This window comes from Lytechinus variegatus, chromosome 2 (assembly GCF_018143015.1).
Source record: "Lytechinus variegatus isolate NC3 chromosome 2, Lvar_3.0, whole genome shotgun sequence".
Classification (NCBI taxonomy): Eukaryota; Metazoa; Echinodermata; class Echinoidea; order Temnopleuroida; family Toxopneustidae; genus Lytechinus; species Lytechinus variegatus.
In genome coordinates this window covers 52,219,492-52,425,191 of record NC_054741.1, presented here as the reverse complement: position 1 = coordinate 52,425,191, position 205,700 = coordinate 52,219,492, and the positions used below count along the sequence as shown (strand labels likewise).

The 205,700-nt window shown below is 36.8% G+C and overlaps 2 protein-coding genes across 2 annotated transcripts; both read right to left on the bottom strand.

Annotated features, from left to right (window-relative positions):
- Positions 1 to 7,305: 7,305 nt before the first annotated feature.
- On the bottom strand, positions 7,306 to 116,656 carry LOC121406856. The gene is made up of 20 exons (XM_041597728.1): positions 116,551 to 116,656; positions 62,570 to 62,795; positions 54,726 to 54,863; positions 53,632 to 53,909; positions 49,503 to 49,712; positions 48,655 to 48,900; positions 48,027 to 48,269; positions 47,075 to 47,237; positions 41,232 to 41,511; positions 40,226 to 40,507; positions 38,653 to 38,780; positions 31,509 to 31,629; positions 16,318 to 16,429; positions 15,414 to 15,549; positions 14,668 to 14,911; positions 13,902 to 14,022; positions 13,284 to 13,440; positions 11,843 to 11,955; positions 9,811 to 10,018; positions 7,306 to 9,185 (listed from the first exon to the last, which is right to left on the bottom strand). Exons 1-20 carry the CDS (start codon positions 116,654 to 116,656, stop codon positions 8,279 to 8,281), a joined length of 4,419 nt encoding a protein of 1,472 aa, XP_041453662.1. The 3' UTR covers positions 7,306 to 8,278.
- A 5,474-nt stretch (positions 116,657 to 122,130) lies between these two features.
- Positions 122,131 to 162,976, bottom strand: LOC121406855. Its single transcript, XM_041597727.1, has 21 exons — positions 162,926 to 162,976; positions 161,223 to 161,250; positions 148,848 to 148,922; positions 143,720 to 143,808; positions 143,167 to 143,242; positions 141,697 to 141,814; positions 140,901 to 141,079; positions 140,248 to 140,475; positions 139,468 to 139,608; positions 138,465 to 138,605; positions 137,451 to 137,597; positions 135,992 to 136,468; positions 135,286 to 135,432; positions 134,448 to 134,585; positions 132,147 to 132,275; positions 131,122 to 131,250; positions 129,625 to 129,993; positions 126,345 to 126,467; positions 125,111 to 125,230; positions 124,470 to 124,630; positions 122,131 to 123,962 (listed from the first exon to the last, which is right to left on the bottom strand). The coding sequence occupies exons 1-21, from the start codon at positions 162,974 to 162,976 to the stop codon at positions 123,588 to 123,590; spliced, it is 3,441 nt and encodes a 1,146-aa protein (XP_041453661.1). The 3' UTR covers positions 122,131 to 123,587.
- Between the last annotated feature and the right edge of the window lie 42,724 nt (positions 162,977 to 205,700).

Genomic DNA, 205,700 nt, shown 5'->3' with positions numbered 1-205,700 from the left:
TACAGAAGGCCCTTTTGTTCAACAGAAAGTTGTATTTGTGCTAGTCTTGTGTGAAGGCCCACTTGTAGATCAAAGTTTCAATAAAGGTCTGTGCGTGCAGACTACATGTACATGTAGGGGCACTGTTCTATTAACATGCTATTAATTAATGGCAAATGGAAGGCAGGTTCTTACATGTATAAACAAATCTTGACATTTAAAGTAAAATAAAAAAAATAGCGCAATGCAAAGTTTTATTTTTGTTCATGTTGAATTAAAAGCTTAATTTTGTATAATATGCTCCATCAAGTTACTGGATACATTGTACATACATGTATACATGTACTATAATGTATTTTTATACAGTTTGATGAATATTTTATACCCTGGGCAATTTAAACAATGAAGAATAGTTTAAATACAAATGAAACTATAATATCTGAGGACATCAATTTATGATTTTGTAGTTATCACTTTTTGTGAAAAAAAGAAAATTCCCGGCATCTGAAAATTCTCGAAACTTTCCATGGAAATTTTCCAAAATTTCTGGAAAGTTTCCAGCCCTTTGCAACCCTAATGTAGTGACATATACTTCTTTTTCATGACTGATTTTAAAAAATTCCGGTCCATGCTTGCGTTCGAATTAGTGGATTGGTGAGATGTGATCACTATGAATTCCTAAAAACAGTCCTTAAAATGTCTTGTGCGGGTCTCATGTTCTGGATACTATAAAAAAAATGTTCAGCTCGCGCTTCACGTTCGCATCATTTGGTTAGTGAATTACGTGTACACTGAAAATTTCAGCTCAAAAATTTGCTCTGGAATGTCCCCTTTTTAGGTCCGAATATATCAAAGCTTTTCGGTTTGCGCTTCGCGCTCGCATTATTTAATCAGTGAGATACATATCCGTCCTTGTCCTTGAATGTATCTATTAGGTCAGTATACCAGGCAATTGAGCGCGCTTCGCGAGTCCACAAGTGATTCAAATTTTTGCTGATCCCCCCCCCGAGGCAGTGACCCACGCGGTACGCCACTGGTTCAAAAAAGTCTATCATGGAATTTACCGCAGTGATTTGTTTTACTAAGCAATCACAAAATCCACAGAGTCGTGAGATAGCGACCCAGCAGTCACAGAAGTGATCATGCATCCAAACGGCGTAAATCTCCCACTTTTCGGAGAGAGGGCTCGGGACAGTGGCGTACCGTGGGTCACGGCATTGGGGGGGGGGCACCAGCAAAAAATTTGAGTCACTTAGTGAGCGCGCGAAGCGCTCCCAGTTCCATGTATACTGACCTAATAGAGACATTTTAAGGACAGTGCCATTAAACGGATATGTATCTCACTGGTCAAATAATGCGAGCGCGAAGCTCGAGCTTAAATTTTTTTATATTCAGACCTAAAAAGGGATATTATAATCAATCTTTTGTCATCATGATAGGTACCTGTCTCGCTAAAGAATGCGAGCGCGAAGCGCGAGCTGAAATTTTTGTAAATATTGACTCCCAAACATGAAGATTTAAGGACTATATTTTAGGAATCCATTAAGAGTATACACATCTCACCATAGTCATCTAATGCGAGTGCCAATAAGCGCTTGCTGATTTTGTTAGAATTACATCTAAACATGCACAAAAAGCATTTGTAATCATGATTAACATACCCATCTCACAAATAAAATCTTGCGAGCGCAAAGCGCGATAAGGAAATTCAGAACTGAAGAGGGGCATTTTAACGGGCTTGTTTTTAAGAATTCACGAAGACCATACGTATTTCACTAATCAAATAATGCGAGCGCGAAGCGCGAGCTGAAAATTTTAGATATTCTGATCAGAAAAAGGGACATTTTAAGGACTGATTCTAGGAATTCATGGAGAGCAGACATATTTCACCAATCCACTACTGCGAAGTTAAGCACGGACAGGAATGTTTTATATTAAGACCTTAAAATCACTTTAAGTAGTCGTGAAAAAGAAGCATACTATTGTACATAAAACAATAACTCGAATTACGAGGAATATATTTGGCAGTTTGGTGTATATTGACTTGAAAGTGGGAGGTTTTAGTATAACAGGATTATACATGTATATCTCGGTAAACAGACAATGCGAGCACCAGGAACAATGAAGACATAGGCCCTGAGCAAATTATGTTTCATAAAGTTATGAAAAAATGTTTCTTACATGTATGTAATATAAATAACATAATTAATATACAGTATAACATTATAATGAACAATAATGTTTTCTTTCCCACTACGTTTCTCTTCCTTTCTCCCTCTTTTCCCCCGTTTTTTTTGGGGGTCACCCGATGGGGGGGGCACGTGCCCCCCATGCCCCCCGTAGTTACGCCACTGGCTCGGGATAGCATGTTCAATCATCCCCCTCACTTTTCAAGACAGAAGTGATATTTTTGTTTAAAAATGCACGGATTCATGAAGTCAAAATGAGTGTTTAAATCGGCCTAATTTTGCATTCTAAAAATTCTCGCGCGGCCACTCCGCTCCCGCGCTCATTCTATTCTTTCAAGAATTTGCCTGGCCGATATTTAGCTAATTTCAAAGGTTATATCCGCTGCATCATGGGTGCATGGTTATAATCAGTCCATTTATGAATACATATGATTCAAATGATTTTTAAATATGATCATAACTTTAATCATAAACGAATCAAAGGGTGAATTATCGGATGGTCTAATACCATATAATACTGTTAATAAAAATACCATACTGTTAATAAAAATCATTCTGTAAATAAAACAGGAAAGATTTATACAATTTTTTTGAATAAAATTTTACAGAACAGGTCTGTTTTAAAAAGGGGGAAAACAGGTTTATTACAATAAATTTGTAAGGTTACATACACCAAATATCTTTTTTTCTGTAATTTTACACAAATGCATGGAATATTACACAGTGCAGTAAGATCATATGTTCTCGAGACTCTGCTGCAGTTTTTTTTTTAAATAGAAATTTCCAGCAGTGCATTTGGTCTACTTAATCAGTTCGTCCAACTTCACACAGTCGAAACCCATTTCGTCTACAACCAGTTCGTCTAATATCCACTTCGTCTAATTCCCACTTGGTCTAATTTTCATTTCGTCTAACTATGGTCTTATTTACACTTGGTCTAATTTCCAGTTGGTCTAATATCTGATTGGTCCAATGACCACTTGGTCTAATAGCAAAATGGTCTATTGACCAGATAGGCTAATTGTCAATTGGTCTAATTTTCATTTTGCCTGATTGTCATATGGTCTAATTCTTACTTGGCCTTATGACCATTTAGTCTAATTATGTAAAGTCACTCATAATGATTTATTTGATCTAAAATTAACAAATATGGTCATGGATAGGCCTAAATAAATATCCGATGACGAGATAGTCGCTCATCGAATGAATTCTAATCAAAATATCGATTATATCTATGTTGCTGAATCATAATTATTACATCACCACATGGACATTGTTGGGTAAACAAGTTGGGGACCTAGTAGCTTGTAATCGAATGGCGAGGGTTTCATCAGAATAATATTATTATGAAGAAAGGAACGAAAATATAAAGTAATTGATTGTGTGGATATGTATCTGGTAAACATTTTTATACTTTTTAAAATAATCATTGTTATGCACCATTAGGGAAATACTTGAACTTGATGGAAAATAAGGAAATAGTTAATGCAGTTTGGGGAATTTCAAAAGTTACAAAGCCATTAGATCATGTAATTTTGTTTTGAATATTTATTAGAAGTCATTCATCGTATCTTCTCATTCTGTTTTTTTTTATTCTACTAACTTCTTCGCCTCCTCCTACTCCGTGATGGTGTGGTACTTGATTACATCCTATTTAAAATTAGCTCATTAGTGATATTGTGAAAGCAAGGTGAAAATAAAACATTTCATATCTATAGGAAAGGTGACTGACGTCAATATTGGGTAAAATTGGAAAATGCTTGGTGGTTGGGTTAAAGGACACCCAATATTTTGTAAATTTTACGCAATGTTGGTTTGAAATACCCATTATGGGGTTTAAAAAAGCAGCAAACATGCATGTTCCCTTTCTAAACAATATTGGGTAAAATTTTACTCTAGTGTATTTATATTGCGCACATATCCAACTTATTAGGTGCTCAAGGCGCTCATATTACCCGGCTAAGCTAGGCGTTCATAGCGCACCGTGACAGCCTTTTAAGGAATTACTTCCTACCGGTACCCATTTACCTCACCTGGGTTGAGTGCAGCACATTGTGGATCAGTTTCTTGCTGAAGGAAATTACGCCATGGATGGGATTTTACTGTGTTTTTAAAATGTTAGAAAGAGATAAAAATTCTCAATTCAATGCAAATAAACATTCATTTTGTTCCATGTTTCTCAAAAAATCACTTTTCTTTACAAATTATGCAATATCATTTTTAATAGAAATATTAGTATATAACATATTTGTTAACAGAAGAAGGAGTAGTTTCCTGAAAGAAAAGCTTGTGACGGAATACGCCTGTATCCCGTCATCCTGTATCTCATCCGGTTTACTCTGTTTTCATCCAAACGATACTGAATAGATTCGTTAGGTGTTATCATTTCTGGGTTTTCTGATTGAGTCAAATTTAGATTTGTAAGCTTTCGCGAGGGTCGTGGAATGGACGAAACGCACCTATAACTTGATATTTTTTTAGTGATAATACATGCTTTCGATATTAGTCAGAATATATTCTTGTAATATGGAGTACAGTCCTTAAAACCAGATACTATTTGTCCAGGATTCCAAATCTAAATAACAGATTCAATAGCTGATTCAATTATAATTGAAACCATTTAGTTCAGACAGGAATGGCTAAAGTTTTATAAGCCAAGTGGTCTATTATTGCTTTATGAAGATATCTAACACTTCACAATTAAGGAAGAAGCCTTGATATTTGTAATTTTTCAGTTCATGAATTCCATTTTGTCCAATTTTGTCTACAAATTTGTCTACTTTCCAGCAGTCACCAGTTGTATAATGAAGTAATAATGGGAGGGAGGGGTGAAGAGTTTAAATACGTGCCTCAGTTCTACTTTTTCTATTCATTTATTTTGTTCATGTATTGCTCTCTCTCTCTCTCTTTTTTTTTGGGGGGGGGTGGGTAGGAGACACGAAAGGTAAAAAGCAAAAAAAAATATAGGCCTATTGACACGATCACCATTTAAACACTTTTTTCTAAATAAGTTTCAATGGAATATTTTCATTCATCTAAATCTTAATCTATTCAATGTTCTATTGTTTCCTATGAAATGATCACTTTTTAGATCTATAATTCTTTTATCTACATTATCAATCAATATGAAACCTACATTTACAAGCTATTCTTCTGTAAATGTCCTTCATATTTCATGTTTATGTATTTCTTTGTACAACTTCAATCACTCACTCACTCAATCAATCAATCAATCAATCACCCACCCACCCACCCACCCACTCACTCACTCACTCACTCGATCAATCAATCAATCAATCAATCAATCAATCAATCAATCAATTAAATCAATCAATCAATCGATCATTCAATCAATCAATCAATCAATTAATTAATCACCCACCCACCCACTCAATCAATCAATCAATCAAATCAATCAATCAATCAAAATTCACTCAACTACTACTGACTTTGAGAGCTACAGTGATGCTCACACACCCACTGCTTATCTTCTATATTAACAAGTAAAATAAACATAAACACAAAAGGCCCTCTAAACTGAACTGTACACAAAAATAAACAATAAATCATTTGATTTTTGCAGTGTAGTTTTGACTACAGTTCATTTATTTTCAAGGGTGATAAAATATATATGATGTAAGTGACATAAAACAAGGCACAAGTATATTTTTTAGACAAACAGCATAGAAGATCATTATAATTTTGCATGAATAAACTCTGCAAGCTGGCAGACAAAAGATTATTGCTATCCTATCAAGTATCAAATAACTGGTGATGAAATTAAATCCAATTATTGCATTGATGAAAATTGCTGCAAAGAATGTGATTGCACTGATGATAAAAAGGATACAACTTGTAAAATGGTAACATGACATGGTCAAAAATATTGCACAGCATAGAATAGAAGAAACAAATGGAAAATATTGCACTCTTGAAATGGAAATAAAAGATCTGTTCTTACATGGCACAACAAAGCTTCCCAACATTTGTAAACAAAATAAATCACTATATTGCTGGAATCAATTAACTCTTATTAACAGGGACAAACCTGTGACATAACAGTGGAATCACTAATATCACAGTAACACACACCAAAATGGAATAGAAACACACCATGTTAGAAGTTATTCATGTAATATTTCAAAACACCTGATTAACTTCACAAAGGTACTGTTTTCCATGTTCACTTTCCCTCTCAAACATTATATTGACAGATTGATATAGCAATTGGGTGGTCAGTTTCATAAATGCAAATAAATGATCCATGAACAATAGCCTTTATCAAAAGGCAAAGAGCAAAGGGCGCCAAGAGCATCTTTTTACGATGGACACCAGCAGATTACAAATGTCCATATTATCATTATGATCACTGATTATTTCCCACAGAAATCTCGATTCCATTGGCTCTTGAATAATGCTAACAATATCTATCATTGATAGCTACATGTAGGAACTTTGATCAGTTCTAAGCAAATACCAATTCCTTTATCATTTATATTGTTTACAAATAAAGTTTATATTATAGTGGAACTCTTCTTTGACTAACTTACTTTTACTGTGATTTACTTTTACAAAACTCATGTCCAGTGTGGTGTTTCGTGAAGCTCTTTGAAGTTAAACACAATTTTACAAAAGACAAGCGACCCTTACTTATAGGTGCTAATAACAAATTTCAATCATTTTATTTTGCATTAGCTAAACCGGAAAACCAATCTCTGTAGATTAAAATTCCCATTGTACTACAACAGGGAATATTTGAATGCAGCTCAATTAGCAGAAAGGTCACCAGAGGGCATAACTCTATGAACAGCATTATGAAAGAGCCCCAAGGGCTAGGTTATAGGGCAGTATTACATCAAATTCATCCCTCTTTGAGAGAAAAATCCTCATCATTCACAAGAAAGTCTATCATATATTTGGCAGACAAAGCAACACCCATTTACAGAATTAATGACCACTTGGGTACAGGAGGCAGAAATTTGACATCTGTCATTATATAACTGAAAAGGTTCATGTGTTTGGTTTGATGACGTGAGAAAACTTGATGAAGCTTGAAACTTCGCAAGTGAAAACTTACTGGTAAAATCTAATGATTGTGGAAAAAAAGTTTTCTCATGTCAAATTTGAAAAAAAAAAGCAATAAGTGCAAAGGAAATTTCAAAAGTCCTATATATGCACTTCAGATTTTTTTGAAAATCAAATTCCTTTTTATTTTTTGAGTTGTGTTAGATAGTAGCTCTTTTAGCAACAGTTCCCTATAAAGCCAAATATTTGGAATAAGCACATTAAATCAAACATACCTCTGAAATATTAGATAACATGATCGATTTAGGTTTTAGATATAGCTACAGCATTTCTCAAAAAAAAATATCAAACAACTTGGGATGAAATTAGCATGATCAAATTTGCTCCTTTGTAATGGCATTAAAGAAATAAATATATATATCTTAGATATAGTCCTTGATGGGTTATCTACTCTAAATAATAAATGCATGATAATCATCTCATTATCATCATCAATTAAATAGGTATGTACATGTATATTGATTTAAATAAAATAAGAATCGAGCATGACATATATTTCTGAAGAGTAATCAAGTATTTACAATATTCTTGATAGTACTATTAGCGAGTCAATATTGCGCTGAATACAGTCATCATACAGTACATAGGCAAGAGGTCCAAAATCACTGTACATCAACATCAAACCTCAACTAGGTTTACATAATGATTATTTTTATAGAGATATGAATTTCATCTTAATAATTTTTGAACAAATCATTTTGAAGATAATAAATAACATAAAACATATATACGTAAAGAGGCACTAAAATAAACTCTTTCCTGAAAAGGTGTCTGAAACTCATCAAGTGTTGATTATTATGAATCAAATAAATAACTTACAATCGATTTATGATTATTGTAATGAAGTTTTAATGAAGAAAACAGTATGATTTAGTATTTCATTTAACGATTGGTCCTGTTCCTCAAAGGCACTAGTAACAAAATTGTCAATCGTGTGATATATTGTTTGAAAGCTAGGACAAGACTGAGAGAATAATTCAAGATAAGATATATCCATTTGGTTTCAAAGGTGAGAAGACCACCAACTAGGTGGAGACGAAGGATATCATAGTCTCTTCTTCCTTACTATCATCAAAGCCATTTCTTGATAACGTCACATATAAGGAGTGCTTACTGGAAGGTGATTTGCTTCCCGATGACTTGCTACCAAGCGATTTACTCCTCGGTCTCTTGCTCCCTCTACGGCTCGACTGTGACCGCAGAAGAGGTAGTCCATCAAATTTTCCACTGTCAATACAGCTGAACAGAGACCATGAGTTCTGCTTGGATTCCGTGTAAATATTGTCCTCTGTCGCAGCCTTCTTCAGGAGTTTATTGAAGGTACCCCCTGAGGGTAACCTATGGAGAAAGTGGTGTTCTAAGGTAGCAGAGGTCCTAGAGCGCCCTCTATGAATTACTGGTGGAGGTTCCTCTACGGCCACAAGGCAGGAGTCCTGTGACGTGGACGGGGTGCTTGTGTTGGACATGGATGTTGATGGGGCACTTGCGGTGGAGCTGATAATCGAGATACAGTTTCTTTCAGTTTCAGAGTCGTGTCTCAGTCGCCGTGACCCGCTTGGGGCAAGCTCAAAGCTGCATCGGTTGAAGCTCTGTTTGTTCCTTGATCTGCGTTTGGAGGCACGGAAAATGTGGCCAACGCTTGCCAGGTGACCCGTGAGGAACTCTTCCTCGTGTATGCGGCTGAATTCGCGTCCCATCTGCATTTCAGTGCTGCTATTGCTCCTAGTGCTGTGTTTGGGGATGGGGTGTTTGGGGCGGACAGGTGATAGGGGTAGTCCCGTGTTGTGGATCTCTTCAGGAGGGATGCTGCCTAAAGGGACACCAAGACACGGGGTGATAAGGTGTGGCCTTTGACAGAGGATGTCTGTTACATCTTTGGCTGTTGGTCGATGCTGCGGTTGGATGGCCCAGCACTGCATCATCAAGGCTCCTCTGCAAAATAAAAAAAGAAAGAAGTATTTTATTATTTCGTATAACTGTATATATATAGTATTTTATATAACTGCATATACATAGTATTTTAGTATTTTATATAACTGCATTATATCACTAAAAAAGTATTTTATATAACTGCAAATCATTTTTTATAATGTTAAAGTCTAGAGTGGGTAAAATAATCCAGCCAAATGATCACAGCCATGGCATTTAAAGTTTAAAACACAAAAACAATGCATTATTCAATATCAAAGGAATCAACCATTTTTTATTCCTGGGTAAACAATTAGAAATCAAACCTAACCTTATGAAATAATAAAAATGGTACACTAGAGATTGCACAGAATGACTTGGAAAGAAATTCAGGTGGTTTCATGAAAAGATTAAAAACAGTAAAATATTCTTCATCAAAAGAATGAAAGAGAAAGCTGTTTATTCAAATGAAAAAAAAGTAAGAAAAAAAGAAGACAATATGTTGCCTCACAATTTTCTCTTTTTTTATTGCATAATTTACATGCTTGTATGCAGAAGATGTTCTGATTATGTCGTAATTGTTTTTTTATATCTTGATTTTTTTATTAAAATCGCCCATCAGGAAAATACCGAAGCCCAAACTACTCACAGTGCAGGGCTGCACCCCTCAGGAGGTCGGAGGGAGTTTCTGTTCCTGATGTAATCTAGCACCTCAGCATTGGATAGCTCTTGGTATGGGAAACTACCAAAGGTCACGACCTCGTAGATGACCACGCCTAATGACCATACATCACTCATGGTGGTAAAGATGCCTTCTGTCAAGGACTCTGGAGCCATCCATCGTACTGGCAGTTTGCCTAGAGAGGGCAGTATACAGTTTAGAGATAAGTGTAAATATTGATTTCAAACTAGATTAGGTGTTTTTCTCTAAGCCTTCGCTCCCTCGCCGCTGGCGCCCCCCTTATTTCAAAATCCTGGATCCGCCCCTGAGTAAGTAAATAAAAATGACGGCATGTTTTGCAGAAACCGAGCTCAGCGCTGCGCATGCATCCCGTCGTGTGTGGCCCCCTACTGGGACTGTATATGCCGGGCTCTTGCGTTATCTTCGGACCGACGTCAAGAAACAGGTGTTTTGAAACTTCAATTGCTTGCTTGGGGCATGTTAGGGTTTGTCGTATTTGGAGAAGAGAATTGATGAGAAGGGAAACCAGGGTATAGTGATCTCAAATGGAAGTTTTTCGTCATGATTAACATCTATGCGCTCCCAAAATAGTTTGGATATTACTACATTAGCTTTAGCCTGCTAAGCCTTTTAAAGTGCACAAGCAATTCAAGGAAAAATTTTCTAGTGTTTGTGTTTATAAGTTGATATATAAATATTACAAATTAAGGAATGATAACTATGATTACTTGGTATTTGCCATGAATCAAACCAATCAAATTCAAAATTATTTATTGCATTATGAAGAGCCTTACAAAAATAAAACCCTTGCAAAATAAGTGTGTTGTTATGCTTAATGGCAAACAGACAACAAGTGGAATGCCTCTGGCCGTCTCACCTGCACCACGGGGTTCAATATAGCAGCAGTGCTGACTTTGAATACTACTCTAACTCGCACAAGATGTTCAGTGATACATGGTTACTCTTATGTCCACTTTTTATGAACTAGACCAATAAACTTACAGAGATATGATGGTTATTCAACAAAAAAACCCAACATGGCCAAAGTTCATTGACCTTACATGACCTGTGACCTTGATCATGTGACCTGAAACTCGCACAGGATGTTCAGTGATACTTGATTACTCTTATGTACAAGTTTCATGAATCAGATCCATAAACTTTCAAAGTTATGATGGTAATTCAACAGATACACCCAGTTCGGCCAAAGTTCATTGACCTTTGACCTTGGTCATGTGACCTGAAATGCGCACAGGATGTTCAGAGATACTTGATTACTATAATATCCAAGTTTAATGAACTAGACCAATAAACTTTCAAAGTTATGATGGTAATTCAACAGATAAAAAAAACCCAAATTCGGCCAAAGTTCATTGACCCTAAATGACCTTTGACCTTAATCATGAGACCTGAAACTTGCACAAAATGTTCGGTGATGCTTGATTACTATTATGTCCAAGTTTCATGAGTCAGATCCATAAACTTTCAAAGTTATGATGGGAATTCAACAGATATCCGCAATTCGACCAAAGTTCATTGACCCTAAATGACCTTTGACCTTGGTCATGTGACGTGAAACTCGTGCAGGATGTTCAGTGATACTTGATTAACCTTATGTCCAAGTTTCATGAACTAGGTCCATATATTTTCTAAGTTATGATGACATTTCAAAAACTTAACCTCAGGTTAAGATTTCGATGTTGATCCCTCCAACATGGTCTAAGTTCATTGACCCTAAATGACCTTTGACCTTGGTCATGTGACATGAAACTCTAATAGGATGTTCAGTAATACTTGATTAACCTTATGGCCAAGTTTTATTAACTAGGTCCATATACTTTCTAAGTTATGACGTCATTTCAAAAACTTAACCTCAGGTTAAGATTTGATGTTGACGCCGCCGCCGCCGCCGCCGTCGCCACCGTCGGAAAAGCGGCGCCTATAGTCTCACTCTGCTTCGCAGGTGAGACAAAAATTATCACTAAGGACAAGGACTTACTTCTTTTGCCTAGTCTATAGTAGTCCGAGTCATACAGCGCCCGTGTCATGCCAAAATCCCCAATCTTGACAGTATAGGATGCATCCACCAGGCAGTTTCTGCATGCTAGATCCCTAGATAAAATAAATATGAAGACTAATGAATGAAAAACATTGAATATCAAATTGATTCATGTGGATGGCCCTTAACAAAAGTGGTTAAAATTGTACCTTTTTCTAGTGTATAATCAAGAGTATATGAAAGTCACAGACAAAATCAAAGACATAAACTATCTCAAAAGCAACAAATGATCAAGATTCTCTAAACACCATGAATGACAGTCTGGGGAGAGCAGGTGCATAGTTGTACTTCCACACACAGAGACCAGTTCTAAATGAAGAATTTGAATGGGACGGTGTATGCTAATGAATAGGAATTTTCCATAACAGACATCCTGATATATGAATGATAACTCAAAGCTCAGGCCAATCATGTTTAATCTGAAAGCTTGTAAATTAAGGGAACTGGTATCCTGATTTTATTTAAATCCTGAGAAAAAAAAATTGCTAATGTTCATAAAAGTTATCATTAGGAATTAATAATGGCTTTAATTCAAAGTCACAGATTCAATCAAACTCAAAATTAGTATTATCAGATTTGAATAAAACATTATTTAGTTCTAAATGATAAAAAGTACAGGATGTAGTGTAACTGTGTTGGAAATGATGATGAAGAGAATGATGGTGATGATGATGATGTGGAGGATGATGATGATGAGAATGATGATGATGATAAGGATGATGCGGATGATGATGAGGATAATGATGATGATGATGATGAGGATGATAATGATGGTGAGGATGATGATGAGGAGGATGATGATGATAATGATGATGATAATAATGATGATGATGGTGAGGATGATGATGATGATGGTGATGAAGAGAATGATGATGGTGATGATGATGTGGAAGATGATGATAGTGAGGATGATGATGATGATGAGGATGATGATGATGATATTGATGATGATAATGAGGATAATGAAGAGGGTTATGATGATGATGATATTGATGATGATAATGAGGATGATGAAGAGGGTTATGATGATGATGATAATGAGGATGATGATAAGAATGATGAGGGTGATGAGGATGATGATGATGATGACGAGGATGATAATGATGATGGCGAGGATGATGAGGATGATGATGATGAGGATGATGATGATCATGATGAGGATGATAATGATGACGATAAATATGATGGTGAGGATGATGCCGGTGAGGATGATGATGACGATGATGATGATGATGATGATGCTGATGATGGAGATAATATCAATGACAATGATGGATACTATGATGATGATGATTGACATTGATGACAGTGGCTATATTGATGAGGATAAAGAGAATTTCCTAGACTAATATATATTTTTCATCTCACTCCAAACACTCACCTATGCACATAGTTGATACTGGCTAAATAGCTCAGACCAGAAGCTATGTCTAACACCATAGAAGTGAGTTGACTTGGACCCATCACATGTTGGTTTCTTGCGTATCCATTCTCACCAACAAGATGGCGACGCCCAAGCAGGAAGGTTTTTAAGTCACCTAAAACCAGGGCAATCAAAACAAAGTCAATGTAGATACAACTTCTGTCTTCCACCCACTAAATGAGACTGCATATTTGATATAAAAATAAGTCAGGACAAGAAATCTTGGAACCAGCGGGATTTGAACCTCTCATCTACTGATCGCAGGTCAGCGACTCAACCATCAGGCCATCACTGGTCCGTGGTACATTTATGATGACAGTTATAGCTCAATACCTCTGATTTTGCATTCTTGGCTAACCATGAATAATGGATTCAAATGCTAAAGGCTTCTTGGGGAAGTGAAATAATGTATATACAATTTCTAGCTTGCACCCAGTAAATAAGATCGCATATCACATATATGAAAATTACCATAATACATATACAATAATTGTAAACATGTTTCTATATGCGGGAAATGTATAAGAAAGTGAATTATATAATTCCTGATAAAGGTTTAAAGTCTTCTTTTTTTACCATAAAGCATGAATTCCATGACTGCATACATAGGTTCTCCTCTGGTACAAACGCCAAGAAGATTGACAATATTCCTGTGATTGAATCTCTTCATTACCTCAGCCTCACTCAGAAAATCAAGCTGAAAAAAGAAAAAGAAATTACAGAAACAACACAATATCATAATCAAAAAATAAAAAACAAGTTCTGCTCAAATAGTAAGTATATGTGGAAGAAATGCATACAAGAGATTTGGAAATATTCATGACAATGCACTCTTAAGATTAGGAAAGTGCTGTGGAATCTTGGAATTATCAAAATACTAAGAAATTAATTTTATATTGCTGTGAGAAACAATCACAAACAATACATACATAGCATATCAATAGATCTGTTGTCGTCTGCTCAAAATGGTTGTGTCCAAAATCAAAACTTATTAAAAAAACCAAAGCCAAAAACATCACGAACAACTGGCAACTTATCCTAAAGTATCATACATGCTAGGCATACATTTATCTAGATGGTATATATATATATTGTGACAGGGTCTTTCTATTTTCATATTAATTTCTAATGGTATTTTCATCTGTCATTTGAAACTTTTACAAACCTTTTCCATCAAACATCATAAGAGCGTTTCGACGTGGATAGCTTACTCAACATCATAAGAGTATTTCGACAGGGATAGCTTACTCAGACTTTGGGTTTTGAATACCAAACGTAGCAACGAATGATCTTTAACAGCATTAATTTCAGTTAAACTTGCGAAAAGGTCATTCCCTCTTACCTTTTCCTCAACTGATGCACCAAGTTTCAGAGTCTTAACAGCGACTGCTGCCCATTTATTATCATCCAGCAACGCTTCGCCCCCATACACCGTACCAAACGCTCCTTCGCCAAGCTTCCGATTCAGTACGACATTCTCTCTCGGCATCTCCCATTCGTCTAGAGTGATTAGGGCGCCCTCTCCCAGCCCCATCAAGGTGAGTTGCTTGATGTGCTGTTCAGTACGTTTCACTTTCCTGTCGTATCTGGTTCATATGGAGAGAGTCAGAATACAAATTTTGAATTTTATTAAAATTTTCTAGTGAAAGTCAGATAAAGTAATAGTCAGGGACGCCGCTTAGAAGTCATAGTCTGAAAATCATCCAGAATGACAGGCCCGGCGAGAGTCCAAATATCTCGTCAAGTTGACATATAACTTTTTAGAAGTCAACTTGTCAAGATGAAATATCTCGCCATACTGACATAACTTTTTATAAGTCAACTTGGCGAGATAAAGTATCTCGCCATGTTGACATAATAACCTTAACATGTCGACATGGCAAGATAAAGTATCTCGCCAAGTCGTCAAGTCGATGGCACTTTAAAGGCTCTGTATATATTTCTTCAAGCAAATTCTGATTTAATTGCTCAACATTTTCAATTGTTCCTTTTTTCTTTTCAATCTAATCAATAGAATGCACTTGACTCAATTTCCATTAATGTGGATTTTGCCTTTCCAAATACCAGCGTTTTGATTGGGATTTATACCTTCTTTTGATGAAGACTGCTAAGATGATTGTTGATACCAGTATGACCAGGAGGAGGATGGTGTTCATGAGTGCTATAGCTGTACGGCAATCAGATCCTAGAGCACGCCTTAATCCTTCTACCATACAGGTTGGACCTAACATGTTGTAAGAAAAAGTTATTTCAAAATCAATGTAAAAATAGAATTAGAATTGGTCGCTTAAAGGCATGTATTACAGGTCAATGCATCAACACATGTAAGGTGAAACACAAAGTAAAATGTGATGAATTAAATTTATTCATTCCAGTTTAGCTTTTTGGAGCTGCAAGAGGAATTATTGTATCAAGTATTGTTTGGTCTTATTTTCAAGAATGAATTTTTCTCTCTTTTCACTATTCAGATTTTTCATTCAGTATTTTCTGAGGCTCCTATAAGTAATCTTTGAGTCTTAAGTTTCATCTGGGTCTTCTTTTAGTATTATCTCTCCTAGTCTCAAGAGTCTTTGAGGCTTCTTTAAAGTCATCTTTGTAGTCACCTTTGGGTTTCCACTTAATCTTCGCTAAGTTTTTTGAGTCTCCTTCTAGTCTCAAATTTGTAGCAACTTCGGGTTATCACTTCCTTTTTGTTAAGGTTCTTTGAGTCTCCTGTGAATGCTCTTTAAGGCTCCTTTCCTTCTTTGAACTTTCAGTTATTTGAGTCTTTTTGGACTGTCCTTGAGTTTCCCATCCCTACTTCAGTTCTCAGCATCTTCTTAGGTTTCTTTGGAGTTCCTCTCGAGTCTTCTTCAAGTATAAATTTGTTTAAGACCGCTTTTAAGTTTCTTAGAGTACTTCTTTAAGTTCTCTAAGAGTCTCCTCATAGATTTTTTTGCAAGTTTCTTTGAGTAATCTTTCAAATTTTCTTTGATTTCTTTGAACTACTTACCATTAGCCCCATCCGTTGGCTGATAACCAGAAGCCCACACGATACCTGATGTATTGAGAGATAAAGAGCCCTGGTCCTTAGTGTCCATATCAGGAATGTATGTACCAATTATCTACAGAAAGACAAACATGAGTAAAATATTAGAAATTGAAGTCTTCTTTGAGCCTCCACTGAATCATCTTTTTTCCACCACTGAGTTGTCAACAAAATTAGTCGAGTCTGTTGTCTCAAGCCCTTTCTGCCTGTCCTTACAAGAACATACAGAGTGAGTCAGCAAAAATGTCCTATCAGTTTAAAGTTGTCTTGTCTGAAGAATGAATATGTAAATCATTAATTTTATAAAGTATACTCAGATGAGTGATTCTCCAAGCATATTTTGGTAACATTTTCAAGTGGATCTCCAGAAGTTGCGTCAAGTTGCTAGGGGAAGAACGAAACAAATTGTGAAAAAGGTTGCAACTTGTTGCGCGCAGAAAGACATCTAAACATCCTTTCAAACACAGACACACCCTCTTCCACACCCACACACACGGATGTACTAGTGCTCTTACACAGTAAACTAATAAAAATGGGTATAACTACCCCATGAAAGGGTACAAATGTAAATGTAAAAAATACAAAGAGATAGAATGATTATAAAGGACTCCTTTTTTGATTTCCCTTTGCTTTGGGGAGTTGAACATCAACCAAAAAGAAGACTATGGCGTATGAAGTCTGAAGGAGTGTTATTCCGAAGAAATACTGATGTTCCAAAGACTTGGAAGGTTTAACTAAACTGGGGCGATCTGAAGTAGCTGATACATTTTACAACATAGAGACAAATGGAGGATAAATTTTGAAAGTATTAAAAGGAAAGACAGGAATGAAAATACAAGAATGAAAGAATCAGTAAGCGAATGAGGATATGATTACATAAAGAATAGAGGGCATACATGTAGGAAGAAAAGAGATGGGTAACAAAGAGGACCAAAAAAATGAGACATGAACAGACAAAAAAGCTTGAGAAAAGGAAACAGAAAATATGACCCTAAGTCTGCATATTTTTACCCTGTTCAAAAAAAATCATGCATCATTCTTGATAACGATCTCTACAACAACGAAAAGTGGAGCAACAGCAACAACTCATGGTCAAAGTCAGGAAGTACCTGAAATATGCAAACTTGTAGTAAGAGGAAGACCTAGATAAATATGGTCTGACTGAGAAATATCCTTTCAATCAGTGACCACCCACCCCAGACACTCCCTGATTCAGACAACCAACATTTTGAAATCCTACTTCCTCTCATTTTGCGAAGCAGACAGCTAATTGTTGGTGGCATTCTGGCGGTTATTTGATATTGACTGGAATTGCGACAGGAAAAGAGAAAAGAAAGGTATTTGATCAGATAAAGACAGCGGAAATGCACATTTTATTGTTTAAATGATGGTTTCGAGTGTTATTGGTGATTTACTTATGGACGATATTCAGACCATGTGTTGTTCTTAGTCAACATTAACAATGACTTGACTCAACATAGGTCTCAACTCTCAGTGAGTCAGATAATACCCTTGAAAATACCACCATGAGTGAAATACATCAGGGAGGTACTTCCAAAGTATCAACCTCATCCATAAAAAAAATGCTTTACAGCGATGTGCCAACCAAACAGGCTGCTTTTTCATGAGAAAAAATATATAAATGGGTCCCTTTTTAAACACCACCTGCCTTCTCTACATGACCCCCTCCCCAAAAATTGTAGGTTACACCATGCTTATGAGGCTTATGAGCACATGGTGCAAAAAGGGCAGTGGCTTATCCGGACAATGCTCTCCTCGACCTAGGCTACCAAAGCTTGATCTTTAGTTGTAAATTCCACAAAGAAAAATCTGCACTAGTAATTAGTAAGAACCACTGTATCAGGAGACTCTTGCATAGATACCAACTTTCTCATGTCATGTATTGTAATTTGGGGAATATCCCGTTTCTTACTCGTTAGAAATATATTTGTTTCTTGGCGCATCATCAGCATTAATCCTCATGAAATACCACAATCTAGCACGCATCATGCAGGCTTGATGTCACGGCATTCTTTGGAGAATATCAGGTTTTCTGGCTCGATGATGGCATGACATTCGACTCTTGGGATTTGGGTATTTGAAACAGAAGAGATGAGTAAGTTTGACTCACCTGTCAATCAAAATAATGTAGAATTTATCAGGTGATGATGATAATATTGCATGTTCAGTATGAAAGCACATACGTAAGAAAAGTACTTGGGTACTTGTTTGCAGGAACAAAACCTAATCTTATCTCTTATCTCTGAGTTTGAGGAATCTAGAGCTGGTTAACAAGTCCCAATCAGGGCCTTCATGCTGCAAATTCAGATTAGTTTTTCTAAACTGGAACAGTTTTTGCTGTAAAATACTGGGAATAGTCTTACCAAAGATACAAGGTCAAATACTGTCCCAGTCTTCTACCATTACCATAACATGTTTTCCTTCAGAATTAATTACTATGAAATTATGAGTAGTCCGGTTTAAATAAATGCTTCTCTAATAGTTACAATCTGATGCAAAGGTTCAAGTCCTACATGTCGATAACATCTTTTGGAAAGTGACAAAATGATCTTAAAAAACTTGGCCTTGCACCACCTACACCCATCCCCTTCATCTCAGTAGTAAAAATCAGACTGCAGATATTTACTATTCAACGTGGACACATTTGATCAACTTGAATTGGCACAGAAGGCTGGAATAAAACTTCTATATCTATAAATGTGAACTTGCTTCAAAAACATTTCTCAAATATTGATTGGCACAGACTAGGTCTAAGTGAAATATTCAATATCCATACATGCGAACTTGCCTCATGAACATTCATTTGCACAGCCTCAGCTTGAATGAAACATTCTGATGTCCATAAATGTGAACACACCTGTGCAACATCGATTGGTACAGACAGGCTTGAAAGAAACGTTATATCCATAAATGTGAACCCACATCAACTTTCAATGGCACACATGTGATGCATGACATGGGCATGCCCCGTCCATTAATGTGAACATGTACCTCAGAGGCAGACAAAGTGACACATGACAGGTTAACTCCCTTTGACATCCTTGAATGTGAACCCACCCCATCAAAATCTTAGGCATCATCCACACATTCTTTGAATTATGTTGTCACTGGCTACATCCCTGTCTTTATTTAGAAGGCATTGGCCCGTAGCTTCCAGCATCCTTCCTTCTTAACCCTCACGAGACCAGCGCTTTACTAGCGCAGGTTAGGCTGACGTTACCATCTTGGCAGGGCTGATGTCAGAAGCGTTAAGCATCGCTTGGATAGGGGAAGGTGATCGCATCAGATAATGTTGGGGTTGATCATTTTGAGAGAGATTGGAGTGGATTATGCTTGTTTCTCTTTGACCTTCACCGACTGAGCAAAAAGAAGTGTGTGGGAAGACGCTCTTTTAACACATCATCAAATCTTTCTCTTCCAAATCTTTGTTTTGTAGGAGAAATTATTTTTTACGATATATTTTAAATGAATTACTAGATACCAAGCCCTCTAATCATCGTGAATTTCAAACATGACATAATTTGTTTGCAGCACCATTTCAAGAAAAATAACAATGTGGAAACATGCCATTTCCTTTTAAGATGCCTATTTCCTACATCTATTGACAACTCTCCACACTTTTCAGATGCAGTTCAAGAAACTATAGCAATCTTGCACTGCAGCAAAAGATTTATCTCTAAATGACTGAACGCCATGATTGTCCCCCCCCCTAAAAATTTGAAATAATACTCTCAAGTCTTCAGAAAGAGCAAGAAAATTTTATAACTCTCCTCTGAAGTCTCGCGCCCGGGGGGCCACTTCCATTCACGAGTGGATACCATGCGCGACCACGGGTCTCGAAAAGCACCCTAAACACGTAATTTCCATATTCTGAAAATGCACCCCTTAACAAGTATTGGCGTGTGAAACCCTACCCTTAACAAGTATTGGAAACAAAACGATACTCTTGGCAAATATTCCCTGAAATGAACCCCTAAACAAGTAAAGGAATGTTTTATTGTTACGGGTCCTTCGGTCTTTGGCTTTACCTTATTTGGTTTAGTGGCGACCCCACCTTCTACACCTCGCGCAAATCGGACTCTAAACACAAAGTTTTGGGGCAAAAAGGACATCCTTTATAAAACATATTAATTTTGTTTTATCATCCCCGCAAATTTGACCCTTAACACGTAATTTTCCTAGCGAAATAGATACCCTTTTTTCATTATTTTTGTGTTTTTGACACCCTTATCACGTTACGTACGTAACGTGCCCTATCGTGAAAAAGACATCCTTTTTACATGTTTTTTTTTGTCGTGCATGGTATCCACTCGCCAATGTAAGTGGCCCCCCCGGGGTCTCGTGCAACCTTGGAGACAAAATTCATCAAGACGTACCAGTGAAGTATCACAGAACCACACCTGCTGATAATGATGATTTTTTTTTGTGTGTGTGTGTGATTCATGCTCCTATACAACAGAGGACATCTTCAGTCTTGAAATTCATTAAACAGGGTGATTATTTCTCATACTAACAAGATATGGTAAAGAGTTTCTGCATGGTCATACAATTAACAACAAAGATCAGATGGCTGAAGGGTAGGGCAGGGAAGCCAGTACCTTTCAGGTGAAAGATAAATGTATGGAATTTTCACATGGCCACTGAATGTATTACTCCATAGGGAGTGGAAGATGCGCATATGTGTATGGGAATGTCTGATTCAATTAAATGACTGGGGTACTAATCTGTCAGTGCTTTAATAGATATGTACAGCGTGTGTGTTAGACTAAATAACATGAATAGTTACTTTGAATATTATCATTACTGTTATTAATTTTTTTGTAATTTCTCACCGCAAAACCCTGAATGGTTTGACCTTTGCTTGTTAATGGTCAAGAAAATGTCAAAAACATGATGCCTGGCCAAAAAAGTGACTCTGTTTCTCATCCCTGATTAAGACCAGATAATGTTCTCTTCAATTTCCATTTTTTTTTCTTGTCAGGTAGTTGAAATCATAATGAATTATCCTGAAATTACAATTTCCTACATCTAACCATGCACGAGAGACTGTTCGTCTTCTTTCTCTTCTTGATGTTTAAGATTTGACCAACACACATTGACAATATCTTAGCACTTTGTAGGTCACTGTATTCAAAAGGGTTTGACAATGGAACCTTTTAACAGACTACCATTTACCCCCCCCCCAAAAAAAAAAAAAGTTCTTAACCTATTTAGTCAAAATTAAAACACTTTTTTTCATCGATTGATTTTTGATGAAAATGAAAATGTGATTGTTTAATGGATTCAGTGCCTTCTCCTCCAAAGAGATCTTTAATGATCTTTTTGAAATTTTCAATCACATCTGTAAAACAACATGCCTTTTGTGAAATACTCTATTTCTGAATTTGACATAGGGCTGGTGTATGTTCATTTCGATTTCATCTTTGAGTCATCAAGGAGTTTGCCATGAATAAAAATATTATTCTCCATTTTGATAATATCAAAAGAAAATGTTGTTTGGTTAAAATTTCCCCACAGGTAAATCATAAACTAAACCAAAAACATTTGGTTGGAGATATTTAGTGAATAACTATTTAAATTTGGTATGTAGGCAAGACAGTTATTTCATGTTGATACATATATATCTGCATGTGTATATTGATACCAAAAACACTAAGAAAAAGAACTAAGGATTTAAAATCTTTGAAAAAATCTTGTATAATATATAAAATTCAAATCAGATATACTGTATAATATATTTGATTCTGTCATAAAGGTATCTCATAAACTCTGTATCAGAAATCAATAAAAGCTAAAAATAAATATCTAAAATCTAAATCTTCATCACATTTTATCTTTCTTATAGTAAACTCTGGACAACAACTTGTATATTATTTTTTCTTTCTTTTCTGCTCAACTTACATACATAATTAAATGAAGCACATGCTTACTTTTATCTTAAAGGAGAATGAAACCATTGGAACAAGATAGCTTGTGTGAAAACAGAAAAATCAAAGAAACAGATCAACAAAAGTTTGAGAAAAATCGGACAAATAATGAGAAAGTTATGAGCATCTGAATATTGCAGTCACTAATGCTATGGAGATAGCAAATTGGCAATGCGACAAAGATGTATGATGTCACTTGTGAACAACTCTCCCCATTACTTTAGTATATATTTCACTTGAATTGGCTCTTTTATGACATCTATCCATAGATCATGTGTTATTTCTACATGAGGGCATGTAATACATATTTTTTAAGAATACATATGGATAAAGAGTTTGTATCATCATAAGAAAAAGCAAAAAGAGACATTTTGAGGGTATTTTATAGTCCACCAAAGGGAAAGTTGTTCATCAGTGACATCACACATCCTTGTCGCATTGCCAATAGGAGGATCTCCATAGCATTAGTGATTGCAATATTCAAATGCTCATAACTTTCTCATTATTTGTCCGATTTTTCTCAAACTTTCTTTATTCTTATTCTTTGATTTTTCTGTTTCTAGACAAGCCTATTTGTTCCAAAGTTTTCATTCCCCATTAATAGGACCCAACTGGACAAAAGTATAACAAGCTATTCTGGGAAAACTTATAAACTTTTTCGAGGTTTTTAAGTTTCTATCGACAATTGTTTAGTCATTGTTTCTGAGTAAACTTTTATTCCAGCATATAGAATGACACTGCACTTTTCAATCAGGCGTCACTTTTCTTGATCATGATCATGAACATTTGTTTGTCCCATCAGGTACGGTGTTATCTTTGTGAGATATCACAGCTAGTGTACTTTTCTTGGGAGTGGTTTGGATCATGGATAGGACAGCCTCAGGTGAGAAGTGCTTGAAGATATTCCCAGAGCTCTCAGCGCCACCGTGGCTGAGGGAATACCATGGTTGCTGCAGAGACGGAGAGAAGGAGGTCGGGACGGGGTTGGGGGGGATTACCCAAACATCAGGCATCGGCAACACCTGATACGCGCGGATTATCACACACAGTCACACACCTACGCCCAATGGATCTTGCGCTTCAAACCAAACTTCCCGCCGCATCTGCGAACATTCTCCAAATCGATCCTGACATGTATCACATCCAATTATGACAAATCAGTTCCCCTGGACACTGACGTTGGGTGACATGTAATCTAGAGGTGCACAATGGAGCCCTCACTGCGGATTGTTTCCTCTCCTTTGGTGGATGGGTGAGGGAGCTTGTTATTAATTCCAGTTGAAACCCCCCTCCCACAAGGGGGTTGGTGCACATGGAACAGCTAAACTCATTAAAACGAAACCATAAACACTTCACATTCAAAGGACGGATGGAGCACTTGAAGAAAGCAAACATGATTTGCTTTTCAGACTTTGTATGATAAATCAAAATTGATGATTATTTCCCAAAAGATAAATTAAGTTCAGATAAGAACAAAAAAAGCAAATTCATCTAACTCTCTATGGTAAAGATCAACTCTTACCTTGCTTGCCTTTAACCTGTCATTACAAAAATATTGCTACTTCACTGTAAGTCGGTGGAGGGGGGGGGGGGAGGGGGCGCAGATGTCCCCAAACTTGAAATTTGAATGATTTTCAAGAAGTAAAAATAGGAAAAAAAGGAAGAAAGAAGAGTATAAAAAAAAATTCTGATAAGTGTAACCCTAGTTTGATTTAAAAAAATAACTTAAATAAATAAAATAGTGATAAATTAACAAATGAAAAACAAATGAAATATAATGGAATGAAAAAAAAACAGATCAAACTACACAAATTCTACACCCTTCCTATATTTCTTCTAAAAGTACACTTTTGCTGCGAAGGGTGCAAGGGGGTATTGTGATTGCCAAGTTCCCTTTCCCCTTCCCCTATCTACAGTCAGCTTACAGACAATAGGAAAATGAAGCAATTTTATGAGGATCAGGTTTCAAATTAACTGTTCCTTTGTTGCCTCGCTGACCCTATAAGGAGGTTGCAACTAAACTGATTTGAAATTGCTATAAACCACTGAAATTTCAAAGTTATAGCAAATTTGTTGCAGAACTCTACAATTCTTTGGTGATCATAATAATATGAATGAAGCTATTCTCATACATACAAACTCTATTCATGTACTATGCAATACTTTTCTCTTGGGGAGGAACTAGTTGGCCCGAACCTTCAATTTCAGATGCAGCAGTTTTTAAAAATTCAAAATCAGAACAATAAATGTTTAAAACTGTAATCAATGTCATCATTGTGATTGCAGCTATAAACAATAGTGTTTTGTCTTTATACAACAGACACTCATCATTCGATTATCATTGATCACCCAATTAAACCTATAACGGGTGAAAAAAACCTTTTAGGTCAACCAAGTCGTTTGACCACATCCACTCCAATAGATTTAATTTCTTTGTTTATTTCTCTAGACAAATATGCCTAGATCGATCTTCTAAATGTAGTTCACTGACACATTTCCTTCAGATATGATGAAAACAACGGGTGGATTGTTTTCTAGACTCCTTTTGGTCACCGGGCCTCCTCGGTAATGTTTTTGTTTCACCACCCCCTTGTCAATTGCTCACACAAAAAGAGTTAAATCAGAAACATAAACAGAACTTTCAGTTTCCTCTCCCTTTCTCCATGGGAATCACAGCTCAAAGATCGGCCTCTAAAATGACATTGAAGTTTATAAGGTAAAGGTGCACATGGATCAGACACAATAGATTTCTTTTTATTACTGACGGCAAGGGAAGCATTAACATTGTTTGTCAAAAATCCCACACTATCATCCTGAAATTTGTCACTACTGCTTTCTTCACCCTTCCAAATGTTTATCTCCCACTCTCTCTGTGTCTGTTTGTTTGTCTGTCTGTCTCTCCCCCCCCCCTCTGTCTCCATCTCTTGCACCCATTTTTCAGGACCCACTTGGATGATCAAAATTCATAATTCATAATTTGAAGAGAATATATCTGTCTTTTTCAATTTTCTGAATTAAAGAGAATTCTTTGTTCAGTTTGTCTCTTAAAAAGACAAATTGCACCATCTCTTCCTAAAAATGAATGAAACTTGAAAGATTTATTTTCCATCCCATTCTCTGCTCCATAATGTTTCATGCAATATTGTGCAGAAGACCATGGGGTCTGTTTCATAAAACTTGTTATAATAACAAGTTTGCAATTAACAGTTTAAAGCTACTGAAATATGCCATTCTGATTGGCTGAAAGTTAATTTGTTTCAGAAATTGTGCAATTGTTATTATAACAAGACTTTACGAAATGGGACCCAGATGCACATTACAAATGCACAAATCTATCCCATCTCACCACTGTTCCTTCTCTTTGAAGAGGTTGGATGTCGTTTACCTTATTCAACATAAAAAGAGTCACACAAGATCAATAGCGCAGAAATCAAATCCATAGTTCTTTTTTTGTTTTGTTCTCTTTCTATCTCTTTGGGTCTTCCTCTAGTGTTAAATTAGAAGAGCATTTTATGAAGCATGACATTATTGAACTTCATTGATAAATTGGATCTTGGCCAATTGGATGCAAACATTTTGGTAGCTTGTAACAATTGTCAGATATCTGAAATTCACTGACAAGAATATTGCGAAACACTTCCCTAAGGAGCCCCCCTTTTATCCTCCCTCCATCTCCCTCTCTCACTCTGTCATTTCACCTCTCTTTCTCTCTTCATACTTTGATATAGGTAAGCGCAAAAGCACATCAGCAGTTTGTATGAACAGTGATTTTTTGTTTCTCAAAATTAGCTTTTCCGTTTCAGAAAAACATAAATTTCATTTCAGCATGTCTGAAATCCTTAATTCTGTGTCCCCATGGACTTTGTGTACATGAAAAAGTGACGATTGCGTTTACATAGAAAATAAATATGCCAAGATTAGCAATGTCAAAATTCTCGCGCAGGTCAAAATTTGTATCTCCCACTGTACTAACAATGCTTTAAAATCTATTGTAATCGAAGCGATACGAGTACAAAAACTATTTAAAGAAACATAATTAACATGAATACATTGTCACCTTTCACATTATAATGGGGTTGAATAAGATTTTATTGATAATTTTGGGACTTTTTGGAGATCGTTTTGAGCAGTCAACGACTTTCGCCTATCCGCCATTTTGGATTTTAGAAGTACCACGATCATGATGTTATGACCGAACACAGAGGGCAGCAACAAACGGCCGTGTTTCTGCTTTTATGCCGACATGAAAATAATTTCGATACGATTGAGTGATGGAGTCAAGTAAAGTTACGATGTGTGGATTGTAGCGAAGTGAGACCGTGTTTGGGGACACTTGATATCTATATTTTGTTGAGGATAAGGGAGTTATTTCTTTTGCTATTCTGTTCATTTCGAGGGAAAATTATTTTTTCCGCTTGAAAAGCCATTTTCCGTTTCAAAAAGCCGATTCTGTGAATTCTGTCTGTTTTCCGTGATCACTGAAAATCACTGTCCCTAAGTTTGGCGTACAAAATACAAAATGAACCCCATCATCATCCACAAACTCTCTCTCTCTCTCTACGTCTGTCTGTATGTCTCAGGTGCATATGATCTGAGGAGTACACGCAATGGCTCTCACTGAACACAAATAAGAGAAAAAAAATCATATTACAGAATGAAACTCATATCAAAATCACTCATATTTTTTCTTACCCTCTCTACTTTGCTCTCATGTGTCATGTGTCAGTTCTGATGTCTTGGAACAATGAAGTGAGACCATGCATCATCAAACTCCCCTGCAACTTCAGAATGAGACATGGATCTTTCTAGATTCAACATGAACCTATCAAAACCAGGCAAGGTTTTCAACCCATCAAACAGGCCTATATAATATACGCCATCATTGCCATCATCGAGAGTCCCTGTCAATTCCATAATCCCTAGCAGTCCGAGGGGACATCACCGCATTAGGGATTAGAGCCCCTGGCACGAAGCACCCTGATCATTCTCACATGGTGTGAGGAGGTAACGCCGTGCTGCCCCGACGACAACGATGCATCTCTGATATGTCCCGACCCTGAACCAGACCTGACCAAGACACCTTATACCCTATTCACACTTAATTTCAAGTATCTTTACCTGGACTGGAACTTGGTGGTAAAATCTCTCTATAAATCAACGCTCTAGTCCACTTGAATTCCCAAGTATTGTTTCCTGGTTTAGAGATTGGTTATAACATCTCTTTTCCTTTCCGTCAATCCTTCAAATGTCTAGAAAATTATGCAATTTGGTGACCCCCACCCACCCCCAAGGATAAACTGTACTCTATACAAGGAACTAAAAAGCTTACAGAAAAAAATGATTAAGGTACTGAATAATGTATACGCATCACTATATTTCAAAGAGAGCTATTGCCATGATTTCTGTCCAACGTACATCCACTGTATAAGACCTATCCAGTAGATAATTGGAAAAGCTGACATGAATTCTCAATCCCGGGAGGGGGCACTCAGTATATTATGCATAGTGGGTATGTGCCGCTCCAAAGCATATCATTTTCTTCTTAACGAGACAAAAGAAGAAAGAAATCCGCTCCAAAGCTTCACATATTTTCCATTACGCCGTTCCATCCGCATTGATCTGCTACAATAAACCACATTTTTGGTGAAAAGCGGCCGCAGAGCGCTGTCCGACCATCGCCTCTGCGCTAGCGCACCCGACGCCCATGCTGCCGTGCTAGCTGCATGCACATTCCATAGGGATGCATGCGCACTCACACACAGGCGACCCATTCCAAGGACCCCCGTTTTCACAAACATATATAGTTCCGAAGCCCGTTCCGAGGACCCTCCTTTTCACAATAAGCCCGCTCCAAGGCCCCCATTTTTTGTCTCACCCGTGGCACACCCCCACCACTTTTTTGGTAGAGTGCCCCCCCCCCCCCCCCCGGTGTTCCTGAACAGAGCTTTTGAGCTACACATAATGTCAATTTAATAGGATTTATGGGGTGTAATTACTTGGCAAAAAGTTCACAAGACAGTTTTCCTCTCATTTTTATCATATTTTTCCTTTTACTGTGAATAGTAAATAAAGAAGCTCACTTGACAATTGTGATGGCTTTGAGATAAAAAGTAGGCCTGTATAACACGATGAATACATATGACTGCAATGGTGTACTTTTGGGCACGACTCACAGTTCTTTAATCTCAATTGCCTTCTTTTGTCACTCAGATTTCAAGAAACTAGTTATGAATCAAGTTTACATCCCTACCTTGAAAAAGCATTTGACCAGTCTAGGTATACAATGAAGTTTGCTAGTCTGAATGAGTATAGGAATGGGTTCCACCTACCATTCAAATCTATTGGAAAGTGCGCTAGTCTGAATGAGTAAAGGAACGGGTTCCACCTAGCATTCAAGTATATCGGAAAGTGAGCTAATCTAAATGAGTATAGGAATGGGTTCCACCTACAATTCAAGCATATTGGAAAGTGAGCTAGTCTGAATGAGTATAGAAATGGGTTCCACCTACCATTCAAGTATATTGGAAAGTGAGCTAGTCTGAATGAGTGTAGGAATGGGTTCCACCTACCATTCAAACAAATTGGAAAGTGAGCTAGTCTGAATGAGCATAGGAATGGGTTCCACCTACCATTCAAACAGATTGGAAAGTGAGCTAGTCTGAATGAGTCTAGGAATGGGTTCCACCTACCATTCAAGCATATTAGAAAGTGACTCAGTAATTGTCACCACCCTCCCACCCAGTTTTATTGATGATTGCAAACCAATGACACTATTCATTTATCAGATGAGCCTCAAAGAGCATGTCTTGAGGGCTGAATAAGTCACAACAAGCCACTCTTTCACGGGTAGTAGTATACCTCCAAGTTTTGCAAAGGTGAAGTAGCTACATGTTTAAGAGTTAAACCACATCGAGAGAATAAAATGCATGAGCAAGTAATGTTTAAGTAGTCTGTCTGATATAGAAAATAAAACTTCTTCTATAAGTCTTTAGACAAGTCAATGTGCACGGCCGAGGGAAAAGTGATGATAGTTGGTAGAGCGTATGTCTCACAACCAGGAGATCTGGGGGGCGTTTCATGAAAGGACTTGTCAGACGTTTTATCTGACAAGTCCCATTTTATCCGACAGTTACCATAGGAACAGTGCCTCTCAGCCATTCAAAATCATGGAAAGATGTCAGATCTGACAACTTGTCGGATGAAAATATTGATGAAACGCTCCCCTGGAGTTCAAACCCCGGAAACATCAGACCAAAAGACGTTAAAAGTTGCTGCAACCATGTTTGGCATTGAACAATATACGGGATATAGCTACGTCAATCCAGCACTGCACAGTGGTTGCTGGACCCATGATCAATTGGGCGAAAATAATTTTTTGAGTATTTCTAGATATATCAGATATCATTTCGAAAAATGAAATATGGATTTTCATTTTTCATTTTCATTACCGCAAAAGAAAATTCCGCTCCATTGTTCTGCCTTTCGATAAAAAAAATGAGGATTATCAACGAAAAGACGCTTGCAGATTCCTGCAGCGTAAGACGGAATCCTGACTTACCCAAGATGTATATACCAAGGAGTTCTTTCAATAAAGGTTTCCAACTTCTCTTCAGAGAGAAAATACTTACATGTTCATGTTTTATCATGCACATGTCACATTAATTCATCTTATACGAATCAGGCTTAACTAATCTCCACAATCCTGTTTTGAACAAGGCCATCTAATCCCCGCGATCCTGTTTGATGGCCAAGATATAGCTCTTGCATGGAAACTAACATTCATTCTCAATTTCCTTCACCCTGAAGCCATTCTCTGTTTCAACTTATCATGACTGGCCTTTTGAATGCCAAGATCTCAAAATGTATTTTTACATACTTTTATAAAACTGATTCCATTGAAGACTTGCATTATAAGTTTAGGTTCAAATAAAATCTATTTGTCTTTTAACTTGTATCGAACTGAGTGAGAAAAAAGGTAACCCCAAACTAATCCATTCTGAAAAGAAACAATAACTCTAATGGTGTGTTGCAAGAAACTTGCAATTGATCGCAAGTCTATTTCACATCCTCAAATAAAGCAAAAGTCATGCATTTCATTGCAAATTTGCAACTGATTGATGGTCTGCTTCTTACATCCACAAATATAATTTGATCTGCTTCACTTAAAATTGGTGTACCATTTGTAAATCTGCATCTAAAATTTGCGATTGATTGCAAATATTTTCTTGCAACACCCCCTTAGTGTATTTGAAGTGTGTTCACAGTGTGGAATGCATGTGAAATAATCTTTACACTGTTAAACATACTCAGATTTAACATATATCTTATATTCACAGATATCACCTTGTGAACACGCTTTGAACACTAATATTGTTAATCACATTATTCACAGTAACATGTATGACCACAGAGTGAGTACAAGTGTTTGATTGACACTGTGATATTTTCATGATTAGTATTCTGAAGATGTAGAAACATTTAAGAGGTAGAGTCATTGCACTGGTGTTCTCTGATCAGCCAATATCTTAACGTATCAGGACCCAGTCTTACTAAGAAGTGTGATTGATTGGATCAATCACAATAACATGGACATCCAGACAAGCGAACATCTAGAATTAAGTCATGTTGTTTAACTGAAACATAACAATGCAACCATGACAACAAGAAAGCGATGAAAAACCGGTGTGCATGACTCTTCTGAACAATGCGGGAGAGGCTTAAATTATAGTGCCTGTCTGAAAATACAATACAACAATTTAGAGAGAGAGCGAAGAGCAGGGAGTGAAGTTGGCTCAGTTAGTAAAGCAGCTGCCAGTCGAACCAAAGGTCATGGGTTCAAGTCCACCGCGGCTGATGACTGAAGCCTGTGTTGTGTGTAAACGTCTCTCCCCTGTTCCATAGATGCAGGCTATGTTACAATGGAAAACACTCTGTCCCTCAGATAGGAAGTTAAATGGAGGCCCCGTGTAGAGGAGAGTCATCACCTATGTATGTTACGAACCCACTGAACTGTTGAAGAGTAAGGAAAATCCCGGCGTAGTGGTCCGCCTGCCCTCCCCTAATCGGTTATATCGGGAGGAGAGACCTGCGACTCACAGTGATTCAGTTTACTTTTTGCCTCCCAGGCACAGGTGCCACTAAATAAATAATAATAATAATTATCCTCATTAATATGAGGACTTGAAGGTTGAGGGAGTTACTTCTTACCGTGGATGTAGGAGGGTGATGCTGATGGATGCTGACTGGTCCTCGACGGTCTTGATCCATGAACCTGACCTCGCCGGTGACCCCACTGAATGATGTATTGCTCAGATGCCTCAGGTATGTCCTGAGATGGAAGATAAAGATTATCAAAGAAGATTATAAACACTGAATGATATTATTGCTCCGATGCCTCGGGTATGTCCTGAGATGGAAGATAAAGATTATCAAAGATGATTATAAACGCTAAATGATATTATTGCTCCGATGCCTCGGGTATGTCTTGAGATGGAAGATAAAGATTATAAAAGATTACAACCAATTAAGTACATGTATATGATAACAAGCATTTAATTGCCAAATTATTGTAAAAATCTGAAAGCATTTGGGCCCTCCAGCATATTTAAAGCCCAGCGCTCACTATGCCAAGCAATAGCACCAAGGTCCAGTTGCGACAAACCAAAGGGAGTGCGCCAATGTACAACACACACAACTGCGACCCACTCTGTGGCAGTAGGATCGGGGACCAACTCTCAGACATTCGACATGTCAAATCAAGCTTGTAGAGATTTTTCTGCAAATTTGCTAATTTCAGCCAATCGGATCTGTCTGTGACAATGACGTCATGACCGCTTTGCTGCATGCGCTGCAGCAGCGAAGACAACAGATGCACATAAAAAGAGGCTCCTTATGATCAAATTTTAGTGCAGCCATGTCACATAGTGTGCACTGGGCTTAAAAGAGATACAATTACTGTATACATATAACTGTACATCTACAGAAAAATGTACAATTACAATAATTATAAGAATCTACTGTACCCTTTTTCACATTATAGGGCCATAATAACATTATACTGGAATGGACCATATCATAAACATCCTGAAATGATTCAACATATGACCATTGAACCCTCTATATCAGAGTCTGCATGGTCAAACAAATACAGAAACAAAATTAAAAAAACAAAGAAATGTTGGTTTATAAACAGATCATCCAGGCTTACCTTTAAACAATAACACAGGCTTCTCCTTGATTTATCAATATAATACAGATCTTACAATCATTCGCAGAGCACTGTCTCCAATAATATCATTTAGACTTCCAATGTGCTATCAAGCAGCATGGGGAAACGTAGTATGCAACTCCAGAGACTTGCTGATAGAAGTGAGCAGAACTCTTTGATTCCACTACAGGTTTTATAAACACAGGAAAGCCATGTGAACGCCGAGAGCAAGATATTGTTGAAAGAACCAAAGCAGTGGCTCGGAGCTTTGAGCCCCCTGAGCTTGATCCTTGCAACAACCTCCTATCAATCTACATCAAGACATATCATGCAGAAAAAACCTCAAAAGATCCTTGGGATAATTCTCATGAAAAAAGAATTCTGCAGGGACGCAAGTTCTTTGGGGGTGTGTTTAGGCTGCATGTTTCAGAGCTAGGCAGCTGCAGGATGTATTGACTAGCTAGCAGGTGAGTTTGGAAACCCAGGGAGAGGAGAGAGTGTGACATGACATGATTCAATGACCAGGGTACCAACATATCTGTAAAGTGCTTAGAAAATTTGTTATGATGAATTAAGCACTATATAAAAGTTGAATATCATAATTTTTATTTTCAGAAAGTTTTTTGAAACTTTGGTAAAAAATAGAATTCACAGGTATGGCCGTTATTCAAAAGTTGCAGGTACCAAAGAGTTATAGTGTACCAGGCAAGATAAAAAGGGCTTGTAATGTGAAAACATTTATAAATGAAATATGCAATGTAGGAAAAGAAAGTTAAGTTACATTTATATTACATCATGAGTCCCTTATAACCATATTTCTATCTAAACTTGTGTTTCAAAATATATTGGTTTTATTCATTTTGTAAGGATAATGATTATTATAACACTACTAATAACAATAATAATGTGATTTTAAAGCTTCTATATAAAAATGATAAAATAATTCATCAATAAATTCATTTTAAAACATAGCTACAGAGTTTGAGTATGAACACACCCTTTGAAACTTACGAGCCAGAAGATGAGGTGATTGTTCATAGCAACTGATCTCCCCAAGAGAAGAGATCAGAGCTAATTATTCAAACCTCACATACTTTCAAGCTCAATAAAATTACAAACAAAAACCCCTTAATCATTCACCTACTTCAGTGTGAATTATAAACATGTTTATCACTGGTCTCCCAGCAGGGATTTCCCAAAAGATGTACATACTATCAACTGCAATAAATATCAAATTCTTACTCTTCCCAAATGATATATGGTTTGATTTGATATGGTTAGGTCTGATTAATCATTCATTTTGATAGCATGAGCGAAATTGAAAATGATCACTTATAATAATTGTTTTGTATTTCTGTATCATTCAGAGTATTTTTCCCTTATTTGATATAATTTATTTATTTTCTTCATTAAAAATAGACATGCAATTGTAACATCTTGTAGGGGCGGATCCAGCCTTCGCCAATAGGGGGGGGCCCGGAATTTTTTTTCAGCCATATTTTCCCCGATCGGCCACTCAAATATGATATCTGCTGGGATTTTGTGTTTCTTTAAAAGGGTAGTCCTATTAGTCACTTCTTTGCTTTATTCTTATGAATAAACATTAATATATAATACCATAATCATTATTTATATAATGCGAGCGCGAAGCGCGAGCTATTTTTTTTGGGAATCTTATGTACTTTTTTCTAAAAGTTTTGAACATTCTGGGCAATCCTGAAAAAAGATAAGTATGCAAGTGAATAATTATTACGAACGTGAAGCGCGAGCAGAAATGAACTGATGGAAAAGGTACTGTTAAGGACTTGCTTGCAGTTAGCCATGAAGATGTTACATATTTTAAAAAATCAAATAATGCGAGCTGAAATTTTTTGACATGTTTACCTAAGGAATGGAAATTCTAAGCACTTTTGTAACTTAACATAATAGGTATATAACTAAACGATTGGTGCGAGCGCGAAGCGTGAGCAAAAAATTTCGTGATTTAGACCTACTGAACGAGACACTCTATTCAAGTTTTGTAAATCATGAAAAGGATGAGGAAGTGGGGATCTTCCTTACATTGATAATGCGAGCGCAGAGCGCGAGCGGAAAATTTTTATATACGTTTTGAACTGATCGAAAACGTATTTGTTATGGACTGCTTGAACTTAGCCATGAAGACGTTACATTTTATTTCAACATTCAAATATTGCGAGCGCGAGCTGAAAATTTTTGACATTTCTACCTGAATAATGGAAATTTTAAGCACTTTTTGTAATCGTGGAAAGGATAAGACAAAAACTGAACATTATTGATGCGAGCGCGAAGCGCGAGCGGAAAAATTCTGGACACTCTATTCATGTTTTGTAAATCATGAAAAGGTTAAGCTATTGGAAATTTTCACACATTAATAATGCGAGCACAAAGCGCGAGCAGACAATTTCTTTATATTGTTATCTGAAACTGGATAATTATTTGAATGGAGAACAAGCTGCGTATCTGAATAAACGTGTGTTTGAGATATTCGACCTAGAATTTGGGTACTCTAAATACCTTTTTTTACCATGAAAATCAATAAAGCGAGCGCAAAGCGCGAGCTAAAAATATATGATATTCAGATCTGAAAAGGGGTCACTTTAAGCTCTGTATTGCAAGCACTTTGTGGAAAAATTGTGAGGTGAAAAAGGATAACAGTTAAAACAGAGCTGATATTTTCAATTATTGTTGCTTTGAGTTTTGACATAGGACCGGGATATTCTATAAGGACATTATGTCATCATAAGAAAATGATGACTATCTTCCTATTTCTCTTCCTAAGCATGAGAGCGCAAAATCTATTAATATTATGGCCTGAAAACTGGACATTTAAAGCACTTTTGTAATTATGCATGAGCGCAAATCACGAGCAGAAATTTATGATTAATTGTCATCAAATGGTGATTTTAAGTAGTTTGTTTTAGAATTAATATTGAGATATACATAACTCACTAATCAAAATGCAAGCGTGCAGCGCTAGCTGATACGTTTTGACAATCTGACCTAAATAGGGATATTTTGAGAACTTCATGGAATACAGGAAAATAATAGGTAACTGACAAATCAAATTTTGTGAGCGCGCAGCGCAAGCAGAAATTGGTAATATTCAGACCATAAAACAGAAATTTTTACACTTTTAAAAAATCAATTTGTAAATAAAACAAAATAATGAAAGTTCAATTTCCCAGCTGAAATATGTTTTGTATATTGACTTCAGAATTTGATATTTTAAGGTCCATATTGAGCAAGATATCACCTAAAAGGCAATGCGAGCGCAAAGCGCGAGCGAAAATTTTATATCCCGACATGAAAGATTAAAAAAAATTAATTTCCAAGTCTTCCCCTTATCTTATTTTATTCACTCATCTTCCTCCTCTTATGCTTGCCTTCCTTCTTTTCTCCTCTCTTTTCCCTTTTTCTTTTTTCCTTTCTTTTCCCCTTTTTTTTTTTTTTTTGCTCCGCCAATAGGGGGGCCCGGGCCCCTCGGGCCCCCCCCTGGATCCGCCTATGATCTTGTAGTTCATGCTTAATATATCCCACATAACTTTCAATGCATTTAATCTATATATCTTGAAAAGTTATTAATACACATCTGAGAGAATTTTAATACATATGATGTAAGACATCATTAATCATATTCACTGTACAAATGGATATTATCATTTCTGATTTATTTTCTGAAAGATGTGTTGAAATTTACATACTTCTTTATACTTTTAAATGATGTATGAATAACTTTGTCCAATAGATATCACAGACTGAAAACCATACATCCATTCCACAAGGAAATAGAAAGGAAATTATATTACCTAAAAACATATCTGTATTCAATTGGCTACCTCACAAAACTCACTCAGGTACTTGGAAACCTGGAAACTTGATACCTGGTTAACTGCAATAATGGCAACAGAGCTCAGTGCACTACATTGAGACAGTCCTTTCATTTTTTAATTTAAAAAATTCAAAGCCTGACTAAAGGTTTGGTGAAGGGTTAATAATGTGAATTATAATTGAGAATCATCTAGCATACCAATCTTACAGAAATGTAGTTGCTGCTGATTATTTTTTTTGTTAACAAATAAAATTCAAATTTGACAATGTGTCATATAGTGCGCTCGAGAGGTGATGTTTTTCTTTTTCTAAAAAAAGGGGATTTTGAGAACTTATCTGACAAATCTAGTGACTAGATATCAGATACAGACAAATATTATCTAAAAAAAATATACATTCTTCACAAAGTACCTGTTTTAGGGCAGACACATTGTTATAGGTGCATGGGTAGGGGATTTACCAAAGCTAAAACTAAAAAAGGCTTTATTTCGGGATGAAAAATTAGCTGACCATTTCTCATGATGACTTCATCACTGATCTCCAAACCACAAGATGATATTGATCACCCATCTTAAAGGCTTCACATCGTCATCATGTATTTCTTCATCGTAAAAGAATCTTCCTGGACATGTACAAACCACAGATTTAATCCAACTACGATGATGTAAGGTCACCTCTGTTGTTTCCATGGAAACCTACAACAATGGCATGCACAAAAAACACCTTATAGATGGAAATAGCATCATGATTCATATACTGTGAAAGTAAAACTATTTGTGGTAGTCATTTTTGCACTCAGAGAGACAAGCACAAGTTTGACAACTTTTGCAAATTTAGCAGTTTCTAAGCTTGAGGGGGATCACTATGGCAATTCCGAGTCAATGGGCTGGAGTTGGATTGTCCCTGTGCAAGTTGAATAAATCCTCAATGCATTAAATTTTTAGAATGAAACACAGAAGTGCAGACATCTAAAGAAATCTCAAAGTGGAGGCTCCAGTAGCTTGCTGATCTTCTTAAACCCCTGGATCTCTCTCTCCAAGATCACAACCTTACTAAACATACTTTAGATGCATTGCCTAGGATTTCTCAAACAAGGGGTTTTCATACTCACTCAATCACAAAAATACATTACCACCATCCCCCGAACCGAGAAGTAATTCAGGCTCAAGAATACCTGCTACTTACTTCATTTTATGTGTTCACATCCACCTGAAACAGAAGTACCTTTACGGCAAAAAGACTATTGAATTCCTATTCTTCTTCCTGTACATCTAAAGTTCTCATAATTTGCCATCGCTCAGCAAATTCCTACGAAAGGTCTCATAATTTTGAAAGGTATCTGCAGGTATTTTCTTTAAGGGAATTAAACTGCTTTTGCACTGGCAAACTACCTGGTATTTTCTGATAGGGGTAGAATTCCCTGTAAAAATATACCATAAACCGTTAACTTACATTTTTTTAAAATACCAGGTAATTTCTGTCATTGACTAGGTACAAAAGCACCAATAGATAGTTTCTTTGAACACATTTCATATATGGAAAATAATTGCCCCCTGCGAACAGGAATTCATTATATCACTAAAAGGCTTTTGAAACAACACTTGAAGTTTGGTAGTCACCCCTTTGCTCCAGTCTAGAGGCAATTGGATGATAATTGAAGAACTATCCTAGTAGGAATTCTGAGGCAAGGAAAAGATAATTGGAGTGTGCCTCGTGATACATGACGATGAAAGAGGCCTGGCGACATCAGTCACACCCCCTGGGACTCCCTCGGGGAGGGGATGATAGACAGACCAATGGTGGGGGGAGGGGCGTTGGAGAGAGGATCAGACTCGAAGATGAGTATCTGAGTCTGGTTTGGTTTAAGATCATATGATACAGGCTAAGAAGTCAAGGTCATGCCATGTCTTCGGGTTTTCTATCTGATGAAAAACAAGAAAATTGGGTTAAATACATGCATTGGGGGAAGTTTCATATTGCATAATAGGTCCTTTCCTTTTGGTGGGCAGCAGTGATAGATGTGATCAGGACTTGGTGTTACTGAAAGAGCGAGGTGTGAGAGGTGGAACAGTGTCGTAGGCAATCAAACCAAGGTTTATATTCATTAGTTTGGTATGGACAATGAAATGGGGAAAGAGTTCCTTTGGCGACAACCACCCTAAAACCCTGACTACCATAATCCTAAACCTAATGGGTAGCTGTCGCAAAAGGAACTCTTCCCTAAAATTGAATATATTAAAGGCTTGCTCAGGATATAGAAATCATTTTAAGGTAAAAGACAAGACTGATATTTACCTAATGGTTTTCTGCGATGACAGTGTATCAAGTGCTGTTACATCATTGAACAAGAGCTTATCAAGAGCATAGGCATAGGTCCAGATGGTGTCATAGGCGTAGGCTGCATAGGAAGAAGGCATCTTACCCTACAGGAATGAATTTAAAACAAAGACAATATATAGATGAGCTGAGGAAAGTCAACATGCAAAGCCTCGTACATTCATTAATTTCAACACACAAGTCATGCGCAGAGAAGGGATAACATACTTCAAAAACAATCAATGCTTGGAACATACTTCAGATAAATGGCATTATACATGATCTTCATCGTCATCACTATCATCATGACTGTGCATAATCATCATCATCGTCATCACCATCATTGCCCTCATCATTGTCATCATCATCATCATCATCATCATCACCATCGTCATCATCATCACCATCATCATCATCATCATCACCACCTCAAAAACTGTTATAATACTCAGCATAATCATCATCAACAAAAGGAAGTATGTAAACAGAGATTGATTCAATAGTGACTTTCCCTGGCCTTGCTTAACTGCGTGATCTGTGATTGATTCAAATTGATTTGAATCAATCACAATCCCCAATAAGACTAGGACCCAACATTTAATGGTATACTGTGTAACGACAGCTAGGTGTGCCAACACTTCCAAGGACAATCTAAATGCCAGGAAAATATTACACACCCCACTACATGGATGCAATTCATTCAATTCAAATTCAATTTGCCAATTCATTTCTCATCAAAACTAAGGAAACCCCCCCCAAATATCAACCTATTGCATACTGGAAGCTGGTGCCCCCCTTACACACCCTAGACCTATAGCAGAATTCAGTACTGAATAGGTTAAACACCGATAGAGGATATAGGGAATCAATCCATCATTGCATCATTTACATTCTGTACTAGTGAAATTTTATCGTTATCTCTCAGTCCTCATAAAGAATTTTGTTTCTCACGACACCTTGCCTGGGTCACGCTATATGCTCCTTGCTTACCATTTTCTTGAATTCTTGCCAAAATTAGATCTTAATCTGGAATACTATGTCATGCCTGACAGTATTGTTTGCATAATTTGATTCTCAAAACTTTTAAACAGTTATTACCCATTTTCTTTAAGATTTTCTTTTTCTATTCTACACCATGTATGCACTCTTTTCTTAACATCCAATGCTTTATTTCACTAAGTCATTACATCCCATCTAGCAGTGGCGTACCTATGGTTTTCCACAGGGGGGGGCAAATACGTCTACCAAAAAAATTGACAAGCCCCCCCCCAAAAAAAAGGTCTTCAATCACAAATAAAGGATTTTGGACCAGAAAAAAAAAAAATTCTTCAAGCTTGTCGGGGGGGGGGGGATAAAGGTCTTCAAGCGTTCGGGGGAGGGGAAAAAAGGTCTTTCAAGCTCATCGGGGGGGGGGGGCAGACTGCCCCCCCCTTCGGTACACTAGTGCCATTTAGCAGTAATCATAAATGGTGCATGAATGACAATTCTATGAAAAGTATATTTTTTATGTCTAACTCTAAAAACTTATTACTCCTTTCTACAGAGTTCTTACTTCTTTCTCAATAAGAGCATTATAGTTGTTAATCCATCCTTCGACCGTTTGATGACCAGGGACAGGCTCGTTCCAGTTGGCAATGTATGCTCTTGATAGGCTGATGTAACCTGCGATGGCTTGCATCATATCGGCAGTGGAACAGCTGATATTGAAGAAAGACGGCGAGGTGGAAAAGATGGAGTAGGACGGCGAGTTCTGGTTGTGGTAGTCTGTATCCCACCATGCATCTTGATACCAGTCAGGAAGAAACCACTGGTAGCCTTTCTCGCCAGTCACTCCCTGAATATACAAATATTCTCTGTCAAATTACACTTGATGATGAATGATTAGATTGGGGGAATATTGATTGATTGATTAGTGGTGATTTTTTACCTGATTGCTAAGAATATAAATATATAGATGGGAGAGCAGTACTGCTACTTAAATCCTTATGTTTCCCCTATAACAAACCTTAATTAATCAATAAAGAAAATCAATATGTCTTTTGAAACCATGAATAACCCCTTACACGTTCTGTGTACTACTAGGATGTCTGAAGTAGTTTGTATTAAAAAAAAAAGTTTTTATGCATAAGAAATTTCCTATTCTTTGAGGCAAGCCAAACTTAGAAAGCCTACATCTTCGATGGTGCATAACTTCAGATGTCTAATGACAATTTGAATTCAAATAAATGCTTCTACGATTTGAAAACTGGCCTTTAAAGCCTTCATGTTTCCTTCTATTTCCAATTCATTTAATTCCCCAAACCAAATATAGTCATATGGTAGACATGTCCAACATATATGAATATGATAAAGAGAATGGGAGGGGGAAGGTCTATATAGTGAACCACAATATGGTCATGACCTTTGGTAACTGTAAGTAGAATCATTTTCGTGCAAAGACTCCATGAGTACATGTATGTTACTTATTTATAAATTTCTTTTTTTCATCATACTTCTGTGTAAATTGGTAGACAGACTGACCCAGCAGAGAGGAAGCTATCAGAGAACAATTATTGTACCTGCTTGTGAGCCTCGCAGAGCACCAGCCTGGCAACATTCTCTGGGAAGTAGCCAATGATGATATGAGCTTTCTTGTCGACAATCTCCTCCATGTACGAACTCACGGCAGCCTGGTTGACTTCATGGGTTGCCATGTAGATGTCGACGACCATCTCGATGCTGCCATCGGTCATGACCTCCTCCATGTTCTTCATGACCTTATAGGTAATGTCGTCATTGTCTGACAGCAATGCATAGCGCCCCCAACCAAAGTTTTGGAAGAGCTCAATCAATGCATAACTAATGAAAGAAATTGGATAAATGCATAGCAAGTTAATTGAGTAATGAGATACAAGGGCCTTGAAAAAAATCATATTATTGAGAATTTTACTTTGTCAGATAATGTTGACAATTACATCAATATTTAGATGCATTAGGTAATATATAACAACAAATTATTTTCCTCGTTGTTACAATCATTATATGTCACAGTGATTTTTATAAGAAAAAAGTAATAATTGAAATAAAATATAATGAATTTCACAGAAAAAAATGTTTTCTTGTATTAATATGTTAAGTAAGGCCATATTGTTTCTGAAATGACTCATTCAGAATAATCTACTAAAGAAATCCCAGAAGTAAAAACCTGACTTTGTCATTAACTGCACATCCTGGAATCAAATAGTAAACATCAGTTGACAGGTAATAATTAGGATAACAAACTATTTTCATCTTCAGTGACAGATGGATCCTTTTTGACTTGAAACATAGATTTGAACCTTAAATAGTCTGCATATTCTATTCCCTCATTTGTTTATAAGGAGAATCATCTTCATCCGGTCAGGATCGACGGAAAGTGATGATTCTTTATTTTCCAAACAGAAGGCAGAACAATCGAGTGCGCAAACTTCTACTGCTAATGTACTGACAGAACTCACTAAGCACTAGTCTCGGATTTCAGTCTTAGATTTTTGTAACAATTTGAAACAGAACAAACTGGGACACAAATCAGGAAGTTACACAAATAACTCTATAACGGTTCCAATGCATCTTGAATAATCCTTATACACATTGTCTCCAAAGATGTATCTGATTTCAACAAACACAGTGATGCGTTGGATTTTGAATTGCAACGTGTTTCCAAACGCAAACTAGGTTAGTGCAGTGACATAGATCTGGAGTGATTCAAAAGACAAACAGATCAAATCAGCATGAAACCGCAGTACAAGAGAAGAAAACAAATTTCATCACATTAACCCACTTATTATCTATGCCGAATGGGTATGGGGTTTCGCTCCCATAGGACCGGTGGTAGGCCTGGTAAAGAGGATGTGGGAGGGGCAAGAGAAAAATAACCTGTTCATACGGTATACAGGGGTATCCAAGCTCGATAATGAAATATTGTACTATTTTTAACTAACATAGTGTTCAGAAAATGCAAAGATTATGCAAAAAGTTTTATATAAATGCTCCAAATATGTAAACTCATTTTCTTTCAGCTAAGCTGTTTCTGCTTTTTTTCAATACTTTTTTCAGACCAAATTTTTATTTTGGCAATTTTGTCAAGAATCTTCAATTGCAAATATTTGTTGTGTATGGAGTGTCTGGTAACAAATATGAAACATTCCTTAAAGGTTTAATTAGGGTGAAGATATAATGTTCCTTGTCACTTTCACAATAATCGTCTAAATTAGTAATAGAAATGCTGAAGTGATGGAAAATTTGTCATCAAAACAAGATCATCGATCAAGGTGAGATAAAAATCAAGGAATGATAAAAACAATTGGCCTATTTACGGCATTCATTACAAACAACAAGAATTGCCTTAAACAACTGTCAAGAGAAAATAATTTCTGTGTCAAAAAGTTTTGCAAAGGAAATGGAATATATAAGACTGGGCATGTGACTGATGAGTAAATACTCATGAATGGACATAATATCATCTTTCTTTCTGCTTAATGCCCTGTAAGCATTATTAGAACATTTCCCCTGGTAATATGCATATCAGGCCAATACATATCTTATATTTTGATGAGAATCATTCCTAACTGCCCACAATCTATGTCTAGACCTATACTCCCCCAATCTTTAAAAGAAACCACCATTCGAAACTAAAAAAAATCTCTGCTGAGAATAGTGTTTTAATAAGAAGTACTATCCTTGAATCCTTTGTGAATTACTCAGAAGTTTCATCAATCATCACTATTATCTTATATTTGTACAATTCTCAGTTTTTAATTGAATTCTTTTCCTGGCTCACCATATAAATTTTTTTGCTTAGCCGTAATAGTCTTCACCATGAAATTTCCAGCTGACACGTGACCAGACTAAGATAATTGTGACATATATATATATTTCATATATGTATCATTTCTTCAAAACCTGACTAGAGGACCCATGGACAGACTGACAGACAAACAACCTAACCAATGAAATTGGATTATTGAGATTTATTCATTCATCTGTGAGACAAATTAAGTCCATTGCCTTCTGGAGTCCTTTTGGTCCTAGAAATAAGCCTATGAGAATGACCAAATTCAGCAATCAAAAGGATCATAGAATGAGCATCAATCTCCGGCCACTCTCATGGGGGTAATGGCAAGCTTGACTCTCTGGTTTTGCACTATGTGGTTTCAAGACTCGTAAGGAAAAGGGGGAGGGGATTTTTTTAGTGAGTTGGGAGAATAGAATGAAATCAAACCCAAACCACTCTCATGGGGGTAATGGCAGCTTGACTCTCCTGAATTTGCTCTATCTGATTGCATCACTTTCAGGGAAGGGGGTGGGATTGAGTGAAATGGGGTTAACAGAATGAAAATCAAACCCAAACCACTCTCACGGGGGTAATGGCAGATTGACTCTCCTGAATTTGCTCTATTAGGTTCCAGTACTCTAAGGGGGAGGGGGTGGGACTGAGTGAAATGGGGTTAACAGAATGAAAATCAAACCCAAACCACTCTCACGGGGGTAATGGCAGCTCGACTCCCCTGAATTTGCTCTATCTGATTCCATCACTTTCAAGGGAGGGGGTTGAGTGAGTTGGGGTTAATAGAATAAAAATCAAACCCAAACCACTCTCACGGGTGTAACGGCAGCTTGACTCTCCTGATTTGGCTCTACCTGGTTCCATCACTTTCAGAGGGGGTGGGATTGAGTGGGTTGGAGTTAGTAGAATGAAAATCAAACCCACGCCAATCTCATGGGGTAATGCAAGCACTATGTGGTTCCTGGACTCTAAGGGGGAGGGGGGATGGGATTCAGTGAGTTGGGGGTTAATAACGGTGGAATGAAAATCAAACCCAGTCCACTCTCATGGGTAAGGTAATGGCAAGCTCGACTCCAGGAGTGTACAAGGGGGAGGATGGGAAGGACTCACTTCCTGTTACCAGTCCAGGAAGGAGGGTATGATAGGGTTTCAACCAGGCCTAGCGGAGCCTCGGGGTGCAATAGGAGGATCCTCCAAGCACAAAACACGGTTAGGAGACCGTGAAATGACGAGACTTTATTTAGATTCTTACTACCTGTCGGCATGTTTTCACTCAAGCATGCAAGCTCAGAGGTGTTGCTAGATCAGTCTATCCTCTTCCAATGGCAAAGTGTTTTTTTTTTATTGCTAATCTCTTGGAGATCAAGGAGATGTATCAAAATTTATTTTCAACCTGTAAATCTTGTGTTTGAAAATCACTCTCAGAGTATTTTCAAAGATAATTTGAATTCGAAGACACCTTGAACTTAAACTGACAGCGAAAAGCAATCCTGAATTGTAAGGATTAAATATAGTGCAAAATTACCTGCCTTGAATAGATATGTGTGATGTCATATGATATTCCACTTATGCCTTAGTTGTTTTGTATTTTTGACATGGAATCATATTGGGAAGTCCCTTACTGACTTCCACTAGGTTGAATGATGCCAACCATTCATGCATGTGAGAAGGAATAGTTTTACAAACTAAAAGAAAAAAAAATAAGCTCATGCTTAACTGTTTGCCAACAGCAAGCTGCTGAATGTAGTTGAAATAATATCTAAAGGTCAATTTTACCAAAACAAAAAAGTTGATTCCAATAAATAGATAGATATTCAAACAAGCTAAACTCAAATTTCCATCAAAATCAGTGTCAAATCAGAAGTTGTGTCATTTATAAGTTCCACTTATGCTTGCCTGATTGTTTCAAGTTTTGTTCAAAAATCAACTTTTTGGTGGCGTGGACCAGGCTTCTAACCCTACGTGGTTTCAGGTATGAACTTATACACAATATGTAAGCATTATGTAACCATAATGTTCTTCCAGAGAACAGTCAGCATGACACCCTCTATCGAAAGGTAAACAAAGTCCAATGGGACAGGTTGCCGTGTTACTGACCCTGAAGTTGCATCAACATGAATTAGAACTTCAAATTGATAAATGCAAACCACCTATTGTTGTTGGGCCTTCAGAGTATATCACAATCAAACTTATTAAAAGAACAATAAGCCACAATGATGATCAATTCATTTGGTTAGGATCAGAAAGGCACTAACTCTGAGTCAAAGTGTAGGAACAAACGCCATTCTTCTTCTCAGAGGATTATGGTCGCTAGATTAAACTCAGATGAAATGAAACTTCTTTTAAATGCTTCTCATCTAAATTTTTATAAAAGTAAGAGGGATACAAGATCTTTGCCCTGCGAGATCTGTTATCACCCCTATTATGACTTCATCTAATCCAGCCAATCATCGGGCCATGACGTCTATTCTCTCAGGACTCCCTCTATTGATACTGATCCAAAATTTATCAAGGACGCAACAAGCTCCTGCGTTCCTTTGTTCATGCCTTCAAGTGCCCCCTTATCTCTCACACCCCCCCCTCCCATCGATTTAACACTGATGGTAAAATGTAAAGAATTGAGCCACATCTGTTCACACGACCTACTTACGATTCACTCTGACCTACTCGTTTTGCGTCTGATTGAGGTCTGTAACATTTCAAACATACCACAAGACTGGAAGGCTGTATGACACTTCATAATCATATGCTACAGTAAGCTTCAAACAAAAAATAATCAGCATAGTGTTTCATAAAATAAATTCTAGCTTAGCATTTGGAAGCAAGAGCAATAATCGATGAAAAAATGAAACATTATCCCAAGAACTCTGAAAGCAGAACAAGTTCTAGTATAACTCGAACAATGAAAAATTACCTGACTGCATAGTTTTACTTTGGTGTTTCCAGATTTCTAATCTTATTGTCTCTTCTTCTTACTAGTTCAAAACTATGGAAATGGAAATCATCATTTCACTCAGCAACAATAAAAACCAACGTCCCACGACAGGATATCCATAAATATATAATGGGGGAAAAATGATGCATTCTTTTTTTCACATCAGGAATAGCTCAAAATCTACAGAGAATTAATCTCACAATCATCAAATTTCATACCCTCAGGAAAATATGTATTGTCATCCTTTCTCCAAATAGAGAAATGATGTTTAAGAGGTTATGGTATAATGTGTTAGATTGGAAGAACTAATTAGTTGTTCAAAAACCTGAACAACCTCTATCTTCCCACTGGAATACAGTGTGTCATTTACTAAAAGAGAGTGGGATAAATACATTTGCATCTCTTCTGTAGATCTGACTCTGGTAGTCCCCAATAAGTGAATAAATTAGATGAAAGCTGTTGCATCTGATTGGCTCTGAACAAGTTAGTCGGTGATTATTACTGAATATTTGTTTCATGAAACACTCCCCAATACCTTAGTAAACCTACGAGCGCAAGATCAATCAAGACTCGTGCATTGGTTTCACCCCGTCACCCTTTGATGAAAACCAAAATGAATTATCAAGCAAGTTGAACTTTGACATATTAAAACAAAATCTCACCATTGTTCTGTGGTATCGGGAAAGGTCCTGAAGTAGTAGGGGAACTGTTCTTTGTCAGAGAGGCTCGGTGAATCCGACTGGTAACTCACTACAACCGTGTTGAGGAATCTGGAGACACTACCAACAACCTCCGCTTCTGATGAACACATCGGTCCAACCAAACCTAACACAATACAAAGAACATCTTCATGTTAATGCCAGTATGTGCTGTGCTGCATCTTTGCAAGGATCTCACTCAGTGTGTGTGTCATAGTGGATATTCTCACATTCAATATTATTTTATGTATTCTGAAAAGGCAGGTATAGCTAGCAAAGGATACTGGGAGGAATTTACATAGAAAGATGTGGCCAGGAATTTTGGTAAAAGCCTTAACTTTAGAAAGCAAACTGAATGAAGTTTTCCCTGCATGCAAGATCTACTTTGATTTGCATTTTTATGTTCTATTTACAGAACTATACACAGAACTGGCACTTTTTGTATTAACATCATTGGATGGGGTAGCCAGATTTACCTCAAACATGCAGTGATTCCTGCACTTTGTAATACATGGGCTATCAATGTTCATTATCATGAAAGGCTTGTAAGTCTACCACTTTTTCATATGACATACAAGAAACCACAGGTTGCAAGTAATAATAAAAAAATTGAAGCAATATTTGACTGAAAGATGAATCCAAAGAACAGATAAAACTAAGGATTAGTCAGTTCAATGTATATGCGAGATTGATCCCAGAAATTCTGTAGAGTTTAAATGAGATTTGTAACACTTTGAAAGAGACACACTGTGATTAATGCATGGTGTTGAGTACACTATTGTCGACCAATCTCTAAGGATCAACAAGTATGGTTGCTTCTATCATGTTAAGTTTGGACTTTCTTCAACTTATATTGTACAACATAAGTAGGATAGGATACAAATACATGTACAAGTATGATAAAAATAAAAATGACCTGCAAGGGACTGGCCACGATCTTCATAGAATTTGAAGTAGGAGAGGAGAGAGGTCTCTGGACTGCATCTCGTTTCCATGGAAGCCAAGGCCAGCTTGTAACTTGGGAGGATGCTGGGGTCAGCGTTGACCGCATCGATGGCCATCCTCGCTCCCGGCTCAATACCAGAGTTGGGTGAGGTGGGATCGATGAGTGTCTCAAACAAGCCACCAAGGAGAATGGTTCTTTTGATTCCAGCTGATCCTGTATAGGAGGGCAGAGATAAAAGAAATAGTAGCCCTACTTCGTCAATCCAAAGTTCCTATTCAGTTTCATCTATGTCGGCAGAGGTGGCCAGGGTGATTCACAAAGAGTGGAGAATATCATGTTTCTTTTTTTCTGCCCAATTTTAATAATTTTCCTTTCATTCTTTCTCTTAATTTCTTTTTTTTCTCATATTTTTCTTTTTTATCCATCTATCAAAATATTTATTCCCATCTTTTTCTTTTTATAGTGACACTGGATACTTCATCAGACTATACTACTTCTTTCATCACACCAAAAGTGAATTTGAAGTGGCCCATCTGCCACTCGCCTGAAACTATTCTTCAATTATCAACACAATTGCATTGTGAAAAAATGAACTTACCACTGGGTATCCACGGCTCCCATGATCCCCTGTTCCTGAGTACCCACTCACAGGCGAACTCTGCCATGTTGAGACGACTAAAGTAATAGCTGTACATGATAGTCTCCATCTTGGAGCTGGAAAACCTGACATCCTTGATGAGATCGTATATGTAAGAGGCTCCCATCACTAGAGGGCGCCAAGCTACCTTGTTGACATTCTGCCAGGGGAAGTCGCAGCCTCCGGTGGCACCCTCTACTTCAGGTACTACATAAGAGGAAAGGAGGAGGGGGTGGGGTGAGAAATGTAGGATTACATTTATTGTTTCATGTTTTCCCTGAAAAAAAATCACTGCATTATTTGACCTACAATTGCAAAAAAATTTGAGTCAATTGTGTTTTTTTTTCCATATTAAATATTTCTCCAATCCATCCTCCATTATTCCTTCCTATTCCAATTGAAAGTGGAAAACAATTTAAATGAATACAGAAAGTTGGAATAATTCTCATCAAGCATTAACAAAATCCTGAACTGGTTATCGGTTTTTGTGAAAACGGCCACTGAAGTTTTGCTCAAAACTAAAAGCCAGTTTTACAGTAGGTATTTTTTCTTCAAATTTTGATTTTGTATTTGGTGAAAATTAATTCTGAAGATCTTGTCAAAACTACATGGTATTTTCATACAATTTGCAGTAAGGTTTTTTTTTCAAACTTGAAAATGACTGAATGCTCTTGTTTTTTTATAGGCTTACATAAAAATCTGAATGTTTATATGGTGTATAGCATTGCATAGAAAACCAAGAGGAAGAGGAATAGGGAGAAAGGGAAGAGGAGAAAAGAAGGAGAAGAAGATGGGCACATTTTTTTTACCTGCAGAATTCTCTTGGCATGATGGGAAGGCAACCCGGCTGAATGCACCCGATGACGTCAGGTCATCAGGAGTCCAGCCGAAGAACAAGGTAGGCTGGCCTTTCTCTTGCCTCTGCTGCACTGTAGACTTGAGGTTTGGACCAATCCAGGCCACACCCACCATCAGACCAAGACTCTGGATCTGGTCTGTCAGCTTGTCAAAGTTGGATTCTATTTAATAGGATACACATGAGAATGATAAGAACAGGGGGGTGTTTCACAAAGAGTTAAGTATGACTTAAGTCGCACTTAAATGCCGATGCATACATGATATGCAACGCACCATCTTGTTAATCAATACACAGTATTGCCCATCCACTTGCCATGATCTGACCAATGCGGTGATCTCTTTTATACTGCACTCAATTATAGATTTAAAAGCTACTCTGCATCATACTTAAATATTTGTGAAACGGGCCCCAGGTAGCCGTGATGGCAAAGTAACCTTTCGTGGATGTGTTCAAGTGACTTTTAAAGGCAAATATCAAAAACATGAAAAATAAATCAAAATGACTACGGTAAACATACATGCGCAGTCTTCTTTATCAAATAAAATAATGTTTTGACTTGTTTTTTTCTCGTCATGCCTCTCATAATGGTTGGTTGAGTTTAGTGCGGTGGTGGTGCTATCCATTGATATGGTTTCTGCCAGGCTAAGCGAGAGGATAATTGTACCTGCTTTTAAGGACTTAACACTTAAATAGACTTTCATCTAAAAATAACCTGTTCAGGATATACCATGTGCATAACTTTGAAAGTGAAAAAAAGATGCATTTATTTTGAAAATAAAACGGGAATAAAAATGTACTGCAATAACGCATCATTAAATACTGTAAATAATCATTTGAAAAAACAATATCTAATACTAATAAGCATAGATATTAGAGTATAAATATTGCACAATCAATTATTAGCAGCACTAGTACTGAATGAAAGCAGTAGGCCTATATAAAAAGAGGCAACTCTATCAAAAAGAAAAGGCAATTAATATTCTTCTTTGCTTTTCTCTATCATGTTTGCCTATGCATTTTTGTTAAAGTACTAGCAGTTGAATGATTATACTGGATCCGATTTCATATAACTACTTCCATTTTTCCTGATCAAATTTCCTTTCTAATTGAGCCCACATATAAAAAAGTCAGAGATATCTCCTACTCACGGCCACTATGAAAATCTATCAATAAAAAGCAATAAAGAAAATTACGATAAAATAAACGTTCCCAAGTAATTTTGACTGGATTAGTGCATTTGTTCTTGAAACCAAACTGTCAGTGATCCCATGACGAATTAAGTACTGGTAGTAAAATTGATCATACATTAAAAAAAAGAGAGATTGCAGAGTAGCAGAAAACGACCTGAAGCTACATTTGAGTTATGTTGTCTGTGAGAGACATAGTTCTTCTCCCTCAATTTTTGAACGCAAGCGTATCGGATCGGGTGGAAGCAGCAGGCTTGCTGTGGTTCCTTCCACATTCTGCGATTGCTTCCTCCTTTCCTAATTTGATTTTCCCTCTTTTTCCCCTCAACCTCCCATCATCCCTAACAATGCTGAGCCTCTTCACTCACTGCTGATGTGGAGTACGACAGAATAAGGTAATCATACGATGATGGCGATGATTACTGCCTGAAAGGGCAAGCAATACTTGCATAAATTACCAAGATTATCCACCAACGATTGCTCCTGTTGAAAATCTACACAAGCGAACCATGAAAAAATAACCTCACAGTATATCGGAAAGATCGATTACTAATCCTGATCCTAAATTTTCTTAACCAAATACCCTACCACAAACCTAACCCTTACACTATATGTCTTCTAAGAAATGAACGAGTTTTTGCACTGCCGAGCAGAACAAATTCAAGAATGCAGTAAGTCTATTGAAAATCCAAATCAAAGCACAATGACCAGCTGAAAGTCTCTGTCAATAATTAGTGAACAAGAACATCAGATCGTCCTAAGATTCGGAGCTGACAAATAATTGCAAATATGTCGCTTGCCCAGATTCCAGGACGAAACGGCTGTTTCGATTCACTACCTTTCGACAAAGATGTTCCTGAATCGTTGTGGGAGTGAAAAATCCCTGTTGGGCTCTTATATTATTGCTATATCATAGATACTTTGATGAATAATTGCATGGCTCATAGCTTAAAAATTTCTGACATAAAAGATTGCAATGATGATGGAATAAGCAGTGGAATCAGAAATTATTTTGAATCCTAGACAAATCCCCAACAAAAAAGTTGATTTGAATAAAAAGAGAAAAGTCCAACAAGCCTAACACTGAAAATTTCATGAAAATAGGATGTAAAATAAGAAAGTTATGACATTTCAAAGTGTCGGTTAATTTCACAAAACAATTCTATGCACATCCTGGTCAATATGCAAATGAGGAGACTAATTACATCATCCACTCATTATTTCTTATTTTATCTTATTACATGAAATATGAAATATTCCCATTTTCTCCTCATTATCAAGTGAAACAATGATTAATTCCTCCCTGAACACGTTGAATTAGCATTGTTTAATACTATATGGTTCAGTCAAGTTGGTCCTTGTTGTCAAATCTGTAAAAATTGAAAAACTGTAGATTTCAAACAATAAAAGACATAATAAATAGTGAGTGAGGGACACCATAGACTCTCTCATCTGCATGTCACTAACTTGTTCATATAACTATTTTGTGAAAAATAAGCTAAACTTTAAAATGTCAGAACTTTATCAATTTACACCCGATTTTGATGAAATTTTCAGCATTATACTTTTTTGATTTTCTCTATTGATTAAAATCAACGTTTTTCTTAGGTAGAATTGACCTTTAAGAACTGTAATAAGGATGGAATAAGTATTAGAATCAATCATTATTTTGAAATCATACACCAATTCCCAACTACCTTTAACAGCATATATAATGTCTATATTTCCCATCATCATATTGCAATAATCTGGACTACGACCCTTTCAAACAGGCTAAATATCGAATAGATTATGCATTGAGTGATTTCCAATGAAACTAAGTAAATGATCGAGGTCAGTACACCCTTACTAGACTTCTGTCTCTAGCCATGATTCAGCCTTGCATATATTACCTACTTAGCAATTAATCATAATTGCTTGATATAACGAGGCTTTCCGAATTCAAGATTAAGGGTAACTGATGGTAATGCACGAAACTCTTAAGATAAGTAACAGTGAGTAAACCAATTGAGGATATCTAATTACACAAGCACAGCTGATTTATTGGATATGTTTTCACGATATTCTTTTTGAAGGAATTTATTTCTTTTTACATTAAATAATTTCTATGATGCTACAGCAACAGCTTAAGGTTAAAAATCAAGATTCAAGATTGAATTAAGAAATATAATCTTTTGGCTGCAGATTTTGTCTGCTATGATATAATCTGCAGCTATTTCCTGCTTTTATGAATCGGATACTGTTACACGAAATGAAAGTGACACGTCTGACGCCGAAGACTATGAAAGGTGGGTGCGAAGTTCGCAACCAACGTCGCCCACATAACTTTTGTTTTTTTTCTTTTCATCAATGATAGTCCAGTGGTGGTTTTTCTTACTAAAACAAATAACAACTACAGCAAGACAGAAGTGTACAGGCCGAGTCTGCTTCTTAGCCACTGTTTGTAGCCTACCGCTTCAGACGTATGGCGCGGATGCTTCACGTACCAGTATCATACTCGTAACAGCAAACACTGCAGCCTGCGCCTAGATTATGGGATAGCAGGGATCCAATTCAGTACCTATTCACTTCCAAGTTCCCGTTGTTTTGTCAATGATGATATCTTCTTTTTCTGTGTAGTCTGCTTCCTTCAATCCTGAAGATTCTTGCAGAACTTGGTGAAGTGTGTGTCACAAGGGTAAAGTACATGTGCCAAATACATACATGGTGCAAGTAAAAACAGGTATTGATCTAGCTGTTGTTGCCTTTCGTCAGTTGCAGACAAAAGACTTCGGTTGATGGTGCTGTCACAACATTTACTGGGAGATATGGGAGAAATAGAATGCAACGGATGCTCAGCAGGACTCTCCAAGCTGAAGGACATGAATAAAAGTGATTCTGAAGGATTCTCACCTGGATAATCCGCCAGGAGGATGACACACTGGGAGTTATCCTGGGTGCACCAGGGCGGGTAGTACACCCCGTTGATGCACTCCGGTCTGTCGCAGTACCTCTGACCCTTGAACACGGCTGTAGCCGACGACTCGGTGGTCAGCACCTCGATCTCGTTGGTGGAGATGGTCAGGTAGGCGGTCATCTGGGAGCTCTGCAAGACCCTCCAGTGGTCAACGATCATGCCTTCCACGCTGTAGAGGTTGGTCACCAACGCAGTAGAGACAAACCAACCAAACCTAGAGAGGAGAGGGGGTTGTATTTTTTTATATCAAATATTACATGGAAATAATACTCACAGGAAATTAACAATTCATTTTCAAGAAAATACTTTAAATTCCATAGTATATTTCAAAAGCTTCTAGGTGAACAGTCAGAAATTATTTCATTGTATGATTTAAAAGTATCAAGATGCTTTGAACAGTTAAATTCATTGTAATACTATATCAAACTATTGCAAAAATATCTTGTCAATGTTATACATAATTTTCAAAAGAAGTTTCATTTGTACCATGATCTAAAACCATGGTTTATGCAGATTTTTAAAAATTATTGCGCTTCCCTTTAATAGCACCCTTTACTAATAGCGTACAATTGGATTGTTTTTAAGTGTACACGATAAAATAATAATAATAATGATGGCTACTTATATAGCGCACAAGTCCATCTTTCGGTGCTCATGGCGCTTCAATAAAAATAAACACAACACACAACAACAATAGAAAACAAAAAAGAATAGAATTTGAATTCTCCTGAATAAACACACTCTTAAACGGTTAATGGGAGTGTAAATAAGTCTAATTATTTAAAAAAAATCTGAATAGTCAATGGTTTTGTACCATGGCACAACTGACACCTGTTTCGAGAATAAGAGCCAACATGTGCATTGTTTACTTATAAGTCAAGATGTATGACAGAAAATGATATGTAATTGTTTGAAATGGAAATAAATAAATGAAATGAGGTAGTATATAACAATAGAAAAGGTACATTTAAATCATAAGTCCTATATAATTATCAAAATAAAACTAAGAAATATGAGACCGAATGTTTACCGTGCCTGGACACCAATAGGTCCAAGATCCACTAACTCCTGTGTATCCATCCAGGGTTGCAAGCTCAACGGATCATCCAACCATACTTCTGCATTAATCGATGGAGACCGCATCGTTCGGCTACTTTTACCTTCACATCTGCAAAGGCAAATATAGGACAAACATCAGAAATGCAGTAGGGAGTAACATTCATTTTAAAATATACATTTTAAAGCTTGATCTGAATGAAAAAACTATAAGTTGCGGCGTGTATAAAAAATTTTTTTGGCAGTTATGCATAATTGCATGTGAACTGCCAAAATGAGAGTTAAAAGCTTTACCAGACAATTTAACAAAGCATGACTAAACTTAGGAAAAAATCAATTTTAATTTGAAGCCAAAATATTGCACTAAAATATCACTTGAGAATATCACTTGAGAAATATCTCACTTACCAGGATTAAGCATACTAACCATGATATAAATGCTTTGTGAAAATAAGCAAAATTTAAAATACCATGACTTACTTGATTTACATCTGATTGTAACATTATTTTCAGTGCTATGTTTTTTCTCTTTTTTTTAACAAACGAACGCATTGTTGGGGTGGAGTTGGGCTTTAAATGGGTAACTTTATACTATCTCTGCATTCTGTCACCTGTCAATACTTTCTATGCATGAATAAAGATGTCAAGTAAATCAGATGAGGGAGGGGTTGGAGACTGCAGGATGTCTAAACTGTGACTTGATTAATCTTCTGGGACCTTGGGATTTCCCCATATTGATTGGATAAACCTCTGAATTTTTATAGTTTGGATCAATTTATCTAGGCCAGGATACCATGAGTGTGTTTCATGTTCTTGAATCACGATCACCTTGTTCACATTTGAGATATCATTTTTTTCCAGTCCACACACAGGTTACTAAACAAGTTTCCTGATAGATTAGGGGTCTGTTGCATAAAAGTTACTAATAGATCCCATTCTCATTACCACACTAAAACTAGTTTAGTAGAAACTACTTTATCTTCCAAACTAGTTTAGAAAACCACCTCGTGATGTAGTTTTCAAGATCGCTTTGCCTCATAAAACTGGTTTTAGCATGAGGACACAACCGTTCTTCGGTAAGTGATCTTCGCACGTTTTGAGCGCGCTACTCCACACACTGTGTGTAGAATGTCTGCGCTGCGGTTTTGAGTTTCACACGCAACACGTCATCCCCACTGAGAGCATTCCCATAGCAACAAGGCCACTTTACACGAGGTGGTTTTGAAAAACCACTTTTGGCTGATAGCCCATAGACTTACATTTAGGAATACTTAAACAATCATTTATATTTCTCATGTTACAGGGTACAAATAGCATTTACTGTTGCTTGTAGTAAAAATGATAAAAATTCATTTAAATGGGTTGCATTATAACAAATCACACATGAATACAGTACAAATGAAACATATAGATTAAACTTTAAGACGAAATAAGAACAAATTAATTACACTACTCCGGTTTTATCTTTTAAATCTTTTAAAAAATAGTGAAGAAAGGGAATTTAGCAAAACTTGAAATAGCCTATGCTTGAAAGTATCAAGAAACAAATGCCTTTCAAATGTTTAAAAGATGGACTATACATGAAATTCTAAAACACAGGACAAATCTTCAGGTAAAAGACATTTTACAAAATATAGCCAAAAATAAACTACTACGCTACTAGAAACCCTCTGATATTAAGCTGAAAGCATCTAACTGGGTCAAACACCTATATTCCCTCCCCTTGTCAACCCCCTATGAAAAGGGGTGTAAAATCAATGCAGGATGTGTGGAGCAATTTTAAGAGAAAGACTGACTTGATTAGACCTCAGGGACAGAGATACTGTCCCAGTCAACCTAGGATGACACGATGACTTCTGACTATCTGTGATTAGTTCCTTGTTAAGAACATGGAGGTAATTAGGGATGAAGTATACATGGGTCATTGACACAAGGGTAGGTGAACCACATAGGGTATTTCATTGACAGTCATGACAGTTACTGGAGTAGTAAAGCGGTCGCAGGGAGGAAAGCTTCACATCTAGTTTGAGGATGGTGATTTACTTGAAGCCTTGTTTGATCAGTTTTCCATCCTCAAATTGACAGCATATTGTTGTTTTCCCTTTAGAAAGTTCATCAGAAATAGAGATTGAAAACAATTGCCTTCAGAAATCAGAATTTAATTTTATAATTAATTAATTTAGAAAGCTTGCATTTGATAAGATGAGAGGCACCAGTGTCTGACTGTTACTATGGTAACTATCGGATAAAACAATTACAAGGTCTGTCAGGAGCACTAACCAGAAACTTGCCTGTTGTTTAGAAAAAGTGGCCTTGAAATTTAAATTTCAAATACTAATTTGACAATTTTAGTCATTTCCCAATTAATAGCATTCAGTGCAAGTATTAGATGATACCAATGCAATAACATTCAACATTGTGTATTCTTTTCATGATTAAAGGAACAAGTAATACATGTGGCTAATTATTCAAAATATGAATAACAACAATGAACTAAAGAGAATTGGAGAATAGGGCAAGTACACTGCACTTTGTTTATAAAGCTTTCTGATGTTAGAGAGTTGTATCTTCTTTTCAGACTTACATGGATAATGGTGCTAGATTGACATGATGTAAACAAAAATATGAAGAGGATCTTGAAGTCCTCCAAAAATTGGCAACAATCCCATTAACCAATTGGATAGCGATTATGCCGGTACTGCTGTTCAGGTACACGGCTACGAACTTGACACCATAGTTGTTCATGCCTGTCTAACACGCAAACCACGTGTTGATAATTCAGGCTATGCGTTACAGGTCACTGACCTTCCTAAGGCACTACTCCCTCGCTTACGCTTCCTCTGTTTAGCACTTCTACCATAACCACAAACACACACGTCATGGGTAAACTTGGAATACCTCGCTCAAGCTGAAGGGTAATGCTTTCCTAGGACTCGTAAGCTCTAATTATATCAATATGGGTTTTATAATAGAAGAAGCTCATTCAAAATTGAAAGTCAGTAGCAATGCATAGTGTTACAAGGTTACACATCTTTGATCGATCCTGCAAAAATTTCTGGAGTTTGAACCCATAGGTTAAAGATTTGTACCTCCAAAATTATTCTCAATGCTGTTGATTCTTCAAATTTGAATAAGCTCCAATAACTAAGGCCCGTCTGTCCTCAAAATAAAGTAATATTATATATAAATAATCAGATTGTCAAAAATCGCTTGATGAGAAAGCAATGGACATAGGGCAGTTTGCAAAGGAATCTCATATAAGACACCTTATAATAGACTACCAAAGGAATATCCTCAGTATATATATATTTTTTTCAAATTATCCTACCATTTCAGTAAAGAAACAACAATAGGGAATATGTAAAATCCACTGCGAAAATGCTGTGTGGGATTACTGCTAAAAGAATTGTCCTCAGGACACCCAAATCTGGCGAGATCATTGTCACTTCCATATCAATACCCAAGTCATGTTTAAATCCTCAAACACTTCTTTAGTTATTGCGAGACCAATATATATTCCAAGATATATTACCCCTGTGACCTTTGACCCTAAAATTAGTCAGATCATTGCCACTGATGTATGTATACAGTACTTGATGCAAGTTGGTAGGTGATCCATCAAATGTTTCTGCAGTTATGGCAAGAACAAACCCAAATGGACAGATGGATTGACAGACAATTTGAAAACATCAAGCCTAGGCATAAAGAGTGACATGGGTAGCAAAAAAAGGAAAATAAAGAGTAGTTAGAAGAAGGATGCAACTGATTTGAGCAACTTGCATCTCTGTAGCTATAAGAAGGGCAATCATCATGAGGAACTACCCTCTAGTAGACTTCAGTGAGTCAGAAGGAACATCTTCCATCAGAACCACCTACGTCACTAGACGATCTCACCAGGAACCATTCAGCTGACAAAGTGCCTCTGAAGTACCGCAAGTCACTTCTCCTTTCTAAGAAGGTATTGCTAATAGAAGTCCAGCCCTATTTGGCACAAGTTTGGCTAATTAGTATCCTTTCTAGCCTCGTATTCTGACCACAAAACACTGGCAATAAAAAAAGCACCAGATAGACAATGAATGAGTGATAGTCTTTACTCCAACAAGTGAGATGGAAGTTGGCCTATTTTTGTTGCTGTAACTTCTTGAAATATATGTAAAACATATCCAACCAGACAGAGTTGCAGTCTCAAGTAAAATTAACAATTAAACTAATAAGAAAATAGTGCTCATGATTAGATACAAGAACAAATTATGATTGATTATTTGAGTTGCATTTTTAAACATTCCACTAAAAAGTATAAAAGTTTGCATCAGTCCTGACGACGGGCAATAGCTGCTCGTGGTCCATGAGCTGCTGTACCCTTATTTAATGTCCTTTACCCAGTTCTTGTCTGAAGAAGGCAGAAGGGCTGATTATAACAAATTATGAAATAAGATGATTATGATGTCAACAGGTGGAGCAATGTCTTGTCGATGAATGGGAGGGGTGTGAAGGTTTCGTACAAGGCTCATTTATTGATAATTATGGCATGAGATAAGATTCATATTAACAGGTGAAAGAATGTCTTGCTGATAAATGGGAGTGGTTTGAAGGGCGATGAAGTATCACCCTCTTCAAACATGAATGGGGATATGACTCATTACATTCAGAGTACTTGGATAATTCCTCCCTCTTCCTCCACTTCACTGGTGGTGTAATAATCACAAATTATTGCTCATCAAGAAGAATTGCCAAAAAAGTATTGTTACCAACGAAATTGGAGAGTGATCTGTATCAATCTTTACATGAATAATTTGAGGAAGATACAACCATGGATAGTGTGAGGGGCTTAGCGAACGCCAAAGAATAATAAAACTCTGAAGAAGTAGCAAACCTAAATGAAACCACTGCAGTAAAAGTCATGTTGTCCAGTCCAAATACAAGACCCCAAATTCTCATTCACTGGTACCCAAGCGTTCATTGTCACCGAAACATAGCAAGTCTTTTTCGACAAAATGACTTGATACCAAATTTCTCACAAAGAGATAGACCACATGAAATAAAACTTTTAAGATCACTTGAGTGCTAATTTAAGACTGTTTTTTATATTTTCATGTTCCTATTGCCTAAATATACAGAGGTATTTTTTGTGTGACTCATGCATCTAACCAGCAGGAAGCACCGAGACTACTAGCTGGAATTTGAACTTCTTTTCGGTGTCACTCTATGGGAAACACAAAAAGATATAAATATAGACAACTTCAAGTGATGATAATAATGTTTCCATATACCCCTTATTCGAACTTCGAGAGGTCTTTTTGCATGACTCGAGCATCTACCAGCATGAGGAGTTTGTACGGCACAGAATGTGAGCTGCTTTCTCACTGTCACTAAAAGGGAAACACAAAAAAAGCTATGAACATAGACAACTTCAAGTGATGATAATAATGTTTCCATATACCCCTTATTCGAACTTCAATAGGTCTTTTTTGCATGACTCAAGCATCTACCAGAGGAGTTTGTATGGCACAGAATGTGAGCTGCTTTTTTACTGTCAATAAAATGGAAACACATAAAGCTATAAATATAGACAACTTCAGTTATAAGTGATCATAATAATGTTTCCACATACCCCTCATTCCAACTTAAAGATGTCTTTTTGCATGACTCAAGCATCTAACCAGCGTGAGAAGTTTTGGACAGCCCAAAGGAAAAGGGGGAAATCAAGTGTCATGTTCTGTACAATCACACCAGAGAGGTAAAGGGAACACTAGACACACACACAGAGGGGAAGAAGTCCAACTATTGAGCTCATGACATCAGGGACCTGTAACACAAAGCTTAGCAATCATCATACATTTTATTCATAATTGATTGCACCAACTAAAATGCACGATTAATTGTGAACATCAAGCTTGCAATTAATCGCTAAACTTTGTGTTACCGTACCATGGTTCACAGGCAGAAACAAATGAATTGCATTACTGATAAATAAATATCTACAATTTTTCAAAATAATTGGGAATCTCGAGCAAGATGAATTCATGTGAAGGATGCAAACTTGCACTACCCATTATAAGTGTGAAACTTTGATCCAACATTGGTAATGTGATCGGGTGGGTACGAAAACACCTAATGACTGTGTGCAGTGTCACTTTAAACAATGTTTGAGGCGTTGATGAGAAACGTACCAGCTGCTTCAGATGGGACCTTGGAATCAGCATCATCATGGCATAAGAAGCCCATCTTGTAATAGATCAACATGGACGTTATTTTAAGACATTCATGTTTACATTCTCAATGTTTACATTCCTAGTCCTGCACTAAAGCAAATTATTGCTTTGTCAGGCATTTTGTTTCAAGTTTGAGGTGGTTCAAACTGCCACACACTCAAGGGTGGCAATAATAGTTATGTTCACTAATACAGAAATAATAATCCACATCATTTCAGAATCCCATTCATGAATTAACATATGAGATCAAGTGGTTATCTTATTTTAGCAGCACCCAAATAATCCAGATTACTTAGGTCCTGGACCTGTCATGAATATAAATAATTCACTTCTTCAACATCCACAATTTCCTGAAAAGGGTGTCAGAGGCTTCTGTGAACAGTTGTTTAAAACATATTGTCATACTAAAAGGATTGCACTCTTTATTTTGTGGTTTGGTGGGTCATTTTTATATGAATTGGAATAGAAATCTATCTGATGGAAAATGAACAAAATCATTGTAAATTTGCTATTATTTAATGTATAATGAATGAAACAGAGGGACAATCATAACATAAAATATAATAGCTATCATATACCAGGGGACTGTTTCATCAACATTTTTGTCTGACATCTTTCCTTGATTCTGATTGGCTGAGAGGCACTGTTACTATAGTAACTGTGGGATAAAATGGGACTTGTCGGATAAAACATCCGACAAGTCCTTTCATGAAACGCTCCCCTGGCATTGCTGTTTGTGATCAGTGACAAGCTGCAACAAAACAAGGGCCAGTTCAGATCTTTCACCCTCTTACATGACATTAATTTAAGGCGTAATTTCCTTCAGCAAGAAATTTATCCACACCGTGCTGCACTCAACCCAGGAGAGGTGAATGGGTACCCGGTAGGAAGAATTTTTTTGAATGCGTTGAGCACCTAGGCAGCCCAGCTAAAGCCAGGGTAATAATAATAGCAGGAAGAACTGTTTTCAGAACTGAAGTGGCTTCCCTGGGTAAATACACAGTGGAGTGTAACAGTGTTGTGGCCCAGTGGATTAGTCTCTGGACTTTGAAACAGAGGGTCGTGGGTTCGAATCCCAGCCATGGTGTAATTTCCTTCAGCAAGAAATTGATCCACAATGTGCTGCACTCAACCCAGGTGAGGTAAATGGGTACCTGGCAGGAATTAATTCCTTGAAATGCAGCGCGCGTAACAGCTGCACTGCTAAAGCCAGGTTAATTATGCTGCATTACTGTAGAGCGCTTAGAGACTTCTGACAAAGTAAGTATTAAGAGCTATATAAGCAAGTATAATTATTATACCTATATCATTATTATTAGTAATAAATCCAGTAACCTTTAATAAGAATATCTGAGATGTCCAGGAACCCACAACATAAAGCTTAACAACTGACTCTGGGATCGATTTTTACGGTTGATCATACACAATAATCAATGAATTCAATCATAGAAATCCACTCCACGATAAATCGCTATCAAAGTTTTATGTTACACGTCCCAGATGACCCTTCTCTCATCTTGGACATGGTCGAATTGTTTTAGATTACAAGCTTTTAAGAAATACGACTCTGCTTTACAACATACATCCATATCTTTAAAATGCTTACATGGGATTAGCGCATCCTGTGATCTCTGAGACAGCCTGGGATGTCGAGATGACCTTTGTATCATCCGTTGCTATGGTAACATTGCTGTAGCCCATCACTTCTTGGAGGAGAATCTTAAGCACGTGATTAGTGAAGGCCTGGGATGGCCGCCATGATGTCGTGCTGCCTCCTATCACCACCGGATAGACATTCCCGTCGACCACAAAGTGCTGTTTGGATTCAAAATCTGCATGGTGGATAAAAGGAGAAAGATTAATGTTCTAAAGCTACTTACTTGATAACTTTTTACAAATATTCATGTACATGAAAGAGGCTGTAATGTTAATATTTGTCAGCATCAAGGATATCAAACCATTGGTATTTAACTAATTCTTTGGGGATAACACAGTTCTTGATAGTTCAGATCTGGAGTAACACTAATTTTGCAAAGAGCACATTGATCTTATGATACCAATCAGTGGTAGACAGATAGCATCGAACTTCAGTAAATAGTACTAATCTTGAGTAGACAGCACAGACCATTAAAGTAGATAGCACTGATCAATCTTCAGAAGATAGCAATGTTCTTAGGTTAGGAATAGATAGACTGATCTTGAATAGAGAGCACTGATCTTGATTAGAAAGAACTGATCTTAAGTAGATCCAAATCATCCTTATTAGATAGTACTGATCTTGATAAGAGAGCACTGATCTTGAGTAGAAAACACTGATCTTATGTAGATAGCACTGATCTTGAGTAGAAAGCACTGATCTTGGGTAGAAAGCACTGATCTTGAGTAGGCAGCACTGATCTTTGGTAGATAGCACTGATCTTGGGTAGATAGCACTAATCTTCAGTAGATAGCACTAATCTTGGGTAGAAAGCACTGATCTTGGGTAGATAGCACTGATCTTCAGTAGATAGCACTGATCTTCGGTAGAAAGCACTGATCTTGGGTTGATAGCACTAATCTTGAGTAGAAAACACTGATCTTATGTAGATAGCACTGATCTTGAGTAGAAAGCACTGATCTTGGGTAGGCAGCACTGATCATGGGTAGATAGCACTGATCTTGGGTAGATAGCACTGATCTTCAGTAGATAGCACTGATCTTCAGTAGAAAGCACTGATCTTGGGTAGATAGCACTAATCTTGGGTAGAAAACACTGATCTTGGATAGATAGCACTGATCTTGAGTAGAAACTAGAAAGCACTGAACTTTGGTAGGAAGCACTGGGGCCCGTCTTAAGAGTTGCGATAGATCCGATTAATCGCAACTATGGATGGCCAGCAATGTCAACATTTAAGATGCATGTTTGTTCAAAAAATTTCTTCATCAATTTCTTGACAATTTGGTGTGTTCTCCTTTGTTTACAAAGGACACTTTGGAAATTTCCTGTAGTAAGTTATGATACTGTTGGATTTCCATAGAGTAGCCATTGATTGGATCAATTGTATCTCTTTGTAAGATGGGCCCATCTTGGGTAGATAGCACTGATCTTGGGTAGATAGCACTCATCTTGAGTAGGAAGCACTGATCTAGGGTAGATAGCAACTGATCTGGAGTACATAGCACTGATCTTAAGAACAGAGCACTGATCTTTAATCAATAGAACCTCCCTCCAGTACTCTGGGGTAGACAGTATCAATGATACTTTGGTAGGTGAAGAAAGGAAGGCTTCTCATGAAATGACATTGGAATAATCTATCTCACTTGAAAAATGTACAATTTATACCTGCTTTCCAGCAGGTCCCCAAGTCTCAGGACAAAGTCAGAGAAGGGAAATATGATCATTAAAAAACTATTGGTCTCTCTTGGCATATACTACTTGGAAAGTAGGTAGATTGTAAGTTGCACCATCCATCAATCATAAGTGTTGAGGTGAAGAGGTTGAATATCATGTAAACAAAATGTGTAAGTGCTTAGAATCACAAGCGGATAATATAAATACGCATTTATACAGAGCTATATATCTAAAAAAAAGTTATTCTGAGTCATTCAATTATGATAACCCAAACTTTAGCTCGAGCTGCCATTTCAAGTGCTGTGCATTCAAGGAATTAATCCTGCTGGTTACCCATTCACTTCACCTGGTTTGAGTGCAGCACAATGTGGGCAAATTTCTTGCTGAAGGAAAACATGCCAAGGCTGACATTCGAACCCATGACCCTTTCATTGAAATACCATAGTCAGAACCACTATAAACAATGATTCCCCACTCCTGACTCTTAATCTATCCAAATGAATACAATTGTAGAACATTGTTTCTTCATGACTTCCATAAAGTTAACACTCCCCTTTAACTTTACTGTCTATATGATTCTTGCAAAAACAAAAACCCTCTGCAATGTTCCACTCTTTCTGCAGCACATTCGGTGAAACACTCAGAGAGAAAAAAAAACAGTTTTCATCACCTGTCTTCAGCAACATGTATCTCTTTCTTATCCCCAGTTAACTCAATCTCATGAACATTGGCTCGAATGTGAGAGAAACCCCTCGATTTTCGTGTGAATCTTGTTGGACGTGTAATCCATGGACTTCCTGAGCGTAACGACAGATGAAGAGGTGCTCCAGTGGAAGGATCAAGTATCATCTGTCATGTCTATTGTCCTCCCAGGTAAAATATGAGCCATTCAGGCTTTGTATTAATTAGGTTTCTGAACCAGTAACCTGGATACCTTGATGACAGATTGAAGAACATCCCCTCATGTCCTTACATCCCTTATCTTTGCTTTGATTTTACAAGACAATGCAAAATACAGATTACAGTTTTTCTCGTTTCTCATCTGCCCTTGAGGATAAATGCATTTTTAGAGATTAAACTTGCAGCTTCCCTTTTCATTACTATTTATGTTATGCATTATATAATTTCATACCATCATTGTGATGTTTGATCTGGTTTGAATAAACAATACTTTACTAGTATTTTCATTTCTTTAGAAATAAATGATTAAATTCATAGTTTGTAAGGATGGAGTAAGTCTGTTAGAATAACACAGGGTAATCAATGTTTGATTCCAGCTTTGCTATTTTTCTATAAAAATGCAAAAAATATGTTACCCTCACCAAGGTACAAAGTCCAGACTCCTTGAAGTTTGGTTTGTTAATTAGTCTCTCATGGATATGATCATTAACAACACTTTATGAAGATGATTCACTCCAAACTCTCATCTACCCACTTCAGGTGATGTTCAGCAAGGACAACATGCCTTCCCAGGAGATCCCCCGAGGAGGTTATGCACAACATCAAAGAATTCTCCATCCTCCAAGAGACACTACCACCAAATACCTCCTGACATGTTTAGGAAGTATGATAATTAGTTCCATATTCTTCAAGTGTCTGCAAGGGCGAATTCAAAAGGGAGGCAAGGTGCCATCAATGAGTTTGCAACCATCTTCCCAGACACAAACTCTGTGCAAGATGTCATCCTCCTGATGGCTTTACGAGTTTGCATCCATCATTATACTTCTCTGATGCAAAAACAAAGTGAGATATCATCTTAACAACTGATGTCAATTTTAAAATGACCCAGACAATAAAACGATAAGATGACACTTTATTTGATTAACAAGACAAGGTGAGAATTCCGAGATCACAATATAGGCTGGCAAATACAACACGTTAGAGAGACTGTACAGGTAAAGAACGATCGTTTCCTGTCAAAACGTACTCAGGGGACATTTAAAATTATGATAATTACCAAAACATTCTGAACTGATTAGTCTTTATTATACTAATTGTAATTCAATGTATGTCGTTAGTCACTTTATTTTTCAAAAAAAAAGACGTGTTTCTTGTTCTAGGGCAGTATTCAATCAACATATTAAAAAAAACCCTGGTTTTTAAAGAAGATTAATTCAAACAATGGTGCTGTTCAAGCAAAAGGAAATACTGAAAATAGATAATTTTAAAGATATTCTGCAGTATGATGTTTGTCAGAATTTGACCGAAAAGGATGGTGATCTTATCTCTTTATCTGCCATGGACAGAATCACACCTGCGCCACATTAATTTGTGTGTGCAACCTTAAGAGGGGTTTTGCATAGACTATAATTATGATAATTCAGCTCACAATAGTTTTAAATGGTTTAATGTAAAAAAAAGCTTTGTATGTACACAGTACAATGCAATGCAAACATCACTATTATGTGTGTATGAACAATAGACTTGATACACATTGTGTGTATAGTCAATAGAATGTGACTTGAGTCGAACTTGGCAGTCTGCTGTATGTGAATCTAGTTGAACAAATTGGGCAAAGAGGTAAGCATTGCTTCTTCTGATTCATATATACATTATATACAATTCAACATTGCCAAATCATCCACTGCCAAATCGTCCACTCACCAGTTCGTCCAGGGTCTACCTTCATTTAGTCTTATGCCATTCTGTCAAACAGCATTTCATCTAACAACTATTTGGTCCAATAACCATTTAGTCCAATCATCACTTTGTCTTTGCACATTTCCTCTAATAAACCAGTTGCTCTAATATTCATTTTATTTTCATTCATTTTCCCCAATTAACACTTAGTGAGTGGACAAAATGGCAATTAGACCATGTGGATATAGGATGAACTGATGATAGACCAAATAATAGTAGACGAGTTGGCAATTGGATGAATTGGCATTGGACCAAATGAACATAAACCTCCAAGTTGACGTATATTAGTGGTGGTGGTAGAAGTAGAAGTGATAGCCGTAGCGGAAGTAGTAGCAGTAGTAGTAGTAGTAGTAGTAGCAGTAGTAGTAGAATTAGTAGTAGTAGTAGTAGTAGTAGTGATAGTAGTAATATTGATGTTAGGAGCAGCTGCACCAGCAGCAGCAGTAGCAGAAGAGAAGTAGTAGTAATAGAAGTAGTAGTAGCAGTAGTAGAAGTATTAGAAGTAGTAGTATAGTAGTATGGTGGTAGTAGTAGTAGTAGAAGTAGTAGTAGTAGTAGTAGTAGTAGTAGTAGTAGTAGTAGTAGTAGTAGTAGTAGTAGTAGTAGTAGTAGAAGTAGTAGTAGCAGTAGTAGTAGTAGTAGTAGTAGTAGTAGTAAGTAGTAGTAGTAGTAGTAGTAGTAGTAGTAGTAGTAGTAGTAGTAGTAGTAGTAGTACTACTACTAATAGTAGTAGTAGAAGAAGTAGTCTCTAGAGGTGCATTTTACTCAAAAATTTCCTTAGAATTTAGGGAACAAATCTCATCAATAAATGTAACTTTACTATAATGAAGAGAGACACGCCCACTGATGATTTAATATGTGGTGTCCACTTGCATCTCTGAGTAATATTTCCTCTTATTATTGGCCAAAATGACACTGCCCTTCTCTCTCTAGGCCTTCTGCGGTACATGGATATTTGAATAAATTAGCCATTATTACCAGAGATTATCTATCTTTATTGAATTTTATGACAAAGCCTCTACTGTCATGCAGTAGGAGAATACTACTAGTGTACATATGATATTCTGTGAGCTCATAGAGATATAGGCCTACTCAATCTATGATTTTCCCTGCTGATTTATTTGGAGTGAGTACCAAATTTTGGTGAATTCATTCAATTTCAAATTTCAAATACATCATTAGATAAAGTGAATAAAGAGAATAAAAAAAAACACATGTTGCACTAAAGATGAAATCCGAAATCTAATAATTATAGGTGAATCTTACATTTAAAATAAGTATGTAAATATTCAGGTGACCAACAAAAATATTTTAGGTATAAAAAAACTTCCCAAGCATAAAGTTTCAAGAGTTTTCTGATATGCAAAGACTTAATTTGTCAATAATTCATCCAATAGGTTTTCAAAAGACCTTTTCAACCAAAACACATTATTGACAGAGGGCGCCAAATCTGGCAAATGGAAAATTCAAACTTTGACGAACATACATGTAGATAAATAGGCAATTGGTCCATTACCCCAAGTGGAATTTAAAAGGAATTAAAGTTAACAGTGATTAGACGTCCTGGGTCTTAGAACAACCAGTGTTGGATTTCTTGAAAAATCATAATTCCAATTAATCGATCTTTGTTCAGTTGAAAATTACCGACAAGGGCCTTTGTACCGAAGAACATAGAAGAATATCACTAAAATCCAGCCATTTTCCTCACTTCACAACTTACCCTCTCCCCCATTCTTCTTAAAACAAACCCATGACTTAGGATAATCTGAATCAATCAGTATTTGAATAGGAGATGATTTATAGAGTGTGACAGTGTGAGATGAATCATGTGGGTTGATATGAGAGAAAGGGACAGTGATGGACATGTTATGCATCTCTAGTGGGCTTCTAAATACTGTCATGACTCAGCTTAAAATGGCTGATAATCAGTCATCCCCTTACAAAAGCTTTTCAATATATGATCTTTATTGCTCACACTAGGTCCACTGGATTTACCTGAATGGTAGACACAATTTGGTCTAAATTCCATCTGGTCCAATTATCACTTGGCCTAACTATTTTAGGAGCAGCAGCAGTAATAGTATTAGTGGTAGTAAAGGAGAAGTAGTAGTAATAGTAGTATGTAGTACTAGTAGTATAATTAGAAGTAGTAGCAGCAGTAATAGCAGTAGTAGTGTCATGACTCAGCTTAAAATGGCTGATTATCAGTCATCCCCTTACAAAAGCTTTTCAATGTGATCTTTATTGCTCATACTAGGTCCACTGGATTTACGTGTACCTGGTAGACAAATTGGTTCATGTTCAATTTGGTCTAAATTCCATTTGGTCCAATTATCACTTGGCTTAACTATTATATCTAATGATATATGTATCTTATAGAAACATCATGGAGTAGTGCTTCCAATCTGTCTTTCACTCACAAAGATTTTTTTTCTCAGAATTCGGGTGAATCTAAAATTTTGCTGCTTACAGTAACTCTACTGTGGATGCCATGTATTTCTTCTACAATTTTTTCATGACCGAAATGAGCGAAATATCTTTTGATTTACAACATAATGTATTGCTGATAATGCCTACAAAACCACCTTGGAAGGCTGAAATTTGTTCAAGCATAATGAAAGTGATTTCGGTTCTAAAAATCTATAAAAAAAAATTTGAGCAGGTAGGGTCAAGACTTTATGACCATGATTCTTCTTTATCTCCCCAAAACACAAAGACAATTATGATATTCAGCACATCTCTCAAGACGATCCCCTCTGTTACTGAGTAACATCTTCGTCCCCCAGAGAGGGCGATAAATAATGATATCCTGCCCGCTCCTTGGCCCATGCTGGCGAAGAAGAGTACGGTGGGTCATTAAGTGAAGAGATCTCTCAATCATAATTTAGGATTTCTTGAATCATTCTTTGTTCAAAGCCTATTCCCAGATGGAACAGTGTGACACCGTTGACAGAGATATGATGGTCCAAGTCACCCTGCGGTCCCTTATGCAGCAGAAGGGAACACAAAGGTAATTGGAAAACATAAAAATCTCTTTTAAAAATTAATGTTGAAGCAATCTTAAAGCTGAAGAGGAGAAACAAAGTAACAAACATCTAACCTGCATACATGATACACAAATTTTCCACAAAAAATCTTGTGATTTACACGATTTCAGAGGGATAGTACTTTCACAGTCATAAATGAATCACCCCAGCCCTATGTAGGGTGGAGCGTTGTGGCCCAGTGGATTAGTCTTCGGACTTTGAAACAGAGGGTCGTGGGTTCTGCCATGGCGTAATTTCCTTCGGCAAGAAATTTATCCACATTGTGCTGCACTCGACCCAGGTGAGGTGAATGGGTACCCGGTAGGATTAATTCCTTTAATGCTTTAGCGCCTATATGGCCGCTCAGCTACAGCCGGGATAATAATAATGATGGCCCTCTCGCAAGTTTTGTATGCTTTAGCCTTTGCGTGGACACACAATTGTTGATCAAAGTTTCAATCAGGGTCTGTGCTTGCAGACTTCCCCCCCCCCTGCCTCTCAGTCTTTTCCTTTGCTGTACCATCTCCTATTGAAAATAACTTATACATTTTTTACATTTTGATCAACATCAAAGCGAAATTGTAAAAGTTGACTAAAAGAGCCCAAGGTTCAACAAACTGCATGCAATGTGATGACTAGGCAGTATACAAAATGGTGCTTTACACCTTTTAGAATAGATGAATCTATACAGAACCCTATCATCGGTGTCACCAAACCATTAACTCTCCAGGTAGTTGACATTTCAGTGTTCTTTCAAGTTTGTTTCCTCTGGCTGAGTACAAGCAGCAAACCATTGATTCTAAAATAGGACCAGGTCTAGCTCAGTGGGCTTGTTTGTTGACAGGTCCAGGCCCCAAGGGGGTCTCAAAAATATTCATGGGCCTTTTGTGACTGTTGCTTCATTTTATTATTTGTGTAATCCTGAACACAATCTATGATTAACATCGAGATGCTAGGTGGTTTCAAACCGCCTCGATCACAAGAATCCCCATTAAATTACGAGAACTTTTTAAGGCTAAAAATACCCATTAATTTATTCCTGCATTCACACCGCCCTGAACCATACCCTTCGGGATAAGTTCCTGAAGTTACGAGCATGCGCAGTATGGTCTGATAAACAGGCAAGGCGTGAGATTCAAAATCACTAGCCCAGCAGCCACCCACAGCTCCCGCGCCCAATGACAAGCTGGGATAAAAGTTCCCGTAATTTGCTTTCACATCGCCAAAATACCTGCGACCTTGGAAAAATCCCCGCGAAAGTTCTCGTAATTTCGCCAAGTACCTACTATTTAGCGGGTATTTTCTTTCGGGGAAATTACGTGTAGTTTGCTTTCACATTACCAAAATACCTGGTATTTTCTGATCAGGGTAAATTTCCCGATCAGAGAATACCTGGAACTGACGAACTTCGAGGCGGTCTGAAACCACCTGCTTTCAAATCTGTAATCTACAGACCGATTTATTGCTAAATCTATTCCCCTAAAGTATGAGTAATTTAATATGAGTTGTCATAAATTGCAGTTTGTTTGTTCAATGAAAATAGATGTCATAATTATGTCTCTTTCACAAAACACAGAGCCAGGGAAATACTTGAAATATAAATGGGAATTCATGATCTCAAATGCCTTTATTGGACAATGAAAAAAATACTGATTAAATACGCATGCTTCATACAAAACAATATTAAAGAGCATTGTTCTTTCTTTTTCTAGATATGAATACATTCATTTAATTAGCAGATACATGACTGAATATGAAAGAAATTTGACTACAGAAGAATGAAAATAAATTCAGAAAATTATTAAAGACTTGCCAACGCATCTATCATTGTCAGAATATCATGTTCCCTTCGTTTCGAATATAAAATGTGTAATTGTCATGCGGGAAACATGCTGTTGCATCTTCCTGGCCAATATGATCTCTTAATCAGTGTTATTCTTGCGCCGAAATCCTTGGCATTTGATATCATATAAAAAAGGGAATGAATCAATATAGAAAGAGAAGAAAGGATTACAAAATGACCCGCTGCGTGGGGGAGGTGAAGGGAACAGATTGTGTGCAAGTGACATGGTGTGTCAGCAGGGGTGCTGGACAAAGGGAAGAGGCCGCACTTTCAACGTAGCGTCTAAGGACCTCTGTGCTATTACCACGGATCGCGAAAGGTTCATTTGATTGCGTGCAACTTGGAAGACGACGACAATTAGTTGTTTCAAAATGCTGCCAATCATCCACAACCTCCTACTGGTTCAAGAATGTGAATTGTCTTGAAGAATATGGGATTCTTTATCAGAGATGTTTCACATTTAAGTTGATTGGTATGACCCTCATGACAAATGTATGAATACATAAACCAAACACCAAATATTCATTAGTTCATAAACCTTTAAACATTTCAAATCAAATGGACTAAATTAAGTTGTTCATGTTCTACAACATGAAATTCCCTAAAGTTCCCTCAATTGATCTTTTGCTATACTGTTGCTCTATACTGTATACTAGTGGGCTCTAAAGAAGTCAATATTATTACACAGGTTCAATAACGTTGGTGTACTTTTAACAAGGATCAAGGAGCATAGATTATGTAGTTCCTACAGATGAGTGAACACTTAATAATGATAAACAAAAGAAAGAGTGACAGCCAAAGGTGATAAGACCCTGATACAGCTCATCTGAACGCAGTATGTAATGCATTACTGGAACAAGCTAAGTGTGCATAAACCAATGCCAATCCAATGAAGTTGTGCTTAGGACTTGTAAAATTGGCTAAGTGATGTAACTTAAGCAGGGTCTCTCCCTCTTCATCCCTTGGAGCAATTACCAACTGACAATATTATTGGGATGTTTAGCGTCTACATCTCTGAGCTCTATCAAGACATGGCGTCACAAGTGTTACGCTTGAACTGTTGGCTTATGGCTGTATCCTGTCCCTTCTAGGAACTTCTACACTTGGCCCCAGGTCATCCTTTCATCTGAAACGCAATACCAGGCAAGGCCTGAGGACCATGGTTACATATCAACTGACACATGACTTACCCCAAGTCCCCAACCACATGCTACGTGCCATTGCGATATAAATATGACTCTATGCAATGACTGCAGAGACTATTTAAAATAAAGTCACTCATACCATGGACCTATAAAGGTCACTGACAGGTTCAAACGAATATACATGGAGACCTTATCCAATCCAAATGCAACAAGTCAGTATTTAGGCAATATAAAATTGACTGAGATAATAATAATGCTGAATATCTTGCCAACTGCAAAGTAGAAGCTTGCATTTTCAATAAAGCTATTAGAACGATTCTGAGATCTCCATGATTCATGATTAAAGTCTCTTCATTTAGACAAGGAAAAATCTGAAGTAAAATTTCATGATGGTATTGTAGAGTGGCAATAGAACGTTGCTTTGGTCCCATAACATACAGGCAATGAAAATGTGATGGAAGAGCAGTAATTGGGGACAACATAAGCTAAATTACTGAATGATTCTTTTAAGTATAAATTGTTAATTAATTAGGTGTGATAAAGCTGGTAATATTCTATTAAAGTTCCCATTAATATGTAATTGCATAATTTTGCTGGGCTTTGCGCAAGGATCGTCGGCTCAAGTAGGCAGTAGGCCTAGGCCAGATATAATTCAATAGTTGGTTCTAAACTTTTGTTGATTGTAGATTAAAGACAAAAGAAATAAGAAAGGGTTTGGTTTCCATAGCAATATGTGACAATGTCATGCCCAGAATATATCATAGTGATAAATTTATAAAGGAACATTCATTGCACCGATATTCGGAAGAGCACAAGCATCACACATATAGTTCAGAAGTTTTTTTTTACTATCAGTGATCGTAGAGCGCAAGATGAAAAATAACCCAGGGGTGTGGTATATAGCAACCTGAGCACAAGCTCACCAACCCGTGTCACCGTCAACTCCTACTCAAATTTCCTGTCTACAGCAGCATCTAATGGATTAACAGATTCCTTTCCGTTTGGGATTGCATGTACCTTGTCTAAATAGATTGTCCCATATCACTTACAGTGAAACCTGCTTTCTTGCCCTTGGCCCTACATTGCCCTCGGGCTAATCATCAGTGAGTCCATTCACTTTTACTCCAATTCATCTCATTCATTATCGTGGAGGCAAAGTAGAGTTCATAGATGCAGAGAAGTGTGAAAATGAAGGCAGCACTTGGCTTTGACATTTTGCACCTGAAACTTAGGCCAGGAACATGCACCAATACAGTACCTCTCAATTGTGCATGATATGGATAGAAAAATCATTGATTCTTGATCATTGTAACCTTTCTCAAGGAAGACAAGATGTCTTCCAGGACAATTCAATGATCTATCCAGTGGGTTGGTAGATCCATGGCTTAACTAACTCACTTAAGCTATTCACTTTCAGGAGAAAATTAGGTTGAATTACTGAAACTTTTGAAAGGATTATAAACATTATTATTAGAGATAATATAGGCCTACAGCTTAAAAAAATTTTGGGGGAAAAAGATCTGAGCTCGATATTCAACCATAGTCAATGCTGTATGAATTATGATTTTACCAGTATATCCCATCGGAGTTGTCCACTGAGAAATATCTATCCACAAAAAATGAGTTTGATATTAAGAGTGTGTATAGCCCTGGGCACTGGTGTTTCGCTTCTCTTGTCTCTTGGACTGAGTAACAATTGTTTGACTTCCTCTTTACTCCATCTCGCTTCCTATCCCAGAATTCCTCAGTCCTGACTGAGAGTCTGTAGCCGAAGGCACTTCCCATCTACAAGTCATCTGCTGAGAACCATTAGGATTTCTTATAGTAGGTCCATGCTCATAGGCCCCATGTTGTTACACATAAGGTCTATCTGGATTGAAAGAACAATGACTGATGTCTTAAAGGTGCTCCGGGGCCTTGAGGACATTGCAAATGAGGCTATTGGTGAATGGTCATTGACAGATTGAGGGGAGTATTAACCTCCTAGCCCATTTTTAACACATTTCTTCAATCAATGAGGGTTTAATGGAATACTATATGGAGGAAAATGGGAAGGCATATGATCTATTAACCCAAGGCTTTTTGATATCTGTCAAGTGTTATACTTACTGTCAAGCGTTACCTTACTCATAAGTACCTGTATCAAAATATACAGAAGGATATAAAGCCTATACATTTCAAATCTGACAACAATATTTGTAGCTGAACATGTAGGGGAGAGGGGGCAATTTGAGCCCCTCAAGAGTTTTTGCTCACTGCTGAAATCTGCCAAGGCGTAACTGGCCATTACTTGGGTGGTATGTTGGCCAATATCTCTGCCCCAAGCTGCAGAATAATGTGTCTGTACATCCCACAGCACATAGCAAGGAGGTGCAGTTAAACACATAGGACTAGGAAACTTCATATTGAAAGTGGCTTGTTTGCTTTGGAAAGATGAGCATTATATCTACCTCTTTAATTGGATTGTTATATTATTTCTTGGTTGTGTTGAGTAGTCATAGTGAGTGAACATTATAAAGTAATTTTAATAAGAATCATTTATATTTTGTCCCTGGTGTGAAAGTGTGTAATAGTACCCCGTGGGGTAAAATGAGCCCCCTCTGTTGTATATGGATTCTGGGTGCTGTAAATGATGAATTGAGTAAGATATTTAAATAAAATTCATGATTTAAACTATTTGATTATGTAAACATCTGTATTAAGTGATATTCAAGTAATTAGGACCACATTTAAAGGCAATATCCTACATGTGCAGAAGTGCAGAATGTGTGCAGCGTCTGGAGGAGGAACTTCAGGTGAAAAGAAGAAAGAGTTAAAAGGCTAAGAAAACTAAAGGAAAGCAGAACTGTAAGAATCAACAGCAAAGAGAAGAAACAGAAAATGCTTCTGATGAACCAGTTGAACTTCCACTTCCACAAAGTGACAATGAAACCCAAAATGACGACATTGAAGTTGAAAAATGTGAAGCGTGTGGTAAAATTGATGACACCACCAACTCTGACCAGTTCATTGGTTGTGACCTTTGTCCGAAGTGGTTTTGCAAGAGTGTTGCCTGTTGTGGCGTTGATATCTCCTCAGTAACAGATCTTGCAACAGTAGATTTTGTATGCAATCATTGCCAACAAATGATGTACAACAGACATTTGACAACAGTTATGGACATTGAACAATGACAATACAATTAAAAACATGTACGCTATGTCATAATTGTAGCATTAAGTACTGAGGTAATTAATCAATTATGGTTAAATTGGGCTATTTGTATTGCTGTCATGCTTGGGATATAATTGTGAGGTTAGCACACTTCATTATTGTGTGTTACAGCCTTGAATTTAAGTAATGAAACATGATTTCGAGAAAGGGCTCATTTTACCCCATTTTCATGGGGTAAAATGAGCCCCTTGTGGTAGTCATTAAACATCAATTAATATGCAAATTAATTAAGCTGGTGAAATTATTTATACATGGTATTATTCCCCTTGTCTGCTACTATTACCTGATGTATCATTAGATTCCAGCATGGTTTATTTTGTAAGATATTTTTAAAAATGTAAAAAAGGGGGCTCAAATTGCCCCCTCTCCCCTATATTATATGGGCTACCAGCCTTTATTTCTCCCTCTGTAAAATTACTTTGCAGGTAGTTCCATGTGATTGAAAAACAAAGCAATGCTAACAAAGCACTTAAATTATTCACTTGAAAATATACAAACACTTTGATTTAAAAGGTAACTAAATATTCTTGAAAGTGGATAATGACAAAATACTTGTGAAAAATTAACATGTAGGCTAACATTTCAAAGATCTGTTCTCTCTTTCGTTGAGATTCTTGCACATCAAAATTTCAACAAAATTAATGTCCATCCTACAATCTCAACAGATAAATGAAAACACCCTAAGATTTGGGCAGTTGTTCAATGACAAGCAAAAACCACTCCTGTCTGAAGCCCGTCCAAATTTTTGTATTCATTCTTTGAGACAATTGCAACAGTTTAAAGAATCTTTCATCACATGTGATTGTTTGTCCTTGATTAATGCATGCATTCAGTGTCATTCAAGTAGAATCCAAAGCCAAGTCAGTTCTGACTTCTGCGAATCTAATACCCCAGATCTTATGAGACCTTGTATTACTCTCCCTCTCAAGAGAAAACTGTTCATACTGCAATATTTTCAATTTCGCAACCTTATGTTCAATAACCTAGAGAGGGCATGTGGGATTATTGTTAAAAGAATCATAATCCTTTTGCCAAAAATGAGAATATTGCCCCCACAATGTATTTGACATGGGATTTCGTAATGTTTACAAGACTGACATCTTTACTGTGCAGTAATTTAGAGACATTTCAAGCAAGGAGAGTTGTATTATAACTCTACAAAAAAATAATTTCTTGGCAGAAAAGTAATCTGCAATACAAGTTACAAAGTATGATATCAATTTTTACCAAAAAGTGCAGCTAAAGCATAGTCCAGAACCACACTCCCTTTTAGAAAGCACAAAAAAATAAAAAAAAGTGCAAGAAGTATCAAAGACATAGTTTGCATTCAACCAATTAAATGGGGGAGGGGTGACTTAAGGTGTGTCTAGAAAAAGTGTCAAAATTGTATTTTTCTAAAATTGTCAAAAGGGTAGTTTTCTCAAATTAGAATGCAAAGGGGCAATAATGGAATTGATAAATTTTGTGTTCAAGACTTAAAGGTCATTCCATTTTTTCCCTTAGCTGTATTATGGAGCAACCTAAAAGTAATTAAAATACAAGAAGTGTTTAATATAGGGTTGAATTGTAAAATTTGCTCAGTCAGTGGGAGCTTGCTATTGCAAGTGATGTATGAATGACATCATAATACATCAGAACTAGGCCTACGTCATAAAGAAAATATTTGAAATCATATAAAAAAAAAACTAAATAAAAAATGGGTTTGTTCCTGGCTGGTGTAACCAAGACAAGGCAAAAACAAAAATCATAAGTAAAAAGTCTACATTCAGGTCATCAGAAACTAGTTAACGTCTGATTGATCATAATTTGATCCACAAGGAATTTCCAGCCAAGTTCAACGTACAGTATGCGAGGGTACAGAAGACATTTTTCTTACGCTTGCATGGCATCATGCATGGAGGGGATCCTTAATTGACGTTGGAAATGAAGGGATGCACTGGGGAAACGATTAATCTCTGGTGACCAGTTAAGACCCTGACTATGACTGACTAGAGCTTGATGACCTTGACTACTAATCTGCCTCCGAGACAGCCCCCCACCAAATGGTCACGAAAGAGCTTCAACACTGAATCACCTTTCATATTCAATCACTGCCATGCCATGAACTTGGACATTGGCAATGTTTAGGTATTGCACCGAAAATATAGGCAGGTACAAGGGGAAGCGGGAGGGGAATTGAAAACACAACTGCAAATATCCCTGGTTCCATTTAATGGTTTCCTTCTTGATTCTGAAATAGGATGGCAAAAGGGAAACAAAAGTTAAAATCCTGAAAACAATTATACCCAAAAAATGTATATTTCACTTATTTTAACCGAACCCAGCAAAATTCACACCTCAAAACTTTAGTACTGTGACTTTAAAACGTAATTTTTATATCACTAGATATGTGAATTTCAGTGCTGCCACCTTGTTACCTGTTGGTAAGTTTGTAAAGTAAATTGTTTTCTTTGACATTTCTTGAATTATGTCAAAACATTTTTCAATAGACATATATCTTTTCATCAAACTTAAAAATAAGGATACAATGAGCAAAAAAGCTGCAATATCATGATTTGCATTAATGAATTATTTTGTGGTGTTCTGGGTCACTTTTAACACTCTCTATACCATGGACAATGCATATATGCAGGTCCTGAATCTTATTCAATAATTATACTTGCTTATATAGCACCTGATACCTGTTTATCACAAGTCTCTAAAGCATTCTAAAATAAATGCAGCATAATTACCCTGGCTTTAGCCAAACTACTTTATGCGCTCAAGCGTTTCAAGGAATAAAGTCCTGCCACCTGGGTTTAGTGCAGCACAATGTGGATCAATTTCTTGCTGAAGGATTCAAACCCATGACCCTCTGTTTCAAAGTCCGAAGACTAATCCACTGGGCCAAACATCCCACTAATTAGTTTTGCAGAACAATAGGATGTGTTGAAGGGGGAGATTTACGCAGTCTTATACCCTTTTCATAAACCCATCCTCCAATTAGCCGCCTAAGAGTAATGCGGATAATTCAATAAAAATTGCGTTCACAAACTCCGAAAATAATGCGCACTATTTTTACGAGCGTCCGTCCTGAAAAAGGCGGATAATCGTCATGACAACTGGACACGCCCCCTCCAATGCGGTGGTATTGGAAAAGGTTGACCTTGTGACCGCACCATGGCAATTATCCGCATTATTTGGAAATGTGTTCATAAAGTCAAAATCTGGTCCCGATGCTGCTATTATGCGGATAATAGCAGTATCAAAATAATGCGGATAACTCTGGTCATCCTCCGATTTTACGACCAAATTATGCTGCTATTAGCCGCATAATTGGGTTTATGAAAGGGGTATTATATTCTAACCTCAAGGTCCCACTCCGAGTACTACCAAACTACCAAACTCCTCGGTACTAGCAAGAAAAGCAAAATTTGTTGTAAAAAGAATATTGGCCAAAATGTAAGGAAAATCCACTACAGATTAAGAAAGTTGTTAGAGTTTTTTTTTATTTTTGATCTGTAATGTGATATACAAATGACAACCCCTTATGGTGTGTATTAAAATAAATAAATGTCAATTTGTAATGGTTCATGATGATGACTAAAATTTTGTATCTTTAAGAGCGGGTATCTGTTGATATCTGTTGATATACTGAAGGTACAATTGACCATTTTCAATGTTTGAAAAAATGACATTTGATCGATATATTTACTGCACAATATATGGGGAAGCTGCTGGCATATTATGATTTCACAAATCAAAAATCAAAATTCTAATAACGTTATCAATCTTTGATGGATTTTCCTCAATCCTTCATCATTTTTTTTCTGCTACTTTTACAATACACTTTTTGTCAGGGTGAACTTCCCATTTAAGTGAATAAAGCATCACTGTACATTTTACATTTCCTTGCTGAAATAACCCCAATCACAGGTTCTGGGGGTGTTTCATACTACTCGGGACCCCAAATACTAGGTCATAGTAGTCGTAGTAAGAGGAGGAGTCGCCAAGAATGAGTTTCCTATTTAATATCCACCTGTCAATGAGTCACTAAACAAGGACAAAAGCTAGTAGCATACTCCTTCTAATTAGTTACCCCACAAACAATGACGACAAACTGCAATCAGCCACAGATGCCGCGATCTGTTACCTTCGCTTCAATTAGAAGACGCAAAAAAGTTTCGATGGTTGGCTTTCATCACACTCCGAGAGGTGTTCCTGGAGCAAGAAAAGATCCCGAGCTTTCAGCGACAGAGAGTGAAAGTTCCCGGAGGCATTTTTTCTGTTACGGGTTATCCTCCGTGACAAGCGAAGTATCAGGGGGGTTTGCAAATCGGTAGGAACCCGTCCGTCTTGTCAGGTCTCGGTAGATCATCGCTGATCTTTCTTTTTATTTCTTTGATGTAAAATAATTGGAGTGACTGAATGTAAACAAAGGTCTCTCAATTTTTAGTGAGTCATTTTCAAAAATGAATCACAAGTCTTAGACTATTTGTGTTCTTGAGCTTGCCATTTGAAAGTAAGATCAACTTCAGACACAAGAATAAGAAGAAGTACAGTCTTATTACAGCTTCAAGGTGATTTTTTCTATTGTATACATACAATCTCATTACAATATGGAGATAGACTGCTAATCTTTTGGCGTGATGGTCACCCTCTTAGCATGGATGGCACACAGGTTGGTGTCTTCAAATAACATGGTTTAATAAAGTTTTGGAAAAATTCAATCACACACTGATTCAATCTTATAAATAATGTTACTTCAAATGGTTTAACAAAATTTTATTAAATGGCCGGCCTTGGGTTGACTGTCTTCCAAGCTTTCAACTCGGCATAAAAAAAATTTAAATGGAAATAAATTGAATTCAATATGTTTGAGGAAAAAAATCACATTTTTGTAAATGATTTAGGAACATAGAATAAATGAATATATTTTCATTACCTCCTAAACCCAATTGTGTAGGCCTATTTATTCTTTTCACTCTGATATTCACATTAAAACATTGTCACCATTTGTAAAACATATTTTTGAAAAGGATACAATTAGTGAGTGTATTGTTTATATATTGATTGTAGCTGGGATTTTTTTTTGAGTAAGGCTATATTCGCAATCATATAGGCCTACGTAGCAATTAATGAGGTCCATTTCAGGCATTTAGGGGAAGAATGAGCTTTTACCCCTTTATAATAATAATAATGTTTTATTTACCCAGGGTAGCCACTTCAGTTAGGAAACTGCTCTACCAGCGGGCCCTGCATAACATTATAGGTTGTTTATTACCCTTCTCCAATCTATATGCTGAGCGCCTAGCAAGAAGGAAGAAAGTCCCATTTTTATAATTCTTTGGTATGACTCGGCCGAGGATCGAACCCACGACCTCCCGTTCATGAGGCGGACGCTCTACCACTGAGCCACCATGTCCCTTTACTGTGTAGACTACAGTTACAATTCAATATTCATTCATATTACAAAACTCTGGAATTACATCAGAAAAAACCACCCACCCCGATGTCTATATGCAGAGAATATGTACAAAAGTTGCTCAATTTTTGCAATGTCATCGTCACAAACAGACAACAACCACATGGCATGCATGTTAAACAGGTGAACAAAACAGAAGATGTAACAGCAGCTACCTCTCACATCCATAATCATATGCTCCCATTAGACGCTTCGTGCAGAACGACAGGTTACTGCGCGAGACAGAATGAAACTGTCGTAAACATGTGTCCCCACTATTTTAGTATCCTACACACCTCATTCGAGCAGCGGGAATTCATCAAAAGTTGTGTTCTTACTAATCCATCTTTTAGTTGTTCATGATTGAAGAATACATTTGGTTGGTCACATTGATTGTCTCTATAGGACAAGGTAGGTGTTACTTTTTTGGAGTGAATACTTGTAGGAAAAAGGTGGCATGTTTCATATCCATATACACCTATGTAATTATTCTGGTATCAATATTAAACAAAGGCCTTCAACAACAAAAAAGGTCAGCAAAACTTTTTTGGGTGTCACTTTCTAGAGTTTTTAAAAAAAGTAGCAATGGTACTATTTTGATAAGAATGAATTTTGATTTTATATGAAATGGTATCACAAATCTTATTGACATGTAGAAATAAGTCTATGACAAATGCATCATACATACGTAACATTTGCATGACATGCTGTATTATGCAAAATGCTTGACCTTTACAAGTGTATATCAATGATTAAAGTTACTCCTCAGCAAACAACGTATGTATCTCTCATTCCTACCCCCCCAAAAAAAAGGTAAAACAACATTGCCATCAACAGTAATATTCACAATGTGGGTAGTATAATAATGAGAAAACTTATGACATCACACACTGTTTCTTTACTTTTTATGTTATATATTCCACATTTCTATTTTTTTAGCTTATTGTACACCATGGTTTGACTATGACTTTGGAATAGCTATTTTTTATAACAAAATGATCATGCCATCAGTTTGAGCAAAAAATGAAAAAATGTGACATTTCACTTGTAACACAAATTACAATACAAAAAACAACTAGTGAGTGGGTGACATCACTGACTCCTTCATTTGCATATCAACCCAATGTGCATCTTTTAAACTTTTCACTTTTGTGTAATTATCTCACAAGTTTCTTACTTATTGGATTTTGATGAAATTTCAGTGTTATGCTTAATTGATTTTTCTTTTAGTGATGATCATCTTGTTGTTTTGTACAGGTTTGAACTTAAACACAAATGGACTTGCCCATTCTAAGGCTTTGGACAGTCCTCAACCATTTGGATCATTTACAAAAATGCAGTTGTCTTCAGTACGCATAAATGACTCACAAGGTATATATTTGTTCCTCTTAACTTTCCCCTCCATGAAAAGGAGATGTTTCATTAATCATATCCAAAGCTATGGAATTTCAACAAAATAGCTGTCAGCATGCAGGCTTGGAAGATTGGTTACAACTCTACAGAACACATCCTCCATTCAAAGACATCCACCAGACACTATACAACAGATCTGCAAACTGATAGACTAAGCTCAAGTGAGGCTTGGAACCTAATGATTCAGGTTTAAAAGGATTAGAATTAATGAGTAGTATACTTAATGGATTACGAATGTCTGGTACACTGCTGAATGAAAAACAATGCACAATGCCAAGGAAATGGATGGAGGCACTGAAAGAAATGCGTGAATGCTTCTTCTAGGATCAAGTCTTCCAGGAGGTTCACCAGATCCTCTCCTGTTGCCAAGTCAGAATCGCTGACAGAGGGCCCTCTCAAGTCTTCAGCGCCAATTCTGACACATGTGTCATTTTGTGGCAGGTGCCGCAAAGACACTTAAATGTCATCCTATCTTTCTTCTTGGTTGTTCAATGAAAGAAAAACTTTCTCTACTGTATGAACACATGAAGTGAATCTGTTACAATCCTTATCAGAGAAATATCTTTGGATATCTTATAGGAAGGCTTCCTCTCATCTCCTTCATGAGCATGTTTGTAAGTAATACAACATCATTTTACATCACACACGGATTCTAAATCTATTTCAAACTGAGAAGCAGAATATTCAAAGTCAACAGCAGCCTATTTATGACGGACTGAACTTAACAAAAAGAGGTATTTTTAAAAGTTTAGTGCAAAAAACCCCAAACAATATCAGCAAATTTGACAAATACAAATAAGGGCACAGTCCACCGCATGCATCATTTGATGACTAATTTTTAATTAATCCATAAAATAAAAAAGGGGGTAAAAACACTATTTATAACAAATGCTCATATGCTTTTCAGGATTTCAGCAAATACAAAATTATCCAAAATATAGAATTATAGACTACATTCGGCAAACGGCTAAAAACTGGGGTATGACAAATCAATTGGAATCCCGGGGGGCAGGGGGGTACTAAAAAAATAAGGCATTCGGGGATGTGCCACTGGAATAGGGCACTTTTTTTAAAGAAATCCTTAAACATGGGGTATGGTTTTATGCTGGAAATCCCTAAACAAGCCCCCAATTTTTAGATAATGGCATTAAATATGTGTCCATGGCCCCAATTTTTAGATACTGGCCTTAAACATGGATACATATTCTCATCCAATTTGAACTTTTTTTTTGCTTGTCAAATTTTAAGAGATCCTTAATAATGGGTACCTTTTTTAGCCAAAATGACTTGTAAATATGGGTATGGGTTTTGAACCTTCAGCCGTACACCCCCATCCAAACCAAATCTAAGTCTGTAAATATGGGTATAGGTTTTGAACCTTTAGCCGTACACCCCCATCCAAACCAAATCTAAGTCCCCCCCCCCCCCGAATTGGAATAATGAAATGGTGAAATGGGGAACATTCCATCAACATCTTTGTCTGACAAGTAGTCAGATCTGACATCTTTCCTTAATTTTGATTGGCTGAGAGGCACTGTTACTAAGGTAACTGTCAGATAAAACAGGACTTTTATAAAATGCTGCCTTGATATAGAATAAACTAAAACACATCACATGGTAAAATCAACATTAAGTTATAGGTGCTTTGTTGATTCTCATTCCAAATGTTTTGAATATCAGAGTGATCCCATTGGCAAATTGACGTCATCTTGTTTGCTTGCAGGAAACATCATCAGATGTGCCCTGGAACTCCAACTACCTCAATCAGTGGGGGAAAGGATCTAACCATTAAGACAAAGTAAATACTCCACCCTGTCATATGATATGGATAGAGCTGGGAAGTTGTGAAAATCATTTTCAGATTTTTAGTAGTAAAATTATTACTATACAATTCCCCCTCCTACAATCGTTACTACAGGGACAAGAATAGTTCAAGGATAAAGTCATTGGTCTCAGCTAATAAATGCAGGGTATATAAAAAGGTAAATCCCAATTTCATATTCAAGAAATTTATCCATAAAGACTTCAGTCCTGTGGTTGATTGCTTTTCTTAGCAATTGGGTAAAAAAAAAATCACCATCACCAACACCATCTCATTTTCAGATTTATAGTTTGTAAAATGTTATAACTATAAAATTCCCCCTCCTACAATCAAATATATTCAAATCAAATCAAAATTATATGGAAGAAAATAGTTTGATGACTTTTAGATGATTAGTTTCCTATTGGGAGTAGATCTCATGAGACCAGACAAAAAAAATATGTTTGCAAAGTCGACATTAATGGAGACAACTATCATGAATTCATTAATGAAACAACATAATAGGTTCATACCAAGACTAAACTTACTGTTAATTCAAGAAAAGTAGGCTCAGAAAGAAGAAATTTTTTTCTTTTGCCAAAGCTCTGCCCTGCATTGCACCCTAATGTCTCTTAATACTGGCCACGAGCCCATAACCCGGGAAGTTTCAAATTCACTAGGGTAGCATATATCATAGCAAAAGATCTATAAAAGTTCTCTCACAATAGAGACCTGTCAGCATGCATGACACATCATTCATGTGTAGGTATGAGTGTTTGTAATCAATAGACCCATTTACACTACAAATTATCTAAAAGGATAGGTGTTGGAATATATTTTTATATGTATATCACACTCAGTCTGGCAAAATCATGTTGTTATTTTTGTAATAGAGGTCCATATCAAGACATGAACTACATCTTTCTGTTTTTCTTCAACAAAAATCATGATCATGACACTGAAACACTGATGCTAAATATTCTCAAATGTAAAATATAATTTTATAAAAAGCCATCAACAACAACAAAATATTCCTACACATCAGGTTATCTAAATGGGGGGGGGGGGGGGTCAAGATGACATTTTGTACAAGTGATGCATATTTTTTCTCAATTGAATTTAAGAGGAAAGAAGGAATTTCAAATTAAATCAATTGTGATTTCAACTTGAAACTCTTAAACAAAAAATTGACAATATATCTGAGATGTTATTTTAGATATTCATCAGAAAATATATATTTACAGGAAACATTGTTTGCATTGTTTACATTAAATGGAGATTGAAAGCTACTTATATCATTACAGTCATTCTCAGATTCATTCAAAGTAAAAGGATTAATAGCCAAGGCATGAAAATTGTCCTCATCAATAGACTCATCAATAGACTTAGATTATTTCAATCGGGGCGAAATTTTCATCATAACTTAGAAAGTTTATATATGGACCTAGTTATTCTATATTCTATATTGTTGAGGATTAAGGTCTACTTTCTGCATTATCGATTCCATGAAATAAATGACATTTAAAATTTACTTATCATAAAGATATTACACAGAGTGAGTGAGCAGTCTGAGCACCATGATAAATAGTATATGCTCATGATCTTGACTTGCTTTCCGACAATAGGAAGAATTTGCAAAATTTGCTCATAAATCTTTATAATTATATTTTGCAATGTTTTATCAACATCTCTTTGAATGAATTAACAAAAGATAAAAGTACTGTTTGCAAAAGGCAAAAAAGATTTGAAGTAGGCCTCAAGTACAGATTGGGAACAGTAACTGAGCTGAGAAGCATTTACAAGATGTGACAGATGAGAGCATTTGGGGTTTTGGTTAAGTGCATTCAACACTCCTCAACTCCACCTAGAGTATGCCCAATACCCAGTCTGCCAACACTATGACACAGTCCCGATGATCATCAATGAGGTACTCCTTGTCCTAATGGAGAATCATATAACCAGAGATGTACACCAATAAAAAGAACAATAGTGGGAGCCAGAAAAATCATGACACATTGTTGATAATGTGAGCAGGGTGTGATGGTTTCATTCCAGCGATTACCTTACGAAGACTTGCAATGCTTCTTTTGCAGAGTTTCCTGAGAACCCTCAGTAAGATTAGACCACAGCTTGGTTCGTTTAGCTGGGATTAACCCCATGACATTGCAAATAACATCAAGATTAGCACATTGACAAAGCCACTGGACTAAGCCCACTGGCTTTGGAGTTGTTCCCCAAGGCACGCTCCTTGGTCCCTTATCCAGATACAGATGTCAATAGAGTATCCAAAGAGGATCTCAGATAGGCAATATCCCGGAGCTCTTTGGTCGCTGAAGGGTTCACACCTAACTGAGTCAATTCCTAAAAAACCACAATGCAAAGTATTGCAGGAAAAATGCTAATCCTCAAATATTTTATTGTTCCGTGGTGGAGGATGATTTGAAATACTTAAAATCTTTGTTAACGAGTTATGATATTCAAACAACTATGCAAAATTTATCACAAAATATGTCACATCCTGGTCAAATCAATGTCATACACATGGTTCAACAATATACCACCATGGTTCAACCAGAAGCCTGTATGGATATGAGAGTCAACAAAACAGGGGGTCCAAGGCAACTAAAACTTGTGGACCATTCAGAATCCTTTGAAAATAACAAAAAAATTTCAATCTTGAAATAACCATGGTAAATTGCATGGACAAACTTGTGAAATTCAGTATGTCCCATGATCAATAATTAAATGACTGACATCATAATATGAGTCGTGACTATGTCATCATAATGGAATTACTGTAATACCATGAATCTGCGCATCTTTTGGACTAAGTAATTAGATTTTAAATGTATGTGCATTGATGCATAGTTATTAGCATTAGTCATTTTCCTGAAGACTTTAAAAATATTGCTTCATGAACTTTGTATCTCATCTATTTACAATGAAAAAGACAATTTTTAATGTGTATAATTCTGAATAAAATTTACTCTTGATGAAACTAATACTCATCCGATGTTCTTCCACAAGTAGCAACTAGTCATACATAAAGACCTTATTCAATGTATTGCAGTTTATTGGTATTACAAGGTTAATGGAGTTCCTTATTAGATCATCAAAAGATAAATAAGGTTTACTCCTTTCATATTCATCAGGTGCGTGAACTTAAAGAGCATCCTGACTTAAGAAAAAAACTGACACAATGTCAATGATAATCAAAATGTGTTAACATTTCCATCTATAATTCAAATCTGTATGCGTATTTTGATCATGTGTTTGTATTTTGCCCAACAATACTCCTGCATATATTCATGGAGTGCCGTATATTTTCCTAGAAATCTGTGATACTAATGTAAGATAAATGAAGCTCTTTGACCAAGTTCTTCTGTTATTCATACCAGATTTTTTTTATTGAATTTTATTGCTTACTCCTTTGGGAAACATTCTACTTCTAACTAAAGAGGAATCATATACTGAGTAGCAAACAAAACATTTGAAATATACATGCAAATACATTTGTTTTGATAACTCTTTCTCTTAAATCGTAGATCATAGAAAAAGATACTGTTAGGGCTGCAGGGCATAGATTTCGTAATATTTTCTCACAGCCCTCAAGAACAGCAGATTGTATCATTTATGGGGCCACCCTGATTAAATAAAACTCAAATAAAATAAACTAATAAATATTCAAAATATCAGTGAGGACTAAATTGTTGTCATATGTGCTTTTAGTTTGAGACTTTCTTGTTATGCTGGAAGGCCTGGTCATCATTATCCATCAAGGAAATACTGTTCACCCGAACTTTCCTGAATTCTTTCTGACTTGTCAGCGTCGTCACTGAAAGACAATCTCATACAAATCTTTTCAATATCATTGCCCACTGGACAATCAATTGGGTGTCATTGCTAAGGTCACAAAGGTGCTTCATCAGATCGGATTACAGCACTCGGAGAAAAGGAGCATTAAAGAAGATCTGTTCATCAAATCTCAAAAGGGATATTTCTGAAAACTCAGGAAATAGGACAGTCGACCACCCATAATGATGAAGGAAATGATAAAAATATTAAAGTATCCATAATTTCAATTGTTTGCCCATATTACAGTAATAAAAACAGCATTGCCACTTAGTCAATTGAAAAATGAATGTGGTTGTCTCAATATTGAAGGGCAAGTCTGTTTCCCAATAAAAGAGTGGATATGAACAAATGCAGAAAAAGAAAACAAGCTAAACATTTCATAAAGATCACATGTATATAATAAGACAGTTTTTCAGTTTCCCTTATTTTGACAAAAAGAGTAAACTGAATGGTGTAAATTATTTCATATAAATGTTAAAAGTGCAAAGGGACAAAAAAGTTGTAACAAACACATAATGCAGATGAAATACATTCAAATAAGCTGTCATTCAGAAAATCTTTATACAGTTTATGACTTGTTTTCAAGAGAAGCAAGAGGGTAGAAAAGACTCTGGAATAACATGGGAAAGGAAAACTTCAATTAATGTGAGTTTGCTTTCCATAATATTTGGCGTTGGCACTTCTGAATGGGGGTGATTTAACTTTGATCACAATGGCGGCAAGTCTAGTGAAAGAAAATGAAATGATCATGTAGGTGTGAAGATACCCACTATTATGTGACTGTGAGCATAATGGTGTTTATGAATTTCATATTGTTTACAATTATATATTGTTCTCAATAATTGCATACATCTTATGTAACTCAATAATAGTATAGGCCTAAAGGATGCTACATTCATGTAAATCTCAAGGTCAATTTCAGCCAATCTCCATAAAGTTGAGTAAATTTGAATTTTGACAGAATCCACCTATAAAACAACCACTAAATGTTTTTACTGCATGAATAAAAAAAAGCTCTTTCCAAATGATCCTATTAACAAAAGTAACTGCTCAGTAATTAGAAACATAAACAATGCAGTCTTTGTGCAAGATGCATTTTTTTTTAATTCAAGGTCAGCAAATTTCAGCATACAAAATTATAAAGCACTTTACTCACATGCACTTCTGATAAAGAATGTGTCACACATAGGCCTAAGTGTTAATATGTAAGTACTACCCGTATTTCAATTAGTTCTAATTATTTCACAATGTTTGGCAAGCTTTTACTGTGTTACAATTTGCTTGATCTAGATTGGTTTTTTGTGATGCCATCCCACCTTTATTTCAAACGGAGTTGAATATTTGAGCTACACTCTAAAAAATGAAGTGCTAATTTAGCTCTTAAAGAGCGTGTATAGTGAATGCACTTCAGAGTGCTGATTTGTCTAGTACAAATTTTAACTAGACAAATCAGCACTCCGAAGTGCAGTCACTATACACGCTCTTTAAGAGCTAAATTAGCACTTCATTTTTTAGAGTGTAGCTTAGCATTGTACGTTAAAACAGAGGACACTTCACTCTACATATTGACAAAGCAATGATAACAATAATATTTATCTCTTCAGCGCCTTCTTCTGTTGACATAGGCCCTGGGATCTGAACACCTGGTGCAGGGCATAAAGTGTGCTAGTTTTTAATCTGAAAAGAACACAGTTAGAAGTCAACTAAACATAAATAGCTCCTAGACAGAACACTTTGCAGAATTGTTTTGTGCAACTTTTGCAACTTCCCAACTACAAAAATACCACTAGCCAACAAGTATATAGTATTGCCTTTTAGCACATTCACCACTTTGGATAATACAAATTAGGCTATTTTAATGTAGCATAACACCACTGATTCTATAGATTTACATTTAATGAAACAAATTTTCATTACACAAATTGTGAAAAGGCACACTCCAAATTTCACAGATTTAAAATAAATCTAGATCGGGTGTGACTAATAGTAATGACCAGCCGAATATTAGATTTAGTTTCAAACCTTGTAGATTTAAATATAAATCTAAAAAATTTGAATTTAAATATTTTGAGATTTGAAAGTTAATCCTAAAGATTTTGAATAAATCCGACATTCGGCTGATCCATAACCGATTTGGATTTATTTTAAATCCTTGGAATTTAGAGTGTAGACAAAGGGGGTATTAGACCATAGATCTGGGCATTAGACTTTTAACACCAGAGGTATTTTAGACCAAAGTGATATGAGGCCAGGTGGTTTTATCTTTCAACAATGATGATTTTAGCCGATCTGACAATCAGTCCATTTGCTAGATCTGCAAGTGGACCAAGTGGTTATAGACCACTAATTCAACTTGAATGATTCCAAGACATGCAGAACTCAGTCTTTCCCATACGTTGATAATTCTGAAACCCTTCATAACAATTTTGAAACTGACAACAATTTTCACACTCCCGTAAAAAAAATGATTTAATGGGGATTTGGGAGGTTTCCGAAGAGTGTTTTTCAAGAAGGTGTTCATTTGTGGCGTTTCCTAATTCCATGCCCGTGGAAGGAAGTGATCCATTGGAGCACATTGAAATATCATCTTGCATGTCTCCCTGTGCCTGATGACTGAGCGTGCCTACCTTCTGCATCGAGCCATCAATCGGCGGACCGCGGGGTGACTAACCACTCGTAATTGCATGGCTGATGCGACTCTACTGGGCTACACTGAACTGCTGAACCAAACTAATTCTGTTGATGTATCATCCTCTTTACATCATTCTATCCTCCTCCTCCTCATCATCATTATCACTATTATTTCATATCCTCATGATTATCAATATCACTAATATCAGAAACATTAATAGAATCATTTCCATCTGCATTATCAGCATTATTATCTGAATGATCAACATTGTAGTTCAAAGATGGTATGACCTACTAGAGATCTAGTAGGTCCATGGTAGGTCTACCTGAAGAATTGTGACCCATTCAATAAAGAGAACAGCTTTGTCTTTCTCTGGGCCAAACAATGGGTGTCCCACTTTTCGTTCTCTATTACTATATGTATTCACAAAAATCAAGTTTTGTTTAAATACACATTGTTATATGTAACACTGTCAACTAATTAGCTAGGCTACATCTTATCTTATTGAAAGAGAGGAATTTCACATTTGGAAATCCAAACTTTTAGTCAATAAACGCTTTTCCCACAGACATAACTTCACAGTTCCTTCTCTTTCTCATTCATTGACTGTTATTTGCAAAATTACTTTTTTGAATTTTTAATTAGTCAAAAAGAATATTTCCCCCAACATGAATGTGTACTGCAAATTGAGAGATTACATGAGTTGGTAAGATAAGAAATCCACACTGGATTTGGGGTGTTTTAGTAGAAGTGTGAATAATGATAGAAAAAAATGATAGTAAGTGTCAGTGAAATAGTCTTAAGAGACTATTGAATATGAAACATTCAAAGAATTACAATGACATATAAAGGGCATTTGCAGGACAAATATGTTGATTTAATGCCGCCTGCTATCAGAGAACAAAACTGTTGTCTAACCCTTTCCAAAATTTGAAATCTGATCACAAGGAAGGGGCTCCTATAATGCCAAGAAAGCCATCCATGTACTTGTGAAGATCATACTTACAAGACAGAAAGACAACGTGGGGTCAGGCACAAAACATTTGTCAGGGATCTGTTGTCATCCCTATCACATGTGTGGCTAAGGAGAGAGGGTGTTAATTGAGCAGTTCTCCGTGGTCTATTCACAATCGAAGGATAGCACCTCATAAAATCTTGTCAGTTGCTCCTTGAATAATCTTCGTATGTCAATGTCAGTCAGACAGATGATGAAAAAGAGAATCCCTCGCAATGCAATCTCTATAATGTGTGAGAAGGACCCTGTAATTGAGGAGTCTGGCTTTCCACATATCTAGATTTTCTCAAAAAAATAAAAATGGTTTTCATGGTACCTTTAGTATATCAAAAGAAAATTTCTTTCACTCAAACCTTCACCAATATTTTTGATCATTTTTTTTCTGGTATTATCACATTTTTTTTGATGTTGAACTTCCCCTTTAAATGCTAAAGTCTCCAATATGCAAATGACAATGAGAGCTTTTGTCTGGTACATTGTACATGTACAGATAAATGATGATGTAGCGCTGGCCTTAAAATCTTAATTAGATTATTCTGTCCAACAGGTGGCTGACTATCAACTCTTCCCTGGGAGATAATCTACTTCAGACAATTGATAAAAGGTTGATTTCTGTTTTTCATTACAGACGTTACTATAATCCAACGTTTGTTTTTTTTTAAGCTATTCCTCCTTCTTTATTAATCATTCAACTGCAATTAGGGAGGGGTTCCGGTTGTATGAAAAAATGCACAAAAGCCCATGTACGGTGCTAATGAGTCTAATAAAAAAACATGTGGGGGGAAAATAACAAAAAGATTTGAGTGTGAGCTGATACTCTCTTTAATCCCCCTTATCAAAAGCTCCAGACAGGTATTTAATAGTAAAAGGAGAGCATACTATGGGTAAAATGGTAGAAGGAAATTGATGCAGTAGGCCAAATAGTTTTGTTAAATGGGAACAATGAATTGAAAACTTTTCAAATATAACAAGAGAGAATGGGAAGTGAAGTGCAAATATTCATACAAAGAAACTGATATTTAAAAAAAATAGGGTAAAGAAGTTGATAAACACAGAGCTACCTGCCTACCAAGTCTCACGCATTATGCGTGAGACTCAAGCATTTGGGACTCTTGTTCATCCCCTCAAATCTCTGTCTCATGCAACTATCACAGCCTATCCCCATATACATTGTACACAGTGTCTGTGATCTCACTCAGCATAGCTGGTCTTTGAACTTGGCATCTCTGTAAACAGGACTTTGATAACGGAATAAATCTAGTGAGATCTTTAAAAAAATAGATTTTAAAAGTAATCTATGAATACTAAATGAAACAAAATGAAATGATATGCCTCCATATTAACAATCAATGAGGTAAATTTACAAGGAAAACCTCAAGAAATGGACACAGTGATCGACCACTCCTGTCATAAGGATGACGAAATAACCATGTAATTGGTAGCCTGATGCTCCTACTCTAGGGTGCGAAGTCTGACAAATTACTTTCAATTGAATTCACTTCCTAATAATTAGGATAATTTTTTCCTGTAAGACACCCTACTTTGTTCTCTTTGATGAATTTTCATTGAAAATATAAGAAGCTCAAACACATGACACTGACAGTGTACTTCAAATCAAGAAGAAATATTGTGCAATAATACGGAAAATCAAATAAAATAAATGTGCAGTTATTAACATTGTGGAATATCAGGCTTTATAATATACTGGTCTATTATTTTGAGGTTCAGTTAATTATTTCATTTTATATATTGTTGGAAGGATAAAATATGGTGGCGAAACACTGTAATTAAAGAAAAAATGAAATAAAAGAGGGCAGACATCTGCAGAATAAACATGAAGAACCGATTAGGATTTGGTTATATACTACAATAAATCAAGTTAATCAACCTTCTACAAACATAGAAACATAGTAATGATTTATAACAAATCATAAATGGTGAGTGTAAGTAAAAGGTGAGATCGTTAATTTCATTGACTTACCTGGAATTTCTTGCAGACATTTTCCCTCAGAATAAATTGCAAAACAGGCAAGTATCATCCCAATGATAAATAAAGTCCTGCAAATGTGTTCACTCATGTTGACTGCCTTTCAAATTAACAAAGTTGGATAAAATCGACAATCTGTCCCTAACACAACCACAAACACATGCAGTAAAATCATGACATGTTTTCAAATATAAATTACACTTCATACACGATGACCATAAGGCATAGCTAGCTCTACGTCCGCACTTCAGTCCGGCAAATGAGAAATAAACCTACAGAACGGTTTGAAGTCCTTCAGCGAAATCCGACACGCGAGTGGGCCGAAAGATCAGGGGGAGTTTGTGATCAGCTGTCCGTTGACGTTGACTCATATGTCTATCCAAACTATCTGGTCCTAAGACTTTGATAATTTGAGGCTCTTCATTGTTGTTTCTTGATGATAAGTATCTTTCTCCAAATCATAATGAGGCAAACAGGTAAACGGTAAACATGGGAAACTATGGCAGAACACTGGTTAACATCGTCATTAGGCCTCGCAACAAATAGCATCCACTCTCCTGCGAAATGCATCACCACTCTTCCAAAGTTGCACTTGGATCTTGTCTACGTCGACAGGTGATGCGGGCAGATCTATCACCGGGAACTATCATGGAGCTACTAATGGTTAGATGCAGGCTGATGCAGTTTAGAATGGGGTTTGCAACCATCAAATCCAGTAGCACCGAGCTCAAGGTTTTACAACAAATTTGGCGGTATGAATGTCACAGTCTCGTCGGCTGCTCTGATTCAATTCCATGCGAACAATTGACGCCGGTTTCCGCTTCTCCTTGTCAACTGGCCAGGTTGAAGCGAAGAGAGGAGAGGAACCGGTACAGAGAGAGGGGTACAAAGGTGTATTGGTGGCACCCTTGTGACGTCACCTGCTTGTAGTATTGCTGTGGTTGGTGCACAGATCACCTCCCACCTCCTTTGCCAAAACGTGCAGGGGTCGCAGGAAAGTTTTTTTTTTTTTTTTTTTTTTGGGGGGGGCTGATCGTGCAAAAAGGCATTATCAGATTCGAATTTTTTACGTTTTTTGTATACGGTTTAAAGAAAAAAAGTGGGAGAGCCCCCCTCCCCCCGTTTCCGCGGCCTGTAGGAATAAAATTGGCACTTAAAATCCTAAAGTGGGAATCAGAAGTTTAGTTAGAACGTGCTCTGTTCATGACAACAAATAGTACTAAGAGAATGTTTTTTTAAGATATAAAACTATATAAAATACCATGTTTAGCGCTCGCATGATTTATTCAGTGAGATGCGTATAGGGTAGGCCTATATATAGTATAGTATTCTCTACAAAATTTTCCTTCGTGTCAAATAGTGCTTAAAAGTTCCATTTTAGGACAGTGCCATGCCTCGAAAAATTCACTAGCAGGGACAAATATTTTCTGAAAAATAAAAGAAAAAATTGGTAAACTTCAGCCTTTAACCCCCCCCCAAAAAAAAAAAAATTAAAAGCTTTAGCTCTTCGAACTGTCGATCGGGGAATTTGTGATTTTTTTTAATTTGAATCCCATGATTTTTGCCTAATCGTTGTAACTATGGTATGTTTATATTATATTAATGTTTCCTTTATTATGTATTTTTTATAATGATCCTTCAATGTCAGGATTTATATTGATAAACTTTTGCATTTGAATTCGAATAAAATATCCCCCTTCCCCCTTTGGACAACATTAGATCCACCCTTGTAAACGAATGGGAATTATTCAATTTAAATCGATAATAGCGACGATTTAGCTTACTCTGGGACCAGGAATATGTGGGAAGGCCGATGAAGGGAACATGGTCCTCTAAACGTGAGCCATGGCCCTGGGAAGCAGGGATGCTGAAGCACCCCAAAAAAATTTCCTTGGGGATACTGCGTGTATTAATCTCCATAGGCAGCACCCAAAGGAATTCCGGTAGGTGTAAAAAATGAAGAAATATAAGAAAATGTACCTATATTTTGCAGTGAACCCCTCTTTTTGCTTTTCATTTTTTGTGGGGACGGAAATAACCTTCATTTTGTAGTGAACCCCCCTTTTTTTTGGCTTGTCAAATTTTCATCAGCACCCCCAGAAAAAATATCGTTCCAAGGGCACCGACGTGAGCGACTACCGTTCAGTTATGAGCATGAAGTTCAATCACTGTCTCAATCGAGCTGCAGATTTTACCCCCCCCCCCGGAGGGGGGGGGGGGCAGTCAAATATATTGCTGTACACAAGCGTTACCCCATAAACGCGTTGAAAGGGTGTTTTTTTTTTTTTAATTTTGGACTTGGACGAGGGCCGCCGGCCGCGCGTGCACTCATTAAAGGTATCAAAAACACAGAAAAAGGTTGGTTTTGAAAGACTCGTCAATGGTCAATCGCGGGGTCAAACGTATTTAGGGTACCTTTTCAAACATTTCTTTTTCAAAGACTACCCAAACGTGTTTAGGGCATGTTATTTTCCACGAGCTTTTTCCCCGGGGTCATATTCTGGCGACAACTTGTTTGGGGGCCAAATAAAGCCAGCGAAAAACTTGATCAGGGGTTATTTTGCACACAGAAATGATTTGGTCACGCATGTGTACAGCAATACATTTTGACTGCCCCCCCCCCCCGGATTTTATCCTTTTGAGGTGAGTGTGAGCGAAAATAAAATTTAGATGACCAACACTACTTGCATTATTTCATTGTCCTTGGTAGATGTTTCTGCAGTGTATGAATAGCAATCTTAGAAGGATTGAAACAGGGGCGGCTGAACGTATTTTCGTTTGGCGGGGGCAACACCCCAAAAGGGCACTTATATGTCAAAATTGGCATTTTAGTGCAAACTGATTTTTCACCATCAAATTATCATCTGCGTGAAGTAGTTGTATGTTTTATACTAATTAAGTTGTGCAAAACCATATTGAATCGATTACTGATTGTTAGAATATAATATTCAGGCTTTATTTTTCCGCGAGCGAGCTGTTTGGGAAAAAAAATCTGCAGTTGTGAAACTCGCTCTTTGGTCAATATGGCGCTATTTATGTTAAATGAGTATCCTCGCGAGATGTTGCGAGCGCGAATCGCAAGCTCAAACTTTTTGACATTTCATTCAATAAGACATTAAAATTAAAAATTCCAAGCAGTTTTTGTTATCATGAATGAGTTGTGTATTTCACTAAAGAATTGACGTGAGCGCGAAGCTCGAGCTGATAGTTTTAATATACTGACCAGAAAAGGGGTCTGATAAGGACTGCATTTATCACAGTGACTGGTTGATAAGATCAAGGAGCGAAGCTCCTTAATAAAATACATATCTCACCAATCGAATAATACGAGCGCGAAGCGCGAGCTGAAAATTCACGATATTCCAACCTGAAAACTGGACATTCTAGGTACTTTTGAACAAAATGTGTTCCTTACTAAACAGTGATTGATGCGAGCGCGAAGCGTAAGCCAAAAAATTTGAGATTTTCTAACCTAAAAACCTAAAATGTGTTATGTTTTTAAAAATAAAAGGCACTTTTCATTTAAAAAAGGCAATTTTTTCCCACGAGATTTTTTTTTGTGGGGGGGGAGTGCCCCCTTCCCCCCTAAGCCCCTGGATTAAAATGCAACATTCAATTTCGGAAAATAAATGCAGTTGAGTGTTATTGGCTCATTATGTAGGTGAGGGCACAGATTTCTAAACAACTTGATAATCGCGCTAGAGCGGATAGGTGTGGGTGCGCAAGGAAATTTCTCTCTACATAAAATAAACGGCAGAAAACGCTATCTGAAAAAACGATCGGTTGTAGGTTTTGAATACACGAGTTCGTCCCCCGGGATGGGGGTGAGGCACACGGACTATGGTAGGATAGGGGTGCAGGGGCGGATCCAGCCTTCGCCAATAGGGTGGGGGCGGAATTTTTGCAGCCATATTTTTCCTGATCGGCCGCAGCTCTATGATGATTTTTGGTTTCTTTTAATGGATGGTCCTAGTAGTCACTTCTTAGCTTTATTCTTATAAATCAACATGAAATATACAATATCATAATCTTTATTTATATAATGCGGGCGCGAAACGCGAGCTGAATTTTTATGGAAATCTTATGTATTTTTCCTAAAATTTGAACATTCTGGACAATGTTTGTTATCCTGAAAAAGATGTTTATGCAACTAAATAATTACTACAAACGCGAAGCGCGAGCAGCAATAAACTGATGGAAAAGGTACATGTTAAAGACTGCATGCAGTTAGCCATGAACACGTTTCATAATTCAAAGGTAAAATAATGCGAGCGCTAAGCGCGAGCTGAATTGTTTTTGACATTTTTACCTAAAGAATGGAAATTCTAAGCAATTTTTGTCAATTAAACAGAATAAGTACAAAGCTAAACAATTTGTGCGAGCGCAAAATTTCGAGATTTAGACCTATTGAACGAGACACTTTATTCATGTTTTATAAATCATGAAAAGAATAAGTAATTGGGGATCTTCCTTACATTGATAATGCGAGCGCGAAGCGCGAGCGAAAATTTTATATAGTGACATGAAAGATTCTTTTTATTTTCCAAGTCTTCCCCTCATCATATTTAATTCACTTGTCTTCCTCTTCTACTTTTTTTCTCCTTCTTTCCTTTTTTCGCTCCGCCAATAGGGGGCCGGGCCCCCGTCGCCCCCCTCCCTGGACCCGCCCATGGGGTTCGCGACACCTAATTCTTGCTATGAAATGAGGAGCTTAAGAACCTCTGCAAATGTGTGCTCGGGAACTGGATTTTAACATGAATTTTAACAGAACTGACACCTGGAATGAGGGGGTTAGGAAGGGGGAAAACAGGTTGGTCAATGAAAAAGGTAAAGATGATATGCTTACGGAATTGTTGGCAAGGCCTGATAGGGGGGGGGGGGGCATTAAGGATAGTACATGCCCGTACTACACGTTAGTGCTTGGAGTGAGACACCGAGTACTCGTATGCTAACGAAACCAGCTGTGTCAACTGTGTGGGTCATTAAAAACTCACGATTGGCAGACTTATTGATCACGTGGTTTGTTCTATTTTAGTGCGTGTTAGATGTTACTCCACTAAAGATTGTAATCGGAATGAACCGTGAGAAAAAATCTTTTAAGCGTAGTTATAAGGCCCTAATGCCTGCATTCTGACGTCGGGTTTAACTTAAACCCAGGTTTAAAGTTGTGGTTTAAGTATGGATAGCCAATTGTTACATAAATCACTAACAGCAGAGATATCATATTTGAACTCATTTGTCTCTCAAATCATTCATAGTTGTCTAGGAAGAAGAAAAAAGATTATTGTCTTCACCATCGATGAATCAGGAAAGAGCACAGTAAACACAGGAAACATACAACTTAATAAAAAAAATGACACTTTTGGCTTCCCATAATTTTAGCACAGAGTTACTAGGGTCTAAGATAAACCCGACTTGAGAATACGGGCCTAAATGTCTAACATACGGTGTCAGTGTAAATTTACTGAAGAATGTCGTTTCAAAGGAAATTGGAAAACGTGTTAGTCCATGCTAAAGCGAAAGTCACTCCCTGCTCCCGCAAGGCCATCCCTTTTAAATTTCATTAGTAGTTTCACTAATTTCCCCTCTCACCTTTTATTCCAATGTCTGGATTGAATACATGCATTCATTGAATTTAACTGCAATAAACTTACATCAGAACTCCAAATCCTTACTATCATGTTAACTATGGTACTCTAATAAAACCAGACACTTTTAAAATGCCCTATGTTAAATTAAACTCAGTCTTTAAAACTGAATAAACTTTTAGAAAGTTAAACCAGCATTACCTTGTAAGGCTAAAAGAATGGCAATGAAATTAAGTTCCTCTTCACGTTATCTGTATAGCCTTCATCGTGTTTCATCTGCAACAATTTTATTAATTTAGGCAATTAAGAAAAGGAAACTAGGGATACTTTAAAGAATATGTCATCACCCTTGGATCCCCGGGCTTGGACCGCAACCATATCTAGTCAGGAATCTAGCCCTACAATGAAACAAGCCAAATAAAAGCCCGAATATGTGTAGGTCTTTTGAAGGAAGGAATATGCAAGGGATGTTTAAACATTTAAACCCTTTTCCTAACTCTATTTGACCGATGTTCCCCAAATAACTTTATTAATGTCTTTTGACAAAATAGTTCTCCATTATTTTGACGCCCCCTTTACATCAAACATCGATGTATACCTATGGACTTTTCGAAGAGCGCCATCTCTTCCTGGCCAGCGCATTATAGATTGCTGCATGACTGTGAATGATTAATTTTTGCTTTTGAACAACTGGCGAACAAATGTGGGCGGGGCGGGAGGGGGTGATCACCGCCCCCCCAAAAAAAAACACGACCAAAAAAGAGAAAATGAAAGAGAGAAGGTGAAGTAAAATATATATTTTTTTTTATAATATTATGTCAAAATCTATCCACTATATTGATTTTTGTAATAAAAAAAAATGTCAAAAATTTTGCTCGCTCGCTTCAGTCACTTGCAACTTTTCATTGATTTTTACCCGATACGCCATATCTGGCTCCCTCAAATTTTTGGCCCATTACGCCTGTTTTTTATGAATACACATTTCTAGGAACATTTTTTGAGGGCCGAAACCGATTGTATTGTACTATGCTATTGTTAATAACGAAAATTGGCCTATGAACAGAGCCATATAAGTCCAGAGAGTACCGTATGCATAGAGTTATATAAACCTAAACTCTATAACCGTATGACACCAAGCAACAACCCTCGACTCACCTGTTTTGAAATGTACACAAAAAGAACATGAAGAAATATGGCTTTTGTCCCACATCATGTGTTAATGGAATAAGTGATCAAAAGGACCATACATCAGTACATGATATTTACATCTAATACCCTCCCCCCCCCCCCGACGTACACTGGGAGAAGTTCCCGGTAAGTCGTTAAAATTCACACACAGAATATCCTTTGGACGTTGCGCTAAATTCGATTTTTGGGGTGGGGTGCAGTGTAAAACTGTCCCGCAACCGCTTGTTGCTTAAGTTTTAAGTTGTGTTGGCGGTTTTCCCTTCAAGTTTAGTATGCGCTCAGAAGCGGTCCAAGCGGCGTCGAAACGGTTTCGTTGCAACCCCGCTACGTCCAAGCAGACTGCGACTGGTGATCCTATGTCTTTTTGGATGTATGGACAACAGTAGGTACTGTATATGCATGATGGTCGCGCATTGGCAGTGAGCGCCTGACTTGACGTTTTTACTACGTAATATCTTTAAGACATAGGCCGAATATTAAGAAAATAATGATTGTTTTACCCTTTCCTCTTCTTTGTTTTAAGTCCATTTTTTTGGGGGGAGGGGTCCATGATGGGCCCATCTATACGCCAGTGTTCGTTACTCAACAGTAAAAAATGTTAATGCCGAACTTGTTTTAATTTTTCAAGTCATATCTATTTCCCCCAAACATGTGTGTTGATCTCCGCCACTTCAATACAAAATTGTCATGAAGATATTAATAATAATAATAATAATACTCAGTTCTTGTATAGCTCATATAACAATTCTGAATAATGTCTATATGCGCTTCCAAAGGACTTGGGTATTATTAGATGCTGTATGATAGGCCCAATGACATGGATGATACGAAGAACATTTTAATGTGAAAAATCCATATAGCTATACTGTAATTATCTTCAAATGAAGTTTACTTTGCAACTACATGTACTGACGACCCACTTCAATTTTCAGAAGAATGTTATTTAAGTGTTCTTATCGGTATTTCTCTGATGTTGTTTAAGTTACGATGCAAATTACCGTACATTAAAACTCCCATCCCTGAAAATAACCAATAATGAGTCAAAGTGACACAATTTGAGCCAATGTTTCACTATACATGATGTGTATGAGATTTATCTATTTCCCAACTTACCCTATCATTCATGAAATCATGAATATATCTGATATCATGGCCATAACAATTTTCATGAGTACCATTATCAGGTTTTGTCATAATATACTGGAAGCGTGGGTTTGTGATGTAAAAATCACACCACTCAACAAAATTGCCCAGGATAAACCCTAACAAGATGGGTCGGCATAGAATATTGAATAATCCTTCAGTGGATATTTGTATACAAACAACGAATAACTTTATTTCATTTGTGTTATATGCCTGTTAAGGCAGGGGCCGCGGAACGGTTTTCAAAGGGGGGGGGGGGCTGAGCATGCAAAAAAATCACAATCATGTGGTCATTTTTACGTTTTTGTACACGGTTTTGGAAAAAAAGTGGGGGGGGGCTGAAGCCCCTCAGCCCCCCCCCCCCCGCTTCCGCGGCCCTGTAGGGTGTTTCATAATTGTGATATACACCCATACCTATTTACATTATTTGGGTAGCATTATTATGCCATGGTATCAAAATGTATAAGATAATGGTTAAGGATAGGGATACGTTTGATAATTCAATATACAAGAAAAAACCCTATTTTGCACGGTGGCGCCAAGGACATAAGAAGAAGGAAAGTAGGAAAACTTATGATACAATTTTAGTGATTTTTTTATTTCAAATGAATGGAAATACTGATAAGAAAATTGCAATAACATTCTTTTAAAAATTGAAATGGGTCGTCGGTATTTGCAATGTAAGCTTCGCCTGAAGATTATTAGGGTACCTATATAAATTTGTTTACATTGAAATGTTCGTCGCAACACTTGACCTATAATACAACATCTACAATTTTAATACTTGATATTGAGGTGGCGGAGATCAAATATATGAATAATCATATTGTGGAAAATGGGTATCACGATAACTCTGAGGGGGAAATGACTTGAAGATGATGACAGTATAATGAAAACTGACTTATAGACGGGGTGTTTGGCATGGCCCAATGATGCGGGGATATTCGGGGCAGTGGCGGACCGTGACCCGGAGGAGACAAAGCTTGGGGGGGCACAGCATTGTTCACAAACAAAAAAGTGCCCCCAATGCTTTGTCTCCTCCGGGTCACGGTCCGCTACTGACTCGGGATGCTGTGTGTATACTTCTCAATCATGATAGACAGCACCAAGGTGTTCTGGAAGATGTGTAAAAATGAAAAAGTGTAACCAAATTGACCTTTATTTTACAGAGAAATACTGTTTTCGTTTGCTTATTTTTGTGTTTTGTTCTTCAAATTTACATCAGCACCCCTTTAAAAAAATCAGTCCCAGGTCCTAGTGTTTGGGGCCACGGACCCCTCAAAATTTTCACAATTAAGCACAAAAAAAGAAGAAGAAAATGAAAGGAAATTAGTAAAATATAATATCACATTTTCTTAATATCATGTTAATATCTTTATAAAAAATAATTTAACTGAATGCCTCATTTTTTTTTTAAATTCCTCACAGCTTTATATAAATTGTGCCCGACATGCCATGCCCCCCTCGAATGTTTTCGCTCATTACACCACTGGATTTGGTTTATATCAAGATAATATCGCCAGTGAAAGAAATTACAATTGATTCATGGAGCGTTCATTCACAAAATAAATGGACTACAAGAGTGGGAATAGTAGCCCAAATGGAAGTAAAATCTTTACTAAAATGTTTTTAAATATTCAGTTACTTGTGAATAAAGCAAATTTAATCCCTCTGTAGTTTGATAAAAGAGCGCCACATGTTTAACGACACAAATCATTTTATCATCTCAATTTATTCATATCTACTTAAGATAGAAATTGAACTTGACCATGGATGTGTCCCTATTTTGAAGGTTTGTTACATAAATTTCACTTTGAACTGTTTTTGTATCATGAAATCTATCACCCAGCAACATTTTGATACATAAATGACGTATTTATATAAGTGGAGATATGGTCACTTACATTTCACCTTCCGCTTAAAGTTAGTTGATTTTTCCCACAATTTTTTACTATTTTAATTCGTTTCATAAATTTGACTGTAGAAAGAAATGTGATAGCACAATTTGAGACTACTACCTACCTAGTAGTGATAGCAGTGATCTAGAGGGTCCATACTAAGTACCTATGGTGTCAAACCTATCTGCGGTGTGGGTTGAACGAACTCATTTTTCGCAGGTCTTTGCTCCTAATCTATCTTGCCCTTCTCCTTCGACATATTATCTATTTGTTTGATGGTTTACCAGTTTCTGGGAGTTAAAATATATCAGAAAGACTTTGGGGGAAGCATCTTACGCCGAAAAATCAGTTGTCATCGATTCATGCAGAACTAATTCTATTCACTATTGTTTTATTTTTATTGTGAAAATCTTTCAGATAAAACTGTTTGATTTTTATGGTTGAATTTTTAGATTCTTGAAATTTACAAGTAAAATTACGCAAAAATTTTTGATTAAATTTATCAATAAAATTTCACGAGGCATCAAAAGTTTGATTACACTAAATCAAAAATATCTTGTTACAATCAATGGAACCTGATGGATGGAAATGAGCCGATGATATTGGGATATGGGATATTCGTTTCATTATACACACACAAGATACAAATCTGAATATAAAAAGAGCGGCCTTGTGTTTTAATTTGTGTTCACCAAAATCAGTTGCTGTCTTCCCACGGAAGCATGTTCAAACAACCTTGAAGATCAATTATCAGGACTTAGCATCTCATTCTTCAGCTCGGTTTGTTGGGGTATGGTCTTTGACAGTAAGCTGACTAAGCTTGGAGTGGGCACGTCAGTCATGTTCCAACGAAGTGTAAAAATGAGCTGAATTTAATACGCTGTGCAAGTTGTACTGTATCCGGTTCTGATTTGAAGACCCCAATTATACAAGATGACCATTAAATCTGCCATTGAATGCATAATCGAATTATTTACCCTGGTCAAATTTAGAATTTTGCGAGAGGGATGCTACTTTCCCTAAAGCACAATCTAGATGGAGACACACAAAAAGTAACATTAATTCCCCATCCCTAATGCCAATCCACTAATTATTGCAGCAAACACAGCTGTGATGGAGGAGGGGGGGGGGGGGGTGGGCAATGTGACTTTTATGAGCATCCCTCCGTAGGCATATTGGGTTTCGTGAAAAGTAGTTTCACTCTAACAAGGGAAAATCTTTACAACATAATTTATAAACCCAATTTAAAGTCGTTAAAGCAAATCCATATCATTGATACATCACATGAAATGAATAGGTCCTAATATGGTCCCCTGAGGAACTTCGTACTTAATAGACATAAATGTATAATCGCAAAATATATTTCGCACCGACAAGTACAACAGAGACAATTGAGCTTGTAAAACCTAGACCACTTTAAGCACGCTGAATTTAACACACCACTTCTAATTACTTTAAAAGGTATGTCCATAAATCCTATATCAGGGATCCTTAATATGAAGGAAATGCTGCCATCGTTGTTTCGTTGGCTTTTCACATTTACCCTTTTAACGATTTCTTTCCTTTCGAGTGACAAAATCAACAATACCATTTTAAAGCTATATTTCTGTGTTATTAGCCCAAACATTTCACTAGTAGTCCTTCTGTCGATTTATAGGTGCATATTTACCATTTATGATATGAAGACATGTATAAAGCTTTACCATGGAATAGAATTTTTTACACTCTGAAACATCAGCCAAGTTCTATTAAGCCAAATCAAAATAAAAAATATGATATGTATGCAATAATTGTCCATACACCGAATGGGTATAATTTAAGTGCATCCGAATACAGGTTTGCTATGTTTTCTTGAACATAATATCATTGAGCACACTCTTAAAATTAATGATTGCTCAATGAAATCAATTTTCTATATAAACTGTGTCTTATCGATCAAATCCCCCAAAATAGTCAAATTAACAAAATAATTGCTTATAATCTAACAATGTTTTTACTAAATTTCGACTAGTATTCTTAGCCGGACAAATAATTCACCAAAAGAATAATTATTTGTGACTAATCCCTTTTAATGAATATTATAGCCGAATCTTCTTTGATCTCTCTCGATGATAAATCCATCTGATTAGCCGCTGCAGAGTGGTTAAAAGTTACTTATTCTGCCTATGTTATTTATATCTCTTCAAATATGAATTACTCGATGAAATTGCTTCTCTTTATGATGCCATTCTCTCTCAGAACCGAATGAATATTTCTAAATAAATCAAAGAATACTGATGTATTTTAATACCATGTACATCTCTCGAAATACTGCAATGATAAATGATTATTGATGATTTATTCATAACTCCATACGGACAACGCGCCCGATCACCTGTGCGTTCTGCATAACGTTTACAAAGAAAATGGAGTTTGTGAGATGAAAAAAATAGTGAAACTGTATACATGTCAGGGTAAATAATAATTATAGTTTATTAACATTAACACAGGTTGATGTTTAGTAAAATTCATTATAACTCATGAATTTAGAATCCAGACATGCAATCGGTGATCAAATTGCGCCCAATTCATGTTTCATTTACAAAGGAAACCTAGTTTAGAAATAGGTGAAAATTTTAGACCAACAGAATTTACCTGTTTGTGTTGCAGTTTAACATTAACAGTAATGCTTAGCTTCTGCTTGCCGTGTCTTAATTCAGGAATTCTGCACTATGTCGCATACCAAACGAAAACATATGATTAAAAAAAATATTTCTCATAAATTGTTTTTAGTTTTTGTTCTCTAATTACCAAGGGTGCCCATGCCGTTCATCTCTTTCTCAGGTTCTGAAACATGCGCGGCACATGATGTTTGATGTCCAATTATCCTGGCACAGAATTGAGATCATATAAACATGATAAATATGGCTATCCAGTTAATAGTTCAATTTTTTGAATTCACATCTATTTTCGAGATTATAATACGTTATGACCCTTATTTGCTGCATGCGGATGGATGAGATGCATTTGATAGGGTGGATCTTTGTCTAGGCTGAGATGTGTGGGTGAGTGCATGTGAGGTGCAGGTGGATGAGGTGGGTGTGTGTGTATGTGTGTGTGTGCGGGAAAGAGAGAGAGTGTGCTAATGCGTGGGAGAAAGATGAGAGCAAGTGAGGGTGTGTGTATGTGTGAAAGAGAGGATGTGTTTGTGTGTGTGTGTGTGCGAGAGAGAGTGTGTATGGGTGTTGGGGGGACTTTGTGTGTGTGGGGAGTGGTTTAGGGATTATGAATATTAAATATCTTCTCTCGTAACTTTTTTAAAATTTATTTTCAATTAATAAAACAGTACAAGATTTTTGGAGAATCGAAAGTTGATATCTGTTTTTTTCATTTTCATCTGATTTTCATCAAAATAATAATCATCTCATTGAAATAAAAAACAGTATATGATTTTGAATTTAAACATGGCCTTTGTTTTTTGAAGATTTTTTTATTTTTCTCCCTGATATCATAGTAGTAAGTGCAGTTTCTTGAAGCCTGATATCTGATCAATTCATCTGATAAATCTATCAAATGAAAGTGTAGTTCATACCTAGTTTTGTAATTACAGTGTACTTTTATTTGACACGTTTTGAATTCATGATGATGAATTCAATTTATACTATGTTCAAACTTGTTTGGTGCACTCTAAAAAAAGTTACCAAATATTAGGTAAAATGGAAACATTTATGTTTGCAGGGTAAAACGATAACAAATACTTAGCAAACCTTACGCACTGTTGCGTTGAAATTCACCCTTTAAACTTGCATTTTGCCCAATATTGGAGAAAAAAAATACACAGCAAACATGCTTGTTCAATTTGTACCCAATGTTGGGTAAGATTTTTACTCTTCTTTTTTGTGAGTGTGAGAAAAAAGATTACTTCAAAAAGCTAAAGACTAGGTTGTGAGTGGGATACCTACACACGCAAAATATACCTTTCTCGGTCTTTTATTAATCTTTTTCTGTTTAAATAATATTTTCAGCCCGGAGCTTCCCTCTAAAGATATCTCTTGCCTAGTTAAAACGTGGTCTCACACAAAATGTTATACGTAGGATTGTTAGTCGATCAAAGTTATATCGTCAGAGATTTTGTACAAATATCCCTGAATAATACAATATGCATAGAGTTATATGTGGTAATTCTGTCTAAAGCGATCGATTTTTGTAGATATGGCTTTTGAGAAATTGTTCGTCAGATATTTCTTCAATGATCGGTCTCTCATTTTTACCAGATAGTTCACTCGAAAAAAATTCCTTTAGACTTTGATAAATCAAGGAAAGAGATAAGAACTTGTTTGACAATTCCTATAGAAATCTGAAATGGTTGATCAATAATAAAAAGTGCGTCTGGGCTGTGCTAAGTAATTCTCAGTTTCATGATATTCACAATTTCAATATTGACTGCATTTTCAATCATCGCCAAAGTCAAGGTCCTTTTCTAGTAGATTAATATAGGTCTAACTATAAGGCAAAGCGGTGTATTCTTCTTTTCTCTAACTTGCCAAGGAAAGGATAAGAAAATGAGGAGGAAACGAAATCCTCAATGATACGTGTTTTTTTTTACTCTGCAGTCTTACACTAACAATAGAGTATTATTGACTATCATGCAAAGAAAATGCCAAGATTTATCCTCGAATTCATGATTTTCTGATGACGGATGACTTTTCTGATGACTTTTGAATGCTAACCTTGGTAGCTCCATCGCTAAAAAATGTATTATTTGGTAAAGACAGGAGCTCATTGCGACGCGTCTCCACTATATATGAAAACCTTTTGTGCGTTAGTAATCGTAAAGAAATCGAAAATACTAAAGTATCCATTTCAAACTTTTAAGTGCGATATATCGTAGTTTTTGTGAATTATGTTTCATAATATATCTTGCTGAACCCGACTATTCAATCATGGACCTATAAATAGGTCCATGATTCAATCAATAAGAATAGCGTTCGAAATGAAAAGGAGCTATACGTCGGGATGATTTTAAAGAAAAAGAATGAGAAAGAGATGTATGATTACATCAAAGGAAAAAGGGAAGGGAGAATGGGAAAGATAGGAAGACAAGCGAAGATAAGGATGATGAAGATAAAGGATGACAGGGGATAGATAGAGAGAAAGGATAGAGAAAAAGAGAGAGAAAAGAGCTATAGTGAAAAGGAGAGTGAGGATGATTATGTAGATGAAATGAGAGAGGGAGATATAGAATGAGAGAATGCGAGAGAGAGAGAGAGAGAGAGTGGAGGGAGAGGGGGGGGGGGGGGGGGGAGGTAGCTCAAGACAAGAAAGTACGAGTAAGTGCAAAATAATGAAAAAACAACATTAGACTACGTAACGTAAAATAATGTTTTGATAACCCCACATCATTGAACTTTATAAATATTTAATCAATGCGTAATTGATAAAACATTTCTAAATTTCTAGGTGCATTGCTTTATCAAGGAAAGATGATTGCATTTTTATTTCGTTATTTACGGCAATAGAATTTATCTATTGAGGTTCTCGAACAAACTAGGCATCCAATATTCATACAATCAATATTGTATATATTTCAGTGGAATTTGAACTGAAAAATACCTCAATAAAAAAAAAATCGAGAGGCAATAACACGTTCTCTGATTTTAGGTTGCTGGACTTGTTTTTCTTAATTTTCAATAAACGCAGTTCGAAATAATGGAAGTATACCCTAGGAGAGTTGATTTCGTGAAACAAATTAGAAAACAAATATGAATTTGAGATTGCTAAAAGATTTAGAAAAAAAAAGTATTTTGAAAGCTTCAGTCATTATTTATATTCATATATATTGACAGAACACAAACTTTGCAGAATGACAAAAAACACGAATTAACCAATAGTGTTATCATGAGAGGGATGGATAAAAGGGGGGGAGAAGAAGAAGAAGAAAGAAGAAAATGAAGAAGAAGAAGAAAATGAAGAAGAAGAAAAAAGAAGAAGGAAAAAGAAGAAAGAAGAAGAAGAAAAAAAAGAAGAAGAGGAAGAATAAAGAAGAAATAAGGAGAAGAAAGAAAAGAAGAAAGAAGAAAAAGAAAAAGAAGAAAAAAAGGAGGAGGAGGTAGTAATAGTAGTCACTGGCGGTTAAAACAAAAGTGTGCCCCCCCTTTGAAAGTGAAGAATGCTTGTCAACTTTTTTTTTTATTGTCAAATTTTTCCTCGGGAAAATGTGCCCCCCTTTGAAAAATCCTTGATCCCCTCCTGGTAGTAGTAGTAGAGGTGGAAAAAGTAGATGATGAAGGAGAAGAAGTAAAAGTAAAATAAGAAGTAGAACAAGAAGAGGAGGAGAAGAAGAGGAAGAGGAGGAGAAGTAGGAGGAGGATGAAGAAGGGGGAGAGAAGAAAAAGAGGTGTAAAGAAAATAAGAAGAGGAAGAAGTAGAGGAGAAAAAAAGAAGATGACGAAGACAAAGAAGAAGAACTAGGAGGAGAAGAAAAAAAAAGAAAGAAGAGGAACAAGTGTTATACATGTATAGGGAGGAGGATGTCATGCGCGGTTTTACGGGGGAGGGGGTCTTTATAAAAAGGACACAAGCTCAAGTTAAAACAAATAACACATTATTTTGTTCCTGCATTAGTATAATTACCCAAACTCGGTGCCTTTGAAACTATGAAACGCCCTTGGCTATGAATCCGACGAGATTATCTTGTTTATTCAGTACTAATGCCATCGCTGATGTGATGTGTACACCTATGCTTCGTTCTGATTTTTTTTTCGAATAAAGCACCGAGTCGTCTATCTAATCATAGAGCTCTAACTATTCTTTGAGTCATTTTCCTCATCATAATCGACACCGTCCTCACTATTATTTTGTAAATATCATTATTACCATCATTATGCTATGATCATGATTATTGTCTTATCATTTACCATATCGGCGATACGACATTTGCGCCTGCAACAATAATTGCTACGGATTTAGGTTATTGTTACAATTGCATGTATAGGTTTAGGATTAGTGTTAGGGTAGGATATGGTGTTAAATCCAGGGATGAAGTTATTTATTCGAATAGTAAGTGGAATTAAAAGCAGAGCAGTTGTCACTGAAGCAAATGTTCATGGAACCTCAATATCATCATCATCATCATCAGTTCAGTTCAAGCGTTTCTATTTTTCATGTTTCAAATGAACAATTAAAATACAATAAAAAACAAAACAAGAATAATGGTACATAAAAAAACTGAAGTAAATTGGCAATATATCTTAGATACACGTACAAATACCAATAGCTTGATAACACATGATGAAGAAATGAGACACTAAAAAAAAGAGGCAAAAAGATGCAAAGCTTTAGTGCCCCTGAGATTAAATGAAATTTCTAAAAACATCAATTTGAAAAGGAGGTCTATTAAAAAAGACGAATATATATATATATATACTTTAAATTTCATAACTTTTTATTTAACATCCGATTTTGATTAAATTTTCAGTGTTGTGCTTGTTGCATTTTTCTCTTTTTATTCAAATCATTTTTGTTGAGGTTGGCTTGTCCTTTAACAAATAAGCGAAATTCATTCCAGTACTAAGTTCCCGTAAATGCTACCGATTTGGGCGCAAGGGATGTCTGCATGAGCGGAGAATGATATCAATCAAATTGCCTAGTGGGATACTAGTGTATTTCATAATTTCTTGTGAAAATAGCCGGAAGAGGAGAGGGCAGTACATTTTTTGATAGCTGAAAATCCCGAAAGGCGAGATATAGAAATGAACATCATGAATTATTCCGAGGATTCGTTTATGTGAAAAATCTATTCTACTGTGAATCTTATAGGAGTTTTCCCCACGCTAAGATTCTATTTGTAAAATATACATGTACACACCCGTGTAGCGTTGTGGCCCAGTGAATTAGTAAATAAATAAATAAATAAAAATAAGTAAACTCTAGTTTCAATGTAGACAAAATAATTGAAGATTGAAAATCCAATCAAACTATTTCAATATTCGGAACCTAGATGTAAATGATACTAATGAATATTTCACTATACTGTTGGTAGTAAGCTTGCTGCCATCCTTCCCTCTGTTGAACCTATGATCCCTTCAATTTCGGGGGATACTATCCAAACTGAATTTAAATTTTGACGAGATTACTGATAGAGGGTCTTGGTGCACGCCTTATCAAATTGGCGGTACCTGTTATTTGTAAACATATTACTTACCTGTGCAACCTCTCACTCAAAACCAGCCATATTCCAGCTGAATGGAAACAGGGCCGAGTTACTCCCGTTCACAAGGGCGGCAATAAGGAAAATGTTAACAATTATCGCCCCATATCTGTCATACCTACCATCATGAAAATCTTGGAAAAGTCTGTTAAACACACAAATGCATGACTATATGTCAAATAATGATTTGCTCTCCTCTCACCAATCGGAATTTAGGAAAGGTTACTCAACAAATACAGTTCTTGCTTATCTGAGTAATAACATATTAACAAGCATGGACAGGGGGGTATGTTAACTGGAATTGTCTTTCTTGATATAGGAAAGGCATTCGACTCGGTTGATCATGCCCTTTTATTAGATAAGTTACATTCGTATGGTATAAGGGGCCATGCCTTATCATGGTTCACCTCTTACCTTAAATGCCGGACGAAATTTACGTCTTTGGCTGGAAAAACTTCTGACGTACTAAGGTTAAAGTCGGGAGTGCCCCAAGGATCAATATTGGGTCCCCTTCTTTTCTCTATTTTCATGAATGACCTTCCGTCTGTTATTGAGCATGGTAAAATCGTAATGAACGCAGATGAAACTGCTCTGATGTACAGTGCTACCAATCCAAGGGACATACCTTAATCATGATTTGGATCTGGTTAGGAAGTGGTTAGAAAGAAACTACTTCACCCTGAATACTGAAAAAACATGCTTTATGATCTTTGGAACACCGCAAAAACTATCAAAATCGCAAAACTCACCAATTAAAATCAATGTTTCCAATGTCTCTATTAAACAGGAAAAAGTGTAAAATATTTGGGAGTTTGGTTGGACCAGCACCTGACTTGGCAGGATCATGGGAAGAACATCTCAAACATAATTGGTTCAAGATTAGCCCTACTGCGCATAGTTAGGAAGTATCTTACCATAGATAGTGGCAAACTTCTTGCCAATTCTCTTATTCTTCCATATTATGACTATTGTACGTCATAGAGGAGTAATTGCACTAAAGGAACAAAAGACATCCTAATAAAGCAACATAAGCAGATGGCAAGAATCGTACTCAAAGCAAACATGTTCACTCCTACCTCCGAAATGTTCCGTACTCTAAAATGGATTAATATGGAAAATAGATGGGAGTTCCAGAAAAGTAAATTAATGTTTGATATTATGAATAACAGTGCACCATTATATTTGAATAATATGTTTTCATTATCCAGTCATAGTCCATTCACAGATATAGTACAAGAAGTTCAGAGAATTATGGTGTGACGTGCACTATCATTCGATGGTGCTTTACTTTGGAATAGCTTACCCCCATAGTGAGAAGTGCTACTAGTAAGAATGCCTTTTATTCCCAGTACTTGAAGTGGTGCTCTTCTAGGAAATAGCCCCCCATAACATGCAGAGATCACTATGTGAAGCAGAGATATAGACTTTTTTTATTGTGTATGTATTATCTTAAATACATGCAACACATGTTAAAGATTGTCATATATGAAATAATTATGAGTTTCTCTCTTAATTTCATAGAAAATAATTGATGATTTGCATGTTTTCGTTTCCACAAGTAAATTGCTGTATATATTATTCACATTTATTAGCAATCACATTGATTTACCTGAATTTAAATAATTGAATTTTAGGGGAAAGGGGTTGTTTTTCCTGTATTGTAATGCTGATTAAAATCTAGATGAATTAACGTTACTTCCCTACATTGTACTTATGTACCATCATCTTTTTTCCATGTATTCACTTCTGTTTGTTTTTTTCTTATGTAATTTGCTTGTTTGTTGTATTGTAAATACTTGTTTACAGGGCCTCTGGAAAACAGTACAAGACTACTGATGGGGTTACCCTGTATAAATAAAACGAAATAAATGAATAAATAAAATGGTCTTCTGACTTTGAAACAGAGGGTCGTGGGTTCGAATCCCAGCCAGGGCGTAATTTCCTTCAGCAAGAAATTTATTCACTGTGTGTTGCACTCAACCCAGGTGAGGTGAATGGGTACCCAACAGGACTAATTCCTTGAATGCATGAGCGCTGAAAGGCAGCTCGAGCTAAAGCATCGCGCCTATAACATCGCGCCTCGGAAAAGAATAGTAGTTTCTAGATAGATTGCGCTATTATTATTGTTATAAGAGGTTATATAGAACGATAATAAAATCTGGAAACATGTGCTTTATTTTTTTTAATAACGCCAATGATACTAATCTACATAACTAGTCTGTAAGATATTTCTAAGCCAAATCTTTATCCACAAAGATCACAAGAAAGTTAATATATTGAACTTGCAGGAAAACTTTCCAGTAAATATATACAGGGCCTGAAAATGTGTTTTGTTAACATATAATGATGACTAGTTAACTCTTATCCAGTCTTGTACATTAATTAATTAATTTTTTTATTAAGAAGAATATGAGGATCATGTTCGGAGAGAGAAAAAAGGAAATGATATAAATTTCAAACTATCATTTAATCATTGAGGTATAGAGTAAAAGGGAGCGGATCCAAAAGAAAACCCTGCATGCATGCTAGGCATCTAATAGTTTTAGTAGAAGATGTATTGTTAACATATTATAAGAATTGTGTTTTTCATCGACATCGCCATCATCATCATCGTCATAGTCATTATCATCACGGTTAGTATAAATTCTCTAACATTAATTGTCCTTCGAACTATAATTTTTGTTCACTCTTCTGCATATTATCCAAACAAAATTGTCGAAGAAAGTTGCCAAAGCTGATAAAGAAGAAATCAAGTTACATAATAATAATAGGTCCATTTATATAGCGCAGCTACTATGTGCATATACTCAACTGCGCTTTGAGAATTGGTATCATATTATTACCCGGCTGTAGCTGAGCCGCCATATTAATAGGCGCTAAAGCGTTCAAGGAAAAATCCTACCTGGTACCTATTCACCTCACCTGGGTCGAGTGCAGCACAATGTGGATAAATTTTCTTGCTGAAGGAAATTACGCCATGGCTGGGATTCGAACCCACGACCCTCTGTTTCAAAGTCCGAAGACTAATCCACTGGGCCACAACGCGAAGAATGCGAAGAATGTCCACATTAATATCCACTCACTTTGAGACAGATACAGACAAATCATGATGACATTTTCATGACTACCAGCAAAGCATAGCATAATATGGGCGCGATTTACATAAGCATTGGCGGTTGCGACGCATGCGTTTTACGATCGCGTTTCGCTAAGAATATTAATATAGTTTTAGAAATTCCAGCAATGAATATTGACCTGCTGTATATATGCTATCAAGTCTCACACGTGATTCACCTGGCTGTGTCGCCATCCTTTCCATCCAAGATTAATAAATATGCTCTGCACTTGACGCTATATACTTGTCTTTTCGATTTCGCAAACAGGAACGAAACCGGAGTTGAGATTTCCCGTTCATTCTGTGAAACAAATGCTCCAGCTGCATGTGATCAGTAAGACAAAAATAATTCATTTCTTTCTGCGAGAATCCTGAATACCATGACTGTAATAATTTATAAATGATAGCTATTTACTTTCACGTATTTTTCTCTCTCATTGTGCGATACCAGATTATTTCGTGTGATCTTTCATGTTTAGCCTGATCATGGAAAACAGAACTCTCGTGCCGACACTGATGGCAGATAGGTTCCCTGCGAACCTTACAAATGAAAAGAAGAACTTTGTATTGATTTCTTCCTTCTTCGTCAATTTTGCTCTATCTACCGTGCTAAACTCGATCCTTCTAGTCATAATAAAAGTTCAACGCGATATTCACGATACTTCCCGATTGCTTCACTGTGTGTTAACATGGGCCGACATGGCGATGGGACTGTTCTGGAATAGCTGGTCCGTATTTTGGTTTTGGTTCAACGACGCCCGCACCTGTAGCATCATCAATAAATTCTTGCCGTATTTCCACCGCGTCACTGCACTGTCCATCCTAGGTAGCGTTTGCTTAATCTGCTGGGACCGCTACGTGATGATCACTCGACCGCTTCGCTACCCGTCGCTCATCACACTTCGTCGGGTTGTGATCACTCTATCCGTCTCCTTCTGCTTCTTCGTCATCGCATGTGGCTTCTATCTTCCCTTTTCCGGGGTTCGGTTTCGCAGACATCTTCATCAGGAACTGCATTAAAGAGACATGGACCTTTGCAGCGGAGACGTGGAAGGACCTTTTTATGGCACTGTTTATAGTGATACCGATATTTAGCACGCTTGTTATAATGACGCTGACAAACCTCGCTCTGCTTCGCGTCGCTTACCGCCAGTCACGCGCCATCGCTGCGGTAGTAACCTCGACGCGGCCGGATAGCCTGGCTCCAGTTCCTTCTGTTTCTCGCCCATCGTACAATAAAAGCGTGACAACGGTGGTTCTTTTGACGTTCCCGTTCTATATCTGCTGGTTACCTTGGATAATGTTTCTGACATTCCAAGATGTCTTCGGGACTGCGGATTTCCTTGACGCCTTTGGACCGGCAGCGAGCTGGATTCGACCCATCATCTACATGATCACGACGAAGGAAGCCCGACAAATAATATATAGGAAGATAAATAAGCGTGACGATTCCGATATCTCACAGATTTCATTATATACTTGAAAATTGTTTTGATAAAAATCCAACGATTAGCATCATTAGGCCTAGATTTTTTTTTTTTTGGAAAAAGAAAATGTAATTGTCAAGTATTTTAATGTTATATTATCTTTTTTGATATTGATTTCTTTACCAATCTGAAGACTGGCATGATACATAGCTGGGATCAAATTGTCCAAATGTCGACTTGAGGGGACTGGGTTCAAAAGCAAGTATATACTTGCCTTGGAATCCATTCCCCTCAAGACACGTGAACAAAATACGTCTGGATTAAGGAGCGGTGCCATGGGAGTTTTACAGAGGAAGCAAGACAACCTAACGATGATGTTGTTTTCCATATTGCATGCAATTGGCGACTTGAGTCCGTCCGCAAGACGTCTTTATCAGTTCCATTGACTAATCATTTCCCTTTTTCATGAAATTGCGTAACAATGTTCTTCAGTTTAGGTATGTTATTTTGTCTAAAGGTGTCTTGAAAAACATGTCGCAAGAAATGGTAAGGTTTCATGTAATAAGTACAATCTGCTCCCTGATTTGCTTTTGTTTGTCGTATGAATTTTACCATTTCTTTTTACTGCTAGGGAAGGTACAGGCAAAAATCAAGTTGAAAAAGTAAAACTTTAAGGATAGTGTACATAAAAATTATGAAGATATTTGTTCATAGCCTTGATGAAGATTTCATGGCGCAAAAAATGTCTTAGCTAGTGCTCCGCGTATTCATTAATTTTTGTGTGCCTTTGAACAGTCTTAATTTTCATAATAACAAGCAGTTCAAAATTTCCGGTCCTAATACGAAAAACTTTCAGTTCGCGGTACGCGTTCGCATTACTTGTTTAGCGAGATTCGTATCGAATTCCATCTAATTCAGGTCACGCGCGTCGTACTTGTTCTGATTATTTTTCTGTAGGATTAATTATAATGTATAATGGAATACATAACTTCTTTGTTTAAATAAAGCTAACAAGTACTTTAACTTCAGTCTTTATTTGCCTACCAATCCACACACTCGGCTTTTGGCTCTTCACGGAGGCGATTGGGAAAAGTGTGGATGAAATTTCCCTTCCTTCGTTGTTGTTGTTATTTTGAATAGGGAAAACTAGTCAGTTTTGACTATTGTTGCCTTAGAAATTTGCTTTCCCTTTTTTCAAAATAGAATAATTTCTCCCTCACCTTCCCCTATTATAGAATGCTGAATCCGCCCCTGCCTTCATGTCTATTGGCCCTATAATGAGAAATTAAATTTTAGGAAATATACAGTTACGCCGAACTTACAATATGGATTTCTCTTTATTTGATTTGTGTGTGCTCCGACTATTATTCTACTGCCTCTGACAACCAGCAATGCATCGGGTACACCTCGAAATGTATATATACGCTATCCAGCATCGTCTTGACTTATGGCTGCTATATGGTGGAAAAAATAAATATTAGCATTTTCAATCGATTTTAAGTACATTGTATCTTATTCAATAAGGGCGTACCAAGATTTACAAACAAAAATATATTTCGATCGAGATTTCCAGCATATTTTATGTCAATTAGTATTCAGCAGTAGGCGGACAATACACTCTTTAAAAAAGAGCAAAATTTTAACCATCACTGGGCAACATACTGTCTACACAACTATTGGTTAAAATCTGTCCAAATTGGGTAATAGAAATTAATAATTGGGTAATAAATTTGCTCAATATGATAATAATATACTTTTTTAATCAACATACATTATACCCAACACATTAGTCAGTATGTTGCCCAACATTTTAAGTGTGTACATTTTTCTTGTAATTTGATGTGAAATACTATTTTTTTGTGAAACTGGTTTACGGATATCTCAGGAAAATAACATATTTTAAAAGCCCAATATTTTCTGTGATCAATTTATCATAAATCAATTGAAAAATCCATTTATAAAAATGGGTTTAAAAAAGAAAGAAAAACAAAACAAGATGAATCTGTACACTCTCCTCGATTGAAGGAAATTAAACTGTGAAAAAAAATGGATTAGTGTTTACTGAGTGTTCTGATTTGTTAGATTGCTAAAAAGGGATATCAGCAAAGTGGAAACGTTTATTTTTATACTATCGGTACACTGCCAATTCGAATTCGTCTTCTGCCAACTCGTCCGCTCATCAAATGGTCTACCTCCATTAAGCCTAATGCCATTCCGTCCAACAACATTTCGTCTAACAACCATTTGGTCCAATCATTACTTCGTCTAATCACCAGTTCGTCTCATAACCAGTTGGTGTAATATGCATTCACTTTCATTCATTTTGCCCAATTAACACCGAGTATAATTAGACCAAATGGTATATAGACTAAATGGCTATTGGACCAAATGGTTATTAGACAAAAACGTGAGTAGACGAAAGGGCAAATAAAGCATGTGGATATTGGACGAACTGCTGGTAGGCCAAATGTTAGCAGACGAGTTGGCAATTGGACGAATTGGCATTGGACCGAATGAAAACAAACCAAACTATCATCATCTCAATAACAGACCTTTGGAATAATCTTTCAGACATTATTCAATATTGTTCAACTCTTTGAAAGTAACTCATAACAGAACCAGCATTATAATCGCATGTATTTTATATTCTTAAATAAGCATATTTCTCAAATAACTAGTCGAATTTATTTCACTCAACTGTTGTCTACCTCACGCGCACCAGCATTGCAACCACTTGATCAGTATTATAAATAATTTATGTCAAGAATTTCTTTATTTCAAGCCTAACCGCCTGCGATGGCGGCGGTCTGTTACATTCATTTATTATAACATATTTCTTTTAAGAAAAATATATACTTTACATCCTTGTTTGTTTATTTTTGTTAATCAATTATGTATCACGACTATATTCTTAATGTTTTAAATCAGTGTTATGTATATACTTTTAAACATGCATGTATTTTGTTTATTGAATGTATAAATAAAACAAACACAAAACGGCTGGCACATCGTTAAAATATAATCTGATGTTTTTTTAACGGGAAGGTCACAGGTTCGAGAGTATGCTGATGTACTTCATTATTGGAAAGAAAATTAAACTGATTGCCAGTGGTGGCATAATCCAATAATGTTTTCAAATTGTGCAAAATTGCTCCTTAAATGCGGTTTACAGTGCAGGATCCTGGGAACGATTTGTATCAGACAGGGGTGCTTGATTAAATGTGACAAGCAAAAAAAAAAAAAAAAAAAAGAAAGAGGGGATTTTGCTACTTAATGAAGTTAATTTTGTTATAGGAAATATTTGACATGCAAAAAAAAGAACAGAAAAAAGGGGTTCGTTACAAAATGAAGCTGACTGCAAGTTAGCATGCCTACTCACAGGACCATGGTACAGTGTTGCACTTTCCATCCATCCATTCAGGTTGTATGTTGATTTTATTTGTCGAAGAAAGTGTTTGTCATCTTCCTCTATGCCACATATCTAAGTATTTAGGGCTATCATAATGATTGACCTTTCGTTATTATTTAACAAGTGAATTTATATTTTTTTTCTCACGAGGAAGTGCCCATTTTTAATGCCCCACCATGATTATCGTGAGATATGATTCCTCGCTATCACTCGCTTTCCCTTTCTTGTAATTTTTTTCATATCGCGATCCTCCACATTTCAATTTTTCCTTCAACATCTCTTTATTCCATTATTAGTCAAGTTTTTATTTTACATAATTTCGTATTCATATCCTTACATCATTATCGCAATCTATTCCATTATTATCATCATCATCATCATCATCATCACCACCATCACCACCATCATCATCATCCTCATCATCGTCATCATCATTATCATAATCACCATCATCTTCGTCGTCGTTAAAACCCTGGCGCACACTACACGATCGGTGGCGATCCAAATTCAAAGAAATCGTAAAGCATTTCACGTGAACATTCCAACCCAAATCTCAGCGATCAAAGTTCTAAATAGTGGTATGAATACAATAACCGATTTATTTCGAGCATCACTGTAGGAATAAAAGCCATTTCAATTCCTTTCTTTAACTGTTTTTTTGGTGATGCAGTTTGTTTTCCAGCAGGAGAGTTCATGCATAAATTGTAACGGCGTCATCATAAGCTGCTTCTTGAGTTGATTTGGACTCGACTCCTACCACAAGGCTTGTGGAACATGTAGAATTGTGATTTTAGTATATATTTCTACCCGCATATATTCGTAATTCCGAAGCTTCGTTATTCCGAAGGTTCGTTATTCCGAAGGTTCGTATTTCCGAAAGATCGTAATTCCGAAGGTTCGTAAGTCCAAAAACGATATGAGGTTCGTAATTCCGAAGGTTCGATAGTCCGAAAACAAAGTGAGGTTCGTAATTCCGAAGGTTCGTTAATCCGAAAAACGAAATGAGGTTTGTAATTCCGAAGGTTCGTTAGTCCGAAAACGTAATGATTAACGGACCTTATTTCGTTTTCGGACTAACGAACCTTCGGAACAACGAACCTTATTTCGTTTTCGGACTAACGTACCTTCGGAACATCGAATCTTATTTCGTTTTCGGATTATCGAACCTTTGGAATAACGCCACAAATGTTCGCATTAACGAACCCTTTTACGTTTTCGGATTAACATCGAGGTATAGGCAATTTACGTGTTTCGGAATTACGAACCTTCGGAATTACGAAGTGTAACCATTTCTACCATCCCGCCGAACTTGTTTATGGAATGATTTTGCTTTTACTTGGAATTTTCGCATTTAATGCAATATGGGATCTGTTAAAGAATCACGCCATAGTCGGATCATGTAGTGTGCGGCGGAACAACGCATCATCAGTATCATCCGGTAGCGTATACCGAGGGAGGGGAAAATCCCTCGGGCTCCAAAGATACATGGCGCGAAAACAAGGCAATAGAAAGAAAAATGGGAAATGGGGGCTTACTACGCGAGGCCCTTTCTACTATCCTTACCACCATCATTATTATCACCACCACCACCTGTCATCATCGTAGTCAAAATCAACACAATTTACCATCATCATCATCAATATCGTCACCACTATCATCCTCATCATCATCAACACCAACAACATCATCATTATCATCATCATCATCATCTTCATCATCATTATTATCACAATCATCAAAATCATCCCCACCATTACCATCATTATACTTACAACCGTCATCAGCTTTTTAATAAATTTATATCATTTGTAGAGTCTAGAAAGTCCCCGAATACACGCATCAAAAAGGAACAAGCTTTCTCAGAAAAATCACTTTATTTTAAAAAGATCTATCATTAGTATAAAATTAAAATACACAATACTTTGAACATGCAAATTTGTAATAAAATTTCTTTTCTATCGTACATGAAATAATCTTAATTACTCTCAAACTATAAAATACTATCTATAAGTAATAGACCACCTTACCACATTTTGCCCTAGTAAAGCAATATCATGGGTTTAATTGAAATTCAAAATATTTTTTTTTTTCAAACTTTAGCTGATAACAGGTTTGAGGCACTCTATAATGCATAACTTCTGGGATAATAACTTTGTAAATCTTTCCGACATATGAAAATTGGAGAGTATGAACTAAACACGTCCCTGATACTAACAGAAAAAGGTAAAAATAAAAAAAATATTACTGTCTCGAAGGCACTTCATTTGATACTGATTGGTTTTAAGCGTGTATACAAATGTGAAAGGGCGTAAACATAATATATTTTTATTTCAAGATGTATTGTAAACTATGCTATTTCTTTACAGGTAATATCAAGAAAAGGAATATGGGGGGGGGGAGAAGAAAATGTAATACAAAGGAGTGAAGAAAAACAAAAACACAATGAAGTAGTATCAATAAGAAGATAAAACGAAAACGAAAAAGAATAAAAAGGATATCGGAGAGAAATATGAAAAGAATGGGATACGAGAAAAAAAGGAAAAGAAGAAGAGGAAGATTCGGAAGACAAAAAAACATTGTGAAGACGGAAATTGAAGAAAAGAGGATGAAAGAAAAAGAAGAAAAGCAAGAAGAGAAGATGAAAATACAAAGGTTGAGATTGATCTGAGTGAATTGGTAAATGACTCGCCAGTAATCTGCACATTGTCATTTTATTTGTCCTTTGTCAAGTAATAAAAGATGAAAAGAATTGCACTAAGTAGTACCTATTGAATGCAATTATAACAATCTCACTCGCAACCAATGGTCTTTAAAACATTTCGTTACCATGGTTACCGCATAACTGAATCCTTTTCATCGATATTTATCATGTAATCTTAATTAAGTACTTAAATGCAAAACACCTATTGAAAGTTTGTCTAGCAATCATGAAATTTATTCAGTTTTTTAAGATACCCTGCCATGTATAAAAGGTATTCCAATTTCATTCTTTTTATTATCATAATTTCGTATAATCTTTCTACCTAAACACACACCTGAACGATGACACCTCACACATCCCAACACTATATACTGCGATTCCACCACCCATTACGCAATTTCAACGACTTTAATTATAAAACATCGATTCTGGTGACATAGTAACATTCTACACAAACTCGTCAACGTTTATATTAAAAATGAGTATTGTGCTATCAATTTGTAGCTGTTGTCATCATCGTCATCATCATCATCTTCATGGAGGATATTCCAACCATGCTTTTTGGATCGTTAACTTTGATCACTGAGTTGTATCACAAAGAAAGATGGTATGGGTTTGGTTTGTCACTGGCGGACGGCTGCTTCGTCGAGCCCTTCCCTGATAGGTTCTGTCTCTCGGTTGAGGTTGTTCCGTTTGGCCGCCTTCTGGATGGCCCGGAATTCCTTCTCCTGCTGCTGACGTTGCTTCAGTGTCTTGCGCGCCCTCTTGAGTGATTTGATCTCTTTGAGGGTCAGGTTCCCGTCGGTGTTGAGAATCAGTCTCTGGACTTCATCGAGGCCAAGTGCAACATACCTATCCTCCTGCCGCTGCCGTTCCCTCATCTGTTGCTCTGCACGCTGCTCTTCCCTCTCCTGTTGTTGTTGCTCGAGTTTCTTCTGTTTGGCGAGTTTTGCCTGTTTTACCTGTTTGGCCGTCTTCTTAGCTTTCACCGGTGCAGTCTGAAAAAAAGAGGAACATTCTGAATCAGCGATTCATCGCATCAATCCCAAAGACTGGACCTTAGGAACATGCATAAGAATAAGCAAGATAGTATTCCACTTTGAAAATTCGGCTGATCTTCAAACAAATCGCAAGAATATCAATACGTCCTAATTCTAGCCAAACATGTAACATGCAATTCATGAAATAAATATGATTTTTTATTATGATTTGAAAGAGCTAATTCGTCACTTTGAATTTGATCAAATTGAATTCATCATCAATCTTATACATTAATTTGTTGTAACTTATTGGAACATAGAATTTGACTTTTGGAGCTAACGATGTATCAGAATTTTCTAGAATGTTCCCCATACCTCTTCTATCATGCATATATCAATAATACCAATATAGATATAGGCAAATGTGAATTACTGGGAGGTCTTCCCCTTTCATGTGCGTGGCCGTACCTCATTCCAATTCAAGAAGTTAAATGAAGAAAAAAGTGTGATTGGACTTGGACCTACCGTTGGGGCTGGTTGAACGACGGTGGCGTTATGGTTTCCTGGTCTGTTGTCGTCGCATAGGCCGCAGCTTGGAGCACAGAACTTCCTCATGAACAAGGGACTTCGATTGCACCAGCCTTCCTTCCTCCACTCACGGCACTTCCGGTGGACATCTCGACATTCTGTGGTGATAAAACGAAATGTATTTTAGAAGATTTTGGAGACCGGTCACTCCTATTCAGAAATATTATTTGAGATGATGAAGAAGATGATGGAAGGGATAAATCCCTATTTAGGAAAGATAGAGGTCTGTTAATCTTAAAGAACAATAACAATACAAAGGACCGTCAAGAGATGAATATTATCCCCAAAGACGTCCAAGCAAGACTGTACAGGTGAAATTGAAGATATTTTCACACTGTGGACACATCGACAGTGTGACTGTTGACAGCGTGTTCACATGGCCGACTATGTGATTCACACTGTTGAAATGCTCAAATTTAACAGTGTGAAGGTGATTCACATCGTGTTCCACACTGTGAACACACTGTGGAACAAGTGTTATTTCCAGGTTTATGCCGCTCTGTCAAAATACATCTATCAAAATGTCTTTTTCCTGAATCTCTTCAATTTTACAGTCCTTGCTAGCTACTAGTACATACCTTCGACCTCTCCGCAATGTCCACAACTCTTCTGACATTTATCTCGCAACCCTTCTTCGTTGGTAAGGCAATGTCCTCCTCGTGCCCACTTCTCACAACCAGGATCTATATCAACACAGGCTGAAAAAAACGTTGATAATATAGATCGTCACTGTCTCGTCAATTAGGCTTACTGTAAATATCGCAGTATTATGGAACTTCAAAAAAAAAAAAACTACAGAAGATTAGTAAAAGCGTAACGGAGGAGAAAGAATGATGTGCAAAGGATGCCCAAGTCATTAGACGGACGGCATTTGATTGATACTCCAAGAGAGATGCCATATTAAAGGGTAAGAGCGTAGGCCGTGGGGGGGGGGGTGTGCACGTGCACCTCTCGCTAGGGAAGATGAGTTCCGACACTGGCAAGCAAAACGAAATTTGTACCCCTTCTGCTTTCAACAGCTGATTTTCCAAACATTAGTTCCACCTCCCAAAGATGTGCACTCCCATACCACTGTAGTTCCACCTCCCCACGCTCCAACCAGCCTACGCCCTTGAAGGGCAGATATGGAACTTTTCAGGGACGAAATCCCCCTATTCAATACTGTCCGACAGAATGCTTTTTTGCGTCCTCTCTTCAAATTGTGTTTACTCGTTCATACCTAAATGTCACACCGCATGAATTGCATAAGACGCCGACGAAAGCACAGATCATATTAGCCTTAAAATGACATATTGTTAACTTGCCAAATTTGTGATTACTTTTTTTCTGGGACACAATGTATCATACTATTACTGTATTACAAATGATTTCTGAAGGCGACTGCACATCTTACGATTGGTCTGCGACTCTATTATGGAATAAAACGGAGTTGAATTTGATTCTAATATTGAGACTTGAAATATCTTACTGTGTCATGTTCGAAATCATCGTACGAATACATATCTTAAAATATGTGACTATGCTATCATCCTTCTTGAAATAAAAGCAAATCTAATATCTAGTCGTAATGACGTCATAGCAGTCGTATGAGTGGCTACGATTTGAAACTAATTTGGCTTTACTCCAAAATAAAGGCTTGCAATCTTTCAAAATGGTTATACTTGTATTCTTTCAAGTAATATTAACCTCAAATAAAATTAAATGTTCCATTCACATTTTCAGAAAATGAGCAAAATGCGATTTGTTGTAAAATCTGATCGTGAACAGTCGTAAGGTGTGCGGTGGCCTTTAAAGAGATAAATTGTTTCATACTCTCTTCCTTGGGACACCACTTGCAGCTGAGTTGGCAGTTCTCCTGCATGTACCCCTGGTTGACGAGGCATCGGGTGGTCTTGGCCCACGTTGGGCACTGAGGGTTCCGGTCCCTGCACTCGCCTGATGGTGGGGATGAGTTTTACACACAAACACAGAACAGGTGGGCGGGGTTTGGGGAGGGATGGGCGTGGTCAAATGGGGAAGGGCGATAGCAATGAAATAGATGATTGGAGAGTACGTGTAGCAAATAGAAATGGATTGGTTGAGCGCGAGAGGTGGGCGAGAAGACGGAAAGATGGGGAGAGGTAGAAAGAAAGAGATATACACAGATAGAAGGGGATAGAGAATTGCAAGGAGAGTGAACTTAGATGAAAGACAGGTAAAGAGAAGAAGGTTAGATGTTTGAACAAAGCGCCACATAATGAAACAACACGATGGAACAAATACAATTTAAGTGATGGCGGGGGGAGGGGGGTCACATAGCGATGGAATAAAGGGAAATTAAGAGAGATAAAAAGAGAGGAACAGAGAGAGAGAGATAGATAGAATGAAAGACACATCAAAAGAGACAGAGAGTGAGAAAGAGAGACAGAAAGACAGCCAGATTGAGAAAAGAAAAAGAGACAGAGAGAATAAATAATGCAGGATGAGAGGAAGACACGTAACAACACATACAAAAAAGGGACAAAAGAAAACATAACACGATATTAAAACATTTAATTCCAGTTTACATATATATAATTCAGTTATAGAAAATATAATGTAATACTGTTGGTTCACATTGTCACTTAACATTATCAAACTATTTATTTTTTATTTTCCGATATTAGACATGAAGACTTCTTTTAAAAACCAATAAATTATGTTCTTATGATTTTTTTTCGGAGAATGTATCTTGTAAATAATATAAAGCGCTCATTCGAGATCACATTATAAAAACATACTGAAAACTGTTTTATAAAGCATCTCAGAATTAAAATTCATGCTGGATCAAAATGCAATTTTAAGCTTGATGCTATGAAAAAACCCCACACATTTTGTCTAAACAATCGCTAAAGCCAAACTAAACAGTTAAAATCAGAAAAAAAACATACACTGGAATTCAAAGGAAAACGAACATTATCAAAAAAATATCACGTGCAAAATAACATAAAACGAAATTGATACTTCAGGTCCGACGTAATCAAAACATTTATAACACATGCGTATTTCCATCAAGTTTTCACCAAACAAACAGGACACAACATAGAAAGACAAATGTGTCACATAAGACATAACCAAAATACGAGTAGTTTTACACAATACACAATACACAAGACACCATTCACGACACAAACACACCTCTTATCAAAAGCCCGCCTCAAATTGTGCGATCCACTGCTATCCGATGTTTGCAATAATTCGCAACGCCATTAAACCTAAGCATATACTATAACTGAATCTTTCTGGTGCAGTTTCTAAACAATGAATACAAGTGCTTCATAATCGTTGTTTGTTGGATATTGATGGCGACCAGTCACATTTGACTATTACCGCCAACTCGTTAGGCCTACTATTATTTTCTTTCTTTTCTTCGACGTGTCCTTTAAAATCGTTCCTCTCCTTCTTTCTTTGTTTTTTTTCTAATTATCATAACTATTATTATAAAGACTATCGTATTTTAATCAATAATAATCATAATCAATTTTGTGAAAGGATAGCCTTATATCCAGAATATTAGCCAAATCAGTTGAAAGGTGAGTGGTAGTTAGTGGGGTAGTTTATGTGAAACAAATAAAATGTTTCTCAAACAAGCAAACGTGTGATGGCGTTATTTTGATTTTACTATGCAGTGCTGCAAAAAAATTCTTTCAATTGAAATCGAGCATAATTCCCAAGATCAAGAGTAATTGGGTGTTGCAAGAAAGTCGAATTGTTCGTGAACGCAAATAAATAGAAAATATAAATATGGTTTAGTACATAAAGACTAACACTTGATTTTGTGACTTAACGTTAATTTGGAATGAACGCAAGTTTCTTGCAAAACACCCTATACATGTCGTAATGGTGGATCCAACTAAAATTAACATATTTCCAATTCGGATTGCAGTGGATCTCCGAGTGTAAGGCGGGCTTGGATAACATTATATCAGTCGTTTTTACCTGTGAATGAAATAGGGGTGTTCATTGAAACACATAGGCATATTGAAGAGGGTATATCAAGTATACTACATTGGTCTGGGCCTAGATTAAATGGGGGTCATTGTAACTGTTTCATTATAGTATTGGAATGTCTGATTTTGATAAGTTGCATGCTGAGGCTGTTATGGTAATACCATAATGGTGAAGCTTTTTGAAACGGGCCTCGTAACACAAAAGTTTGCAATTAATCGCTTAATGGAAATGACCAATCACGATCATTGTTGCATGGGTATTTGTTGAAAATACTGACCAGGAACCAATCAGAATTGTTCTTTTATATTTGCAATCCCCGAACAAAATCGTCGTGTTATGGGGATCTGGACCGATGATGGTGTACATTTGTCAAAATTGTCTTTAAGATGCATGGAGCTAAAGGAAAAGGCAAATTAGTATAGGAGGATAGGGGGAAAAATCAGTCATAGAAATGTTATCTTTGCAAATACTGATTAGTAAAGGAATTTTTTGCAACTACATTTGTCAGAATTAAAATTGGCGTATATTCTTCTTTGAAGGGAGATTAAAGAGAGTGAATGAATAGATTTTTAGTAATACAGTGAAATGGAAGATTATGATGTATACCGTGCACCCAATAACAGGCAGATATTTGATGAGAGATCAATAAAAACAGATTCAGCGTTCACTGCAAAACAAACAAAACAACGAAGAAAGGATTAATAAAAAATACAACAATGCAATCTACAATATAGTACTTCATATTCTCATAACCATTTCCCAGTTATTTAGTGTTTGTTTGTGGGAGATAGGATGAAAAGTCATGACAAATATATTAGTTGTCTTTTTCATTACATATACAATTTCATAACATAAAGTGAAGTACTGGTTCGGGGAAATTAAACACACAAATCATTCAATTATGATCATAAGGACACTCGGGCAGTTAGAAATGTGTCCATTCACAATTTAAAGATTGATGGGGATCTGTTGACAACATTTTGCAAAAACACTGAGGAAAAAATACTGTACCCATATACATTTCACTATATTTCAGGCAAGAAATAGTAAAAATGTTAGTTCACACTCCTCGTGCGGCGGGTTTTTCTGTTACGAAATCGACGTTTTCTTTGTTTTTGTTTACGTGTTTCATTTTGTCCACTTGAAGTGAGAAACCGTCCTCCTTTGCGGTTGAAGTTGCGGTTATCAACGTTACTATTGCGGTTGACGTTTATACTGGAGAGCCGTAACCGCGAGCGCAACGACTGAGACGGTCGTCGCTTCGATGCCGGTAGAAGTTCGTCTCCGGTAACCGCGCCGTTCTGTTCGCTCTGACTGCTACCGGCGTCCAGCAAGGCGGGATCGAATGACCGGTAGCGACCGCTTCGTAGGGTGTTCCCGACGCGGCAGAAACCGCAGCTGTATGGACAGACGTCATTCATGAACCTCTGTCGAGTGTGGCATTGGCCATCGGCAGCATACTGCTGACATCGCCGGGACCTGTCTCGGCATTCTGGTAAAGGGAAAAGAAAGGTAATCAAAAGAAGAAAAAAAGATCCCGAGGGAAGATTATGAAATAATTGTCAGTCATGTGTGAGGTTCATAATAATACAATTTATAGAAACTTGACCACAGATAATTCAACTACCATAATGATCACGGAAAGCTTCATTGGCATTACTCGAAGAGCTCTGTGAATATGATAATAACCACTGATAATTAAGATACCATACTGATTTATTTATTTGTAGTTTTATTTATACAGGGTAGAATTGACAGTTTCAGAACTGTAATAATAGTAACTTTTTTGAATCGGGGGCAATACTGTTGAAGCTTGACAATATCTTTACATTTTCATCTTAACATAATAAAATCTTAATCTAATCTCACAGAAATATGAAAAATAGGCCAAGCATACAAAAATCAGTATTCTTGAAGATTGATATTGTCCAATTCGTCATGCGATAGACATGACATTTTGATTTTCAGAATAACCCTATCAAGCTGTCAAGTAATAATCAGCTTTCCAGTCTATCAACCCTTTACTGAAAAGAAGATTATTATACATTTTATATCAATTTATCACACTGATTAGAATTATGAAAAGGATGAGGTTCAAGTCTTAAAGGTATTGTTTAACTTTGTGAGCAGCCGATTTAAAAAAATTCTCAAACCAAGATGAAACATGTGTACAAGTGCATGTATTAGAACTAATAAACCCTGAAAACAACCATTATTGAGAATGAAAAGCTAAAACTACAAGGCAAACCTGATTTTGTAAATAGGCGTCTTATAGACACCTAAATAGTACACATAAGTGAATTGGATGAAATTAAGATGGTGTTTCCGGTCACTTTATATTTCAATTTTTGAAGCACTAAATAATTATTTTCGAACGCAATTTTTTCTGGGCTTCATTTTTGTAACATATCACAGACACAGGTGACAAGTGTGACCTTCTCGCTCATATCTTTTAAAAGTCAAACCAATGTTAACCAATCACTTTAAGGTAAATTTAATCAAATGTTGTTAAACCATGTAGGGAAATCGCCTATGGGCCACAATATAACTTCAAATTAATGTCAAACGAATCTATCTTCGGAAATAATCTATTTTTTGTAACTTTGCTTTATGGTCATACCTTCAAACCGGTCCTGTTTCTTACATGTACCGCAGCTCAGGGGACATTGGTAGGCCATCCAGCCCCGGTTAGACCGGCACTCCCCCTTCAGAGCTAGCTCACGACACCTCTGCTGAGCATCCATGCACGCTAAATTATGAGAGGGGAGAAGGATAGCATATACAATCTCTAAAGCTCTCAAAGTGTATTACCAGGGCCCTGTCTAACAATCGTAACTCTATTGAAATCCATCAATGTCATGATTTCTTTCTACGAGAAAATTTGCACAATGTCCTCTGTATGCAAAAAGAAGCGCAGTGAATTTTCAAGAAAACAATGAATGCATGAATATACATCACAGTAAGAAAATATTTTGAACAAACGTGCATAATAGATGTTAATGTTGCTGCCGTCCATAGTTGAGATTGATCGAATCAATCGTAATTTTTTGTTAGACGGGGCCAAGGGATGACATGCCTTCAATTTGCTTATATGTTGTCATGACTGTCTGGAATATAAAACTAAAAAAGTAAAAAACGTCATTCATTAGTAAAAGAATCAATAATATCCCTTAAGTTGAAATTGTTCATAAATCATAATACATCCATTCAAGACTGTATTTAGATCCTTGAAATTCCATAACGAATAAGTGATGTAATGAATCTAGTAAAAAAGAATATACCTTAATCTAAAAGACAAAATACGAATAGCTTGATAAAGGAAAAAAAATCATTGAAAAGACATAAAAACGTTTTATATCGCTTACACATGGATGTCATCATATAGTCTTAAAAGCAAAGGTTTCTTTATTTTATTTTAAAGTGTCAAAAACACTAGCTTGATAAACAAAAAGTTCACAATACTCCACGTTTATGGCCTTAAACCAAACATTATAAAGACCCAATCAAACTTCACTTCCAACGAAAAGAGACTAAAAAGTAGCAACTCTATCATCATACTTCCACACGAAGCCACAATCGAAAGATCTAAAAATATAGCGAATAACCTCGGAATTTGAAATTTCCAAACAATTAATAGTTTCTTACATGGGTTAATTATCGGCAGTGAGCAGAAATCACAACTCTTTTTGCAGTGTACTCGCATCCAGACATGGCCCGAATCGCAGTTCCCGGTCTTTGCCCAGTGTTTACAAAACATGTGGTTATCCTCGCAACCTGCATAAAAAATAACAAAATATTAAGTTAAGGGCCGTAGAATTGTTTTGAAATAGTCAGAACATTCCGTTTTGGGGCAAATTATTGACGAAGTGACGCCCTCCTCACCCCCCGCGAAAAAAAAGTAAAAAAAAAAACCACGGACTTGAACATTGCCGTGAAAACAACAGGCGTAAGGTTACTTGAAAATTTAGAAGTGCAAAGGGAACTAACAATTTCAAAACAAACTGGAAATTATTTCGTATCTATACAACAAACACTTAATACATTATATTCTTAGTACTCCGATTGTTCTCCAACGTAGAATTTGCATTTCCTCATCTTAATGTGGTATTAAAACAAGCTTAATTTATCATCCATAATAATACCCATGAATTTTCAGCACTTAGTTTTTGGTTTTAATTTTGTTTCCTCTACAATTCAAACTTGGATTCAACCCAGTGATTATGTAGTTCAGTCGATGCAGTCATTCGAATATACGATAATCATCGTGTTTTCATTTTCAAATAAAGCATTCCTTTTCATGAGTTCAGAATTTACTTTTTACAACTGTTCAAAGCGGTTCATGTATCTAGTTAATTTCTCTATATACATTCATATCCAAGGCCGTGCATGCAAAACTGACTAATACTATCATTAATACGTTCTAAATTAAATGTTTATACTCTAAAACTGGATCACACTATATTCACGCCATAAAGTATTAGTGCTTAAATCTGAGAGCTATATACTGAGGTCACATGCAGGATGACTGCGATTCTACCGAATTTACTTTTATTTTTCTAATACTAATATTTTCCCCCAGAAATATCATCACAATTCTTGTCCTCATATTTTTCAGTTTTTGCACGATTTAGTTGGCTCCAAAGGACTGATTCTCTGAATGATATAATTTTGTTTTCCTGTATATGTTTCGTAACATCATGAATGTATGACTGTGTGCTGCTGCAACTTTGAAATCACACACAAAATAAATGTCCGAGAGTATTCCGAAACCTAGATATCAAAACGACGTGGTCTTTTTCGAAATCGTCTCTTAAATACAACTTCACAATCAGTGACTTCGGGACCGGTGTGTGATGTTACACGTCAAATAAAAACGAATTGTCTTTTAAGGCTTAGCAAATTTGAAGTGTTCATTATATTTTTGTTGTACTTGAACGAAAAGTGGCTTTTATATTAAAACTTTTTCTTCTGTGAATTACACAATCATCTCTATTCTTTATGAAATATCCTTGATCTAAGTCATACAATGGTTTCGTTTTTCAAAACAGGCTCAAGAACTTTATTAGTTCTTTTGGAAAGACCCCTGGAATATTTGTATATATTTGTCTGAGACTAAGAACTGTTAGACTACAATCTAAAAGTTAGTCTTTAATTCCAAACCTTTTGGCTAGTAAACCATGCAGTGTCACAGTCCATTGTTAACCAATCCATGGCCGAGACTATTTGGGCGATGATGAACTCGACGATGATTTCAATTACGATGTCGAAAGCGATGAGTCCACACTCCATCTCATGCATCTCACGTCCATCTTCCCGGTGCTTATTGTCAGTATTACTATGACATCATCATGACGTCACGTTCATGTCATCAGATGTGAGGTAATGACTTTAGTGGCGTCATGCCATTGGTTAAATTGGCGTTCATGCACATTCAAGTTTATGGAAGATGTTGATGGCAAAAGCTGTTAAATTCCATCACTCTATTGAACCGTAGTGGGTTATTCTCACACAATAAGTGAGTCAATATTTTTTTAATTGTGGCACTAACATAATTTATATAATATCTTCTCTTTTTTACATATACTGATTTCAATCAATAAATAATCAGTTATCAATTTCTTTTCAAAATATGTCAATCGAAGTGAATACATGGCAAATTATGAATAAGAATTTTCAACGTTTTATACAGGTATAAATGCATGTTCTTCATAAAATTATTGATTTCTAAACCTATTGCAATGCAAAGTCCATTAAGAAAACTCGAGTTGATTGACTCTCATTAAGACAAGGAACAAACATTTTCTTGGAAGCCATACAAAATGTCTCAAAATTCAGGTAGCATTGGTGAAAAAGAAATCTGCCACGCCCACTACGGCTCTGTACAATCACTGTGGGTGGGGTCACTGCAGGTCATAGTATCGACCACGCCCATCCGATGCTGCCCACCCTCAATCTGTTCTGCGGTCGGTTCTGGTCCGCACAGGCCACAGCTCTGCGGACATTTGGCCACCATCCACTCCGGGTACTCGTCACATTCCCCGATCATTGCCCAGTAGGAACAGTTCCGATGCCGGTCAACGCAGGCTAGAAAGGATGGGACGAATTTACGAAAATGAAAGACGAGAAAAGTCCGTGAGCTAGACTGTATTCATTTTTAGATGACTTCTGAAATGAGGTAGGGGGGTCAATAATGGAACTTGTAAATGCAAATCGTAGCAAGTGAAGATACAGAAATAAATGAAGTTAGGGATTATAATTCTGAACTTCCCCGGGAACTTCCAGAAAATTAAAACAAATTATGAATTATAAATACCATTTCATATTTTTTTGCATCACATCTTATTCAAACAAATCATTAAATAATATTTGTTTTGGCAACATGAAAAAATAGCATTGGAGTCATAGCTATTTATTACAGGATAAGTCGAAAAACCCGTATGGTATTTGACCAAAACCACATCGCTCGCTAAGAGGAAAGACGTTGCAGATAAAATAATCGTTGTCTAGGGAATTTAAAAACTTTGTTATTATCTGTAAAACACAAAGCTCAATACGCCTGGTAGGTTGGAAAGGTATAAAGCTTAGTAAGGCTTGCAATAGTTTAGCCGTGGTGAGTTTGAATAAATATAAATGTCCGGTATAGTCTGTTCAATAACATTACTATATATATAGAGAGAATCAAACAAAATATGAATGGAGTTAATTATACTGGTATGGTGACATCGAGTTAATCTGATATTTTCTGCAAGAAAAACCAATTCAAGGAGATATTCAAACCATTTACCTGGCACGATACCGGTATCCCCGCATAATCCACAACTGACAGGACACTTGATCGCCATCCATTCAGGGTTGGTCATACAGTCACCGTCAGATGCCCATGAACTACATGTATCGTGCTCGTCAACACAACCCTGTGGCTTACTCCAACCTAAGAAGAATATAAAAATATGTAAAAGAGTAATAACAAATATATGAAATAGAAGAATTTCACGAATTAATTGACATCTACAATACAAATTCACACTTTTAAATGAGAACAAAGGATGAACAACTGCATTTAGGGTGCTGATATAAGCATAGTTTATTTGTAAACCCATTACAGGCGTTAGGCAGCAACTATGTTACAATTAATCATACGGTTACCATAAGTGGTTTTTAATGTCTTTCTCTCTAAAAAAAAAAAGTGATAAATAAGTGGCCAAGGCGTTAATTGTCACTATTAGCCTTGCTTTAAATCGACCTCCGTCCCGGCGTCTGTGGGAATGAAAGTTCCTGCCATTTATCCACAACGCGATAAATTTCTTGGAAAAAGAAATGAACATCGTGGCTAGAAATTGAAACCATGACTTTCTGATTAAAATGTGAGGGCCAAAACTACAATACCATGACATCTTCAAGAATTCTATTGGCGCAACTATCATTTCCATGCATTGTGAAATAGAGATATTCATTCAAACGATTATATTTCGCTTATGTCAACGGTGTACCTGTTGAATTTACGGATCCTCCATAGAGCTCTCCTTCTGCATGACTTTGACTTCCAATCCTTGGGTTTCCTCCAACTTTACTCCCTTCATCTGTATCTGAATTCCTTTCATCATTTATCCTGTCTCCAAAATCCTCTCCTTCACTGGCTCCCAGCTCATCTTTCCCTCCCCTTGTCTCTTCGCCGCCCGTTTGGCTCGTTTCGTCACCCACTCGGTTCGTTTCGTCACCCAAGACGCCGATTTCGTCACCGACCCGGTTGTCTTCGTCACCCGTTCGTGAAGTCTCGTTGGTGGCGACTCCACCTTCGGCGGTCACGTGGCTTTCATCGGGCTGATCGGGGATGGTTACAATTCGATGGCTGCACCACAGACAGGTTCGTCGGCAACGTTCGGCCATCCATTTTTGCCGATCCTTGCACATGTTTTGCGCTGCCCAGAGAGCGCAGTCCATCGTCGTGTCTTGGCATTCGTCCGAATCTATATACACCCACCACGAAGAAGATAAGTAGCATGCAAGGGGTATTTGGAGTTGGAAGGAATGTCAAAAAAGAATAATATCTTACAATAGGCCAGGGGTAAGAATATATTCGCTTTTACTCGATTTATTATGAAAGGAAAAGCAATTTGATTAAGCAGTGAAAAATAGAGGGAAAACATTATTTTGTATTTTCACTCTCTAAAACGTGACTACTTTAGAGTAAAACCTAGAGCAAGGTATTATAAATGAGGGTGGGCTAGGCAGGATTGTTATATGAATTGTATAGATAGAAGCTCAGGGGAACATTTCAGCCAGACTTTTTTTATCAGTTTACCAGCACCAATTATGATAAAATAGATCAAAGATTCTTTTAATTAAGCATTAATGTCAATAGAAAGGTAAGCAGTGAAATTGAATGGGATTTTAGAAATAAACTTAATGATTAAATAGCTCTGACTTCTAGGAGTTTGCCACAACATTTCTCCGAATAATTTCTGGAAATATTAACCATAAAAGCCACCGCACACACATATCCTTAAACCCCACACACATAAACCCTGAAATACGATCCATTTTGATAGCAATATCAAAATGTATTCAATTTTTCATAATTACCGGTAACTTGAGAGACAAAAGGTCAGACTGCCCTGTGAGAAAAAGAAGCTGTTAAGAACCTGCAAAAAAAATATTTTTTGTATCACGCAACATCAGAGATGACAACGATCCTCAGTCACCCAACACTTGCTCAGTACAGATTCACAGACACACCCATCCAAAATAATTATTCGCATCAACACTTATAAAAGAAAAAAAAGAGAAATAAATGCCTAACTGATGCGCATTATGCTTCAACATTCCTCATAACCATTTACATGCAATTGACGAATTTTCTTCGTCTTTCAGCATGGCATGTCTTGGAAGTCGCAAAGGCAGACGACGACTCCTGTGCGATGGGTTACCGATCTTTCGGCATCAACATACCGGTATCGATAATGATTCTGCCGTCCCCACCAGTGCAGACACGACAGCTACGTCTGCAATGCTTCTTCATGAACTTTGCATTGCTACTGCATTCACCCAGCGTTGCCCAATCGTAGCATAGAGTGTTATCGTCTTGGCAAGCGAGTCCTGCAAAATACAAAACAAAAGTAAATGGAGTTGATGTGGTAAGAATAGGAATTGCTTTTTATTTTCGAAAAACAGGAGTCTCTATCATGAAGTAGATGAACAATCTTGAGTAATTCACATGTTGAAGCTCATATTTTCAACCACCAATAGATAGGATGGGATCGTAAATGTTGTCACGCGACCTAGAAATTGAAGGCAAATAACAATCCATATTTCATGCAACATCCCAGACAATGATACTTTAATTAAATCACGAAAAGCAGAAGACGGATCTTCCCTGCTCGAGGGCCTGTTACAGGAAGAGTTGTGATCAATCAAAACTCTAAAAATACAATACAACTTGATTTTCAACCAATCAAATGAGCGCATTTACGACTTGCGAATGATTTTATAGTGTTGTATTCAAACACGACCATTTCTGCAATAGACCCCCTGTGATAAATTGGATACCCAGTCATAACAATGAGTAATTCATGATCACAGCATATTTATTTTTTGCATGGCATGACTGGTGCCGAAAATTACCCTCATTCGAATGGTTTATTTTTCCTCATATAGCTTTCCCCTCAAATCACAGGGGAGGTGATATTTCCAGTATTCACCTTTTTTCAGATGCCACCATTACTCCCCCAAATCAACAGAAATTATAGCATTGTGTTTAATCTCGCAATTTCTTCTGCATAATTAGAAGAATGCAAACAGAATGGAAATTTCAATATCTAACAGGTTTGAGTATTTTGGTTTGGTGTGGTTTTATTTAACTGTATCAAAATCAAAACTATTTACAGTGTAAAAAATGAAGAATGATTGCAAGAATCAACATAGATAAAAATATTTAAAAACTGTTCCAATATGATTTTCACTCACCGTCTTCTTGTCCCGTTTCAGTGTCAACGGCCCTGCATTGTTTGCAGCTACGACGACAGTTTTGCAGCATGTAAGCTGGGTTGCGTTCACACTCCCCGATCTTAGACCAACGTTTACAGTTGGACGTTGTGTCAATGCAGGCTGGAACAGTGATACAAATAAATCAACTTCATCAAAGAAAACAATAATTAGAGAAGTATTAGACTAAAAACACTGATTAGCAGTAGTCTACATAATTATGTGGGCAACTAAAATACTGGTGACATTACCATTTTTACGTCAAATCTAAAAATTCAAATAAGTAAAATCATATTCAAAGTCTGGAGGTAATGCTACGACTACTAACCTCGAATTTCTGCAAGAATTGATTGCAAAATTGATATACACAGCAAAAACTGTGGTGTTAACCGGTGTACATAGAGGACCACACCAGTTATTTTACAACGGTGTTAAATTGGTGGTGTTAGTTTTACACCTATAGGTGTTATTACAACACATTTTGTTGTTACATTTACACTCTTTGGTGTTACGTTTAATCTCTAGGGTGTAATTTTAACACCTCAGGGTGTGGTCCTCTATTAACACCAATTGGTGTCAGTTTTAACACCGCAGTTTTTACAGTGTATAAATGTCACTCCTAATGGGAACTGAATTTACTGTTATTGCTAACACTATGCCGAACTTTATCATTCAAATTCTTATAACTTGGACTCTTCATATCAAATGCTATTAAAACCCCCTCCCAAATCGGATTTTAGGTAACTATTATTCTCCCCCTCTTTAGTAGTTTTCCATTTTCTTCTTCTTTTCTTTCTTGATTGCGCATTACAAATGCCCACATTATTATTATCTATTTTATATACTGGGCTTTATTTCGCCTCTCCCTTGTATATTATCCATCTCGATGAGCAAAAACTTCACAGCGTCTAACGTTTGCAACTGTAGTGAATCTGTCAACCTTCCAAAGGGCTACGGAGGAAGGAGGAGGAGGGGGTTAACTTACCAAGCCCGTCACCCTTTCGGAGAGCTATAGTGCATCTATCACAGCTGAAGGGACAGTATTTGGTCATCCATTCCTTGTTAGCAGAACATTCACCCATCATCGCCCAGATCGGACAATAGTACTTATCCGAGTCTTCGCATTCTGAAATTTCAAAACCAATGAATAGGTCTATTCAATATGAATGTAATTCATAAAGATATTTTGATAAGTTTTTCATGACTCTACGAATGGCAGGAATATGGTTAGCCAAATGAGTTTGGAAATTTTATTTTTCATCCATGAAGATTGAAAAGTGCGGCGGTTGGTTGATATTTTCCTGTTGATTAACGATTTTAGTGTTTGTCAAGTATTATCATACCGGCCACAATTCAAACCAACTTATTTGAAAAGCAACATGATGAAAAAGTAAAACTCTTAGCTCGCATTTTGCTAATTCTTTACGTTTCCATAAAAAGAACGATTATATGAAATATCTCACTGATGGTTTGTTAGGTTTATGTATTTCATATTTTAACAGTTCTTAAAGTGCATCCAATTATAATCAGTTGATAAAATTAATTGGCATATGATAAACCAACACTAAATAAAAAACTCATTAAAAATAAAAAAATACACAAACATTGTCAAGTGGTATTAGGCAACCCATGTTCTCAAAATTGAAATAATGTGCAGCAATAGTTAATCTCGCTTCCAGAATATGAAACTGAACGAAACAGTAAGTCACTTTATTTTTTTTCCCCTCTAGGAATCAGGTCATCAAAAACACAGAATCGCACTTACGACCGCATTTGTAGAGCAGGTTGATCCTATAGATATCAATGTGACTGAAATCGTTCTGGTTGCCAACATCACCGATCTGGTAGGTCGGGTACCTTGGCCCGATGGTGACCGAGTTGCCGTCCTTGGAGAACGCTGTCAACGGGTAATGCATGAGGGACAAGAAGTCGTAGCCGGTGCCAAGGGTCTGCACCTGGTCGTTGCTGTACTTACGGAAGTTGGTAGTGAATCCTGGAAGGGGTAAAGGGAGGGTGACTCAAAGTGGTGGGGGGAGTGGCGTTGGGTGGAAGGGGGACGTGAAAAGAAGGATAATGGGGGGGGGGGGTGGTAGAGAAAAGAAAGAGTAATTGATATATATTTAAAACAAAAGAATATTTGAAATATTACTACAAAATATCAAAAATAAAAATAGACATAAAATGTATATTTCATGTACAAAAATATCTAAAAAAAATATATAAAACTGTAGAACATAAAATATAAAATTTGAAAAATCTACTTTTCGTATGTCAAACAGTCTTGACAATGCACAACTCCAAAACAGAAAGGACTAGAAAGGTGTAGTAACAAAAGACAAAATAGAATATTCGGGGCAGTTCCAAAGCCGAACCCTTTTGATTCTTAAATTAGAAATACTTTATTTACTGAACTCTCACCTTCTTTGATATTCTGCCAGTAAACATCGATATAACCATCCCTATCCGGTCTGTTGTGTTCGTGCCTGAAACCAATGGCGTGCATGAGCTCGTGCATGATGACCCCTCGACTGCCCCTACAGGTACCTGACAACGAGATCTTCTGTCGACCACCCGTCCTTCCGACCATTGACCAACAACTAAAAGGGAGTCAAAAGTATCAAACATATCATGTTAAGATATGAACATATTCCATCTTTTAAATAGTCCATGCAATTTGGTTTATGGGACACTTTTCAAATTGACGATTTACGTTACCAATACCAAGTTTATATAAAGCTCATGTTTTTATGAATACAAGTTGTTCAAGTCGTACCAATTCATTGACTGAGAGTTAACCTGTAACATTTTTATTTTGTGTTGGTAATAAACCTGATGAAACGGGACCCTTATCCTTTTCACAAAATGTATCCATTTAAGTTCGAAGTGGGAATCATATATTTGTTTCCCTGCTGAATTTAGCAAAACAGCCATCAAATGTATATTAAGCATTCAAAGAACATCTTCTTCGATTTGCATTTGAAAGCACGGAAGTACAAAATGTCAATTCGAATAGAATAGTTTGATGCACTTTGGTTCAAATTCGCATTGAATAACTGCCATTCAATTCCGACAAGTTGGACAATATTCTATGTTTTTGATCGTTGCATTTTCATGACAACATTTGCAACTATGTCATAAAGTTTAGGCGATGTTATTAATAAACGACCGCTCTCTTTTTTCATTATGATTTTTTTTCTTCTATTTTTTTCCATACCCTAAGTTTTGTGTAAAGAAGATATAATCCCTTTCGATGGTTCTGGGGACGAATCGTATACAAGTCTTCTCGTGAAATCGCTGCATACCGGCTAGAATCTGTTTCTTGTGATTAATATCTGAAGAAAATATCAAGAGGAAAAAACGATTAGAAACATCACTGCAAAATATCCATAAAAACATACAAGAAATGAATTGTTGTAACTTCACAAACACGTTTATTTACCAACATCTGTACATATTATACAGTGCGTATCAAAAAAAGTTTACACTTTGAAAAAGCCATGGGAATTGAAAAATATACAACATGTGGGTAATTTTTTCACATATAATCTTTGGTTTGGGTCTCATCTATCCAATGAAAGTTTTGACAGAATGTTACACTTGAGTGAGCAGTGTCCATTTTTGTAAAGCTCGCAGAAATCTGTTTGCGCAGAAATGCTTGTTTTCACGCTATGTCAAGGGGAAAGGGCGAAATCTAACTTACCCTGCGAAACGTTTCTCATTTATTTCCCTTGCACTTTTGGTCAATTTGAATAGAACTGATACATTAAAGCATTTTATAACAATTTTGCAACTCAAGTTGAAGTTTCAACACTTAGTAAGCACAATCTTTACCCTTTTTGTGCCAGCTGGATCTGAGGACATAACTGAATCTGAACAAAAGTTTATATCAGACATCTCCAGCATTTTTTATCATTTAAAGTGGGTTTACATTTCATTTTTCATTAATACTTGTTTTCCACACTTTTCCCAAGCTTAACAATGATTAAAAAATGAAAGTCAAGCCTAAGCCATTTCTTGTAAATCACAGCTCAAATGTAAAGCAAATATCGTCACGATTGCCTCGGTGTGTGGGGGAATGGGGTGGGGCGCAATGCACTCTTCGAAATGTTTTGGGCAAGGAAACAAGTTTAAAAAGGTAAAAGATATCTTCAAATCAGTTTTACTTGCCAAATTGAACGTGTTCTTCATGATTAAGGTCTACTTTTATTCGCATAACTATTTAAAAGTTCTGCGCAAATCATTTTTCACTAACTTTTCAAAAGTAGGTGGTGCTCACTCAAGCGGAAATATATTTCGACAATTATATCGTCAATTGCTTAAATGGATCTGTACCAATGTTAAAATGTGGAAAAATGTTCAGGATATTACAAATGTATAATTTTACAGGATTTTTTTCTAAGTGTATACTTTTTTTGATACGCACTGTAGTATGAGAAGGTGCTAATTTTTCAAAATTACTTAAAAATTCAGACCATTATTTAATACAAGTATGGATCATTATGTTTAAATGTTGTATGACACCTTTTAGAAGTAAAAACCCTTCAATAAAAAAGAATGAAGTGCAATATTCTGTTAATTCATTTTGTGAAGCTCATTTAGAGATTATGAAAACTATGCGCTTTACAAGTACTATATCATCATTATCATTATTAAATGAATTTTGATTAAAAGATATTATACTTACTATAGTACCCGTCGATAACATAAGGAATAGCACCGCCTGGCCATAGACTTTCACGATCGCGGAGAGCATTACGTTTCTATAATTCATGGATTAAAAGAGGATCGTATATCATAATAATAATGAACAACCTGTGATTAATTCTTTCCTAGCCAGAAACGAGATTGGTAAAGACCAACACATGTATATCTAAGTGAATTCAATCATTTTGTTTAAAACGAAAGCGTTTTGGGACAGTGAGACGGCTCGAAATGATGAATTGCTCAGGATATAATCTCCATCAAAAATGAAGTAAACCAATGGATTACAAAGTGCTTTGAGAAATTATGTAGTTATCATCAATATAACCTTAGATATATACGACATTAAAGCGGGTACTGAATAAAATATTGTAAACTTTCATGGGGAGACGGATTCGACGACCCCTCACAGATATTACTGTTCTAATACCCTTTCCATGACGTTATCAATACACATTAGTTGTTACTGGAATGATATCTTATTTGATTTCATTCGCCTTTCTTCATTGATTAGATGAATTTGAAGAAAAGAATACCTTTCTTGTTCCCTCTTCCTCTTGTCCTTCGTTAAATTCAAAGATGTCGGCGTCGACAATGTGTCCATTTTCACCAATCTCCTCTCCCTCTGCAAATAAGAAAGAAAGAATGAAAACAAATTAAATATACAGTGGACAACAAAAATTGGATTAGCGATCATCTCTAAGTATGTGACCTTCAGCCGATTTCAATAAACATTGCTTTCTCATTCTGTCTTCACATATCAAATAAAGTTGATAATGCACCGGGAAAAATTGAAACAAACATCCCTTCGACGGTTCTGCAGCTGTGGCACCAAAATCAAATACATTTCACCCCACGTGGACCATGGATGGCGATTAATTGTCCACTCTCGATTAAACAGCTGTTGGAGTTTCATTGAAAAATGTATCTCATCGACATGATCTTGGTAATGGTCTTCGCCTATATGTAGAGGAAAGTTTGCCCATGACCAGATGAAGAGGACTTAGGAATGGAGAAGTACAAGTCAGGTCATTGAACCCAGTGATGGAGACGATCACAAGTTAACTAGATCACCACAGAACCACATAACGACAACGTATTCACTTGAACCTGATCTCTCCCAACCCTCTCGATCATTTTTTTCTGATGTCATCATGTTTACATTTAGCACTAGAGCCGACTTGTTTTTACTTTGTCTTATTTTTTTTAGCAATAATTGTTTCCAATCTCTTATTACTTTTTCTTGAATGGATTTTCTCTGTATTTGTTCACATTTCCTATTTAACCCTTTTGTTTCTGATCGCAATATCTCTTTGTAGACTTAAAGGGAAATGAAACCTTTGGAACAAGTAGCTTGTGTCGAAACAAAAAAGATAAAAGAATAAGAACAGAGAAAGTTTGAGAAAAATCGGACAAATAATGAGAAAGTTATGAGCATTTGAATATTGCAATCACTAATGGATATCCTCCCATTGGCAATGCAACAAGGATGTGTGATGTCACATGTGAACAACTTTCCCTTTGATGGACTATAAAATACCCTCAAAGTCTATCTTTTTGCTTTTTCTTATGGTGATACAAACTCTTTATCCATGTTGTATTCTTTAAAAATCTGTATTACATGTCCTCCTTTAAAAAAGAACAAATTATCTAAGTGAACTATATACTAAAGAAATGGGGAGAGTTGTTCACAAGTGACATCACACATCTTTGTTGCATTGCCTATTTGAGGATCTCCATAGCATTAGTGATCGCAATATTAAAATGCTCATAACTTTAGTTGATCTGTTTCTTTGATTTTTCTGTTTTCACACAAGCTATCTTGTTCCAAAGGTTTCATTCTCCTTTAAATATTCTCCAAGATCTATACACCAGTCTAAGCATTCAATTTCTAGCAATCTCTCATTCCTATTTTTGGTTTATGTTTCCTCAAATTTAAGTTCCTCTTGTCATTCAAATTTCCCACCCACAATTTCTTACATATAACTTATAAGGTCCAAAGTAGTTATATGTGTTTTGAATAAACGTCTCCCGGCATGCCCGGAAAGGGACTTCTTCACTTCTTGCAAAGTACGAAGAGTATACGCGATGATTTGATGCACCCCCTGAATGAACTATAATGCTCGTGGCCTGATTTTTACAGATTACTGGTGCGAATGAGATTCAAATCAAATAATGAGAATAATGAAGGAATGAGTAAAGACGGCAAGGTATAATCATCTTAGCCAAGGGCGTGCTTGTCGGGTGGTATAGACGATATATCCAGTCAACGAAATTACACTGGTGAGATATAGATATTCCATTTAAATACGCCAGTTGATTGTCTGGCATTCTCGAGATACAATTCTAATGATGAATGACAAGAAATCAAATGGCTATATGTGCACGAACATCGAGGATTGTTTTGTAATTTTGTTTGTTGTGTACCATTTCTTTAGGGTGCACTAGTTTATGGATGATTGATTTTGTCATTTACTTTTGTAAATGAACTTTTCGCCACATGGACTACATCTTAAATCCCACGCTATCAAATGAGACTACCATGAAGGTCTTTAGAAATTGAATAAGCGTACCATTAATTCATTTATTTCCACGGGGGAGGGGGCACCGTGATGTTTTGATCTTGATTGGAGGGAGGGAGTGGGTAAGACGAGTTACCTGTGACGTCATATTTTTTCTCGAATGAATCGTATGGTATTTTATAGTTACACGACCCATGTCTCTCCTTGTTGTTATGCTCTTCTCCCCTACTTCCTTCCCTTTCCTCCCTCTTTCCACCTTCCCTCTTATTCAATATTTGAAAAGTCTTGGGGAAAAATCACCATAAACATGGTGATGCCAATCAGCTAGCAATATGACCAATGCTGCTACTTCTCATCGTATTTTTAAGGAAAGCAACGGAGTGGGTAAGACGAGTTACCTGTGACGTCATATTTTTTCTCGAATGAATCGTATGGTATTTTATAGTTACACGACCCATGTCTCTCCTTGTTGTTATGCTCTTCTCCCCTACTTCCTTCCCTTTCCTCCCTCTTTCCACCTTCCCTCTTATTCAATATTTGAAAAGTCTTGGGGAAAAATCACCATAAACATGGTGATGCCAATCAGCTAGCAATATGACCAATGCTGCTACTTCTCATCGTATTTTTAAGGAAAGCATCGCCGACGTTAACGCAATGGTTATCAGAGCAATAACGTAATTAAAATCTTTCAAATTTGAATTTTGATTGATTTGACATCCTCCGCCGGCTCTTCCTCCTCTTCCTTTTCTTTCTTCGAATTCTTCTCGTTCTTGTTCTTATCCTCATTTTCTTCTTGTTGTTGTTCGTTCCATTCATCACCCCTCCTATTAGTTTCTCATCATTTTTCTTTTCACCTCCATTCCCCTTTCCCCTCCTTATATCAAATATACTGACTTTTACCCTTTCCTTTCACAATTTTTCTCCATTATCGACATTCCCATCGATTCCACCTTTGATTTGGAATCATCAAGAGTTCAAATAGCCATTGAAGCGAGCAACCTCTCGAAGCATAGCAAAACCAGGTACGGTATACTAGTTGCAAACAGACGGGGCTTCTTGAAGGGGGAAACCGCGCCTCAACTCCCATGGAGAAGACATGGGTCAGTTACCCAAGCGACACTGCAAGCCCGCTAAGTTGCCACCGAGTTTAAGGGCGGTGGCAAAATTGAAAATCCACTTAAAATGACGAGGTACAGTTTAATCTGATCTATGAATCATGAACAAAGATATCAAAACGATAAAGCCCTTTTATCCCATGTCGTTTATGTAAACAGAGTTTATATCAACAAAATATTTATCATGTTTATAGTTCGCCCCGTTTGTGTTCTTTTCACGCAATACAGGCGTATATGAAATTCGCGTATATACAATATATTTCCTCGGGGATAGTTTAGCCTACAATCCTTTTCTCAGGATTTTGAACCTAAAGTTCCCAACGGCACTTAACCATATCTTGATTTTTTTTCTTTTGTCGCAATATCATTATCGTGAGCAAGTTCCATCGGTAGGTTCTGATCCAGAGTAAATAATTAGGCCAATATTGTTCTCAATTGATTATAGATTAAGAACATATCAGAAAGAATAAAGAGATAATCGTATTACTTCTAATACAGACACCACTAAAATAATTTTTTTATACTGAGTCCCAGCAAGCAATACCGTATCACATTTTACATCAATTAAGTTCAACAACACGCAATAATAGTATTAGTCGACTTTTTTGACGAGGTACAAATTTAATCAAAACATCTTGAGGGTAAACTCATCTTGACTTCTTAATCCGTCAGGATGAAACATGGACAAATATTTTTTTGAATATCATTGTCTGAACAATACATTGCCAGACACATACCGAATATATCCCAGTAACATTCAAAGAGAGAGGAAGAAACCCCCGACATGTAGGGATCGCTCCATTCGCTCGGGGAAGTACATGCCTCAGAATTACCTCCAAAATGATTGAATTAGGTCGATAACATTTTGAAATTTGGCAATGAGCTATTCACTGATAGAAGCACGTCAACTCACTCACGGAATATAACATGAAAATACAAACCGCTTAAACTTTTCTTAGAAAAAAAATATCATCATTCTATTTTCAATGGTACTTAATTTCGCCTATAATGTTGTTCAGATCAATAAATAGCGCTGCTTCATTTTGATTTTATTATGTTTATTTATATACTTTTCAATTTATTTCCGTTATTTCTTGTATACATTTCTTTATTTACTCATATTTTTGAGACGCATCCTGGGCAATATGGGGATCTGTAATATCAGCCCGTCTCTCCCCGGCCTGGTTCAGATTCAATTGTTATGGGATCGAGGGAGCGTAGCGACCGAGCCAAAAATAGATCACATAATCATACTGTTAATAATAATACATTTTAGAACCATTTCATGTATTTTACCCAGGGCCTGTGATTTCATTTCAAGAAGACTGGCAATCAGAAAGCGGGAATGTGTTGCTACCCTCTCGAGTTGTAATTATAAAACTGCCAATTTTGGAGAACCAGATTCATCGTTTTAAAGACAACTTGTTTCAATTTATTTCCTGTGCACAGGTCTAAGTCAGGGACTTCCAGCTGCATATTGATACCACTTTACCCTTTTTCTGATTATCTTAAAGGAAGTTAAAGTACTGATGTTTTGATTAAAATAATAAACTCTTATAAAATGTTGGGCAACGTACTGTCCAAACAACGATTGGTTAACAAAATTATCTATCTATGGGTAGTTAGTTTGTATTTATTTCTATATAAGAATAAAATATATACATGCTCAATTCAACATAACGTACATATCATATGGAGGATGGCCCATGTCAGCAGTATTAATAAAATACCACTGTTCTTCCATGGGGTCCTTTAAAACATAACTACATGCATACAAAACAAATCTACAAAAATATACACAAAAATTAATGAATGCATGACAAAACCACCCCATCCTACCCACCCATTAAAGAAACAAAGAAAGAAAGAAGAGGAAGAAAAAAAAAATCAACGAATACTGTGTAGTTTTCACCCAAAGCATACATTATTGGTTTGAAACTACCCAGAATTGGATAAAGATTTAACCGATTGTTGCGTGGACAGTATGTTGCCCAACATTTTTTTAAGAGTGTAGACTTGATTCTTACCTTCTTCGATCCCTTCATTTTCAGCTATGATATCCAGCATACCATCTATAACTATCTCGGGTGACTCAGCGGGGCCTGTGGTGCATGGAGGGAGAGAAGGACACGGAATAACAAGACGTGAGCAACAGATGAATGAATATACGTAAAAGTAACAATTTAAGAATCAATCAATTATCAAATCAATCAAAATGTGAAAATCGACATCACTTTGGGCTAAAAAGGAGAAACATTTTCCTTCAATGGAATTATAATCATATTTAAGTCAAGATAACCCTCCCCCCTCAAACAAAAGAAATTGTAAAAAGGGATGGTCCGGTCTGAAACTATTTGTATCTAAATGAATAGATTAAAATTCACAGAGCAAAATGCTAAAAATTGTATCAAATCGGATAACAAATAATGAAGTTATTGAATTTCAAAGTTTATCAATATTTTGTGAAAACAATTATATACACAGCGTTATGAATATTCATTAGGTGGGCTGATGATGTCACATCCCCGCTTTTCTTTTTCCCTATGTTATTACATAAAATCATAAATGTTTCATTTTTTCATACATGTGTAAATGGTGTGTCTCCATTATGATGGAATAAGTTGCGGGAATAAAATCACTCATGCACTTTATCAGTTGTCAATCCAATTGTTTTAGTTCTTGGTAGAAAAATTGTGAATAACCCTAATTTCGTATAATAAAATACAAAAAAAAAAGTGGGGATATGGCATCATCAGCCCACCTAATGAATATTCATAAGGACATGCCTAAATCTGTTTCATCGGAATAATGCAAATCTTTAAAATTCAATAACTTTGTTATTTTTGATCAATTTTTTTTAGCATTTTGCTTTGTGAATTTTATTCATTGAGATATAAATATCTCCAGCATGGACCATCCCTTTAAATCAATTACTCATGGTTTATGTTCATTTTAACTGGCAGAGCTTCCATCAAATTACTTCTAGGGACAGGACTCCGATAGATTGACAACACAGAGGTCACTACAAGGTCACATAACTATGACATTATTCTAAAATAAAATAAATTGTTTGAAGGACAACTTATAGACTGCAATGACATGGTCACAGCGTGGCGTATCTTGACATGAGCATGACTATTCATTTTAAACATGATGTAAGCTTCGAACCCTGTCTCACCGTTTGACCTTTTGAACACGGACGAGATCATATACGAAATCTCTATACAAAATACTCTTCTTCTTCTTCTTCTTCTCATCCCCCTTCTATTTATCCTACTTCTTCTCCTCTTCCTTCTTCTTATTCTTCACATTCTTCTTCTCTATCTTCTTCTTCTTCTTTACATTTTTCTTTTTCTTCTTCCTCTTAAGCCCATAAAAAAAGAAAATATATAAAAATATTTCATTTATGCTAAAATTGTTTAGAATTAGGATTAATGTTACTTAGACATGAATTACATCAGTTTTGGGACAATTAAAATGGCTTATATTCAAAAGCTTAGGGGACTCTATCCATCGACCCCGCAAGGTGGTGCAGTTTAAATCTCTGATAATAAATGTGGCAACTCAACAAAAATAATTCTGGATTTCATTACTTTGTTTCGGGAGATATGCATCACATTATGCAAAAAGTACTTAAAATTTCACACTGTCAACTCTTAATACCCAAAACTTAACGTCGCGCTTCGCGCTCGCATTATACGTAATGTTTCATCTACATGATTTTCCTTCACGTCAAATAATGCTTAAATGTTTACTTCAGAAAAGAGAGGGAAAGAGAGAGAGATGAATAAACGTTACAAAAATACATTAAAAATGCATATCATTCGTACACTGTAAAAAATATTTGGCAAAATTTTAACCAGCACGAGGGTAATTATGTATCCAACCAATTTGGGGCAGTATTTTACCCAATGCGGGAAGCATATTGTCCAGTAAGGTTAAAAAATAATCAGAAATTACTTTAGAATGAACAAATTTTCATCACACTTGATAAATAAAAATGCCCAAAAGAAATGCCCAATGTTGGTTGGATACATAATTACCATCATGGAGCATTTTTACCCAATATTTTTAAGAGTGTATGAATTATCCTTGGAAAAAGTTTGCTCGGGATTTCTGATGGAAAAATATTTAATTTTCTTATATTTTTTGTTTCTAATTTTAAATTTGATGGCCGATCCAATGCCGCGACTAACCACCCATACCAGCTTATTGCAGTTTCCATGCCAACAGCTCACATCAGGTTTCTTAATCCAAATGTATTTGGCAAATGATTAACGGTGTGACTAACAAACCTTCAAATAAATGAATTCAACATTGAAAGTATAGTGGCCGTAGTGGATATATTTCCTTATGGTTAATGATCCGAATGGTATTAGCTCAGTAGCTAATTTTTCTTTCAGAATAAAATTTAATAATTGTAGCTTTAATGACTTAATGATTTTCATTGAATGCACGGTTGTATACGCTTGACTTTGAGGATAATGCAAAGTAGTACAAACTTCATATTGGACTGTCGATACACTGCAAATGTAGTGAATTACAGAGACTATTAATCTTTAGAGATTTGTCACACAATCAAAGATAGTGCAAATGATCAATAAAATTATGATACTAATGATAATGATGATTACCATCAGAATTATGACAATGGTGATAACGACACTGGTAATCAGGATAACATTAATGGCAATGATAACGACGGTAATGTAGAAGATGATGACGATGATGGGGATTCCATTAATAATGATGATGAGTGGAAGAAGAGGGCAAATAATAAGAGGAAACATAATGATAACAAATTGTGAATAAAGATAATAAATAGAACAATAAGAAGAGTGAGGTAGGGGGAAAGGAAAATGAGGACGAAGTGAAAAGGAGTATGGGGGAGATGCGGTTCGGGCAAATGGCCTCCAAACATCTTTATTAAGGGTGTCTCCATTGTTTTCAAGACATTGTGATGACTAACTGTTCTCAACATAGGAAGTTATTAACAACATTGTTGGCAAAGATCCACCCGGATTCCTTGTCAAACTATGTTTTGAAAATGTGAGGAAATTGAGAGGGTAGGGGAAGAAAGAGGAAAATAAAGGAAAGGGCTATAACATCATGAATAACTGTAAGAATAATAGTTTCAAGGAGGAAACATGAGAGGGGGACGAGAATGTAGAACATAGAAATATATAAGATAAATATTGGTTGCTTAAAACCAAAATCAGACTTGTTTGTATGTTTTGTATTTATTTCCATATGAAAAATAAAATATAAACATGCTCAATTCGACATAACGTACAGATCATATGGAGGATGGCCCATTTCAGCAAATCAATAAACTACCACTGTTCTTCCATGGGGTCCTGAATTTGAGCATGATTTTAGGCATGTTTCGGGGGTATTTAAGAACAAAGACACCCTTTCTCCTAATGACGTCCCTTTCATTAACCCCCTGAATAATAAGCTTTGTACCTCCATGATTTATATTTCTAGTTCTGGTGCAAAATCAATTGATATAAAATGAAACATCTAGTTTACTTGCTATTCTAATTCTATGCAAAAAGAAGCGATATGCAGCAATATTATGCATACCATAATCTTCATTTTCTTGTTTTTCATTTTCTTCTTCTTCTACACCTACATTTTCTTCTTCTTCTTTTCCTTCATCTTCTTCTTCTTCTTCATGATCATCATCATGATCATCATCATCATCATCTTCTTCTTCTCTCCCTTCTTCATCATCTTCGGCTTCTTCTTCTCTCTGCCACCACACTACTATTACTTTCACTTCTCCTCCTAATCAATCTTCTCTATTACTTTTACTCGTTATTTCTCATCATCATCACCATCATCATCATCATCACCATCATCATCATCATCATCACCATCATCATCATCATCACCATCATCATCATCATCATCATCATCATCAACATCATCATCATCAGCAGCATCATCATCATCAGCAGCATCATCATCATCATCATCATCATCATCATCATCAGCATCATCATCACCATTAGCCCTATACAACCCCATTACCATGATTACAGCATAATCTTCCCATTAAAACTATCAATCAATCAATCAATCAATCAACCAACCAACCAACCAACTAACCAATCAAACAATCAATTAATACATATATCAAGGAACTTTAACAGTTATTTAATGGCAAATTATTAAACGTGAGATTGTCACTTAAACGATAGCTTAAATTGAAATATTACTCAGCCTCTCCCCGTCGTCGACTGACGAGACACGAGACTCATCATAATTGCTTCAATTTGTCAGACACATATCCGCTTTCAATCAATGGCTTGGTCATTGTCATGTACAAATATTCCGCAAGAATCAAGGTTAGTCTTCCACACTGTTCTCTATGTCAACATATCATAGACATAGCAGAAGAGCAACTACACTCATTTCAAATACAGGAACTGGGACGCTCAAGTCCCTGCCTCATGCAGAGAAAAATCGTATGAAAAAAAATGAATATATCCCTATATACTGAACTCACAAAACTGCGCGTTGAATGCAGCGTCAAAGATGCATCAAACCAATTCACATTTAAAAGTGTGAAACTTCATAAATAAACAAGCGTTCGGTTTGAAGCTGATGCCTGCAGTTTGAGGACGCCTGGAGACCATACCCCCCCTCGATAAAGATGTTCTGAGGCCTGCAATTGTGTGTCTCCACTTAAGCCGGCTTCACGGCGACGCGTCGCCTTTTCGCGTGACACGAACCACCTGGGGAGCGTTTCATCAACATTTTCGTCCGACAAGTTGTCAGGTCTGACAACTTTCCTTCATAATGATTGGATGAGAGGCACTGTTACCATAGTAACTGTCGGATAAAACAGTACTTGTCGGATAAAAAGTCTGACAAGTCCTTTCATGAAACGCTCCCCTGACTTTTCATGTAAATATTTTTATAGCTTGTGCACGGTTCAATAGCTATGACTATTGTTCACTGTTTCTAGTTTAGTGGTCAAGCCGGCCTGAGTCCAATTGGAGTGTTACGCATACCAATTGCAAGACAAAAGCCGGCGTGACGTCGGCTTCAAACCACATCCAGAGGCGGACTCAGTCCGATCCGGCGTCAGTTCGGCTTTAGTAAGCAGGATGTGTTACACATAAGTCGAGCTGCCTCCGAGGCCGGCCTCGGTCCACTTTCGACGTATGTGCATCACCACCCTTTGATCTACTCGTCAATGTTTTTTTTATGGCAGTGGAAACAGGCTTTTTCCAGGCTTCTCCGGAGACATGAACAATAATGACAATGGAACGTTGTAATGAGGATGCCTATTCAGTCCTAAGTCAAGGTCTGATTGAGGCAACAATCCGACGCAGCTAAATTTGTGCCATTTTGTACTAGCATTACACTTTACCGACCCGTCACGCATAGACGATATCATAAAAGAGGAAATTAAGGCGATAGGAAAGCCAACGCAGATATCATGGATACTGAAACAGATGACATTCCAGCTTTCGGAGGTTCCCCTTTCAATTTATGTTTTAAATCTTACGGAACGTAACTGCTTAGAGGGTGGATAATGTTATGGAGGCAATATTTACATTGTTGCTTTTGAACAGTAAGGGTCTTTTTTTCATTATGGGGGCGAGGGGTTTGGTCATTTTGAATCACTCTCCAATTCAGTTAGGAACATGTAAAGAATGTAAAGCTAGGAACATGTAAAGAATAATAGAGCAGCGGTACTTTTTTCTTCGATGGCGGCGTTGGAAGCGTTGAAAGCGCTAGGGCGGCGAAACATGATTGTAGACTTAGAGTAACTGAGATTAATTCCCTTTTTACCTTTTTCTCTTTTGTATAGGTCTATGCTTAGACCACTCGGCCACGGCATCTCCAAAGCCTTCGCCGTCTGTCGCGATCGCCGGAAAATCGTAACGGCCGTACGACCACTTTGTGAAATCGGCTTTTTAGACGTGGCATCGTCAATTACGTCAACCTTTCATTATCTCGTTAACAAGTTTAGCTCACCCATATAACTCATCAAATCAGCTGTAAGACAGTGATGTCATCATGATTGACAATTTTTGGGTCACTGTAAGGTAACACAGCTTCCGTCTCGCTAATGTACCCTGTCAAATGGTAATGAGAATGTTCCTTTCTCATTCATGCTATTCAGAGGTGAGCCTATTCTAATTATATTCCCTGTCGACGATTGAAACTTCTAGCGTGCATCGCCAATCGAGGTGTGAGTCTTGATCGTTGTAATAACCAGACTGAAATAATTAATGAGAATATTAAAATACATCGTTTGCAAACTGATCGACATTTTCATATCTATCTTCTAAAGGGTTTACAGATAATGTGCATTAGAACCATAGCAGTGAGTGGGGAGACATGTAATCATATTTTAGGACAAGAGTGACCTGAACAGAAATAATCTACAGTTCTACGGAGACACCGTCTTCATATGAATTAACAATATCATCCAATGTAATGTGTGTGAGGGTGTGCGTGTGTGAGGGAGTGTGGGAGGGGTGTATGTAATTACAAGTGTGGATTAACATATTCCACACAGTTCACTTGTGTCACATACTGCCCAGGGGGACAAAAATTGCTGATCATTTTGGTGGCTATTTACAGATCAAAAGAGGAATCTTTTATAATTTCAATGAAAACAAGGAAATCCATCTTCGAGGGAAGTATAAATAGAGTAGGATGCCTTAATTTAATACTTAAAGGGTGTCAATGACCTAAAAGATCTTAGCAAATGAAACGGAAGACCAAGCGATATAGGCCTACAAGTAATAGAATATTTTTTTTTAAGAAGATTTCAGCTTTAAGAAATTGCAAATGTCAAATTTTATTCAATATCGATTTAATTCAAACGAGATGAATGAAGAAAATGGAAAGAGGAAGACTAACAAATAAATAAAAGGATTTTTATGTAGTAGCCCTATATAGTTCCCCCAAAATAAGAATTTTAAAAGCCCTAGAGTGAATCGCCTTTTTGTTTTACTATTATGAATTTGAATTTAAAATGCACAAGAGTTCGAAATACAAAAATATGCCACTCGATACACCTTTTGCATGCTTTGTGTGTGTGCGAGGTTTAAGTTGAGTTGACACATGAATTTAAGGAGGCAAAAAAAAAAAAACAGGAGGGGATATGTCGGAGCGACCAGCCCGATGAAACATATTTGGCAAAGTTGGAAGATTTCTAATAACTTCAATTTCAAAGTTACAACAAACATATAATCCCCAAAGCCTTAATTTCATCATTTGACGTTGATTTGATTTACGATGTGGAAGGTTTCTGGTATCTGAAGTTTGGAGGTCCGTGAAACCGTTTCGAGGAATCCAATAGTCTCTCCAATGTTATGATTGTGTGAATCGGCAACTATTAAAAATCCAATTGACACCATTTCTGGTCTAATCTTCCCGTTACATTCCATCCGCTCTCTAATTTACTAAACATCAATTCAAGACATTCTACCTCCAAACAATAATTTGATTTTGAAGGATCTGGTTTCATCTTTCATCAATGAGGATATCTCGAGTCACGGTCACACTAGCACGGGCGATAAGACCTACACATCGGAAAACTGGCAGTTAACCCAACAACAGCCAATCGCTTTGATATCATGCAGTGTGATTGAATCGAGTCTCAAAGGTAGGCCTTTATCATATTATCACATTGGAATCTTAATGTGACTAATAATATCTTCCAAGGCGGTCAATGAAGCAGAGTCAGTATCAAAGAGGTTAAAATATGGGCCGCATGCTGCAAACCTGACGTTTAGGTAGACGTTGGAGGATGTCGCTTGTGTCGTATCAAATTTAATATACAGTATATTAATTTCAGCAGATGAAATAACTCAGCATTCGCTTACCTAGCTAATAGACGCTTTAGATTAATGAGAGCGCTTAACTAATCAATGTAATTCAGTCGGGCATGGGCGTACAGGTAATGTATAAAATGCAAACTCCCATGAACTTTAGGTCAATGGCAAGCCGGAGGTTGTATAGTGTCATTCTCTGCGCTTTTGTGTCAAAATGACGCCATGAAATGCAGAAGACATAGACAGGTAACGTTGCCGCATGCGCGGAAGGTCAATCGATTTGGTTGATCAGTCTGTTCCATCTCATCTTATTGTAGTATATTGTGTTCTCGTCCTTTCATTTCCTTTTATCGCAGTTGACGGAATTGGCGCTTTCCATAGAACGGAGAAAATGTAGTGCGTCAAAACGCAGATGATACATTATGTTGCTGCCATACACGCCTTCACATGAGCAAAATCAAAGTGAACATAATAATACAAGGGCACGTACTCTGTGCTAAAATTATGGGAAGCAAAAGGTGTCTACATTTTTATTAAGTTGTATGTTTCTTATGTTTACTGTGCACTTTTCTGATTCATCGATGGTGAAGACAATCATCTATTTATATTTCTAAGACAATTATGAATGATTTGAGAGCAAAATGAGCTGAAATATGATATTTCTACTTTTAGTAATTTATGTAACAATTGGCTGTCCATACTTAAACCACAACTTTAAACCTCAGTTTAACTTAAACCCGACTTCAGAATACGGGCCAATGAGTTTGATGCCCATTTATAATTGTTAAAAACTGTAACTCTATTACAGTTATTCCATTATGTCTTCGGGGAGAAACAAAACATCACGGTGGGATGGGGTGATTCATGAATACATCAAAATTACAGAGTAGCGGCTCTCCTCCTCTATTTTCATGTTCACTGGCTTTATTCCAGATAAAATCTGTCATCGCGTCTGGAAAACCCCAAATATCGTAGTATACCTCATAGTCGTCGATATAATCAATACACGCAGACTTGACTTTACACGCTCATGAATGCGTTTTCAGGTTGGAATGGTAAAAAATTATCCCGCCGTCGGGTACATCAGCTCCTTTATTTTATGCTGATTTCCCCATCCTATACTGCAGGTTCACAAGACCTACAATTTTGGACGAGAAATAATTTCACCATAGCCCTTGGGTTCACACTTAGTTTTGGTAAAATATCTTCTTGCGTGTGTCCCACAGGGAGTCCCATGGAAATGTTCAAGGAAATATTTTTTTTGGGTAGAATCAATTGCAGCAGCGCGGCGCGTGCTGTGCGTCTTTAATCCAGTTTACCCACGTTGGTATGAAAAATTATACCGATTCGGAGATTCCAGGTTCGAGCCCTAGGTCACATAATGTGAATGGAGACAATAAAACAGGTCATGAGTCCGAGACATAAATAGGCATATATGGGTTAAAAATGTCTGCAACAACTCAATAAAAATGATTAATGATGGTGTCGTCCCAAAATATGGCGCCGTACATCAGAAGTACGGTGCAAATAGATCCGATCATGGGGTTAGAAACTCCATGATCTGGCCGTGCCCCCAGTCATGTTACAAGTGACGCCATACTGCTATCATCGCCGAGCTCCTGCGCGTTGCTGGCAAAGTCCCGTGACACACATTATTGAACACGCCAGAGAGGCGTGAGATGAAAATAAATGGATTTCTTTTTACATAAGTAGAATAACAATAAGAAATCATTTGTCTGTCTTGTTTCTATTGTTTTCTGCATGCAAACAAAATACAAATTAGTCAAGATATCACAGAATTAAACAGCATTAATATCAATAATTGGTGATATAGTGAAAGAAAATATTGAAAGTAGGCTTGATTAAAAAACAAAACGGGATTGAATAATGGTATAATCATGTGAACTGTATTATTGATCAAGACATGAGTGCAGAAGGACTGACATTGTAGAAGCAAATTTGCTTGAAAGCGTGATAGCTCCGAACAAAGCTAATGGGATGTAATGAATTATGCAGAATGGAAATATGGTGTATGCGTAATATTAAACACATTCGTGTTTATGATGAAAGAGGGTGATAGCGATGGCGATGATGATGATGATGACAGCGATGATGATGATGATGAAGATGATGATGATGGTGATGAAGATGCTGACGATTGTGATAATGATGAATAGATGATAGTGAAGATGATGATGATAGTGATGATGATGATGATAGTGATGATGACGATGGCGATGATGATGATAGTGATGATGATGATAGTGATGATGATGCTGGTGATGAAGATGCTGACGATTGTGATGATGATAGTGATGATGATGGTGATGATAGTGATGATGATTATGATGATGGTGGTGGTGGTGATGATGATGATGACGATGATGATACTGATGATGATAGTGATGATGACGATGGTGATGATGATGATAGTGATGATAATAATGATAGTGAAAATGATGAGGATAGTGATGATGATGATGAAGCAGACGTGTATTGTTTGAAAGTTTTTGAATGTATATTCACTTTATCAAAGACATAGTTTCTTAGAACACACTTAGTCACCTTTAGTACAGTATGTGCATTTTTTTTATAAGGGTCTCGTTTCGTTGAGCACTGTTTAAAAGAGAGCATGCAGCAACCCACCGACATTAACCATCCGTGGTGGAGTTTGGCATCACCTCCTTGCCGGAAATTGGCAAGGGTCCTCTACAAATAGCCTAGGTTCTATGCCATAACAAGTGACCCCTTTAAGAGAAAGCCGATCTCCACCCCTCCCTTACAAGCCAACACAATCATGACAATAATATGCATTTTTTTATGATGTGTACAAAACAATATAATGTGTTTAAGACCTTCGTGAAAGTCTTCATCTGTATGCTTCTTTGCCACACTGTGACAAATTAATCATGGACCTATCACCTTTAGGTCCACTGTTCCGACGGAGTTTGATGACGCTTTCTCCAACAATTGCTCCGCTATAAATTCCACACACTAATGGAATTACAAATTTGAACCTTGGATTTAACACAATACCCTATCCTAAACCCAACCCAAACCTAAACCTAACATAAAACCCCATTGCACCCCTAATAACCGTAATAACTTAGACGAAATAAGGTCCGGAGCAATTGTCACCGGAGCGAAATGTCGTGTCACCTCGGGTGGGGGGACGTCTAAAACAATCATTCCCTGGTTGGTTATCTGGCATGGCACTACTGTACACAAAGCTCTTGACGCATGATACAGATCCATATATTCTTATATTGTTGCTATTTTACCCCTTTACACATTCCGCCGTTGCAATGACGCAACACTATAATGGGGTCGCGTCAGACCAAAAGACGTAAAACGATGGGAGTTGCTGCTACCCTGTTTAGCGTTCAACATTTAAGGGATATAGAGGCTCGTCGACCTGGCGCTGCTCAGTGGCTGCCGGGTGCATGATCAATGGGCAAAATAAATTTTCGGAATATTTCTACTGTCAGATATCTAATTCGAACGACATGGATGGATGGATTGGGTGGATGACAGTATGAAAAGTCCAATTACGGATGCGTTTTTTTTTCTTCAGATTTCATGTTGTGACGGAGGTGACTGCGCAATGCGGGGCGCAATGCAAAAGAACAGGCGCCAAGAATTTAGCCTATACTGCCCTTGACCTCAATACCAAGCAACGGTTAGTTACAATATTTTCTAGTAGTTTGTTTAAATTCAATTCGAAATTGGCACTTCAAAATCTGGCAAATGTTGTGGGTCCTTATAACATCCAGGTACCGATACATAAACTTTGGCAAAGTCCAATACCGAGTTTTTCCTTCCAATGTACCCTATAGCTATGCGCCAAAGTATCATAATCATTTGAATTTAGATACTGACAGACGTGACACTGTTAATATAAGAGTTGAAAGTGACAATTAGGAGAGAGTCAGTTTTTTTATTAACGCAGTTTATTCTAAATGGGGGGGGGGGAGATGCTACGTTGCCTGGCGGGGTGCAAAAGCAAATAAAAACACGCCACCGCTTCAATTCAAAATGTTATATCATGTATTCAAAACTATATATAGCTTTGAATGGCAACATTTTCACCCCTATTAACACAGTTCTGAAACCCCTTTTTATAGACACCATTAGGGTCAAGAGTTTGCAGATTTATTTAGGTTAATCATTCCTGAAACAATGCAACATCCGAGGGCGAAAATGTGGGTAGCGCAGAAATCACAAAATGAGGAAAATAAATGAAATAGAAGGAAATAAAATGAAAATGATTTACTGAGAGATGGTTTTGCCCCCGCCCCATTTGAAGGTGAGTGCATAGAAAACTAGTTTAAAAGAGATTTTTTAAAAGCTTGGTCGCTCTACTCTCTCGCCTGATTCCTCACATAATTTCGTGCCCCTTTTATATACAGTTCCGAAACTATCCTTTTACAGTCGTAATCTAGTTCCAGTGTTTTCATCCATAATTTATATACAGTGAGAATCTGCATCACTGCGTGTATTAAACGATTCAAATAACTTTCGTGAGGACAAATGAAGTTTCGTACTATTAAAAGTATAAAATCAGAAAGTTTTTGAAATATTTGTTTATAAACTTACCTTGTGGTGCGGGACTGCCAGCATCTTCCTGAAAACATCAAAGAAAGAAATATAGAATTATATTTTAGAAGGATATATATTTATATGTATTATTTTTTTACTCGGGTTTTTCTTTTACTACCAAAATTATTTTGAATGAACATTACACAGTATGGCCATGGAAAGTTATCAACAAAGTTATGTATTCATCAATGAATACCTGCGTGTATTTAGGGTTATATATGACAAACCTAATAATGATGATAATTGAAAAGACTTTCCAAAATTTCTAAGGTGCCGCGGAGAAATTTTAAAATGGGGGGGGGGGGGGGGGGTGGGTGCTTTCATACGTTCATGAGTCAGTAATATCTTCAACACAAAGTGTTAAAAAATTTCCCTGAAAAATAGAATCCCATGTGAGAATAACCATCCTGCCGTCTCTCGGTGAGGAATAAGATTATTTATTTTGGACATGAAAAAAAAGTTTAAAGCAAAATTGACTCCTTACCCAGAGTAAATTAGTTTGCTGATTATAAAGTGCTATATGTTAATGCTACTCTTTAAAACCCATTTCACCAGAGGCTGGGTCGGTGTACTCTGAAGGGAGGGGACGAGACCTCCTATTTTAAGGTGACGTCCTTTTTTTAGTTGAATATTAGAGGTAAGTTAGAGTTAAACGACCGATTTAAACACGTCTTTCCTCCTCGTTTCCTTTTTTTTCTCGAATCTATACGAACAAATTACATGTATATGAATCCATAATGATAAATAATAATAACTGGATTTATAAAGCGCTTTTTGCCTGAGGATACAAAGCGCTGCTATTATTACCCCGGCTTTAGCATTCTAGGAATTTCTTCCTACCGGGTATCCAATCACTTCACCTGAGCTGAGTCTGAGTGCAGCACACTGGGTAAATTTCTGGCTGAAGGAAAACACGCCATGACTGGGAATCGAAGACGAACCCATGTCCATCAGATGGAAAGACGAGAACCAAAACCACTAGTCCACGACGTCCCCATTAGAAAGGGATTTTTTTAATAAGAGATTTCAAAAATAAATTGGATACTCAGAATAAGTACGTTTGAATCCGTACATATATATATATACATAAAAAACGCATACATGTTTTAACCAATGAAACTAAATTGTATGACAATGTGCTTCATACAATGATGTTAATCTATCTAATCGGATCAAAATATTATTTTACCTTTAAGGGGAAGAATAAAAGTATACCTCGAAATCTAGGGCAGGGGGATAAGGGAGGTGGTGATGATGGCGGATCGGTGCGCAGAGAAAAGATAAGATCTATTGTGAGGATTAAATAACGGCTGTAGGCATAGATATTACTACAAATAGGTCGCTATTCAAAACCTACAAAGGGGATTAACATAATCATGTTTTTAATGAAATTATATGAACTCTCAGAAAACACTAATATTTATAATGAACCATTCATAATGCGGATTAGGTGCGTATAAAATGGTAAAATGGTGTAAAAAGATTATTACATATCAAATTTCACGACAAAAAGAATATTAAATATCTTTTAAAATCTTAAAGTACTTTAAAATATTAGGAAGTTCATATCTGGATTTAGAGAGTTCGTGGGAAGCTGAGAGGTCTATAAACCATTTCCCTTCAATTTACTCTTCATACCTAATCTCTATTGAATGCTATTTATATTTCTTCCTATCATCGAATTATACTTCTTACCTCACCTTTCTACTCCTTCCCCTTTCTCTAGATTGGTTTCCCCATCCCCCGTCCATGTATGCCTTTGCCTCTTTGTCTCTTTCCCTCCTCCTTTATCATTCTTTATAACATAACTCACCAATTCTGTAAAGGAGCAAACATGACCGTACGCAGATTTTTTTTTTTTTTTTTTTTTTTTTGGGGGGGGGGGTTGCATGATGCGTGAACATTTTCAAAGAAACTCGATCACAACTGAGTACAGCTACCGAGCTTGTCATTGGGGCGCTTTTGCATTTTGCTTCATGAAACAGAAAGATTTTGTGCACTATTTTTGGTAAATTTTGTGAACATTTTCTGTAAAAAAATGTGAGATTTCCGAATTTTTGGGGAAAAACTGCCCCCTCCCCCCGCCCACCGCTGCGTACGGCCATGGGTCCAGAGCACAGTCTAGATCCTTGCATGCCCGAAATATCACTCTACTTGACCTAATATTGTGGAGAGACGAAAGAGATTTCAAGTATTTGGGCCTGGCGGATTCGTGGGAATTTATGAATCGCTCTGATATCAAGCAAATTGCAGCCTGGTTTTACAGACTTTCTCATGAAATCAGTGTTTACTGCAACTACTGGCATTTCTCTTTAAGTTCAGTTTATGTGTTTCAATCCTGCCCTGCGGTAAGATTAATGCACTCTGAGGATGAGACGGATTAGAGTATTTTCAAACATTATTTTTCATATATTGTTCTGTCTATATCGTTATGACAGAGTAACGATGACATAGTGTTATTGTTCGACACATAAAACGCCTTCAACATTTTTTTTTTTTTTTTTGGGGGGGGGCTTGTGCCTCTTTTTAATAGCGTAAATATTTTTTATTACTTCTTTTTTACTCCATAAGTTATTACACTGTAGAAAATGAAGTGCTAATTGAACACTTACAGTGACTGCACTACGAGTGCTGATTTTCTAGTTCAAATTTAAAGTAAAAAATCAGCACTCGTAGTGCAGTCACCATACAAGCACTGTAAAGTGCTAAATTAGCACTTTTTCTACATTTTTGTACAGTGTATAAATATCTGACATAAAATGATCCAAGTTCTGTCTCATGGAGGTGGAAATTAAGAAAGACAATTGAATATGAGATTCGATTGCTGCCCAACAATTCGTTTTATTTTGGGGTGCGTATATTCAACTATGAGCAAAATCCATATAACACCTTTAAAAAAATACAAAGAGTAAAGTTTTTACTGATCGCGATCACGATGCCGGGTTTTTGTGCTTAATTCATATTATCATAACTTAAATGAAATTACATTTTCATAAAAAGTTGTACGCGTAACTCCTCGTGAACGGTGATTTGCATCTTTGCTTTCAAGACAAATTCCGACTGCTATATTCTGACCGCTTTGTTGATGCAAAATTCCTGTTTGTAGAAATAATATAGCATTATCCTGTATTTTCAAAGAATGAATAAGCAAATTCTACTGTAATGTAATACTATCTTGAATATAAATTTTTCATCCCTTATTTTCTTCTTATTTCATCGGAAATCGAGCTGTCAGTTGCGATGGTAAAACAAAATTAAGAACAATATCATGTATTGCAAAGACTTTTCTGATACATAATAATATTCGCCCATCTGCCAACCGTACACTGCGTCAGGGGCATTCTGCGTCCGTGGTCACTACTAGAAATGAATGTTAGCCGTTCACGGTACTTAACTTGGCATGTATGGCGCACGGGAAATGACAAATCGAAACATTTATGTGAAGGACGTCAGAGATAAGAGGGAAGAAATGTGTACGGAAACGGCATAAAGATCAAGGTGATTTGATGTAATCTTAATTTTGTTTAGCAGACATATTTTGGCAAATCGCATATTCCATCCTACAGGTAGACCTGTGGATGCTGTCGCACACGTAACATCATTGCTTTTGCACTATCATGTTGAACAGTCTTCGTTAGTGTAGCATTATCAGGGGCCGTGAAATGGGGGGGGGGGGGGGGGGGGGAGAGGGGCTTCAGCCCCTCATATTTTAAACAAACTTATACGAAATCGCAGACATCTACTTATTTACTTATCATTTATCTATATATTTTATTCATTTGTTTATTTATTAATCCTTTAATTAATTCGTGATACATGTATATGACCATAAAATTCGGACATTATGCATGCTAAGCCTCCCCCCACGACAAACGTCTTAAACCATTGCGTGGCCCCTGTTTATCATGTTAACGAAGGGGAGGGTGGGGACTAGATGTTACATGACCGATTACTTTTATTTCTTATTGTTTTGGTATGTTATTTTTATATTGTGTATAATTTATATTTATGAAATTTTCTTTTATGCTATATGAGGACCCCTCGGTAGACCAGCATCACCATGATTGATGCTGCTGAGTACGGCCATCCTCCCGTTTTTTTCATTTATCAATCCACATGTATCATGCCATATGTATTGTTATTTGTTTATTAACGGAAATAAATTCAATCAATCAATGTATGATGCTATAATACCCAGCATATTTGGTACATTTAACGGTAAATTGCCACTTGGTCTAAACCCACTGGCCCGTATTCTGAAGTCGGGTTTAACTTAAACTCAGGTTTAACATGTTGCGGTTAAAGTATGTATAGCCAATTGTTACATAAATCACTAACAGTAGACATATATTTCAGACCATTTTGCTCTCAAATCATTCATAATTGTCTAGGAAGCATAAATAGATGATTGTCTTCACCATCGAAGAATCGGGAAAGAGCTCAGCAAACATAAGAAACATACAACTTAATACAATTTTGACACTTTTGGCTTCCCATAATTTTAGCACAGAGTTAACCCGACTTCATCTATCTCGGGCCGATTTGTCTACTTTCCATTTGGTCTCGTCTAATCCCATCCTGTCTACATCCAGCTGGCCTAATCGGTCTTGGTTTATTCGTATCTATCCTAGGCTATAGATCTAAAGTGCAAAGGAGAATGGGTAGGGTGAAATAAATATGAAGTTACGAGGAAGCATTACATCGTCGTGAGATCACCGTCCGTGGCATCTGCAGTCAATGTGTTGCATCTCCCTTGAACAAACTATACCTCAAACTTGAACGATGGTCATTTAACCTCAAGCACGGCAATTATAATCACATGGACATGTTCTAACAGTCGACAAAAACATATAAGTTATTCAAACTTTAATTCCATAGTAATATATATTATTTTCTTTATAAACTATTCATTTAAAAAAAAATGATTAAGGATATTAATGAAAATTAATCGTATGAAAATATCACTGCATGATGTTATCAATGATCAACATTCGGCCGCTATAGTCGCTTGAGGAGGTGAAAATCTAAGAGGAGCTATATAAATCCGATCGAATTTCGAAAGAGGAGCTAAACAGAGATGATTTTTTTTATCAAGGTTTAATTCTTATCAATTAATCATTCAATCATTGTATGGAGCGTGAATATGAAGTCAATATTTTGAAGTCAATATTTAATTTTGTATATAGTGTAAATACATTTGTGTTACAGTGTTTATATCTATATAATTTTACAGAATTTTGCTGATTATTTTACTCTGTTTGTGTTTTGATAGGGGGTCTACATTTTACAAGCTCTGCTTTTTAGTAGGCCCCTCCACTTTTTTTTCATTTCATTGCTACGTTTCAATCCTGCATATGTTATGCATTCTTTTCATTGTAAACATGATTACGAAATGTACTTTGATGATTGTGGAATATGAACATATCAATAAATAAATAAATATGGGATATCGACCCACCCTGAACACTCAAGGTATCAGTTTATTGAACCTTAGAATGCTTTCATGTTGCGCCCATATTTTCATTTCCCTTGGCCCTCATCTTCTACACACTTCCCTGTAAAAATAAATATCAATCAATCATGCAATCATTGTATGGAGCGTGAATATGAGATATCAACCCACCCCGAACATCCATGGTATCAATTTATTGAACCTTAGAATGTTTTCATGTTTCACCGATATTTTCATTTCCCTTGGCCCTCATCTTCTACACACTTCCCCGTAGCTTCCCCTTTATGCTATTTCGAGCATGCCAAAGCTTCGCTTCAGAGCTACCGAAGATCAAGTCCATGTTTAAAGGGAACAAGAAAGCAAGGAAAATATATCAGCTTCTTTGGAGGAAAATGAATCACCTTGTTTGGAGGAAAAATAAATCACATTGTTTGGAGGAAATTGCAAGAAATTCGACTTGGTCGTCAGGCAATGACCATTAGTGCATTAAAATAAGTTAACCAACAAAAACAGAGTAAACCGCTTGGATATCATATATGAATAGGCTGTATCGCATTAGAGATGGGGGTAAGTTTGGGGGTAGTATCGAGTTTATACAGCTAATATTATTGACAATCCTTGTCATGAACACAAAACTGTAATCTATATGCCTTAAGAGTATCCACACCCTAATAATTCGATAGAATTTTCGCGATTTTTGTGGATCGTCAGGAATGCCAAAGTAAGGCATGACTGAAAATAATGAATCAATGCGTCCTTAAAGCCATTATGATTGGTTGATACTTCATTGGAAAATACTTTTTTATCACCTTAATAAGAGAGTTGCCACTAATAGGCATTAATCAATCATGCTGTTTTAAATGAAAATGTGTTTTACAATGAATTTTCCTACAACCCTCGTGAATAATAACTTCATTTACATCTGGATTCAAATATCACGTTACCTTACTTGGCACAACATCGATTTTCGAAAAATCACATCAAGAATACATTCTGATTATCCATAATTCAAACAAAATGGTATCAAATTATTTGAGATTTTTTTAGGACTATTCTTAGGACATAGACCTATATAAATGGTTGATATTCATGACAAGTTTCTCCATTAAACTGACATAAGGTATGTTAAACATGCAAGTTGATAAATTCGAGGAAAAAAGTGATAATTTCAGATGTCCATAATTTGTGTGTCTATTAAAAAAACAAACCCAATGAAGTAATGTGTGTACATAGTTTCATTCGCATATCAAAGGTCTTTTAATATTTGGATTATATCGTGACACATCATAATTATTACATCGACGTTGATCATGATTCTTATATTAGGATAATGATGATGATGTGCAATTTTATTTTGCCTCAGACCAAAAAACCACTACAATTCAATTGTTTAATGTCTGAAATCGAAATCCTACACTGAGCACTTAGAAAGTACAACCCTAAAATATCTAGTTCAAGAAAACATTCTACTCCCCTCTTCCGTTCATCATGCTTCTTATTGTCTATCCATCTTCATCATATACCAATAGGGGACTAGGAAATATTGTATACTGAGTTGGGTATAGCAGCTGTTTAAAACATGAATGAACGACCTCTGCGGGCTCGCGTCACGCAGAGGGTGACGAGTCGAGCTCGGCGACCCTCGGCAGACTGTTTGCAAGCTTTATAATTATTAAAGGCCTTGGGAAGTTGTCATCATTTGTCAACTAGTTACCATGCTGAGGCTGTTTATTTAGTGAATTACACAGGTACTTGCGAAGCATCGCTCACTTTTAAAAGAAACGCTAAAATTTTTGAAGGATAGCGTTCAGGGAAACTTCGACGACCAATCATGCCAATAGATACGAAGAGTTGGGCTACATTTTACATGGAATGTAAGGATCTATTTATCTGGTAACGACGATCATGATAGGTGGAACTAGCTCTCAGTTTATCAAATTTATGGACGTATTAAGAAAAGACGTCAATCCCGAAGTGCGCAATATCATGGACATGTATATCAAATCGCTCTGAGAACGGCCCCTGACGATCAATTTGACGAATTGTTCGTGAAATTGACGGTTTAGATTGCCAACCATGTCGACAGTGGACATAAAAAATCGGACCAACGCCTGACTGAGACTAATACACGTGTGAAAAAAAATCAGAAATAGATAAATGAAAGAACTCAATCATTCAAAATGTGATAGTAATCTGACTTGCATTATTCCTTATGACAAGTCTCGACAACGAAATGCCTCCCAATGAGTACTGGACAGTGTATGGTATCATTTCCTGTTAAAATCCCAGCTCGGCGGAAACTATACAAAGGCCAATGAAATAAGACGTTGGACAGACCAATGCATGGACTAGAAATATTAACAAGCAAGGTCGGATCCTGTCCTACGGACTCATACTTTTCAGTCAACTTTATTTCTAAAAACTAGATTAGGTTTGTCATAACATGGACCTATCACATAGGACCATGATAACAATGCGAGCGCAAAATTGAAATGTTTTGGTATTCACACTTAAAAGCGGAACATTTTTAGCATTATTGTTTTTTGTCATTAAGAACAGGATGTCTAACTAAAATGATTTTATTAATATACTGACCTAAAAAGGAGAATTTTACATTCCAGGATTTTTTTAAACTGATATTTATACATTACGCCTAAGTATCTCAATATATAGGCATATAATGAGAGCGCGAAGGGCAAACTGGATTTTATTGTAATCAGGCCTGAAAACTAGGGAGGGTTTCATTAACATTTTCATCCGAAAAGTTGTCAGATCTGACAACTTTCCTTGATTCTGATTGGGTTAGAAGTCGGATAAAACAGGACTTGTCGGATAATGTCATTTCATGAAACGCTCCTCCGAATGTTTACTTTTGAGCACGTCTTTGTAATTGTTTACAGCTTTAATACATGTAGGATACGTGCCTCACTAAACAAAATAAATAAGCGCGCGAGGGGCTTTTTTGTAAAAGTGTCGCGTATATCTTATGAACACTCTCCGAATCTCATTGAAAAGGTAATGCAAGCGCGAAGCGCGAGGGGAGAATTTAATTTGACAATTTGATTTCTTATCCTTTCTTTCTTTTGGGTCTTCTTTTCCTTATTCTTTGTTTTGCGCCGTAAATAAGGGAGGGGGCCTTCAGCCCCTTAGATCCGCCCATGAACAGAGAGTATAATTGAAAATAAAAGACATGCAAAAGATGAGGACGAATAATTTTTAAAATTATGTATCTTAGTGGTAGTTCCCTGGCAAGAATAAAGGGCGGTGCTTGATAGTTGAATAATCCACGAGAGTGTTTTTTTTTTTGTGTGGGGGTATTTGAATATTTATTACAATCATGCATTCTATTTTCTGCAAAAACGAGAAAAATTGGGAGGGAAACCTGCCACATGGGTTCCTAAGTAGGACCTACTTTCAACAAAAATACAAACATGTGCTTCAGATAAAACTGCCAACATATTAAAGTGCAAATCAAAAACAGCTTAACACGTTTTTAAGAAAGAATTCCAGCTGCCCTAGGTGTTAAACAGATCGCTTCATTTCAAAGTCACGTACAGAACACACATGTAATAAATCATAACCTCCTAACTGTGTGAGATTTTATTTACAGCTGAACAAGGTCTACAAATAGATCTAGACCCATCTGGGGGTGATCATACATAGCCTCGACAAGGGATTACCCGTCATCATGTCTACATCAACGACCACGGAAACAATACGAGTCGCAGTCAGTGGCACCATTTCCTTGGATGGTTTTTGTATTTCCTCAGAATTCGATGCCATATTTGGGTGAAAATAAATGAAAAAAAAATGAAATCTGCGTAAACAAGACGCATCAAAACCGAGAGATCCAACATATTTTAGACTTTGGGATGAGCGTAAAAGAAAATCATCGGATGTTGTTGGCCACAAATGACGGCGTCAACGGTTTTGGATGATCCCGCTTCCAAAATGTTTTCTGCTTACTGAAATATCTTTTTCTCACGATGTAAGCATAATAAGCATAATGTAAGCATAATAATACCGATGAATAGTCACTATGTAAATGTGGTTATACGTATTGTAGAAAGGATATTACTGAGACAATGGGGAATGGGGAATGGGAAATATAATCGATGGCACTTTCCTTTTTAGAAATAAAAAAGGAAATGAAGGATATGGTCTTAAGCTGGGTTTCACTCGCTACTCCACTTTCCAGTAAAAGCATCATTAAAACAAATTGAGTTTATTTTGATTCAACAGGTGCATAAAATAATCATTTGTTTACAATCATTTTTCTGAAAACCATATTGTTGCATTTCGTACTATTTGTGAGGAAAATACATCTGAATTTATAATTGAGCTGCGACGGTGGATATAGAATCATCACTTAAGTCAGTAAAGTCCCCGGTACCAGTTAATCACGTGGTATGCCCAATACAAGCAGACTCAACATGCATGGCGAGAGAAGACAACATTGAAAAAAAAATTCATTCACAATGAAAACACACCATTTTCAAAATACTTTCACGTCGACAATAAAATGGAACCAAGGCAATACCTCGGAGCTGCCACCTCCGCGAACAGAACAACTTCCAAGTTCTCTAGACAGATTCAAGTCCGACCTCCAGGTTTCATGGGCACTTGGATCTCAATGCGATGGCCTTTGACCTCCACACGTGCGCCATTTATTATCCGCAGACAGATGAGGTTAAATGTAACCCATGGTTGTATCATGGAGCTAATAGCTCTATGGTTGTATGTAATGAAGAAGCACATGTGTGTATGATCTGAATCTGATCTGATCCACCGTCGACCAGGATATCGTCTTGCATCTGGACTACGCGATGATTGTACTTTTGATAGCGAGACGGAGAGATCTGTGGTGGACGCTTGGGAGATGGGAAGATAATTATCTCAAGAAGCCTTTGGCTATTTGAAGCCTGTTGAAAGCTTTGGTAAAGGTTCAGTAGTGTGAATGATATCATAACGTCATCTACCATTCCAATCTAGCTTGCAAAATTTGTAGTGACCGTTCAATCATTTTCTTTAATAAATCCGTTGTTTCTTGTGGGAAAATATTTGTTTCTATCTAATAATTTAATTATAGCGCCCCCTCTTGAGTATATATCATTTCTTTCTGGAAACAATTCCTCACACATGAAGTGATTTGCACTTGAAAATCATATCATTATGACTTAGTGCTCCAAAGAGGAAAAAACATTACAAGGAGAGAGTCTAAACCACGCCCCTTCCACCATAATTGTCATCACAAACATTTTTGTGCACATTCGTACATTATCTCACGACCTTGAAAAGTACCATTACACCGTGCATTAACCTAGTTCTGCTTGACTTTGTATCAGAGGGTTGGAACATTCGACTGCGACCCTGAACATAACTTCATGTTAGACAAATACATTCTGTAATACAAAACCGTCTTGTATAATACCCCAGACTCTGTAATTACAAGGAATTCCGATAGGACCTCATTCCGTCCTCGTCAAAAATAACTTTCTTTAGTCGGGCTTGATGGCATATTCAATCAAAGGCGCAATTACCAATATTCCCAACTGAGAAGTGAATACATTCATGATGAATCGACTGGGCGGTTCGCTCCGGGACCGAACACTGGGTTAACAAGCAACATAATGTATCAAGCGACACTAACCCAACAAAGAATTATATGAACCTGTTTTCTATACAATCATCCCTGTTAAAATTATAGCGACCCGATTGGCATGTAACGTCCGATCTTTAAGAATTTCGAGAAAACCGAAATTACACCAAGATGTATGGCCTATGTTCCCGTTCTGATCCTGTCATCTAAGACTAAGAAGACAATAAGAATCTTGCTAATTAGGTCCCCAGGGGTGATTTATTTTGAGAGATGTAATAAAATTCGATGAATGAACGTCCTTACTAACTATGACAGGAGGCGGGTATCTTTTGATACAGTTACAAACCTCTAGCTAGATCTATAGAAGAGATTGAATGACAATGCGTTCAGAAAAAAAATACACGAGGACAAATACCCTCTGGTTTCATTTCGTGATGCGTACGTCAAAAGGAATAAGAGAAAATGTAGACATACCTAAAAGAATAACACTTAACATTAAAATCTTAAAATTCATATCCTTCACAAATTCCAGTCAGTTTTACTTCATAAAGTTTTTTTTATTTAAATCTATTCTTTTTTAAATAAAACCTTGAACAAATTCTTAGTAAAAATAATGTTTTAAAAAAATAAAACACAGTGACAAACACCAATTTTCAAACTAGCGTACCCTGAAAACATTCAATTAATTTAAATTTGTATCATTTCAGGTACGAAATTTAAACACAATTAGGGCCTACGGATGCATATAGAGGCTAATCTTCAGAACTTCAGAACTCATTCTCTTTCAACTAATTATTAGTAGATAAGTGTAGGGGTGGCCCCCGGATCAGGCACAGTGTGCCCCGGCAGTGTGCACAACATGAATTATATGCAACAGCAATCCATTAGAATAGGGCTTCAATGTCTCAATGTCCTTTGTAGAAATATTGTCACAGATGTCTACATTAGTCATGTGAAATAAATGTGAAGATTCTACATGTATATAGGGCCGACAGGACTGTGGTAAGATGACACCGACTTTCATTTACTTGGATAAAAATATTTTGCTTTGATTTACGATGCCAACGTGTTACAGTCACATCCATCAATGTCAGATTAGCCCAGTGTCATTTGGTGTTAATCTGGTGTTAACCCGGTCTGACCTTTGACCCCTCTGATACCGAAGCACCTCACAGCATTGAGTGGTGCGTGGTTCAATAGCACTTGTTTCTGTACGGTCCCATATATTGCATTCAGCGTCAGTGTGTTTTTTATTGCTGATAAGGAACAGGTGGGATATGTTTAAGAGATGCCCAAAGTGATTGTTGCCTATAATCGTATAATACAGGGAAATTATATTGGTACATCCGTGCTTTATGTAGCATACTTTATTGGTATTTATGTGCAATTTGCCGTACCGTTCAGTCGTGATAAGTAGGTCTTCGCATATTAATTCAAGTTAACCTTTATAATATTTGAATAGATGGAGTTGCGTAGGAACCAAACCAAACGTCAATGCAACTGACAACGCTTGGAAGCGATAAGGGTGGATTGAATCGCCAAATTAACAATAAAACTTTCGTAGAAAGTACGATGCCCACTTTAAGCAGAAGATCTACCGTTGAACCCCCTTTTCTGTAATAATGTAGAGACAAGAGTCTCGCCTGACATAACGCAAAGGTATTAAACGCACCAAACAAGAATTATGGAGATCATCAAATTTTATAATATGTCGACGTCATCAGCATGTTTACAATCGCTATGTTCATATCTACTGTAGCAGTGTCCCGTACTTCCACGTCAAACCAAACCTAACAATGAATTTGAACTGAACTCACGCGTGCTTTGTTGTCTTCCATGTCTTTGGAGCAAAATTAAGCATACAAAAATTATTTTTAAATAAAGCAAATGCTATATTCGATTCATTTAAATAGTTAAAGTGCAGATGGTTGTAATCAAATTGTCCCAGCTTCAATACGAGCAGGTCGGATTCTCCCTTATTTTCAATCAAAAAAATACCCAGTTCGTTTAAATATTCGGACAACCATGAATATAAGGCGCTTTAAATAGGATAATCCTCCAAGTGAACTGAATGAAAACATTCAAGCTGACACCTTTCCATACACTTCCTTTACTTGAAACCATACCCGAAGATTTTTACAACTGAGATTTTTTTTAGGTTATGGTGGGGGGGGGGAAATACAAGGTATACGAAAACATGCCATCCAGAGTTCATGTCTTACTCCCTAAAAGTCAAGTATAAATCCCCTTAAGGTACGGGCCACGTGTTCCAGTTGACATTCGATCATCATAACTTAGAACCGTTGACAGCTGAGGAAGAAGCAGAAGAAAGATACTCTTCCTTCTGTTGCTGACGAGGCATGTTGGACAACCAAACATGTGCAAGTGCATTGGACTATATTCAGGTAGAATAAACAAACTAAAAGCGAGAGGGTGGTCATCGGAATACGAGGAGAATGACGAAAGGGAGGGAATAGTTTTCACAGTGTCACAACTTCAAATGGAATACACACAACCTGTGATGAAAAAATTGTATCGGTTTTGACAAGTGAAAACATGTGTTATTGTAAAAGTTGTATTTATAAATGAGAGTAGTTATTTGTATACATGTTTACGCACCCATTAGCAGAAATAGAAGTAGCAGCAGTTGTTGTTGTAGTTATCATGAACAACTTGCCGTTTTGTAGCTGTTTTAGGGTATAGTATAAATAGTAGAGACACAGATTTACCACAGTTTTACAGCAAAGTGGCAGGAAAATAAAGCAGCAGCGGCGTCGTAGTCACCATGTCGTGGTGTTGGTCTTAGGGATAGCATGGATAGTAGGCCTACCGCCTACAAAATTCGTACCCTAAATTCCTTTGCAGGTCATGACTAACGCCGCGGCGTTAGAAACAAATTTGAAGACGTGCTTGGGCTTCAGGCATAGAATTACTGTGCCCCTGAGATGAATGGCGTTGAGGAAAATGAAATATTATTGCTTTGAGAAAAAAATTATATTTCTGCAGGCTATATTTCCAGGAGGCCTGTGGTCAAAGGATATGGTTATGGTAATAACCACAATCGTCATTCACGGTTCCTGACTGTGGCGAATATTTCGTGTAGAGGCACTTAAACAGGTGAGAGATCTGAACTTCCATCTCTTGATTTGTCTTCAGCTGTCGATTTCACTCTCTTCATTCTTATTTCTGCTATTAATATTTTGATCAGAAGATACCGACTCAGAGGTATTAAATCTGGCCGCTGCACTTCCTGTATTTTTGTGAGAAAATTTCGTACGAAAGTTTTAACGCAAAGTGCCATCTGCTTGACAAGATGGCGAAATATCTGGGCCTGTATTTCTATGTCGATTTGATAGCGTTAGTATGTCGACATTTAATCTTACCACGTCGACTTAATAGCTTTATCATGTTGTCTTGCCAGTTCAGCTTATAAAAAGTTTTTTTTTCATGGTGAGATACATCACCGCTATCTATTTCTTATCTTGTCATTACACATAAGTCGACTTCATATGCTGACAATCGAAATACAGCTTTTTCATATCTTTACATGGCAAGACGAATTATCTTGGCACAGTAGATGGCACATTAAAGCTTCCGAAATATGGATTTCCCTTGCAATTTTTCATCCATATTTGTTCAACCCACAGCAATATGGTAACACAATCAACACATACTCATATTGATTCATTACCTGTGGCATGCATATGGGGGCCTTGGGTTTGCTTGCCCCCCCCCAAAAAAAAAAAAATCACGAACAAGGGAAAAGAAAAAATACAGGCAGAAGGGCTACATTTTTCATTGTTTTGAGAATACTATTTCAAAATCTATCACAAAATTTGATTTTTGAAATGAAAATAAAAAATGTCAATATTAACAAATTTTGCCCGATAGCCTACATCATAAAATAGTTTAGCTCATTTCGCCACTTTTCATAACATTTCACCTGCACCATTCAATGATTGAGACTAAATGTCAATTACAGTGGTGAGACCAGAAAAATGAAAAATGGAGTGCCGTTTAAGATACCCCCCCCCCAAACCTCCGATTAAAATTGGTCTAGGTGCTGATCATAGCATAGTATCAGCTCATGTCAAAATGTTTACGTGTAATAAAATCACAATGATATTTCGAAGCAGCTGGGGAAAATGTACTCGTATGTTTGCAACGAATGTTATTCTAGCTGTACATCAAATCAGCGAGTTGATTGGATTTTCATTCTTCAATTATTCTGCCCACATTGAAAATAGAGTGCTGGAACCACAGAACGCTGACGTTGTTCTCTGGGTTCGGGGTTCCCTTACCCAGGAAGCAACATTTCGAACGTGTAGTCTTATGAAATATGCACACTAGTATTATTTTCCCTTTTTTGCCTCTCTTTAAAATTATCGTGTCACATTATTTTGGAAAGCGACAGACAATACTGCGTGAATGAATTCATTTATTATCCATCACCATTTAACATGTTTACAGCCAATTAATTATGAATACATTGAAAAGCAAGGATAATAGGAACCAGAAAATAGCACGCATACAACGAGACTGTTGTCAATGGAAATTAAAATGCCAATATGCCATCATCATAATAAAAAAAAATCACAATATATTTCCAATTGTTTTTTAAAGAAAGACTTTAATGGGGTGGAATCCGGGGGGGGGGGCAGTTTACAGAACCAAAAACAACCCTATGAGTAATGTTTAAAAAAATGCAGTAAGAAGGGGTGTGGTGTAGCGGGAGCACACCAGAGGTGCAGAAATAGTGTTCAGGTCAATAATTGCTCTCCGGGATTCAAAGTACCATCTTTCACGAACAGTCGAAAAATGGATACAAGGTCATCTTCAACAAGGATACAAGGTCATCTTATGGATGGATACAAGGTCATCTTACATATAATTATCTAAGGTTTTTCAATAGCTTTTCCAAATTACTTTTAGAATATACCAACATTGCGATTCCGAATATCGCTGAATAGTTCATGTTATCCCAAATGAATGCGAAATATATGTTTTTTTTCCTCAAATGGTTATTTCCTCCACCAGCTTGAAATATATCCACGGATATTGCCTACATATAGAGGTGGAATACAACATTTATAGCGCTACATGCACCCCGAAATAGGTTGAAGCTGAAAATATGCAAGCCATTCTGACGGACGGATCACTGTCCACTCGTGCAAGGCCAGGGCAGTTCAGGGAACGATTCCCTGTCCCCAAATACCCACCATGGATAAAAATGAGACCTCCAGATGACGACATTCATATATGGTCGCTTGAACAGTATATGCGAACCACATGTCAACTATGAAGCTCACCAGGGCTGATTCACTGTTAGCTAAAAACAATTTTGAGTGCGATTAAATCAAATTCGGAAGATCTGATTGGTCGACAGATGTTTAAAATTGATTTCAATTCTCAGTGAATCAGCAGGGGAGTCGATCTGATGATGTGGTGACAGTTACCTTCATCGGTGGTGTTACAACATCGCAAAACAGGTGCAAGTCCATTTCATAGAAGGTAACAAAGATTAAGAGAGTACTAGTGTAAAATTAATATTTTGATTATTGAAGAATGATTATTGAAGAAACAAATCGGTGATAACACGGATAAAAAACTTTGGCAGGGCTGCCATAAGAAATTGTTCACAGAGAACAAAGTGAAAATAAAGTTCTTAAGCCAAATACACTGATTAGAGGACGACCATGATGATAGCAAAGGTCAGATTGCTCTCAGGAAATAAAATAAAAGCGACAGAAGTTTTTTGGGAAATATGTAACAATTTTTGAAGCATAATTTTAATTTGTTTTGAATTACAAAAACGTCTGAATAAAACAAATCAGCCTCCACAATTGAATGAACTTCTAAAGTCATAGAACATTCGGAGAAGCGATTTTGTATGCGTGTGCCAACTTATGATTATTAAGCCCCTTTTAAACCTTCACGGATGCAACACGGATCATCACGGATCTCAGTCCGTGATGATCCGGGTGCCAAATTTGTATTTTCCTAGCATTCCCGGAGTGAGTACGGAGTTAACTGGTTATTAATACGGATATGAACGGAAAAGTACGGAGTCTACAAGGATAGGCAAGGTAGCAATAGGGATCCTGTTTGATATGCTCCCGGAGCCAACACGGAATACCCGGATGATCACGGATGTTACTGGGTCTTTACACGGACCTTACCACTTCTTGTCGCCGGCATCTTGCTAGAATGAAGTTTCGTCCCTTTTTGCAGCATCTGGAGCATGCTCGTGCTTGGTTATGAATACGGACTATTGTTCATGTACGCAAACAATACAAACATTTGACCCCGGATAAAGCCGGTATCAACAAGGATCACCCGGTTCTTACAAGGAGCCTCCCGGATGCATTCGGTAGCTACACGGATGTACAAGGAGGCTACAAGGATGAACACGGATGATTATCAGTCCGTGTACTCCGGGATGAAAAATTGAACATGTTCAATTTTTCTCCCGGACATGCCGGTACATCAAGGATGGCGCCGGATGAGTAGCCGGAGTGTACACGGTAGTCCCGGACTGTACACGGATGACCCCGGATTGACAATCCGGGATGATCCGTGTTGCTTCCGTGAAGGTGTAAAAGGGGCTTTAGACCATGGTATAACTCTGTGCTTAAATTATGGGAAGCCAAAAGTGCCAAAATTTTCATGAAGTTGTATGTTTCTTTTGTTTACTGTGCTCTTTCCTGATTCACTGATGGTGAAGACAGTCATCTATTTATACTTCCTAGACAATTATGAATGATTTGAGAGCCAAATGAGCTGAAATATGGTATCTCTACAGTTAGTGACTTACGTAACAATTTACTATCCGTACTTAAACCACAACTTTAAACATGAGTTTAAGTTAAACCCGACTTCAGAGTACGGGCCATAGTATTTCTTCGACCTGACTGTAATAAATACTCTGAATCCAGTTTAAATACAATATTCGTTGCTATGTCTGACAAGTCTCTTACCAGCTTTCAGGTTATCAAGAATATCCTTTTTAAAGTATACATAGATTTGAAATGATTTAGTTAATAGGCCTATTACTTTATCGGTCACGACGATTGTAACGGAGATGTTCATTTGTGGACCAATTAAGCATGATAAGGTGATAGATCATAATCAACAAGGAGCGGATTGCCCTATCTAACCATCTCTGGCTCCATCACGGATACTCTCTCTACATCTATTCCAACCGATTAAAACACCGACTCGGGTGCTCCGTAGAACTCACCTACCGTGGTGTCGGATGCCTTCCCTCTGTCACCCAATTACGCCCATGATACGAAGCGGCATCCATGCTTCTCAGGTATGCGTTACGCATCAGCGGCTCATCACGGAGTCATTAGACACGCATAGGGATGGCGTTGCGAGATTAATGAGCAATAATTTATACTCGGGTCGTGGCGCGTGCCTTTCGAGGTCAACTACTTCTCAATGGATGTTGAGATTGAGAAGCAATCAATGCTTGAACGGAACCGAAAAGTTCATGGTTGGACGGGGCATGGACTTGATATTGGAGAGGCGTTTCTTGTTATCTCCTCTGATATTAACCAGGAGGCGATACCTTCTTGGGATAACACACGCAATCGGAATGCACTTTTACGTGAGAGGTAGTTTTAATTGAAAAACAATTATTGAGGATTTGGTTACATTTTTTGCGTTTCATCGATTATGAAATTTCAAACATATTAGTTTGTCATTACCATCACAATCATCCTAATTCTACATTATAACACATTAAAACACCTTACGTCATATCCCATTTAATTACTTTACAATATAAGTTATTATTTGAATATAAAATGAGAAATAATGCCCTTTCACATCTAAAACTACTAAAATTGAATTTTCATCTAAGTATATATGGGAAATTAAACGAAAAAATTTGGACAAAACAAACATGTTTATGTAGCCTGTAGGTACAGTTTTTACCAATTGCCAGATTGTTAACACGTCATTCAGCACTTGTTGCCTATCCATAAGTAAGGGAAATGAAGCGAAATATTCATATTCCTCATGAAACTGAAAAAGTAACAGCTTTATTGGCAGTTTATGATAGCAACAACAGTATAAATGTGTTTCTGGATTAAAATCCTGTATTGCTCAATAAACTGTTAAAGTAATATTGGCACAGCATCAATTCGATATTTTGGCACCAATATCTCCATCCCTATCCATATACGATTTTGCAATATAAGGGCCTACATCGATGCAAAGGTTCTAAAAATATTTTTCTTAATACGGAATACACATTCAAAGACTTGACATAACACTTTTCTTTATAAAGCACCTATTCCAATTAATGGGGTACGCTAAATATCATGAGATCTTGTATGGAAGCCATAGTTAAAGATGCTTTTTCATTCTTATTTTCCCTGAATTCAATCTCAAATTTTCCCCTCATGCGTAGGCGATGTCACATAATTTAAACAAGGGTAAATATACTCTGACATGTATTAAAAGTAGCAGAGAAACCGTTAAAACTATGAATGAAATAAGGCATTAATAACGAAGAGGGGTGTACCCATGGGGGGATCAAGGGGCACTTGTCTCTCAGTTTGCCCTAACAACGTGTATCGTTTCTCTGTCTGTTTTAATGAATATCCCTGAATTGTGGTTTATTTGTGGGAGTTATAAGAGAGTGCGTTTTCTTTTGTGTACTGTCTTGTTCGGAAAATTCAAAATTGACCAACTATCTGTGCCTCCCTCTTCTATGGAATTCTGGACCCGTTCATGACTGATTAAAATTACAGTTTCTCAATGAGCAATTCAAACTGAACGAATTGTCGATATCAAGCTCATACTTCATCAAATAATGAAGAAAATGCCACGGCTTTTAAAATAACTTACATTTTGTTTCGATCTTCATATCACTTTTAACGTAAAAGTGTTCTCGTCTTCTACAACCGAGATGACTATCTACAAGCGAATCGTATACCGGTTTAAATAGTTTGTAAAGCACGTAAAGACCATTGTTAGCTAACATAAGCGAAAGAAGCACACTAAAATCATCTTGAGGTCATGTTTTCCTACCAAATCCAACATGAATAAATCTACAGCATATACGTTGTTTCACACATTATATTTCAAAATTTGCCGGATCATTATATTGATTATTCGCCAAGAGGTTAATAAAGTCTTTGTCAAAGGCCTCAGAGATATGAAATATATAGTGACAGATGAAGAGCTTGGGTTATCAGATAAGCTTTGCTTTCACTAGGCAGATCTATTACTTCCGATGTGTGAATCCCATGGCCTGCAAATTTGAGGGACGAAGTTCTTGATACAGGTTGTCATGTTAGAAAGCATACACCCCAAAAAGGCACTCACCACGCTCACGTATGATCCAGTGGTACGTCAGAATTTGGAATGCTTGCACGAGTGTACTCTTAATTTTTAATCTTATTAGATTAAGGAGAGTGGTTAAGTATCATTTAAGTAATTAAAGAGGTGATTGACTGTGATTGAAGGTAATTACATGGAATAGGCAATTGGCTTTGACGCAACACGGCCAGTAGGTTTTTCTTTGAGAAAGTAAAAAAAACACAACCTAAAGTTACTGAATGAACATTTCAACTGGCCATCACAGTAGTTTGACATTTTTTAATGGGGAAATGGCATTCTACATGTTCTAAGGCAGCAATCTAGAAAATGGGACCTCAGATCTCTAAATCTTTGGGAAAACATTGACAGTTTTTAGGGCATTTTGGACGAATCATTGATTTTTATTTTGTCAATAAATGATTATCCCAATAACGAAGTAATTTTACATGAGGTAATCTCATTTCACTATTTATTCGTCAAACACATAAAAGTACATTTAGATTTGAGTATCTTGTTCCAATCTACGTGTATACACATCAAAAATTATATACGTCAAGAATTAGCCAATGAACAACATTCGTTATATGGCAATGGGGCAGCACCTCCTTAAACGAAACCTGCACGAGCTCGTGGGTGAAAGGAGGGATTTGTGTCCTAATTTATAAATCCACTTGGTGAGTAAATTTAGGAACATTTTCACATTTTTGAAAGGATATCACGAATGTGGGATATACGCAGGAGAGTGGGTTCGTTGAAAGGAGGCTTACAGGGAACTAACCCCACTTCCCTCCATCTCCGTTCGATTTCAAGAGTTTGATGTGATGTGAATTCTGCTGGGATCATCATTATTTGTGTTCACTTAAAGCCAAGTAAAGGATTCGTCTAAGAAACAAATTCGCTGGTGACGTCTCGAACCAAAGGAAGCAACAACCCCTCCAGAAATTCGATTTTAAATTTGCACAACGATCTAAAAAAAAATTAATTCAATTGAATAAAAACAGGCATTCAACTGCGTCTTTTCGCAAAAGTTCTTTAACATATTTTCTAATTACTTGGAAAATCCCTACGTAATATCATCGTTCGTTTTCATGTGCTATAACTCTCAAAATGGAGAAGATGTCATAATTTCATATCAAAAAATTTCCAAACGATAAAAATGTCCCCCTCCAAAATGCCCCTAACAACAAATATGATAATATATAAAAAAAATCATCATCACGAAGAGCCCCCGGCTCGAATGGGAGAAGAGTGGATTAATAATTATATGAACATAACAAACCTAAAATTAATCGACATCACTTTATTGATATTTATTTTATATTCAACTCAAATATGCGTCTGTATCACCTAGTTTACTCCATGCGTATAGCATACAGATACTGATGAAGGTGGAGTTGCCACTCGAATGTGGGCCAACGCATGAGATACCCCTTGCCCGTCTTCTCATCAATTCAATATAGTGCAATTTATCATCCTCGTATCAGCAACTTAACAAATGGAAACTAAACGATACACTGCAATTTATTGCACTGATTTGGAACCAAGTGGATGAAATCCTTTCCCATTAGTTTCCAATCAACTCTTCTTTCTTTTTCTCTCCCTGAATTAATTTCAACATGAACATGATGAATCATGAATGTGGTTGCCAGACGAGGGTTTTAATGGAAATTGAATCAACCTGAAATTTCTCACGATGAAAGAGGCGATCATCAGTCGCAAAAAATAAATGTATATTTCAAGGTGAAACCTCGACTTGGTGTTGAAATGAATAAAAATTCTCCCACCCGCTTCCCGCTTACTCAGGAATCGTTATTTCTGTGGGTTTGTGGGAACGACCCCTCAGTCGAGTACTTCTTCTCTTCAAAGCTGATATCAGAATTTACATTTATCTGTAAAGCACTAGAGACGTCATTCCAGTTCAAACAGGAAAGTAATAAGAACTTGCATAACATTTAATTCAGCCAATGCGACTGATTCACATATTTACTTGTTACAGTCAAGTGGTTCGAAAAGGTTGTGTATAAATTTATGATCAGCTAAAAAAAAAATCCCCAGGAATGACTTAACTCGGAAATGTTTCATATTAGTTCAGATACCCGTATTTCGATTTTTATCTACAATTGACCTAGCCCTAAAAATGCTTCTGTATTTTCTCCCGTAATTCATCTTGTCAGCCATCAGTTTCACTGACAACTATATACATGTATGTCCATATCAGGCATATATTTAATGTTATTTTTTTTTTTTACTTTAGTCGCCAAATTTTTTCACGGCTTAGAAATAACTCGCAAGTAATAGTCCCAAGGAATACATAAAATAATGTAGGAAAATGTTTTAAAGTTATGTGACTCCACTTGTTGATGATATCCCCCAGGCTGTATGCGTGACATTCATGATATTAATATCACCCAATAGATCACAGGGTTCAAAAAACGAGATGTATAGTCTCAGTTGGGATGACACCCCAGGGTTGTTGAATGTAGTTTTGTTTAAAGACATTTATTTATCATTGAAAAAGTGCAGGACCCTATAAACTTCCGCATAGCATTTGAAAATTCCACTACATAAAGGCCTGGTCACACCGCCAGAACTTTGCTGGAGCGGTGAAAAAAAAAATCATCACCGCTCGCTATATACCGTTCACCAACGTTCAACAGAAGTTGGCCCCCGTTAAGGCTCGATCACCGCTGATGGTCCCTCCTACCGCTCCGAAAGTTTTGAGCTGCACAAAAATATTAAGAGCGTTGAGGAGCGGGCAATTTTCCGCTACGGCAAAGTACACCACCGCTCCAACAACGCCCAGTCAAAGTTTGGCACCGCTAGACGCAAGTTCGGGGACGCTTGGATCCGCTTGGTCATCGCAGATATCTTGAACGCTGGACCACCGCTGCTTCAGCAACTTTGCCCAGGAGGTGGTTAAACGTTGCACAGACTTTGGTGGAGCGGTTGTAAGCGTTTTACGGATTTGCAGGAACGAAGTCGAGCGTTGAAGCAGCGATCCATTGCGGTGATGAACTTTGGTTTTGCGTTGGTATGGAGGTGTCGGAGCGGGACCAGAATTGGGCTATAGATACGGGGAGAAATGGACCAGGAGCCCATTTGGAATCAGAACTTCTTTCCAAGAGATCCGTTCAACTCCATAGTCAAAAGCAGTAATGCCGCTAAACTAACTTTAAACCCCCGCCGAGCCATCGCCCGCATGCGCAGAACACCGCTCTATGAACGCTCGCGTCACGGCTAAACCAACGCTAAAGGAACGCCAGCTTCAGCGGTGCACCGCTAAGGCCATGCCCGTGTTTTAGATTTTTGTCCCCATTTAGTGCGCGGTGACGAGCGTTGTCGAAATTCGGCCCCTCTCCTATACCGTTCAAGAAACGCTCCAACAAAATTCGGGTAGTGTGACGAGGCCTTATGACCTTCCCCCGAAGAACATTGCCAAAATTGATCTGGTAAATCGTGGGTGTTCTGAATCAAACGAGGGGAACTTTTGATTGGTTATGTTCTCACCCACTGTTGATGATACAGATGTCAGAGAAGCTGGTTGAGAAAAACTTATAATAATCTTTATTTATTTGTGAAAACACGTGCACTTTATAGGAAAGTTGTGTGCTGCACATGTTTTCACAAAGAAATGTAGATTATCATATATTGTCGTGTCTGACTGTCACCTATAAGGTTTGGCAAATCGGTTTACAGCCTTCGAGGAACATCTCAAGATACATGCATGTTCTCAGGAGACACATCTATCACACCTACCAATGCTGTAATTGGCGGAAACATTCCATTTTGTGGTGTTCTGCGTTCTGGGAGATGAAGCTGCCAGAGCTGCCCTAGCCACCGCCTAGGATGTCATTTCGAGTTCATTGAGTTGAAACCAAAAGCCTGGGATATCGCAACAGATTCTACGGCAATTGGACTCACGGCCATGATTGTTAATGGGGAAGTCCAACCCCCATCCCCCTCCAAAAAAAGAAGAATTGATGCAAATAAAAAGGGAAAAATGAAACAAGCCTCTAATAAGCTCTCATTTGGATACCACCCATTCTTTTCATATTGAACTCTCTTCTAAATATAAGTAGGCCTATCTATTAAAATCTATTATTTACATCCAGTTTTTATGGCTTGGTTTGTATTTTCATTCAAATAACCCTTTCGGGGGGGGGGGTAGACTTGCCCTTTAAGCATGTTAAGTACAGACCCTATCGGAGAGAACAAAACGGCCCCTCCGTTTCCAGTTAGCTAAATCCGTGCGTGTTTGTGTTTATGTGCGTGTGAGGGGGGGGGTAGAACTCGAAATTTAAAATTGGAAGTGAACCCGGTAATAAAAACACAAGTCATGTGGTGTCTTCCTGTCTCAAGTGAATACATTGGATATCAAGAGGTGGGGTCGAAATCTTCACGAACTTCAACGTGAAGGTGGTGGGGGCGAGTTTATTCATATTGTTTATCATGTTTATTGAAATTAGTTGGCCCGGGCACCTCTACATCTTCGTCTTTACACACCAACATATAATTGCAGTTCCTAGATATGTAGGAGGATAATGTTATCAATACGGAAAACCGTTAAAGATACAATACAAGTGTTTTCAGTGTTTGAATTTCAATATTGATGTCATCAATCTGTCTGGGCATTTTGGTTTTGGTAATACGGTAACTACCCCATTATGCAGAGGGAGGTAATTGTATTCGATCAATGGTAGGGAGATCTAGTGACTCGGAATATCAGAATAGGGATGTATGTATATTGTGTTTCAATCAGATAATTTCATTTTCTTCTGGAGCCGACCTTTGATTTGATTTATTGTTTCGCATTCCACAAAAATACACATTTTAGCGAATAACAACATGACAGTAATAACATTCACTACTTTACAAAGTAATAGAATGATGCGATATATAAGGAACCTATAAAAAGCATAGTTGTCATAATATGTTCCCAGAAAAAAATGATCAAAATCTCCAAACGCGATGAAGAGAGACCTTTGACGTCACCATCCAAAAGAAGTGACCACGGCCCGAACCTCGAACCTAGGTATCGATTCGTAGCTTCTCCATGTAGCTTGGATCGCAGTTTCAGAATAGTGTACACTGTTATAAAATTTATCCTTAAAATAAAATAAGTTCCTGCAGCAGGGTCTGGAGAACACATGTAATCCTACAAGATTGCGTAATCTTACAGTAATTTGGAATTTGGTGTAAAGAACCTTACAAATTTCCATTAATAAAACACCCTTTTCCTCTTTTTAAACAGACCTGTTCTGTTAAATTGCAGAAAAATTCCTGTTTTATGAATTTACAGAATGATTCTGTTATCGCTTTCTGCAAAGTCTGATTTTTTCCTGTAAAATCAGGGTTTTATTTAACAGTGTACTCAAGATTGGTATAGCTGGGGGGCCCGGGTTTTATTCCCGGCAGAGACATTTTTCCGGCATCACCAATTTTTCAAAAGGGTAGATAGCTCTGGGGGAACCTTGATTTAAGCTACGCCTACCATTGTCCTCTTCATTCATTTCTTTCACACAATATTCAAGTAAAAGAGTTGCCAAAGCTGTTGTGCATGTATAACTTCACACATTTATGTATGTAATGGATGGGTAATCTGTAAAGACAGAATTCACTCTTAAACGTAGATTGAGAGTCACAGGAATAGAAAAGGATTTCCCAGTGTGGACCCACGCAATGGAAATCGATCATCACATAAATTGGTTTCATGTTCCCTGAACACAGAAGATGGATGCCATATACCACATGAAGATGTTTCCCTGGATTTTTCCAAGCACTTTATTGTGTGGGGGCGTTGTTCGGGCTAAAATAAATTCAAGGAAAACACTGATAATCTCAGATTTCCTTATCAAGTAATATAAAGAAACCGCAAGTCAAAATCATTCAATTTAATTTTATTTCTACTGACTTCAACAGTGCACTGCTGAGGGAAAATTGAAGCTCATTAAAGACTGCCATTTGTGCATTGTTCATGCAATTAAAAACCATTTAAATGTTTGCCTCGTTTCTTCATATTGAAAGCAGAACTAGGTGGAGTCATTATTTCAAAAAGATAATGAAGAGGAAGAATAAAGATTTGGCGGAATATTTAATGCTTTAAAAAACATTAAAATAAAGTTTGCTGCAGAGAGTAACATGCATTATCCAAGGAAAAAACCTCAAAATAAATAAATGTGCAAGCTCTTAGCATAATTATTGAAACTAAAAATATGCTTCTTTTGAAAGGTTACCAATGAATAATTCGTGATTTTACTGAAACTGGGAAGCAAAATCGTTAACATTTACTACCTGCCAGATGAAACACTGTAACCACGTCACGAATTAAATCAATCGTGGTGAAAAGTGAAAAAAGGTCGTAACATAATGGATACAGTCCTGTTCTGTGAAACAACGTCTTCAGCTTTTCAGCATTGAAACAATTCCACAAAAACAGCAGCCCATTAGGGAACTCAGGTAATTTCCACGTCGGAACTCGAAATTAAAATATTGTACCATTGTTCCGCTAACTGTCAAATCTAATAAGTGAATGGGGCATTTTGAAATGGAGAGATTAATCCAACCGAGGATAGTATACCCTTTTCAACCAAAGATTGAAATATATGAGGCACATTGAACTGGACTTTCCTCCAATGGGAATGGCACGCGAATGAAATTTACCATGGCAACATATACTGATAATCTAAACTCCAATCTCTACCCTCCCACACTGTTAAAAAAATGATTTTACAGAAAAAAAGAAGATTTTGCAGAAATTGTTCTTCATTATTCAGCATAGATATTTGGTACAAGTCAAGGGTAGCACTGATTATAGACAGACTGACTTAATTGTTTATATTCTTACCGAATGCATAACTTAATATTTACAAACAAAACATATATCTGTATCACTTTCAACTACATATTTTGGCTTAGGCTGTATTATCAACTTACACGATCATTAACACTAGCAATCTTGCAAATGAAATTTCAATTGAAATGAAATCTATCATCCTCAAATTGTTTGGTAAACTTCATAATGCCTTACTACAACTAGGCAAGGAATGTTGTCTTCAATTAAAATACATACGTCTCATTCATTTAGAATGAATATTCATCAGTTCTTTCGCTCATCCCATTTCAGAGGTAATGACTGATAATTAACCAATATAGACGTTATCTGGAAACCACATGGGCAATCTATCTAATTAGTTGTCTGACCTTGTCATAAAAAGGAAGGGGGAAGTCATAAGCCATCAGACATAACGTTACATCTTCCTGCGTTGGTATATGAGATCGCAAAGGGAAAGATCACCCTCTATGACGTCAAGTTGGTTAAAAAACGGGGGGGGGGGGGAATCAGCAAAATATTGGAGATGGTGGTCCTATACAACCAACCACCATCCATTCAATATAGATTCCACACAGTGCAATTGTTTAAAGAATATTGAAAATGATATTCATCCGTGCATTCAATCACAAACAGACACATTAATACACGATCATCATGATCATGTACACTCGAATCACCGACCAGTGAAGAGACTTGTCCTATTATCCAATTCATTAGCATTGACGACCGTGAGCAGGTTACACACCACTAATTAGTTGCGGTCATATCAGGAAATTACCCAGACGAGCAATGTTGATGCTCCTTCTACCGGAAAGGGGGTGGGGTCAGAAATAAAGTTTTACACTGGTGTTACATGTATATCGGTATAGTCAATTGGAAAATACACTCTGAATGTTACACACCACTAATTAATTCAGTCATATCCATATAATAAGGAAATCCTCCCCGCAACCTGACCCGTACACACGAGCCTATAAGGACATCTTTAATGGTGTGTTCCCTTAGCATTGACATGATGGAGCGAAGAAAGAAATGTAGAGCCAATAGACGTGTACACTTATTACAACTATATTTTTTGCATTAACAGGGCACTTTACAAATTGCCCCATCCACCTTATGTTATTGGGCGTTGGCTTTCACAAAGCAGGGGCGTATGGGGTGTAGCAGCATGCCACATTTACACTGCAACAGTATCATCTCACACACTTCCATCAGCTTTCTATATCCAGGTCTGTTTCTATTTTTAACCCCTTGAACTTGCCTTGACCGCCTATTTTCAGGTGGGAATCTTTCCATAGATCCTCCAACACTTCAATCCAACCCACGCATATATAAGGGGGGGGGGGGGGGTGGAAATACACGCGTGTAAAATGATGATGGGGGTGTCAAGGCCCTGTCGAGAATTACACCTATATTGATCACCAACTTTGCATGATTTAATACACGATTTTTGCGCACCTTACTGTCCTTCGAAATTCATGCCGTTAATCACTGCTCTTTGTAACAATAAATTTTGTACATAATTATCGAAGAAATAAAGAGTTCGGATCACCAGTAATAATAATTAGGCCTATACAGATCACAGTAACGTATCTAGTACTCCGTATTTAGTTTCCTGATGTACAACAACTGGATTGAAAAAAGAAATTATCTAGAAAACTAATACAGGCCTAAAAGATTTCACGCAGGCATGTTGCTAAAAATTAGGGTTCACAACAAAAACAAACGTGAAAATAACCGATAGAGATAGGCGATCCTTAGAACTGAAATATTGACTTTTACTTTTTGAATTAATGAAGGTTCTCTAGTCAAATACCGACAGTACCTTGAACTGTCAAGATTGCACATCTTCAGCTCTCGTGAACTACACCTCGACAGAGAGGTTCTCAAAAGAAAGCGAAATATACATTCGAATACCTCTTATATCCATCTAGATTTACCATGATTAGTTTCCGTCTACTCAAATATGCTGATTTTGTACTCTTCACTGACCATGAAGAATCTCAGAAGAATCCGTAAAGGCGTAAAACGTGAACCCTTGACCTTTAAACGAAATGAACAAGATGCCCTTACTCTGAGCTAGAGGCAATGTTGACTTGTCTCCCGATGTCTTGATGGGCTCAAAGTTGTCGTCCGTGGTATATGATTGTGATCCTGATCCTCGTCTTCACGATATGTTTATTAAATAGGTCATATCTGGAAAAGTTCATCGGTCACACGTTACAGGAAGTAATCCATGTCCACCCTTTTCCTTTATGGTGGCAGAGGTCAAAGTGATTACTTTGACAGTTTGGGTATCACTGAACTATGCTAAGTGGGGATCAAAACTACCATTATTCAGCTTTTGGGAGCGACAGATTATCCCCAAGATAACTAACTTCAAGCGCTTATATCTAAACCACAACTTATAGCTATGAACATTTTATTTAACCCAATAGCAAAAACGAATTCATTTAATTTTATTATAAGAATTCATTTAATTTTATTGTAAGATTTCACTTGCCATAACACGTCGCTTGTTTTTTAAATAAAGTTTAACGAAATAGATAAAATAATGTCCTAATGCTGCTGAAGTTGCATCAAACAGGCTCCATACATTTGTCCTACCTATGTAACGTCGATGTACGCAGCAAGGTAATGTGAAGGCTCTTCCCACCCGAAGTACTCAAAACCTGATTTTTTGCAACTTTTCTCAATTCAAGTAAAAGGTACATCGGATATCTTATTTTTAAGTTGAAAAACAAGAACGCCCTCATGGCCAGCTTGGTCACCTTGCTCCCTCGTATTATATTTGAGTTTAACTTGTTTCTTAACCCGCTTGCTATGGAAAATGTGTCGTTGGTGACGTGTTTTATAATGACGTTTAACTGATAAAGATCATCATCCCAGAATTTCAGGAACAGAACGGACCTGACGAAGATTCATTCAGCGATAATTATGCAAACATCGTTTTGTGACTATGCCTGACAAACCTCAGTTACAGTACAGGTACTGGAATCTAGGGCTCTGGGACTGCGGTTGTGGAGTCACTTGGGACAGGACATCCTCTCATAGCCCCTTTTATTTACTTGTACTGACCGCACATAAACATTGCTAGCGCTTACAATGCGCCAACATAGGCCCTGTTACAACTGGTAATATGGCAGAGATGTCTTATGTTACAAGAATGAATTACTTACACATTGAAATAAACGTTTTTACAATCCGAAAGATGTGACTGGGCTTACTGTTAGTGTTCTGTTAGGCTAAAGTCGTGGTAACACCGCCAGAACTTTGCTGGAGCGGTCCTTGAGCGGTGAAAAAAAAAATCATCCCCGCTCGTTACCGTTTACCACCCTTTAACAGAAGTTGGCCACCGTTAAGACAACGCCGTATACGCTCGGCCACCGCTGATGGTCCCTCCTCCCAGTCATAGTTTGGCACCGCTAGACGCAAGTTCGTGGACTCTTGGGTCCGTTTTGCTATTGCAGAATCTTGAAAGCTGGACCACCGCTGCGGTTACTAAACGTTACAAAAACTTTGGAAGAGCAGTTTTTTTACGAGCGTTCGTGGGATTGCTAGAACGGTGTCGGGCGTTGAAACAACGATCCATTGCGGTGACGAACTTTGGTCTGGCGCTGGTATGGAGGTAAACCAACGCTACCATTAAACCAACTCGAAAGCAATACCGGCGTCAGCGGGGCACCGATAAGGCGACGCCCGTGTTTTCGATTCTTTTCCATTGTGCGCGCGGTGACGAGCGTTTTCGAAATCCTCTCCCTACCGCTCCAGAAAAGTTCTGGCGGTGTGACCACCACTACTTTACAACGCTTCTGTGCAGCCGGCACTGATTTTTAAGCGACCTCACAAGGTAAGGGGGGGGGGGGGCTACATCATGATTTGTTTCACAAGTGATCCGAGAAAAAAAAAGGAAAAGGCAAAACTAAAAGAGAATAGCTGGGTCATAGAATTATACCATACCCCAAATTTTTAAAAAGTTATAAAAAAAAGATTGGCATCACCTTTGATAGATGACGCCTCAGGCAATCACCCCCTTCCTCTCCCCCCACACGATCCTTGCACGAGTAACAAGATGTAAAGCGGTCACACCATTGACGGACATCATTCTTAACATGAGATTGAATTTCAAACGGACACGAACTTGGTTAGATCATGGTCTGGTAGCTGTTATCTTCAGGTATATATGGCGCGAGGGGGAGGGGGGGGGGGGGTGTTCAAGACAGTGAAGGACGCGGAATGACAAGTACGAAGCAGCCATATATTCCAATATTTCATATTTCGTTGTTCTCTACTCTTTCAAATATTTAAGAGGGTGTATGTGGGCATTTGGTGGATGTGTGTGATTGTGGGGGAGGATCCATAAGGACAAAATAAACGAATATCAGGGCTCCGTAACACAAAGGTTTGCGATGAATAGCAAATATGAAAGAACACTTCTGATTGGTTCCTAGTCAGTATTTTGCGACAAATGCGCGTGTAACATTGATCTTGATTGGTCAGTTCATTTAGCGATTGATTGCTAATCTTTGTGTTACGTAGCCCTGAACATCATCATCAGGACATGTATCATTCAGTCTGCAGGTAAAGACCCTGATGAGCACAAATACAACTTGATTTTTTCAATTTTTTGCACAGGGGCCCGTTGCAGAAAGATTTGCAATCAATCGCAACTCTCAAAATCAAGCGTAACTTGATTTTCAACCAATCAACAGCGCGCATTTGGGACTTGTGCTTGATTTTTTTTGACTTGCGTTTAAACGCAACTCTTTCTGCAACGGACCCTAGGTCACTGCCAGCATGGGCCTATCACGTAATAGGTCCATGCTGCCAGGGACTTTAGTCTGTATATTCAGACCACCCTCCACAAGTGAAGAGTTTGTACAACAATGTATACATCTTTACCACACACATGTGCATCGAACATTTTTGCTGACGATATGAATTCTGCATGACAAAAAAAAAACGACCTCAAGTTGTTCTAAGATTATAGGCTTAATTGTTTCCCATATGTGCCCTCTCCACGTCGTTACTTATACATTGATATTACGAACAAAATTGAAACTATAAATAATTCTACGGAAGTAATAAACATAATAATTCTATCCAATCAAGTGAAATCATACTTCATTCCAAACTTATACAAACAAGTTCAAGGCCAACATCATATATTTTTGGACAACCGTCTGTGCTTTTCTTTACGTGGAAGAGGAGTAACAAGTGCCCGTTTGACCGTCGAAATAATTGTTTAGACTGTCTTTAAAAATAAATAAATGTATGTTTTTTTGTTTTTCTACTGAGAAATTCGATGTTGACCCCTAACTGAGAATAATTGGCTATATTATTCTGGAGTATCATATCAAACCGTATCTAAATATTGATGCGGACAACTAATAAATTATCATTTTTATTTCTTTTCCCAGCATATCCTTCAGTCTTCATGGTCCTTATCATATTGCTCTTAATATTTTATGTTTGTTCGGTATGCCCCCAAAATAAAGCACTACACATGTTTCACCATGACATTTTATACTTTGCCAATACATATACGTTTTGAACAAAGTTAAATGTTATCTTACCACCTTTCTCAATTTTGACCATATAGCCCTGGGGAAAGCTGTGGCTGTCACATTTCGAAGAATCATTTATCCAAAGTCATATCCCACAAAATGATATATGAACAACCTTATCTGTATCAACCTTTCACAAATAAATACTGATTTAAGTCAATGACACCAACTTCCTTTGGTTTTTCTCCTTCGGAGAGTAAACTATTCGTAATTCTACGTGAATATAAAACAATTTCACTAAACCGTTCAATATAAAGCCTTCGTGTTCAAAGCATTGGGTAAATTGATAAAATAGACACTGAATATAAGATCAATCTCAACTATGAAATCAATATACGTTCCAGCCTTCCAAGTGGTCTCAAAGAAATCGAATTAGAGCTTGGTTTCCCGCCATACTGATACATCTTAATCTGATAACCGTGACCAGCGGGATGGTCAGCCATTTCAAATCAGACAATCCACCTGCAAACGAAATTACTTGCAGAGAACCTTTTGGCCTTTATTCTTAAACGAGGTTTAAGTTAATCTAATATGTGCACCAATAAAGTAGGAACTGGTTACAGATTTTCTTTCTGCGTTGGGAAAAAAGAATCCGAAGATAAGTCTGATCCTGTCCGAATATCATGAAACCCAAAATTAAATTGACGTTATGGCCCGTTTTCTGATAGCATGTTTAATTTAAACTCAGGTTTAAAGTTGTGGTTTAAGTATGGGAAGCCAAAAGTATCAAAATTTTTATTAAGTTATTACATTTCTTATGTTTACTTTGCTCTTTCCTGATTCATCGATGGTGAAGACAATCATCTATTTATACTTCCTGGATAATTATAAATGATTTGAGAGCCAAATGAGCTGAAGTATTATATCTCTATTGTTAGTGATTTCCATACTTAAACCACAACTTTGAACCTGGATTTAAGTAAAACCTGCTATCAGAATACGGGCCTATGAGTTTATACACGAGATGTAATCAATGATTATGTGATTAAAAGGACAACCACTGTTTACTATGCTGCTGTCTCATGTTCCATCTTACTCAGAAGCGTTTCCGATGCAAAATTCAATTTTATGAATAAAAAACTCTTGAAATTACTAGATTAGGGGACAAATATCCTCAAAACTCATCAAAGGAAAGCCTATATAATTATCATATAACTCTGAAAATTTTAAAAATAAAATGGATCTTGATGGATTTTTAAAATCCTATATGGCTGTCTGCTTTGTCTCCTTTTTCAAATATACACTAAAACCACTCTTACCAGGATGGACCTTCCCTTCAAGAGCGTTTTATCATGAACTGAATAGGAAAACTGATGAGAACGCTACAATTTTGCGACTTCTTTCGTCGGCATCTCTTTCGATTAGAAACGCCAGGATTCCTTCTCGCTGGTGTACAAGGAGACTCTATCAAATCTATTGGATACCATGTAACCTCGTAAGTACACGCTAATGTAAGTCTACAAATAACCAAGGCTTTGAAACTTCCACGGTAAACATGGATTATTGATAGGCTAGAATGGATTCTAATTCATAATTATGGAAATCCTTGGATATCAATGAAAAGGCACAAATCGGTTAGGACTTTTGTAACTGTTACGTCTTCCCATTCTACAAAAGTAAAATTACATGCATATCATAATGAATAAACCAATGCATCCAGTCTTAATTGTTCTATGTTCAACTGATAAATAGGCCTATAAAAATACATATGACTGTATTATGTTACATTATTACTATCCTTTTCCTGGGTGACATGGTATATAGTGAGAGAAAGAGGCGAACGTGATTAAGAAAAAAAACAGAAAGAAAGCAGAAAGAAGAAGAAAGGATATGAAAAAGAGTGCATTGCATCGATTTACAATATATATCATTGAGAGAAAATGATGAGGTTCCACCCATATTCCCCTATCAAAATACCCATACGCTGCCCCTGACTATGTATAACAGAACCAGTTTTCGCACATATTAAGAATCGCTATCCAAGGATATCACTAGGAGGGGATAAAGAGAACAAAATGAAATACAATCTAAAATATAACCCTAATCAGAATAGACCAGTATATTTTAACATTTCAATTTCTGTTTATTGTACTCTTCCTTGTTAACATTCTGTTTCAATGGAAAACCTGGAATAAGTAAAAAAAAAAAGTTTATTTCGACAAATAACTGCACTTTTATAACTGCACTTTTCCTATTATCCTTGATAAAATGACCATGCATATTGTTTTCAGGGTAAAACAATATGAAATTTGCTCTATGCTGCATAATATTTTACTAACATATTAACGACGTCAAATTCTAACTAGGAGACATGTACGTTTGCCTTTTTTGCTAAGCCTTTCATGAGTGTGAACAGCTGATTACCTACCCCATTACGAAGGTGAACTCTTTTATGAATACCATACTTTCATGATCGCGCGCAGTGCATGCATGCTCAAGAACTTGGCTGATGCGATGACGGACCTGGTTTCGATAACATCAACGATCCTAATTATAGCCATCAAAGGTTTGATGTTTAAACAAGCAGTACCCGATCACACCCAATTTCCCGCTAGATATCCTTGAATTTCCTTCTTGGATCTCGACGTCTTCCCCCCATGCGTCTCCCAATGAAACTTTGGCATTCAAACAATGTCCATGTCCCTTTAAATATATCGATCTCGAACATAGTAGAGCCGCAACGCGATAAGTCTCTACATTGGAATCGGAATTTTACGCAAAATAATCATGGTTTTACATTAATTTTTTAAAAGAGAGATTTCTCATTATATGCATACAGTTCTATGGTACGTAAAACATCGCTTTTTTGGTGGATCTCGTGGAAATGACACGATTATTGTAACAAAGTGCGTTCAAACCAAGAGTCCTCTCATTTATTTATTTATCTATTTATTCATATGTAGTTTTATTTACAGAAAATAGTATTGTCAGTCAATGTTAAATCAAGAAATAAACCCATATATTTCCTTAAAATTCACTTTCTGCAATTAAGCCTTTGTCTGCGAATGAATTCTTCACTAAATCATTATCATTACCATTACCATTTTGTTTCACATTATTATTTTTTCTTTATTCATAAAAATCATATTTCTGTTTACGACGGATTCAACCTTTGAATTTTATTTTCTGATATCTCCTAACAGTGTAATCGTTCCCAGAATCCTCTATCAGCAATTAACAAGATTTTTAATGCTAAAATGCATACACAATATCCTCAGTTAAAATGTAAGCTGATCACCATACACTCTAAATATACTAAGCAAAATTTTACCCAATATTGGATAGAAAGGGAACATGTATGATTGCTCTTCCCCCCCCCCAATATTTCAACGCAATATTGCATAACATTTACAAAATATTGGGTATTTCTTTACCCAAACAATATGCATGTTCTCATTTTACTCAATGTTGGGTAAACATTTTCTAGAGTGTAAGCATGATAAACCAAGGCTACAGGAATGCAAAAGTCATTAATATCAGTCCTCATGAAATATTTCAAGAATGAAAATTGTTTACCGTGATGATTATGAAAACGCTTACTATTCAACATGTTCAAAGGTTGATGTTTTTCTCTTTCCACTGTGATGACAGTTATGTGAAAACAAGATCAATGTTTCTGTAAAGTATCTTTAAACGATTGAACAGGTTTTTTGCATTCGGTGTTTTATTTTCATAAATATCTTCAATATTTTGACATAAACAAATAAAATATAGTAAAGTCAACATCTATTTGAAAAATAATGTACACATTGACATCTCGTAATATACATTACACCAACACTTATCTTTTTTTGTATTTGGAAACATTAAATTTGTTAAAATGATAATGTGTAATATCACTTTATTTATTAACTTTCATTATTTCGTAATTATATTTAACTCAGTATCATCTCTCATCAAGTAAAATATATTTCGCTGGATTCTATTTCACAAAACCTTAGCCCCCTCCCTCTAACTCCCTGAGATCGACAACCTCCTTGCCCTTCTCTCCATTGCAGCGGGGTGCGAAGAAATTTATCGGTCCATTATAGATACACAGATGAATATAGAATATTTACGTGGCCCCCATTTCTTTATAAATCGTATGGATTTCTTTGTGAATAGGGTAATTGCTCATTTTAAACCGGACCCACCTTTCCCTCTGACAGTATATTTTCAATTGCATTCGATCTGAAAATACGGCTCCTGAGAGCCAACATAATTTTAGATTTCATCAAGTGTTCACAATTCTTTAGAACATAAATGAATGAAAACTTTAACAGTATAGAGAATCGACTATAAAAGATAGGACCATATTATGATTGTTTTTTTTTTTTTTGGGGGGGGGGTGTGAGATACTGATTAACACAATTACAAATTTGAGAGTCTGGAATGCGCAAGAACATGACGAATCCGATTTTGGTTAAATGTAAAAACAAAAATCATTAGAGCTATCGATTGATATGTTTAGAATATAACAATTGGCATTTCATGTGATGATTTTTAAACGGTTTATAATATCTACCAACACGTTATCAAATTTCAAAAGTAAGTTAAATGTAGGGTACTTGTTTGCTAAATGCCACTTGAACCAATTTAATGTCATTGCAGGATCTTTCAAAAAAATAATTCTATTGCCAGGTGTTTATTTATGAAGATCGTGATCGCAATGCGGAAAGGTTTGCACAAATAACGACCTTGTAAAAATCCATTTTAAAAACATTCGAAAGAGTATTTTGTTCCATTTGGGTCTTTTCATTTCTGATATCTAATATTAAAAAATATTATCCTAATAAAAATCTCGCAACTTAACGCAATAAGCTAATGTGATTCGCGATGACTCGGGAACATAGCTCACATGCGGAAACTATATGAAAAGGGTTATATTTGCGGAAGAAATTAAACAATTCAATCCGAAAAAAATGAAATCAATAAAAGAAGATGTAAGATAATACTTCTGAACTCTGCATGACTTAAAAATCATGAAAAGGTCTCAGCGTCAATAAAAATGTGAGAACATAATATATTGATCACTTGCTGTGAGGCAACATTTAGTTTCCATGGTAACGATACAAGTTAAACCAGAAATGACAATAGAGATAATATTGGATATACAACTATCAATCATTTTGAAAACAAGGCAAAAGCGATTTTGTGTCTCGCCCACTTATGAAAATAACCAGAAATATCGTGATTTGCGAGGGCATGCAACAGAATTATATCGAAACTTCATTGTGAAATGACTGGGATGGAACAACACTTGTCATAAGAGCCTTGCACGTAAACTTTAATGTTGACCTGAAAATGACCTTTGACCTTACCATGTGACTTCCGACTGCAGCATAGCATGCAGGTCACCTAAGTAAATCTACCATCCAAGTTCTGGTGAAAAGTGACTTACGGTTGCGGGGTGACGTGTCATATCAGAGTCTTGCATGTTAACTTAAACGTTGACCTGAAAATGACCTTCGACCTTACCAAGTGACCTCTGACTGCACCATAACATGCAGGTCTCCCAAGTCCATCTACCATCCAAGTTTGGTTGAATAGTGACTTACGGTTGCGGGGTGAGGTGTCATAAGAGAGTCTTACATGTAAACTTTAACGTTGACCTGAAAATGACCTTTGACCTTACCATGTGACCTCAGACTGCAGCATTACATGCAGGTCCCCAAGTCCATCTACCATCCAAGTTTGGTTGAAAAGTGACTTACGGTTGTGGAGTTAGGTGTCAAAAGAGTCTTGCATGTAAACTTTAACGTTGACCTGAAAATGACCTTTGACCTTACCATGTAACCTCCGACTGCAGCATAAGATGCAGGTCCCCAAAAGGCGACTTACCGTTGTGGAGTTATGTGTCATTCGGTGTGTGACGGACGGACGGACGACGAAAACGAAATAAGGTTCGTTAATCATTACGTTTTCGGACTAACGAACCTCATTTCGTTTTCGGAATAACGAATCTTCGATATTACGAACCTCACTTTGTTTTCGGACTTACGAACCTTCGTAATAACGAACCTCATTTCGTTTTCGGAATAACGAATCTTCGATATTACGAACCTCACTTTGTTTTCGGACTTACGAACCTTCGTAATCACGAACCTCATTTCGTTTTCGGACTTACGAACCTTCGTAAATACGAACCTTCGGAATAACGAACCTTCAGAATATCCGAACCTTCGGAATAACGAAGCTTCGGACTTACGAATGTATGCGCGTTACGTCACCGATGGTAACTTTGCCATAATAATGATTATGGTTACAACCATCAGGACCATCATTGGTCAATATGATTTGCCTATATTATATTTTACTTTCGAGCATTTCTTTGTTTGTAATTTTTTTATTCAAAATGGCAAAAAAATATATATTTAGCTAAATCTATCCAGGTAGTTGCATGATAGTCACCCATTTGCGCCGATCTATCATGATTTGAAATTTATTACGATGTCGCACTTTTACTGATTACGTGTAGGGCACTATGTGAGCAATTATATCCACAGTAATAACTATTATTATAAAACGAGACTCCGAGGGTTTCGAGATTATCCCATAAAAGATGAACCCTGGGGCTGACTAGACGAACGAAATGCAGTCTTTGATCTCTTTGTTAAACTGATTGATCAATGGTTAATATCTTCGAACCTTTCCTAAATCTTCAACCATGCATAAAACGAGGATTTTATTAATTGAGGACCGAATAATAACATTTGTCCCCAAAAGAATATTAGATATCAGTTGATCATTCGTGACATTTCAATTCTTGAGCAAAGGTTATGATGAAAATAAACGAAGGACGCGTCTGCTCAAAGTTCTCATGGAACATTGGTTTCTTTTCTTCTTTTGTTTGGAGTATAAGTTCCTATTTCCGCGGATTATGGTATTGTATCTTTTTAAATTAATGGAGTTGTATGAAGTTAATAATTCTTGGGAATGAATTAGAGCAAGCTGATGTAAATATCGGTAAGTTAATAAGTATTTTGAATGCGGGGATAGATGGTAAACAAGCGTAAATCTCCTAAGATTAATAATAATAATAATATTGGTATTTCATTCAAAGATTGTTCGCAGCAAGAGCTGAATTGTGCAGAACTTTTACATAAAAAACAGCATAAAACATAACAGTATCCAAATAGAATTATAAAAATACACAAAGCACAAAAAAATGTAATTAATCTATTATTAATACTTTGGGGGTTAATATGAATCAACAGAGTATTTTCAAATATAAGTAATTGCAGAGGTTTCAAAATTTGCTTAAGATATAGTACATGTATACGAGAAAGCGGATTGGAAGGATCTATGATGTAAGTGAATTGGATTGGATAAATTTGACTTGAGGATATCGAGATTTTGAATTAGTGACGTATTCAGAGTAATAGGAGAAATGGAAGTGGGTAACAATGGGTAAATTAATTCAATAATGGGTAATTTAATTTAATTTAATAGGTCGCTGATTAATTTGTCTTTGTGCAAGTCGGGCTGCATGTAGAACTTTGAAGGAATTGTACTAGATTTCTTTTTTAATCTGAGAAGAAGGGATACCAAAAAGCAATTCGATATATGTAATAGTTTGTAAGCTATTACAGATATCTGAATGACACATAACAAAAGCATGGGTTATTCGTTCAGTAGTTGGTCTACGTATAATCTCCGACTTTGTCCTATTTTTGTACAATCAAAATGAAACCGAGCGACACACCTGTAAGCTAAATGATATTACAATACAATAAATTACCATACGAACAAAACCTGCTCGTTCTAGTAGGCTATATTGTAATTGGTATAAGTCTAACACGATTTAGTTTGATGAACTTTTTATAATTTTCATATGACAAAGTAAAAAGTAATAGGTAGACGAAATAGAAATTATACCAACTTGACATTAGATTAAATTATTATTAGACCAAGTGCTGTGCAGATCAAAGAATGAAACCAAACGGCAATTACAAAAAACTGATAGAAGACCAAATGGGTTTAGCCCATTTGAGAAGCAACCAAAAGTTTGCAGACGGTGCTGATGAGAGAGGAAAAGATACAGAAAATAAAAGGAAAATGGGAGGGAGACGTGGAAAGAGAAAACAAGAAAGAGAAAATGTGATGATTATGATTATACCTCAATGTGTCATCACAGAAGACTTTAGACGTGAGTTGTTCACATTATATTGCCCTTGATCTCTTTTCACGACACCTCCTGCAGACAATAACAATATGAACAACCCTGACAATACTCCTGTCAATGGGTTAGCCTTGTATGGGATTGAGAGGAAAAAAATCATTTGAAGTCAGGCGCGGTCCTAGACTACAGTTTGTCTAACGTGCATGTCAAATTCATTCACAACGCACAATTAGACCAAATGGTGCATGTATGGACTAAATGGATATTGGTCCAACTGGTTATCAGACGAAATGGTGAGTGGACGAAATAGCAATTAGACCATGTAGATAATGGACGAACTGATGGTAGACCAATGATACTAGACGACTAGGACGAGTTGGCAATTGGACGAATTGGAAATAAGTCTCCCCATCCCTCTCTTCTATATATTATATACATAACTTCGCATCTTTGATTCATAATTTTTCCTTTGTGTGACGTAGGTCATTTCGATATAAGTAAATGGCCTTACAAGTATAATGGGCATCATGAGATGGGGGCTAACCTGACTAGTATATTAGCTGGGAATTGCTTTCTGTGATATCAGCCCATCTCCCCCGGATGAATTAGTCTCAATTCTATGCGAGAAGCGCAGCGACCGAGCAGAATTGTTTTAGAATTTATTGTAGAACCATTAAACCTGTGTAACACCAAGGGGCTGCGATTTAGTTTCACTATAAGGCGGACGAGACTGGCAATCAGGAAGGAGTCTGTCCGCCCCCCCCCCCTTATACCATGGGGTTAAATAATCCTAATGACAACTGTCCGAGTAAGATTACAAAATATTCTAAAAGCATCCACAATTATATTTACAACGATTTGCTCTCAACTATCTTGACATCGGAATTTCATTTACACCTAGTTTTGTTCAACCATCAGGTGACGACTCGGTTACTTGGTACACTCTAAAAGCACTGAGTAAAATTTTACCCAATATCAGGTAGAAATGGAACATGCATGTTTACTGGGTATTTTTTTGGTTACACTTCGTAATTCCGAAGGTTCTTTATTCCGAAGGTACGTAATTCCGAAACACGTAAATTGCCTATACCTCGATGTTCGTTAATCCGAAAACGTAAAAATGGTTCGTTAATCCGAACATTTGTGGTGTTATTCCGAAGGTTCGATAATCAGAAAGCGAAATAAGGTTCGTTAGTCCGAAAACGAAATAAGGTTCGTTAATCATTACAATTTCCGAAGGTTCGTTAGTCCGAAAACGAAATAAGGTTCGTTAATCATTACAATTTCGGACTAACGAACCTTCGGAATTACGAACCTCATTTCGTTTTCGGATTAACGAACCTTACTTTGTTTTCGGACTAACGAACATTCTGAATTACGAACCTCATTTCGTTTTCGGACTTACGAACCTTCGGAAATACGAACCCTTCGGAATAACGAACCTTCGGAATATCCAAACCTTCGGAATAACGAAGCATACGAATGTATGCGATTTTTTTACCCCATATTGGACTATTTCAACGCAACATTGCTCTTTACCCAACCAACATGCAAGTTCCCATTTTACCCAATATTGGGTAAACCCTTTTTTTAGAGAGAGAGAATGAAGTGGTATAAAAAATTGTTTTACAAAATAATAAACACGCTGATCTATAACATTAGCGTTACACCGTTATTATGTATGCCACCACAACCTCACAAACCAGAGTTCAAGAATGATACTTCCCAGAAGAGCATTGTTATTAGATTTACCCATCACTAATCTCCCGACACTTAACCAGACACTTTTCCCCCACTACGGTGACTAGAAGTTGAAATTGTGAACAATTAATTCACATCAGCTTTGAATGAAACGGTAGCCCTTAATTAAACACTCTTCGTTTCTTATTTATTATACAAAGGTGTCCAAATATAATTAAACTTTTCAGATGGACTCAGCAAATTATCCCACCATATATAGGCCTAATACTAATGATATTAACCGATTCAAACTCTATTTTGCAGTTTGCAATATCTCGGCCGATAACGTTAGTGGGTTTAGATGTAGCCAAAAATCCATCATTTTGAACGATGGTACAAAAAAAATCTCATTTGACTTCAGTAATTGACGGTAGACAACTAAGGTTTCCGATTATCACATCGGAGTTTCTTTGAATAATACTTCAACGTTTCATTGATTTTTGAAACACTTTCTTTTTTGAATATCCTGTACACAATGCTTTGAGTCAAGAAACGTAGAGGTTATTTCGGGTGAGTGTGTGCCGGTGTCATGTAAAAAAGTGTCCTCTTCGAGAAAAGGAGACACCTTCATTCATGCACTGACATTTACAATATACATTTAGGGCTACAGTCATATACCCCATAACTACTCCATTCCTATATACCTGCCTATGTAAATCATGGTTTCGTAAAATGGCACCTTGCCACTTTTAGTCAAGGATGTGAGACAAATATGCCATACTCATACAGCCATTACCAATTATCTCATGTCATTTGTGAATGTTGGAAAGTGTTGCAAACATAATCATTGAGAATGCAGGGTTCTCTGATCTTCAAAGCAATATACCAACTTTCTAAACATATTCGAGAAAACGAGGCTTTCCGTTCGGATTTCAGTGAAAATTAGGTCATACACGGAGGGACAAGAAAAAGCAAGTACGGGACGAGGAATCGGGAGACAACTGCGGTAGAACCGCTCTGTCAGCAGCCCCATCAAGTTTGAGGTTAGATTTCTGCCGACGAGACAGAAAAAAATCCCAGATTTTATTTCTCTTTCTCTAACAACTATCGTAAGTAACTAGACTAAAATACTGTATTGTCTTGGAGTTCTCAAATTCTTGCACATCAAATCCAGATATGCACAGCAGCACAGGTGAAAACAGAAATTGTGTAGGTGTCCTGCAGGACATCGGTATATAATCAAATTCAACGGTGTAAAGTTTACCACCTGATGTCAATTTCTTGGAATATGAAAAAAATATGCAGTTCCCATGGTGACATACTAGTTCCTTCTCCATGGGGGAGACAAGTAGGCCTAGTTGTAAATATAACCAATCTTGATATTCATGTAGCCTGCACGTATCGCTATCCTCAATCTGTTTCTTTAGTTATATTTTACTGTTTTTGTTTAGTGTTTGACTACCTTCATAAAATACCCATGCACAAATAACAACATAATTATAACACGACTCACACCGTGCATGCACATTGCATAGCCTAAAAAAATCGATGTCTTACAACATGGGTCTTAAAGGGTTATTATATTTGTGGTGATTTGTAGATTATACATTTTTTTTAATATTTCTCCCCCTAAAATTTTTGATTTCAGGCTCATCCCACTTTTATTCATTTTCTATGAGCAATATTGAAAAAAAATTGAATGCTTAATCACACAAGTCCATAATTACATACAGCTCACAAAAGCTCGTAACTCCCAAGGTTTTTAATCAAACTATAAATGACAAGGTTAGGAGCTCATTTTAAATCAAAATGTAATCCATAAAACATATAGGATATAAATTCCTCAAATCATTTACCAAATAATTGGCAATGTGCGCATTCAAACGGAGTTTTTCAGAGACAAGGTGAATC

What these genes read in the sequence shown, in the direction of transcription:
- LOC121406855 (XM_041597727.1), bottom strand. Translation starts at nt 162,976, where the DNA reads ATGGACGGGGGATGGGGAAACCAATCTAGAGAAAGGGGAAGGAGTAGA. An exon ending in AGGAAGAGGGAACAAGAAAG is followed by an intron (nt 143,243 to 143,719) that starts GTATTCTTTTCT and finishes CATGAATTATAG; the next exon opens with AAACGTAATGCTCTCCGCGA. An exon ending in GACCGCAGAACAGATTGAGG is followed by an intron (nt 132,276 to 134,447) that starts GTGGGCAGCATC and finishes TTTTTTATGCAG; the next exon opens with GTTGCGAGGATAACCACATG.
- LOC121406856 (XM_041597728.1), bottom strand. Translation starts at nt 116,656, where the DNA reads ATGGGCGAGAAACAGAAGGAACTGGAGCCAGGCTATCCGGCCGCGTCG. An exon ending in ACAGGATGCGCTAATCCCAT is followed by an intron (nt 54,864 to 62,569) that starts GTAAGCATTTTA and finishes TTGCCTTTGCAG; the next exon opens with ATGTGAAGGTAAAAGTAGCC. An exon ending in CCTATTGGTGTCCAGGCACG is followed by an intron (nt 53,910 to 54,725) that starts GTAAACATTCGG and finishes TCTCCTCTCTAG; the next exon opens with GTTTGGTTGGTTTGTCTCTA.